We start from the raw sequence: 245040 nt of genomic DNA, 5'->3' as shown, positions 1-245040 counted from the left end.
AGCACGGCAAATTTACCACCTCAACCTCTTAAAACCTTGGAGGGAGGTGGTCCCCGTGGCTTTGGCTTTTATTCGACATTGGATTTAACGAAGGGTTATTGGCAGATCCTCTTAACACCAATGTTCCATGAGAAAATGGCCTTCTCCACACCGTTTGGCTTCCACCAATGCGTGACCCTTCCATTCGGTTTGTTTCAGCGACTTATGGACCGAGTCCTCAGACTGCACGCTGCGTATGCTGCTGCCTGTCTGGATGACATCATTATATATAGTAATGATTGGCAGTGGCACATGCAGCATCTGAGGGCAGTTCTGAGGTCGCTGCGGGACTTATGGCAAACCCCAAGAAGTGTGCAATTGGACGGGTGGAGGTACGGTATCTGGGATTCCACTTGGGTCACGGACAGGTGCATCCCCAAATTGATAAGACCGCAGCGGTTGCGGCCTGCCTGAGACCCAAGACCAAAAAGGAGGTGAGATAGTTCCTGGGGCTGACTGGCTTTTATAGGAGGTTTGTGCCTAATAATTCATCATCAGCCCGCTGACCGATCTCACTAAAAAGGGAGCCCCAGACCCGGTCCAGTGGTCAGAGCCATGCCAACAGGCTTTTATGCAGGTGAAAGCTGCGCTTTGTGGCGGGCCGTTGTTACATGCTCCTAATTTTTCTCTCCCTTTTGTTGTACAGATCGACGTGTTGGACATGGGGTTGGGAGCCTTGTTGGTTGCCCCAGGTGGTCGAGGGGGAGGAGTGTCCGGTGCTGTACATCAGCCAGAAGCTTTCAGCGAGAGAGGCGAGGTACAGCACCGTTGAGAAGGTGTGCCTGGCCATCAAGTGGGCGGTCCTCACCCTTTGGTACTACCTCCTGGGATGTGCTTTCACCCTCTGTTCGGACCACACCACACTACAGTGGCTCCATCACATTAAGGATACCAACGTGCGGATCACCCGTTGGTATCTGGCTCTTCAGCCTTTTAAGTTCGAGGTGGTCCACCGGCCGGGGGTGCAGATGGCTGTTGCAGACTTTCTCTCCAGAAAGGGGGGGGGGGGGTGGGGGGGGCCGGTACTGGGCAGGCTAGATGGCTCCCTGGCCTGAATCAGGCCGTGGAGGTATGTGGTGGTGGAGGCGTGGTTGACCGCCGGATTGTGAAGGAGAGCGAGATCAGGAGATGAGAATGGTAAGGATCGTCACCTGGCAATGATTGTCTCTAACAGCTGTTTGTCATTGCAGTGAGAGTGGAGATGGTTTTTAAGAGCAATCCAAATGCCATTGAGATGAAAAAGCTACCCACGCACACACACACAGAGAGTGTGTGCTGACAGTCAGCTGAAAACCGAGTTTTGTTGAGTTGAAAAATAAATTACCTTTTTTAGTTGAATTTTGCCATCTCCTGCTTCCTCCTTGCACCCCATCACTAACTTTGTTACAGTGAGTTACCCATACCATGACACACCCTCATACCATGACAGACATTGGCTTTTGGACCTGATGCTGATGACAGCTTGGATGGTCCTTTTCCTCTTTGGCCTGGAGAACACGACGGCTGTGTTTTACAAAAACTATTTGAAATGTGGGCTCTTCAGACCAAAAAACACGGTTCCACTGTTCTACTTTTCATCTCAGATAAGACAGAGCCCAGAGAAGTCGGCAGGGCTTCTGTACAGTGTTAATGTATGGCTTCTGCTTTGCTTAGTAAAATCTTAACTTGCATCTGTGGATACAGTGAATTTTGTTGACCGACAAAGGTTTACCCGTGTCATAATATTCATGTTAACATATATAGCTAGTAATTATATATTGAAATAATGATCAGATTTACAATGGCCCCAAAAGGTATTCAGACACTTAAGCCACATGTGTTTGTATTTTCTTGCATTAAATAACACATATTTAAATCAAGTTGCATCTTGTTTGCAGATGCCAATCTAATGCACTGAAATAAGTCATAATATTTGTTTGTCTTTACTTTGAAATGTACATCTGCACTGTAAATTTTGTTTTGTTATTTTATATATAATAATGAACAATTATCATATTTTTTCAGTAAAAGGTTGTAAAAAAAAATACGTTTTTAGAAATAAAAAGTATTATTTTCCCTATAGTTAACTGTGAAAATGTATGTTATGTTTAAAAAGACAACACATGTACTTTAACAGTAAACTAATGTTAAAATTATTTGTGAAACAATAACTGGGCATTCCCAGAAGTCCCTGTGTGAGCTATCACATTTGATTATATCTTCTGGAAGTATTTATGTTGCTTCTTATTTTTGATATCAGTTATGTACATTGGGGTATTTTATGTTAGATTTTATGCTGTTTAGTTAATGTTTATTTTATTAAATAAATTATTTTATTGTCACTTACGATATCCTGATGGTGTTTTGTGTGAGTGACACAAGAAGTGTGTGTTGGCCATTACTCTTGAAAGGATCACTCTTGTCTCTTAAAAAAAATTAAGTGATCATGTGGCCTTTTGTTTGACCACCTTTGTTATTATGGTGGTTAACAGTACATTTAGTGCAAAGCACAGTAGGTTGGTATATTAACATTATTTATCACATGGCTCTGTGGAATACTCGATTCTGATTGGTCAATGGCACCATCTAGCAGTAACAACTGCACATCCACATATCAGACCACTTATCTGGGTATCTGAGCCATTGTTCCTGCTTCACAGATTACTGTGCGATTTCTACAAGTAAGCTAATAAAATCATTTTAACTCAAATAAATATTTCATGTGAATTTATTTATTTATTTGGCAAGTAGTTTTGTAAAAACAACTGGAAGGGGGCCTCCGCGGAACAGCGTGTCCATTGGCCCAGAGGTTCCTTAAAGTGCCCCTGATAATGAGCAGTCAGACAGTCATTAATTGGACCATAGTCCAGCTTAATAGACTGTAGCTCTATGGCACTATAATGCTGTTAAAGCACAACATGCATATCACGTGAGAGCGCATCCATGTACCAGTTGCTCCAGCGTGAATCTCTCTACTCGCACATGGACAACTCTCGCTAAAACCTGGACGTGCGCTCCCAAATAAACTACGCTGCTCTATGACATTGGCAGATCTATTATAATGCCACACAGCTCTGCCTCTGTTCATTCATATTCTGCTTCTGCAGATGTGTTATATCAAGGGAGAAATGATATTGAGTAATAAACTCATAATTACTGTCCAAGACTTTGAAAACCATACACTGGCGGCCAAAAGTCTGGAATAATGTGCAGATTTAGCTCTTATGGAAAGAAATTGGTACTACAAAATGTATAGTCAGGACATTAATAATGTGAAAAATTACTATTACAATTTGAAAAAAATGTTCAGAACTTCTTAAACTACTTCAAAGATTTCTCATCAAAAAATCCTCCACGTGCAGCAATGACAGCTTTGCAGATTCTTGGCATTCTAGCTGTCAGTTTGTCCAGATACTCAGGTGACATTTCACCCCACACTTCCTGTAGCACTTGCCATAGATGTGGCTGTCTTGTTGGGCTCTTCTCACACTTCTCATCTTACAGATGATGTGAACCAATGGCAGTAAGATGCTGTTTAGCAGCCGGTACGAAGTTTGGTACTGAAAGTTTGTACTGACAAGCTGTTACAAACCTCCACCACCACCAAAAAAACCCAAAAAAACCCCTCAAAAACACATTCGTTTTGGACAGATTAAAAAAAAAAAATAATAATAATAATAATAATAATAATTTACATTACACCATTTCGTTGGAAGTGTGTCTGGGCCTCAAGTCAATGTTTTTTCCTTTTGCTCTGGTGTGCTGAGGGACCACCGTGCCTTATTAAAACTGTGAATGTATACTGTTACAATACTGTTACAAATGTTGCCTATGATGCTTACATAAAATACAACCTATTGCAACAATATTTGCATGGAGAATAAAGTCTAAAAAGAGAGTGAGCGATTTCAGGTTCAGGTCAGTTTCGGGCTTAAAATCTGACTGCACCGCTCAGGCCGGTGTTGTGCCAAAATCGGACTCCCCGTCAGATTCTTACTACCCTCTACTTGATTGGTTCTTGTCCCTAAAGTCCATCCATAACCCTAACCATAGTAGAGAGAGATTGGTCCCTGTCCCTAAAGCCCAGCCTATACCTACCCCTAAACACAGTTATACTAGTGTCAGGTCACACATTCTCAGGTACGGGTTTTATTGCCCGTGCAGGCCTCTAACTTGAGGTTTAATGGTCTTCAACAACTTAATGTAAATCCTCTTACTATTGTTTTGTATGTGTGTGTGTGTGTGTGGGCAGGTTTAAGTGGTTTATGAGGACTTTTTGTTTAGGTTACAAACTGGTAATTACAAGGGTATTATGCTATAAATGTGGTTTATAAGGACATTTCTAGTGTCCCCATAATTCAAAATAATTCAAAATTTTTTGTGAGGGTTAGGTTTAGGGGTAGGGTTAGGGTTAGGGGATAGAATCTATAGTTCGTACAGTATAAAAATCATTATGTCTATGGAGAGTCCTCATAATGATAGCTGCACCAACATTCAATGTGCTTTCTTCAGTGGGTAAGCTGAGAGCTGCAGTCAGTCAGTGCAGATAAAACGTTCAAATTCTTCACAAGTAACCGGAGACACAGTGGTACTCTATAATGTGCACCCTCATTTACACAGATGCATACACATCTTCTCTGTCCTTTATTTTTAAGGTCACTAGCATTTGGTCTGAGCTCCAAAGACATACATTACATTTTCTAAAAGGGAATCTTTTGACACAGTTGTGGTCCAAACATAACATACATGGACATGAATGCTTTTTGTAAATGTATTTGCCATGATAATATTTGAGGTAGGTGGTTGTCCTTGCGGCTGTCCCTAACAAGCTGTTTCACTGTTTAAACAGCAAGACAACCTTGATCAACCAGCTTTAGCGAATTAATTTTGCATGGCTATGCTGGTAAACCAGTCAGCTGAGCACCAACCACTATAAATCAACCAGGACCTGTATGGAAATTCATGCATGCTGATCTAAGCAGGTCTTTACAACAGGACTACCATTTGATTACAAATCAAACAATACCATGGTATGGGGCCACACAGGACATAATTATATGATTTCTGAATATATATTTATAAATCAGAATATAAAACAAAAATATTGTAGATCTTAATTGATAAATCTTAATTGTCAATCCAAATATATAGTTATAAATCTGAATATATAGTTGTAAATCTGAATATATAGTTATAAATTGTAATTATATAGTTGTTAATCTGAGTATAGTTATAAATCCTGAATATATACAGTAGTTGTGAATTTAAAAACAGTTATAATTCTTGAATTATAGATCTAAATAGATTGTAAATCCTTATATATAGTTAGAAATCCTGAATATATAGTTATAAATCTGAGTGCATATTTATAAATCTAAATATATATGTCTATAAATCCTTAATATATGTTTATAAATCTGAATATAGTTGTAAATCCGAATATATATTGTTTTCAAGATGGTGCAGCGGATGGCAGCCTGGTGCAGAGCTCTCCAATTCTTTTGTTGATTTTGTTTGTTTGTCCTGTGTTTAGTAATTTTTTTCCAATCAGTTTTACCAGGGACGAACTGCTGAACATTCGGCAGCACATACCAGACAATCTTTTCCTGGTTTTTGACTATTCAGAAGTTTTTCTGGACATTTTAGTGATGAGTATTCATTTAGTGAATTTTCACTCTCTTCCTAACAAAACGGACGAACTACATCTCCTCACCCGTGCAAACAAGGACTTTTCAAACATGGCTGGCTTGTGCTTCACAGAAACCTGGCTGAGTGAAGCCATTTCGGACAGCGCATTACATCTGCTGGGCTTTCAGCTGATGAGAGCGGATCGCATTGCGGAATTAACGGGGAAAACGAGAGGCGGTGGAATATGCTTTTACATAAAAGAAAGTTGGTGTAGATGTAACAACGTTAAAGAAGATGTGCTGTCCTAATTTGGAAGCGCTCTTTATCAACTGTAAGCCTTTCTACTCGCCACAAGAGTTTTCCTCGTTTATTCTGGTGAGTGTTTATATTCCTCCACAAGCGTGTGTGAGCACAGCGTTGCAACAGCTGGCTGACCAGATCACAGACATGCAACAACAATACCCGGACTCACTTATTATTATTCTCGGTGATTTTAACAGAGCTAACCTTACCCGTGAACTGCCGAAATACAGACAGCACATTACATGCCCCACCAGAGACAGAAATATACTGGATCACTGCTACACAACATTAAAGAATGCATATTGCTCTATCCCTAGAGCAGCTTTGGGACTCTCTGATCATTTTCTGGTTCATTTTCTTCCGACCTACAGGCAGACACTTAAATATGCAAAACCTGTAGTAAAGACTGTAAAAAGATGAACCAATGAAGCAGAGTTGGAACTACAAGTCTGCTTTGACTGCATTGATTGGAGTGTTTTTGAAGCTGCAGACACCAATCTGGATGAGCTCACAGATACTGTGACATCATATATCAGTTTCTGTGAGGATATGTGCATTCCTACTAGGACTTATTTAACATTCAACAATGACAAACCATGGTTTACAGCAAAACTCAGGCAGCATCGTCAGGCCAAAGAGGATGCTTTCATAAGTGGGGATAAAATCATGTACAATCAGGCCAGAAACACACTGACAAAAGAGATTAGAGTGGCTATAAGAAACTACTCTGAAAAGCTGAAAAACAAGTTTTCAGCTAATAACCCTGCATCAGTGTGGAGAGGCCTGAAAGACATTACTAACTACAAGACATTATACCCCAACACTGTAGGGAATCAACAACTGGATGATGACCTGAATGTGTTTTACTGTAGATATGAAAAGCCCAGTCTAACACGCAACACCCGCTCTGACCTTGACTTCACACAAACCTCAACACCTTCTGCAACCACCCTCCTCCCCCCTCCTGCTACTCAACCTGCACTTAAGATCTGTGAAGAGGATGTGTGCCAGGTCTTCTGGAAACCAAAGACAAGGAAAGCACAGGGCCCAGACCGTGTTTCACCCACTTGTCTAAAATCCTGTGCTGACCAGCTGGCCCCCATCTTCACACAGATCTTCAACAGATCACTGGAGCAGTGTGAAGTTCTCTGCTGCTTCAAACACTCCACCATCAGCCCTGTCCCAAAGAAACCCAAAATCACAGGACTTAATGACTACAGACCCGTCGCTTTGATGTCTGTGGTCATGAAGTCATTTGAGAGACTGGTGTTGGCCCACCTGAAGGACATCACTGGACCCCTTCTGAATCCTCTTCAATTTGCTTATCGAGCAAACAGGTCTGTGGATGATGCAGTCAACATGGGACTGCATCATATCCTGCAACATCTGGACAGACCAGGGCATATGCAAGGATCCTTTTTGTGGACTTCAGTTCGGCTTTCAACACCATGTGTGCTCTCCCCACTACTCTTCTCCCTGTACACAAATTACTGCACCTCCAATGACCTGTGAAGTGAAGTTTGCAGATGACACTACTGTCATCAGACTCATCTAGGATGACGATGAGTCTGCATATAAAAGGGAGGTTGAACAGCTGGCTGTCTGGTGCAGTCAAAATAACCTGGAGCTTAACACGCTCAAAACAGTGGAGATCATAGTGGACTTTAGGAGGAACACCCCAACATTGACCCCGTTCACCATTCTGATCAGCACTGTGGCAGCAGTGGAGTCATTCAGGTTCCTGGGCTCTACCATCTCACAGGCCCTGAAGTGGGAGACCACATTGACTCCATTGTGAAAAAGGCCCAGGAGAGGTTGTACTTCCTTCACCAATTGAAGAAGTTCAACCTGCCACAGGCGCTGCTGATACAGTTCTACTCAACAGTCATTGAGTCTGTCCTCTGCACTTTAATAACTGTCTGGTTTGGTTCAGCTATGAAATCGGACATCAGAAGACTACAAGGGACAGTTTGGACTGCTGAGTGGATTATTGGTTGCCCCCTGCCCTCCCTCATGAACTGTACACTTCCAGAGTGAGGGAAAGGACTGGAAAAAATCACTCTGGACTCCATTCACCCAGCCCACAACATTTTTGAACTGTTGCCTTCTGGCCGGCGCTACAGAGCTCTGAGCACCAGAACCGCCAGGCACAAGAACAGTTTTTTCCCTCAGGCTATCCATCTCATGAACAGTTAAAACTGCCCCATTGAGCAATAATTATGTGTAATACACAGCTTAATCTATTTATATTTATCCAACATATCCTACCTCTTCTGCCATTACAGTCCCTTGCGCTATCTGTATATAATAGATTTGTATTATATATATATATATATATATATATATATATATATATATATACATATACTGTATATGTCTTATTGTGTATTTCTATATATACTTATATTTTCTTTTCACTTTTTTTTTTTTATTCTGTTTTTTTTATTATCTCTGTCTTGTTGTTGTTTTGTCTGTGCACTGGAAGCTTCTGTCACCAAGACAAATACCTTGTATGTGTAAGCGTATTTGGCAGTAAAGATTCTGATTCTGATAAATCCAAACATATACTTGTTCAAAATAAAATAAATAGTTACAAGTGTTAATATATAGTTTTAAATTGGAATATATAGTTATAAATCCTGAATATATAGTTATAAATACTGAATAATAGTTATAAATCTGTAAATCTGAATATGTAGTTACAAATCTTAATATAAAGTAGTAAATTTGAATATACTGTTATAAATTCTGAATATGTTAGTAAATCTGAATATATAGCATTCAATCCTCAATATATAGTTATAAAATGTAGTTTTAAGTATATATATAGTTGAAAATCTGAATATATAGTTGTAAATCTAAACACATATATCCTGAATATATAAATCTATCTCTGAATATGTAAATATAAATTGATGCCCAGCAGTCAGGGTTGGGGAGACATGTTACAGAATACATGTAACGTGATTATGTATTTAAAATACAAAATATAAGTAACTGTATTCCACTACAGTTACAATTTAAATCATTGGTAATTAGAACACAGTTACATTCAAAAAGTATTTTGATTACTAAATAGATTACTTTGCATTTTATTGTCATTTGTTTCATTTAATATTTAGTCCTTTCAGATGGAAAACATTTATACATATAAATGATGCGATCCAAAGTGCATTTGAACAACAGTGAAACACTTTCTTATGATGTGTTACATTCATACGAGCAGACAGAGAAGTAAGTTTGAAGTTTGGAGCACAAGAAATAGAAATAAACCTTGTGTAAATTGTCAGCTTTACGCTAAGCTAAAATGCTATTTCTAGCCATTTTACATGCACATGTTACCAGGCACGATCATATTTTTTTATCAAGAAAATTCACGTTGGATCATAATTTCTTTTTTTCTAGTAAGACCTTTGATATTAGGGCAGAAATTGTATTCTTCATAATAATTTTTGTATTGTTTTACTGTAAAAATATCTAAAAATCCTTAAAACAAGATCAATTGATTAATCTTGTTTTAGAAACAACACTGCATAAGATATTTCGGTTTTTCAGAGAATGTATTTTAACATGTGTATTTTGTCTTACTGTACTGGCAGAGTTTTTATAGTCAAAACAAGTGAAAAATCTACCAGTGCTGAAGAAGTAATCCAAAGTATTTAGAATACGTTACTGACCTTGAGTAATCTAACGGAATACATTACAAATGACATTTTACAGCATGTATTCTGTAATTTGTAGTGGAATACATTTCAAAAGTAACCCTCCCAACCCTGCCGGCAGTCATGTTGAAAGACACACACTCATTTTCCATATTTCACTATGATGATTATAGTAGGCCAGTTATCTGTTCCATGGCACCGCTACAATCCTTATTTTTAAGGGGTTTGTTATTGCCATTGCAGGGTTCTTTTGTGTGAATATATTTATTGAATGGGCATGTTTGGAATTTAAATGCATGCACACACACACACACACACACACCTTTTCCATTACCTTACAAAGGTGATGGACTGCATTGATTTATATTTTCGTTTTTTCCAGATAGCTGTGTCTGATATCTATTTTCACAGTACCCGCCTTCAACCAATTCAACACAACCTGCCCCCACCTACTGCCCTCGCTCCTAAACCTACCAAAACCCCAGTTTCATCCCAATAAATGCAGAGCCCACCCACACGCACTAAAATCTATTGCTTTTTTCCTGCCAAACCAAAAATCTTCACCGTGGAAGAAGCACCCCCACCTCTGCATGGTCTAAAATCCTCCCCAACCCCTGTTGAGCTGCTGATGGGGTGAGCCAAACCCCATTCCTCACCTTCACAGAGCCCATTCAACACCTGTGCTTCATTTATATTACTTGGGCCGGACTGTCACTTTGGCAACCACTGAATTAAGAGAGATCAGTACCCCACCCGCCCCTGCACACCACTCGCCACATGCATTGCAGCCCCACATGGGTCATCTTCAAATATTAAACTCATTCCACCTTGAGAGAAGTCAAATACAGAGATTTTTTAACCACAGCACAAGGCTCCTGCATGACAGCAGGGGCGTGCAGCCCACCCTTCTCCTAATCTGCTATTTACACTTGATTACCGGTCTTTTAAAAGCATGTTCAGACAGTTTGAACTCAGCTCTTTTTCACCGCACACATCAGGCCCAGCCTGACAGTAGGTCACTCTGTGGACATTAAAGTGTATTAGAATATTTTTCTGTACTGTTTGTTCCAGAAATAATGCATCAGACAGCTTGGCTATGAGAACATCTAGCATTAAGAGGTTTACAAATACATAATGTTAGTGGTTAAAAACAAAGTATTTAACCGTGCACACAAGGATATGGGCTTACATGCAACATATTATAAAACGTGTTCCCATGACCTACAACTGACCCGTGTGGGGTGTAATTACTTTTCTTGTCAAAAGGTACACTTTTAATAATCAGATTACATTTATTGTCATTAGTAATATGGTTACATTTCCAATTAAGTAATCAGTAAAGTAATCTGATTAGAATTTAGAGAAGCAATTAGTAATTTGTTGTGGATTACTTTTTGAATTACTTACCCAACACTGCCACTGACCAACATGAGTATGTACTGACATAATTAACAGGATACTACTGAACTAAATCTATAGTATAAATCTTACTCTGATTAGTGTGTTTAACGTGCAAACGTATGTTGAAAATAAAACATTATGATTAAATGTTTGTTTTTCATCAGATTATCAGCCAATTTGCATGCACCCATTCATTATTTTAACATTTTAATGTTTTTTTTTGTTTTTTTTCTTGGCACAAAGTACAAAAATATGGACAGTGAATAATGTGGTGTGGTGCGATGAAATGATATGACTGTTATTAGCCATAATGACCTTTGACCTTGTGACCTTGCACAAAACATGTTTTTGAAAGAGAATTGTGATGGGTTATTTATAATTTTTTAATTATAAAGTGATTTATGACAAGGCACACTGAAACTGTATAGTGGTGACACCAGAGAATTTGGTTGCCGGTGCTATGGGGGTGCCAAATCATTGACGGGGGAGCTGAGCTACCATCACTAAACAGGGTTGTGGACTTGAGTCGCATGACTTGGACTTGACTTGGACACGAGTCACAAATTTGATGACTTGCGGCTCAACTCGACATAATCAAAGTCAAAGAAGACTTGCGACTCGACTTAGGCTTGGACAACAATGATTTGTGACTTGACTAGGACTCAAGCCCTCTGACTTGAAAAGACCTTATACCTTCTTAAACCAAAGATCAGAGTTGTACATTTAAAAATCTGCAGCAAATCAACGATTCATTTCCTCAATAAACTATTCCTTTGATTTTCAAATTTGCATTTCCACGCTCCACATTCAACCAATCAGACAACCAACTAATCAACTTAACGAGAGCAGGACCAAGTTTGCAGATCGCGGATTCAAGGACAACACAGCCAAAATGACATGAAAGGTTATATCATTTGGATATAAAGAATACAATATCGAAGGCAACAAAATAAGTGCAACATGTAGAACTTGTGGTTCAAAAACAACAGATGCTTTAACAACAACGTCCAATTTTGTGAAACATCTGAAAACCCACAGACAGAGGTATGTTGAGATTGTTAACTGTTACATGTCAGATATGGTTCAGTAGCATTTAATTTATCATGTTAGCTGGGTTAGCTAGCTTGCTAGCTAGCTACTAGGGATGGGACAATATATAGAATTTTGATAGATTGCAAACCAAAAAAAAAAGATGGATCATCAAGGCTTGATATAGTTCGTCATTTTTTTCCCCCCGAAATTTGCAACAAACATCAAACATCATGATCTTTCTAAACAGATTTTACCCCTACTCCGCTTATTTCTTCACTGTTTACAGGGTTCACACAAGGTCCTTGAAATGCTTAAAGTGCTTGAATTTAGCTTTTAGAAATGTAACTACTTGAATACCTGGAAAATTGCCTTGTTTTGTTGAAAAGTGCTAGCGATTAAAACAGAACATTTTCTTCCGTGTAATGTGTCCATCAAAGATGAGATCCCACACCCCACTTTCAGTGTCTTTTTTTTTATTTTATCCCCTTTTCTCCCAATTTGGAATGCCCAATACTTAGTAGGTCCTCGTGGTGGAGCGGTTACTCACCTCAATCTGAGTGGCAGAGGACAAGTCTCAGTTGCCTCCGCTTCTGAGACCGTCAATCCACGCATCTTATCACGTGGCTCGTTGTGCATGACACCGCGGAGACTCACAGCATGTGGAGGCTCATGCTATTCTCCGTGATCAACGCACAACTTACCACACGCCCCATTGAGAGCGAGAACCACTAATCACGACCACAAGGAGGTGCAATTTCTACAAGTAAGTGAATAAGTTCAACTCCAATCCATATTTCATGTCTATTTATCTGGCCTTTTCTTAAAAAAAAAAAAGGCACTTACAATGGAAGTGAATTTTTTAACGTTATAATACTCACTTTTTCAAAAGTATAGCCACAAAACATTAACAATATATGTGTAAACATGATTTTAGTGTGATAAAATCACTTACTAACCTTTTCTGTGTAAATTTATAGTCAATTTTACAACTTTGTTGCCATGATGATGTAATGTCAAAAAACACTAAAATGACTGTAAAAACAAATCATACTTGAGTTTCCAAACTGTGAATTTGGAATTCATATACAGTAGGCTATGTATAATCTGAATAACTAAGTGAATTCTGGTATTATCTTATAGTTTCATGGGCAGTGCTGAGGAGAGGCTTGCAGGTGCTTTAGCCTCCCAAAGAAAGTCCATAGCACCCCCGTAGCATCCACCCCCAACACATTTTTGTTAGCCTATTCATAAAGATGAGAAAAATCAGGACACAATTTGTCCCTGTATTTAGTATTAACTTACTAACCTTTTCTGTGTAAAGTTATAGCCAATGTTACAACTTCGTTGCCATGACGATATAATGTCAACAAACCCTAAAACCATAAAATGACTGTAAAAAAAAATCCTACATGAGTTTTAACAAAATAATTAATCTAAGTGTTTTTATAAAAATTATAAGCTTCACATTTCTGCCTTTAAACCCTCCAAAAATTGGACCCATTCACCTCCATTGTAAGTGCAATACTGTAACCTCGATTTTTGCATTTTTTTTTTATTTCTTAAAGAAAAGGAAGTTAATTTTTGTTTTAATCAACATTATTCCACAAATGCTTTCGATTAAGCTTACATTGTATTGAACCCGCAATATTCCTTTAAGACACACTTGTAACTTTCAAGCACATCTCTAGGCAGACAAATTAGTAATTCATATTCAGACACTAATTTGTGCAAAAAGCACTAATGACTTTTTTAAGACTTGAAGTTTAAAGTTGAAGACTTGTGACTTGACTTGGACTTGCCTATCTTGACTTAGGACTTGACTCGAGACTTGAATTCAAAGACTTGAGACTTACTTGTGACTTGTTAAACAATGACTTGGTCCCACCTCTGTCACTAAATATGCACAAATTATCCTAGGCACGGATACACAATTTTAATATCTGTTCACATGTGGTGACCATAAATCATTACGCCACTACCAGTCTGTCACTCAGTAATAGTCAGCACATTGCCAAAGAAAGAGGTCCTGTATAAAGTAAAGAGTGTACCATTACTGTGTACGGGGGTCTGGGGGCATGCTCCCCCAGGAGAAATGTTTTTGCATTAATGGAACTAAAGCATTCTTTGAGAGCAGCATTTTTTACATATTCTTGTCCAAATCCATGTTAATGCAATGATACTTTTTTGTACTTTTAGTGCTTTCATGCACTGTTAATATTTTAATACACTTTTGTTTGGATAATGTTTACCTTCCTGAACATAATAAAGATTGCTAAAAATTGTTCTCATCTTTATGAATAGGCTAACAAAAATGTGTTGGGGGTGGATGCTACAGGGGTGCTATAGATTTTCTTTGGGAGGCTAAAGCACCTGCAAGCCTCTCCTCAGCGCTGCCCATGAAACTGTACGATAATACCAGAATTCACGTAGTTATTAAAATTATACGTAGCCTACTGTATATGAATTCCAAATTTACAGTTACCATGGTTACTACAGTCATGGTTACTACAATATGTATATAGTAAAACTAAGGTTACTCTATTGATACTACAGTATTATTGTAATAAAAACATGGTTACTACAATATTACTGTAGTAAACTGGTTAATTTTAATGAGGGTTAAACAAATAGGAGGACAACATGAAATTGAACATAAATGTATACTTATTATACACCAAACAAACTAGAAAACACTCTATTTTATATAACTGATTCAAAATATATTGCTAAACAGTAGCAATTAAAATATTTTGCTTCAAAAAAGAAGGCAAAGTCATCATGAAACCCCAAAACCACCCAAAAATTTGAGATGTTAACATTTACAGTATGTACAGGTTGCCACTGCACATCATTGGAAACAATGCTAGCACTCATAATGTTAAATAATAAGAGGAGAGTGGTCATATTTTGTTTTATTTTTATTTTTTTTGTCAATTGCGTAAACTCTGACTTATGATTGGTAGGACAGTACCAGTGCTACATAGAAACAGATTCCATGTTATCTGGATTACGTAATCAGATTACAAAAATCTTGTAATAATAAAGTACTTGTAATTCGATTAAATTACATATTAAAATAATATGATTACAGTTACATTTTATGGCTTACAAGATTACATACATTAATCAGGCAGGAGCAGTAAATTGTTCATAATTTATTCCACACACAGACCTGATACTGTAAGAGCGACCAGCCATAATTACACTGAAAATGGTTTGGTAATTCACACATGAATACTGAACCGATTGCAATAGTGCAGTGAAGATAGTTAGATGAATGCTAATTGCTTACATGATACGCTTTTGTTTTTGAGACAGTGGTTCACAAAAATAAATGACCTTTTTTTTTTACTCTCATGGATGGTATTTGTAATGCCAAAATTATCAGAAAAATAACATTTTAAGTTCCTTTTTTAATTTCCTTCAGAATTAGACAAATAGCGAGTAAAACACACACACACACACACACACACACACACAAACACACACACACACACACACACACACAAATAATGTCAATTCTCATATTTTAATCCATTAAATAAGTTTAATGCATTTACAGTAAGCAGCATAAGGTCAGAATGGTACAAGTTTATCCTACTCAAATGCATGTGACATCAAATAAACAAGAATAAGGTCAGATTAGGTTATTGACTATAATTTCAGTCATGTAATTTGTAATTAGTGCATGATTACGATTCAGAAGCAATCTACCCAGCAATGGACAGTACACATGTACCTCACCCAGGGGCAGATTATGACTAGCAAGGGTCCTGGGGCCAATTTTCTTTTAGGGCCCCCCGGTCCAATCATCTTTTAAAGTTGAGATCTATGCAATCTATTTTCATTGATTTAAGTCTCTTTTAATAACTGTTCTGTTATTTATAGTCAGATTAATTCAAACACACAGCATGGATGTGGTAAAGAAACCACTCAACCAAAACTTGTTCGCTGAACGGCCACTGTTCTTAAAGAGACAGTACCATTTTAACGTTTGTTATACATCATGTAAACTCAATGTAAATACTACAAATTATGCATACAATTTCATATATTTAAAGGGGCCATTATAAATTATGAAATATTTGACTTCAAACACTTTAATTATTGATGAATTTAACAAATACAGTAGGCTCCTATAATAGGAGAAATTCAAACCCAAAAAGGGTTTGGTGAAATTCAGCCAAAAGTTCTGGCTCGTGCTGCTACATCTTTTCTAACTCGTGAATGATGGGGTGCATTCCATCCCTACACCCTCTTTCCTTCAAAGACTTTACCCTCCATTGTGAGAGCTTTGAAAGGCTGAAAAATAGTGGTCATTTGGTCATTTCTTTGGGGAAATTCTGTATGGAACGACCCTACAGCTTGTCTACCATTATCATTCTTCCATCGAAAAGCCCTGCAAAGGCATAATTTAAGCCTTTTCAAAGTGTCCAAAAGTCCCCTAGACCAGGGGTTTTCAAAGTGTGGGGCGTGCCTCCCCAGGGGGGCGCTAGAGCATGTCAGGGGAGGTGTGGAGAGCGGTAAATGTTTGTATTAAATAATTCATATGTTTTTATATATATATGTATTTACTTTAACTAAAACATTATTTAAACAGTTCTGAAAATAATAAGCAAAAAAAAAATAAAAATTATTTACCAAGAATCTTTGTGAAGATTCTCTGATATTTGTCAAGCCCAGCAATAAAGCAGACATGATGTATTAGTCTGTAATTGCAATGGAGCGGTTTCTGAGAACACCAAATTCGAATACTTCAGTTTCAGGGGTCAAACCCAAAAGATAACGATACGATGAGCAGTATTTAAGTTTAGGATTTACATGGACAGGATCAGTTGATGCACCATGACTTTTATGTGTTGTTTGTCAGGAGATTTTAGCTAATGACAGCATGCAACCTGCTAAACTCCACAGAAACCTTGACACCAAGCATGCTGAGGTAGCGGGAAAACTTCCTTAGTTTTTCCAAAGAAAACTTCAAGCCTTTCAAGGTCAGAAAAAAAGTTGTCTAAGAATTTGTCAAATTAAATGTAAAGGCCACTGAAGCTTCATATCACGATGCGCTGCATATTGCCAAGGCAGACAAAGCACATAACATCGGATAGACATTGATTCTGCCAGCAGCCAAAGATATGTGTTCCTTGATGGTAGGAGAGGCAGTGGCTTCTAAGCTTGATTCTGTTCCACTCTCTGTACATTGTGTCACAAGGGAGGCTCACTGTCTTTGACTTTGAAAACCCATTACTAGACTACATTACACTGACAGAATGTTTAAATAAGCTACAAGTCTGTTTTGGAATGTTTGTAATTTCAAACTTTAGATGCTCTCTTCTTTCTTTCATTCATTCTTTCTTTCTTGCTAGCTTTTTTTCTTATTGTAAAACCTGTAAAAAGTTCTAACTTCAATCATTTAAAACTATTTTAAACTTTCAGACAAGGTTTTGTCAGACCAACATTATGGTTTGTCTCGACAAACTCTATGTTTCTATGTAATCAGTACTTTTGAACCACACAAAGTAAAATATCAATATTTTCTTTTTCTCAATCACCCAAGTTTTTATTTTTTTATTTTTTTTATGTAGGGCAAACATGCAGTTATAGCAAAGAATAATATTGTAAAAGTTTTTGTTCGACAGCCCTTTCATACAAAGAATAAAGCTTAACCATATAAAGCCTAACATATGAAATAATAGTCAGAAAATTATATTTTTAAAACCTTTTTTCTATAAAATAATGAAATTTTTAGCACATGTTGCTTGAATTCAATAAATACTAATGAAATATCAGTAACATGAAATATCAGTAACAATATAAATGTTATTGTTAATTTTACTTGATCAAAATCAGCAAAGATTTCACATAAAAAAGATGAGTGCATCAAAACATGGAGGTAGCTATTTTGGAAATTATGTTACAAGGTCTTCTACTTCCAGAAGAGCATGGAAACTTTCACCAGGAGCCATCTCATACATATTGTAATGATGTAGAGGCTTTAAAAAGTCATATATCAAATATGATACACATGGCTTTAAAAGGTTAGAGTTGCTCAAAAATTTTAATTAGAAACAGGAAGGCAAAAGTGTCCTATAAGAGGGCTCTGGGGCCCACATATTTAAGCATATATAAATATTTGTTTTCAAGTTTGATGGGACGCTAGACCTTGCAGCCCAGGGCCCCCCCGGCCCCTGATAGTCAAGGGCCCCTGGGCACTGGCCCCATTGGCCCGGTCCGTAATTCACCCATGACCTCACCAGATTCTGAGCATTTTTCGACATTTTTTATGAGAAGAAACACTTCCATCCAATCACAGCACTGCCTCACACATGAGTCGCATCGGAGAATTCAAACTCATGGACATAACAGCTGTTCCAGGCAGGTGCAAGATTTCAAAGGCATTCAGGTAACAGTAATGCGAGGGGTTTTACATGAAACACCGTGATGAGATCAAAATAACTCGTCAGAATACACCACAAGAGTGAGTACATTTGTTGGCCAGCCGTTGTAGTGCTCCAAACATGACACAGCTGTGAATAAGGAGAGGCTGTTCTGTTGACGGTGCAAATATTCCATTGTATCTTCACGTTCAACACGACGGCACATTCAAAAACAGAACACAATGATGAAAACCAAAAACTCAAAGTCATGTCAGCTCTTTTTTGTATCCTTTATGTGGCACTAGAAAAAAGATAGTCATGTAAACAGATCCGTATTGTTTTGGACGGAGCAACATCCTCTACGCACTTTCTGATGAAACACGTTACGCTATCAGCGTAAACCTCGAAGTCGTCATCAGAGGCGGACCGGAACATCTCCCAGTCCGCGTGATCAAAACAGTCTTGTAGCATAGAGTCTGATTGGTCCGACCAACACTGGATCGTTTTGAGGGTGGGTGCTTCCTGTTTCAGTTTCTGCCTGTAAGCGGGCAGAAGCAGAATGGAAGAGTGGTCCGATTTGCCAAATGGTGGGCGGGGGAGGGATTTGTAGCCATCCCGGAAGGGAGAGTAGCAATGGTCCAAAACCCGGTCCCCTTGTGTGTTAAAACTGATGTGTTGCCGGTATTTTGGTGCAAATGATTTAAAATTGGCTTTGTTAAAGTCCCCGGTCACAATGAATACGGCCTCAGGGTGCGCGGTTTCCTGCTTGCTTATAATCCCGTACAGTTCCTTGAGTGCTCAGTCTGTGTCAGCTTGTGGGGGGATGTACACAGCTGTGATAATGACCGCTGTGAATTCCCTCGGTAGCCAGAATGGTCGACACAGTAGCATAAGAAATTCCAGATCAGGAGAGCAGAAAGACTTGATAGAAAGTACGTTCCTCTGATCACACCAGGATTTGTTGATCATAAAACATACACCACCACCTCTGTTTTTACCTAAGAGGTCTTTCGCTCTGTCCGCTCGGTGCACGGAGAACCCCACGGGTTCGAAGGCTGAGTCTGGAATCTCCGCAGACATCCAAGTTTCCGTAAGGCAGATAATGCAGCAGTCCCTCGTCTCTCGTTGGAAAGAGATCCGCGCTCTCAGCCCGCAGAGCTTGTTGTCCAGAGACTGAACATTTGCCAGTAGAATACTGGGTAGCGGGGGTCGATTTGCACAACGTCTTACTCTGATGTAAACGCCGGCTCTGTTTCCCCTTTTCCTCCTGCTTTATCGCGGCCGGGTAGCCCAGACAAAGGGCTCCGCTTACGTGTTTGTAAACAGCGGGTCGGCATTGAGGAATTTGAAGTCTGGTTTATGGTGTGTAATTGCAGAACCAATGTCCAAAAGTGTTTGTCTGTCGTAAACAATAAGGCAGACAACATCCAAGACAAAAAACATAAGAATTGTAAACAAAACAAACAAAAAAACTATAATGTTGTTTCGGAGCTCAAAGGGTTTTGAGTATTAAATACAGATTTTTAATTACTCGTGAATATAACATGGGAATCCACGAATTGAATGTAATTTGATATGAATCCAGCTGATTATTTCTCATAATAGTGACAATATCTTGTGAGATGTCAAGTTTATTTCATGTTATTTTGTATTTTCATGAGAAAACCGGTTAACTGAATATAAAGTGAATGGCATTACTACACATGGAGTTCATAGTGTCTGCCATCTTGAGTGGTTAACGTGTCCACCATATTGTCAATGTCTTTTGATTCCAAATGTGATAATCTGTTTATTTATGGAACAAGAAGTGAAATATTAAGAGTTATTGCAAGCAAGAGAACAACATGGAAAATATTGATTCAGATTGAACTAATTTGCACTTGAACTGAGATGCTATAGTGTTTAAATATGCCTTTATTGAGAGACTGCAATACAAATGTTCAGATATGTTGTTATCATGTTTGTTTTACTGTTAAAGATTAATATGTTTGTTTAAATTGCTTAAGAGAACATTAATACATACTGTAAAATCCTCATTACTGCAGGAGATTTAGTTTTGGGCATCGAATGCCAGAGAATCGAGATGCTCCACTAACAATTCTTTTCCATGTTGTATTCTTTCCTAGCAGAATTCCAAATCAATAAATGTGCTACATTGGAAAAGGCATCTGTTCTTTCCTATACATGTAACATATTTTGGCGAGCCAGCCAAGAGAAGTAGAGTACAGTGGCAAAGACTACCTCTTCATTTTGAGATGAGCTTAGACATGGAGAACAGCCAGCACATTCATGACCAAGTGAGTGCAGCAATGTGGCAGTTAGAGGAGGACCATCTGCGAGAGGTTTGCTGATACCTAAAATGTGATGCTTAGATGCTGATTGGCCCTCAAGTAAGACCAGATGGTTGTTTATCAAGATGGCTGACAGCATGTTGAATAAAATAGAGGAGGAGGAAGCCAAAGCTTCAAAGATTTGCTCTCATTTATGAATGAGGTAAGACAAGGCATCACTGAAGTGGAAGTGACAGCAGAGGAATCCACTCAGATGAGAGGGCTGAAAGAGAAGTACCTGAGCTTTCTACAAGGTAAAGAGCTGCTGTAAGAATGAAAGAGTGGAAACAGACAGCCCCAAACCTTTTAAAAGTAACACAAAGTATGACAAGAAAACTGAACCAGCCCAAAAGCTGGCTGAAGTGACACTGAGCAGGGAGTTCAAGATTTGGGGGCAAATTGGAGAAAGTAGGCAAAAAGACAAGCTGTCCTATCCTAGCCTAATCCACCAGATGAAAGCGGGACTAGACAAGGGCCTCTCAGAGACTGAAATAATTGAGACTGTTATTAGAGCTGTAACCCCAAGGCTAAATAATTCGATGTTGCAAAAAATGACATTCCAAACACTCAAAAGATCACGAAGGAGCTCAGGGCTGAGATGAAACAGATAATCACAGCTACAATGGAGGCCAGTAATAAGACAACACAATCTAGATATAGGGAAGACAGTCAAGTCAAGTCAACCTTTATTTATAGAACACATTTAAAATGTGCTTTACAGATCAAACAATCAAAATGACAGAGTGATATAAAAACAGACTGATTTAAGGTTAAATATAAAACATAATAAAATAAAAACATTTAAAATACAACATCATGTATTTCTCCATTTCAAACTATTCAATGATCTATTCAAAAGCTACAGAACATATATGTTTAAATATGTACAAAAATATGTTTTTAAAGAAGATTTAAAAATGGCTAATGATGAAGCTGACCTCACATGGAAAGGGAGACTGTTCCAGAGATTAGGACCTATCACAGAAAAGGCACGGTCACCCTTAGATCTATAGCGATAATGAGGAACCCTTAATAAAAGTTGGTCAGAAGACCTGAGCGCTCTGGTGGGGGAGTAAGGGTGTAGAAGGTCACTGATATCGTGAGACCAGATAGTGCCTTGTAGACAAAAATCTGAATTTTAAAACTGACCCTGAATTTCACTGGAAGCCAGTGTAGACATGCTAAAACCGGGGAAATGTGATGCCTCTTTCTTGACCCTGTGAAAAGCCTAGCTGCTGCGTTTTGAACTAGCTGTAGGCGGGATAACGTAGTTTGGGTCAGACCAATTTACAATGAGTTTCAGTAGTCTAACCTTGATGTAATAAGTGAGTGGATTACAATTTCCAAATCTTTGAGGGAAAGAAAATATTTTATTTTAGCGACAGATCTCAGGTGGAAAAAGCTACCCTTGACAACAGCACTGATCTACTTATTGAAATGTTACAAGGAGTCTAAAATCACTCCAAGACTCCTCACATGATCTTGTACATTCGACGACAGAGGACCTAACTGGGCAACCAGGCCAGGTAAGGAGGTTCATGGTGGAACCTAAAATCAGGACTTCAGTTTTGCTTTCATTTAATTGTAAGAAATTGTTTGCCAGCCAATGTTTAATATCTTTGAAGAAATTTAAGGCGTTCTCAGATGAACTCAGATGATTCTTGTTTACACTCACTGGGAAATAAAATTGGGTCAGATAGGCTGCAGGAAATGAAAAGAGGTGCGAGTAGGTGAGAACTGTCAACACTGCTTTAAATGTGGACAAACAGGCCTCTTCTCACGTGTGTGCAGAGTACAGAGCCCACACTCGGGAAATGGACAAGGGCTGCTGAGACGGGTCCATCAGTAGTCCTCCCTGAGTGTCGCACTCCTTGTCACCTAGACTCTCTGGGGATGTCACCCTAGAAAATCAGTCATCTCAACTTGTCAACCCAAGTACCACTGCACTTAATCCTACCTCAGTACAAGCCACAACTAATCTCTGTACAGTTATTTACCTCCCACCTCAGCATGAATCACAGCTCTTCAGTTTGTTTGGAAAACGATGCATAGTCAGCTGTCGCCTGAATGATCAGCCAGTGGAGGCACTGTGAGACACTGGGGTTCAGGCCAGCATTGTAAATGACACCTGGTGACAAGAGCAGCTCCCAGACACTATAGTTCAGCCACTTGAAGAATTACTAGGAGAGGCATCACTGACTGGCCTGGCTGCAAACAACACAGAAATTACATTTATAGGCTGGGTGGAAATAAACTTTCAGTTGGATGGAGGACCTATCCCAGCACCACTGTTGAAAGAGCCAATGTTGGTTTCCAGTGACCCAACAGTAGCTGAAGATCAAATAATTGGTTACAATGTCATTGAAGAGGTGGTAAAAAGGACAGGAAACACCAGGGCAAAATAAAATAAAAATGCTTTGCACCATGATTACTACATTCTCTATCACACAAAGAGGGGCACATACAATGATGAAACTCATACAAAACCCAGAACAAGATCACAACTGTAATGGTCCGAACTCACGTCTGTTCTCAGAAACAGGGGTCAGGAACTGCTCTTTTCTCCTGGTGAGTTCAACCCAGTTCAAGAAGGCCTAGAACTCAATGAGGCACTGGTGAAGATTCCTGAGAAGCACATAAAATATATACCTATATCAAAATATATACCTATATCAATTGCCAACACAGCAAATTAAAACATCATTCTTCACCAAAATCAAATCCTGGGCTACTTGCAGTCTGTGAAAACAGTCTATCCTGCTGCAGTCCAATCCACTGAGCCTGAGCACATCTCTGATGAAGAAATCCAAAACTGTGAGTCAGCACCTGAAAAAGCATTTCCTGTTGAGACAAAAGAAAAAGCACAGCCAAAAGAATGGGATCCTCCAGTGAACCTTGATCATTTCACTGAAGCCCAGCAAAAAGCTGTAAGGAAAGTGCTGAGAGATGAGTGTCAAACTTTTGCTTACGATGACAATGACATTGGTTGCATTCAATCCCCTTAAAATGCACATAACACTTCATGACACTAGGCCTGTGCAGAAAACCTACATGTCTGTTCCAAAGCCCTTGCATGCTGAAGTAAAGGATACTTGCAGGACTTGTTGAGTAGAGGGTGGGTAACCCCTTCCAGATCTGCATACTCATCTCCAGTAGTCTGTGTAAGGAAAAAAGTTGGTAGCTTACAGTTATGCTGTGACTACCATGAGTTAAATTAAAAGTCAGTGCCCGATCGCCATCATATTCCCAGAATACAAGACATGCTGGATGCACTGAGTGGAAGCACATGGTTTTCTGTTCTGGATCAGGGCAAAGCATACCACCAGGGCTTCCTGGATGAAGAAAGCCAGCCACTGACAACATTCATAACTCCATGGGGAATGTACTAATGGGTGCGGATTCCATTCGGGCTCAGCTCAGCACTGGCAGAATTTCAAATAAGCACGGTAAGCTGTCTGTTGGGTCTCAGGGACAAAATCTGTCAGCCATACCTAGACAATAACTTGATCCATTGCAACAGTTTTGAAGACCACTTGGCTCATGTCAGATTAGTGCTGCAGAGATACAAAGAGCATGGTGTAAAGATCACTCCAAGAAAATGTGAGCTCTTTAAATGCAAAGTGAGGTTTTTCGGGAAGATGGTGTCTGGTGAAGGTTATACCATGGACCCTGCAGAGATTGCGCCTGTGCAGTCGCTGAAGGAAAAGATGCCATCCACAGTCGGTGACCTAAGAAAGATGCTAGGGTTCCTTTCATATTACCGCTCTTACATTCCCTTCTTCTCCCGCATTGCACAGCCATTATACTAGCTACTGACAAAAAACAAAGCGACTCAACCAAGCCAGAGCCAGTGTCACAGAAATGCAAGCCATCTATCATCACATACTTTAATTGAGTGGACCCAGTCCCATCAAGAGACACTAAACTGCTTGATAGATTGTCTCTCAAAGCCACCAATCCTTGGTTTTCCAGACTTCACTCAGCCATTTATATTGCACTGTGATGCATCCAAGGAAGGGCTGGGTGCAGTACTGTACCAGTGCCAAAATGGAAAGATGGTAGTGATAGCCTATGGATCCCGAAACATTTAGTCCCCTGAGAAGAATTACCACATGCTTTCTGGAAATCTTGAATTTCTGGCACTGAAATGGGCTGTTTGTGAGCATTTTCATCACTACTTGTACTACGCCCTATCTTTCGTTGTCTATACTGATAACAATCCTCTAACCTATGTTCTCACCACTGCCAAACTGAACGCCACTGGTCACAGATGGGTAGCGCAGCTTGCTGACTTCAACATTTCTATAAAGTACCGCCTGGGCAAGAGCAATGCCCATGCAGATGGCCTGTCCCGAATGCCTCTTGACATCGACAAGTACATGGAAAAGTGTATGAAACAAGTGCAGCCAGATGTTTCAGGGCCTCAGTGGTAGGGGTAGTGGTGGAGAGTGGAAGCCCCTCAGAAGGAACAGGGTTTGTGCACATTGATGTCTTAAGTCTTGTCCAGGACAGTGACCCGAGTAACTTGGGTCCGCCGCAGACTCCATACCAAATTCGAGAGGCTCAGAAGAGTGACAGCATCATTAGAAGTGTCCTCTGTTGGAGAGGATTTGCCCCTTGAGATACAGATTTTGTGAGAGGATTGCCCTTTCAGCTTCAGGACCATTCTGGTCATGACTCTAGTCATGATATTGACATTGATAGTGACAATGGTGTATCTGACAGTGGGTCCGAGAATGACCCACCACAACCTCTGAGATTCTATTCACAGAGACAGAGGCAGAGACTGTTGGTGTTTACTTATGATACCTTAGGCAAACCTTCTTTAGTTCAAAGGGATTGTTCAGTAGAGACTCAACTAGTGCAGCAACCTACCTCTGGTACTAATTTCTGGAGGCCATGGAGATTGAGAGCTGTTAAAGACTCAGGTTGATTGATGGTTGTTATCCATTCAATCTGAAATGTCAGGAGACATTTCATTTTGTGGGGGAGAGTGTGGCACTAGAAAAAAAGATATTCATGTAAACTGAACCCGTTTACATTCATTGTATGTGCCTTACTGCACTTGATTTTTTTCTATAGAAAATGAGGGATGAAATAATTTTCTGTGGTAATCAACATTATGCCAGAAATGCTGTCAATAGAACTTGTATTAACGCTGTATCTTTCTTCATAAGAATAAATATCTATGAATTATTGTAAAGTGTCAAAGCAGTGCTGGTTTTGATGGTAATGTCTCAGTGCTGTTCTCACTTCATTCTCAAAAGTTTGAGCAAAATGTCCAAATCTTTTTGCAGATTTGCAAATTGTTCTATTGTCTTCACTCTTCACTCTTTTGTCACATGAATAATATACAGCAAACTTTTTTGTTTTCATCTCCACTCATAATGTGATGTTCAGCCATCTCACATCCTCCCACTTCCCACTCACACATTTTTATATATTTTCATGCTCATTTGATGAGCCATTTTTTTAGTCTGAGGTGTGAACGATTTGTGCCAAACTAGGGGGGTTTCATGACACTGCGCGAGGTGAATCAGTGAATAATTTACGTGAGCTAGTTCATTAACATGAACTGTCCAAAAGAACCCAACTCACTTAAGTGAATTGAAGTTCCCAACACTAAATATAAGGGATTAGTTTAACTGGTTCATTTACATGAACTGTCTGAAAGAACTGGTTCACTTAAATTTAGTTTTTTCCAGTGTTTAGGACAAATAAGTCGAATGTGCTTGACCACTCCCTTGGCTCCATTGCTGCAGTAGTGTTTTGTGATGCTGCAGCGCTACTTGTTGGAAAATGTAGCTTGTACTGGAAGCTTTACTATTGTGAAAATAGCAGGTCTACTGTCACGTTTCTGAAAAATGTAGTTAAGTTTGTAGCATAGCTACTTTTAGTAAAGGACTCCCCAACACTGGAAATAATGTAGCACTTTAGGGTTAGCATTTGCCTACTTTGGAGAGCTTTCCATGTGGGGAAATTCTGAATTAACTTCATTCACACAGAAAGGCCACTTTTGTCATGGGTCACATGCAAACACAAATAAATATTCCATCAGATTGAAATGTATTATTGTTCTGCAGCAGTATCATGTTATTTGATCCATGTGGAGTTTGATTCAAGCACTGTGAAATCACCTGAACAGTAGCCAGGATGAAGTGGCCTTAATATTCAGTGGACTAACTCTTCACTAATGGAGATGGATTACTAATTTATACAACAATTTCCCCAAATAATTATACTGTTTGGCCATTTTGTGTAAAGGCAGTGGTGTGAACCAGAGCTCTGACTATGACCCATCCCAATCATAGACAGAAAATGAGGCAAATTATTTGTCTAAGATTATTACTTTACTCTTTTACATCATACAGCAAGTAACAGGCTTGGGGGATCAACATAGGGTAATGCATCCCCCAATATTAAGATTAGTGGTCAACAAGTTTGGGTTTTTCTACTCTTAAAAAAGGTTCTTTTATTAGCAAAAAAGGTTCTTTGTATATGCAAATAAAGCAAATTGTTTCTACACAACCCCTTAAAATATAAGGGATTAATGGGAACATTCGAATTGTCAGATATTCTGATACAAAATTCAGAGGTAAATGTACCAGAGTGATTTTCATTGATCACACTGATTCACAGTATTGAAGTGATTTCCCTGTTAATTCTATAATTCTATGAATTCTATGACTACATTTTTTTTTTTTTTTTTTTGATGACTCTTCATGAAGACGCTATATTAGATATTGTACGCAGTACTTTAATCTTGCAAATTACAAATAAAGTAACCCAAAAACCCTTAGTTTAAGCATCACATCAATGCGGGACAGATAAATAAAGCCTGACAAAATCAAAGACATGCACTGATCAAGGCCTGTCAAGCTTCGTGTCTTTTTACGACCGGACCTCTGACAGTCTTTCCACGGTTACCAGTCAGAACAATGGGAGATAATTTAATGGATTTCATGGAACATCAAGACCCAGCAGCTGACAGAAGGATCACGAATGCGGGAGCGCATCTGACCTGAACCGTTGCAGTCTATATAAAGCACAGAGCTCTCTGAGAGAAGTGATGATGACATCAGAAACAGCCCAGACACAATGCAGTACCTGCTGTCATCGGACATGTTTTGACTGGTAATGACTTCAAGGAAATGATATAAAGAGTGACAGCATTTCTGTTGCTACATTCAGGACAAGCTATGCAAATCTCCTCTAATGTTGTCTGCATGTACGTTGAGTAATTACAAACATGGCTGTGAATGATAAGAGGGGGCTGCCTCAGGACCAATAAATGTCTGTGTTAATCTCTGAACACATCAGCATAATTGAGATAGAGCTGTAGGGCTCACTGGACTTCAGATAAACTGTCACTCTAGATATTAAACATACAGTCCTGCTTTATCAAGGTCATGCTTTCTGACTACAAACACAAAGCACTTTCAACAATATGCAGCACTTTCCATGCATAGCGTCCAAAAGAGGGCTAGGAGGCCAAACTAAAGATGATTTTGTATTATAATGTTTTATTTTCATAAGGTTTGCAGTTTTTTCAACCCTGTTAAGAAAATGTAGGACATTTAAACCAGGTTTAAAACCCTGATTTGTGTGATTTCATTATTTTCTAGCAATGAACATAAAATAAACATTAAGTAAATAAATAAATAAACTATAAAAAATAAATTCACTAAACTAGGACAAGTGAAATGGTTGCAGATTTAGCTGAAATTAAGCCATTACCCAGTAGCAGCTAGCTGGTTCGGTACAAACTGTTGGTTTGTAGTTACTGATGGACTCATATTTCCCATAAATTAAAGTAAAATATATGTTTAATCACTGGTTGTACTACAGCTTTTGGTAACAGGGTTGAATGGTTAATCCACCATTTAGAAAGGGTGAAAAGGGTATATATGTATATATACATGCATACACATACTGTATATATATATATATATATATATATATATATATATATATATATATATTGGCACCCTTGGTAAATATGAGCAAAGAAGGCTGTGAAAAAATTATTTATTGTTTATCCATTTGATCTTTCATTCAAAATATTCACAAAAATCTTTCCTCTAATGGATATCAAACAATTGCAAATACAACACAAGTTTTTATCAAAAAACAAATATGTTTGCCAAATATACTGTATGTGTGGCACAATTATCGGCACCCTTTTATCCAATACTTTGTGCAACCTCCCTTTGCCAAGATAACAGCTCTGAGTCTTCTCTTATACATGCATAATGAGGTTGGAGAACACATGGCAAGTGATCTGAGACCAGTCCTCCATACAGAATCTCTCCAGATCCTTCAAATTCCCAGCTGCTTCACGCTGGTGGACTCTTCTCTTCAGTTCACCCCACAGGTTTTCTATGGGGTTCAGGTCAGGGGACTGGGATGGCCATTGCAGAGCCTTGATTGGTCATGAACCATTTTTGTGTTGATTTTGATGTGTTTTGGATCATTGTCCTGCTGGAAGATCCAACCAGGGCCCATTTTAAGCTTTCTGGCTGAGGCAGTCAGGTTTTGATTTTTTATCTGTTGATATTTGAGAGTCCAAGATGTCATGTATCCAAACAAGATGTCCAGGACCTTTGGCATAAAAACAGTCCCACAACATTAAAGATCTACCACCATATTTAACCGTGGACATTAGATACTTTTCAATATGGCTACCTCTCTGTGTGCGCCAAACTCATCTCTGGTATTTGCTGCCAAAAAGCTCTATTTTTGTTTCATCTGACCATAGAACCCGGTGTCAGTTGAAGTTCCAGTAGTGTCTGGCAAACTGAAGATGCTTGAGTTTGTTGTTGGATGAGAGCAGAGGCTTTTTTGTTTCTTGAAACCCTCCCAAACAACTCGTGGTGATGTCTGATTGTAGTTTTGAGACTTTCTGACCCCAAGACCCAACTAATTTTTGCAATTCTCCAGCTGTGATACTTGAAGATTCTTTATATATATATATATATATATATATATATACACACACACACACACACACACTATAAATAAATGGGTAATACTAAATGCGTCAAATTTGCCCACTTTACATTAAGGAACATTTTCATAGGTTACTAATGTTTAATAAGCGTTATTAAGCATTTATAACGTGTGGTAGAATGGCTCACCCTTTTTATTCATTCTGTTATAACTGCATATCAATTATTTCTAATGCATTTTAAAATGAATGAGTCATTGATGGGCCCTTAACAAATGTAAAATGTTGCACAGTTTTGTGTATGAATTGACAGAACACTACACCATACTAAAAGTACATTTTATTAAATTAATGTATTCATGCTCAAAACAAATACAAAAACATAGAATGAAATAACATCAACTTGTTGAGAGTGCAAAAGGGTTTTATAAAGGCAAATCTACGATCATGAATTCTGAAATGTACATGGATTGTAAATCTCTACAGTAGAAATAATAATTCTTCCGATTCACATGAAGACGTCTGGTGTGTAAAGGCAGAGCAGAGTCAGATTAAAAAAAACCAAAACAAAATATAAACACATAACAGATAAGAGTTTTAAAAATCACTGGTGATGCTTTACCTGTAGAGCCATAAATTAAACATTCAAAGCATATACTTGCATGAATAACAAACCTCTCAAACACGAGTACACAACCTCAGCTTGATTGACAGATTAAGTGAATGAGCATTATAAACGAAAAAAAGAGTTTATTTATAACATATGAAGAGTCATTACCATATGTCTGCACAATGTGTCACCATATTTACAGCTATTCAGATAAAGTGCCTCCAAAAATCACTTTATTATATCCACATTCACATTTGTTTCACAAATACAAAACAAAAACTCCAGCTCGTTGTGCGAAAGGAACAACAAGAAGTACGATCTGCCGGACTCCAGCACTTTTGGCCGCATGCAGCAGAAGTCAGAACAATCCCATAACAATGCTGAAGTACACCACGCTCACACTGAGCTCCAAATTTCAGCTTCAGTGACCCCCGACAAAAATGGGGAGAAAGACATGCAAGATACAGGAACATAGTCCAGACAGGGAAGAGACAGGTACATGTCAGAATTTACTATAATAAAAGAGTCTTTCATATTCAAGTCCAGACCGAATCAAAGTAGAAGAACGCAGCTCAGAGTCTCTTGGTTAATTCCCGACTAAAAGAGGATGTCTTCATTCTTGATGAGCAACTCCACCACCTGCCTCTGATAGCGGATGTCATTCAGAGACGTCATGGCGTCCAGATCAGGCGCTCGCATCAAGGTTGGCCCGAATACGATCCCCAGATTCTCAGCGTTCATCAGGTTATCTTTCTCATTCTGAGTTACCCTGCACACAAACACATATAAATATTACCTAACATTAAATGCTATATACAATCCCTACTAAAAACACCCATAAGCTCATTTTCAATGCACAGATTGATTCTTTTATTAAAAAACAAAAACATTAAAAATGCAATTCATATAGACAGTGACTTGAATACCCCTCTTCTGTGATTAACATGTTTTAAATAGCTGAATTAAAATTTATTTTGAACTTTTTTTGTGGAGCTTAAATAAAAACATGTCAAGGTGGTGTAACCATCTTGAGATCATAATTGCGAAAATAAGTAATAAAGGGAAATTCTTGGGTGGAGGGGAAAACACTTTGGTGTGATATTGTATTAATATTTTTTTAAATAGTAAGTAGTGAAGCATTTTTTTTTTTTTTTAAATTTAATTGGCCAATTATTAGTATTTGAAAAACTTCTGCCTGCCAAAACAACATAACTGGGATATAACCAAAATTGCAGTCATGTGACACGGAAAGCATATGTCTCTTAAAATTATCACAAAGATTTGAAATTTAGATGACACGAACGGTTAGTCGAGGTTGTCAAGTTATCCAAATTGTAAGGAAAATATGTTAACTCCTTTTTACTTAGAAATTACACCATTTAAGTCCAAATCAAAACATTTGTTAGCATATTTTTTTTTTTTTTTAAAACAACATTAATACCAAAGATTACCTTTCTAAGAACTTGGCATGTGTGTTGTAAAACATGATTTTAAATATTTTTCCTTTTTTCAGTGTTAATTTTCATAGTTTTTTATTTCAGGCATAATTTTTGTATTATGACAAAAATGTACTTTTAAATTTAGTCAATATTTCACCATATTCATTATTTTTTTTTAATAAATCTTACAGACTAAAATGACATCTAATTTGATTTGACAAAAATAACATTTTAGTTGACGATTATGTAACACACCAACCTTTAACCAAATATTCAAATATTTTGAAAAATGTATAAACTACTTATAATTATTCAAACATTTATAACACATATTAAAGATTAATCTGTTTAATATGTAAGATTAAACAACATTAGAAAACCTGAACTCCTGAAATAAGTCGGGTGATTCTTTGCCTCCACGCTGTGCATTCTAATTGTTTAACGCACACCTAGCCATGGATTAACCCGCTTATAACATGGTCACTTGCCAGCATTGATTAGTTACAGCTGTTACTGATTTTTGCATCACAAATTTAAACTGGAAGACTAACAATAACGGTTTATCTACGGGTTGTTTGATCTAGAGTTCTGCTCGATTTAAATCAGACACGGAGATAAAGTAGTGCGATATTATTACATTTATTTGAATTAATGAAATAAAAAGTCAAAAATTTTGGAGACCAAACACTCTGTAAAAACTGTGAATAGAAGGGTTGGTACTCAGAACATAATATTTGATTTTTGTCATTTTCACAATAATAATAATTTTAAAAAAATGGCATGTGGACATGACATCTCTCTGTTATAGATGTGACAATGTAAAATAGGCACTTACATTATGAAGGAAAAGCATCCAAAATGCTCTAAACCTGCAGACTTTGATCTCTGAAACATCCATATGGTATCCGATAAGGCAGCACGATTGATTGAATTAAGAATGAAATCACAATGTGGCCTTACACAATTACTACACCGCAAAAAGCAGCATTTTATAAAACAGTCCCATTGAGCGCTTCAGTCAGCGATGTGTGATCAAGCGGCGCCCTCTTGCACACATATTGAACAGGGCAGCAATATTAGATTATGTTTATCATATTACAATTCAATTTGCAAAATTTGTCAAAATAATCCCTTCTGAAATGGTGGCAATAAATTCAGAAAGATTAAAATATGTCACAGATCATTGTAATAGTCAGCAGAATCTATCAGAATCACCATGGTGGAGCGGTGGAGGTTTGTGATTATCCAATAAATATCAATATGATTTGATATGGAGCGTCCATGATTGTCACATGCGTAACACATTATTATGGGAATTTAAAGAGAAGAACATTAATTTTAATTAATTTAGTAAATTTATTTTCCTTATCCGACGTGGTGGGATCCTTATGATATTTTGTTTCTGGATTATGCGCCAGGGTCACGTACTCACCTCATCCTTATCTGGCCGGATAATGAAAGAGGCGTTTGATAGGTCCCGGTTTCCAGAAGCATAAAACTCTCGCAATGTCTCATTACGGAGGACAGCAGAGTAAGAAAATTAAAACTTTGATTAAAACTGACTGAAACTACCTGTGCGTTAAACGGTTTTAATGCACGCATTCTAACCAATCAGAATCGAGAATTCAAATAGACAATGGTATAATGTCACATATATAGGATGTAATTCAGTGAGGTTACTAACCTGTTAGTAGAAGCAGCTCAAGCGGGGAATCCCCAATGTACTGTGACTGGATTATTTCAATCAATAGTTTTAAGACTTTTCTTTCTTTAGAATGAATAAATAAATTAATAAATGCATTTGTAATATCTTGCAGTATTTGTTTCCCCGTCATATTCTCGTCAATAGCAGGTTTTAATTAAAAAAGTTTGATTATCTTCATGATGCGTCTTTTTTCTCTTGTCGTTGTTACCGCTGACAAATTAAAAAATCCTTTGTCAACTGACATTTTCGTCAGTAATTTCGGCAGGAAAATCTCCGACAACCTCATTTGTAAATGACCCAAGAACTGCTCTGAAGTGTGAATATGTAGTAACTGTGAGCACGTGTTTCTCACCTTTTTAAATGTGCCATTAGATATCGTAGCGTTTCACAGTGAGCTGGAGGAAGCAGCTTCAGAGCTTCATGCAGCGCTTCCAAACGCTCATCTGGATCTGTCAGCTCTGAGATACAGGAAACAAACTTATCAAAAACTGATAACTACATCAACACTGAGATCAGCAGTATGAATGTCAAACCCTGAGAAAGTGTTTGTGAGGAAACAAGCCTTGTGAGGAGAAAGGGCAGAAATAACATCACACAGATACACAGCTACAGGCTGTGAGACGTTCTTTCAAAGTATGTTTAAAGCAAGTCAGTCCACTTAGTGGCCATCATGGTAATGCGCTCTGAAAGGGCAGATCCAGCTAAAGATATGCGATATGTTTTCTAGAGCAAAAAGACCAGAACAAATTGAGCGGGAACAGGTTTTTTTTTTTCCTTCAGTGAATGCAATAACACATTTTGTGTCACACCACTTAACTTCTTTAACAGTTATTATCACAAGTTCTTGCATTTTTGGTGGGCTTTATGGCATTTAGACCTCATTTATCTGAAATGACACCATTCATTCTTTTTAAAATAAGCAAATTTTTTCCTAAATTAATTTCAGTAAAAAAAAATTAAAAAAATGTGTCTGTGGTTCTGTGTTGTAGTCTCACCCATTCATTTTTTATTCATTTCTATGGTCGGTCAAATTTTACCACGAACATGAAATGTGTTCAATTTTTTTGGAAAACTTCCAAAACTTAAAGGAAAATTCCAGGTTCAATACAAGCTTAATCGACAGCATTTGGGTTAGTGTTATGACTTGTCCCTACTTTTCTTTAAAAAAAGCAAAAATCTGGGTTCCAGTGAGACACTTACAATGGAAGTCAATGGGACCAAACCATAAACGTTAAAATAATAGTTTCAAAATTACGTAAACAATATGCATGTTAACATTATTTTAGTTTGATAAAATCACTTACTAACCTTTACTGTGTAAAGTTATAAATTTGCCATGACAATGTAATGCCATAAACCCAAAAATGCCTGTACAAACAAGCTCAAATAATACACAAATTAGTTTTAACAGAATAATTAATATAAGTACTTGTATAAAATAAGCTTCACATTTCTGCCTTTAAACCCTCCATAAATTGTACCCATTCACTTCCATTCTTAGTGCCTTACTGTAACTTCAATTTTTTATTTTTTAAAGAAAAGGAGGGAAAATTTTAAATGGTCGTCATCATTATGCCACAAATGCTTCCATTAAGCTTAATTGTACTGAACCTGGAATATTCCTTTGATGGAATATATTCAATTTGTGTGTGTGTGTGTGTGTGTGTGTGTGTGTGTGTTTAGACAAAGTCACAAAGTTCTATACCTCTCAGATGAAAAATTCGATAAAAATCAAAATCAAAAGTCAGTCAAATATTACGAAGAGAACACAAAGATTAAATACAGATGGACATTACAGTAGAAACTACATCTGTGATACAGAAGACTTTCAGCTCATTCACCCAGTATTCACAATCAGACACATTCATAAATAGAGAACTCTACAATGAGTCATGAGGCAGAAGTGTGTGTGTGTGACTCACTGGCAGCCTCGATGAAGCGTGGATAAGCGTCATACGTGATGACAGGGATGGGCAGGTCCCTGAAGTAGAGTTTAAGAGCACCTGTGATGATGTTGATGTCTTCATACACGTTCAGTGAGATATCTGCTTTCTCTCCATCTGAACACATTCAAACACATCAAAGACACACTTTACCAAGAGCTGTAGGGGGAGTGAATCCTCTGGTTCACTGTAAGTTATGGGAACTGTTCTGATGAGTACAGACAGTTAATGGCAATCGTTAGGGTTAGGTTAGCTGACGCTGGAGGATTCTACAGTAAGAACGACTTAATTCAACTGTATAACAGCAGCCTATATAGACCATTTTAAGGACTATTCGTCATGTAAGGAAGTCTTTGTCCCATGAACATTTCCTACTATTTGTCAAACTCATTCAAAACAACAGCGGGAGGCACTTCATTCATAATGACTTAAACACGATAAACATTACTAACGCTAACACGATTGTAATAGAATGTCATTATTAAAATTTGGACCATGTTGTACGGTGGCTGGATGACCTCTGGATGACTGAAACTAAATAAAATTCAAGTGTTTAGATCACCGAAAGACCATCCACAAATGGACCCATTGACTGCTGCATTGAAGCGAGGTGGCTAGATACGTGCAGTAATAACAACTGTAACATACATCTTATCTCTGGAGGTGAACGACATTTATGCCAACTAATAGGAAGTTTGATAGTTAGAGTTTAGCTGGTTAGTTAAGTCTAAGTGTTTCTATATGGGATGTAAAAGTGACTATAGGTCATCACTATTATAGTCATTTACATTTTGTCATTTAGCAGATGCTTTTAAGTGACTTACAAATGAGGAAAAAAATTTCACTCAAAATTGAAGAATTGAATTGGCTTTGTGATGGCCACTCCAATACCTTGACTTTGTTGTCCTTAAGCCATTTTGCCACAACTTTGGAGGTATGTTTGGGGTCATTGTCCATTTGAAGACCCATTTGCAACCGAGCTTTAACTTCCTGGCTGATGTCTTGAGATGTTGCTTCAATATATCCACATAACTTTCCTTCCTCATGATGCCATCTATTTTGTGAAGTGCACCAGTCCCTCCTGCAGCAAAGCACCCCCACAACATGATGCTGCCAGCCCCATGCTTCACGGTTGGGATGGTGTTCTTCGGTTTGCAAGCCTCACCCTTGTTCCTCCAAACATAACAATGGTCATTATGGCCGAACAGTTCAATTTTTGTTTCATCAGAGCAGAGAAAATTTCCCCTTGTGCACTTGCAAACTGTAATCTAGCTTTTAATGGTGGTTTTGGAGCAATGGCTTCTTCCTTACTGAGCAACATTTCAGGTTATGTCAATATAGGACTTGTTTTACTGTGGATATAGATACTTGTCTTCCTGTTTCCTCCAGCATCTTCACAAGGTCCTTTGCTGTTGTTCTGGGATTGATTTGCATTTTTCACACCAAACTACGTTCATCTCTATGAGACAGAATGCACCTCCTTCCTGAGTGGCTGTGTGGTCCCATGGTGTTTATACTTGCATACTATTGTTTGTACAGATGAACGTGGTACCTTCAGGTGTTTGGAAATTGCTCCCAAGAATGAACCAGACTTGTGGAGGTCGACAATTTTTTTTTCTGAGGTCTTTGCTGATTTCTTTTGATTTTCCCATGATGCCAAGCAAAGAGGCACTGAGTTTGAAGGTAGGCCTTAAAATACATCCAAAGGTACACCTCCAATTGAATCCAATTAGCCTATCAGAAGCTAATTGGCTAATTGCCTAAAGGCTTGACATCATTTTCTGGAATATTCCAAGCTGCATAAAGGCACAGTTAACTTAGTGTATGTAAACTTCTGACCCACTGGAACTGTGAAACAATCTGTCTGTAAACAATTGTTGGAAAAATTATTTATGTCATGCACAAAGTAAATGTCCTAAACGACTTGTCAAAACTATAGTTTGCTAATATGAAATCTGTAGAGTGGTTAAAAAACGAGTTTTAATGTCTTCAACCTAAGTGTATGTAAACTTCTGACTTCAACTGTACAAGAATAGCGACATTCACTGCTGTTGAGAAGTATACATAATTTCAAATTGTCAAGATTTAAGTTTATGTTATTCCTGATGAGAGCAGCTTCAAACACAGGTAATTCAACTCACAATCTCTCTCATTTTCTCTCGCACACACACACACACACACACACACTACCTTGTTACTCCAATGATGAAAATCCTCTGTTGCTAAAGTGATGTTTTCGAGCTAGCAACGAAGGCTTGAGCTGTATCAAAGCTAGATACACTTGATAAAAAGTTTCTATATTATCTAACATATCTGTGGGAAGCACCTTGCACTCCCCTACCCCTCTCTTTCGCTCTCACACAAATGTGAACACATATATGCATTATGTACACACTTACTCGCCAGTGAAAAACAGAGCCATCGTGACCAACAGAGTAACTTAAATCCTTTGCTGTCACAGGTCATGAAGAGCTAACAAAACAACATGTATGTTAGATCCAGTACCAACTAAGCTCTTAAAAGAGGTGTTTCCAGTAATCTCAGAACCTCTTCTAAATATTATTAACTCCTCGCTATCCTTAGGGCATATCCCAAGAAACTTTAAGCTGGCAGTTATCAAACCGCTTATTAAGAAGCCTCAGCTTGATCCTGGAGATTTGGCTATTTATAGACTGATCTCAAATCTCCCATTTATGTCGAAAATACTAGAAAAGGTAGTGTCCTCCCAACTGTTCATTTTTACAGAGAAATGGTGCATATGAAGAATTTCAGTCAGGATTTAGACCCCATCACAGTACAGAGACTGCACTTATCAGAGTAACAAATGACTTGCTCTTATCATCTGATGGCAGCTGCATTTCTCTTCTAGTGCTTTTAGATCTTAGTGCTGCCTTCGACACCATAAATCACAACATTCTCTTGGACAGGCTTGAGAATTATGTTGGCATTTGTGGACAGACATTAGCTTGGTTTAGGTCCAATTTATTAGACTGCTACCACCCTGTAAAAGCATGGTTTTCTGTAAAGCTGCTTTGAAACAATGTGTGTTGTGAAAAGCATTATACATATAAAAACGACTTGACTTATGTCAGCATACATCTACATCTTAGTGGAGTTGAAAACAGTTGTTAAGGTTTACAATGGAAAAGCTTTATACAAAAATGGCCACACTCGCTGCTGCTGAGAAGTGTGCTTAAACTTACATCTTGGCGATTTTGAAGCGATCTTCTGACGAGAGCTGCAACGATTAAAGGTAATCCCACACCCGATCTCTCTCAGTTTCTGAGTTTCTCTCTTTCGAAAACTCAAACACATACTCGCACACAAACGCACTACATTATTACTCCAGTAAGCGTGCCAGTAAAGCAGTGCAAGCCTCACAGTCCTTCATTGCTAGATCTAATGTCATGTTTCCGAAGTAGCAAATGAAAGCTCGGACTGTATTAAAGCAAGATGTTGAATCCGTGGCTGAGTAGTTCCACTCACAAGAGCGTTTTAGGGACGAAAACCTGAAAATGCCTTGTGATGAAACCCTTAACGATGTCTTAAGGTGTGGTAACTGTTAAGCAGAATAATTGACTCCCGCCCACTGAATTATTGAAAAATAATTCACACCCGAGATGTAACTCTGCTACGCGTCATGACCGCATTACCACTTCGGGTGTGCATTATTTTTCAATAATTCAACGGTCCATCTTCAATTATTCCTTACTGTATATATACACACACACACACAAAACCCTCATTTGGGGTATACTGTATATAGGCTATAAAAAGCTGAATTTGGTGAATACGCATGGGATAATGTACAGTAATATGGTTGTTATCGCACAATAAACCCTGTGATCAGGACCCCAACGCGAAGCGGATGACTCTTGTATCACACTGAAGGACAGGTCCTATTTATCAGACCGCTACCACTTTGTGTAAACGAGGAATTGTCAGATCAAACTAAAGTTAAGTTTTCTCCTTATATGTATGCTGCCCATAGGAGACATTATCAGGAATCGTGGAATAAATTTTCACTGTTATGCCGACGATACCCAACTTAATATTTCTTCGAAACCTGATGAAATTTCACAATTCTCCAAATTAGCGGAGTGTATCAATGAAATCAAAGATTGGATGGCCTGAAATTTCATTCTACTCAATTCCGACAAAACAGAGCTACAAATTATTGGACCAAAAACCTCTAAAAATAAGCCGCTAAAATATAATTTGACTCTCGATGGATGTACTGTAACGTCGTCTTCTACAGCAAAGAATTTAGGTGTTATATTTAATGCCAATCTGTGCTTTGAAAATCAATTTATCAATGTTTGTAGAACAGCATTCTTCCACCTCAGAAATATCGCCAAGTTACGACACAGGCTCTCTGTTGCTGATGTCGAAAAACTAATTCATGCGTTCATGACTTCAAGACTAGATTATTGTAATGCACTGCTGGGAGGATGTCCTGCAAGTTCAATAAATAAACTTCAATTGGTTCAAAATGCAGCAGCCAGAGTGCTGACTAGAACCAAGAAATATGAACACATTAGTCCCATTTTATCATCGCTGCATTGGCTACCTTTTCAATTTCGTATTAATTTGAAAATTCTGTTAACTACGTACAAAGCCTTGAATGGTCAAGCTCCAAAGTACTTAAGTGACCTTCTATTACACTATATTCCATCGCATTCATTACGATCGCAAAATTCTGGCCGTTTAATATTACCTAGAATATCAAAACCACGAAAGGAGGTAGATCATTTTCTTATTTGGCTCCTAAACTATGGAATAGTCTCCCTAACAATGTTCGGGACTCAGACACACTCACTTAGTTTAAGTCTAGACTAAAGACTCATCTATGTAGCCAGACATACACCTAACTTATCCATCAACTCATAGTTATGCTGCATTAATTAGGTCTGCTGGAACCGGAAACACTTTTCATATTTTATAACTCTGCAATAAATATAATGGCATCTATGCTAATATTACTCTATTTGTTTCCCTGTCTCAACCTCAGGATTCATATCCCGGTTTACAGAGCCTGCCAGATCCAGCTTCGTTCCTGTTTGGTGTCCGACTCCCATTGCTACATACGCTGAGTGATAAAGACTAACTGCAGCCTGTTCCAGTCAGATACACTACAGTCTACGAAGCTAGACTTCACAGAGGATAATCTGATGCCAACTCCAACCGTAAGACATGGGATACTGCATGTGCCACTGCCTGAACCTTGGATTTAGGATGGACCTCGCCGAAATGACCTGCCAGTTGAACTACGATGCACCTCATTGATCTCTGCCTGCATCACCTTAGTCTAATGATTAACTACACTCTTATAATGGAATGCATAGTCAATCAATTAATTGCCAACAAAAGCCTACATCAGCGAACAAAGGACAATACATCTATATGAACTTCTGCAGTTAATCCAGGATGCACTTCAAAGACATTAGTCATTAATCTTACAGTTTTTACAAAATATTGTTGTTTAAACACTGACCCTTAACACTTACTTATTTTACTCATTTTAAACCATGACTTGCACTGCACATAAATAACCAATATTGGCATTATATTCATGCTGTTTAGCCAGAGGGGAACTGGCCCCCACAGTGAGTCTGGTTTTTCCCAAGGTTATTTTTCTCCATTAACCAACATCTTATGGAGTTTTGAGTTCCTTGCCACAGTCACCTTCCGCTGTGCGTCGTGACTGCATTACCACCTCGGGTGTGCATTATTTTTCAATAATTCAACGGTCCGTCGTCAATTATTCCTTACTGTATATACACACACAAAAAACCCTCATCTGGTATATACTGTATATAGGCTATAAAAAGCTGAATTTGGTGAATACGTATGGGATAATGTACAGTAATGCGGTTGTTATCGCACAATAAATCCTGACAGGGTGATCAGGACCCCAACGTGAAGTGGAGGACTCTTGTATCACCCTGAAGGGGTTTATTTTGCGATAACAACCGGATGACTGTATATTATCACACTTTTTACTCAGCTACTAACCAAATAAATAGATACATGGACATAAAATATTGATTTGCGTTGAAATTATCTAATTTAAAAAGAAATAAATTGCTAAACAGCTGAAATCAACCTCCAGTTTGCGTCTGAGTTCTGTTGGGGTTTATTCTGTGAAAATGATTTATTCAACCTATTACAAAAAGACTTGCCAAATAAATAAATAAATGCACGTGAAACATTGATTTGAATTGAAATTATTTTATTAGCTCATCTGTAGAGATCAAACTGTGATCCGAGAAGCAGGAGAGACGGGTCGCAGAACCCGGTTGAGTGGTCTGATACGTCTTAATCCCCGGATGTGCAGTTGTTACAGAGCAAAATCTGACCACTGGATAGCGTCGTTGAGCCATGTAATAAATGCGTACAGAGCGTTGTAACGGAGCCAGGGTTGGGCTGACACAGAATACATGTAACAGTGTTTCGAATTATGAATACAAAAATTAAGTGTTCAGCCCTCGTTAAGTTTTCAAGCACCTGTACTCAGAATACAGTTACATTATACAATTCTGTTAGAACACTTTTAGAATTCTTCTTTCAAAATGAGCACAAATTTAGGCAGAAAGAAAAATAAATCTTGTCAATCAAGTGAGAAACTTCATTGTTTTACTGAACAGTTTCTTTCTGAACAGCGCATATGCGAGGCGCACACGTGTCACTCTCTCGTCCCCAGAGAAGCTGCAGCGCGCGAGCAGTGTAGCAAGCGTTTCATTCAAAAATTTAGCTCATTTTAAAAACACAATTGTGGTTTTGGGATTCTTTAAAAATAGACAGCGGTCACCAAAATGTTTGATGGTAGACACTAGATAATGAAAATACAGTCTTTTTCGTGTAAGATGATTCTGGGACTGAGTGTCTGGCAACCGCACCAGAACACTGTCTTAAAAAGAGCCAAGAGACTAGCAATTTCAAAATAAAGAGTCCCCGGTGAATTTCGGGCTTGTTTATAGATAAAAGTCCCAAGTTAAGCACCTAATCTTCATTTTTTTCTGTTTATTATTACTTTGGTTGAACAATAAACTGTATTTGGGAGTTAATTTTTATTTACTCTTGTAGCATCTATATCTCTGCCCATCACATTAAGGAAAGACAAAGATTTTTTTTTTCATTCTATAAAATCGATTTTAAAAACTATTGGGCAATTAATCGGTTATGTGTATTTTTCACCACCTGCAAAATCCAATATCGGTCAAGTATTTCTCTATCACAATGTTGCGGTGATGTCTGTATTTCAGTGTTTGCATGCTGTAAAATTAAACTTAAAATTCCTTTTCATTTCCTACAGGGTTGTTTTATCCTATTGGTAATCATAATAGTCCAAATATTAGCTTTGCTTTCATGTTTCAAAAATTGGTACCACATTACCATAGAAATGTCAATATGATTCATTATAATTTTTTGTTTTTGTTAACTAGGCTGGCTGGTAATAAATTGTTCATATTTCCTGAACATTCCTTCTATCTTCAGTTGGTAAACAAACAGAAAATCCCGCTCCAAACCTCCTCCACTGCTTTTCTTTTTCTCTAGCTTGTTCCTTCTCTTTCCCATTGTCTCTGATCCTGTCTTCATGTCATTTGACTGTCGTTATGAAACAGTAATGCATCTGAATATGAACAGATGGATGTAAATCGTCACACAAATGTGCCACATTTAAGCAGCTCAGAGTACTTCACAATACATAAACCCACAGCGCTAAGCGTTAAACAATGAGTGACCTACTGTAAAAAAAAAGCAGCGGAGAGACCGTGTGTAAGAGATGAGATTTGTGTGTAGGAATGTGGGGGTTATGCCGGATCAATACGGTACACTGTCAGACGAATACGGTTGTACAGTAATGGATAATAATGGCCGTGTAAGGTCACTCACCTCTGTCAAAAGCCAACTTCACATCTTCAATTAAATCACTGAACCCAGAGATCCGATAGAGACCCTCTGACTTCAGACCTGAGAGACAAGAAAGTTCATTTAAGACCATTTTATGCTAGTATTAATAAATACAAAATGGCATTTGACAACCATTTCCATAAAAAAAGAAAGTAATTCCATTCATCCATGTCATTTTTGGTACTTTTTTGTTAGTGCTGTTTAACGTTTCCTGCCAATTCAGTGTCATTTTCGGCCAACATTAAATCAAAATGGTTCTTGGTCTTATTGTGCACATTCATATAAAACTTGCTCTGTATCTCAAACATCTTTCCTTTTCCACTGATGTCACCAAGGCTGCGAAAGCTAAATGGTTAATGTTAACAAATGAAACACCCACTTTTCAGGATATCATCAACTCCCAGTGAGAATTATACTGTTAATTAACATTCAATTGGAAATATGGGAAATTACGGAAGTAAAATGGGTTGCTAATGTCATGTCATGTGGACTTTAGGAAATGACTGCCAATGGACTTCAATAACTCTGCGTTACATCTATTAAAAAAAAAACAAAAAAAAAAAAAAACATGGGAAGTTCTCTCACCTCGTGATTCGATCTCTCGTATGCACATGTCCACCACCATGGGTCGTTTTGTGTTATGAGCTTTGACGAGAGTAGTGAGGTCACAGCTGTAAACCTTCTTCACGTGTTTCAGGTCTGGTTTACAGTCATTTGGCACCATCTTGGAGCATTGCTTATGAACGTTCAAGCCACAATCTGAGGACAAACAGACAGAAAGATCAAATAAAGTTCAGCTGAACACACGGGAACTTATGGTCCGTGTCTATTCCAATCTTCATTTATTTCATTATTAATGTCATTTAACAATAAACTAGATTTGCATTCCCCACAGGTATAACCGATCCAGTTTTTGGTTCTGTGCAAATGACACTCAAAATGAATCTTGTTTTTTTGTTGGCTGTACACATAAAGGGCAGTTCACAATGAATGCCTTTTTGCATCCTTCTGCGCTGTTTTTCAATTGTTTTCCTATGTACACATGCACTAGACCCCTAACATGACAAGTTTTTGCTGTGTAAGTGCTGCTATAGATGGTTAATGAGATGCAAGAAAGAAAAGACTAATCCCAATTCAGTATGAAAATAAATGCAAGAAAGAGGACCAATTGCAGTTCAGTATGCAAATATTAGAATGATGTAGTTACTGTTAAAAAACAACAACTAGATGATAGAAAACAGACATCACACTTAAGACTGAAATGATCTACAAAGTTTAAATGGAGTCTGGACGTTAAATGATTCAAGCTGAATTAATTGCAGAAACTGCAGCTCTGAAATTTCTGCAATAAACCAGTAAATAACACAACAGTAAGTGCACAGTATGTTCAGTGATATGCTGAAATCAGTGAAAAAGTGTCTTGTGTACAGAGCAGCAGTTTTGAGGAGGATGTTATCGATCCTGAGGTTGATGTCGTCTGGTTAAATTAGACCCAGTTCTTTCATTCTGCTTTATCAGTGACCTCTGCTGACCTCTGAACAGTCATTTCAACACTTCCTGATTGGCTGATTTCAAGTGTCACCTTGACAATGACAGAACATGTCAGGAATACAAATGGCTCCTAATAAAAAATGCATGAACAATTTCAGGCACCTAATAGCTTCATACCCTCAAAAATAAATCTCTGAAAATCTGGAGGAGTATTATGCATATAGAATGCAGAAAAAAATAAAATAATGAAATAAACAATAGCCAATTGTTTATCGCTAATAGAACACAATAATCCAAATATGTTTTTAACAATAGTTATTTAAATGGAAATAATTGTGTTTTAGGAGACACATTTCTGAATAAACACATCTAATTGGTCTCTTGTAAACATAAGTCAATGCATAAAAAATGAGCAGAATGAATTTGGGAAAAAAGTTAGTAGCACCATTAGAAGCATAGTGTAAACATATTACATGAAGTGCAGCAATTTGCATAAAAATGCGTATGAATGATTTGCACAGAAATTCATGAAACAAGCAGAAGAAATTTCTGTGTAAACAGTAAAACCATTCATAATGAAAACTTATGTAAAATGCAACAATTTACGTAAAATGTTTTTATGATCGATTTACACAGAAATTCATGAACCACAAGCACAATTAATTTATGTAAATAGTTTGTAAAAGTATTCATAACGTAAATGTATCATGTGAAATGCAGCAATTTACGTAAAAATGCTTATTAATGGCAGAAGAAATTTCCGTGTAAACAGTAAAACCATTCATAACGTAAACTTATGGGGCCCTATTTTAAGAGCGCTAGCGTTAAGTGCAGTGCTAGGCTTGAAGTCATAAGCGCAAAGTCAGTGGGCATGGCCATGAAGTTTTGGTATTTTCGTGCAAGCATACACTAAGTCTAGGCACAAGTGGGTTTGGCAAAATCGCATGTGCAACACGCTAATGGGCTAGGTCAAGTGCAATTTAATTCAGAGGTTCTTCTCCGGTTATTGCACTATCTGTGTCATATTATATAGGCCATTCCCTCAAGCACCAGCGATATAAACAAAGACAGCATATTCATAAGAAGTTGGTAGTGTAAATGGACAGTATGCAATGAATTAGAAGAATAGAAATATGGACACCTTCCTTTTATATGCTTAGAAAATGTTATTCTCATCAGGTTTTGGATGTACGCTCCGTTAAATTATAGAGAACGTATGTATTATTAATCATTTTCATCTACTGACACATAAAATCATGGCTAGTATTAACAGTGACTGTATCGGCACACACTTCACGATTTTGAAAAATGAAATCAATTTATTGAAACATGAAAAAATGTATCCAAAAATATTTCTAAATTCAAATTACACTTAGAATTGCACTTAGAATTAGCGTACTCATGAAAATCAGATTAAATGTAGCGCACGGTCATTGCGAAAATAGAACCTATGATGTAAAATGCGACAATTTACATTAAAATACTTATGAACAACTTACACAAAAATTCATTAAACAAGCAGAACATATTTGTGTAAATACTGTAGTAAAAGCATTCATAATGTAAATTTATAACGTAAAATGCGACAATTTACATAAAAATGCTTACGAATGATTTACAGAGAAATTCATGAAACACATGCACAACGAATTTCTGTGTAAACGGTACGTAAAACCGTTCATGTGTAAACTTATTACATGAAATGCAACAATTTACCTAAGAATGTTTTTATGAATTATTTACACAGAAATTCATCCTGATAATGTTTCATGATCGAGGCCTGCTGTGTGTAATTTCTGCACCCTAGTGTCACCAAGTAAAATTGCAAAAATGCCTATTTTCAAACAGGGTTCCTAAACACTTTTCCAATGGGCACACAAACAGAAAGTTGCACCCCAAACTCATGACATTGGCTGAAACAATGTTGCTGTCAGGCCGGTCAGAGCAATCATTTGACAGTATTTACACTTCTTAGGAAAACCTATGAATGGCGTACTGGCGTCTGCACATTTAATTGGAATAGGTGTTTTAACATCGGAAAGATGACACACATTAGCTTTAACTTGAAAGCAGCTAATTGAGTTATTTTAAACAGCAAACACTAACCCATCCCCCCTCATCCAACCAGTCCAGACAGACTGCAAATGTGCCAACATTATGCAAATGTAGGCAAATTAGCTCATTAATATATAATGTGGCCTCCTAAATGGGCCAGCTGCTACAAAGCAGGTACCAGAGAGACGAATGGTGAATGACAGAAAACAGAGACTGAAAAGTGAAAGAGAGGGAACATTAGGAAGGAAAAATACAGAACAGAGAGCCCAGGACAGATGTGTTTAATGTGAGTGGAGCACCCAGTGAGCGACTCAATGTGACCTGGAGGAGAGAGAGACTGAACAGCATGAGCTGTCTGTATTCCTCTTCAGATCTGTGCTGGCACATAATGGTGTAGTGCGCATTGTTTGTCCGTCCTGCAGGCTACAGCAGACCTCATTTCCTGCAGTAAGTAGAACAGACACTCTACACTCCAGCTGCCTTTAAGATTTCAACCCGTAAGATTAATTCTGAACGCTTTTATCAGCTTCTGATTGTCTATGAAAGGGCCAATGACAAATAAGAATGTACAAGATGATGAAAAGGAAACATCTAGCTTAAAATACATGTGCCAAGTTCTTAAAAATTAAATCTGTGTATTCATGTTGGTTTCATATGTTTTGTTTTTTGGGTCATTCCTACAATTCGGTGACATTATGGCTTTTAACTTTTGAAAAATAAAACATACTTTTTCAAGAATTTTTCTGTTTTATCAATAAAGGGACATGTTCAAGATTTAATGAATCATACTGATCAAGCTAAATGACAAATTCAGATGTCCACCAAGGGCAGGGTCAGGGTGGAAAATAATGGGGTGGACAATTAAGCCCAAAGTATACTTCGATTTTGACGCGAACGCTCAGCATCTGCGTACAGTCTAACGCGCGCCTGTCAAAGTATACTCCATTTGATGGTGCGTGCATACACAGGCGGTTGGCACATGCACGCTATGACTGTTGTTGTTTTTACCTTCATCTTCTGTTATTTACTGGTGATTACATCTTCTTCTAGCGTTTCTTCGTGACAGCAATGACTCAAATGTGAGTGTTGCCACCTTGTGGATTGACTAATTTGCGCAAATAATTCCAGGCGCATGCGCATTCTGTGCGTTCAAAGAGGCGTGGTTAGAAAAATACGGCTGCACACGTTCAGTGCTCGAGCTCTCTGCTGATGACGAGACTTGCGTCACATGTCCTGTACGTGGACGCTCAGCGCTCTCATCTGACCGAAGTATACTTTAGGCTTTACGGGGTGGACATTCTGTTGATAAATTAGCCACTACATGGTCTGTGAATGATCATATTTGTAAACATATATTGATGATTTTACTTCTGTTACCATAATTATGTTGAAATTTTAAAATTAGATTAATTTCCCATAGGGGGTGGACATGTTATGCTTGACCACAAAATAAAGAAAAACATGATGTCATTTCATAACATATATCTTCAATTAAAGGTCATAGTATGACATAACAGGGTGGACAATAAGTTAAGGGACACTCAAAAACCCTCCACTATCAGTGTTAAAATTACACATGTACCACAAATGAATACATGTTAGTGAGAGAATGTCATACTAAAATCTTATTTGTAAGGGGAAAAATGTTTGACGTGCATCTATGGGGAAATGAGGAAATGACAGTGCAATAGCTGAAAATGATTTCAATTATTTAAAATGTTACTTTTAGGCCCACAGCAGTGTAACATGATAAATTGTCTTAATTCTCTTTACCAAGCCTATTAAAATTGTAATCGAGTGAAATTAAAAGAAATACGACAACTTGTACTGGGGACTTAAATGTCAATTGTAGCAATGACCTTTTTAAAAATGTATACCATTTTAAACAAATCATTTTTAGTGGTGCAACCATCAAGAAAAAAGTAATGCTATTTTTCTTATAAATATCTCGTACATTTTCTCATTTAATTCCAAACCCATGAGACTTACTTTCTTATGTGGAACACAAAAAGAGATGGGTTTTCTTTTCTCCCCAATTTGGAATGTCCAGTTCCCAATGCGCTCTAAGTCCTCGTGGTGACATAGTGACTTTCAGTTGCCTCCACGTCTGAGACCGTCAATCCGTGCATCTTATCACATGGCTTGTTGAGCGCGTTACCGCAGAGATCTAGCGTGTGTGGAGGCATCACGCTATTCTCCGTGGCATCCGCGCACAACTCACCATGCGCCTCACCGAGAGCGATTTGGTTGCTTAGGAGACCAGGCTGGAGTCACTCAGCACACCCTGGATTCGAACTCGCGACTCCAGGGGTGGTAGTCAGCGTCAATACTCGCTGAACTACCCAGGCCCCCTAAAAAGAGATGTTTTAATAATTATCGTGGTCAGTCTTTTCAATACAATGGCAGTGCAGATAGTGCCTCATATTAAAGATTAAAAAAAGGATCATAAAATATAATAAAAGTAGTTCACATGACTTATGCATCATATTATAAGTTTTCCTAACCCTAAAAAAACAAATACAAATAATGTAATTTTACAGTGAAAGTCTTGATTCTTCCTCATGAGAACGTGTGTTGCTTTGGTGCCAAATGTTTTTTTGGAGCTATACCGACAACCTGAATTAAACTTGCAATGTCATAAAATTATTCAATTTTTACAAAATATTTTATTAGACTTACTGACCACAGTTCTGGGGGACTAACACTTTTTTTTTTTAATATTAATACTTTAAAACAACACTGCCAATATATATATATATATATATATATATATATATATAATTATGATCATTATGATTTCAGGATGGTTACACCTCATTGACATATTTGACAACAAAAAATATAAAAATTACTTATTTCGAAAATCAAAATATGTTAATTATAGAATAGGTGTTGTTTCAGTGCTTTTGAAAATCATTAATATCATTAAGTTTTTTGGAGATATACCATTTGACAACCTGAACTAACCTTGCATTATCAGGTCAAATTATCTGATATTTTTAAAACAACCTTGGCACACAATCAAGGGGAGATCAGAAACTTTTTTAAAACATAAATATTTTTAAAGCAAAACTGCAAAAAAAAAAAAAATAAAAAAAAAATACTTTTTCCTCATTACGATCTCAGGAGGGTTAAACCACATTGACCATTTTGACAACAACAACTAAAAAAAAAAATATCAAAATGAATTATAATTTAGAAATTGAAAACATGTTCATCAAAGAGGAGGTGACGCCATTGTCAGTATGAATTGCATTTAAAAGTATTTTTGAATAAATTAATAGATCTGGATACAAATATGAGTGCCTAAAAACACAATCGGTAGCAGAATTATTTTCTTTTTTAGTGCAACACAATAAGTGCGGATAATTATTCCCCCCTTTGGCTCCTAAAATTAGAATGAAGTCTATTCTAAATATTTCAGTGCAAATACTGAATTTAGTCTGGTTGACTTATGTGAAGATTCTGCAGTGTGTGATTAAAAAATGGCCCCTTGAGCAGCTCTGTTGTCATGAGACTTCAGCCATGCAGAACTGTAATTATTTTTGAAGAAAAAGAGTGAGGGATCTGATAAGTGGAGGAGACGGACACTAAAAGAGGGCACGTCTCTAATGCATTCTTTCTGTCAGCTGAGGTCTGCTGATCCCTTGTGCAAGTGCTGCGAAGGTGACCCCTGACCCTCAGTTGAAGAGATGACTATCAGGACACACTCGCATCAGTGTAGTCTAAGGTGTAAAGAGCTTGTTAGGAATCCATTGTTTCCGTAAAAAAAATGTAATGGTGGCGAGATATCGCGTCGAAGGTTCGCGTTCGGTGTGAAAAGGCCTCAAGGCTGCAACATAACAAAATGTGAAAAGAATGAAGGGGTTTGAATACTTTCTGAATGCACTGCACACTCTCACACTTATCACATGGCTACCTACCAATAAATAATCAAATGAATAGGAAATATCGATTTGCATTGAATGATATTTTGTGACAAGGAAGAGAATGTGAAGTCTCCAGAAACAGCTGAATTCATCCTCCGAGTTCTGTTAGTGTTTATATTACAAAAATCACAGTCTGACTACTTGCCAAATAAACAAATTGACATAAAAAATTGTATTTGAGTTGAAATTATTTTATTAGCTCACTTATGGAGATCACAGAGTGATAAGAGAAGAACATTCGAGAAGACTCGCAATACCCTAATGACCAGAATTTAGAATATGCAGAATAATTAATAGGCGATTTAGAATAACTAAAACACCTTTATAATGCATTACATGTACAGGCTTTATTTAAAGTGCTACCCAAAACTGTAATGAAGGCAAATATCACAGTCTATTCAGAGTTCTTCTTATTCCATTGTGAGAGTATTTTGATTCAGTGCTGCATCTCTATCTTGAAATTCCCTCTCACACACACTCTGTGACCCAGTGCGCCTATGAGCCCTGAATTTTAATTTGTGTGTGTGTGTGTGTGTGTGTGAAGTGGAGCTGCTTGTGAGCTCTCAGCCCCTCTTCTCATTATAAAGATATGCCAGCTTTGTTTTCAGTCTCTACCATGATGGACTCGGCTGAGGGGGAGGAGGCAGGATTTATCCTCTTATGTGGCAATGTGGCACAACATGCCCGGGCACTGGGGCTGGCACACAGGCAGCCAGCCAAAATAACAGCTCAGTCTCTCTCTCTCTCACACACACAATGTTGAATGCAAATATCTACGTCAAATGAGATTTCACTGCCCTAGTTTCTGGTGGCATCACAGAACGAGAGAGAGATGCAGAGAGAGAGAGAGAGGGAATAATGGGGGAGAGGTGAGAAAATGAGGTGGAAACAAGTAGCGTAAAAGAGGTCTTAGAATAAAGGGTTTTTGAACACAAGCTGCTTTCAGAATAGATTCATCCATTATGCATGAGGCCTGTTCATGAAAACATACGTGTCGCTCACATTATCCAATAAATAAATCATTAAATCACACACAACCAACCATGTTATCATTCCTTGCAGAAGAACGAAGCCAGATTAACCACTAGCCAACTGTTTGTATGCGCTGAAAATGATGGTTATATATATAAAAAAGGGGTGATAAAGAAAACAATTACAGTATGAAAACAATGATTAATTTAAACTAGCAATAAAGTAAAAAATCTTATAATTACGCCATCATTAGTTCAATTTAAATGCTCCAGCAGTGTGAGAAATTAATTTTTGAAAGTACAAATATTCCATGTAGTCTCTCAATTAATATGAGCTCATAAAAGCTGCATGCACACTGTAATAAGTATAAAAGTGATAGCAAAATTAAACTAGTTTTAAATGGACTATAACATGTCACACCACAGGACGTCAACTTCCCAACTGTATTTCATCTCCACTACCAATGTTTCTCTGTACAAGTGATCCAAAGTATATTCGAAATGTCTTTTTCTGTCTGTTATGGTCAGGATGTGTTCTCATTTCACTGCTCAGAACAATCGGTTTCCTCTGGATGTAGGCCAGTCTATGTTCACTCTACAGGCTAATGAGCATTCGCATATACATCAGGCAGAGTGAACACTGTGACCTATATGAGCTCTGAATCTCAAGCACTCCAACACACTCATCGTGTGTGTGAATAAACACAAGTATCACTGCTTAGCATCACAACCTTACTGAGGAATCCTCCCTTCAGTCCCTTATACAAGCCCCAATCTGCCCTTATGCACTCACAAGGAACTATTGAACACTTTAGAGGGTGCTTAGAGAGTGCAGGTTAACACATACATTATATTACAAACACAGGGGCGTAGCAATCATCATAACTGTAGTGGACGCCCACTTCTTGGGAGATCCTGTAATCATTGCTTTTTAAAGACCGTTGTCCTTAATGTGTCCTGACCACTTTTCAAACCATTCCTACATCCCTATAAAATCATATGAATGTATATGTAGCAACTGATGGCTGATAAGCGACATCAAGCACGCACCTTCAGGAGTAGTCCTGGAGGACATACTTGCATAGTTTTGGTTGACAATAGTAAGCATGGTTTAAAATATTAGCATTGTTGTGGAACAGTTGGCTGATTCTGGTACAGTTCTTTTAAACAAGAAACCTTCCTCTTAAATCTGTAAGTTCTGCGCCATTAGTGGACCTGCAAATATAATGACTGTTTTCAAACAGGTTTCTCAAGCACTGCCGTTGATCAGCAAAACAGGTAGCCACGCCCCACTGTCTGGTTTCAGAGGTAAAAATCCCATTCATTTTCCACAAGGGAATTCATTTGTAATTAATACATATACATCTTTAAAGACAGACCTACTGTGAGCTCTGAGGTTGTTAATCGATGGTATATGTATTTGTTGACACCATCAGTCCACATTATTTCAACTTCTTTGAAAAAATAAATTGTTATTAAAAGCATAATTTGTGGTGAAAAATGAAACTACTCATGATCCTGAAGAGAAAGATCCACCAATCAGAGAACTGCGGCTAACAAAGTGCACCAAAAGAGCTCTGCAGTGACCACATAAACTGTAAAACTACTTCTTTATTTATAAATATGTCTGAATATTTAGCAATTATCTTAAAATATATTGTATCTGTACTTACAATAAACAAATTTACATCAATACTTGTATATTTTTCAATCATTATGTCATTCACAATGCTTCATGGGATTGTAGTTCATTCCCTCATGACAGACAGTAAGTGCACACCTTTGTCTTTTTGTCCGATTTTCAAATACTTTTTTTTTTGCTTCAAATCAAAGTTTGTAATGTTGTGATTCACCTCGGAGCTGGTTGGTTTGGTTCATGGTTTAGAACTGTTTTATGAAGGATTTTATGGAGTCTATGAAAACAAAAATTAATGGAAAAAAATACTTCTGGAACCAAGACGGCTGAAAAAGTGGTGGCTAAAGCGTGTTATTGCTTGAGCCAGTGTTGGGCTGTCCAAACAGAGCAATGTTGATAATGCCACAGAGCCATAGTGCTTATATTCTTCTAGTAATATGAAAATGTACATGGTGTTAACCACCACTGAAAATAAATTGAAATGATGCTTCAGAAAGCTACTTGGATTGTATGAGTGATGTGTGACTGTTTGAAGGTGATCCCAGATCAAATATATCATCTCATATCATATCTCATATTATATTACATTACATTATATTATGGTTTTACATAAGTAACAATGCTTGTTGAAACTGTGGAATTATGTTGGAAACTATGATTATCATGGTCAATTATTTGCATTTGGGTTTGTCTGTTCATTTACCTGCACATTTGACTCCTTGAGCGATGAGTCCCCACATGAAGTTGGCACAGTACTCACACCAGTGTGGCCCTCTGAAGGTGTGCACCTGTGATACAACACCCAAACACAATCATATACAACACAATAATAACTTCTGCTCCAATTAGTCTTTTAAACCTGCTAATAAAGATTAATGTGTGATCAGAGACGCAAGAGCCGTGTCAAATCTGACTGCTGTTTAATCCAATCACAATTAATCAGCAGAGAGAGAGAGAGAGAGAGAGAGAGGGCATTAATCAAGCTCTGCTCTCTCCTCTCCACCAGGTAACAGCTCGTCCAATCAGAAATGTGGAAACACCTCCTACGGGTCGGACCGCTGGTGCTCTGAGCTCCTATTGCAGCCCCTCTAGGTCTGGCAGAGGAAACTGGAAGGGTTTGCTGAAATGCCATCTTACTGTAGATGATGAAATCAGTGTACATGAAACTGACACCGGCAGACTATACTGAGAAGTGCCCTATTTACATATCAAAAGAACCGAGGAATGGAAACGATTAAACATTTACACATTTTAGCTGTTAATGAAACAGAAGACTTTGCAAAATTGAAGACTTTGAAATTGCACTGATAGAGGTCTTTTTTCTAGGGCTGTTAATCAATTAAAAGTTTTAATCAAATTAATTACTTGATGTGCCAACTAATTAATTGAATGAATCGCAATATACTGCATTATTTGCATATATAAATGTAATATAATGAAAAAAATAAGTTTTCTAATGTAATTGAATGAAATTGAAAGTCTAATATCAGATAATTAAAATACATTGCATTATTGTGGTAAATGAGTAAAGCATTGATTCGACAATACAAAAAGTGGCTTTAAATGTCACTATACTGTATTATATGTTTAATCTCCATATCATTAAACAGAAACCTGTCACTGGCCTACAGTCTACAGCAATCCATTTTGCATTTTGCAATCTATAATGAGCCTAATTTACATCGAAAGGAGGCGCGTTTGCGTGGAAAGGAATGACACTGGATTCATTTAAATACTCAAGACGCAGCGCAACTTCAGCGATGATTACTGCGCATGCTCAGATTTCATGTGGGTTGATAGTGAATAATTGGCAGGTTTTTGTACTGAAATACCACAAACAGAAGTGCCACCACTGTTTAGTGAATTCACCCCGAAGTTGGTACTTCAAGCTAGAATTGCTTCGATGGTAAAAAAAAAAAAAAAAAAGATTAAAGAGCAACAATTTTATTTAATTAAATGTACTAAATGTTAATTTGACAGCCCTTCTTTTTCTGATATTTTTTTAAATGTTAAATCCTATTTTTGCACGGCTTTTTAGGAGGATTGATTCTGATTGGTCAATCGCTGAATTCTGCGGCCACATATTTCAGTATAATGATCACTAAACGTTCTTATTGGCCGTTGTTCCAGGCATGATTTCATGTCCCTTGAATCACTATGGGATGCCTTTCGTCTCACATAATCAAATAATTTCAACTCAAATCAATATTTCAGTTCCACTTATTTAAGTAGCCATGTGATAAGCAGGACAATATACAGACAGCCCATCATTATTACAAAATAAACCCCTTCAAGGTGATAAAAGCCCCCTCTGCTTCACGTTGGAGGTTTATGTTTTGATAATAACTGGCTGACTGTAAATGACCCCTAACTTATAGGGTTTTATTGGGTAAAAAGACTAATGGTACTTTGATCTAAATTTCTATCAATAATAACTTAAGATCTTTCACTAAATGTCCGTATGAGACGAGTCAAAGCAGACATTAAAGTATCTGAGCATTGGGAAAGCTTCTGCTAAATGACTAATAACCACGAGATGCAGAGAAAAAGAAAGCATGAGAGAAAGAAAGGAGTAGAAAGAGCTCTTTGTGGAGTCAGCAGTCTGTGAGGTTGTGTGGTACCTCAGACTCAGTCAGGACTCTCCAGACCAACTGAAAATAAAGGAGGGGGGGAGTGAGGGAGCAGCAGTACCTGCTGATGATAGAAACCAAAGGAGGAATCACTGCCATGTTTACCAATCTTCTATCAGTTTCTAATCTCTCCATCTGTCACCCCAAACAACCTCTCTCTCTCTCTCTCTCTCTCTCTCTCTCTCTCTCTCTCTCTCTCTCTGTCTTTATTGGCATGACTGCATACAATGTTGCCAAAGAATTCTATAATAATAAGAAGAATAATAAGCATACATACAGGTAAGTGTACAAAGTGTAAAGAGAAGTAACTACAGAGAACAATGACTAACAGTAAATTAAACTGACACTTTCAGTATTTAGTGAGGGGTCACCCTCTCTCCCTCAGATCATGACGAGAAGACATATACTCTGCTGCTAAATCTACGTATACATTCAGTCTTCTCTCCAAGAACATGAGAGTTTCTCTATATTACTCATTCTGCTGAATTCAGGCAGTGTCTGTTCTATGAGTGTAAAGTGTGTTTCTAATGTTCTCATATTAACTGCACTCAGTGTAGTTCATCTATGACTCCTTGAGTGCAGTGTGAACACAGTCTGTTCTCTCTGGGTCTCCAGCTCTGTCGACCCGTCTCTACAGCCAGACTGAATTGAATTGATGAATTTAGCTGGTGTTTGTTCACTAAATACTTTAAAGGGTCACTCTCTGGGTGTGCTGCTCTGTGTATAAACAGAGTTCTCTCTCTCTCTCTCTCTTTCTTTCTCTCTATGCCTGTTTCTATCTCTTTATCTCTATTTATCCTGGGTCTGATACAAACCCAGAAAAACCTACACTTTTCTAAACATCTGGCTAAACTGGCTGTAAATAACCCACCTAAAACCGATTCAAAACTCATACTATGGTAACTTTAACAAACCGTCTCCAGAGCCTGCACCCGCTACCACGGCAACAACACATCCCTGGGGACGTATTTAAATCACATTTGGGTACAATTTGCATAACATCCTCATATGTGCCAGAAGTGAGTCATAACAAGCAAATATTTACTTAAAATTGTTATGAATCACGGTAAAATTACATTTTCTGTAAAAATGCAATACAATTCTGATACACCCCAAACAGTAAGTGGGATTATTCTCATGAAATGTGTCATAAAAATGTCCTAGTTTACTCTAAAATCAAAAGAAAAAAATACGAATATATTGAAAATAAAGCATATTTTTCGGACCATTAAGATTTTTTACGCAATTTTCATGCAGTAACACATTTTACCCCCCGACTGTCATTACCACTATGTGAAAAAAGATGGTCATTATGATACTCTCATTACTGCAGTGCAGAGAAAAAAAAAAAAAAAAAAAAAAATATATATATATATATATATATATATATATAAATGTATGCTTCAGTAATGAGAATCATCATGGAAAACAATGGGGATAGTAAAAGAAAAATGTCTGGGTGTGTTACGGTAATGAAAAATGTTTTTTTTTTTTTTTTTTTGTATTGATTTGGGGTTAAATATGGACATTTTCTTGATGGGTTTCAAGAAAAGCTCTCAAGTGAACAATAAGATAGAGACCATAAACAATATTAGTTGCTATATTTGAACCATATTAAGATGAATTGTTAATGAATGCAAGTATGAGTACTTTTTACATCAAATTATGTATTTTCATACATCAAATGGGTATTTTTGTCTCATTTGCCAGTAAAAATATCAAAACATCTGTAAAACAATACACATTACAAAACTGTGAGACTTTTTAGAGACTTGTCTTGAATTTAGTTTATTTCTCTTAACCCTTTTGTAAATAGATGCTTCTTATTTGAACCAAAATCTAGCAAAATTCTTTAACTTAATTTTGGGGTAAAGAAAAATAAACTTGATTCAAGATATATTCTCTGAAAACAAGTCAGAATTATCTTACAGAGTTATGTACAGTGTATACTTTAATAAATGTCTTGATGTAAACATAATAAGTTTCAGTCACATAACCAACAGCTTTTGAGGACTCTTACCTTGAAGTTGTGGACTTTCTCATACTTGGGTGCGCGTTCACTCTCCTTCAGCGTGGCTCGGCGGACCAGCGACGTGAGCTGTGAATAAGCAAACAGTTTGAGAGGCTGCCAGAGTGCGGCAGGAGGTTTCTGAGGACTCATTTTCATCCCTAGAGCCGCGGCCACCATCCCCTGCTCCCTGCCCTCTGCCTTGGCCTTGTGCACCAGGGACTTCTCCTCCTCATGGAGCACGTAGGACTCACGGGACGGCATCTCGCACGCTTAAAGACCGATTCCACGGCAAAGAGACCGACTATGACACAGACTCCAAGATAAACTTCCTGCCAATGCCTTAACAGACCATTCTACATTGTTTAACGGAAATCGGCGAATAAGGATGCCAAACCAACATGAACGTCTCCAAATAGACCAAAAAAAGTCCAGATAGCCCAAACAGAGTTTCCTCCACAAACGTATGTGTATGGGTGTGAAAGCGTCCTCTGATGTGAGTCAGAGACAGTCTGTGCATGTGTATGAAGCCCCTGTGTCGTACTCCCTAAGCCTCTATATGCAGATGAGGTGAGTTGTTGAGTTAATCCCGTCCTGCCTGTGAGCAGCAGATATCCTCTCTGGAACGCTGCTTCAAAGAGAGAGAGAGAGAGAGAGAGAGAGAGAGAGAGAGAGAGATGGGCGGGGGAGGACCCAGTGACAGTCACACTGAATTACACATCTCAAACCAGCCAATCCCAGCAGAGCTGGCTGGGGTTTATCAGAGAACTCACCCCGCCTCTACAGCGGACATCCCCCTCCCCAATCCACTGCATGAGTGGGCAGAGAGAGAGAGAGAGAGAGAGAGAGAGAGAGAGAGAGAGAGAGAGAGAGAGAGAGACAGGCGTAGGGGTAGATGATAAGGAGTGGGACGGTGATGAGAGGTGAATGAGCTCATACTCACTAATAAAAGCACAAAGCCACAATCTTATCAATGTACTAAAACCACAATCCAATATCTATACTTCTTATTCTCTATGGAACACTTCATTCTGATTGGTCCATCGCAGCATCAAATATATATATCATATAAATATAATATCAAATATTTAAGTATAATTACCATTAAACCGTAGAAATTCATATCACAATATTCTATTTTATGGAAAGTGATTCAAAAGTACTCAAAAATAACAAAAGGTGTTTATAAGTAAATGAAAGTATAATGAAAGCGCTCTCATCCAAGACTGTGAGAAAAAGTTTCCGCAAAAGAAACTAATGATGGATTAAAAAAATAATCATAATTACAAAATAATCATGATTATTAGAGCTGGATATTGATACAGATTTCCCAATTCAATTCTGATTCACAAGCTCTTAATTCGATTCGTTATCAATTCATATGTGGTATATTTCAGTTAAAATGTCCATTTTGCTTACATATGAAAGAAATTCCCTGTTAATTATAACAGGGGACCTTTTAACTTGGTACATAATGAAAATATTCAGTCATGCTTCTCGTGCATGTTTCTTTTTTTTTTTTTTTTTTAAATTATCAGTGTCCATAAATATGACAAAATATTTAAAATTATATTAAAGGGGACCTATTATGCAAAATTCACTTTTACATAGTGTTTGAACATAAATGTGAGTCGACAGTGTGTGTACAGAACCACCCTACAATGTTAAAAGTCCACCCACTCCTCTTTCTTATATTTCTATTAATCAAAAACAGTGTTTCCAAATGACTGGTTTTCGTATCCGCTCTAAAGTGACGTCACTTTAGAGCAGGCCACGCCCACGACTGGTGACGGACTCCACCCTATTATCATAGATCTTCCCCCGAGTGTTCTACACACAGTCCGCCATTTTTTTCCGTACTGGAGCAGCTACAGTGAGAAGAATAATGTCTCAACTTCGTAAGCGTCATAGTGTTCTGTTGTTGGCTGTAAAAGTGAACATAAGAGTCTTCATGTACTCCCAGCAGAGACACTGAAGATGACAAGTTTTGACAAGTTTTGTTTTTGAAGAAAATGTGCCCCAAAACATCCCAAAATTCGTGTATGTTTGTGCAAATCATTTTACACCGGACTGATTTGTGAATGAGGGTCAATATAAAGCATTTCCAAAAATTTGATTCTCAAGCATAGATCAGTACCAACTGTTCGTGTTCCAGTTTTAGTATCGCACTTTATATTTTGTTAATGTTTGCAAATCGCCTTTCCGAATGTGCTTGTTAGCTGATTCCACGGCTAATGCAGCTAAAGTTACCATTGTCTCGGACTGTATTCACGGAGAACAGAGCTATGTCGTTATTTTTACGCTTACTGTCTGTATAATTCATAACTGCACATTTATTATGCACAATACAATAAGGTGATTGTCTTTTTGAAAACTATGTACATTTTCTATGAACATAAGAGAGTTTTCGATTTGTTGTTGCTGTAGTATCCGAAGCATGAGCTGTAAAGGCACAGCCCTCTTCCAGAAAGGGGGTGGGGAGCAGCAGCTCATTTGCATTTAAAGAGACACACATGAAAACAGCGTGTTTTTGATTCCACCCAAAAAGAGGTATTTACAACATGGTATAATAAATGATCCGTGGGGTATTTTGAGCTGAAACTTCACACACACATTCTGGGGACAACTGAGACTTATATTACATCTTGTAAAAAAGGGCATAATAGGTCTCCTTTAAAATTTACCATGCATAAATAATTATTACCGGTAATTAAAATAGTATTTAGCATTATATTTTTTTAAAAATTTGCAAATAGCTTTTTTTCACAGTATTTTGAAGTGTCCACGATCACATAACCATGCATTTTAATTATCGCGGTATACCATATTACAGAATATCGGCACGTCTATCTAACATGCAGCAGCATTTTACATAAACGTTAGGGTGCACGATGAAAAAAATCCAACTGAACTATTATTGCCCTTGATATTGTAATTGCGATTAATTTCGATTAATAGAATTTACATTAAAATACTTATTTTAGGTGGATCTACATCATGCTGTATTCTTCATGATGGCTTTCCTGAATTACTTGCTGTTTTAAACATCAGAAGGCCTCAGAAGTGCCAAAACGATCAACTTCACACTGGCCCTCTTAGATGAATAACCAAAACAAAAAACCTCTCCTTTGAACTTTGAATTTATTAACCAGAGAAAGCAAGTAACAGACTTGTCTGTGATTGGCTACAATGCCCAACCGCAGCAAAAACACACGTTAAATAGAACATTTTTTAAATATGTGAAGACCTACATGGATTGCTATAATTGACACTTTTCACCCTTAGTTAATTGTAGCAGCAGTAATTCTAATCTTGACTGTTTAATCGATGAATAAAAAATTTAAAAAAACGATACGGTTGTCACATATTGACTGGTCTAATGATTTAACCGTTATATCGGCCATCCCTATCTAACGTATCACTCTGAGCTCTCTTTTCACATAAAAAAATTATTTGAACTCAAAGCAGTATTTCATTTTATGTATTTATTTAGTAAGCCGCCGTGTAATAAATGCGATACTGTACTGTCAGCCGGTCGTTCAGGGTCAAACAAGAGTCCTCCGCTTCTGGATTTATTTTGCGTTAATGACCGGCTGCCTCTACATTACTGTATCCTTTAACCAAAAAAAGAATTGAATTTCTTTACTGGACACTAAGCATTGCCAGGCCTTCCCTGTCCTGCTCACTGTGTGCAATTAAGTCAACTTCCTGCTTCATACACAAGCACATCACAGTCCTTCCCCTCTCTCACCCCTCTGATCCTCCAGATCTGCCTTCATAAATCACAATGACAGCACCAGCCAAAAGGTTGTGGTTCATTCCCAAAAAGATCAGATAGAGATGACTTGTAATCAGTGTCTCTGTTTCAGTGTTTTGTACCCTATACTATATATGATCTGATTTATTAATCTCAGATTTAAGACACCTCTAGATCCAGGTGTGATGCTTCATTCAGCATCTATAACACCATGCCGCAGCGTTATTGTGCTGTTCTTTTATTTCAGATACTCCCTGAGAAAACTGAATTTCCCCATTGATTGCACAAAATCCCAATATGTCACTGGTGATGGGAAAGTCCATTATCGCAATTGAAACGGCAGCAAAAGAGTGAATTTGCAGGATCAGTTTCAATTCAATTTTTCAATGATATGAATACATAAATAGATTACAGGGATCTAAAGTATCGATACAATGTTGTAAGAGACAGTATTGTGATATACTGATATATGACTGTATCGATGCAGCCTTACTGTTGTGTGTGTGGTAAGACCCCAGTATTGGGATGAACTAACACGAGGTTACAGTGAGGCACTTACAATAGAGTGTAAGGGTTTAAAGACTGTAATATGAAGCTTTGATTTTATAAAAGCACTTACATTAATTCTTCTGGTAAAACGTGTGTATTATTTGAGCTGTACAGTTGTTTGAATCAATATTTTTATGGTCATTTTAAGGTTTTAGGGTTTACAGCATTACGTCATAATGGCACCAAAGTTGTAAATTGGCTATAACTTTACACAGAAAAGGTTAGTAAATGATTTTATCACACTAAAATCATGTTAACACACATACTGTTTATGTCTTGTGGCTATACTTTTGAAATAGTGAGTATTTTAGCATTTACTGATTGACCCCATTCAATTCCATTGTAAGTGCCTCACTGGAACCCAGATTTTGGCCTTTTTTTTTTTTTTTTTTCAAGAAAAAGAGTGACGAGTCGACATACATTTTTGTGGCAATCAACATCATGCCACAAATGCTGTTGATTGAGTTTAACTTGTCTTGAACCCGGAACATTCCTTAAACATTATGCTTCAATAACACTTCAAATCATCTATAAAACCTGACAACAATTGTAGCATAAATGTTGCTTGAATCAAGCAAAAAAAAAAAAAAAAAAAAAAAAAATTTGTTTTTTTTTTCCCCAAGCTGGCCAAGCCAATGTATCTGCACATTCATGAGTAAATAAATAAATAAACAGACAATATCTATATCAACTGAAAGGCTAGACTTTCATTCCTACAACTGCCATATTTAGCATTGCTATTTCTCTCATTCGTTTTTGTTACAAGTGGTCCATTGCCTCCTCTATATACTGTCTCTGAATTAATTAAAATCAAATACACTCAATCTTTCTCTCGTCTCAGTCTGATTACTCATCCTCTTCCTCCTCTGAAAGCAGTATGCTGGATCCAGACATGCCAACACAGTATGCGTTTTCCTTTGATCAATACCAGAGGACTGGATTCTCTGCAACCCCAGAGAGTGAAAAGCAGAAATGGAGAGATGGTTAAGAGACCTCACGCCCATTGGCTTTCAGATCAATAAGCCAAACCAAGGCAGAGAAGATGAAACCGCTCAAGCAAAGATGAAACACTCAGCGTTGAAACCTCCAATGGTGCCGATCCCGCAGGACACCTGACGGAGCCCTCACACCCTGATGGATACCTGCGCCAGGTGGGTTCACACAGCAACCCAGATCCTTTCATATGGACACGGCTCCCCTGCATGGCAGCAGGGAGTTTGAATACTGCTGTGTCTGGCCATCTGTCTGGCAGGAAGTGGGCTGTTTGACCGATCTCTAATTGACAAGATTGATCTTCTGGTTCCTCAAATGTGTCTGGCGCAAAACGCTAGTCATAAAACAGGCAGAGGCAAAGAATGGCTAAATGTAGCCCATTTCCTTTCTTCTCCCAAAACGAGACCAGTGAAAGTCCATCTGCGCGATCACTTATTCACCTCGACACCAAACACCTGATGGGTTTAGATGAGTTTGATGTTCTCTGAGGAAGTTTATTTCAGAGAGGGGGTGAAAAAACTCATGCACAGACACAAAAACGAACACAATTTGGCCATATCTTTGTTCATCTGCTGACTTGTGATGTGGCAGTCTTCCTAATATTGAAATACTTTCAGCTATCTCAGCTAAATATGTAGAGCCAACTAAAGTAAGCCATTCAAAGGTCGATTCTTGGGTTAACTGGCTCTTGGGCAGTTTCAAAAATGTTGGTCAGTTGGTCACATTATTCTCATGTTGAAGTGTTATGGTTATACTTTTGAAAAGTAAAAAAAAAAAAAAAAAAAAAAGAGATATTCATATTTTAAACATTTAGTCACAGTGCTGTACATTTGACCAAGATAAATCCATTACAAGTGCATTACTGTTCACATTATTCCATTATTTTGGAAGAGTCCCATTTATTTTCTCTTTGATGATAGATACGTGACAGATGCTGCCCATAAAGCTTAACTTGTACTGAACCTGGAATATTCCAACAAAAGGGTCAAATCAAACTGTTAAAGTGTTATAGTGGAAAAGGAGTTTCTCACCCAAAACTGATTGTATCGCTTAGGGTTGGGCGATATGACGATATATATCGTGGCAACGATATAAAGTGTCAATCGATAGAGATTTTGTTGTATCGTGTACATCGTGATATGTAAATATTAATGTGGGCAGCATGGGTTTATCTATCAGTGAGGAGGGCTTCACGTGAGACTAAGAGAATTTAAGAAACATGAGCCCTATTTGGACGGCAATTGTTTCTCAGGGTGGCGTCTGTAAAAATACATTTTCATGGCTCCTCTGTGATAAAACTCATGTGTTCAGATGACAATTAAATCACGGGGGATGAGCGAGACGTTTTATCGATCACATGATTGCAGTTGCGCTTGTTATATGGAAAATTCATCTATCCACAAACTGTGTCCACTGTATTTGCGTTTAAATATGTTTGGAATTACGCTAACGTGAAAATAAAAATTTTAAAGCATGAGGGACAGCACTGTGGACATTTACAGTGTACATTTTCACATACGGAGCAAGCCAAAGTTCTTGCAAAGAGCAATTAAACCAATCAAGAAACTGTAGGGACAAGACTGTTTATCAACGTAGCCAAATAAATCTGTCAATGGGGGTACGGATGTTTCGTCACCTGCATCACCTCCTAAGCACACGCAAGGAGGTATAGAAGGCCACATATCATGGACAGTAAAGATAGTTCAAATGAAATTTGAGGAGCTATGGTAAAAATGGTTTTCTTATGTTTTATCTATCAAAATGACATCATTTGGAATGATCTGTCAGTGTTTAAAAAGTGGAGGTGGAAATGAAACCTTTTAAATAAGACAGACATTAACCCAGCAACCTTTCTACGACTACTCGGCCCGTATAAATGAGTAGTCGTGCAAGCCCTGTGTATAAATGTATTTAGTAAATGTTTCTACATTAAAATGTGATATATTACAATTTTATTACATTTCTGCTGTAACGGGAGCCAGCTGGTTGGTAGCTGTGCAGTGTGTAAACCTCATTCCCCTGGCCTCAAGAGGTGCACTAGCGACTGACGCTAGAGGCTGTAGCCTTTAGCCTCCTTGTTAGTGTGCCCGCCCCCCACACCGGAGACACCGGTTCAAATCCCATTCAGAGCGGGTCGAGTAGGACCGGTTGCACTGCCATAATAATGGACCATTTCAAAAGTTTATGTGATCTGGCTCTCGTTTTTCTTTCCCGTCTATTTAAGAGTTCCCACTCACTGTGGTGGAGCAGCGATGTCATTTTATTATTGTGAATTATTTCAAAAAGTTCTGTTGCACAATCCTGCAACTTTCACAGCTGTTCATTACCGCCAGAGGTGTTACCACACATAGCGCAAACGTACGGCACTTAGCAGTGGTCAAAAAGGATTTCCAAAATAGCTTTTGGATTATAAACTCAGAGATGTGGATTCGGACGGTAATTAAATTACCACACGACCTTGGTGTTTGTCAAACTCGCAGGAGGTAGGAGAAAAACAGACGTTTTGGATTCGGACGACAATAAAATCACTGACTACCCCCTGTAAATGCTGGAAATACCTCACGTCCCCATGTAAAATAACCGTCGTCCAAATAGGGCTATGGACTTAAGGTTTAAAAAAAAATTTGCCGGCCGCCCAAACAAATTCAATGACATTCATCTAGTGTTCTGCGTTTCATAAGTGTTTAAAATGCTTCTCATCTGACATGCGCATCTGTTTCTCATGTGAGCATTGCGTGCGCTATGTCTGGAGCAGGAATAACACTGAAGAAACATCTCCACAGAACGGGAGGACTCCTAAACAAGTCAAGGAAATGAAGAGGAGCTTGTTATTAAAACAGGTGTGACATATGTGGTGAAGGACGGTTCGCAAAACCAAACACGGAGCAGAAAAATATAATATGCAAACTGTGTCGCACGACGATAATCACTCGCAATAATAGCAGTTTGTTTTACCTCAAAATGAAGCTTGCAAAAGAATATTATGAAAGCCAAAAGATACTCTCTACATTAATTCGGCTACATTTTTTTGGGTAAGAAGTGTTTATATTTATTTGATATTTCTTTTCTGCAAGAAGTGTTTATTTTCATTGCATTATTAATATAATTTTTTATTTATGTATTATTCTCTAGAACATCTCGAGTCTCTTAAGGAATGTTTATAATAATATTGGTCAGCAACATATCAGACTGAAATGTGGCATCATGTGAAATTAGCATTGTAATAAGAATTATTAATAAATTGTAATTTATATATGTAATAAACTATCGATATGTAATAGACTATCGTCAAGGTCCAAATAAAGAGAAAATTATATAAGATATAAACACATGCTGTTGATTGAGCTTAACTTGTATTGAACCCGGAATATTCCTTTAAGTCACATTAAACATTGTAAACATAACCATTTAACTAAACCTGAACTGTACTTTTGTATTACAAGTGCCACAGTTTTTCCTCACCATCGTTTGGCTGAGTGTCATTTCCAGAACAAGTCCTGACATTTGCAATGCAACAACATTTTAAAAAGACCAATTACTGTTTTAGACTGAAATCAAACTTTTATTGTGCATGTGAACGTACTGTGTGACTGAGTGGGCCAAGTTGCTGAACAGTGAATAGGCATTGTTGACATGTAAATATGGACAGTCGTGTGCTAATGTTTCGGGTTTCTGACACCAGAAACTGGGGATTTCAGACAAGACATTAAATGGTCTTTTTCCACTGTTGAAGTAGTTTTGACATGTTGCAGTGTGTTGTCATAGTACATCAAGCTCTTTTATCTCAAAATATCACAGCTTAATTTGACTACTTAAAATTTGACCCATTTACCATCACCCACCCCTCGTAAACAAACTTAAATCACGCAGAAACATGATTCAGAGCTGTGCTGATGTGGGTGTTATGTTATATAACGTTACATAAGGACTGAGTGATGCATAATCTCAGCACAGGCGATCAAACGATGCAGCAAACACTCTGAACACCATATATGATTAATGAATACATAAAGCAGAACTGATGAGGCAGGTTACACTTGGAATGTTTAACTGATTTCTTACCATCACCACCGGCAGCATCATCATCATCCTCAATGTTCTCACACACACATAAGGAACTTAATAAGTGACTGAATTGTAACGCTCTATGCAGACAGCAACTCACAATTACCACTCCTAACTCGAAGAGCACAGGAGACTCAACTAACAATTTAATCAAATTTGATGTTAGCATGTTGCTAAGCTAATGACGGAGCACTGTAATAAGCACACGCAAACATTGGGTAAAATAGTTCATTATTTCTTAGATTGAAATTTTTTACTATACTATTATAATTTTCATGATGAACTTTGTGTTGGAAGCGCACCCATTATACCTTAACTCTATATAGGGAGGCAGCTCACTAGCTTTGGTTTTTAAGAATGAAGTAAGCCTTGCTGACAGAATGAATTATCCAGTTCAATAAATTTATCATATCATACAAAGATAGATTATGAGTATCAAATTAAGTGCTTTCATAAGGAAAAGCTTTTAGACACTCATCAAGGGCACAAAAAGTCTGGCATAAAGTCTAGGGTTAGGAACCGAGAACCGGTTCTTATTCAGAACTGGTTTTGTAAAAAACAAATAGAACCTTTTTTTTTTTTTTTTTGCTTAAGTGGATTGAACACCATACTAAAATACTGTCAGTTTTTCATGCTGCACAATTCAGTGACAGCGTTGCCCTGCTACTGAATCGAAACACAATAAAAGTGCAATCCGTTTCCTGAATGAGTGACTCTTATGAACCGGTTCTTTTCCATCTGAAGCACAAAACATACAGCACAACCAGTGTAGTCCGGCTGATGAACGAACGACTCTTACGAGCCGGTTCTTTTGTAACTACAGCGCAAAACATACAGCAAGATCAGTGCAGTCCGAATCCCGAACGAATAACTCCAATGAGTCAGTTCTTTTGAATCTACAGTGTGAAACATGCAACGCGACTAGTGTAGTCTGATTACTGAATGAATGACTCTTATGAGCCGGTTCTTTTGAATCTTCAGTGTGAAACATACAACGCGATGAGTGTAGACTGATTCTTGAACAAATTACTTTTATGAGCCGGTTCCTTTGAATCTTCAGCGTGAAACATACAACGCAACGTGTAGTCTGATTCCCGACCATATGACTCTCACGAGCCAGTTCCTTAGAATCTTCAGTGCGAAACATATAACGCAATGAGTGTAGTCTAATTCTCTAACGAATGACTTTTATGAGCTGGTTCTTTTTAATCTGCAGTGTGAAACACAGTGCAACCAGTATAATGAGGTTCACCATAGAAAGAATCATGAGCCATTTCTTTTAACAAATCTGACTACTGACATGTACAGTTCGAAATGAACCAAGTACTGTTACTGTGTTATGTCGTGACACTTGAAACAAGCAGAACAGTTACTGACAGGTTATTCATATGACAATGTGTACTGAAACATTTTATGTATGTTAAAAATTTTATTTTATAGTTACAGTAAAACCAACTACTGGATTGCATTTATGCACTTAAAAAGTCTGTGTAAACATGCCTTTTGCAAGAATTGTATTAAATTTATTTCTGATTTGTTCTATCTGTTCTGTCAGAAATCTAAAATGATCTCATCCCTTTCAAACAGACTACTGAGGGCAAAATTATGAGTCATGAAAAGAGTTATGAGTCCTGCTCCTGTATCTCTGTCTCTCTCTCTCTACTAACTTTCTTCTCTTCCTCCGGCTGTAACACACTGTACCGCCAATTGATTGTGTTACGCAACTCAGCTACATTCCTGTCTCCCCCACGTGACAGGAGAGAAAGGACAGAAACACACACATATACACTTGGAGACAGTGCTAAAAGGGCTGGTAAAGTGTTTGAACCCATACAGCTTAAGAATGCTTGCTTCCCATATCTAAGTAAAGAAAATGTACAGTCATTAGCAGGGTAAGCTGAAGAAGAGGGGTCTTGTATGGCCCTGAAGGGGTTCATTTTGTGATTAATGACCAGTGAACTGCATTTTATCAAATACATAAATAAATTTACATCAAGAATTGATTTGCCTTGAAATATTTTTTCTTTTGTGAGAAAAACAAAAGTGTGCAGAGGGGTGATTCTCACAAAACATATCAAGAAAATGTCCTGGTTATATTTAATTCCAAAAGAAAGAGATATATTTTGCATTAAAAAAAATTAAGCCTGCATTTAGGAAGGTTTTTTTTGGATTGTGGCATTATTTTCAGGACACTTCACCATATTTTAGTAAATTCTCATTGCCGCAACACACCCGGACATTGCACTTTTACTATTTCTATGGTTTGCAATGATGATTCTCATTATCGTAACAGTCATTTTTACTGGATTACTGCGGTGGTACAAATAATTTTTTTTATTATTATTATTAAAATCAACGAAAATGAAAGGCTGTATCAAGGGAGTGCTCCTATGATATATAAATATAAATAATACATCATTATTTCACATTCCGGTAATGAGAGCATCAAAGTGCTCACCCTTCCAAAGAAAACAAATACTAGAGACCTCAATATTCTCATGAAAACTTCTAAAATGTCTTATGTTGGACAATAAAAACTAGCTTCATACCATGTGACCTACATTTGGTTTTAGACCATTTAACAATTTTTGAACAGAGCCACATTGAGAGCTCGATATCTTTGAGATTTAACCATATAGGGCCTTAAAAGAAAATTTTGTCCTGAACATGAATATAAAAGGATAAGACACCTTTAATAGCTCTGGAGTTATAAGCACTTTGACTATGGAATAACAACACAAAATTGTGTTTTTTCCACTTTTTGGACTCACATCATTGGCATGTAACGCAACAAGGGGTGCTGAAGTCAACTGATTTTAGTAATAGACCTCCTTATCTTGAAATATAAAATCAAATAGTGATGCTGCCAGAAGGTGGAAATTGTCAGCAAAAAAAAATAAAAATAAAAAAAATATATATATACACTATATTGCCAAACGTATTCGCTCACCCATCCAAATAATTGAATTCAGGTGTTCCAATCACTTCCATGGCCACAGGTGTATAAAATGAAGCACATAGGCATGCAGACTGCTTCTACAAACATTTGTGAAAGAATGGGCCGCTCTCAGGAGCTCACTGAATTCCAGCGTGGTACTGTGATAGGATGCCACCTGTGCAACAAGTCCAGTCGTGAAATTTTCTCGCTACTAAATATTCCACAGTCAACTGTCAGTGGTATTATAACAAAGTGGAAGCGATTGGGAATGACAGCAACTCAGCCACGAAGTGGTAGGCCACGTAAAATGACAGAGCGGGGTCAGCGGATGCTGAGGCGCATAGTGCGCAGAGGTCGCCAACTTTCTGCAGAGTCAATCGCTACAGACCTCCAAAGTTCATGTGGCCTTCAGATTAGCTCAAGAACAGTGCATAGGGAGCTTCATGGAATGGGTTTCCATGGCTGAGCAGCTGCATCCAAGCCATACATCACCAAGTGCAATGCAAAGCGTCGGATGCAGTGGTGTAAAGCACGCCGCCACTGGACTCTAGAGCAGTGGAGACGCGTTCTCTGGAGTGACGAATCACGCTTCTCCATCTGGCAATCTGATTTGGCGGTTGCCAGGAGAACGGTACTTGTCTGACTGCATTGTGCCAACTGTGAAGTTTGGTGGAGGGGGGATTATGGTGTGGGGTTTAAATCAACCAAGCCAGTAGTAAGGACTGTAAAGAGATGGACCAATGAAGCAGAGCGGGAACTACAAGCCTGCTTCAATTGTACGGATTGGAGTGTTTCTGAGGCTGCAGCCACAGACCTGGATGAGCTCACAGATACTGTTACATCATATATCAGTTTATGTGAGGATATGTGCATTCCTACTAGGACTTATTTAAAGTTCAACAACGACAAACTGTGGTTTACAGCAGAGCTCAGGCAGCTTCGTCAGGCCACAGAGGATGCTTACAGGGGTGGGGATAAAGTCTTGTACAATCAGGCCAGGAACACACTGAACAAGGAAATCAGAGTGGCTAAAAGAAGATACTCTGAGAAGCTGAAAAACAAGTTTTCTTAAACTTGTTAGCTGAAAAACAAGTTTTCAGCTAACAACCCTGCATCAGTGTGTAGTGACATGAAATAACTCACAAATTACAGGACTCCTACCCCCAACCCTGTGGTGGACCAACAACTGGCTGACGACCTGAATGTGTTCTACTGCAGATTTGAAAGGCCAAATCTCACACCCCACACCCACTCTGACCTTCACTTCACACAAACACCAACACCTCCTGCTACTCAACCTGCACTTAAGATCTGTAAAGATGATGTGAGCCGTGTCTTTCGGAAACAAAAGACGAAGAAAGCTTCAGGCCCAGATGGCGTCTCACCAGCGTTTCTTCGATCCTGTGCTAACCAGCTAGCCCCCATCTTCACACAGACCTTCAATAGATCACTGGAGCAGTGTGAAGTCCCATGCTGCTTCAAAAGCACAATCATTATTCCTGTCCCAAAGAAACCAAAAATCACAGGATTTAATGACTACAGACCTGTCGCCCTGACGTCTGTGGTCATGAAATCATTTGAGAGACTGGTGTTGGCCCACCTGAAGAACATCACTGGACCCTTTCTAGATCCCCTTTAATTTGCTTATTGTGCAAACAGGTCTGTGGATGATGTGGTCAACATGGGATTGCATCATATCCTGCAACATCTGGACAGACCAGGGACATATGCAAGGATCCTTTTTGTGGACTTCAGTTCACCATCATCCCAGTTATACTCCAGAATAAATTACACCAACTCTCTGTTCCCAAGTCTATCTGTCAGTGGATTACCAGCTTTCTGACGGACAGGCAGCAGCTTGTGAGACAGGGGAAACTCACTTCCAGCACCTGTACAATCAGCACTGGTGCCCCCCAGGGATGTGTGCTCTCCCCACTACTCTTCTCCCTCTATACCAATGACTGCATCACCAAGGACCCCTCTGTCATGCTCCTGAAGTTTGCAGACGACACCACTGTCATCGGCCTCATCCGAGATGATGATAAGTCTGCAAACAGAAGGGAGGTTGAACAGCTGGTGCAGTCAAAACAACCTTGAGCTGAACACGCTCAAAACAGTGGAGATGATTGTAGACTTTAGGAGGAACACCCCAACACTGACCCCCCTCACCATTCTAAACAGCACTGTGGCAGCAGTAGAGTCATTCAGGTTCCTGGGCACTACCATCTCACAGGACCTGAAGTGGGAGACACACATTGACTCCATTGTGAAAAAGGCCCAGCAGAGGTTGTACTTCCTTTTCCAGCTGAGGAAGTTCAACTTGCCACAGGCGCTGCTGATAAAGTTCTACTCAGCAGTCATTGAGTCTGTCCTCTGCACTTCAATAACTGTCTGGTTTGGTTCAGCTACAAAATCAGACATCAGAAGACTACAAAGGACAATTTGGACTGCTGAGGATTATTGGTTGCCCGCCCGCCCCCCCCCCCCCCAAGAACTATACACTTCCAGAGTGAGGAAAAAGGCTGGAAAAATCACTCTGAACCCCACTCACCCTGCCCACTACCTTTTCGAACTGTTGCCTTCTGGCTGACGCTTCAGAGCTCCGAGCACCAGAACAAAAGGAGGTAGATCCTTTTCATATTTGGCTCCTAAACTATGGAATAGTCTCCCTAACACTGTTCGAGATGCAGACACACTCACTAAGTTTAAGTCTAGACTAAAGACTCATCTATTTAGCCAGGCATACACCTAATTTATCCTTCAACTCACAATTGGGCTGCTTTAGGTAGGTCTGCTGGAACCAGAAACATTTCTCAATCTATAACTCTGCAATAAATTGAATGGCATCTATGCTAATATTATTCTATTTATTTCCAAGGTTACCAGAGCCGGCCAGATCCAGCTCCATTCCTGCTTCGTGTTGGACTCCACTGCTACGTGTCGCTGAATGATGAAGACAAACTACAGCCGGTGCTAGCCAGACATCACTTTGGTCTTTTATGATGGACTTCAGAGGATGAACTGATGCCAACTCTAACTGTAAGACATGAGATACTTCATATGTCATTGCCTGAACCTTGGATTTAGGATAAACCTCACCGAAATTACCGGCCGGTTGAACTGCGATGCACCTCACTCATCTCTGCCTGCATCACCTTGGTCTAATGATGGACTACACTCTTGAAACGGGTTGTGGACCACTGGTTTTGGACCATTGCTACTCTTCCTTCCGGGATGGCTACAAATCCCTCCCCCGCCCACCAATTGGCAAATCGGACCACTCTTCCATTCTGCTTCTGCCCGCTTACAGGCAGAAACTGAAACAGGAAGCACCCACCCTCAGAACGATCCAGTGCTGGTCGGACCAATCAGACTCTATGCTACAAGACTGTTTTGATCACACGGACTGGGAGATGTTCCGGTCCACCTCTGATGACGACATCGAGGTTTACGCTGATAGCGTAATGTGTTTCATCAAAAAGAGCATGGAGGACGTCGTTCCGACCAGAACAACACGGATCTATCCGAACCAGAAGCCATGGATAAACAGCGATGTTCGCGTGGCACTTAATGTGCGGACCTCCGCTTTCAATTCCGGGAACGCGAAGGAGCATAAACAAGCCAGTTATGCCCTCCGAAAACTATCAGAACAGCAAAATGTCAGTACAGGAAGAAGATTGAAGGACAGTTTAACACCACCAACTCTAGAAGCATGTGGCAGGGAATTAACATCATCACGGACTTTAAAGGGAATAAAAACTCCACCATGAACACCGCTGCCTCTCTCCCGGATGAGCTAAATAACTTTTTATGCTCGTTTTGAGGGAAATAACACCGCCCTCGCGGAGAGAGCTCTCGCAGCCGAAGCTACAGAGGTTAGTTCACTCTCCGTCTCTGCAGCGGATGTAACCCGATCCTTCCGACGGGTGAATATCTGCAAAGCCGCGGGCCCAGACGGCATTCTGGGCCGCGTCATCAGAGCGTGCGCAAACCAGCTGGCTGGTGTTTTTACAGACATTTTCAACCTTTCCCTCTCTTTGTCTGTAGTCCCCACATGCTTTAAAACATCCACCATTGTGCCTGTTCCAAAGCAATCAAAAATAACTTGCTTAAATGACTGGCGTCCTGTTGCTCTGACCCCCATCATCAGCAAATGCTTTGAGAGACTAATCAGAGATTACATCTGCTCTGTGCTGCCTCCCTCTCTTGACCCATTGCAGTTTGCTTACCGCAACAACCGCTCCACTGATGATGCCATTCCATCTACACTACACACTGCTCTCTCCCACCTGGAAAAAAAGAACACTTATGTGAGAATGCTGTTTGTAGACTACAGCTCAGCATTCAACACCATAGTGCCCTCCAAGCTAGATGAGAAACTCCGGGCTCTGGGCTTAAACAGCTCGCTGTGCAGCTGGATCCTGGACTTCCTGTCAAGCAGACGCCAGGTGGTTAGAATAGGCAGCAACATCTCCTCATCACTGACCCTCAACACTGGAGCCCCACAGGGCTGTGTTCTCAGCCCACTCCTGTATTCCCTGTACACACATGACTGTGTGGCAACACATAGCTCCAATGCCATCATTAAGTTTGCTGATGACACGACGGTGGTAGGTCTGATCACTGACAATGATGAAACAGCCTACAGAGAGGAGGTGCACACTCTGACACACTGGTGTCAGCAACACAACCTCTCCCTCAACGTCAGTAAGACAAAGGAGCTTGTGGTGGACTTCAGAAGAAAAGACAGAGAACACAGTCCCATCACCATCAATGGAGCACCAGTGGAGAGAGTCAGCAGCTTCAAGTTCCTGGGTGTCCACATCACTGAGGAACTCACATGGTCCATCCACACTGAAGTCGTTGTGAAGAAGGCTCATCAGCGCCTCTTCTTCCTAAGACGGCTGAGGAAGTTTGGAATGAACTGCCACATCCTCACACGGTTCTACACCTGCACTGTAGAGAGCATCCTGACTGGCTGCATCTCCGCTTGGTACGGCAATAGCACAGCCCACAACCGCAAAGCACTGCAAAGGGTGGTGCGAACTGCCAGACACATCATCGGAGGTGAGCTTCCCTCCCTCCAGGAAATATATACAAGGCGGTGTGTGAAAAAAGCTTGGAGGATCATCAGAGACTCCAGCCACCCGAGCCATGGGCTGTTCTCACTGCTACCATCAGGCAGGCGATATTGCAGCATCAGGACCCACACCAGCCGACTCCATGATAGCTTCTTGATCTCCCACGATCAAAATACATCAGCACTGCACTTTATTACTCTTATATCTCACACCGGACTGTCATAAATTATATTATTATTATATATATTCTCTCTTAACAACTTACTATCAACCGACAGCCTGAATGTCAATACAGTACAATACAGCTTACTGTACATTCTATATATACTACTATATATACTTTTTTTTATTTTTTTTTTTATTGAATAATGTGTATCTATATTGTGCGTATTGTATACTGTACAGTGTATGTTATTATTTGTATATTGTTGTGTGTAATTATGTGTATATTAGACTTTAAATTGTGTTGTGTTAATTTGATGTTATTGTAATTGGTATATGTCTCATCACTGTCACGACTGCTATAATGATCGGAACTGCACCCAAGAATTTCACACACCATTGCACTTGTGTATATGGCTGTGTGACAATAAATGAGATTTGATTTGATTTGAAATGGAATACATAGACTATCAATTAATTGCCAACAAAACTCTTCATCAGCCAACTAACAAGGACAATTGCATCTATGTGAACTTCTGCAGTTAATCCAGGATGGACTTCAAAGACATTAGTCATTAATCTTACAGTTCATACAAAATCTTTGCTTAAACACTGACCTTTAACACTTAGTTTCATAATTTTAAACCATGACTTGCTCTGCACATAAATAAGTAATATTGACATTATATTCCTGCTGTTTAGCCAGAGTGGAACTGGCCCCCACAGTGAGCCTGGTTTCTCCCAAGGTTATTTTTCTCCATTAACCAACATCTTATGGAGTTTTGTGTTCCTTTCCACAGTCGCCTTCGGCTTGTTCACTGGGGTTATAAATACAATTATTATTTATTTATTTTTATACACAATTTACAATCATATTTAATAAAATTACACAATGATGACTCTAAGACATTATAGATGTTACAGTTCCATGTTTTTTTAATGCCTGATCTTCTGTAAAGCTGCTTTGAAATGATGTGTGTTGTGAAAAGCACTATACAAATAAAAATGACTTGACTTGACCAAGCGTTTTTCCTGCGTTTTTTTTTCCTTCACTAAAATAATATCAGAAAGCAGATCCACAACAGTCTGTTTTCATTGAACGTAATTTCTTTACTCACTGAAAGATGCATATGGACATACGCATTCTACGGCAAGCCTCGAGGGGATTAATTCACAATCACATACTTTCACAATGTAAAGTTACTCCATGAATCCCACACCTGGCTCATTTGGTGAATTTGTTCCGAAACCTGCTGCGTTTTCTCCCTTGGTTTGGTTCATATAGGCATATATGAACACGGCAATCGCACTCGGATCCGCACCAAAACAGTCGGTCCGAGACCACCTCGACCGACTGCGAACAAACTCTAGTGCCGTTCGCTTGAGGTGAGACAAACGATATCTCTAGAAAAACCATAAACATACCTGACGAATCTGCGGAGAAGAAATCTGTGGGTCAGCTTGTTGCTGTAATTCATCACTGAAACGTGGATATAGCCTTTTGGCGAATAAATTAGGTATAGTTGCACGTTTAAATTGCGAGTTATTTAATAATTCATGAGGTAATTTTAGCACGACCGCTTCTCTCTTGTGGATAGCAGCAGAACAGACAGGTAGGATGATGTCAGCAACTTTATGACAGAAATTAACGTGGCTTCACTCTTTCAGTGTGTATGTGTGTGCAAGTGTGTGTGTTTGTGTGTGGGCGTGCGAGAAAGAGAGTGTGAGCTTCTTGACCATGAAGGTACTTTTTAATTCAGAAATAATGCAAAAGCAACAAATAATGGTTAAAAATAACCACAACAGAAACTACAACTCATTCCCTTCTGTGTGTCGGACAAGGTTTATCTGCAGTGCAACCTCTGGAGTGCCCATTCTGTGCCATGCGGTGACGTTTTGCATAACCGTGACATAAAAAATATATCGTTTTAACTGGTATATCGATGTGTGAGCTAAATCTTCAAGTAAAGCAAGCTAAAGGTCTGAAAACGGCCTAAATCACTCTGTTGCAATTGTTTATGCTTCCTTGGTACTCCTGTTGTTATTTCGGCGAGCTCCACGTGACAGGGAATCGGACAGCGAGAGAGTGAATTGCAGTGAGTTGGTATGTTTGTCACCACTCCACCATTCTTAATCAGCAAGTGTGTCATACCTCCAACTGAAGAGAGCAAGATCTCAGCAAAACAGTCTGCATGTGTGACACCCTCGGCCAAAATCAAGTTGTTTTGAGTCTGCTAGTGTTGCACCAGAATTAGGAGCACATGTTGAGTGTGACGTGCAATTCCTGTGCAGATGAGCATTGCCTTTCCAGATTGCTGAACATCCTCCATGATTTCTGGAAATTGCCATGCTCTTAAAAACATCTTTACTGTCTGAATCATTTGACCTGTTTGCTTGCTCAAATGATTCATCCAACTAAACACAGACACAGCTCCAACATCACAACCCTCTTCATGGATACAGAGTGTTTATCTGCTTTAGTGATGATATCTAAACAATTGAGTTTTATATACAGTTGTCTCATTTGGAATTCATGAATCAAACATACAACGGAAAATTGTATAATGGTGACTGCAGGCCTAATAATTACTGCAGAGGCTTGTTCTGTGAGAAATGAGAGTTGGGAGAAAGAAAATGAATTAAACAGAATAAAAAAATAAAAAAATAAATAAAAAATACTAGAGATATTTGAGATATAGGCTAGTGTTTTTCAATCAGCCAGTGGAAAAAGTTTGATGTGAAAAGTGTGACATTTTAAGAAAGATACTCTACTTTTAGAGCTTGGGCTGGGACAGCAGAGATTCTACTGTACTGTACTCTACTGTTTATACTGTTACGGTATATGGTGTCGTGAATCTGACACCAAGCAGAAAACTGTCAGTATATTTACATGCTTTGATTTCAGTCAGACTAAAACAAGAATTTTTAAGTCTTTTTAAAATGTCATGTAAACGCTGTAGTCGGACTAACAGACCTAGACAATGCGATTGCAGCTTGTGTTCTTCCAGCATGTATGCATGTTAATCGGACTACAACTGACCTTGACATTGTGCTGATGCTCTGAAAGACAGAGATTATAATTGGAGCCATTTAGTTTTCATGTATCGTGCAGCGCCACACACGTCTGGTGAAAAAAGTGTAACTGTAAGTTGTTTACAGATGCCAAGCAATGTCACGATTCAGTGCAGTAATGCAAAATTACTTTGCGAGATCTAATGGTGTGTGTGTGTGTGTGTGTGTGTGTGTGTGTGTGTGTGTTGGCTATTTCACAATGGCTTCGAACATGGATCATGCTTGTAGATCATCATATTTATGAAGTACTATTGTAACTTAAATAATCTTTTGCTACATAGGGGCCTAATGTGAAACAGGCATTTTTGTCAGACTTATCATGTATTTGTTATGACTAATCTTTTCTTTCAGTTTGCCTTCTTCAAGTTCTATATAAGAAGAAATAAATCAAATGAGTTGAAGTACCTTTCATTTGTAAAGCCTTTAAACCATTACATTATTGAAAATGATCAATTTTGAGGTTTAATTTCCAGTAAAACAACGTACACTGGTGGACAAAAGTTTGGAATAATGTACAGATTTCGCTGTTTCAGAAGGAAATTGGTACTTTAATTCACCAAAGTGGCATTCAGCTGGTCACAAAGTATAGTCAGGACATTACTGATGTAAAAAACAGCACCATCACTATTTGAAAAAAATCATTTTTGATCAAATCTAGACAGACCCCATTTCCAGCAGCCATCACTCCAACACCTTATCCTTGAGTAATCATGATAAATTGATCATTTGGTACTAGAAAATCACTTGCCATTATATCAAACACAGTTGAGAGCTATTTGGTTCGTTAAATGAAGCTTAACGTTGTCTTTGTGTTTGTTTCTGAGTTGCCACAGTACGCAATAGACTGGCATGTCTTAAGGTCAATATTAGATCAAAAATGGCAAAAAAGAAACAGCTTTCTCTAGAAACTCATCAGTCAATCATTGTTTTGAGGAATGAAGTCTATATAATGCTTGAAATTGCCAAAAAAACTGAAGATTTCATACAAAAGTGTACACTACAGTCTTCAAAGACAAAGAACAACTGGCTCTAACAAGGACAGAAAGAGATGTGGAAGACCAGATGTTCAACTAAACAAGAGGATAAGTACATCAGAGTCTCTAGTCTGAGAAATGGACGCCTCACATGTCCTCAGCTGACAGCTTCATTGAATTCTACCCGCTCAACATCAGTTTCATGTACAACAGTAAAGAGAAGACTCAGGGGTGCAGACCTTATGGGAAGAATTGCAAAGAAAAAGTCATTTTTGAAACAGAAAAACAAAAAGAAAAGGTCAGAGTGGGCAAAGAAACACAGACATTGGACAACAGATAATTGGAAAAGAGTGTTCTGGATCTTAACCCCATTGAGCTTTTGTGGGATCAGCTAGACTGTAAGGTGCGTGAGAAGTGCCCAAAAAGGCACTTCTATGGCAAGTGCTACAGGAAGCGTGGGGTGAAATGTCACCTGAGTATCTGGACAAACTGACAGCTAGAATGTCAAGGATCTGCAAAGCTGTCATTGCTGCATGTGGAGGATTTTTTGATGAGAACTCCTTTAAGAAGTTCTGAAATTTTTTTCAAATTGTAACAATAATTTTTCATATTATTAATGTCCTGACTATTCATTGTGATCAGTTGAATGCCACTTTGGTGAATAAAAGTACCAATTTCTCTCCATAAGAGCAAAATCTGTACATTATTCCAAACTTTTGGCTGCCAGTGTATATATTGTGATACTGTTACAGTGACCTTTTTTTGTGATTCAAGATTTTGGTTAAGAATTTTACCACCCACCTTTACTTAGAACCAACAAAATGAGTGCGTTTACATGCACAGTCTTACACCGATTATACTTAAGACAACAATGCATGAAGATGCGTAAACAGTTTTCCTTTATCGGTTTAAGGTCGTAAACAGCTTAAGAATAAAGTGATCGACACAAGTAGATTTTTGCCCACTACCCTAATTTTGCATTGCATGTAAACACTTTTACCGGCTTTTCTAATGTGCACAAGTGTTGTGTTTACACTTTGAAGACAAATCAGAGAATAACCCGATGATTTCAAGTCTCATGTAAACGAGGTTTTCTTGCGCTGTCTGATTTTTTGAAAACGCTGATTTTTGGTAGTTTTCAGTGTATTGCTGTGCATGTAAACGCACTCACGCATGTTTCAAAGCTGATCAGTGCATACTATGACACACACTGGAACTACATCTGTCCACTGCGTTCTACAAATGCCAGACTTCCTTTGCTTGATCTAATGAACCCTGGGGCTTCCACTACACCGGAGAGATCAAGAATAATCATGGAGAAATATATTTACTCACAGCTATTTGCACACTTAAATGACACTCTGAGCAAGGACACAGAGGTGTGTGAAAGCTGTTTTCAACCGTGTGATAATCTTTTAACAGGCCTAATGAGTGTGAATAGACTGTCACTGCAGAATGCTGCCAAGTTACACAATCATGAGGTGCCATCAAACAACCAATCAGCTTTCAGCTGCTCACTGGAGGTTCCTCACCAGACCGAGCCTTGTCTCTGTGTGAAAAGAGTTGGTTTTGTAAGAGACAACGGAAACGTATTGTCTGTTAAACAGAAGCGGTCCCCCTCTTCGATGTTGCCATCTTATCACTGCCAAACAAAAACAAAGCAGCTGATTGGTTAAATCAAAGTATTCTCAGCCAATCAGAACAAATTGCAATGGCTTTGCCTACCCTTTCACAATAACTCAAAATGACTCAAAATGATGTAAACTCTGCAATGGGGAATATTTTGATGTGCCAGAAGATATGAAATCTCTCTGACAGTCATTGTATCAGGGAAAGAATTACAGAGGTCACATCATGAAAATGTACTACGAACAGTGTTCATTTTTACAGTTCTTTATTTTCTTTTGACAAAAAGGTCCTTTATATTTAGTCAATATTTCATCATGTCATGTTTATTCATTTTAGTCGGTTTTAATTAGACTGAAACAGCATTTAATTTTAGTCAGTGAAAATCACAATTTACTTTAGAAAAATGTGCAAAAATGACCTGTCAAACTGTAACAGACAAACTTTGATAAAATATTATATAAAATATAAGTTTTTAAGAACACAGTGTATTCACAACGGGAGTTATGTGTTCTGCTGCACATAACTTAAGTTCACCTGTTCATTGGTTGTATTTTCTGTGCAGATGTAAGTTGTAATATCACATATATGTTGTGGATATAGTGATAAAACTCATGTATATATAGGATGCGTCTGAGTGAGGTAACTAACCTGTTTTAAGGCAGTTCATTTAGCTAGTGATCAGTGCGTTCAACTCATGTAGTTCAAGCGGGGAAGATACTGGATTATATGAATCAAATCTTTCTAGATGTTTCTTCTTGTGTTTGTACACTGTTCATTTTTGCTGTAATATTTTTTTCTCATCATGTTTTCGTCAACAGTACGTCGTCATAATGCATCTTTTTTTTGTCTTTGTTAACGTTGACCTTAACAAAAAATACTTCGTCAACGAGCATTTTTGTCAGTGATTTCTTTGACGAGATTAACAACAAAAACATTCAATGTGCACTAAAAAAAACTTTAATCATTACCCTTACTTAACTGAATTTGAAAAAGTTTTTACAAGCAATTTAATGTCTTTCATTCATATTAAGTCAGTTTCATTGAGCCTAAATAATTTAGTTGGAAATCAATGTACTATAGCAGTTTTAACTCAACTTCATTAGGTTTGTCACACTCAATCTACTAAGGTTTTACTCAATTAATTGTCTTATGTTGGACCTACTTAATTTATTTTATTAATTATTAGTATATGCCAGGTGGGCGAATGTAAAGGCCCGTTCACACCAAAAATGCCAATCAAAATCCAGTGAAAATCTACGCCTCCAGGTGCCAGGGAAAATCTTTGCCTCGTTACACTTGTCAAGGATCAAGAACCATCTACTGAACAGACAACAAAGCAAAGCAAAGCTGCTTTACACCAGGCCGCTCCATGCTGGACAGAATCTTTACCCTAAATCTGCTGACCCAGACCAGGAGAGAATTTCAGTTGCTGTTATGGATTGCATAGGTTGACCTGAAAGTGGCCTTCGACTCAGTGGATCGAGCCGCTCTGTGGAAACTGATGTTATCCATCAGCCTTCCTTCAAAGATCGTGAATTTGGTGAGGGAAATGTACACGGGCACATTGAGTGTGGTACGGAATGACAGACTGCTGTCCGACTGGTTTCCCATAAACTGTGGAGTTAGGCAAGGCTGCCGGATTGCCCCCAACTTCTTCCTCCTCCCAATAGATCACATCATGGAAAGAACCATCCATCATGGTTATGCAGGAGTAACACTTGGCAATGAAACATTTACTGATCTGGACTCTGCTGACTATGTTGCCCTCCTTGTGAAGATGCTGGAAGTCCTTGTCCTGTCCTTGGAGATTCTGGACAAGGAGGCATGCCAGCTGGGTCTGCAGGTCAACTGGAATAAAACCAGACAACTGTTTCATCAAATACCTGCCCGTCATCTGTGCCTATTTCAAGAAACCAGCAGGAGTCGTTTAGTCCTTCACCTACTTGTGCTCGCTGACAGACAATACAGGAAGCAGTGAACCCGAGGTCTCCAGGCAAATTGGCATCACTCGCCAATGTTTTAATTCACTGACAAGAAATATCTGGCACTCAGGTATACGACTTCAAACCAAAATTCAACTCTATGGCGCCTACACTCTACCAGTCCTGCTTCACGTAGCAGAAACATGGTCCTTAACTTACAACACTTAACCGGAAACTCAATGCATTCCACCAGTGGTGCTTGAGAAGGAGGTTTAAGATATCCTATCTCAAACATACAACAAACGCAGAGATCTTCAGATACACAGGAGAAGGGCTGATTTTAGTCAAGATCTATAGCAGGCAACTACAATATTTTGGACATGTCGCTTGATCAGCATCCAAAGAAGACCACGCACGAGCACTATGCACCATCATAAATGGTCTCCCAAAGACCTAGAAACGACCTGTGGACAGACCGAGAACAACGTGGACAAGAGTTATCGAATCCGATATTGCTCCACTCAATTTCAGTCTCTTCACTGCCTGGAAGCGAGCTCAGGACAGAGCGTACAGTGAAAAAGGCAATGCTCCTTTAGTGGGCATGCCGATGATGATGATCACAAAAGGAGGTAGATCCCTTTCTGATTTGGCTCCTAAATTATGGAATAGTCTTCCTAACACAGTTCAGGATTCAAACACACTCTCTCAGTTTAAGTCTAGACTAAAGACTCATCTATTCAGCCAGGTATACACCTTGTTAATCCCTCAACTCATAGTTATGCTTCATTAGTTGGTTCTGCCAGAACTGGAAACACTTATCATATTCTATAATTTTGCTTTAAAGTGAATGGCATCTATGCTAATATTATTCTATTAGTTTCACTGTCTCAACCTCGGGATACATATCCCGAGGTTACCAGAGTCTGCCAGATCCAGCTCCAGTCCAGCCCGATATCCCACTCCCACTGCTATGTATGTCGCTGAGTGATGACTACTAACTGCAGCCTGTGCCAAGGTTATTTTTCTCCAACATCTTATAGAGTTTGGTGTTCCTTGCCACAGTCACCTTTTTAATAACATTATTCATTATAATTGCACAATGAGGACTTCAATAGCATAATTTGTTGTTACAGGATCATTTTCTGTAAAGCTGCTTTGAAACAATGTGCGTTGTGAAAAGCGCTATACAAATAAATATGACTTAACTTGATAGTCCCAACTCAAATGGATTAAGTAAACTTCCATTGTACAAATTTAAATGGATAGGACTAAATGTTCTAATATTGTCTTGCTTTAGTTCATTTTAAGCAGCAAATATCCTCTTTTTAGTGTATGAAACAACTTTTAGAACTCAAAATGTCTTCTCCAGTCCTGAATGACTATTTGTTGAAACGGAGTTTAAAAAACACTTGATTCAAGCAGGGTTTTTTTCCCCACATGCAAATAGGTCAGCCAAAGGGCCATTTCCATATTGAAAAAAGGTAGAGTAGCAAAAACTGCCTTTTAAATCGAAGGGTCAGAGACGACCTGGACTTCAGGAAAAAAATATGCTGGAGAAAATGTTCCCTTTAAACACTGTGTTCATATTCATCCCACACTTCAACTGATAACTGACCAGACTTGCAAAGACAATGATGAATAGAAAGACAGTGAGTCCAATATAATAACACCATCTTACGTAAGTGTTCATGAAACATGCTCTTTATGTCCCAAATCAACTCAACATTACAGACTCTCTCTTTACTGCCGCAGGTGACCGTGAGAAACTAGGCCGTGGTATAAAACACTCACTGTTACAAATATCAGCTGATCTGGAAATGCTTCAACTTGTGATGATGTTATAAAATACAAAATTCAACCTTCAAGCACAAAATGAAATGAGACTTCTGCTGTCACAGCGCATTTTAAAGAGTATGCCGTGCAATTCATACAATAGCTCAGTTACACGGAAATAGTCACAAGTTGTAGGTTCATCCACCTAATAAGACAAAGGGGCTGGATGTTAAAATCTACTTTGAAGTGCACCTCCAGCTAAACATCAGGGGAAAATCTGTTTGAGCGGAGAAGTGCAGCCAACCTCATCCTTTCCATTAATCGTCTCTGTTTCATTAAGGCTGTTTTCACTATTGGTTTGATTGCTTCATCTGAACCTGTATTCAGTCCCACCTGCTACAGTCTCTTTTCACATCATCTTATCTGGCCCGATACTCAATGCATGTACGTGCAAATAAATGCTTCTAGCTACACAAATTACTGCACCGTTGTGTTTCAGAACGTATTAATGCAGTTCATAATGCAAGTATTGAGACAAGATCACCAGAGGTCAAGGGACAAAAGCAAGCGCTGGGCACTGATGGACTGGCAGCAGGTTTTGTTTTCCCAATAACTGTGCTCATATTGCAGAAGACAGCATGTTGCCGATGTGCTGTTGACCTGAGCTGAGAATTACTGGATATAATTTTCATCATATCTTTCATCGTGACAGAATACTGGTATTAGTTCTGCTGATGAAGTGTCTCCCCTCTCTCGTCTGGAAATGGTTAAAACAGAACAGACAATCCCACAGAGTGTGCACTGTGCAGGACAATTTACAGTCTGGACTAGGGGGTGTAACGGTATGACAAATTCACAGTATGATACGCATTACAAGAAATACCACATTGTTATAGTATACTCGGTTTTCAGATGCTTTGCTAATATTAATAGCAGTTTCATATTTAGTTATAGGAAAATTTAGACAGAAAAAGGCCTGCCTCCCTAATGCAGTTGTAAGTCTTACTGTCAAACATCACTCTTATGTTTGATTTATTTATTGATGTTTTATCCAGTACTGTCTATTTTCTGCTACAGTCTCACTGCCCATTTCTTGTATGCCTAAAGCACTTTGTAAACCCTATTTAGTATGTTACAAAACATATAATTATTAATACTTTTAAGACATTGTAGGCCTATAAATGCAAATAAATGCATGAACAAACAGTCGGCCCATCGTAACGTGGCATACAGTAAACCAAATAATGTCATTAAAATAATGTAAAACTGTATTGTATCTGGTGCCTTAATACCATTTAATGCACAGGTAGTTCCAGTCAGTATTAATCACGGTTCGATATTAACGCACCTCTCTGCTGTCCTCTGTAATGAAACATTTCAATATTTGGTGCACATTGGTACTGAATTCATCTCCTGACTAACGGCACCTCTGAAAATATAAATATTAAATGTGTAGGAATTGTGGTGTCCATTATCCAGAGTACTTACAGAGTACAGTTTTTGTTTATGTTGCTGAATCACTGTACTGAAAGAAAAATAAAATGCAAATGGATGTAACATGAATTAAACAAAACTGCTGCTATAACAAAGAAATACTGTGCATTTATTTCCTGTATTTGCATCTTTCAGTAAATACATAATGTGTATGCTGGACCCACATTATATTAAGTCTTTAACTACTATATGCACTCAAAAAATAAATCATTTGATACGATGTACTTATATTGTGTTGATCTGTGTTGTTGCATTCTACTTACATTTAAAGCACCTGCATGTAGCTACATCTGTTATAACACTTTTGATCCCACCACTAGCCCTAAACCAACCCTAACCCTATACCTGAACACCAACCTTGGTAGCAGCAAATGTGAATCACTCGATAATTTCGCAGAATAACTCATAATGTACACAATAAGTATGTTCTATCAAATGCTTAGTCTTTTTATGTAAGTACATAGACAAAAGACCCTGTTTTTGATACATTCCAATAATTATCACAAAATGTAAATTGTTGCCTGTAATTTTATGGTGTGGTGCATTTCACTTTAACATTCAATTTGGCTTATCTTTGAAAAATTAAACACCCACAATTGGATTGAATCAGTGCAACCCTAAAAGCAAAACACCTATTTATAAAACCTGACCAAAACGGTGATCAGACAACTGTGATAAAATTGCACCGTTATCCCCAACATAGCTATATGACTCTCAGACTTGATTATAAAGACAGAAAACAAAGAAAGAGAAAAGGAAAGAAATATTTTTATGTAATAAATGGTTTGGTGCTTGTTGCGTGAATCTTTGCAAATCTTTCTAAACATAAGTGAAAATATCACATTTCAGATTAATATACAGTACAAACATTAATCATAATATCTATGCCCTTGAAATGCCATTTCCCCCCATTGTTTATGTCCAGATTCAGCATCAGTGATGACTCTGACAAAGAGGCCCGCGAGGAGCCGCTGCGAGTAATGAGTGCACATTTAAATCACTGCTGATTGTCTGATTATATGCTTGAATTGAGATATATTCACTCTGTGCTTCTGTAAGCTGCTGTTTTAACACCAATCACAGCTGTACAGCACGACCAATCACCCACACACCTGCTTAAAGCTGCAGAGTGGAGTTTAGATGCATAGTAAAGACTGCTTTCAAACAGGTTTTTTGTCATGACCAAGTTACGGCTTCGACAAAAGACAGAATGTACTAGATTGTATAAGTTTATATGTGGGTCAAAAATGACCGTTAATTGATTTTTTTTTTTTTTTTACATTTATTAGAATATGTTTTAAATTATAAGAGTACATAAGGTTGTCATTTTTATAACAAATGTTTTTTTTGTTGTTGTGAAAAACATCTTATCCTAGTCCATTGTCTATGTATGTGTTTGTGTGGGTAGAGTTGAGACATTTTATATTTTACCACCAAACATGGAAATTGCCCATGTATTATACAGGCTTTTTTACACTGTCACCCAAAACTCCTACTCCATTTTCAATGTGTCTGAAACGCTTCAGAATTCAATAAAAGATAAATCAACTATTAAAAAGCTGTACTAATTTACAAATAAAATGCTCATTACAGTTCATTTTCCCTAAAAAACATTAGTAGTTTTATAAAGAATACGCATCTAGATTTCCCCTGGGTCTTTTTGGACCCACATATGCATTTAAGTTAAATATGCGTTCTAGGGTTTAACCTTAGGCCACATAAATCTTTAACATCTTTGATACATTTTTAAATAACTAAGTAGTTTATACATTTTTCTAGTGTTGTGACAATACCAAAATTTCAATAGTTGGTACTGATACCAGTGAAATTTCACGGTTCTCAATACTAATTTCGATACCACAGCAAAAATATGCTAATATGGTAGTGCTATTGAACACACTGCTTTAGCCTATTTAAAGTTACATTTCAATGTAAATAATAAATTAAAAGAAATGCAAATGTTACTCAATTAAGTATGCATTGCTTAAGTGTGTTTAAGCAGGGCCCTACTGAAATCTGCCCCCACCCTCCAAATCCTTTTTTGCTTTTTAAAAGTTTAATTTAATTTTATCATAAAAATTTCAAATTAATTCCTTAAAAAATGAAAGACTTTAGTTTAAACTGAAGTAAAAAATGGAACAATTACTTTTCAACATACCATTGCATTTTTTAAATTCATTTTTATTCGTTACAAATGCACTCTTGCTTGTGATATATCGCTTAGTTTTTATAATTATAATTATTATCATTATTCATTAATCGTTATTATTATTAATAATATTACTATAGTGAATATAACATTTTACAATACAGTTGTAATACATTTTTACTTCAATTTCAGGTGCCAAGCTTTTATTTTGAATCGTGCTTTTATTTTGATGTGTGGTTTTGACGGAAGCTTCACTTCTGACAGATGAACAGTTTGCTAGATGACCCAGTGTGATCATTAAAGCACAAATACTATGATTTAATTATATAAATATATAGTCTACATGTAAAGTGTTTACAGTGGATTAGTGCTCTGCTCTGTCATCTCATACAACATAAATGATTCTCAATGTCTGTGGATTTTCCAGTGTATGAGCAGTCTGCTTCACACATTCATTTAAAGCACGCAGCTCATACAGACTAAGATTGCAGCCTTTCGCAGTTTAGTAATCACACTAGGACATATCACGATTTTAATTTGATTAATTGTCCATTTCAGTGTAAAAGGAGTACTAGAGCACACGCTCAAATATGTGTGTGAGCATTTGAAATCAGTCGTGTGTCAGTCAGACAGCATGTGGGCACCGAATTAAGTCATGCTCGGTGCTACCGGTACTGCAGAAACACTGGTATTGTTAAATCTTTTTTATTTTAGTATTGACTTGGTACCGAAGTACCGGTACTTTTGACAACACTAAGTATTTTTCAAAACATTTGAATACTTGGTTAAAATTTGGTCTGTTACAGTTTGATGTTTTTGTCATTATCGTCAATTAAAATTATATGGCATTTTAGCCAGAGTAAAATGGACTAAAATTAGTGAATATGAAGATGATAAAATATTGACAAATTTAAAGGACATTTGTGTCAAAAAAAAAAAAAAAGACAATGAAACTGGATATTAACATTGTTTAGAAGCTCCTAAATATTGGTAACTTGCAGAGCAGCTAACTACTGTTTCAAAAACGTTGCTTGACTGTAGTTTAAATAGTTTAGAGTCACTTGTAGCTTGGCAAACTACAGTTTCAAAGTAGCTTCACCAACACTACAGTTGTACTGTGACTGAAAATACTGCTGTTGTCATTCAGCATAAGGGAAACACTGAAAAGCACAACTTGTACATACAGTACATCGACAAAGATATAAAACAGGCCCAAAGAGCAATGCACAAGCAGAAACCACACCAAAACAGACCAAGGAACAGGCTCACATCTGAGTTAACCAATCGATTTAAAAAACACCAGGCTGACCCTTGTTTTGAGGCTCTCATCCTTCCTTCATGCCAAAAACAACACACAAATTGAGAATTTAATAAGAAGTGTGGTGCGCAAGGCCAAGATGGCGATCATATTTAAAAGTAGAAATCATGTTCATAAATGTCATAACTGAACTCTTCACCGCAGCTGCACATGTGGCTGAGGTTATCTGACCGTGAAACTCATTAAATCTCATCACAGGCTACAAGCTGATCATGAGCTAGGTAATGTGAAGCGGGAGACCGATGTTTGGGCATTGGCAGATTATTGTGCCAACTTGGCCAATTCATGCAAGATTTTAAAGAATTAAAGTAAATATGGTGTAAAATACGTGTTTTCTATCATTAAATATCAGCATTGGCCACCCTTGTGTCTAGTTAAAAAACCCTTACTGGTCGATCACTTGTAATGGTCAGCCAGTATCTCACCCTCTCCTCCAGACCCGTCTCTTCTGCGGGTGCGTCCTTGCCATCGGGTGTGTCTCTGCAGACGGGCGGGGCTTTCTTCAGTGCTGGCTCTCGGTTCAGGGTGGTGTAGCCCACATGCTCGTAGATGGGGTTGATGGTCATCTTCGATATGTACTCTGCTGCTTTGGTCTCGATGTACAGCGTGATGAGACCGTCCGTCACCAGGTCGTGGATCGACTCGAAGCGCTTCTCCCCCACAAAGTGCTTTCCATCGTAAAAGAGTCGGAAGTTTCGGGTTTGATTCCCAAAACTGAGAGAGAGAGAATGAGTGTCTGTGAGAACTGTAACACACAGCTGTGAAGAGATCTGATGAGAAAATGAGAACATGGACACACACACACACACACACACACACACACACAGAGATGGGAACATGTCTGGTTGTGGGCCTATCATCTTCCTGTACTTGGCTTTTAGTAGTTGTGGAATGGAGCGTGAACAGCTCATATATAATAATCAATATAAGGAACAGATACTCTCCCTCTAACACGCACACACACACACACACACACACACACACACACACACACACACACACACACACACACACACACACACACAATTCATGACCTGGTTTACTCTACACCACAACACACATTTATATATATATATATATATACTGTATAAAAATATATACATTTAATGACCTCTGTTATGACTGGCTAACCTAGGTGAACAGGCCTAGTTCTCCAAGAACTGTTATTCATCATGGTCGGTATTGACCCGTTTCATGTGACGTCACTGTATGACCACACCGCCATGTTCGTGACCAATATTCCATATACCTTCACTGTGCTGCGCTGTGAGATGCGACATAAACCTTCTACAGGAGTTAAAAGCAGCTCTTACATTCATACAGACGGGATCATCACAGTCGTTTTTTATTACTGTGACTTAATCAGACCAGAAAACAACACAAAAACATTTGTAACTTTTGAATGAGAGATGTTTACGGTCATGTACTGGGTGGGCGTGTACTCGCCGGTCACACATCAGACTCGCTGCCGTACGGAGATGATTCGTGGGCAAAGCATCTTTAAATTTCTGCGAAAGTTCAATTTGGCAATATTTGTGCTGTCTTCAGACCTGTATGAACCTTTCCTGGTACTTGGCATGGATCAAAAGCAATTTATGTTTTCTTGATATCGTTTTTCCATTCACCGCCATTGTTTCCTCCTGCTGATGGTCACAAATATGGCAGCTGCGGGGAAAAGTGACTTCACTGAAACATGTCAATAGAGCGCAACAGTCTGATTCTGGAAGTAAAAAGCCAATCAAATTTTTCCATAGGGGGAATAAATTATTAACACTTACTTATAAACCTTTCAAGACAGACCTACTGTGAGCTTCGAGGTTGTTCATCAATGATATATTGTTCTGTGTAAGTCATCAGTCTACGTTATTTCAACTTAATTTTTAAAAAATGTACATTTATTAACGGAATGAACTACACTTCCCGTGATGCTAAAGAGAAATGCTCCACCAATCAGAGAATCATGGCAAAGAAAGTGCGCCAAAAGAGCTGTGCACCGACCGTTCACTCCAATGACACACTGTGAATGATGCAATCGAGTCACTCTCCTTCACTCTCAAACTTATATATTTTGCAATATTTGAATATTTTGCGATATACTTCAGATCCAATTTTCTATACTTCTAATCAACAACTTTAAATCAATCGTTTGATATTTTTTTAATCATTTTTAATTTATTTGTGTGATTTGCAATTCTTGGGACTGAAGTTCATTCCCTCATTAAAGATGGTAAGTACACAGTCTTGTACCTTTGTCTTTTTGTCCAATTTTTAAATACTTTTTTGCTTCGACTTGAAGTTTGTAATGTTGTGATTCACCTCAGAGCTGGTTGCTTTGGTTCATGGCTTATAACTCTTTTATGAAGGATTTTATGAAATCTCTATGGAAAAAATTATGGGGAAAAATACTACTGGAACCAAGACGGCTGAAAATTGGGTGGGCACTGTTGTGCGCTATGGCTCTGACATCATAACCACAAAGATTTCTGAACAAGCTGTTTTTCAGCTTAGTTTCAAAAATGGTTTTGGTGGACTGCATCCAACTCTTATTTCAAAAGCAGAACAAATACTGCTTTCCATGTTATGGTCACATCAAAGTCCTTCAGTTGATAGAGCATGTTCTGGCTACATGACTGGAAAGAAAAGAATAAATAATAAAGAATCTTAATGAATCAAAAAATATTTAACATTTGTATCAGCTGGCCTGGGAATGCCTTGGAATCCCCCAGGAAGAGCTGGAGGATGTCGAGAGAAAAAGAACATATGGACTGTCCTGCTTAGTCTGCTGCCACCGCAACCCAGACCCAGATGAGCGGAAGAAAATGGATAGATGGATGGATGGAAACAGTAATAGAACACAGCAGGTCTTTCCTTCAACATAAACAGATATAGTCTACTCTATCTGTTGTATCATGAGCAGCTAAGGTGATGAACCACCGGAAATCGCAGGTCAGTTGAGCTGCTGATGTTTTATAATGCCTGTGTTTCCTGTTCAAGTCTGATTATGATCCCAGCGAGAGACACACACAACCAGATGTACACCCCCAAAATCAGACGCTTACACCAAGGATGTAACCAAATATTCCAGACTGGGGGGTGGTTTGCTTTTGAAAAACCCATGTGCCAATATGTTTTATTATTTTGGCCCTGCTTTACACACAGAGATATGCACAATAGAGGTCATATCAAACACAGCACTCACACACACACACTGCCAATGTTTGTGTGACTTCTTGCTTCCCACATGGAGACAGACACACCACACACAGATACACACACATACAAAAGCATCTCAAACAGATATACACTCACAAACACACACGTACAGAGGCTAATTTCATTAAAGCCTGATGACAAAAGAGCTTTTTGATGTTAAAGCTTTTGGGTACAGGACAGAACAGATGCTTTCTCAGAGGAACTGCATGCCTGAGGAACACACACACACACACAGAGAGAGAGAGAGAGAGAGAGAGAGAATTGGACTATATAGGTACAGTGTGTAGCAGTGTGTGGCAGTCTGTTCAAGTGAGCAGATTAAAGGGATTATATCTAGACTTTTGTCTCTCGTGTGCACACACACACACACACACACACACACACACACACACACACACACACACACACACACACACTCTAACTCAAACTCTACAACTAGCATTCTAAGAATAATTTAATATCTACATTTGTTAAACATATGTATACATATTTCCATGCCAAACACTGATATTCACAAAGCTCAATTGACAGCATCTGAAGCATAATTACCACAAAAATTATTCTGAGTGGTCCCTCGTTTATTTAAAAACAAGCTAAAATCTGCATTACAGTAGCTGGGTTTCCATCCAACTATTTTATGCGCATTTTGAAATTGCACATAAGAAATTCTGAATAGAAACGCTTGACATAAGAATAAACTCTCATCATTTGTTCAGATGTATTGCGCTAGGAGGTGGTGGATTTTCTAGAGATTTGCATGAGGTAAAATGCGCATTAAGGTGATGGAAACAGTTTATTCACAAAACAATGACATGTTTTGACCATTCGTGCATGTGTTATGAGTGTGCGATATCTTGATGTTACTGACCCAACAAAAGGACAGAGCTTGGCATACAATTCTTCTAATGCAGCTTTTGACATTCAGAAGTGTTTAACCTAAAGCTGGTTGTTAAAGGGTGTCCGCCAGACCAGTTTTGAGTGTGGGACCTCACAGGTATGCGGAGGCTGGCCACGTGTGGGCATCGCAGCCATTTCAGCCCTAATTATATGAGATATTACACTTTTTCTGCAGCGTCTCCTGGCAGCATTTAATAAAACGAGGTAAAATTGCTCCAATCCTGCAAATAACTCTCAGAAGCAAGCAAGTCATCCACCTGCTCCACCATAACAAGTTGACTACCTCAAGATAATGTCCATGACATAGTCGTTAGAAATGCACTTAAAAAATGTGAAACATTTAGAAGGAAACCCAGCTAGTGAGGCACTTACAATGGAAATGAATGGGGGCCAATCTGTAACGTTAAAATACTCACTTTTTCAAAAGTATAACCACAAGACGTAAATAATATGCGTTAACATGATTCTAGTGTGATAACATCAGAGATTTACCTGCATTACGTGTTTATCAGATTACAGGGTCTACTGCTGTTTCGTCATCATGGCAACAACATTTTAGCAAGTGATTTTATCAAACTAAAATCATTTTAACATGTATAATGTTTACATCTTGTGGCTAAACTTTTGAAATAGTGTGTATTTTAACATTTACAGACTGACCCCATTCACATCCATTGTAAATAAACAAGGGAAGAGTTTTTGTGGTAATCAACATTATGCCACAAATGCTGTCGACTGAGCTTAACTTGTATTGAACCCGGAATTTTTTTATTTTTTTTGCTTAGTTTAGGGTTAGTGTCCCCCACAAGGGGAGGGAGGAGTCGCTGCCGGCCGCCGGGAGTCGGAGGAACCACTGCCGTCCACCAGGAAGGGGAGGAGCCGTTCCGTCCGCCAGGAGTCAGAGGACTCACTGCCGTCTGCCAGGGGAGGAGCGGCTGTCATCCGCCAGAGGGTGGAGGAGTGGCTGAGGACCAGGCGATGGCGTATACAGGGACTGGCGAGCAAGTTTTTCTCTCTCTCTCTCTCTCTCTCCTCTCTCCCCCTCGCTCGTTCCATCTCCCCTCTCCTTCCCCTTGTCTCTCCCAGGGCTTCAGAGAGGCGGGGAAGAACTTCCGGCAGAAGGACGGCCAGAAGGCCAACACCTCCCCTCCAGGAAGGCTTCCCTGGCCTGAGTCGTGTGGTGGAGGAGTGTGACAAGGAGGAGGGCGTGGTCAGGCCGTGAGGATGCACGCCCGGCCCTGAATTGTTCTAATCAGCCGGGAGGGGGATACAGATGAGCCGGAGGTGCCAGTTCGAGAGAGAGAGAGAGAGAGACACAAACATGCGGCCGCTCTGTGTGTGTGTGTGTGTGTGTGTGTGTGTGTTTAACCCTTTGGGGTCGATGGACACACCGGCGCGTCCTGCTGGATTTTTTCCGCATAACAGCGGAAACAACTTAAAATACTCTGTCATTTTTGGGCATACAGATAAATGTAAGACATCATTAGAGACTATAAAGGGTCTACTTTGGTCCTGGATAGTGATGAAGAGTTCACATTTTCCTCAAAAGAAAAGCGGGAATCCGATGATGAATGTTACATTTTGAAGAGCGACTTGATCCAGCTGAGGATACAATTTCGGAAGAGTAAGTCTTTACTTACATTAATTGACATGCTATTTTATATAAACATGTACATATTTTACTAGCTGGACTATTTCCAGACTTGCCAGCCAGTATTCAAAGTATTGAAATTTGAAATATGTCCTAATAGGCAAGTTTTAGTTACATTTAAATGTTGTTTCGGCTAAAGCAGGTATTTAGTTGTATGCTGTATGATATAAATATGATATGCAATATGATATAAAAGTAATATAAATGTTTAGATTATATTTTAACTAGTATTATCATCAACGAAACTTGTGCTCGTGAATATCTGTTTGGGTGTAAATGTGTAAAATGTGCTGTAAATATGCCCGGTCGATGAAGTGCGCGAATCAGTAAATGTTTGCGGTGTGCTATCTCCGGTAATGGACCACTGACAGACATATACAGCACGCGTCTATACCCATTCATTTTCCGTCATTTATGCATATAGGCTACTGGTATTATACTTTGGAATATATATGTAATAATAGTTTTCAACTTTTTTTTAGGAATGTGGCTGCATCACTCTCGCCTTCACCTGCCATTCGCACTAGGAAGGCACGCAGCACCCCAATCGAAAATCAGAAAGAGTAGTTACACATTTACCCACTATTTTACAGATGTTAGTTTAATTTTGTTTATATAATTAGTGATAATATAGTTCTTTGTGTAATACACATGCTTACAGTTGTTTGTTTGTTTGTTTTACAGCTATAAGAATAATAGTGATCAGACACCTGTTGCAAAGAGGGCCAAGACAAACATTCAGGCAAGCAACAGGCAGTCCACTCTATCATGGAAAACAGTTCGGGATGCAATGAATTCACTCACAAAAAAAATCTGCCAGGGAATCCATCAGGTGAATTCGGGATGGACCTCTTGTATTTGTGAAGTGGATGGACACACGAGAAGTATCTGTCTGTTCTACCATCCATTCTGCTTATACAGCAGAGTACAGCACGGTAAAAGGCAGGTAACACCTTGGAAATGCCAGGCATGTGATGTTCACTTGTGTGTTCAGTTGAACAGAAACTGTTTTCAAAAATGGCACAAAGACATGTAACTGTATTCTCAAATCTGTGTGCTGTGAACTGTTCACTTCAAAGTTTACAATGCTTATGTGCAATACTATGTGAGCGAGTAGGCTACGCATAGGTGGATGAGTGGGCTCGTACAAACCATCCACCTTCGGTAATACTCTCGTCTCTCCCTATGTACACTGGACACTTTAATTATTTTTCTTTCATCTTGCACTGTCCCTGTATGCACTTTTGCCCTGAATGTCTCTTGTCTTTTGTACCACTGCTCATTGTGTTGTTTCATGTGTAAATCCATTCATCAAAGAATCCTGAAAAACAATTGTACACAACTGTTTTCAACATTGATAATAATAAATGTTTCTTGAGCAGTAAATCAGTATATTAGAATGATTTCTGAAGGATCATGTGACACTGAAGACTGCAGTAATGATGCTGAAAATTCAGCTTTGATCACAGGAATAAATTGCATTTTACAAGATATTCAAATAGAAAAGTTATTTTAAATAGTAAAAATATTTCAGAATATCACTGTTTTTGGATCAAGTAAATGCAGCCTTGGTGAGCAGAAGAGACTTCTTTTAAAATATTTTAAAATATTTAAAAACTAAAACTCTTAAATGGTAGTGTAGGTCTAAAGTTTTTAAGTCTTTATGTAAAGAAAATGTATAGTCAGATTACTTCTTTTAACTTAAACTTGATTTTGTGAATAAGCTACAAACAATACATTCAATCATTAAGTCTCCTCACATTCATTCTCTCTCAGGGGAGGGGTCTTTGTCTCCTCAGGTGTGAATCACATCAATATTCATGATCATTTACACCTCCTTGCATATGGCCTTTCTAACACTAAAAGTGTCTTACAAAAGTTAAATGACTTTTGATTGAGTGAATGAGTGATCAGGATGGTTTTCACATCATTTTGTAGCAAAAACGCTAGGCTACAAGATCAAGTTCTCAAAAGTCTTGTGAATAAATGTTTAGTATGTGTTATATGGCCTTATTTCAGTGACTTAAAATTTTTGTTTTTTCAAAAACCATGCATAAACGTTATTTTCTCAAAAATACAAACATGTGCATACATGTTGCTCACATATTATTGTAGCCCAGTTTGTGCTGAATACAGTGTTATCAGACTTTAGCCATTAATATGTTTTTAAGCAACTGAAAAAAGCACAAATGTCAAGGCATGTCAAAACGTCTCCAGGGCCCAAAACACCCTCAGACCCCAAAGGGTTAAGTTGACTACTAGACATAAGTACTAGACTTAAAAAAGAGTGAAGATCTGTGTCAGAGATGCAGGGTCACAGTTTAACTTAATGTAAGACTTAAGTCATGAAGGATAAAGGGCAAAGCACAGAGAGAGAGAGAAAGAAAGCTCTGTAATTTGGCTGTGAATGGAGAGTGAAGTTGAATTAAAAAAGGTCAAAGGTGAGTGTTTATGTACCGTAAGGCTAAGGTGTATGTGCCCGGTTGTCTCTGGCTCTCTCTGATGAGATAACTCCCTTCAGCCACACTGAGCAGTTGATCTGCTTCCTCTCTGGAGATCATCCCATGATACCTTCACAGGGAACCAGAAAAATACAGCATTTGAAATAATATTAATACCACCACAACTGGGCTGAATCCTAGTTTGCATACTTCTAGTATGAAAAGTCTGTACTGCGCTGTGCTGCGCTGGTGTACTTTAATGTATGAAATAAGCCAGTATACACCAGCATTGGGATGTACTGTAATGTCTTGATAACTGTCGCAAACCAATCCCTTTGCACAGAGCAACAGTTTGTGGGCAATATTAGCACAAAAAGCATAAATTCAAACAAATCGGGATTCAGTCTATGCTTCACCCACAGCATCAGCATTGGATTTTTGAATCTGGTTATGAACTCACTCTCGTCCGTAGTATTTGGGCCGATTCTCCACCTGCAGAGACAAGAGAAAAACATTTATTATCAATCTCAAGGTGTCCTTAATTTGTAACATACATTTTGAGAACATCAGCATATTAATGTGAAGTCCATTTAGGGACAGTGTGTTCTATAGGGCCACTGATTAAAACAGGCCAATAATTACAATAAAACTCACAATGTGCATGTTTAACTAGAGAACCATATCAACAGCCATCCAGTAATTACAAAGGAGCCTTAAGAACACATTACACAGTAACTTGGTTCATTTCGTGTTGGCAATGACAAAATGAATTACTTCAGTAAGTTCAGTAAGATAAGGCTCAGTAAGTTTTTCATTCACTAAGAAGCAGCAGCTAATAAGAGTCATTCGTTCGGGAATCAGATTATACTGGTCGCGCTGTATTTTTTCGCACTGCTGATTCAAATGAACCGGCTCATAAGAGTCATTTGTTGGGGAACCTCATTATATAAGTCATGCAGTATGTCTCCGACTAAAGAACCAACTCATGAGTCATTTGTTTGGGATTCGGACTACACTGGTTGTGCTGTATGTTTCGCACTGCTGACTGAAATTAACCAACTCATAACAGTCATTTGTTCGGGAATCAGATTACACTGGTCACGCTGTTTGTTTTGTGCTATAGGTTCGAATGAACTGGCTCATTAAAGTCAGTCTTTGGGGAACCCAATTATACTAGTAGTCACGCAGTATGTTTCCCACTGTAGATTCAAAAGAACAGACCAGACAGACTATTCCAACAGATCAGAGTCATTTGTTCAGGATTCGGAGTACACTGGTCACGCTGTATGTTTTACACTGCTGACTGAAATGAACCGGCTAATAAGAGTAATTTGTTCAGGAATCAGACTACACAGTTTTTGCTGTATGTTTTGCGCTGCTGATTCAAATGAACTGGCTCATTAGAGTTATTCATTCGGGCATTGAACCACGTTGGTCACGCTGTAAGTTTTGCGTTGCTGATTCAGTGCCACTGAATTGCGCTGCATTAAACACTGTTACGAGGATTTTAGTACGGTGTTGGGCTGAAGAATGGACATTGGAGAACCGTTAATTAATTAGTTTCTGGTATTTTTCTTACAAAATGGAATTACCTATTCTGAATTAGAACTGGTTCTTGGTTCCCAACCCTAGTCTACTGACACTGTGAAGTAACATTATTCTAAATTTTGTTAATTAATCTGCATTAATCAAGTCATTAAAGACCCCATGGAATGGTTTTATGGAAGCAGTTTTCTTTCCAATGTTACAGGGATAGTTCACCCAAAAATGAAAATTCTCTCATTAATTACACTCCTGCCATCCCAGATGTGTATGACTTTCTTCAGCAGATGTGAAAGTGAAAGTGGAAAAAGTGACTAAAATTTTTATCTGTTTCTCACCCACATCTATCGTCATGGATTAAACCACTGAAGTTTTATAGATTATTTTTATTCTGCCTTTATGTGCTTTTTGGACCTTCAAAGTTCTGGTCACCATTCACTTGCATTGTATGGACCAACAGAGCTGAAATATTCTTCTAAAAATCTTCATTTGTGTTCAGCAGAAGCAAGAAAGTCATACATCTGGGATGGCATGAGGGGGAGTAAATGATGAAACATGAAGTTGGGATGGGACACATCTGAAGGGATTGTTCCTTTTTTATTTTTAAACAGCCATTAGCCTTTAGTTTACATCACAGCCACGAAGTATGATTTGCTACTGCTATTGCTAGTCAGAGCAGGCGGCATTCTCATTCTTGAGAATCTTACTGGAAAAACGTGCATCTGCAAACGGTAAACACAACGTTTAGGAACACGCCATTATGTAGATAACCTCAATGCTAACAGACGTGGACTAAAAAATTATTTAAGCACTAACCATTTATGTTGTATTTGTGTTTTAATCAATATATTTGTTTTTTTATTTTTATTTTCATTCCTATGATACAATTCAGGATACACTGCTTGATAAGGGTAAGTAAAAGCAAGCTTACAACAGGTTTTCATTGGAGGTGTTTGAATACATGCAGCATAAAGCTCAGTTTTACACAACCAAAGGACTCTATAATGCGATATTGACATTAATAACAATCTGTAAAGACCATCAAACAAATTAATAAAAGGAAAAAAAAGAAAAACAAGCTTATATTTTTTGCAAAGGTTCGTTGGTGACATTTAACCCGTGTTCCAACAACAGAAGCAAAAAAACAACAGAGCGCTGCAATCTAGTATCATAACAAACCCCGCAACACCTCCCTACTGATTAACCTTGAGCTTACAGAGAGAGAGAGAGAGAGAGAGAGAGAGAGAGAGAGAGAGAGAAAGAGAGAGAGAGATTTAGTATTGAGAGAGAAAGAGTATTGTTTAATGTTCATAATGTCTTGTTAAATGCTTATTTTATTTTATAATGTATAATGTTTATTTTATTTTATTCATTACCTGGCACCTTATTTTAATTCTATTTGTTTTATTTGTTACTGTTTATTATTATTATTTGTCTTGTCATTATCTGTTTTGTGTATTAATGCTTTGGCAATAATGTATGTAAACACAATCATGCTAATAAAGTACTTTAAAATTGAAACTGAGAGAGAGAGAGAGAGAGAGAGAGAGAGAGAGAGAGAGAGATGAACAGAGACCTGATGCAGATTAAAAAGGCATTCACTCATTTATGGAGCATCTAGCAGCTCTGCATTCACAATACATCCTCCCTTCCCCCATCTCTCTCTCTCTCTATCCCACATAAATCTATTACAGGAAACACAAATGCAGGGCAGAAGCACAATGGTGTGTGTATGTGGACACAATTATTGTACAAGATTACTGTAATGCATTACTGGGAGCATGTCCAGCAAGATCAATAAATAAACTTCAATTAGTTCAAAATGCAGCAACCAGAGTGCTGAAGAGAACCAAGAAATATGATCATATTAGTCCCATTATATCATCGTTACATTGGCTACCTGTTCAATTTCATATTAATTTTAAAATTCCGTTAACTACATACAAAGCTTTGAACGGTCTAGCTCCACAGTAATTAAGTGACCTTCTATTACGTTATATTCCATCACGTTCATTACATTCGCAAAAATCTGGCCTGTTAATAGTTCCTAGAATATCAAAATCCACAAAAGGAGGTAGATCCTTTTCATATTTGGATCCTAAACTATGAAATAGTCTCCCTAACACTGTTCGAGATGCAGACACACTCACTGATTTTAAGTCTAGACTAAAGACTCATCTATTTAGCCAGGCATACACCTAATTTATCCTTCAACTCATAATAAGGCTGCTTTAGTTAGGTCTGCCAGAACCAGAAACATTGATCGTGATCTACAGTATAACTCTGTCTCAACCTCGGGACTCCTATCTTGAGGTCACCAGAACTGGCTGGATCCAGCTCCATTCCTGCTTGGTGTTGGACTCCACTGCTATGTGTCGCTGTGTGCTGATGACTAATAGCAGCCGGTGCCAGCCAAACATCACTTCAGTCTATTACGATGGACTTCAGAGGATGAATTCATGGGATACTTCATATGCCATTGCCTGAACCTTGGACTTAAGATAGACTTCACTGAAATTACCGGCCAGTTGAACTGCGATGCACCTAACTGATCTCTGCCTGCATCACCTCGGTCTAATGATAGACTACACTCTTGAAATGGAATACATAGACTATCAATTAATTGCCAACAAAACCCTTCATCAGCCAACTAACAAGGACAATTGCATCTATGTGAACTTCTGCAGTTAATCCAGGATGGACTTCAAAGACATTAGTCATTAATCTTACAGTTCATACAAAATCTTTGTTTAAACACTGGCCCTTAATACTTAGTTTCATAATTTTAAACCATGACTTGCTCTGCACATAAATAAGTAATATTGGCATTATATTCATGCTGTTAGCCTGAGGAGAACTGGCCCCCACATTGAGTCTGGTTTCTCCCAAGGTTATTTTTCTCCATTAAACAACATCTTATGGAGTTTTGTGTTCCTTGCCACAGTCGCCTTCAGCTTGCTCACTGGAGTTATAAATACAATTATTATTTAATTACTTATTTTTAAACACAATTCACAATCGTATTTAATCAAACTACACAATGACGACTCTAAGACATTATAGATATTACAGTTTCATTTTCTGTTAATGCCTGATCTTCTGTAAAGCTGCTTTGAAACGATGTGTGTTGTGAAAAGCACTATACAAATAAAAATGACTTGACAATAGGGGATTCTGGTTAAAGTATATTTGTACAATTCAACAATGACATAAGAGACGAACAAAAGGTCCCACACCAGAGTCAGATTATTATTAAAGGAATATATTTTGGGATCAATATAAATTAAGCTCAATTGAAAGCACCACAAAAAAAATTATAATAATTTTGACACATGATGGAAGTGAATGGAGTCAATTTTTGGAGGGTTTAAACAGAAATGTGAAGCTTATAATTTTATACAAGCACTTACATGAATTCTTCTGTTAAAACTCATGTATTCTTTGATCTTGTTTTTACAGTCGTTTCAGGGTTTAAGTGTTTACGATGTTACGTCGTCATGGCAATAACTTTACACAGAAAAGGTTAGTAAGTGATTTCATCACACTAAAATCATGTTTACATGCATATTGTTTATGTCTTGTGTTTATTCTTTTGAAACAGTGAATATTTTAACATTTACAGATTGACCCCATTGACTTCCATTGTAAGTGTCTCACTGAAACCCAGATTTGTGCTTTTTCTTTTTTTAAGAAAAGCAGGAATGAGTTGAAATACATTTTTGTGGTAATCAACATTATACCACAAATGATGTCGATTGAGCTTAACTTGTGTTGAACCCGGAATATTCCAGGAGGAATGAACCAGCAAATTGAGTTTTACAACTGAATGAGACAATCAATCAATCCAGACAATGAGAAGTGTCAGTCAGTGAAAGAGTAGTGTTTCTGGGTAAATGGGATGTGGGATGGAAGGAGTAGCATATCACTTCCTGATGAGAATACAAGCAGCAAAGCATTTTTTAAAGTGAGGCTGAGGTTTACGTGTGTGTGTGTTGGAGGTGAAATGACCAACAGGGTAATAAAACTAGCTAATGAGGGGAATCAGATACACTATAGAGCCAATCAATCACTGAAAGCCAAAGCTGAACAATTACAGGATGTGTGTGTGTGTGTGTGTGTGTGTGTGGACTGCTGAGTGTGCACTATTTGCCTTATGAAGGATGAAAGCATCTGATTTCTGTCTGGGTTTCTCCATCAGCTGTCCTGAAATTCTAATATCAGCAATGACCCAGTCACAATGAATACGCACTTGCCTTTTTACAATGAGTCTACGGGATTAATGTGTGTTTGAGTAGTTTTAAGCAGAATTTTATCAAAATGATCCAAAATATGGAAAACACGATGTTGCCGGGTCATTTGTAATTGTGACATGAGGTACCTAAAGATGATACATGCAGTTTTTTTTTTGTTTTTGTTTTTAAATCCTTAAATAAATCTCAAGAAGAGCAGGATTTAACTGTGTCAGCCCTCATTCCCGAATGAACATCAGCAAGGACACCTACATTTGCTCCAAGGTAAATTAAAGCAAATATCTTAACATTAATTAATGTATGTATTGATTCTGGTCTTAGTAAATGTGATAGTAAACAGGAGTTCACAGCATCATGGTGAATGTGTTATAAACAGCTCTGTTCACTTACACTAATGTTATTAGGGGTTCAAGCGCTTAGAGCTGAAACCCTATTGTAATTGTTAAGATTTTTATTATTATTATTACTATTATTATTATTATTCCGCCATAAAACTGATCAGGCAGAGCAAACCATAAGGCCTAGAGACTTGAAACTTGGTCAGATGGTAGTAGTATTGCTCACTACTCAGAAACATGGACTCGGCCAAATTGGTCAATGGGGGGGCGCTACAGCGATCAAAAACGCAAAACTGCTCATAACTTCTAGACTGTTTGTTGTAGACTCAAGTGCTTTATACCATTTGGTTTGAATCCTTGGCTCAAACCAAACAAAACGGATATCTCCAATTTCATTTCCGCCATCTTGGATTTTTCATAAAACCTACTTTTGCGAACTAGTCCTAGGTTTTTCATCCGATCAGGACCAAACCAGTGACAAACGATTCTATGGAGTCTCAATATCAAAAGTTATCAAAAAAATTTTGAACTTTCGACTCGAGCTAGCTACGGTATGCGAAAACATCGGAAGTAGGAGTGGCCAATTTTACGTAAATGGCTATAACTCTTGAAGGAAGTGAGATATCTTCACCAAACTTGGCATGCTTATGTAAGAGGTCAATCTTTGGTCGCCCAGAAAAGTTGGTGCAGTTTTGCCACATGGTGGCGCTATAATACCAAAAAAACATGAAATTGGCATTAACTATGAAACTGTTAATCCTATTGTCTTCAAAATTTGCATACATTGTCTTTGTCTCAGCTGCCATCATTGTCTATATGGACATTCACGTATGTTGAAAAACATGGCCGCCATCGGCCAATCAAATTTCAGCAGCTATTACACAAGGTTAACAATGACCGATCGGAACGAAACTTGGTGGACCTATTTGACTCTTGGTCTGAGAGGGTTGTGCAAAGTTTTAAAAAAATCAGCCACTAGGTGGTGCTATCATGATTTTTGTAGATGTTAATGGTTGTATATAATGCAGTGTTGTGAAAAAACACAAGTAATATATATCACCTGATAGCTCTTCTCATTCTAAACAACTTTGCCTCAAGAAGCATTGGTGTCTGTCAAACCGTTCGGTACTTATTTCAGATAATGTTCAAAACCTACTTTTGCGAACTAGTCCTAGGTTTTTCACCCAATCGGAACCAAACCAGTGCAGAAATATACTCTGGAGTCTGATTATCAATAATTATAAAAAAAAAGTTGAAATTTCAACTCACGGTCACCAAGGGGTTCCAAAACTTTAGAAAATGGCTAGAACACCCAAACGAAATTAGATATTTTCAACAAACTCGGTACACGTGTATGAGCTCAATCTGAGGTCACGGTAAAAAAACGCGGAGTTTGGCCACTTGGTGGCGCTGGAAAAAACATGGAAACAGCTCTAACTACGCAACCGTTAGTCTGATTGAGTTGAAAATCGGCATGCGGTGTCTTTGTCCAAGGTGCCATGACTGTCTATGAGGACATTGCCGTATCTCAAAAAAGCTGGCCGCCATCGGCCAATGAAATTTGAGCACCTATTAGACAAGGTTAACGGAGGACGATCGGCACAAAACTCGGTGGGCCTGTTCGACTCCTGTTCTTAGAGGTCTGTGAGAAATTTGAAACAAATCGGACACCCTTTACCCTTTGGTAGCTATAACAGTGTCATTTAGAAAATGGGCGTGGTCAAGTGTACAAATAAGCCCATAATTCCTAAACAAAAACTCAGAACTTCACAAAATTAGCTGAGCACATGCGACATGTGATTCTAAACAAGCATGCAGACTTTTATGGAGATTGGACCATAGGTGGCGCTATGAGCTTTAAAAAGCTTAAAAAAAACATGTATTTCCTTAGTAAATTGCCTGTATTGGTTGTAAATGGTCTATTCCATCTATGATCTAGGTGGTTACATGCTAGCTAAATAAAACATAATACCTTTTTATGCACGTGCTTAAAAGCCTTAAACCACTTGAACCTCGTTAATTGCTGCTCGCAGCTATATTTAGATGTGTAATCGCTATTAAATGACACTTTTCTCTTTTCAAGTGACTGTGATGATCATTTGCCTCGATTCTGTTTCACATTCTGCATAGTTTTCAATCAAACTACTGTGCAATTTAACCATTTCTTTAACAAAAAAATGTCCAGCCCACATAACAATATTATCCATTCCGTTTATGAGAATATTTTGGCAAAAAACTGCATCCTTCATGGCAATCTCTCATTTATATCAATGGGGAGTTCTGCAAAGCTTGTCAGAGTGAGTGACCGTAACCAAGGGGTGGAGCTTAGTAAAGGGTCAATTGTTTTATTATGTTTCCCAAAAATATACCTTGCTTCACCCCATTTTTTCCTCTCAACACACTTGCCTTTTTCATTTTAAAGACAACATACAACCTAAATTGACCCTATTTAATTTATTAATAAACATCTTTGGTCTTATTGTGCACATAATTTTATGTTTTATTTTTATTCTTTCAACAAAATAACTCTGAAAACCACAGAAACTTTGCTTTTCTGCTGATGTAACCAAGGCCATGAGGGTGGGGAAAAAAAAATATTATCCAATGAAACTATAGCCTATAAAAATCTGTGTTACAGTGAGGCACTTACAATGGAAGTGAATGGGGTCAATCTGTAAATGTTAAAATACTCACTGTTTCAAAAGTATAGCCACAAGATATAAACAATATGTGTATAAACATGATTTTAGTGTGAAAAAATCACTTACTAACCTCATCTGTGTAAAGATATAGCCATTTTCATCACTTTATTGTCATGATGATGTAACACTGTAAACCCTGTACTTTACAACTTTACAGCTCAAATAATACATGACTTTAAACAGAAAATTAATGTAAGTGCTTTTATAAAATTTAAGCTTCACATTTCTGCCTTTAAACGCTCCTGAAGAAGCAGGACGTCTAAAGAAGCACAAACTTTGAGATCATTGTTTCGCAGTGCAATTCAGAACCACTTTAATGTGGTGCGACAGAGATTGAAACTGAATGCACAATTCACTCGTCTCTTTTCATGCTGGGTCTCTCTCATGCATTTGGCACAGTTTCAATGTCATGTACCGAGATATACTGAATCACGACATACTGTATGTATTGTATCACAAGTTGGTTGGTGATACCCAGCCCTACTTCAGTCTCACAGAGCTTCATATAACAGGAGAGTGTAAACTGAGAGCAGAAAAACAGAACTGACTCAAAGCAGGTTTAAGGTGGTAAAGAGCAGTACAATACAGTCATATGTGAATCTATTTAGCAAGACACACCAATATAAAAATTTGGCAAACAAAAGATAAGTATTCTTGTGTTACTCAAAATATATTTTAGTATTGTGGTACTACAAAACAGGGCTCCAGACTGAAAAAATGAGCCAAATGGCTGTTTTTAGTCGGCAAATCACAGAATTGCTCGTTTTAGATTTAATTTATACATACATACACACACTGGTGGCCAAAATTTTGGAATGATGTACAGATTTAGCTGTTTCAGAAGGAAATTGGTACTTTAATTCACCAAAGTGGCATTCAGCTGGTCACAAAGTATAGTCAGGACATTATTGATGTAAAAAACAGCACCATCACTATTTGAAAAAAGTCATTTTTGATCAAATCTAGACAGACCCCATTTCCAGCAGCCATCACTCCAACACCTTATCCTTGAGTAATCATGATAAATTGATCATTTGGTACTAGAAAATCACTTGCCATTATATCAAACACAGTTGAAAGCTATTTGGTTCGTTAAATGAAGCTTAACGTTGTCTTTGTGTTTGTTTTTGAGTTGCCACAGTATGCAATAGACTGGCATGTCTTAAGGTCAATATTAGGTAAAAAATGGCAAAAAAGAAACAGCTTTCTCTAGAAACTCATCAGTCAATCATTGTTTTGAGGAATGAAGTCTATATAATGCTTGAAATTCCCAAAAAACTGAAGATTTCATACAAAGGTGTACACTACAGTCTTCAAAGACAAAGGACAACTGGCTCTAACAAGGACAGAAAGCGATGTGGAAGGCCAGATGTTCAACTAAACAAGAGGATAAGTACATCAGAGTCTCTAGTTTGAGAAATAGACGCCTCACATGTCCTCAGCTGACAGCTTCATTGAATTCTACCCGCTCAACACCAGTTTCATGTACAACAGTAAAGAGAAGACTCAGAGGTTCAGACCTTATGGGAAGAATTGCAAAGAAAAAGTCACTTTTGAAACAGAAAAACAAAAAGAAAAGGTTAGAGTGGGCAAAGAAACACAGACATTGGACAACAGATAATTGGAAAAGAGTGTTCTGGATCTTAAACCCATTGAGCTTTTGTGGGATCAGCTAGACTGTAAGGTGCGTGAGAAGTGCCCGACAAGACAGGAAGTGTGGGGTGAAATGTCACCTGAGTATCTGGACAAACTGACAGCTAGAATGTCAAGGATCTGCAATCTGTCATTGCTGCATGTGGATGATTTTTTGATGAGAAGTCTTTGAAGTTAAGTTTTTTTCACATTTTAATCGTAATTTTTCACGTTATTAATGTCCTGACTATTCATTGTGATCAGTTGAATGCCACTTTTGTGAATAAAAGTATGAATTTATTTCTATAAGAGCAAAATTTGTACATTATTCCAAACTTTTGGCCGCCAGTGTAAATATTTAAATTGTTTTTAAATATTGCCTTAGTCTTTTACTGTTACCAGATGGCCCAGACACAGAAACTACAAGAGTGCAAACTGAATGAAATCCCAGATGCAGTTTATTGTGCTACTCCAATCCCAATCAATAATTACCAGAACAAAAAAAAGTGGTTCACAGTATGGAACTTTTAATTATAAAGAAGCCCGAAATACACGTGACTCTTATTTTGAAATGTCTGCGCTCCCAGTTGTGAGCTCACTGACGCTCACTGATATGCTGAGAACGTGAATCTGATTCAAACTGCTAACCTGAGCTCCTGAGTTCAAACCCTCAGTTGTTTTTGGGTGATTCATGAAAAAAACCTGGTTCAAAAGAGTCATTTGGTCACGACTCTCTCGCGCTGGATTTGTTGTTTCGTGCGGTGCAGCGAGCTCATCAGAAACAGAATGGGTGAAAAGTGGCGCGAGACACACTGGCACTCTAAAGATGTATTTAATAACTCACAAGATGATATCTGACGAAACCACACATGAACGCACACAACCCGACTGTCGCCAATGGTGACAAGATTTTTAAACTATTTATTCTAGTTGATAAAAATATTGATTTAAATGTAATCAGATTTCAAACCCTTACAAAAAAGTATTGTGGTTGTTTCAGATGGTAATACCATGCTACATTGATATATAATATGGTTCTGAATCATTAAAGGAATAGTTCACACAAAAATGAAAATTCTCTCATTATTCACTTACCCTGATGCCATCGCAGATGTGTATGACAGTCTTTCTTCAGCAGAACACAAATGAAGATCTTTAGAAGAAGATAGAGCTCTGTCAGATCCTTATAATGCAAGTACACGGGGGTTCGGCCACTTCAAACAGCATCAGAGCCCTGGATGGACGCGTCGATTTAAAGTTAAAAACGTTTTAATTATCGATTTATTTTTTACAGAAACATACCGATTTGCTTCAGAAGACATTCACTGATTGACTGGAGTCGTGTGGATTACTTTTATGCTGCCTAAATGTGACTTTTGGACGGATAAAATTCTGGCACCTGTGTAGTTGCATTATAAGGATCTGACAGAGCTCTGTCTTCTTCTACAGATCTTCATTTGTGTTCTGCTGAAGAAAGACAGTCATAAACATCTGGGATGGCATCAGGGTAAGTGAATAATGAGAGAATTTTCATTTTTGGGTGAACTATTCCTTAAAAATATTCATGTAGCATGTTACATTTCTCAATAAAAGGCTGTTTCTTAAGCTTCGGGCATTTTCATGTCCCAGGGGTTGATTTTTATCCTTTTTATTACATGAAGATCACATTTAAACTGACACTGAAACTTTTAACCAGGCCTTCATAAATTATTTTTTCTACTTTTCAAATGCTTAGATTTTACAGTTTTAGCTTTGTCCCAGACCCAGTCTTTCAATATTAAACTATGAAAATCCATTATAAAAATACAAAATATTACTTGTTTAAAACTATGATAATATAAACAAATAATGAATTAAACAAACATTTATTATGCAAAAATTATTTCTATACATATTTCAGAAATTACATCTGTTATTTCCATCATACCAAACTGTTTTCCCCCCACTAAAGTTTTTTAAGTTAGTGTACTTGTTATCAAAGTGAACAAAAGTGTTGCTGAAGTGCATGCATGAGATAAAATATGCGACAAGTGCTGTTTGAAGAAACCAAAGAAAAATCAAGGGAAATATCACTTGTGAGCAGAATATTTTTATTGGGAATAATTTTCAATCGACCTGTAATTTTGACAAATTACGTAAAAATGTGGAAATATTATTTAATTTTGTGTATTTAGGATACATAAAATGTTCACTATGAAATTAGCATTAGCAAAACAAATAAGTCATTTCAAGTCTGCTATTTTTTTTTCTTTATATATAAAAAAATAATATATATATATATATATATATATATATATATATATATATATATATATATATATATATATATATTTCCATCACCGTTCCAGCACAGAATTCTATTAAACACAACAGAATTTGAGATGTGCTGGAAATCACACTGTGGTGGGAATTATCATGACTTTCAGAGAAGAAATGACATAAATCTCCTGTGATGCATGTACATACACTGACAGACATAGTGAGTTTGAATTTTTGTTTTATTAAGACTTTACTTTCTAGAAATCCACTTTGCTAAACATGCTGGATGTTGAAGAAACATCTAAAATATATTTATTTTCAGAACTGGAACAGGAGAAAATCCACTTAATTTAAAAAGAAGCCCCTGTATTGTTGGTGTAATAATAATAATAATAAAACATTAATATTAGCTATTAGCAATATGGTCATTGTTAAATCCTGCATCTCTATTTAAGATGTACAAACCCTTAATAAGGATTAAGATGACGCTCACAGCAACGCATAACAATTTAATTACAAAAGCCCTGAACAGTTTGGACACAGGACGGACCAAAGACAAAACAACAGCATCTGCTATTGCCTCATTTCCTCAACACTTACATATACAGGGCAGACTGAGGTTCTTATTCACTTACGAATGGAAAAGTTTGCGCATATACGTGTTAATGAAACTCTGACATCACGAGTTGTCCTGCTAATTTAGAGTGTCAGCAGCCGATATTGAAAGAAGATATTAGTCTTTCACACCGGCATACAGTATGATTCCAGATCATGTGTTTTTATGTTATCACATATATGTATTTCATTGAGTTACACTACCAGTTATTTACAATATTTCTTTTTATTATTCAGAACATGTCAAATTTGGGAGCCGTGTGTAGGTGATTATTCAGGGTTAAATCTCTCCTCCCTGCACAGGAGTGCTGTGCTTTACAGGAGCAGATAATTGGCCAGCAGCTTCAAGCAACAGCACGGTCCAGAATGAATGCTTAAGAAGCCCTTGAGGAGCAGGGTGCATCTGTTTAATGTTAATCCACCACTAATTGAGCAGACGTCCAGTCAGCTGAGGCAGGGCGGAGGGGTGCGTTTGTGTGTAAAATACCTGCTGAATTGTACTAACAGCAGGAGACACCATGCCTCCATCAGCAGATCAACATCCTATTAAAATTCCCTCCACAGACACACGTGTCTGCGTCTTCAGTCACTAGGGCACAGGAGTTTATATCAGGGAGATGTTCTTTATCATTCAGTGAGAACATAACATGCTTAAAGCATGCTGAGACCATCACAAAGACTGTACATACTGTTTGGCATCTATACAGAATGGCTTCTGATTTGGTTGATACCAATAGCTTATTTTAATTCAAAATTATTTTAAGACCAATAATCATATATAAATCAATATCTTAACTCTCTTGTCTGAAAAAACCAAACAAACAAATATGTAATCCACTGACAGTCCCAATTTATATATATATATACACCGATCAGTCACAACATTAAAACCACCTGCCTAATATTGTGTAGTTCCCCCTCGTGCCACCAAAACAGCACCAACCTGCATCTCAGAATAGCATTCAAACATGATATTCTTCTCACCACAATTGTACAGAGCGGTTATCTGAGTTACTGTAGACTTTGTCAGTTTGAACCAGTCTGGCCATTCTCTGTTGACCTCTCTAATCAACAAGGTGTTTCTGTCCGCAGAACTGCCACTCACTGGATGTTTTTTGTTTTTGGCACCATTCGGAGTAAATTCTAGAGACTGTTGTGCGTAAAAATCCCAGGAGATCAGCAGTTACAGAAATACTCAAACCAGCCCATCTGGCAACAACAATCATCCATGCGATAATCTAATCAGCCAATCGTGTGGCAGCAGTGCATTAAATCATGCAGATACATGTCGGGAGCTTTAGTTAATTTTCACATCAACCATCAGAATGGGGAAAAAAATGTGATCTTAGTGATTTGGAGCATGGCATGATTGTTGGTGCCAGATGGGTAGAATTCAATGAAGCTGTCAGCTGAGGACATGTGAGGCATCTATTTCTCAAACTAGAGACTCTGATGTACTTATCCTCTTGTTTAGTTGTACATCTGGCCTTCCACATCTCTTTCTGTCCTTGTTAGAGCCAGTTGTTCTTTGTCTTTGAAGACTGTAGTGTACACCTTTGTATGAAATCTTCAGTTTTTTGGCAATTTCAAGTATTGTATATCATTCATTCCTCAAAACAATGATTGACTGGGGGCCTGGGTAGCTCAGCGAGTAAAGAAGCTGACTACCACACCTGGAGTCGTGAGTTCGAATCTAGGGTGTGCTGAGTGACTCCAGGTAGAGTAACATGGGGTAACCTCCTCATGGTCTCTATAATGTGGTTCGCTCTCAGTGGGGTGCGTGGTGAGTTGTGCGTGGATGCCGCGGAGAACAGCGTGAAGCCTAGGTAATGCGCTCAACAAGCCACGTGATAAGATGTGCGGATTGACGGTCTCAGGCGGAGGCAACTGAGATTCGTCCTCTGCCACCCGGATTGAGGCGAGTCACTATGCCACCACGAGGACTTAGAGCACATTGGGAATTGGGCATTCCAAATTGGGGAGAAAAAAAAAGACAAAAAAACAATGATTGACTGACGAGTTTCTAGAAAAAGCTGTTTCTTTTTTTTTTGTTGCCATTTTTGACCTAATATTGACCTTAAGACATGCCAGTCTATTGCATACTGTGGCAACTCAAAAACAAACACAAAGACAACGTTAAGCTTCATTTAACAAACCAAATAGCTTTCAACTGTGTTTGATATAATGGCAAGTGATTTTCTAGTACCAAATGATCAATTTAGCATGATTACTCAAGGATAAGGTGTTGGAGTGATGGCTGCTGGAAATGGGGTCTGTCTAGATTTTATCAAAAATAGTGATGGTGCTGTTTTTTACATCAGTAATGTCCTGACTATACTTTGTGATCAGTTGAATGCCACTTTGGTGAATTAAAGTACCAATTTCCTTCCGAAAAAGCAAAATCTGTACATTATTCCAAACTTTTGGCCGCCAGTGTATATATAATTGTCTTTCATTGATTGAAGAGGTAGGTGAAATAAAAACAAAAGTTTCTAAGCAGTTGTACATCAAAATGTATTTTTTTTTTTTTTTTGCATTCAGAATAAGTCCAGATAGATTTCAGCCTAATAGTTATACTTCATTAAATAGCCAATTTTACATGTATTTTGTGTATTTTCAAGATACAAAATACTGTATTTTATTTTGATACATTTTTTCCACACAGTATTTGGTATTTTATTTTGATTTAAACAACAGATTTTCAAGTATTTGTGCCAATCACTGCGTATAGTCAATTTACACTGCTGACCCCTTATGAATGTGCAGTCTTTGTTTATATCACTGGTGTTTGAGAGAATGGACTATATAATAGGATGCAGATGGTTCAATAACTGGAGAAGAACCTCAGAATTAAATTGCACTTGATCCAGCCCATTTGCTCTTTGCCCATGCAATTTCATAAACCCACATGAAATATGGGAAATATTCATAAACAAAAATTAAACCCACTTGCGCCTAGACTTAGTGCATGCTTGGACGAAAATACCAAAACTTCATGGCCCACTGACTTTGCCCTTATGACTTAAAAGCATAGCGCTGCCCTTAATGCTAGCACTCTTAAAATGGGGCCCACTGCCTGACTGTCATGACTCACATTACAACACGTATACTCAGTTGCAATATATTTGTTTTCTCTGTCTCTAACCGTACAGTGAGTCATTACCGTCATCACTACTGTATAATTACTACCAAAATGACTCTTGAAAATGGCCACCTTAATCTTCATACACATGTAGTACACAATTTTAAAACAAACTAGCATGTTCATCTGAATTACAGCAGGTCTGAAAGTGTAAATTCACGAATGCTTAGAATTAGGGCTGCAACTAATGATTATTTTTGATAATCGACTAATCGGAACGATTATTTGAGTGATTATTGCAACGATTAATCATTAGCTCTTAGCCGATTATTAATACCAGAGACAGAAAAAAAAATCTCTTTAAAATCTGAAATTCCTGAAAAAAAAAAAAAATGTTGGCATGACTAGTGCAGACATTTCCCCCTTTGCTGTAATAACAGCTTCCACTCTTTTGGAAAGGCTTTCCACGATACTGTATGTAGTAACATGGCTGCAGGGATTTGCTCTCATTCAGACACAAGGCTATCAGTGAGGTCAGGAACTGATGTTGGTCGATGAGGCCTGACTTACAGTTGCTGTTCCAGTTCACCCCAAAAGTGATCAGTGGGGTTCAGGTCTGAGCTTTGTGCAGGTCAGTCAATTTCTTCCATGCCAGACACAGTAAATCATTTCTTTATGGACCTCATTTTGTTCACAGGGGCATTGTCATGCTGGAACAGAAAAGGGCTATCCCCAAACAGTTGCCACAAATTTGGAAGCACACAAAGCCCAAGCCATTACATAAAGAAACATTAAGATTTTTCTTTACTGGATTTAATGGAGTAACCAAATTCGTTAATTAGAAGGGGGTGTCCACAAACTTTTGGCCATATAGTGTATATATATTTTTTTTAATAAACAGTGAAACAATTGTTTTAAAATATGATTCATATTTGAAAACATTTTTTGTCCACCAAATCAAAATCTTTGGGTTTAACCAACATGTAGGTAGCCATTTTGTTGTTTATGTTGACCATAAAAACTATAAAACACAGTAAAATATTGTTTTGTTAGTATTTAGTTTGCTGAGATAAACACTGGTACTGAGACTGTTTATACTTCTGCGAGTGTAGTAAAGACAATATATACTTCTATTCAAGATCTATTCTCTAAAAGCAAGTCTAAATATCTTATATGATATCTCAGGTGAATGCATCTTTTTTAAAGGATTTTTAGATATTTATATTTTTTTTCCTTCCCTTTTTCTCCCCAATTTGGAATGCCCAATTCCCAATGTGCTCTAAGTCCTCATGGTCGTGTAGTGACTCGCCTCAATCCGGGTGGCGGAGGACGAATCTCAGTTGCCTCCGTGTCTGAAACCGTCAATCCGCACATCTTATCACGTGGCTTACTGAGCGCGTTACCGTGGAGACATAACGCATGTGGAGGCTTCATGCTATTCTCCGCGGCATCCACGCACAGCTCACCACGTGCCCCACCGTGAGCGAGAACCACATTATAGCGACCACGAGGAGGTTACCCCATGTGACTCTACCCTCCCTAGCAACCGGGCCAATTTGGTTGCTTAGGAGACCTGGCTGGAGTCACTCAGCACGCCCTGGATTCGAACTCGCAAATCCAGGGGTGGTAGTACCTGAACCCAGGCATGATCACTGATCACAGATTTAAGACGAGGAACGGTCGATCCATCCCGAATTTAGACAATACCAAAAGTGTCTTTACATGTCAAAATATTGTTTTGTTTTTTCCATATCATTGAACATAACCCGATCATTAGCCTAATTCCATCGGCATTATTTTAAATTGTTGGTCTATGTACTCATGTGTCAGACAGACACTTTTGGAGCGTCTCACTTTGGTTGCATCATGTCTCACTAGTTTTCAGCATCTAGAGTCATAAGAGCTGTGTTTTAAGGACATTGTGTCAAGTTAAACATAGTTTGAAATTTTGAAAAACACATATCAAAAGCCCTGCATTATGTTGTGACTGGTCCAGCTGTCTATGAGCGCAAGAGCGTGTCATTTGTGTAAGGTTGTGCAGACAGCTCTCATTGGTTGGATGAAACGTGTTGCCTGTACAGCTGGAGTTGTGCTGATTGCCCCCTACTGACACAGATTCACTAAAATATCAAGGTGGTACATCAAGCTTAAAGTGCTTCGATAGTAGGTACATTCCTTTTTACAGAATAATGATAGGGAAACTTGTGAATAAGCCCTTTCTCTACTTCCAATTTCACATGATTAATATCAAATAACTGCAAAAATTTAAGTTTATTATGACCAAAAACCTTCATAATTAATACAGTATTCATGTGTAAAGAAGTATAAACCTGCAGACTGAGAAAGGACAGGGCAATGAGTTTAAATGTTTTGCCCCAGAGGGGGTGATTTTTGCCCCATCTCTAAACAGAGATGGACCAGAGGCTGTGTCTTGTGTCTTCTCCATATACACATGATTATCATGATACAGATGAATAATTCAAAAGCATTATCTTGCTCCTTAATTACAGCCTCTATCTCCCTGACTAATCGAGCAGTGCTAGGGTGGCTGGGGGGGATCTGTACTGCTTGCAGTTGCTGCGTGCTACTGTATTTATATTGCATCTCACCTCTAGAGATTACTTGAAAAGAAGCCTAGATCATCTTGCAATTAAGAGGCACATTTGTAATTCAGTGAAGATGGGTGACCTAAATACTATTATGGCTGATCTTAAAATATTTACTATGCAGAAAAATATCCACAAACTATTTGAACTAAATGACTGTCATAGAACAGCACAGGAATTGAGTCGGCAAAACTCAACCAGTGGACAACCTCAAGGGAAGGTTTATTAGGAAAGATCTTTCCTCTTTACTTGCTCTTCCTGGCTTTAGACTCTTTTTATAAACTAAAGTATACTGCTTAAGAGCAGTCAATCCTGATCTGCAATTGGATGGCAAATGTTACTAGCTAATAACTGTTTCCTATGAGACACAGCTTTCATCCTCCAGGGGGCACTTGATGGCTCAGAAAACCAAATCTTCCACTGACCCATATTCAAATGTTTTGTCGTCTTACTGGAGACATTTGTACATTGCAGAGTGTAATATATACGTATATAATTATATAATTGAATCATATATTAAATTATTGTTATTTGATTCACTTAATATGATTCATTAATCAGCATATCATGTAATTAATTTGATTAAAAAAAAAAAAAAAATCAATTGACAGCCATAATACACCGATCAGCCACAACATTAAAACCACCTGCCTAATATCGTGTAGGTCCCCCTCGTACCGCCAAAACAGCTCTGACCGATCAAGGCATGGACTCCACAAGACCTCTGAAGGTGTCCTGTGTTATCTGGCACCAAGACTTTAGTAGTAGATCCTTTAAGTCCTGTAAGTTGTGAGGTGAGGCCTCCATGGATCGGACTTGTTCGTCCAGCACATCCCATAGATGCTCAATCGGATAGAGATCTGGGGAATTCGAAGGCCAACTCAACACCATCAGCTCTTTGTCATGTTCCTCAAACCATTCCTGAACAATTTTTGCAGTGTGGCAGGGTGCATTATCCTGCTGAATGAGGCCACTGCCATCAGGGAATACCGTTGCCATGAAGGGGTGTACGTGGTCTGCAACTATCTTTAAGTAGGTGGTATGTGTCAAAGTAACATCCACATGAATGCCAGGACCCAAGGTTTCCCAGCAGAACATTGCCCAGAGCATCACACTGCCTCCATCAGCCTACCTTCTTCCCATGTTGCATCCTGCTGCCATCTCTTCCCCAGGTAAACGACGCACACACACCCGGCAGTCCACATGATCTAAAAGAAAACGGGATTCATCAGACCAGGCCACCTTCTTCCATTGCTCCATGGTCCAGTTCTGTTGCTCACGTGCCCATTGTAGGCACTTTCGGTGGTGGACAGCATGGGCACTCTGACCGGTCTGCGGCTACATAGCAAGCTGCAATGCACTGTGTGTTCTGGCACCTTTCTATCATGGCCAGCATTAAGTTTTTCAGCAATTTTTGCTACAGTAGCTCTTCTGTGGGATCGGACCAGATGTGCTATCCTTCTCTCCCCACGCATATCTACGAGCCTTGGGTGCCCATGACCCTGTCACTGGTTCACCGGTTGTCCTTTCTTGGACCACTTTTGGTAGGTACTAACCACTGCATACCTGGAACAGCCAACAAGACCTGCCGTTTTGGAGATGCTCTGACCCAGTCGTCTAGCCATCACAATTTGTTGCTCAAATCCTTACGCTGGCCCATTTTTCCTGCTTCCAACACATGAAATTCAAGAACTGACTGTTCACTTGCTGCCTAATATATCCCACCCCTTAACAGGTGCCATTGTAACGAGATTATAAATGTTATTCACTTCACCTGTCATTGGTTTTAATGTTGAGGCTGATCGGTATATATATATATATATATACACACACACACACACACACACACTGGCAGCCACAAGTTTGGGATAATGTACAGATTTTGCTGTTTCGGAAGGAAATTGGTACTTTAATTCACCAAAGTGGCATTCAGCTGGTCACAAAGTATAGTCAGGACATTACTGATGTAAAAAACAGCACCATCACTATTTGAAAAAAGTCATTTTTGATAAAATCTAGACAGGCCTCATTTCCAGCAGCCATCACTCCAACACCTTATCCTTGAGTAATCATGATAAATTGATCATTTGGTACTAGAAAACCACTTACCATTATATCAAACACAGTTGAAAGCTATTTGGTTTGTTAAATGAAGCTTAACATTGTCTTTGTGTTTGTTTTTGAGTTGCCACAGTATGCAATAGACTGGCATGTCTTAAGGTCAATATTAGGTCAAAAATGGCAAAAAAGAAACAGCTTTCTCTAGAAACTCGTCAGTCAATCATTGTTTTGAGGAATGAAGGCTATACAATGCTTGAAATTGCCCAAAAACTGAAGATTTCATACAAAGGTGTACACTACAGTCTTTTTTTCAAATTGTAATAGTAATTTTTCACGTTATTAATGTCCTGACTATACATTGTGATCAGTTGAATGCCACTTTGTGAATAAAAGTACCAATTTCTTTCAATAAGAGCAAAATTATATATATATATATATAGAGAGAGAGAGAGAGAGAGAGAGAGAGAGAAATTCTGATTATTAAAATGTTATATTATTGTGGCAGATGTGTAAAGCATTGATAAGACAACACAAAAAAAGTGGCTTTAGAAGGCAATATATTGTTTATTTCCATATTACTGAACATAAGCCTATCATTGGCCTACACTCCACAGTAATCCATTTTGCATTTGAATTCATCAATCTGTTCGAAATAGATTTATTATAAGGGCTTTTCTAAGGACGATGTACACATGGGTCAGATGGATGCTTTTGGAGCGTCTCACTTCGGTTGTGTTGAGTCATAAACACAGTGTTTTATGTTGCTATATCAAGTTAAACGTAGTTTGAAACGTAAAAAACACAACTTGAGATCCCTGCATCTTGAATTGCGCTCCGTCCAGCTATGTTTGAATGCAAAAACACTTTCTCCTCTTGTGCTGCCGCTAGTATCTGCTGCATGTTGTCTATACACGTTTTTCACAGGAGAGGGCTTCTGGTGTAAGTAAATAATATATCACAAATAACAAATATTATTATATGAAAACTGTTAAAATATATTGTCTACTCACTTTCCTGCAAAAATAAAGCACGCAGCTTTGAAATATGTATTCTATATACAGCCAAGAGGTCAGCGTGTGACGTTTCGATCTTCTATTGGTCACGCGTCTTCTCGTCATATGGATTTGCAGTTCAGAGTTTGCCAAACTTGAACGTTCAATACACAGCATAGTTCGAAATTTCTTCGCATGAGGTTACGTTTTCCGGTCTCTTGCATTCTGATGCATTTGTGACCGCCCTTTAATTCTGACTTCGCAGCAACACAGTAGAAAAAGAAACCGTAACTGGCCAGCCCGGATCGGTATAGAATGGCAAGATTCAGCAACAGTTAAAGTTCAGCCCAATGGTGAAAAAGCACCTTCATTAACCATGCACATGCAGGGGGAGGGGCTCAAGCCCTTTGATGAGGTGGCAAAGAGTTTGGCTGGTCCAACAGAGAACATACTTCATTGCAGTAAAAAGTGTGTCAACCAGCCCTTATCTACTAGAGGTCAACCGATATATCGGTTTTACCAATTAATCGGTGCCGATAGTTGCTTTATGGAACTATTGGTTAAATTCGGCGCTGTTAGTTTTTTATTTTATTTATTATTTGTTCATGTTCCTCTGTGGCCAAAACCCTTCATCTGGTGAATATTTAGACTAATAAAAGCTTAATTTGGTAAATATTTACATTTAGAGCATTGTAACTGAGCCAAAACTCCATCACCAACACTGTTTATGGACTAATTCACTATTATTAATGTGAAATATTATAAAAAAGACATATGACAACTGACAAGCGATCGCTGATGATCTACTGTTGCTATATTATTGCTCACAGTTTTTAGACAGGGCTCGACATTAATGCTTGTCTGGGACAAGTGGATTTCTTTAAGGAATTTTACTTGCCTGACCAAACAAGTAGCCTGATTAAAATGTCAATAATGAAAAAATAACCAGCCTGAAATTAATATCTATATACACTGTATAACTGGGTACAGAGCGCAACAGTCGGGTTCTAAAAGAAAAAATCCAATTAATATTTTCCATAGACTAATTGATTTTTACTGATAACTTACAAACCTTTAAAGTCAGACCTACTGTGAGATCCCCCCCCCCCCAATCTACATAAAATGATATCCACAACCCCCATTGACAGACATATTTTGACTGCCCCCATACTAGGTTTGGAGCCCCTCCCCCTCTAAATGTCTGCACACGTCTCTGTGACTAACCTCAAAAAAATGATTCATTATGATTAGTAATCACAGAAAACTGTGATTGGTCCATCTTGACCAATTCAAACAGAATAATTACTATTTAGACCCATCGCACCTGACCAATCAGTGACAACATCCAGGCTGCTAACCCCTACTCATTTTCGGAGACACTTGCCATTCAATCCACTTACTCACCTCAGATGTGCAGGTGACTCTGCGTGGATGTGGCGCCTCCTGCTGGAGCTGGTACACTATTACAACAAAAAAGGACAAGCATTTCAGGAGAATTATACACTACCAGCAAAAAGTCAGAACACACTTGGCTGAATTTATGTTTAAAATAAATGAATGAATGAATAATAGTGTCTACTATACTAATTTAAATTATTTAAGCATATGCCTTTAGGTCTAGTATATATATTTTTTTACAAAACTAAAATTTTTATCATTTGTCTTTTTTAATGGATGAAGCTGGAGTGGATTGTGAATGAAAATCAGCCAACAAGTGTCCAGGGTGACTACTTCGAAAAGGCTGAAATAATAATTAAGAAAAAAGTGTAATGTACTTCCATTTGTTTTGATGACTATATTCTTATTTTAAAATGTGAAAAGTATAATGAAAAATAATTAATGAGTAGTGTGTCCACACTTTTGACTGTGTGTGTATATATATATATATATATATATATATATATATATATATATATATAAAACAATATTTAAAATATATATTATGTAAGCCAAAATATTTCCAGCACATGATATTTAAGTGGATATTTCTTTATAATGTGCCCATACTGTTTGCAAAATGCTGTTAAATGAAATAACGTTTGTACAGTTGAAGTCAGAAGTTTACATACACCTTAGCCAAATAAATTAAACTCAGTTTTTCACAATTCCTGACATTTAATCATAGAAAACATTCCCTGTCTTAGGTCAGTTAGAATCACTACTTTATTTTAAGAATGTGAAATGTCAGAATAATAGAAGAGAGAATGATTTATTTCAGCGTTTATTTCTTTCATCACATTCCCAGTGGGACAGAAGTTTACATACACATTCCCTTCAAATTGTTTAACTTGGGTCAACCATTTTGGGTAGCCTTCCACAAGCTTCTCACAATAAGTTTCTGGAATTTTGGCCCATTCCTCCAGACAGAACTGATGTAACTGAGTCAGGTTTGTAGGCCTCCTTGCTCACACACACTTTTTCAGTTCTGTTCACAAATTTTCTATCAGATTGAGGTCAGGACTTTATGATGACCACTCCAATACCTTGACTTTGTTGTACTTAAGCCATTTTGCCACAAATTTGGAGGTATGCTTTGCCCATTTGGAAGACCCATTTGTGACCAAGCTTTAACTTCCTGGCTGATGTATTGATGTTGCTTCAATATATCCACATAATTTTCCTTCCACATGATGCCATCTATTTTGTGAAGTGCACCAGTCCCTCCTGCAGCACAGCACCCCCACAACATGATGCTGCCACCCCCATGCTTCACGGTTGGGATGGTGCTCTTCGGCTAACAAGCCTCACCCTTTTTCCTCCAAACATAACGATGGTCATTATGGCCAAAAAGTTCAATTTTTGAATATTAAATATTAAATATTTGTCCTCATGTGCTCTAGCAAACTGTAGTCTGGCATTTTTATGGTGGTTTTGGAGAAGTGGCTTATTCCTTGCTGAGCAGCCTTTCAGGTTATGTCAATATAGGACTCATTTTACTGTGGATATAGATACTTGTCTACCTGTCTCCTCCAACATCTTCACAAGGTCCTTTGCTGCTGTTCTGGGATTGAATATTATACTTGCACACTATTGTTTGTACAGATGAACATGGTACCTTCAGGCATTTGGAAATTGCTCCCAAGGATGAACTAGACTTGTGGAGGTCCACAATTGTTTTTCTGAGGTCTTGGCTGACTTCTTTTGATTTTCCCATGATGTCAAACAAAGAGGCACTGAGTTTGAAGGTAGGCCTTAAAATACATCCACAGGTACACCTGAAATTCAGTACACCTCCTATCAGAAGCTAATTGTCTAAAGGCTTGACATCATTTTCTGGAATTTTCCAAGCTGCTTAAAGGCACAGTTAACTTAGTGCATGTAAACTTCTGACCCACTGGAATTGTGATAGTCAGTTAAAAGTGAAACAATCTGTCTGTAAATAATTGTTGGAAAAATTACTCGCGTTATTCACAAAATAGATGTCCTAAATGACTTTCCAAAACTATAGTTTGCTAATATTAAATCTGTTGAATGGTTAAAAAATTAGTTTTAATGACTTCAACCCAAGTGTATGTAAACTTATGACTTCAACTGAATTTGCTCCAGAAAAGATCATATATTCTTCTTTTAGTATTATATTCTGCTGACATATATTTCTGCTAACTACAAAGTAGTGTCTACCACAAAATACTACTTACACAGTGCTATTATACATTATTAATAAGTATAAAAACATTATATTATATGATTTAAAAATATTATATTACATATGTATTAAAAAGTCCACTTACAATAGGATTTCCACACAGGGGGTCTGTACTCATCATTATCTGTGAGAAATAAGACATATTATTCAATTAAAAATATCCATTCGCATGACATTAAGATGACATTCATTGGAAAGTCAAGCTAGTAGAATATACTGTATATATACACTTTTATTAAAGGCACTTAAACAATCTCAGCATTACGCTTCTCTCGTGTATTGAAGGAATAAATGTTACACCTTGTGTGCAAAGAACAAAACAGCACTATACACCAGCAGTGTCTGAATATTTACATTTGAGCAGATGATCAAATCCATGATTTCTATCTGTGTCCCGTGATCTGGCATTTTAACACCTCACAGGAACTCAGTGTTCGCGTTGTGTGGACAGTGCCATACTGCACTGGTGGTGTGACAGCGCCCTCTGCTGGATACTACAGTCAATGCACTCAAATTTGCAGTATTATTTGCATGATTTATACAGAGCTTGCACACGTGTTTATGGTAACTTAGGGTAATTTTCTTTTCTTTTTTTTTTCACTGCGATTCTCTTCCATTTATCTTATGATGAAAGCAGCAGAGGAAGTGTAAAAACAGAGCACAGTCAACAGCAGAATACAAATTACAGGAGGGGTTGCACATCCACATAAACATCTAGGCTTCATTTATCACATGCATTTACACTCGCAACACTGCCGATGAGAGGGACAACCAGAAATCAAAACGTCAAAAGTCCAGTTGCGCAAATGTGTTTTCTTTTGGTTTTGTATGTTGGTTTCTAACAGCTAGTTCAAAACACTCTTAAGTTAGAATATTTTTTGTAAATTCTTCCATCCAAAGTAAATTTTCACTTTAATTTTGTTTTTGTTATAGCTCTTGGGTAAACAAGCGAACATCATGGCATACATTCAGGCAAGGCTCAACTAACTTTTTAGGACAAAGGTATTCTTCATGAAAGTGTTGTCACTTGTGATTTAAATGTAATACATTTATCAAATGTATTCATTACAATATTTGTCGGCCAAAACAATTTGTGCACATTGTTGTTTCTGTTTTTGGTGTTTCATGAATTGTTCTGTGCCTCCTAACTCATTCATTTCCACTGAAAAGCCTATAATCAGCTGATTAATGCAGGCGTCGAGACTTTGTTTGGTGTTTATGATGGTGACAGGAAAAAACGTCCCCCCAATGTTCACGTTAAACCTATGTCACTGGTTTACAGCAGGTTCCATTATGACAACTTACCCCATATAGTGTGACAACATGCACCGCTGTTCAGGCAAGTTGTCACAAAAGGGCAACGTGTGTTCAATGAACTGTATCTTTTCTTCCTGGGCAAAAACAGTGCAAATATTCAATAGCTTTTATTGTAGCCAAGACTTTAAGATATGCGGATATGCAGACATTTACTTTACAAAACCCGGTGAATTTCAGGCTTGTTTATAACTAAAAGTCCTGCGTTATGCACTAAATCTTCATTTGTTCTGGTTATTATTGGGATTTTGGTTGTACAACAAACAGGGATTTTAATCCTTTTAAACTCTTGCAGCCTCAATGTCTGTGCCCGTCACAGCGAGGAAAGAATAAGAATTTCTTTAACAGTCAATAAATCAGTTTTAAAAACTTTTGTCCGATTAATCGGTTAGCGACCTTTCCCACCACCTTAGTTATCGTATCGGCAAAATTCTCTATCGGTCAACCTCTATGGTCTACCCTATATATAGGCCTAAGTCATAATCACAGACAATTAAAGGAATAGTTCACCCAAAAATGAAAATTTGCTGATAATTTACTCACCCTCAGGCCATCCAAGATGTATCTGAGTTTCTTTCTTCATCAAAACAGAATTTAAGATTTTTAGGATTTCATTTCAGGCCTCCTCCTCTAAACAATGCAAGTGAATGTTCTCCATTTTTTGACGGTCCAAAATGCATATTTAGGGTGCATCAAAATAATCCACACGACTCCAGTCGACAAATAAAGTTCTTCTGAACCCAAACGATTGATTCTTTTTAGAAAACAATACTTATATACTTTTTAACTACAAATGTTCGCTTCCGTACATCTCTGTGACGCACGCTCATGAGAGGGATGACGTAAGCTCGTTGGTAAGGTCATGCGTCACGTGGAGGAGGAGGCAGGAAACGCATCATTGTTTACAAGAGAAGGAGTGCTGTACAAAAGTTTAATTGTCTTTGCTGTAGATTTGTATTTGTTTTAGTGTATTGTTCAAAATGGTCGTTTGGCGTGTGTATCCTGGATGCTTCAACCTTCAGAAACCCCAAAGAAAATGCACGCCGGGAAAAATATTAACTTTTCATCGATTGTCTATACATGATCATGAGCGATGCAAGCTCTGGCTTATCGCGCTGAACCTGGATATCAGTACACACCTACATTCTCTCAAATATTGGAGGGTGTGCAGTGAACATTTTACCCCTGAGAATTTCAGACCATCGAAAGAAACAAAGGGTCGATATCTGAATTCATCGGCTGTGCCTGTGCTATTTTTCCAGCGAACTCAGGTATGTGTGAAAACTTTGTCATGTCACGCCTCCCTTGGGCTCGGCACCTCCCTCAGCGCTCCACACCTTATCACCCGATTTCTAATTCACCGCACCTGCACTCAATTCACTCGCTCATCACTGCCTGCATAAATAACTCACCTTCACGCCACTTCACTGTCAAGTCTCACACAAAGGACTCGCAGTGTTTATTACCTGTCTGTATTTGCTCTTGATCTTCGTCGATATCGGTTTAGTGCTTACCCTGTTGTTTTGCCTGTTACCTCTTCTTCAGTTTGTGAAGCTTCTCTTCTGTGTGATATCACCTGTACCATTGATCTCACTGTGTAAATCCTGTGAATCTCAATAAACGCTTTCACACTTGGTTTCACTAACTACAACTTATGTGGCTTGAATTCCTGACATTCATATAGCCTATACATTTCTGCTAAAGAAAAAGCACAAGTAGATAACGCAATGGCATTGCTCCGAAATAAAGGATGATTATTTACTGCAGTAATGTTTTATTTTTTTTATTATTATTTGGAAATTATGTTTTTTTTATTTTATATTGTTTTGAAATTGTTTTGGTCTGTGGTCTGTGCAAGTTTCTCTTGTAAACAGACACGTTTCCTGCCTCCTCCTCCACGTGACGCATGACCTTACCAACGAGCTTACGTCATCCCTCTCATGAGCGCGCGTCACAGAGATGTACAGAAGTGAACATTTGTAGTTAAAAAGTATATAAGTATTGTTTTGTTTCTTAAAATAATCAATCGTTTGGGTTCAGAAGAACTTTATTTGTCGACTAGAGTCGAGTGGATTATTTTGATGCTCCCTAAATATGCATTTTGGACCTTCAAAAAATGGAGTACATTCACTTGCATTGTTTAAAGGAGGAGGCCTGAAATGAAATCCTAAAAGTCTTCAATTCTGTTCTGATGAAGAAAGAAACTCATCTTGGATGGCCTGAGGGTGAGTAAATTATTTTTGGGTGAACTATTCCTTTAAATTAGTTCTAGATTCTATATAATTCCAGATTGATGTAGGTCAGTATATAAACTAGGGATATGCGAAACTAGTCGACTAAACGGTTCTGATGCTGCTAGTCGACACTGGAAGTAATAGTTGGCAGTATTACACAGGCATACACTGTATGCCCACCTACCTTTCAAAAGATTTTGCGTATGCCCACCTAAAATGAGTGATGATACGTATGGCCACCAGAACAGCGAGGAGGCTTTTGACCCAAAACTTTTAATTATACTGAGTTGAAGCCGCAGCACCGTTGAGTGAATTGTGATTATTTTATTTATTTTATGCCCCTTTTCTCTCAATTTGGAATGCCCAATTCCCACTACTTAGTAGGTCCTCGTGGTGGCGCGGTTACTCACCTCAATCCGGGTGGCGGAGGACAAGTCTCAGTTGCCTTCGCTTCTGAGACAGTCAGTCCGCGCATCTTATCACGTGGCTCGTTGTGCATGACACCGTGGAGACTCACAACATGTGGAGGCTCATGCTACTCTCCGCGATCCACGCACAACTTACCACACGCCCCACTGAGAGAGAGAACCACTAATCGTAACCACGAGGAGGTTACCCCATGTGACTCTACCCTCCCTAACAACCAGGCCAATTTGGCTGCTTAGGAAACCTGGCTGAAGTCACTCAGCACACCCTGGATTCAAACTCGTGACTCCAGGGGTGGTAGTCAGCGTCAATACTCGCTGAGCTACCCAGGACCCCGTGAATTGCGATTATTATTATTTTTTAAATAAGTATACAGAGAGATTCTCTCTTAACCTGCACAGAGAAGCGGGACCATATCTGAAGGCATGGGCAAGATAGACATTTCGACTCAGCTGAGCTACCAATCAGAACGTTCGGTTGGATATTTTCTAACCAATCATATTTTCTGTTTCAGTAAGGGGCGGGACATTTCTTGCGTCCATGGTGAAATGCTGATGAGCCTGCAGCACTGGAGTCACCACAATTTGTGCTGTATATTAACTTCACTGCTAAAAGTGAAAATATTAATGCATTTAAATAAATAAATTCACAGTATGCCCACCTCTTCAGTCACTACTACACCACTGCTAGTCCGTTCATATTTTTCCCCATTAAACTGTTCAATATTTTTACACATTTACGTTTGGCTTCATATTTTTCAGAGGCTGCACTTACATTAGTATCATATTAATGTTACACATTTTAAATATCATTAATAATACAAATATTATTTTAAAAAGAGGATATATGGAGCAGATACAAAGTATCAGTTCACCTCAGTCTGTGCGTGCTTCTTCATCTCTCACTCACGGTGCGTGCAGGAAAATGTCCTCTCGCTACACAAACTCAGCAAAGTAGCTATATAAATCACTTTGGTGGTGGTGTGGGAGTGGATTTCCGAAACGTTGGGTTACAAGTCGCTATGGATGTTTTCACATTTGAGTCTTCTTTAAATCTGTGCATGCTTGTATGTTATTTTCCCGCCGAGTGGGCTTTTTCAAGCGCAGGATAGCCGCCTTTTTTCTCTCGTAGATTTGGCTTAAGCCTACCTGTTGATTATTTTCAACAATGTCCTGACTGTTTTAATATGGTAAGTAACTTTTACTTGGTGATTTCCATTTAGAACAGGCTTTTAATGGTTGTTCCATTGATCCTGCACTATTCATTCAATTGTTTTCAATAAATATGCCTGTATTCGCTAACGTTGATTTAGTGAATGCGTGTCATGTTTTATATTTAATGTACAATGATCATAATGCAATGCAAGCATGTCGCAGATAAATGCCCCTTTTCAGCGGAATTTAGCGTCGAATTTGGAATAGATTAAGTATTTTAATGGGTCACAAACACATTTTTTTGACTGTTTTCTGAAGGTTGGTTTCTTTCCAGACTAGTCGACTCCAAATTTTTTGTTTAAACGTCAGTGAAATTAATTGTTCTGCACATCCCTAGGATAAACCCTATTTTATTTGTTTTTGGGGATAATGTCAATACTAAGACCTAAACAGCACAATCAAAATCACTTTTTATTTTTAACCAAATTCACCCTAAATATATTTTCACATAGTAGGTCTGAATGAATGTCGAAAGCAATCGTTGCACCGTTAATACTAATACACCTCTTAATAGCTCTTGAGAGTGTTCATTCCAGAATGAACGGTACTGTAGCAGGAAAACCCTGCTGTAAGCAGCACTTCATGAACAATAGCCTGAAGGAGAGGGAGAGGCCCTTCACATCACTACACAAACTCACTCTCACTCTCTGAGGAAGGACCCACTGACAGCTTCCTCTTCCTTTCACAGAAACATCCACAATAGAGATAAACTCTGTATTATGCTCCTCACACAAAAGGTACTTCTAAGATTTAAGCGTTTCAATACATTCAATGCATCATTTAAATAAAAAGAATGTGCAGTATGAGTCTGCAAAGAGTCAAAAACCTGAGATGGAGAAGAGTTTGACACGTTCAATTGGGTAGTTTGGGTAGTTGATGTCATGAATGTCGATGACTTTTGTTTTTTATCAACATCCAAGATTTTAGGTTAAAATGGATATGTATAAGGGAAAGTGTATTTACAGGGTTCCCACTCTTTCCGTCCAATGAATTTCCATGACTTTTCCAGTCATTTTTGATTTCTGGAAACAAATTTTTAAAATCATTTTGATTCAGACTGATTCACTAATGAATCAATCAGATCGTTTTTTAAACTATTTTGACCGAATAACTGCAAAGAACAGACTCAAATGAAGGATTCGCTTACAAATCAGACAATGCTTTGTGTGATAAAAAATATTATCACAATATTTTTTTCATACTGCTCAATATCAACTTCCATGATTTTTCCATTATTATTAAAGGAATATTCCAGATTCAACACAAGTTAAGGTCAATCAACAGCATTTATGGCATAATGTTGATTACCACAAAAATTCATTTTGACCTGTCCATCCTTTTCTTTAAAGAAAAAGCACAAATGGAGGTTACAGTGAGGCACTTACAATGGAAATGAATGAGGGACAATCCGTAAATGCTAAAATATTCACTGTTTCAGAAGTATAGCCAATAAACAATACACATGTTAACATATTACTAATATATTACTTTTCTGTGTAAATATATATCCAGTTTTACAACTTTGCTGCCATGACAACGTAATACCGTAAACCCTAAATTGTCCATCAAAAACGTAGATTTTAGCAACTTCAAACAGCTCAAATAATACATGAGTTTTAACAGGAGAATGAATGTAAGTGCTTTTATAAAATTATAAGCTTCACATTTCTGTTTAAACCCTCCAAAAATTGGCCACATTCACTTCCATTGTAAGTGACTTACACACTCTAATCTCCATTTTTGCTTTTTTTAAAGAAAAGGAGGAACAAGTCAAAATTAATTTTCGTGGTAATCAATATTATGCTACAAATGCTGTCCATTGAGCTTAACTTGTATTGAACCCGGAATATTTCTTTAAGACTACTCATTTCTAGGCCTAAACTTCCTTGATATTTTTAGGTTTTCTGTGGCCATGGGAATATGTATTAGGCCAAGGTGATGTTAAATTTGATAATTTTTAATCACCTTGTGCCATCATTAGTTTCTTGATTTTTTTATTTTAAATAATTTAAATGATAATAAAAAAAAACAACAGAAGGCAAAAAAAAAAAAAAAAAAAATCACCTAAAACATGCACTTTCCCTAATTCATTAACCGAAAATTGTGATGTTAATAAATAATAATAAAAAAACAGGCATATTATGCATCAACAACATACACTGGCAGCCACAATTTTGGAATGATGTACAGATTTAGCTGTTTCAGAAGGAAATTGGTACTTTAATTCACCAAAGTGGCATTCAGCTGGTCACAAAGTATAGTCAGGACATTACTGATGTAAAAAACAGCACCATCACTATTTGAAAAAAATCATTTTTGATCAAATCTAGACAGACCCCATTTCCAGCAGCCATCACTCCAACACCTTATCCTTGAGTAATCATGATAAATTGATCATTTGGTACTAGAAAATCACTTGCCATTATATCAAACACAGTTGAAAGCTATTTGGTTCATTAAATGAAGCTTAACGTTGTCTTTGTGTTTGTTTTTGAGTTGCCACAGTATGCAATAGACTGGCATGTCTTAAGGTCAATATTAGATCAAAAATGGCAAAAAAGAAACAGCTTTCTCTAGAAACTCATCAGTCAATCATTGTTTTGAGGAATGAAGTCTCTAACAAGGACAGAAAGAGATGTGGAAGGCCAGATGTACAACTAAACAAGAGGATAAGTACATCAGAGTCTCTAGTTTGAGAAATAGACGCCTCACATGTCCTCAGCTGACAGCTTCATTGAATTCTACCCGCTCAACACCAGTTTCATGTACAACAGTAAAGAGAAGACTCAGGGGTGCAGGTCTTATGGGAAGAATTGCAAAGAAAAAGCCACTTTTGAAACAGAAAAACAAAAAGAAAAGGTTAGAGTGGGCAAAGAAACACAGTCATTGGACAACAGATAATTGGAAAAGAGTGTTATGGATCTTAACCCCATTGAGCTTTTGTGGGATCAGCTGGACTGTAAGGTGTGTGAGAAGTGCCCGACAAGACAGCCACATCTATGGCAAGTGCTACAGGAAGTGTGGGGTGAAATGTCACCTGAGTATCTGGACAAACTGACAGCTAGAATGTCAAGGATCTGCAAAGCTGTCATTGCTACATGTGGAGGATTTTTTTATGAGAACTCTTTGAAGTAGTTTAAGAAGTTCTGAAAAAAAAAAATTCAAAATGTAATAGTCATTTTTCACATTATTAATGTCCAGACTATACATTGTGATCAGTTGAATGCCACTTTGGTAAGAGCAAAATCTGTACATTATTCCAAACTTTTGGCCGCCAGTGTAAATTTATCTCAACATAGGATTTTGACAGGACATGTACATGGTCTCTGATGTTGGATACAGCCTCAAACACTTAAAGGAGCTGGATGGTCCTGTATCATAAATGTAAAATGAAAGGAGAGTGACATGAAGTTTTTTAAAGCAGAAATAATCCAGGTAGTCTCCCAAATAATATGAGGTTATAATAGCACACATAACAATTACAAAAGAATTAACAAAACATTGTTTAAAATAGTTTTAGATGGAGTATAGCATGTTTCATGTCAACTGCCCATTTAATGCTCATTTATTTGATCGGCTCCAATAATCATTTATCTGTTGTCATGGTCCTTCAGTTTACAGTCGGTGAGAACACTCACTAACTATAGTGTGATCACTTCAACAAAACACATACTGGAAATAAAGGGTTAAAATTAGAAGAATACCCTGACATCACCCTTTCAGTGCGTTTAATAGCAGAATAATGTGAGACTGCGAATGAAGTCTAAGTTTTTGTGAACACATGAGCTTTGTTCTGCATGCGTTTACACACTCACATTGCGATCTGACGCTGTTGTTCATTTAAAAACGATCGACTCACCAAACACATGGATGGCCATTGCTTGCAGTGATCCCGATGGACAAAGGTTTTAACTACTGACACAATCTACCTTTTATCCTGATATCCATGTGGAATGTGCCTGATAAATATCCTTATATATTCTCAAAACAGCGGCTTTTGATGTCCAATGTCCAAGCTGTTGTCGAGCTTAACTTTGATCTCTACCGAGTCCAAAGACAACAACTGAACACCAACGACTGAATATTCACTTGTGATCACATATGAGTCCCGTATGAGCGCGCCGACAGATCCTGACGTACAAATGTAGTGAACGCTCTTGAGCTCCGACTTACTCCTTACATCCAAACACCGAAATCGCCATCTTGTGAGACCACATGACCTGATCCACACACTCACACGCGCGCTCATCCTCAGGGGCTGCAGACTCCACATGGCGCGTTACCATGGAGACACCCTTATTCTGTGAGGAGGCGATGCTCTGCGGGGTAACAGGTCAGGTCGAACAGGTTTTTTCTTCTTCATTTATATATATATATTACTTGGAAACTTTTTACCAGGCTGCCATTTATCATTTATTTAATTTTTGGTACTTTTCAAAGTTTTAGCCTTGTCCCAGAGCCAGAATTTTAATATTAAACAATGAAAGTCCATTTTAAAAATACAAATGATTACATGTTTAAAACTATAAACAGAAGGTCAAATAAACATAAACTATTTCTATATTTATTGTGTGAAAAAGATTTCAATCTTTTTTTTTTTATTCTTAAACAACAACTGTCTCACAGTTGTGGCATCATTTCAATGACAACACACAAAATGTCAAAAGTTAATGTACTAGAATAAATAAAAAAAGTAAATAGCCTATCACTTGTGACTTGTGAGCAGAATATTTTTATTGGGCGTTATTTCCAATCAAGCTGTAATTTTGCCTAACTATGCAAAAAGTGTAAAATATGATTTAATTGTGTGTATTTATGATACATAAAATGTTAGTTATGAAATTAACCAAAAGAAAACAAAGGAGTTGGTCATTTTATTTCAAAAACATTAAAGATGTCATTTCTGAGAGTCTCGTGGCGCCATGCAGGGGTCGGATGTGTGAACGGCGAGCTCTGCGCACTTTGCTAGTTTTTAATTATTTTTCATAGAATTAAAGAATTTGGGGGGGTAATGTGTCTGAAAAGAGCAACATCCATGCCACCATCGAAAAATCAAGCAGAGATAGCAGTGCGCGTCTCTTCTCTCACCAGAATGCCTGCGTGATCCACGAAATGGGCAAAAGAAAAAACTAGTTAAAATACCTCCTGATAGAATCCTGAGAGAATAATGGCACCAATGAAGCACTCCGTGCGCTGGTTTGCCATCACTTAGTTGGGGAACATTGTCTTATTCCAGCCCCCTCGTTCTGCGGCTGGGCACACCGGTCCATGCATGATCCCCTGCACCATGAGCAGCGCTTCAAACGGGGAGGGGAGAGAGAGGCAGAGGCCATTCTTACACTGCCTTATTCATATGCATTTTCCCAGAATGACACAGAAAAAGGCAATAGGTACGAAGGGGACCATTTTCTTTCCTTACCGTCCAACAACAAATTTCCACACACAGCGTTTTTTTAATGGCGACCGTTCACAACGCGCATGGTTTCTCGCACACGTTGTTCATCAGAAAATGGCCGACAAGTGAGGCCTCAGAGCATGTCTGACGAGACTCACGCTTTCGCTCAGGGGTGTGTGACAAACAAGAGGAGGATTCCGGTGTCCGTTTGCACTCCTATATTCTCAGACACAACCCCGATATCCCAAATGGCTCCAGCACACCAAATCTGGAGGCCACAGAACTGGAACAAGTGGGGATAATGCCTCGTGGTGAGAAATTGGGAGCCTCGATGAAGCGCCGTTGTCCTCGTCGGTCCCTTGTAATGTTTGGAAAAAAAACACATTGAAACTGCTCTGAAATTTACTCTACTCGGATGGTGTCCCATAGCGATCATATGTAGCTCGAGTTCCACCATACTGACCTTTATGTACATATTTGACTAATGTTCTCAACTCCTTAATAAATGCTTCATATGTGTCCACTTTACTTTAAGGTACATTTCATAGCTTACTAATATTGTATTATTGTTATTAAGCATTTATAACATGTGAGGTAAAAAGTAAAGTTACCCTTTATGCATGTTGGAGCTGCTGACACGGTTCTACTCAGCCGTCATTGAGTCTGTCCTGTGTACATCTATAACTGTCTGCTTTGGTTCAGCCACCAAATCAGACATAAGGAAACTACAACGGACAGTCAGGACTGCTGAGAGGATTATTGGTGCTCCCCTGCCCACCCTCCAAGAACTGTTCATCTCCAGAGTGAGGAAACATGCAGGTAGAATCACTCTGGACCCCACACACCCTGCCCACTCCCTCGTTGAACTGTTCAAACAACTTTGTAATAATATAAATACATATCTCATGTACATATGTAAATCCACATATTTAATTCAATAACTGTACATACCCCTACCATGTACATATGCCATTCTGTTATATGTCCTATAATTTGTATGTCTGTTTATACTCTTACCTTGTTTTATATTCTGTGTCTCACTGTAATGTTCTGTGTGCACTTGTTTCACATATCACCAAAAAAATTCCTTGTGTACATGAGAACACTTGGCAATAAAGCTCATTCTGATTCTGATGTTGTTATAACAGCACAATAATCATTTATAATATATTTTAAATGACTTATTGGTCATTAATGAACTCCTTTTATAATCCCTTAACAAAGGAATCATTAAAGACACATTTATTGGCTTGACAGAAGTTGAAATGGAGCAGTGTCTCCCTGGTTACATTCAACTGGGTCAAAACACATCCTTGAACAGAGAATAATATGTTAAAAAAGTCTTAATCGAAATGCATTTTCTACCCTTTCTTTACCGTGTAGTACCTTGTAGTATTGGTTTAAGTGTAACCAACTTCCCAATACGTTCCCCAGATGGTTTGTGTCATCCTGACCTGACAGAAACGTAAGTGAGGACGCACACTAACAGGAAATTAACACAATAGCCACCCAGCGGTAATGCTCAGAGGACAGCCCTTGACACCACATTTATTGTTCAGCCCTCATTTCCTGCTGTTGAATAAAAATAAATATACTAGAGTTTGCTGAATATGACAAGACTGAAAAGAGGTAAAAGCCGTGTCATGTGTATTGGCTGGAGTAATAGTTAATTTAGAACAATGATTACCCTGAACTGTGTTCTTGTAAGTACACCTCTTCTTTCCAGCTAATTTAAAACTGGACTTATGTCGGAAATTGCTTGCTCAGATGATGGGCATCTTGAACTCCTTTAAGCTCCTTTAATTTACTTGTTATTAAATTATGATCTAATCAACAAGTGCAATGAACAGATCATATCCTACAGTAAATGTCCAGAAGCACTGAATGGTCAGTACACTCACACTATCAGGAGAGCAGTGATCCATAGCCCTGGGAAATCCCTCTCAGTCCAGTCACAATGATGGCTCATGGTTGACCAAACAAGATGTTGAGTGACCAATAATACACCCAAAAACTGCTCTTAGGTAATTGATGAAACAATTCCAGGAAAAACCAGCAGAGGGTGCAGCACAACTCCTGAGTAATGACATCCGATACCCAAACGAATCGTTCTTTTCAGCTGGTTCTTTTTAATGTTTTGGTCGAACCGATTCTCAAGGCATTCGTAAAACACTTGACTAAGCGGAACTTTGAGAGTAGAACTGTGAGATGTGGAACCATAAAGAACAAAACATTAAAGCCTGGTCGAAAATATTTAGTTAAACAGTAAAGCTAAAGCCGGCGTCACACTAGCCGATTTGATCAATGATTTTCAGGTGTGAGCTTCATTTACATACGGAGTTGAGATGAAGTGCGCATTAACGTAAAAAGCACATAAAAACTGTAATGCTGCGTTTCCACTGGCGCTGAAGAAATCCGCTCAAAGCCACTCACAACGCTAGGAAACAGCTTGCTCCACACCGCTATCAATCCCACAATCCACCTCGGCGAATGTGGCACTGGGCTTTCATTGGAATAAATTGAAAATGCTCGCTCAGCTTCGCTGACAACGCACCAGTGGAAACATACAGTTAGAAAAAAAAATCGCTTGATTGGCGAGGCAGAATCTTGTGTTCTCTTCAAGTGACCAATGAGCTTCTTCTTTTATGAAACAGCAAGCTTTGTGGAGATAAATACACAATCACACACTTTTACAAGGTGAAGTTACTCCATGAATCCCACACCTGGCTGGTTTGGTGCATTTGTTTCGGAACCTGGTGTGTTTTTCTTCCTTTGTTCAGTTCGTATAGGCATATATGAACAAGGCTCACAACACTCAGATCTGCTCCAAAACAATCAGTCCGAGATCACCTGGACGGAGAAGAAATCTGTCAGTCAACTCGTCACTGTCAACTCTGCGGCTATATTAGATATAGGTCGATCTTCACGGTCACTTTTTTTTTGGATAGTGGCAGAACAGACACAGGTAGGACAGCTTCACTCTTTCTGTGTGTATGTTTATGTGCAAGTGTGTTTTTGTGTGCGGGTGTGAAAGGGAGAGAGAGAGAGCTCCGTGACAGTTTTGGACCATTTTAAAACATAACCTTGTGAAAGCGAACTGAACTATGAAGAAAATGCAACATTGTAACTATTTTAGCCCCTTTTTCAAAACAAACCAAGCAAGGTACAGGTCTGAAAACGCCCTAAATCACTCTGTTACAATTTTTTATGCTCATGCAGTACTCGTGTTGTTATTTTGGTGAGCTCCAAGTGACAGGGAATCAGATAGCAAGAGAGTGCCATTTAAATCAGATGTGATCTAGGAGATTTTTACAGCTTTATACCATTCATGCCATTTAAAGGTGGAGTAAGCAATTCCTGAGAAAGACTGTTGATATTTGAACTCAACAGTAAAAAAAAACACACTCCTCCCTTCAGTGCTCCTTCAGCAGCTCCGCCCCCCATATTCATGCACACACAACAGTGTTGTGTGCATTGGTCCGATCCACTTTGTTTATTTTCCCATTTCCAGAGCCAGGGATGTGTACAAACACCGGATTTTTGTTCAGTGCACACACAGAACGGACAGCTAGAGGACAGTGAAGAGATATTTGTGGAATTTGATAAAAAGTGTATTGGATTAAAATGACTTTACCTTTGAGAGATGGAAAGCCTATCCCTCACAGCCTTGTTGTCATTCCCATTAAAAATCAAAGATGGCGCTAGCATGAATAAGGTGTGTCTACTGCATTTACGTTGCTGTCACACATTACTGATCTACCAGGAAAAGTATTTAGCTGTGCTGAATAATTATGCAGAAAATATTAAACAAGCATATACTGGGATTATTAGAAGAAATACAACAGAACTGGTGACTGATATGCTACATTACCCTCTTGAATGAAAAATATGGACAATCCGTACACGTTATGTTATTTTATTTATACTACTGGAAAATATGTCCCAAAATGCAGGACTGCACTTTTTTTTCAAACCAAAAGAAAACACGATAATTTCTTTCTTTTTAAAGCTGCATTATGAGCACATGAATGACCAAGCGAAGTCGTATTAACAAGTGGGAAACTCTGAATTTTAGATGATACCCGAGTTTCCGAGTTGGGACATTGCAAGGGGCGTGCTGACATGAAATATTATGGGAAGCAATGATTTTGCTAAATTATTTCAACTTCTGCGCTTTAAAAATTATAATGACACACATTTACCTCTTTTCAGTTTAAAAATATAAAAATATTAATTTATTATATATGACACTTAATGACTCATGATGACCGTTTGCAATTTGTTTTAAGCAAATTTAATAATTTGTGAGATACAATGCATTAATAAATCATATATGTATGTGTATAAGTGATGCAGGTTTGTTATTCACTTATGTTTATTCACTGGTTCAGCAGAAAAAGAGCTTTTACCATTGTTCATTATGTAGGATATTTTATCGATTCACAAAACAGGATTGAAGAAACAGAACATACACACAAAGAATCAAATTCACACTACAAACACTGAATGACTGAGTGAGTGACACACTACAAACATCCAGTGGTCTAACACAAAATGAAAGTATACACACTTACAAATAAAAAATAAAAAAATCCAGACAACAGGAAAGACTTATGAATAGATAAAAAAATAAAATAATATATTTAAAACTACAAATCTCTCTCCACTGCCCCTCCCCGAGAACCCTCCATAAAGGCCAAATAGTTGTCCCATTTTTCAGTAAACACCTCCATGCTACCTAGCCTTCTATACAACATTCCCTCAAATGCCACCCTGCCCATCTCTATGTGCCACTCTCAAAACGAGGGCGCTCCAGCCGACCTCCATCCCCAAAGAATAATTTGTCTGCCAATCATAACACTGGCTAGGACCCAATTTTTTATGTATTTAGCCCCTATATTAATGACCGCCCCATCACCTAAAATACAGAGTCTGGGGCAAAATGAAATTTGAGTTCCCAATATGTCACATAAAATTCTGAACCCTCAACCAAAATTCTTGGATCTTAACACACCACCAAAAAAAATTCATTGTGTCCCCATCTTCTGATTGACATCGCCAGCAGGTGGGTGTGTCTTTAAGACCAAGCTTATACAATCTATTGGGGGTCCCATAGAATCTATGTAAAATCTTGAATTGCATAAGGCGTACCCTTGCATCTCTAGATGTAGACTTGATGTTTTTTAGAATCCTAGCCCACACTCCCTCCTCCAATACCAAGTTTAAATCAATCTCCCATAATCTCCTGAGAGAAGTTGAAGCTCTGTCCCCCAGACTCTGAATTAGCAGGGAGTAATACACTGATGCTTCATGACCTATTCCAAAGGCAGTAATCACCACACCCAGTGTATCTGCCAATTTAGGGGGGTGTATGCTACTCCCAAAAATAGTACAGAGCAGGTGGCACAGTTGTAAATATCTAAAGAATTGAGACCTGGGAATCCCAAAATTTTGAACCATATTTTCAAATGATCTCAACCCTCCACTCTCATATAGGTCACCGAGTGTAGTAACCCCCTTCACGATCCACTCTGTCCAGCAGAAAGCGGACTTATTAATACATCGTTTTGGGTTCAGCCATATGCTCGAGGCAACATTTCAATAAATGTCTTGAAATAAGAGAGGGGAACATCTATAGGGAGAGATTGTAGCAGGTAGTTGAATTTTGGAAAACAATTAATTTTAATAACATTAACCATCCCAGTCATAGATAAATGTAATGAAGCCCACCTGCCCACATTGCTCGAAAACCTTTTTATTAAAGGGTCAAAATTAACTCTAACTAAATCACACAAATTTGCTGGGAATAAAATACCCAAATACTTAATGCTCTGTTTGGGCCACTGCAAGTCACCCGGATGAAAAGCCATTACCAGCAGTACGCTGTCAGTGCTAAAGCTTCGGATTTAGACCAATTAACTCTGTATCCTGAGAACTTAGAAAATGAATTAATAATTCTGTGGAGGCAAGGCATAGATCTACTAGGGTCGGTGATGAATAATAAAATATCATCTGCTTAAAGCAAAAGCTTATGCGCCATACCTCACACCACCACCCCTGCAAAATCATCCTCCTTTCTTATTGTGGCTACTAATGGTTCCAGGGCCAGACAGAACAATAATGGGGAAAAAGGGCAACCCTGCTGGGTGCCCCTATCCAGAGTAAAATAATCTGAAATTAATCCATTTATTTGTCTATAAAGTAACTTAATCGATCCAATAAAAGTATTCCCGAACCCGTACATTTCCAAAATCTTAAAAAGATAATCCAATTCTACCATATCAAATGCCTTTTCGGCGTCAAGTGAGATGGCAGCGACCAGAGTCTGATCATTCGCCACTGACCAAATGATATTGATGAAATGCCTAATGTTATCAGAAGAGCTGCGGCCCCAAATAAACCCACCTGATCTATATGTATAAGAGGTATCATAACTTTACTTAATTTGTTAGCCAAAATTTTTGACAATATTTTAATGTCTAGCTGGATCAGGGAAATTGGACGGTAACTCTTACACTTGTTTGGATCTTTGTCCTTTTTAAGAATCAGACTGATCTGGGCTTGTGTCATGGTTGGTGGAAGCTTTCCATTCTTTAATAATTCCGTATAAACTTCTAGCAAGAGTGGAGCCAGTTCTGTAGCATAAGATCTAAAAAATTCAGCAGCAAAGCCATCTGGCCCCGGAGACTTGCCTGTAGGCAAGGCCTTAATTACCTCACCAAGCTCCTCCAAGTTTATCTCAGAATCAAGAGAATTTCTTTGCTCAGCCGACAGTTTGGAAAGTTCTAATGGTTCCACAACATTTCTAATACCTTCATCAGTAGATGAGGATGTGGAACTATAAAGATCATGACAATTTTTTTTTAAAAGCCTTATTAAAATCAGTGGCCAAGGTAAATATTTCATCACTAGCAGATTTCACTGAGGAAATGGTAGAAAAAGACATTCTCTGTTTTATTTATCTAGCCAGAGGTTTTCCTGCTTTGTCCCCCGTCTCGCCCTGAATAGCCAAAACTCCACTGTAACAGGGTTCAATGGAAAGGAGGCGGTGGGAACCAGATGAAGCATCAGAGTAATGTTTTTAAACTTAAACACAAAGACACACAAATGTAAATGCATACAGGGCAGCTGCCTGTAGCTCTCTCTCTCCCGAACTGCCACATCCCGTTGCACCTGTACCTCTCCTCAGCTGATTAGCCCAACTGGGGGCCGGGCGTGTGTAGTCACAGCCTGGCCCGGCCCTTCCCTCCTCCTTGTCACATCCACCTTCTGCGACAAAATAGTATTATATCTGTATTTCAATTGGGTCAGTTCTCTGAGGCCATTACACGACATTCGGCGCTTCAGCTCTGCCTCGGCACTTTTAATATTCCCTTCCAATTCCAAGAGTTCTTTTTGGTGAATGAGGCATACTGTATGATCCAACCCCTAAGAACCGCCTAAAGTGCCTCCCAAGCCACGCCCACAGAGGATACTGAGGACCAGTTGGTCTCCATATAGACATTGATTTCAGCCTTTAGCATTTGTTGGAATATGATTTCCTTTTCTTCATATGTGGCAACACCTCTAAACTCACCAGGGCGTGATCTGAGACTAAAATGTTTCTGATTGAGCAATCAACAACAGATGAAATGAGGGACTTAGACATTAAAAAAAAAATTAAACTATTCTAGAGTAAATCTTATGGACTGAAGAAAAAAAATTATAGCCCCTACCATATGGGTTCAAAAGCCTCCAAATATCTGTAAGACCAAGATTTTTACACATCCTGTGAAGCATCAATGTTGCTCTAGGGGGCTTGCTCACTTTTGCTTCACTATGATCAAGGGCTGAGTCCACCAAAAGATTAAATTCTCTTCCCAGTATTATATCATGAGGGGTGCCAGCGGCTTGCAATATCCCTTCAAGATCTATAAAAAAGCCCTGATCATCGAAGTTAGGTGCATAAATATTAGCCAAAATAAGATTTCAGGTAAAATTATAATGACTCTTCCTAATTTATCTTTACTCTGTTTGAGACATTTGAATTGTAAATGTTTACTTATCAGTGTAATGACTCCCCTGCTCTTACTCGAGCCAGCACTATAAAAAAATGCCCACCCCATATCTTTCCAAAATTTTCAGCTTCCTGCCGAGAAAGATGCGTTTCTTGAAGAAACACTATATCATATTTCTTACAAATAAGAAAAGAAATAACCTTCCTTCTTTTTATGGGGTGCCCCAACCCATTCACATTCCACGTGGAGAGAGACAATCCACTCATATTAACATTTGACATTTTGACATATAAGAAAAAATAGATTATGTGTCAAAAACAGGATTATAAAGACTACATTCCAACATTAGTGTAACAATCAAACCCCGAACATCCCTTAGGAAAAAAAAAAACAGAAAAAAGAAAAATGTGCACATAAACCCTGCGCATGACAGCTATTTTATGCTCATGCTGGCATCCATCCCTCCAAACTCAAACAGTCCATGTATGCCTACGAAAACCCCCGTGACAACTTTGCCATCAGATTGCTCAAGTCTGGTGTTTCTATACACATTTTGTGAGACAGAATTACACAGCAAAAGATAATCTATAAAACAAACTCCAGCCAATAAGCAGAATAAACATAAAGAGCATGTAGAGTCATCCATAAAACTGTCCTGAAGGTGTGTTATTCTACAAAATAAACTCCAGCCGCTAGGTGGAACCAGCATAAAAAGAACGCGCAGATTCTTCAAACAGTCAAATGAATATTCGGTAAGCTGGTCCACACGGCTGCAATGTGAGTACAAGTAAATGACTTACTCACTCCAATGACTTTGCAAGAAATACTACACAAAAAAAAAATAAATAATAAAAAATAAAACTTGCAGGTTCCTCAAACTGTCAAACGGATGTTCAGTGAGCTGGCCCAATCAACTGCAACATGACTGTAAGCAAATGACTTACTCACTCCAATGACTTTGCCAAAAAGTACTCCACAAAATAACCTCAAGCCGATAGGCGGAACCAGCACAAAAAGAGTGCGCATAATCTTCAAACAGTCAAGCGAATGTTCAGTGAGCCAGTCCATTCGGCCACAATGTGAGCACCACAACACGACCCATTCACTCCACTGACTTTATGAAGGACATCGCTTGCTGTGGGCATGTGAATGTTTTACGGCCATCCTTAGCATCTGTTCTCAATTTGGCCAGGAATATCAGTACAAAAGCGATCTTCCATTGATGTAAGTTTCTTGCATTCATTTCTGATCATATTTCTCTCTTGTCGACTTCGCAAAGCCTGGGAAAAAGAAAGCCTTCCTTTACTCCTCGCCTCACATAACACAAGATCTTTATCAGATGATCTCAGAAATTTGGCCAGAATTGATCGGGGCCTGTCTCCCTCAGCGGATCGCCAAGCCGCAACCCTGTGAGCTCGCTCGATTTCCAGATTATTGCCTGCTATGTCAAGCAGACTCGGAAAGAGCCCGTCCAGGAATTCCACTATATTCTGTCCCTCCACTTCCTCCGGGACTCTCACGATACAGACATTATTCCGCCGGCTAAGGTTTTCCATGTCCTCCAAATCCACCTTGGTTGCTAGCATATTAGCAGATAATTCCCTCACCGATGACTCCAGATAATTGATCCGTTTCTTGACATCCCCCACTCTTGTAACCACCTCAGAGAATTTCGTCTCCATGGCAGTGATCGATTGACATATCACAGTAAGATCCTCCAAGTCAGTGATGACCTTCGTCAATATTGCCGACATGCTCAACATCTCTCGCCGCAATTCCCTGATTAAATCCACTCCCCGGTCCGGTGCCCGCTCAAGGGTTTCAGCCTGAGCACGTAAGTGTCTTTTAATGTCTCCAGAGCCTGAGGATTTTGGAACAGAATGTATCAAATCTCACCTGTTTATGTCATTAAAAGGTATTAAAACTAGCAAAGTGTGCAGAGCTCGCCGTTCACACATCCGATACTTGCATGGTGTCACGTGACCCACTTTCATTATGTAGGCTATTTGTTTAAGTTTGGCTTCTTCCGTATTTTGTTTCCCACCTGAATGCATGACATGTCATAGTAACGAATGCCCGACTCAGAGTTACAAGCTTCCCAGGTCCACTTGAAGGCAGCAACAGGCTTATGCCTTTATGTCATTACATCATGTCTGTAAACACAGAAATGAAGTACTGGCTGTCATGTGTTCTGGCTGGGGAAACTACACTGTTCAGTTCAGTCAGTCACTGTCACACAGTTCAGGACAGCATTGCTGCAGTCTGGATGGATGTTTGGCGAAGTTCTTTACTTGCTAATACTTGGATATGTTGTCTGGTACGGTTGTTGAAGCTTATATTGCCTGTCATGCTCGTATGAATAATTCTGCATATTATTGTCATGTTTAATAAAGTATTTTTTACCCCATTATTAAATCCTCATTTTATGTTACTTTACAGTGTTATTGTGTGCAGTGCATAGACGTACTATTGTAGTTTTACGGTTTTACTTGCATTATCAACTGAGGCTGTACAATATAATATAAAATAATAAAGTCTTCTATTGAACTCGTATCACCCATATCACAAGTTTCACCTCTTAAATTGATAAGTGAATTACAGAAATTAATAGTAGATAAAACACTTGAATAATCATACTGAAATATAATGATAACTGTTGATGGTTTGTTCTATTTCACCTCGGTCAACACGCCACAGTACGGGTCAGCCATGCTAAGATTAAGCTGTCAGGAGACTTATAGCAAATTAATCACGCCCCTGCTTGCAATAAACCTTTACAAATACAGGTGCGAGCCAGCTAATACTTTCAATTTTTACCTCCTGAGGAACGAGCTGTTTGGAACTGTGAGTCGTTGTTATTGGGGATTAAAACATATCCAATGAAAGCAACTACAGGACTGAACAAAGCGTGAAATTTGGAAGTGAACAGAACCCTTGTGCATGTGGAAGTTCATTCATTCTTCACGTGCTGAGGGCAGCCTCTTTGCCTGCGAAGACGCGTCGGCTTTGGCTGTTGGAATTTTCATTGCAGTTTGCAAGTGAGTATTCAACCAACATTATTTAATTTAACAGTTGCCTCATTGTAGGCTTGTTGCTTTTCTGAGCCAGATATGTACACTGCCTGGCCAAAAAAAAGTCACCGTTTGGATTTAAGGCTGTGTTATGATCTGGGATTGCTTCAACTGGTCAGGTCTACGCTCAGCAACATTATGCAGCAATAAAATGAAGTCAGCTGACTACCTAAATGTACTGAATGGCCAGGTTATCCCATCAATGGATTGTTTCTTCCCTAACGGCACGGACATATTCCAGGACGACAATGCCAAGATTCATCAGGTTGAAATTGTGAAAGAGTGGTTCAGGATGCATGAGAAATCATTTTCACACATGAATTGGCCACCACAGAGTCCTGACCTTAACCCCATTGAAAGTCTTTGGGATGTGCTGGAGAAGACTTTACGGAGTGGTTCGACTCTCCTGCCATCAATACAAGATCTTGGCCAAAAATGAATGCAACTCTGGACGGAAATAAATGTTGTGACGTTGCATAAGGTTGTCAAAACAATGCCACGATGAATGCACACTTTAATCAAAGCTAAATGCGGTCCAACGAAATATTAGAGTATGCTATTTTTTTTTGGCCAGGCAGTGTGCAGTATATACTGTATATATGTTAATTATATATATACAGCTCTGGAAAAAATTAAGAGACCACTGCAAAATGATCAGTTTCTCTGGATTTACTATTTATAAATATGTGTTTGAGTAAAATGAACATTTTTGTTTTATTCTATAAACAGCTTGCATCTTGGCATGCTCTCTACCAGTCTTTCACATTGCTGTTGGGTGACTATGCCACTTCTGGTGCAAAAATTCAAGCAGCTCAGCTTTTCTTTGTCCTTCACAAAGATGAATCTGCCCAATTCCAGCCTTGCTGAAGCACCCCCAGATCATCACCGATCCTCCACCTGGTCATCTAATGGTTAGACGGAGACCTGGAGAGGCCTTCAAGCCACAGTGTCTTGCTCCCACTGTAAAATTTGGTGGAGGATCGGTGATGATCTGGGGGTGCTTCAGCAAGGCTGGAATCAGGCAGATTCGTCTTTGTGAGGGACGCATGAATCAAGCCATGTACAAGGTTATCCTGGAAAAAAATTTGCTTCCTTCTGCTCTGACAATGTTCTCCAACTCTGAGGATTGGTTTTTCCAGCAGGACAATGCTCCATGCCACACAGACAGGTCAATCAAGGTGTGGATGGAGGACCACCGGATCAAGACCCTGTCATGGCCAGCCCAATCTCCAGACCTGAACCCCATTGAAAACATCTGGAATGTGATCAAGAGGAAGATGGATGGCCACAAGCCATCAGCTGCTTGAATTTTTGCGCCAGGAGTGGCATAAAGTCAGCCAACAGCAATGTGAAAGACTGGTAGAGAGCATGCCAAGACACATGAAAGCTGTGACTGAAAATCAACCAAATACTGATTTCAGAACTCAGGAGTCACAGGAGGACAACAAGTGAAAACATAGTGGAAGGAAGCAGAATGCAAGAGACCTTGCATGGTTTTTTGTAGGTTCTGCATTGGCCTACCGGCCTCCCAAATACTGTAGAGCCAGCAGCGAAACATCAATGCCACCACCCAGATAAGCAGTCAGTGGCAGCCTCTGGAGTATTTGGAAGTGAAGAGAACCCTCTGCGTTCGGACCCAAATGATCTCTCGGATTCGGAGCTGGGTGACAGTGCCTCTCAGGCATGTGATCCTATTCCACTGGATCCTTCAGACAAAGCGGTGATTGCTAGAGCAGCAGAGTGTGCACAGCTGCCTCCCCAAGCCGTAACACTGACAACCTCCACATTTGACAAACTTGGCTGGGGCTGCAGCCTATGGCTTGCTATGGCTCCCCCGGTAGGGCCCACATTTGTTATGCTGGCAGGGGCAACAGCCAGGGCTGGTCAGGATGCTACACATCCAAACATGCATTGCAGAGCAGTTGACAGTCAGCTGCGGAAAGCTTATCATGCCTCTGCTTTGTCAGCAAGGCTTGCATGCACCAACTCTCTCCTGCTAGTGTAATATGTACATGTCTGTCAAAAATAATGTCAAAATATAAGTCAAAATTAATTATATAAAACTGAAAATTAAAAAGCAAAAAAGAAATTCCTGTTGAATTTCTTGACATTACAATTCATGAAATTTCTTCTTGTCATTCCTGTTTAAAGTCCAGTTAAACATCCTATGTAGTCCAATTCAATATGAATTTAATGCAAAAATCATGAACTGAAAAGCCAGTTCTTAAATTCTGCTTTGGACCATGATTTCATATCTGCCTAAACTGCAGTATCATCCCTGTAACATCCTTAAGCAGGGAGCGGCAATGCACTACGGGTTTCACGAGAAATAGTGAAATGGTTTCTGCACACTTCTGTAGACGCAAACTCCCCTAGTCAGCATAGAGTGTTGCCATATACTGTAGATTTTGAGTTATATATAAGTAACAAAGGATGTTTGCCGTGTCCTGCTGTATGTGTTTATGTGTGTGTGCAGCATGCTCTTCCATTGGAGCGAGGCGTGGGTGTGATCTCGTCTTCTCCATAAACACATCATTGTGATTGTTCTGTCTCCATCAGAATTCCAGTCCCTTACTGCAGAAGTCTCAGTGCTTTTAGGAAAGGGAGCAGTAACACTCCTGCCCTCAGAGTTGACAGGTCAGGAGTTTTATACCACCTATTTCCTGATTCCAAAAAAGGATGGGGGTCTTGGCCCGATCCTAAATCTCAAGAGGTTCAATCATCATCTAAAGCGACTGCCTTATCGTATGCTCTGCCTAAAAATCCTCTTCACATTCATATGGCAAGGGGACTGGTTCACAACAGTGGATTTCCGCATTCTTCCACATACCAATCCACAAGAGTCACAGGGAGTACCTCAGCTTTTATTTTCAAGGCAAGCATACGAATACAAGATGCTCCCTTTTGGTCTGTTTCCAGCTCCCCGCACCCTCACAAAGTATATGGATACAGCACTCATTCCACTTCCTCGCCAGGGTATTCACATAGCTAATTACCTCGATGATTTTGTTCCCCCACAGAACAGCAGGCCAGGAGCAACACAATCGTGTTGTCCCACCCAAAGAAACTGGGGCTGACACTGAAAAGGGAGAAGAGTTGCCTCACTCCCACCAGGGTGGTGACATATCTCAGCTTGATTTTGAATTCAATTACAGTCAGAACCTCTCTGACTCCACTGTGGCAATCAGTGTTGAGAGATCCTTGCAGAGTAGCAGGTGACAGTGAAGTGTGGCCAGATGCTGCTTGGCCTTATGGTGGCAGCCAGTCAGGTTGTGCCATTGGGGCTGCTTTTTATGTGCCCGCCGCAGCTGTGGTTTGCGAGGCACAGAGTGGGTCCATACTAGGATGGCCAGCGGCTGATTCTGTGGGACCTGGAATGTCTCCCAATGGTACAGTGGTGGCTCGACCCCAGGTCTGAAGGAGGGGATCATGTTGGGCCCAGTGTGCTCGAGGTTAACCATAACAACGGATGAAACAAGTGATTATTTGTATAGGAAGTACCACAGTGGTCTCATACATCAATTACCAAGGTGGGGTGTGCTCACCAATTTTATACAGGAAGGCTTGAGAGCTTCTCCTAAGGGCACACGCTCAGGGATTGTCACTGAGGGCCATACATTCTTAATGGTGGGGCCCAGAGGAACCTTAATGGTGGACGTTCTGGCGAACGAGTGACCTCAAGTTCTACTGTATGCATTTCCTCCTGTTAGTTGCACCGGACTGGCCCCAGCAGCCATGGATGAAAGATCTGGTCAATTTGCTGGTGGGGTCACCGTGGTGTTTTCCAGTCATGCAAAACAAGCTTTCACAGGTCCAGGGCAAACTCTGGCACCCAAATCCAGGACAGTACAGTCTGCATGTCTGGCCAATAGACGGGAGCCATTCAGAGGTCTTGGACAAGGAGTTCTAACAAGCTTACAGACAGCTAGAGCTCTGTCTATGAGGACTGTCTACGAGCTACTGCTAACTGTTGGGGAAGGCTTTCTCTGCTGTGTCAGTCCAGGGGGACGGACCCAGTCTCTTGTGATGTTGAGTCAATCTTGTCTTTTCACTAGTCCCTGTTGGAGAGTGGTCTGGTAAAGTCAACCTTGAGGCGGTGTGTAACAGCCATATCTGATCGCCATGCATGTTTTGATGACTCTTCAGCTGGTTCCCAGCATTGCATCAGACACTTTCTAAAAGGGGCCCATAGATTGTGCCCATCACGAGCTTGAATGATCCCCTCATGGGATTTGTACATTGTCTTGGATGCTCTGACAGTGCCCCCCTTTGAACCCTTGGACAATTTATAGATAGATTTTCTCTCATTTAAGAAGAGCTTTTCTTCGTGCTATTCCCTCAGCAAGAAGGGTGAGTGAGTTACATGTCCTGAATGTGCACCCGACATGCTTAAGATTAGGAGAAGAGGGATCAGCTATTTCTCTCCTTCCAAACCCGGCATTCCAGCCAAAGGTACTACCCCACTCGTATGTGTCCAGGTCCTTGGTCCTGGATTTTTTTCATCCACCTCCTCATGCAGACTCTGTGGAAGCAGCTAGATTGCATCTAATCTGCCCAGTCAGAGCACTGAGGAGGTACATTGCTTGCACGCAACCTATAAGAAAAACGAATCAACTTTCTGTCTGCTATGGGGAATTATTGCGAGGCCAGGCTGTGCCCAAACAGCATCTGGCCAACTGGGTGGTCGGGTTGATAGATTTAGCCTACCGTAATGCAGGTGTGCCTCCAACCACGGGGTTGATTGCACACAGGGGCGTGATTAATTTGCTATCCGTCTCCTGACAAATTAACCTCAGCGAGGCTGACCCATACTGTGGCGTGTTGACTTTATTCATAGAACCTAGGTTACCTGTGTAACCCTCCATTATCATTATAAAAGCACTTTTAGCGTAGGTCAGAAAAGCACTATAAGTGTAAAATTCATTCATTCAAAACATGTAAATAAGAGTTTTGTTTATCTTATCATAGCAATAAATATTTCAGATGTTTAATAGAACATAACATCAACATGAAAATAGAACGTTATGACTCTGAATATCTCCCAGTCATGATCACACAGGCGATGTCCAGGTAAGCTCAAATCATGAGATTCATCCGTGCAGAAGAGCAGAGCCGAAACACAACTCATGTAAAGTGTTCTTCTGCAAATTGCATGCTATTTTAAGTTTCAACCACAGATGTCACAAGAGAGCACAAAGTTCCGTATTGCAGCTTTAAATAAATAAATGCTTGACCAATAAATTGCTTAAGAAAAACATGCATCAATAAATCCATATGCAACAGCCAGTGTTAATTGAGGTTGTGAAGTGCATCTTTTTATTGTCTGGTGGGTTCTCACTGACATGACTTTAGACACTTGGAGAACTTACGAAACAACAATTTAAAGTGTCTACTTACAGCGCAGATGCACTGGTTTTCACCTGCATGTCAATTCATATTGGACTACCTTTACCAGGGGTTCTTTTTTGGGGCACTTTATAGAAGATAAACTGGTGTGGGAATACGCAGTTCGGAAAAAATACAGATTTGACTGCTTCGGACGGGATTAAAATCAATGAGAAGATCTGGCAATTGTTTCTCACCAAACCTCATCGTATGTTTTCATAAAAATTGTAAGTCTCATGGAATAATTTATTAGACTTCTGAATTATACTTTTGTGTGCTTTTAAAGCTTGAAGAAGTGGTCACCATAAACTGCCATTGTATGACTTTGTATCACTGAACACACTTTTTTTTTTTCAGTTTCTCCCTTTGTTATAAGAAAAAGAAATGTCATATGGGGTTATAACAACAGGGGTGAGTAAACTATGACTGCATTTTAATTATCCCTTGAACACACTGGCGTGCAGAGTTATTAATGAGCTGGTGCAAACTCCTACACCTGTAAGACCGTTATGATCAGTTTCGTCATAAAATACAATAACAGAGTGTAATCAGCGCATATTATGGCCGCCTATCCACCATTTTCCTGAATACGAGAGTGTTCCATGATTTGCCCATTTTCAATTTCTGGTCTCCAGTGTTCACTCGCATCAGCGTATATTCATAGTGATGTTTGAAGTATTACATTTGTAAAAATTGTCAAAAAACATGTGCAAAAACACTTCCCAGAGTCGAGATGACCATTTTTTTGACAGTGCCTCATTTTAGTGTGTAGATGTTATGAAGCAATGGTCCGAAGTTAGTTATGTTGAAATCATTAACTACTTTGAGTTATGACAGCCAACAACTGCACATGTTGAGCATGAAATTCATTTTTATTCCAAACAACACTTAAATGGTTGTTGTTCTCCATCTCGATTGCTCGTTTCGGTAGTTTTTACATTGCTTCTCGAGACCTGAAATGGAAAACAGGCAATTAGAATCATCATGGAGCCGCCCAGTGGTTGCTCAGGAAAACTGTGGATAGCATGTTAGCACAATAATGCTATAACCACCATAAAGACTGCATTTTCCCACACTATTTCTACTCGTTATTGGTAAATTAGTTTTTTGATGGCCAGTTAACATTTAGTCTCCAGACAGCACATGTACATCACCCAAACGTCTATATGATGTGTTAACATCTGGAAAATTTAATTTTTTAGATTGTTTGCTCATCTGCAATACATCTATAAGACGTTTCCTACTGGATGGCAATAAGACATTCAGCAGTTATCTTTGAGATGTTTATGATTTAGAATGTTTGTAAATCTGATCTTTTTAAGATCTTTAGCAGATGTTCATTAGATTGTGATGCTTTCCAGGTGAAAAGATCCAGTGCTATCTGAAGTCCCCCGACTCATTGCTTGGGACTGGCTTATTAGAGAATAACTATGCTTAGGTGATTTATGGCTAGATGATAATCTATTGAAGCCAACAGTCATTGATGTGACAATAATAAAATGTAAAGTTGAATTTTCCTGGGTGTCTCCACAAGATGGCAGAGTCTGCAAAGCAAAGATCAGACTGACACTTGGAGACAATGAAAACAAAATTTCAATTTCATTCAATAAAAAAATTCACAATGATTTTGGCGCCTTAAAGAGCTATTAAAAGTTTTATTACAACATTTTAATTTATTTTACTTTTATACATAATTTTCACAAGTTACAAGCTGACCGCCAACACAACAATAATCACATCCATTTTCTCCGAACTGGATCCAGGGTAAATAAGAACACAATCCCATTTGAAAAGCTGCCATTTCCTGGCTGAGAAACCTAAGAGATGTTCAGATGCAATAACCCAACAGACACATGGTTGAAATGTTGGTCAAATTCTCTCAGAGAATTCAGTCATGCAGGTAATAAGCACATAGCAGTCATACAAAGTACCTTCAAAATCAAGTTTTAAATAGCAGATCATTAAAGCGGGAAAAATTCAGCAAAGTCTTTACTAGAACTACACAGTAGTAAGCGAATAGATTTTAAAGAGAGAAGCAGATGCAAAGTGATAATAATGAAAGACTGGTAACCTATTCTTACTTAGTAACTGTCACTAAGCATAACCCAAGCCAAGCTCATAGTTTAACCTTAAAACATCCAAAAGTCTCAGTGTGGTTTATTTTTTTGTTTCTTTTGAAGAGCTGCTCCAGTTCCAGTTCAATCTTAAGAATTTTAATCTAAGACAGAACTGCTTCCACAGATCGGGCAGAGAAAGCCTCAATGGTTTATTCAGGTGATTATTTTTACTTATTTTAAAATGGTTGTCATTATGATCCTAAGACAAACACATAATACCAGTAGAGATCACATACATTTCGTCAGTAATGGCATTTACAGTGCTTCCTTAATACACTGTAATTAGAAAGACAACCAAAGTGCATTAACTAATACATTTTTTCCCCCCCTTTGTTTCTAAAAGTCAAACACCACAAATACAAAGTCAGCCACTTTGTAGCAAGCAGAAAATAACTCATTTTAAAAAAGCATAAAGCTTTTATTAAAATAAAATAAAAATAAATAAATAAATAATTAAAACTGAAACAAAATTAATAACTGAATAATGGCAAACAAAGAGCATTTGGAAAGTCTGCATGGTGAATAATGCACTTTTACAATCAATGGTGAAAGAACAATCGCTCCGCTCAAGATTTTTCTGATGTAAAGACTTTTCTAAAAACTTCTTGTAACTGGCCAAGAATCATAAGAAACATTCACACAACAGCATATCACTCTTTCAAGAAGATGATTCAGTAACAACTCCTAAAAGCTGCTAGAACTGCTCTTGTGAACAAGCACTTGAAAAATAACGACTATTTATTAAAAACACCCTTTCACTCTCCTCGTGTGCAAAATATAAAAGGCAAAAAAATTAAAGTGACCATGTCTTTGACCTTAAGCCTCTGATAGTGCTTTAATAAGTCCCCTTCCAGGGGACTTATGAATCCAGGTACATTTTTGCTGTAGGGATTCATGTGAATCAACTGTTCTTGATCCTTCCTACACAGCGCTCAGCGTTTCATATAAACGTAACAAATACACCACATATTAAAAAACACAATCAATCAGTTTAATTTCTGCATGACCCCCCAAGTGCCTTCCTCGACTACTGTACTCACTCTTAGTGGAAATGCATTGGATTGAAAACAGCTCAAATGAAATCTGAGAGGGAAACAGACAGGAATGTTCTCCAAGGAACATTTCCTATCCCCCTTATTTCAACATGGCTACCAGGAATCAAAGTGACCATTCAGAGGTCTGATCAGCTTCCTGAAGACTGTGCGTGAGCGGCAGAAGCCCTGCCCTCTTGTGACGACAACTCCTCTTCTGTGCTGTGGTCTGCGGTGGGTCCCTGAGGGGGGCCGGATGTGAGAGCTGCTGCGATTGCTGTGGTTGAGCTGACGCCGTTGGATGTGCTGATAGAGCTGTGCTGGATGGCCTCGTTCTGTGGGCTGCTGGGAATGGACATCTCTCCACAGCTGTCCTCCTTATCTAACTCTGAATATAAAGACACAGACACCATCACTAAACTTTCGCACAGTGGCAAGCTTAATGCAGTTTTTAAAAACCATTTTGTATTTTAAGTAGTGCTGTCTAATACTCAGACAATAATGGGTAGGGCTGTACCCTTAGCACTGTTGCTTGTGAATAAAACAATCATTAGCACTCGGACTGTCGATTATTATTCAGTGTGTTTTATTATATAATAACGTGTTTAAAAAGATTTATGCAATTAATAATGTCCCCGAAACCTTATAAGGAATTTTCCTACCATCAGATCAATTCAAGTTTGAAGTGCCACCTTCATGTTTTTACAAGTCTCACACAGCAGGGGACAGTCAGCACAACTGCAGCTGTATAAAGGCAAACTACACTTACTGACAGCAGACAGCGCAAGAGGAGGTCATGTTCTTGTGTTCAAATACAGCTGGAAGGAGCGCAACTCTGAATGCAGGGGTCTCTTCAAACTAATGTGATTTTGATGACATGACATGATGCAACCAAAGTGTGACCTTCCAAAAGCATCCATCTGAAGCATGGTACACAGATGCATCCTTAGAAAAGCACTCATAATATAAGTCTACCTCGGACAGATTGAATTCAGTTGCAAAATGAATTGCTGTGGACTGTAGGCCAATGATATGTATCAGTGGTATGGAAATAAACAATACATTGCCTTCTTAAGCCAATTTTGTATTGCTTAATCAAGAATGTACTTGTCTGCCACAATAATATAGTTTCTTTTTAATTATCTGAATTATTTTATACTCATTTAAATATAATAATTTATAATTATTTTTATTGAGGACCTTTCTTGGAAAATATTTATATATGCATTTAATTGCGATCAGCATACCATGAAAATCATTTGATTAAAATTTTTATCGATTGACAGCCCTAATTAGCATAAATTAAAATGTATTAGCACACAGATGAGTATGATCAAAACAATTTATTTTAAATAATTATATTATTTTTTATTTTATTTATGACTACAATTTTGATACAATCTCGACAATAAATTTTTTAATTAATTATTTGATTTAATGGTATATTTGGTCGCTATAATGTGTTTCACTCTGGGTGGGGCACGTGGTGAGTCGTGCGTGGATGCTGCAGAGAATAGCGTGAAGCCTCCACACGCACTATGTCTCTGCGGTAATGCACTAAACAAGCCATGTGGTAAAATGCGCGGATTGACGGTCTCAGACGCGGAGGCAACTGAGATTCATCCTCCGCCTCCCGGACTGAGGCGAGTCACTACACCACCACGAGGACATAGAGCACATTGGGAATCGGGCATTTCAAATTGGGGAGCAAAAAAAAACAAACAAAAAAAAATTGCTGAATTGAGTGTTTTTAGTCAAAAGCGTCACAGTTTAAGCTTGTCCTCTGAAAACCGAGCAACCAGATGTTCACAGAGGGCAAACAGAATACCTCATTTTATTGTTCATATCGGTTTCTCTCTTTTGCAGGCTGTAATGCGCGACTATTGAGCGCAGCCGCACGATGAGTACGCAGAGCAGAAAGAGCATTGCAGTGACCGTGACACTGTCTCAATGGCAACTCACTAAAGTTTGACAGAAAATCCGTCTATGCACATGTATGACACACTGTTTGTACGGAGGTGTGCAGTCTCGTGGAACACGCGCATGTAAAAGGTTCTCACTCTTTCTTTGTTTCTGTCTTCTGATTTATTTATTTATTTATTTGCAAGAACAGTAGCCTATCGTCTGTGAGTGCTGCAAATGACATCAGACATCTCAGCTCAGGAGGTGTTTTGAGTTCAGTTCACTTTATTTCCACAGAGCAGTTCATTGTGACCAACTCTGCAGCCTATACATCTGTGATTAAAACATAAAATAATACAAAAATACATTCACCTCAAACCATTTTTTTGGTTTATATTTCAGTGATTATCATCATCATTATAATTATTTTTACATTTATAATTGTTTTTATGTCTTCATATGTGTAAGTAATTTTCCACCTGCATGTTTAGACGGATACTTGCCTGACGGTAAATGGAAAAGTGGTTACTTGTGTATATAATTTTTTTGATCACTACATTATTTTAATTGCTTTTTCGTTTCATTTGGAGTGCAATTTGAATAGAGAAATGTATTTGATATAAGTTTTTCATTTTTTAAATAAATTAATTTTCAATGCAAAATCACTAAAGCAAGAATATTCACCGATCCCTCAGCCCTGGGGTTGCCGATGTAATTGGATATTGTATATACCCTGAAGGAGGGAACAAAACGAATATATTCACACACATGATGTATTACGAAATACTCGACCGGTAGAGAATGCACAGATGAAGTAGGTTCTTTGCCAGAGAAGTTGCCCTTCACAACTGTTGTAAAGCCATCTTTCAAAATGTTGAACAACACATTTGAATTGCACTTCATTTTTCCCAGTTTCATTAAAATTTTTAGTTAAAATAAATAAAAAATAAAGTTCAAAGTTTGAAATCAAGGTGTCTTGCTTTATTGTGTAGGCTTAACCCTAACCCTGCTTAATGAAAATTACCCCATAGTACCACCTAGCGTCCAACCAGTGGTAATCCCGGTGTTCGTCGTTTTTTCTGTGGAGTTTTTTTTCCACAAGACTCTTCTCATGGACTAAGGTTTGTCCGACTATTAGGCCCTGCTCTCCACAAAAACATCATTTGCTGCTTTGACAATAAAAAGTGAAAGAGAAAAGAGGAGTTACATTATACCCACTTTTTCTATTCTGCTGGGTAAGAGACATACTGTATTTTAATATTGCTTTTTTGTGGAATCTTTACACAGAATTTGACACTGAGCCACCTTAACTCGCCAAAGACTTGCCCCTATACTGTTGCTGAAAATTTTAGATGAATGAGGAATTGTTTTTGTAACGGACTGTGATTTCCTGAATCAGAATCGAGTGGAGTCGAATTGTTAGGTGTTTACCCTACTGCCCACATCATGTCAGCAACAAAATGTGTCAAAGTTGAAATTGCATCAGAATACGCAAACTTCACTAATATATAGTACGCCAAAAGCAGTATGTCAAATGAGCAGATGTCCAAATCCTCAGTATTCATAAATAGTAGACAAGATATACTCAGATGATGTACCACATCCGGCGAGATTCTGAAATGCACATCCACTGGACGCTGTATTGTTCGGACATGGAAGCTGAGGAGACGTCGTATTCATAAATGCTGAATTTATTTAAAAAAATAAACAACGTCTGAAAAGGTGCCTCTTTTCAACTGTAAGTGCTATACATATATACCAAAAAAGATCCTTCTTGTGGTTATATTATCCTTATTTAACAAAACCAGAGTAAATTATTTGTGCAGTTGTTGTTACTACGTCACATATTCAGGTCACGGGACAATGCCCATGTTACCGGGTGAAGGATGTCTGGGAATGTGTTCATACTACTCACCTGCATAGCTAACAAACGTACTTTTTTAATGTCTGAGAACGTTGCTCTGACAGTATGCAAATTTGAACACAGTATCAGATTGTCACGTTACAACACTTGACCGTAGTGCAACACCGGGGTGCTTGCAGCAGCTTGACAGAGTTGGGGAAAGCTGATGCGAGTCATACTCAGGGACCTAAAGAGAACATGTGGTTCTGACCCTGTAATCATCTCAACTTATATTGCGCTGGTTATATTGATGCTGTGATTACGATTAAAGAATTTCCCTGTCTAATGCTTTGTCTTTTATTAATCCCTGTGCTTGCTTTGTAACCTTTAATTAAAGTTACAATGTCATTTTAAACCAACATCATCAGGGTGTATTAAGAAGCTGTAGTGTACGGCCAGACTTTCGCACCCCTCCTTACCATGCCCTTCCATTCCTGCCAACTACTGCAGCGACAGATAATTACTGCACCTGATTTTAATGATACACACACAGGAGATGCGTGGTCCAAATGCCACCAGCTGTTCTGCAGTTGCATTGAATTAATTGGCTCCTGATGAGGAAGGGAATGAAAAAAGCTCAGCTCTCGCTCTGACTCGAACAGAAATGCAGACTACCATGATAATTAATATAGCTAATGAAGCAAGCACGGCTGAAATGGCACTTGGTAATTAATGCGGGGATATTTTATTGTGCGCACAGTTCTGATAAGACGTGTAACATCTGAATCGACTGGGCTCTGATCGGGTGATTCACTACACACGTATGCCACAGGGTTGTAAATACTCTAGCCGGGTCTGCGCACATAAGGTCGAACTCGGCATAAATCAGAGCCGGGTTTTCTCTTCTCTCCGACTCTGTATTCAGACGTCTGTAATTACTCCTAATGGAATTAAGTAGGAAAGAGGGTGATATAATACCATACACAGCATTGCATGCTCTCAAGACAGTTCTCTGCTCACCTCCTCTCGGATCATCTCTTTTGCGAGCAGATGGGGCTTGTGCAATGCCAAACGGAGGCATGGCCCGCCCTGTTTGTAGGGCAACCTGGGTAATTTTTCCCCACCTGCTACACAGGGCAGCGCTGCCTGAGAGATTAAGGCAAGAAATAGCAACATAATTTACACAAGTGCACAGACGAGAATGCCTGACCATCGCATTGGAAGTGGAACAAACATCAGTACTCAAGGGGGCGATAGAGTTAACTTCAGAAATGTGTGCCTTTAACTGTATGTGTTATTGTTCAGGTACTGAAGCTAGTTACAAGCATGATGTTACAAGCATGTTCTTGTGTTACTGTGGCGGTAACAAATCTCAGTACTGGGGTGATAGAGTTACAGTACCTTTAAAAGTAGTTCAGATAAGTTGCTTTAAATATACAACCCCAATTCCAAAAAAGTTGGGACCATATGAAAAATGCTAATAAAAATAGAAATGTGTGATTTGTAAATTATATTCACCCTTTGCTATATTGAAAGCTCTACAACTACACATTATATGATGTTTTACCATGTGAATTTCATTATTTAAAAAAAATGTAATTTCAAATCAGATGATTGCAACACACTCCAAAAAAGTTGGGACAGTTGAGTGTTTACCACTGTGAAACATCACCATTTCTTCTAATAACACGTATTAAGCATTTGGGCACTGAAGACACAAGTTTGTTAAGTTTAGAAAGTGAATTTTCCCCCATTCATCCATTATGCAGGTCTTCAGCTGCACAATTGTACAGGGTCTTTGTTACCATCTAATGTGCTTCATAATGCACCACATATTCTCAGTTGGAGACAGGTCAGGACTGCGGGCAGGCCAGTCTAGCAATCTAGACTGCTTACACAGTCATGCACTTAAAATCTAGGCAGTATGTGCTTTGAAGTTGTCCTGCTGGAAAATGCAGGAATGTTCTTGGAAAAGACAGTGTTGGATGGCAGTATATGTTGCTCCAAAATTTTTACATATCTGTCTGCATTCATGGTGTTCTCACAGATGTGCAAGTTACCCATTCCATGGGCACTGACACGCCCCTGGCCCATACAGACACTGGCTTCTGGACCTGACGCTAATAACAGCTTGGATGGTCCTTTTACATTTTGGTCCGGAGAACACAATGGCTGTGTTTTTCAAAAAACTTTCTGAAATGTGGACCCTTCAGACCAAAAAAACACAGTTCCACTGTTCTACTTTCCATCTAAGATGAGACCGAGCCCAGAGAAGTCTGCAGCGCTTCTGAACAGTGTTGATGTAGGGCTTCTGCTTTGCATAGTCATGCCAAGCAAAATCTTAACTTGCATCTGTGGATGCAGCGGCGAGTGGTGTTGACTAACAAAGTAATCCCAAGCCCATGTTCATGAGATCCATTTCAGATGAATGATGTTTTTTAAGACAGTGATGTCTGAGGGATCAGAGATCACGTGCATTCAGAAGTGGTTTTCGTCTTGCCCTTTATGCACAGAGATTTGACCAGCCTCCTTCAATCTTTTAACTATATTGTGCACTGTAGAAGGTGAAATGCCCAAAATCCATCCAATTAGTCTTTGGGGAACATTGTTCTCAAAGTGCTGGATTATTTGCCGAGGCATCTGTTGACAAATTGACAAGTCTTGAACGATCCTTGCTGTTGAAGGACTAGGCTGTTTTTGGAGGCTCCTTATACAGTATACAGTACTACGACACAATTGCCTCACCTGTTTAACATCTCCCGTTTCACACTGCCCTTTTATATTTCAAACTGTCAAATTGTTATTAGTCTTAAATTGCCCATCTCAACTTTTTTGGAGTGTGTTGCAATCATCTGATTTAAACATACTTTACATTTTCAAAAAAAATAAAAAATAAAATAAAATAAATTCACAAGGTAAAACATATGTGTAGTTGTGGTGCTTTCAATATATCAAAGGTGAATATAATTTACAAATCACTCCTTTTTGTTTTTATTAGCATTTTTCATACTGTCCCAACTTTTTCGGAATTGGGGTATTATTTACCTTTCTTGCTCAGCAACATTCTTTTCAAACTGTTGCTGTGCCATGACAGTAGTTGACTTAGAAGTGGACATTTCACACTAATGTCAAATTTCACATTCTATCAATTTATATGATGTCATGATGATACAAGCTGAAATTTTAAATTTCATAAAAATTGTTAACAAAATATTCACAAGGTTGGAACCTAATGAAAATAGAATTAATAATTATATTATAAAAATAATAATTTAAATGCTACTATATAAAAAAAAAAAAAAAAGTTTACCAAACACTTGCATAGATGTGGAACAAGCCTATTTGTTAAATTATTGAATACTTAGTGTTTTCTGAAGCTAAAATATTTTTAACAATGTATGATTGTACCTTTTAAATATTTATCTATTTACACATTTATTACACTTACTACATTACAACATTTTGAAACTTGTTTGTTTATATGCACTTGTAAGATTTACAATGAGTTTACACTGATATGTAAAACAAGTGCTAAATTGGTACTGTCTCTTTAAGAGAACGAGTGCTCCAAAAGCAAGTGTTTACGGTTCAATAAGCGCAGTGCACATTAACAAGAGAGATGTTGCATGGTTGTTTTTCCCTCATCCGTGCAATGCACGATTAGAAATAATGTTTGTTTTTTGATCACCAGCAACAGAAAGGATTTTAAAAGAGACATGAAATGAAAAAGACTTGGTCTCGTCTTTGGATACAAAATACACGGAATGAAGCAAAAGGAAACTTTTGCATGTATAATGTGTATGACTTGCTTATACAAATATTTATTATGCAAGTTCTCAAATTCAAATCTACAAGCTCGAGTTTTGCAACACTTTTGCCTTCTAACAGATGTCCAACAGGTGCGGTACTGATATGTAGTCATACTTTTAAAATGGAGAATGTTAAGAAAACAGTCCAGGGAAAAGTTTAACAAAAGTCAGAGTTGACGTCATTAAATGCAATATCAATGCCATTTCACGGCTGAACTAAAGCGAAGGTAACAGCGTGATCATGACAGATCCGGACCCACTGCAGCCAAATAAGTTCAATTTCCTTCAGGGCACGCACTCACGAGATACAACACGCTGTAAAAGACGAAGCTGAATCCAGCATCTTAATCGCCGGCTTCTTATTTAGTAAAATGATCAAGGCGCTCAAGTTCTTCTTCGTCACTACATAACTCAATTTCTGGCAAGTAAAATCTGAATATTTCCTTGTCAGTGGCTAATGTATCATAGCGCGAAATTTAGTATGAATTTATAGCATGAATGCTATAGTGCCCCAAGCAGCAACGTTCAGAATGCAACGCATACTTGCATTGTGAATTAAGGTCCAACATATTTGGAATGCACCAACGCATGAAACCAAGCTTGCGTAGCTAGAAGTGTGTGTTCACGTTCTTGTATAAAGTATGTTGTTGCAACAAAAGTTAGTGTTCTAAACTAGGGCTGCTGGGTATTGATACAGATTTCCAGATTTGATTCACAAGCTCTCTGCATGGACATTATAGAACACAGAAATGGACATAACAGAAATATAGAAATTCTATAGAAGTTCTCTTCAGTGACATCATACAGCAGCATGCAAAGGACCTATGGATGTTGTAGGTCATTACCATTCTTTAAAAATGGTAAATAATCAGCTTTTAAACTGCTGGTATGTTGTAGACAAAATTGGCCATCATGTGGTATAACCTCAAAAATATACTGAAAATTATGTTATGTGAAAAAATCTATCATTTGTTTATAAAGTTCATAATGGCCTTGAGTGGGAATAATGCCTGTTTCGCAGAGATGGCCAATTCTTTTGCCTGTAAATTTGACTGAATTAGAAAAACTACCTACCATATGGACTACCTTTATGATGCATTTAGATTCTTTGTGAAGCTTTAAAGTAAATCACTATCAACTGCTATTGTATGAAAAACAGTGATTCTGATAGTCCTTAAGATATGTCCATTAACTATTCTTTAGTATTCTGTTTATATAAAAGTCATATGGCTTTGGAATGACATGAGGATGAGTAAATAATTACAGAACTTTATTTTTGAGTGAACTACTTTAAAGGTGCTATATGTAATATTTTTACTGTAATAAATCACAAAATGACCATAATATGTCATTAGAGAATTAGGAAACATGCGAAGTTGAAATACTGGCTTCTCCGACAACAATGCTACAGCCAGTATATTCTACTTTGAAGTTTCCATTCCGGGATGGAATTTCTGTTTATGTTTTGGCCTGTGTGTTCCTGCCCACTGCCCCCTCACCAATAGTATTTCGACACTGCCGGGTTGCCAGATTTGAACAAGTTTGCAGACAAACAACGCTGCGTGCTGCAGCCATGGAAGCCAGCAAACGAACTGAATCAGAGATAACAGATTCCACTCGAACTAAAAAACCTAAAAGTCCCAAATCCACCATGACCAGAGGCGTAGTAAAAAAGGATAAATATTGGAGATGCCTTTGGAAGATGGAGACAGTTTCAAGCCCAGAAATCCTTTAAAACAGATGCTGAGTTGGCTAATTCTGGCAACCCACATGAGCTTCGAGTCTGGGGCAGGGCAGACAACTCTCCAATATTTTGAATTTGGACTGCAGTACCCATTTCAAACACTTGTTGTCAATCTTACATATAGCACCTTTTAACACTTAAAAAGCACTACAGTTTATGTCTTTTTTTTTTTTAAAGAAATATTTCAGATTAATTACAATTGAATTACACAAATGAAATACATGATGTCCATTAAACTGTTATAAAATGTTTGATAAAATATATTTTTTGGTTTATGGGGATGTCAATAAGTACTATTAATTCAAGAAGTACAATAAATTCAGTTTGTTTCATGGATTTGATTGGTCTGGTCTGTTTTTTAACCTCGTATTTAACCTCATGAAAACCTGCCATCATTTGGTGCGACCAATTATGGCAGTATGGCAAAATTCAAAATTAGATATTTAATTTCTGAGTATAAACATTAATCACTGATACAATATGCTAAAGTAATCACTTTTTTTCCATAATTTTTGAAGTTTTAAAGATATGGATCTGTAAATTTCAGAAACACCTGAGAAACTGCTTTTAAAACATAAATATAAAAAACAACTTAAAGATATAAAAAAACAAAGTTCAAACTCATTTTCAAAACACTTCACTTTACTACTATTAACATGTTAAAATATTACATATGTAAAAATAATATATTATTTGAATTAATATTATGGTCGCACCACACAACTTTTGTAAGGGGCAAAAACAGATTAACTTGGTAAAAATACATTAAAATAGTTTTATGTCAGCTTTAATAAAAAAATTGTTGTGTACTAAACTGTTGAAATATTTGAATAGCCATATATTTTAAAACAACCCTTTAAAAAGTCCTAATCTGTCACTGACCAATATATATAACATACATACAGCTCTGGAAAAAATTAAGAGACCACTGCAAAATTATCAGTTTCTCTGGATTTACTATTTATAGGTATGTGTTTGAGTAAAATGAACATTTTTGTTTTATTCTATAAAGTACTGATAACATTTCTCCCAAATTCCCCCCAAAATTATTGTCATTTAGAGCAGTGGTTCTCAACCAGGGGGGTTGGGATCCACTTGGGGGCCACAGCACACTTCCAGGGGGGCCTCAAGATCTCTTAAAATTATTTAAAATGAGGTAGATTATTATAATTTTATACAATTATTATAAATTTACTGAAAATGCAAAAAAAAAAAAAAAAGTTCTAGACCTTTCTTGAATCACAAAATGTACAGTATCATGATAAATTTTTTTAATCTATTTACGCTAGTAGTTTCTTACATTAAAAAAAAAGATTTGTCATCATTACAGTAGAAGTATTTGAGGAAATATATAGATATCTTATAACATGAATATCTAATATCCTACATTGGGAACCTTTGAATATTTTCTCCGATGGTTGGGGGGTCAAAAAGGTTGAGAACTACTGATTTTGAACTGGTCAAAATAACAAAAAAGATCCTGTTTTCAGACCTCGAATAATGCAAAGAAAACAAGTTCATATTCATTTTTAAACAACACAATACTAATGTTTTAACTTAGGAAGAGTTCAGAAATCAATATTTGGTGGAATAACTCTGATTTTCAATCACAGCTTTCATGCGTCTTGGCATGCTCTCTATCAGTCTTTCACATTGCTGTTGGGTGACTTTATGCCATTCCTGGTGCAAAAATTCAAGCAGCTCGGCTTTGTTTGATGGCTTGTGGCCATCCATCTTCCTCTTGATCACATTCCAGAGGTTTTTAATGGGGTTCAGGTCTGGAGATTGGGCTGGCCATGACAGGGTCTTGTGTGGCACGGAGCATTGTCCTGCTGGAAAAACCAATCCTCAGAGTTGGGGGACATTGTCAGAGCAGAAGAGCATGTTTTATTCCTGGATAACCTTTTACGTGTCTTGATTCATGCGTCCTTCACAAAGATGAATCTGCCCTATTCCAGCCTTGCTGAAGCACGCCCAAATCATCACCGATCCTCCACCTGGTCGTCTAATGGTTAGACAGAAACCTTGAGAATCCTACAAGCCACAGTCTCTCTCACCCACTGTGAAATTTGTTGGAGGGTTGGGGAGTAACGGAATACATGTAACGGGATTACGTATTTAAAATACAAAATATAAGTAACTGTATTCCACTACAGTTACAATTTAAATCATTGGTAATTAGAATACAGTTACATTCAAAAAGTATTTTGATTACTAAATAGATTACTTTGCATTTTATTGTCATTTGTTTCATTTAATATTTAGTCCTTTCAGATGGAAAACATTTCTACATATAAATGATGCGATCCAAAGTGCATTTGAACAACAGTGAAACACTTTCTTATGATGTGTTACATTCATACGAGCAGACAGAGAAGTAAGTTTGAAGTAAGTTTGGAGCAGAAGAAATAGAAATAAACCTTGTGTAAACTGTCAGCTTTACGCTAAGCTAAAATGCTATTTCTAACCATTTTACATGCACATTACCAGACACGATCATATTTCTTTATCAAGAAAATTCACGTTGGATCATAATTTCTTTTTTTCTAGTAAGTCCTTTGATATTAGGGCAAAAATCATATTCTTGATAATTTTTTTATTGTTTTCCTGTAAAAATATCTAATAATCCTTAAAACAAGATCAATTTGTTTTATCTTGTTTTAGAAACAACACTGCATAAGATATTTAGGTTTTTCAGAGAATATATTTTTAACATGTGTATTTTGTCTTACTGTACTGGCAGAGTTTTTATAGTCAAAACAAGTGAAAAAATCTCCCAGTGCTGAAGAAGTAATCCAAAGTATTTAGAATACGTTACTGACCTTGAGTAATCTAACAGAATACGTTACAAATTACATTTTACAGCATGTAATCTGTAGTGGAATACATTTCAAAAGTAACCCTCCCAACCCTGTATGTATATATATATATATATATATATACACACACACACACACACATACACACACAGTATATACACACAAGTTTATTGTTTAAATGCTTTTAAATTCTTTACATTGATTTGTAGAACACGTGCTAAAAACTGGTACGGACTCTTCAAGAATAGCGGCAGTTCAGTGAGCGTCTCACAGAAGTGTTTAGGTCGAGCGCATATTAACAAGTCGAATGGCTTCTGTACCGCATCTGTGCTATGTGCGATTAGAATTAAAGGTGCTGCAAGCGATTTTTCATGGAAAATTATGGCAAAAATGTTCCTAGATATTAATTAAATAAGTGTCCTGAGATATCTCACCGTTCTCTGTGACAGTTGTAAACTTTGTAAACAGCTAACAAAAATGTGTCCGTGGACATTGACGGTTTTCACCTGTCAATCATTTTGCTCGTTCTCATAGTGTCATGTATTTGAAGCGGATCATTGAGGCTTTGATTCATAATGTTTGTCAGTTGAGTGTGCTATTGTGCCACTGTTGAATTTGACAGCTACAGGAAGAAACAATGCTGCTCTTTCGCTCAGTTTTGGTCTCAATTTTCTTTGGAGGGGGGAGTTTTGGAATGAGGGGACGTGGCTAATTCAACGGCTCAGTCACGTGAAAGCTTCAGAATGCTAAAATCGCTTACAACATCTTTAAATGTTTATTTTTGTCTTGTTTTTGATGAACAACTGACTGTAAAGAACAGAAAGGATTTTAAAAGAGACATTATTCAATGACATATGGATTGTGTGGATCTCGTCTTGGGAAACACATTACAGGGAATGAATCAAATGAAACTTTTACTTTCAACATGCAGGCAAAGGATCTTGCTACCGAACTTCTTCGCCACTATACAACTCAATCACTGGCAAATGAAATCTGAAAATGTATAAGCCAATGGCGAATCTAAGACATTTTTAGTTGCACAGCACAGAATTTGGTTGCATAGACAAGTGATTGTAGAAGGCTGCCTTCTTAAATCAATATTGGGATTCAAGAATCGATATTGAGATGTATCTAAAAAAAGAAATCAATATTTTCCCAGTCCTACTGTCGACTTTTGGTCACATGACAGAGCATCACTTGTAGGACCCAGACAGCAGCACAATCAGGACTGGAGGAAACAAGACTGGGGCATTATGGTGACTGAACGTGAGCACTATAAACCTGTCCTGACCCATCACTCAGACTGCACTTCTTCACCATATTAAGACCATTCTCTGACAGGTGATGACCATCTGCTGTGCTCACCGACCTGCGATAAATGTGGCACAAACCGGCATTGTTTACAAATCTGGCAAAGATGGAATGCTGCTCTTTTTGAGTCTCATTTGCACAGGTGACTAATATATGACCCCTCATGGTGCTCTGTGACATTGGCGGCATAAACAGGATTGAGGAATGGTCTCGATCATTTCCATACTCTTCCTCGCAAAGACCTACCAGATGCCTGCAAATGATCCCTCTACCTGACAACCCAATCTCACCCGGCAACCATCTTGCCCATAATATGCATGAGACCTGTCAGTCAAGCTGCTTAACAATGCTGTCGTATAATGAACTGCACGGCTGCAGCGCCGCATCGGAGTTGCGAAACTGCAGTTCTGTCAGGCTCACTGCTATAATACACTTATTTCAGAGGCAATCATTGTCAATACAAGTCAGCGCTGGGTTACGGAGTGAGCCAAATGCAAACACACCCACAAGGGCTGGGTTATGGAATCAAAGTGTAGAAAGTTATCTACAAAAAGTGCTTACGCACCAGCAGAGCAGCGTATGCAGCCATTAGTGTCTGCTGAAGTCCGTGCAAGTGCTGCAGTAGACCCATACACATGCAATCACTCCCACAACCGCTTCTCTGTCCCCGTGACAATAGCTAATTGATATGAAGTGGCTGCATATGGCAGATGAACCGCAGATCTGCACATTTCACAAGGTGCCATTAAAGCATAAGGCCAAAGATGCATGTGTAACAGAAGCAGCCCTCAGTTTCTGAATGCCTCTTTATCACTCATCTTAAAGAGGACGGTGCAACATACAGCAGAGATCATTTTGGTAGCGAACATCACAGTTATGCAAATATATGAGTCCTTGGTTGTTCTACGGTAATAATGGGACGAGATGAATCAGTGTTATTTCACACTCAGGACTGGTTCATTTTCCACTCTTTACATTTCATCAAATATCCCACAGAACACTCATTAGGAATAACGCTCATCTGTTACAGTCAAAAAAAAAAAAAAAAAAAAAACTTACAACCCATTAAGCTGGCCTGGCAGTCCAGAGTATTATCTCACTCAAATATAGACAGTCAGTTCGACTAGGTATAAATATGTCTCAAACTCCGAACTAAATTTAACAATATATGAATATAAAAAAAGTCTCATTGCCAACTGCAACTGTGGTTTTGTGTATTAAATCTCAGGCTAGAGACTACTTTAAAGACAACATTAAATGACTTCCACAATGTATTTTAACCTCTGTAATTTCCAAGTAAGAAAAAATATTCACAAGGAAATAAACGATGAGATTAAACCATTAAAGGAATGTTCCAGGTTCAATACAAGTGAAGCTCAATCGACAGCATTTGTGGCATAATACTGATTACCACAAAAATGAATTGTGACTCGTCCCTCCTTTTCTTTAAAAAAAGAAAAAATCTGGGTTCCAGTGAGACACTTACAATGGAAGTGAATGGGGCCAATTTTTGAACATTTAAATACTCAACAAGATGTAAACAATATGCGTATAAACATGATTTAGTGTAATACAATTGCTTACTAACCTTTTCTGTGTAAAGTTATGGCCAATTTTACAACTTTGTTGCAATGACGATGTAATGTCAACAAACTTTAAAACGACTGTAAAATGTACAATTTAAACAACTTTCCAGCTCAAATACTACATCAGTTACAACAGAAGAATTAATGTAAGTGCTTTTATAAAATTATAATCTTCACATTTCTGTGTTTAAACCCTATAAAATAAATTTCACATTCCCTTCCATTGTAAGTGCCTCACTGTAACACAGATTTTTGCTTTTTTTAAGATTGCTATTGCTCATACTTAGGATTTTCTGTGGTTTATGTCCGATGCTACAGACATAAATGATACCTTATGCCATTTAAGCTTTTCTAAGCTATAAGACTTTAGATTTTCACCTGGCAGATGATTAAAGGGTGATGAAAATATCCCACACACTTACACTGAAGGAGTGACTTAAGCTGTATCTAGGGATTGCATGGGTGATTCTCACAAAACCTGTCAAGAAACTGTCCTGGTCCTATTTTACTCCAAAATCAAAAGAAAAAAAGAAGATATTATATTCTGCATATAGAAAATGAAGCCTATATTTACAATACATAGTGCCATTTTCATGACATTTCTGCACATTTTAACCCCTCAATTCTCATTACTGCAATGTGAAAAAAAAAACACACAATATATTATGTGAAGTATTTATACATCAAAGTAGTACTCTCTTGGTATTGCCTTTCATTTTTGCTGATTTTCCCTGGACAGCATCTTTTGTTTTCTTCTTTTTTTTATGTAACTCAAAAAAAAAAATACTGTTGCAGTATTAAAAATGATCACTGAGGGGGCCTGGGTAGCTCAGCGAGTAAAGACACTGACTACCACCCCTGGAGTTGCGAGTTCGAATCCAGGGCGTTCTGAGAAACTCCAGCTAGGTCTCCTATGCAACCAAATTGGCCCGGTTGCTAGGGAGGGTAGAGTCACCTGGGGTAACCTCCTCCTGGTCACTATAATGTGGTTCGGTCTCGGTGGGGTGTGTGGTGAGTTGTGCATGGACGCCGTGGAGAATAGCGTGAAGCCTCCACACGCGCTATGTCTCCGCGGTAGCGCGCTCAACAAGACGTGATAAGATGCGCGGATTGACGCAGAGGCAACTGAGATTCATCCTCTGCCACTACGCCACCACAAGGACCTTGGGAATTGGCATTCCAAATTGGGGAGAAAAAAAAAATGATCATTGAAATCCAGGGGAAAAGTAAATAGTACCGTATACTAAAAACAATGTCACAACGCAAAAACAAATGAATGGTCTTAAATGTAGGCTTCCTTATCTTTGGGGGGGGTGTTAATATTCTAAAAGTGCACACAAAGGAGTCTGATGACAGTGTTGAGGGCAATGGTCTGTTTTCAGTTAGGTCAGTTGTGTCTGTTGGCATTTTGGCCTGTAGAAGTGAATCTACTCTGCTGGTGCAGTACTCACGATGGTATCCTGATTTCTTCTGCAGCAGCGTCACAGGACAGTCCTTATGAGCCAGTAATAGTTGTTTCAGCTGGGCCACCTCACTACGCAGAAGAGTCACCTCATTCTGCACACAGAGACAAAGACGAGAAAGAAACATGTTAACCGGCAAGACGGCCAGATTAGTGAGGAATCAAAAAGATTGTCATCTCCCTCATTTGTGCTTTTTTGGGACACAATTATAGCTGCTTAATGGCAGAGTCCCAGGAGAGAGAAACAGAGAGAGTGCTCCCCTCCGTCAGTGAAACACTGTTGCCCATTCTGGTGAGATTTACTCTCGGCTGCCGTTAGGGCTCCCATGGGGCCGTGCTGTTCTGCATGCTTTAAAGACACATCAGGATTTACAGAGAGCCGAACGGGTGCGAGAGAAGGGCACAGCACTACGGCACAAATTTAAACACTTCCTCCATCTCTTAAAAACACGGCAGACATTTAATCTCGTAGTCTAAAAGCGTGCCAGTTTATTTCATTCCATCTGTTTGATCGTGGCAGCGTTGGCACGGTGGGCAGCAGAGAAGCAGATTCGAACGCAGCTGCTCCAACACTGAAAGTCCGTGTCGACAAAATGTTCTCTATACTCTGCCATCTTCCATTACGACCACAAAAGTGGCCTCTCTCCCTCTTAATCGCTCTTTTCTGGTTCTCAGTTGTTCCACATCAAATCAAAATGCACTGGGTCCTTGAGTTTCCAGTATTTGTTCAGTTAATATGCATGTCTAAAACTCAGCTAATCAGTGGAGTAGTTAACTAAAAGTAGTGATGCTACTAACTTAACATTTATCAGTAGTGTGATAGTAGTTCAGCTATTTTCACAATAGTGTAGCTTTTCCAGTAACGAGCTACATTTTCCAATAAGTACTGTAGCTTTGTGGAGTCATGAAATGCTACATTTGACATTTACATTGTATTGCACTGGAATGCAGCAATGGCTGAGGGAGTAGTCAAACACACCCCTAAACCGTTCATGTAGCTCTGGGAAAACCAAATAATTTAAGTGAATCGGTTCATTCGGACCTTATTTTATAAGGGTTAGTTCACCCCAAAGTGTATTTGAGCTTGAAATCACGATAGTCAAGGAGACTGCTGTCAAGATTTAGGGTGTGTTCACACTTGTAGTTCGGTTCTCTTGGTCCGGACCAAAAAAGAAAATGATACATTTAGTCCTGGTTTGCTTAGCGTTCACACTGGCATTTTTAACACCGAACCTAACGATACAAAACAAAAAGGCATCAGGATAAGGTCACAACCTGATTGGACAGCTTTTATGACGTATATTTTGCAACGGAACTTGCCGAACATCCAAAACAATGCTGGCTGCTGGGCGAAATGCGCCCGTTAGATTTATATATGTATATACAGTGGTATTTTTACCAGCTGAGAACAAATGAAGAGCTAATAAAATGTGTAAAGGAGTCAAAACAGCACCAGGAATTCCTTCGTTGCACACACAAACGAAGATATGCTGCAAGGACAGCTGACAGCGGTTCTGACGCCTGTACCGAACTGTAATGGACAACATAGCTCCTATGATGAGAAGAACCAGGTATGTTTGAGGTCATTATTAGGCAAATTACTTCCTGTTTTTGGTTGCGTTCATATATCAATCGAACCGCACCAGAGTTCGCTTGGAAGCGGACCGAGACCCACTGTTCAGGCGGTCTCAGACTGCTTGTTTGGTGCAAACCAAGGTTCGGGTGGCAGCGTTCACATTTGTTCAAATGAACTGCACTAACAGAGCAATCGCACTAGAGTTTGTTTTAATCGAACCAAACCTGCCAAGTGTGAACACACCCTTATAGTGAAAAGGAATACAATTTTGGTCTGTTCTCACCCAAAACCAATTGGATCACTTCAGAAGACATTGATTAAACCACTGGAGTCTTATGGATTACTTTTATGCTGACTTTATGTGATATTTGGAGCTTCAAAGTTCTGTTCACTATTCACTTGCATTGTATGGATCAACAGAGCTGAGATATTTTTCTAAAAATCTTAATTTATGTTCAGCAGAAGAAAGAAAGTCATACACATCTGGTATGACATGAGGGTGAGTAAATGATGAGAGAATTTACATTTTTGGGTGAACTATCCCTTTAAGCGTTGGGAACAACAATTCATTTTAGTGAGTTGGTCCTGTCGGACGATTCATGTAAATGAATAGTTTACATAAATGATTTGCTGATTCACTTAAGTCCCCCGCCTTTTTTTCTGAAGCTAAATATTTAGTGTATTGCTGCTATTTATCACCATACTGCGGTTCAGGGTGTTTTTTTTTTGTTTGTTTTTTTGTATATTAAGTATAAAGTTATATTCAATTTAATGTTATCACCCTATTTGGGCAACTCTTATGAAAATTAACTATGGTTAATTTGGTTAACTACTATATATAGTAATAATGTAGTATCCATATAGTAACCATGATTCATTTTGTGGTTACTATGATTTTACTTCAAATAACATGGTTAAACTATGGTTACTACAGTAAAACCATGGTTAATTTTCATAAGGGAATGTCACCCCAATTAAATATATCACTATTAGGTGATTTTGAATTAAATAATATCATCCGATTTACAGTTTATTTATACAATATTTTCTTCTTTAAATAGCTTTAATGTTGTTACCTATTTTTTGTTAGCAGCTTGTAGTGTAGCTAAATACTTTTTTTAAAGAGTAGCTTGACTGTAGTTTAACAACTATAAGAAGTTCCAGTTTCAAAGTAGCATCCCCAACACTGCTGCCAACTACATGAAAATTAGTCAAAAGGCTCTAAGTAAACACTATTAAATACCCTAAAATTATTTTAAATCTATATCAATATTTTATGTCCATTTATTTATTTATTTGGCAAGTAGCCGTGTAAGAAGCAGGATGGTGAATAGTTGGTCATTATTGCAAAATAAACCCTGATTTGGTGATCAGGACCCCAACTGACTATACATTAGCCCTTAAATAAAACTGTTGACATTAAAAGAACATTTATTTGCCCCAACATTTACTCAGAAATTTGACATCAGAAAATGTGCAAACTGGACTTCTTTTAATCATCTAAAAAGGCAGACATATTTTAATTGGCCAGGCCGATATGTCATTATCATTAGTTCAGATATTTCGTAACCCAAAAAAGGGAAACCATGGACACATAAAAGTGCTGCTTTGTTTCAAGTTATTCCTTCATCAGTTTCCTATGTAAATGGCATGAATTGAGTTAGAAACACATAAAAACTTCCTATGAGGCGAACAGCTTAACTTCACCATTGCTCTAGATTTGGTCCTCCCACCCTGCCTTTTAACAACAACAACAACAAGGACCAAATGACAAGTATAAAATCTCCAGTTTTCAAAGAGATGGCAGAGCAGGCCCGTTCAGACCATTAAAGTGTTTAATGTTATCACAGACCGGCTGCATCCATAAAAGCAGCACTGGGGGGATGTTTGGCTCGAGTGTTTCCGTGTGCTGGTCGGCAAACCCTGACACCTCGTTAAAAAGCCAGTTAAGGAAGATGTTAACGTAATTGAGCATCATTAGAGCTCTACACTCTAATCAGCTGGGCCAACGGGGCAGAGAGGGACAATTACACGAGCCCATCAGCGCTGATAAATGCACTCGTATTAAACGCCTTCTCTCCAATGAAACATACCGTCACGCTTGTTTTCAGAGTCTCAAACATTCTGTTATTCACCCAACAGCCTTCTTCAGCGCTCCATCTGTTTTGTGTTAGTTTATTCGTTCATATAACCCACAAATTATTCCCCCTTCCCCCACCCCTTCACGAAACCAATGCGCTTTGTTTAAACGGACAAATAAAAAAGACAACACACAAATAAACAGTGGCACATCTCATTAAATTGTCTGGAATGCGGCGGCGCCGAGCCACACTCTCAGTTATCAGTGGAGACAACGGTTACTTGAACTGTTTCGAACTTGTCAGTGGCGGATCCTAATTGCCTGCTACAAAACGGGGGTTGGGAAAGAGACGGCTTTCCCTAAGAGAGTTCCAGGGCAGCTCACAAACGCTCCGACAGAAGAGACGACACGCTTGTGTGCCGATGACATCTGGAGGAAACGTCTTTATTGACAGGGCCATATCGATGCAGGAGACTCGAACAATCACGCCATGGCTGTCATGCAAACACACTTCTTAATTTTCATTAATGACTTCATCACCATCTTTGTCTCGCTCTCAAACACGCATGTTAAATACATTCAAACCTACCCGCACAGGTAACTTTATGTGCTTGTACCTGTAGCTGTCCGTTCATGGTGCTCAAGTCTTCAGCTTTTTTCTCCAGCCCTTGCACCCAGACTTTCCTCTTTTGCCTGCAGCGGGACGCAGCCGCTCTGTTTCTTTCCAGAAACTTCCGTCTTTTCTCATCTGGGTCCTCACTGGTCGTTCTCCGCCGCCGCCCACCTGTGCTGGTCGTGTGCTGGGCTGGAGGGGCTGGAGACACCTAGATAGGCCAACAAAATGTAAAAATAGACACTTTAGAAGAAAAACCACCCTCATCCAAAGAAGTCTAAAAGATTCAAAATTTTATCTAAGAGAAAATATGAAAAATAAACAAGCAGATAAATAAAAAATAAAAAAAACATAGTATGAGAAACAGCATAATAAATCCATATATGATTACAATTTAGATGATTTTAGTATGATAAAAATATATAAAAATAAAAAAACATCAGCCTATATATTTTTGCATATAAATTTACACAGTTAAGGTGTAGTAAGCAATGCTTTCACATTAAAATCATGTAAACACGAATAATGTTTACGTCCAGTGGCAATGCTTTTGAAACAGTGTGTTTTTTTTATGTTTATGGACAGGCCCCATTCACTTCTATAATAAGTGCCACACTGTAGCTCAAGATTTTTTGATATATAAAAAAACAAAACAATGAAGAATGAGTCTAAATATTTTTTGGCTGTAATCAACATTATTCCACAAATGCTGACGACTGATCTTAACTTGTACTAAACACGAAATATTCTTTAAAGTAAAAAAAAAAAAAAAAAAAAAAAAAAAAAACCTCACTCACTGATCTTTTATTTAGTACACTGTCTGTCTGTATTTTTCTTTGAATTTAATTTGTTGATGTCACTTACGACAGTAAGATCAGGCTATCACATTACCATTTAAACAATGCTTTATGCAGGAATTTCTAATAAAGTAACTGTGTACTGTCCAGTAACTCCACAGCCAAATTTTACTTGCATCTGTCATAGATACACTGTTCATTATTTGCAAAAGACAGTTAATGCTTGGCACTGTTAAACAATCATACCCACAGGAGACAGTACATACAGGAGTTTCTGTAGTGGATGTAGCTGGTTGCTGTAGTGATTTTGGGTGTGGCTCCTCAGCTGGAGGTGGGGCTGGGGGTGGGGTTTGGTTGGCAGAGCTGCTCTGGATGTCACCTGCATTGCCATTGGTTACCTGAGGGAGCTGTTGACCGAGGGTTGCCTTCAGCTTCTACAGATGAGGAAAAAAGGTGAGAAGGTGAGAGGCCAATATCAAAACTTTTAACGCATGCGTTAGCAACCGGTAATGTCCACTTAGCTGCCTCTAAAACACTGTCCATGAACATACATTCGGTGAACCCAATCAGTAAATACTCCTTAAAGAAAAAGAAAAATCTAGTAGACACTATGATTATTTTGGTAACACTTCATTTTAGGGATCAGAGATTAGACAGTAATTCATGATTAATAATTACACTTGTAAGTAACCAGTTATAAACTTGTTTGGCATTATAAAGTATTTACTAAGCCTTTATTGGCTAAGTTCTTATTCTTGCTTGTTAACAGTGCTTTCTCATTTAGCCCAGCTCCCAGAGAACAAATATACATCTGGATAAGGCCTGAGTCCCAGTGAGTGTGTCTCAACCTTGAGAGAAAAGATAGCCTATGTTGTGTTCTGTCTAATGATGTCATTGCAGGGATTGTTTGTAGTTTTGAGAATCATGTGACTAAGTCAGAGGAACTGGACGCCAGTTTATCTAAAGAGAAGACTCACCTCTGACCCATTTCTGCTTCCCAACTTGACTTTGTGTTTTAAAAATATAATCTTTGAATGACTGCATTCACATAGTTAAACAAAACAACATGTTTGTGAGATTTCTAGAATTGTCTGAACTGTTCAACTATCAGATCTCTGTACTCATAAGAGATTGTCAATTAATTTGCATATTCCTATAGTTACTGTAGTTTTGGTAATATAAGTTAGTTTGAGGTTAGATCCTCAACTCTTTTTCTCTTTCTGTCGTTTATAAATGGAAATATGGAGAACTTTGTCTTCAGTAAACTCTCTCTCTATTGATTGAAACTTCAACTTTGACTCCTGCTCATCATTGTTCATACTGGTTTCTTTACTGGGTATAACTGTATTTCCTTACAAGTGTTACCATTATTTTAGTTACATGAGCACTAGTCTCATGCACCAGACAATCCATAAATGGCCCATGGGCATGTCTGAGACTATTGCACACAAAAATGGCAAGAGGAGGCTGAAATATTTTCCAATTTCATTGGCTGGTTTCCAGGAGTCAGGGTGCACAAATTTTAATCAGTATGCAAGAAAACAAAGTCTTGTTTAAAAGGAACCAGATGGTTACAATGAACTATTCTGAGGAAGTCTCTAAAGTTGCCAAAGTTTCTGAAGTTCAAGGCATCGAATCTTCAAAATATTATGAAGGCTTTTCTTTAAAAAAAAAAAAATAAATAAAAATCATATTACCAAGTTATCCTTGAGCTCAACTGCATAATCCACTTTGTTCTAAAATTTGTGTTACATTTCAGATTAACCCACCCCTAAAAGTCACATAAAAAATGAACTAAACTGGCTTGTCATTTCGTTGTCATCAGTCAGACAGTTTCTTTCTATCTAAGAGGGCGGTTCTTGGACAGAATAAGCTGCAACGTGGACCAGACTAGATGCGGTTAGACTACATGAGCACAGTTTTTTCGCATGAAATCACAGCTTCTTCATTTTTTAATACTTCTAGCATCACTGCAATGAAATGAGAAAAACATGATGCTATTTCTCTCTCTCTCAGGGATCAGGAGGCTAAACTACATTAGAGAGAGGCTAGAACTGAATATTAGAATAATTAACTTCCACAGAAAACCAGAGGCAAGGATTAAAACAACATATTCATCACAGCTTTTAACAGATGCTTCCCTCAGAGCTCTCGCACAGGAGTACGAGCTGTCGTAGCTAATTCCCTATTCCCTGAAGACACCCGTGATTTTCTCTTGTCAGGGAAATCTGCCTTTCCCTGGCGTACTGTAGCATGTGCAGCACAGAGACCTCAGCGCTAAGAGCTGTTTTCTTCACTATAAGCAACCCCCAATAAGGACAACACGGCTGGGCTACAAAACTAAACAAAATTATATCTTAAATTGTATGAATTTTTATTTTTATAAAAGTCGATACATGTGTCTATATCTATGTATTTTCTCTGAACTGGCTTAAAAGTGTGATCAGAGGAACTATCGTTTCGACCAAAAAGCCTTTTTAATACAAGACTTGAAATTAGATATAAAAATGCATGTTTTCCACTGTTTTTTACGAAACGAAAACATGAAAGTTATATTCAATCACATTTATTTAAATTTACCAATAAGCTTTAACTGTTTCGCATTATCTTTGCAATACATTTTGTGTTCCCTTGAAATTATTTATATCCCTCACAAAACCATTATACATCCCTTATGATTTTACTACAAATAATAGTTCATAGTTACTGTAGTACAACCATGTTGAATTCTGTGATTACTATTGTTTTACTACAAATACCCTAGCTGGACAATATGGTTACAACTTTAACCCTGGTTCCCTGAAAGGAGGGAATGAGACGTTGCGTCAGTTGCTGACGCTATGGGAAGCTCCGCCCAGGGGTGACAATCTCTAAAGATCTTTAAAATAATGCAATTTAAATGGCAGATGCCGTTAAACGCTCTGCCCCCGATGCGTGCATCACAGCAAGCAGGGGCGCATTAACGCACAGGCTAACACGGGCTGAAGCCCAGGGGCCCACCACACTCAGGGGGCCCCCTCTTGCAGTGTCTGCCACTCCATTCTCCCCCATCGATGTTCGTGGGTGAAGCGCATATAAATGCTTTCAGGGGGAGACAGTTGTAAACATGGAGATGGCACATGTCCGCGAAAGCAATCCGTGTAGCCCATGTTCAATAACCCCCCCCCAACGACTTGCAGGGGGGGCCCTGCAAAATGGCGAGCGCATCGGCCCAGAGGTACCTTCAAACCCTAACCCTAACTCCCTGACACCAAGCTGGGGCACGGTGCCATTCCATCAGTATTTTCATCTGAAGGGAAGAGAGCGCATCTCTTGAACCCTTAACAGCGAGAAATCAGAAGTGCAGACGGTGTACACAGCGTCTCATTCCCTGCTTTCAGGGAGCCCTGGTTACAGTTGTAACCATACAATTCCCTTTCAAGTCAGTCAGTTACTGATGCTATGGGAATCGTACACCATCACATCATGCTACAGATCCGCACGTACTAGTAATGCTTACTAGCCAGTAGGATAGTTAAAGGGTACCAACAGATTCTCCCCTTCATACTGACAAATAGGTAGGAAGAGAGAAATAAAATCCAACCATTTCAGGTACAGAAAGAGGCAGTGATACTAGCTAATCCGGGTAGTGAAGCACCGCGAAACTATAGCCATGCACACCAAGTTGGAACTGTCTATGACTGACAGCCTGACATAATGTCACTAGCAAACAGGGTAGTAGGACATTAAACATTACTCTTTACGCTGAAAATATCTAAGAACGACACAGTTCAGAGACAGAATAGTCAAAATACAATGCACTAGCTAGCAAGGTAGTAACATTGTGAAATCAACCCTCCTTCTGGAAAGGGAGGGAAGAGACATCCAAGTTATAAAAAATGGCAAAGGTGTTAGGGAAGCCTAGCCTGCAGCCAGGCAGATGTCCTCCAATAACAGACCCTTAGCCCATGCCCAGGAGGCCATGCTCCTGGTAGAGTAAGTCTTAACACCTTAGCCAAACCCAGCCAAACCTTTTGACGGCCTCAAAAGCAGACAAAGAGCTGATCTGTCAGCCTAAATTGACTTGTATGGTCAATGTGCATGCGTAGTTTCCTCACAGGGCAGAGCATGTGCTGTTTCTGCACCTCGTCTGACATGAACAGAGGAGGAGAGAAAGCTTGTGAGGTAACAACCTGAGCCCCGAAAGGAGTGGCCAAAACCTTGGGCAAATCAAGAGTCATTGACTGATAAGGTCTGAAGTTCCCCAATAACAATGAACTGAAGCCAAAACAAGTAGCAGCACAGTTTTTAGAGAGTAAGCATAGGCTTACTCAATCAAGTGGTTCGAACAGGGAGCCCGTAAGTGCATTCAGTACAAACGCTAAATCCCGGACCAGTATGGTAGCTGGGTGAAAAGGACTCTCGCACCTCACAAAAACTTTACAACCAGGGGGTGTTTGCCAACCGACAAACCCAAGTGGATGTGACCAGACACTATAGCAGTGACATACACCTTGAGCATGGATGGTTTATGAGTGAGTTCTGCATCCAAACGCTCCTGTAAAAAGTGAAGTATTGACAGTACAGGCCAACACACAGGGTCTTCACGACGGGAGGAACACCAGTCAATAAAAACTCATAAAAAGTGATCTGGCCTGTAATATGGTGTCGAGCACTGGCTTCGACAGTCAATCTGAGTCAGACGAGCCCCGTTCAGGGGCCAACCATGAACCTTCCACAGATCTGGTCGTGGATATCAGAACATGCTCTCATGCCTGCTCAGCAGAATCCTCCACGGGGGCCTCCAACAGCTCCACCAGCTCCACCAGCTCTGGAAACCAAGGGCGGTTGAGTCACTCCAGCGTAAACAGCAGCATGGTTTCCCTGTCTTCCCAAACTTAGCACAACACTTGGTGAAACAAATGAACGGGAAGGATGCATACTTGCGTTTCGCTGGCCATTTGTGAGCTAGGGCATCCAAGCCCGGTGGAGCCTGACTATTCTTGCAAATTGTTCCCAGATGGCTGACAGATAAGAACAAGTGAGAACTTATCATATGCATGTTCCACGAGACACGCTCACGCTGCGCGTGAGCACCAAAGTGCCAATAAACCTCTGAACACATGGCGAATCAGACAAGCGCATCGATGGCTTTTCTTTCGTCTGTTCTTCAAACTATAATAAAGGGTGCTTCTTCAAACGCGCGTCATTGTGTCTAACGGAATTTCTTGTCATTTGTCACTCCAAAACGTCTTACAGGTCGCCGCCACAGTGGCGAGTAGATGAACAAAATTACCCGCCAAACTATTGCGAGGAAAAACAAAACTTATTGCGAGGGAACGAAAAACTATTTCAGAAACAGAAATTTGTCCTCAAAGGGGCTCTGTACAATGCAACACATAGTAATAAACAGCAACACTTAAAATTGCCATGTAAAAGGCCACGCAAATGACTTCCGTGAAAATGTTTGAGCGATGACGCAAACTAATAGCTAATTCAAACAGCTCAAAATAACTGATTTGTGGAAATGAATCAAATTTGATGAAATCGGCTTATCTTGGTAAAACCTAAGAAATACTCAAACCAGCTCATCTGGCACCGACAAACATGCCACAGTCCAAATCACTGAGATCACATTTTTTTTCCCATTCTGATGGTTGATGTGAACATTAACTGAATCTCCTGACCTGTATCTGCATGATTTTATGCACTGCCCTGCTGCCACATGATTGCCTAATTAGATAACCGCATGGATGTTTGTTGGTGCCAGATGGGCTGGTTTGAGTATTTCTGTATCTGCTGATCTCCTGGGATTTTCACACACAACAGTCTCTAGAATTTACTCAGAATGATGCCAAAAACAACCAGTGAGTGGCAGTTCTGCGGACAGAAACACCTTGTTGATTAGAGAGGTCAACAGAGAATGGCCAGACTGGTTTGAACTGACAAAGTCTACGGTAACTCAGATAATCGCTCTGTACAATTGTGGTGAGAAGAATATCATCTCAGAAAGCTATTCTGAGATGCAGGTTGGCGCTGTTTTGTCGGCACGAGGGGGACCTACACAATATTAGGCAGGTGGTTTTAATGTTGAGGCTGATCAGTGTATATCTATGCACATTCATACACACACACAGAAACGCAACAGTCTTCAGAGGCCCAGATGCAGATAAGCTATATTTCTTAGTTAGGGCTGAAATGATTAGTCGACGTTATCGACAATGTCAAGAATAAAAAAATTGTCTACAAAAATTTGTGGTCGAATAGTCGTTTGATCTTAATGTAACATAAGATCATATGAAACTCTAATGATTGCACACAAGAGCAGCACTGCAGTTCGCACCTGACTGAGGAGAGGAAGAAAACAGTCCAGACGCACTCTAAACTTTCCAAACAGCTTCAGGTGATATAGATTGCAAAGTATGAGGGAATTATAATGCAAAAATACAAAATAAGTAAATACAGAAGCACTCTTGTTGAGGAATAAGCAGAGCCGGAGCTGATGCTCAGCTTAAGAAAAACTTGCGTGTCGAACGTCTTTAAAGGAAACACCCCCGCGTTACATCTTTAATGCAGTTTTATTTAATGCGTTATAGCTTTATTAAAGTTAAAATAATAAGGAAACTGGCATTTCTCTGTGCGGTCAGCGCCTCTTCTATGAGTTGCGCGAAGTGTCCCGATCTAAGGGGGAGAGATTGAAACTGCACCCGGCTGAGGTACACTCTGTCACGGGGACGCTCATCCCTCGAGTGCACGCGCTTAATGCAGCTAGATTATAATGCGATGGCAACTTATTGAATCATAATATATGTCACTGTGCATTTCTTATCGTGAAGAAAATTGGCAAAACGCAACTTTATTAATAAGAGAGAGTTTGTTTTTTTGTGAGATAAAGATGGATTGAAGTGAACAGAAAGGTCAGAGAGGGTAGTCTTCACCCCATTATACACTGCAACAAAATACATTTTTGATTTGTTTTTGTTTTGGCTTGTTTTCCAATATAAATATCTAAAGCTCCTTTAAAACAACGTACATTTACTTTAGCAGCTATACTGCAGAAGAAAAAATTGTTATCTGAGAATGTTGAATATAATATTAAAAATACAAATATTTTAAAATATCTAAAAATCCTTTAAAAAAGATGCATTCAACTGAGAAGCAGCATATAAGATGTTTAGACTTGCTTTTAGAGAATAGATCTTGAATATAAGTATATTTTGTCTTTACTGCACTCGCAGAAGTATAACCAAGTGAAAAAATACACATATACAAAATACACTTATATTTAAGATACATTCTCTTAAAGCAAGTCTAAATATCTTATATGTTTTTCTTCTCAAGTAAATGTATCTTGTTTTAAGGATTTTTACACAATTTTAAATGTGAAAAAAAGACAAAAACACTCGATAACAATAGGATTTTTTTATAGTGAAATTTGTACTGAATTAAACATAATAAAAAGTATTTTTTTCCCTTTAATTCAGTGAATGTCATTTAGAGGTATTTTTAAAAGATGATTTTGTCCTCTTTATTGTTAGCAAGCACATTTAATACAACCTTTTAAGTTGGGGCACAAGCTGAATAATCGGTTAAGAGCTAATGATTAATCGTTGCAATAATCGCCCGAATAATCGTTCTAATAATCGTTAGATTAGTCAATTATCAAAATAATCGTTAGTTGCAGCCCTATTCTTAATAGATAATTTTTTTACCATTTTACTCTGAAAGCTTTTTGGAGGAAGCCATGAAGTGGCCCGAAAGCAGTCAACCGCGCAAGTAAACAAATGCCCCCACTGCAGGTGAGGTGTGTATCCATGGCCACAGGGATGGAGGACGCATTAATTTTCATGGCGAAACAAGAAAAGCACATTATTTTAACAGCTATCCTCACCAGACCAATCTATCCAGCAAATTAGTTTATAGAGCAATACCCTTCCCAAACTCCACCCTTCTACATGGCTAGAAAGAAATTATTCACGTGGAACAAATCATACAGGGGCCGAGAGAAAGACTGAAGCAGAGGGAGACAGAGGCAATATGTGAACGATGTGTGCAGGGCTAGTCAGATTCATATTTCATATCTGCCATCGGAGCCTCATCAGAGCAGTAGCCCTCCATCTCCAGGGTTTTATTCAACCATCTGCTCCTTTATTACTTATCTTTATTTTGCAACTAATTAACAGCATAATCTTCTAAATTCAGCAAGATAATTATCATTATTGTGGTCTTTGCAGCATCATCAGTCCTTGTAAAGTGCCGTGTCTGTGTGGCTGGAGAGAGAGAGAGAGAGAGAGAGAGAGAGAGAGAGAGAGAGAGAGATGGTGGGTGTGTTTGCTTGATGAGGGCTCATTAGATGTTTTCTGATGACTTGAGGTTTTGTGCATGTGTTTCTGTAGATGAAGGTTACATGGAGGATGGGGGCATATGTTAAATGGCTTTAAAATATGGGAGTTGTGTGTGTGTTCATGTGCTGTGTGTTGTGCATGTTTGGCCATGGGGTATGAGTGTCTCTCTTAGTGTTTAGATGAAGTGTTGGGTATAATCAAATTGCAAAGTATTTCATTACTGAACTAATTACTTTTAAAGAAAAGCTTGAAATGTAACATTATTTTGAATTTGTTGAGTGGAAAAACAAATTTATCTGTGAAAAAGTGTTTTGGAAAGTAAAAGTTATTAGTAATACGATTACTTTTTTGATGAATTAATCAGTAAGGTCAGCAATCTGATTACTTTTTTATTACTAATTTGTAGAGGATTAGTGGATTTGTAGAAAATTAGTAATGTGTAGTGGATTACTTTGAGTAATTTACCAACACTGTTTAGATGCATTAAGGAATAAGTGTGCAGGCATTTATTTAGTCATATGCATCTAAGAACAAGAATCCTTCTCACTAAAATGTACACAATTTTAGGCTTGAAACACAAACAGAAATGTAAAAAAAAAAAGGTCAAATTATTTAGCTTTTTTTTTAACACATGGAAAGTGAAAAAGGATATACTTAATCTAAGTCAGCATAAACATCATCGATACGACTCCAGCTGTTAATGTTTTCTGAAGCAATACAATTGTTTTTTTTTGCAAATAATTATACATTTTTACGTATTTTTTTAATTATAATCCAACACTTCCGGTAAGCTTCATAAGAGGGTGGAGATCACACGGTCTCTCGTTTGATGTATTCGTGTTGGCATGTTACGGACATAATCACACATCTCCTCTCAGTTGAGACATCCAGGATAATCACACAAATGCACCACTGTGAGTAAAGAAACAGATAAAAACGGATCTAAACCAAAACCAACTAAGCGTTCCTCCTCACTTTTAAACAGTGCTGCTCTTCCGGCTGTGTTGAATTTACCTCAGTTCTCGCGTGTTTCACGTGCCAATGCGATTACGTTACATGCTCATGTTGCAGCTGACTCGAAGAGATGATTTATAGTTTAAAAAGTACTTAAATCTTTTTTGTACCAAAAGCGATCGTGTCGCTTTAGAAGACATTAATTTAACAGCTGGAGTCGTATGGATGAAGTTTATGCTGACTGTTTGTGATTTTTGGAGCTTCAAAAGAGAAATCTTCATTCACTTGCATTTTTAGGATCTACTGAGGTGAGATATTTTTCTATTTTTCTTCAAATGTGTTCTGATGAAGAAAGAAAGTCATACACACCTGAGATATCATGAGGTTGAGTAAATGATGAGAGAATTTTCATTTCTGGGTGAACTATCCCTTTAAGAGAACATGTACTCATACAAATCAGGAGGTCAAACTAGAAAGTCACGTGACACCATGCGAGGTTCAGTCGTGTGAACGGCGAGCTCTGCGCACTTTGCTAGTTTTAACACTATTAATGGCATAAACCAGTGAGATTCGTTACACTCTGTTCCATAACTGTTCTAGGAGGACAGTGTCAAAGAAGTCAAAATCCTCGGGCTCTGGAGACATTAAAAGACTCTTACGTACTCAGGCTGATACCCCTGAAAAGGCCGCGGACCAGGGAGCCAATTTGGTCGGAGAGTTTCGGGAAATTCGGCGAGAAATGTTGAACATGTCAGCAAATCCTGACGAAGGTCATTGCTGACTTGGAGGATCTTGCTGTAATACGTCGATCGATCACTGCCATGGAGACAAAGTTCTCTGAGGTGGTTACAAGAGTGGGGGATGTCGAGAAACAGATCGATTATCTGGAGTCATCAGAGAGGGAATTAGCTGCTAATCTGCTAGTGACCAAGGTGGATTTGGAGTGTGTCTGGGAGAAGTTGGAGAACCATAGCCGGTGGAATAACGTCCGAATCGTCAGAATTCCTGAAGCCGAAGAGGGTCAGGATATGGTGAAATTCCTGGAAGGCCTCTTTCTGAGTCTGCTCGACATAACAGGCCATAAGCTGGAAATCAAACGAGCTCACAGTGTTCTGGCTCGGCGATCCGCTGAGGGAGACAGGCCCCTATCAATTCTGGCCAAATTTCTGAGATCACCCGATAAAGATCTGGTGTTACGCGAGGCAAGGAGTAAAGGAAGAGTTTATTTTATAGATTATCTTTTGTTGTGTAACTCTGTCTCACAAAAATTTTTATTGAAACACCATACTTGAGCAATCTGGTGGCAAAGTTGTCACGGGGGCTCTTGTAGGCGTACATGGACTGTTTAAGTTTGGAGGGATGGACGTGCGGGGTGAATGCACACATTTTTTTTTTCTGTTTGTTTGGTTCTGGGGGAAGTTCAGGGTTTGACTATTGCACTAATGTTGGAATGTGGTCTTTATAATTTTGTTTTTGACACACAGTCTATTTTTTCTAATATGTCAAAATGTCAAGTGTTAATATGAGCAGATTGTCTCTCTCCACATGGAATGTGAATGGGTGGGACACCCCATAAAAAGAAGGAAGGTTATTTCTTTTCTTAAACGTAAGAAATATGATATAGTGTTACTTAAAGAAACGCATCTTTCCCTGCAGGAAGCTGAAAAATTTGGGAAGATATGGGGTGGACATCTTTAGTGCTGGCTCGAGTAAAAGCAGGGGAGTCATCACATTCATAAGTAAGCATCTACAATTCAAATGTCTCAAACAGATTAAAGATAAATTAGGAAGAGTCATTATTGGTTAAGCAGAAATTCAGGGGCAAAGTCTTATTTTTGGCTAATATTTACACACCTAACATTGATGATCAGGGCTTTTTTATAGATCTTGAAGGGATGTTGCAAGCCGCTGGCACCCCTCATGATATAATATTGGGAGGAGACTTTAATCTTTTGATGGACTCAGTCCATGATCATAGTGAAGCAAAAGAGTGCAAGCCCCCTAGAGCAACATTGACGTGTAACAGGATTGTAAAAATCTTGGTATTACAGATATTTGGAGACTTTTGAACCCATCTGGTAGGGACTATAAATTTTTTTCATCAGTCCATAAGAGCTTTACACAGATGATATTTTATTATTCGTCTCCGAGCCTACTAGATCTATGCCTTGCCTCCACGGAATTATTCATTCCTTTTCTAAGTTCTCGGGATACAGATTTAATTGGTCTAAATCCGAAGCTTTTGAACCCATCTGGTAGGGACTATACATTTTTTTCATCAGTCCATAAGATTTATTCTAGAATAGATTTATTTTTATTTTTTTACATCCAAGTCCCTCATTTCATCTGTTTGTGATTGCTCAATTGGAAACATTTTAGTTTCAGATCATGCCCTGGTGAGTTCAGAGGTGTTGCCACATATGGAGAAAAGGAAATCATATAGTTGGTGCTTTAATGTATCCCTTTTGCAAAATTCTGAATTCCAACAAATGTTAAAGGCTGAAATCAGTGTTTATATGGAGACCAACTGGTCCTCAGTATCCTCTGTGGGCGTGGCTTGGGAGCCACTTAAGGTGGTTCTTAGGGGCCGGATCATACATTATGCCTCATTCACCAAAAAATCCATAGCATGAGAACTTGTGGAGTTGGAAGAGAATATTAAAAGTGCAGAGGCAGGGCTGAAGCACTGAATGTCGTATGATGGCCTCAAAGAATTGACCTGATTGAAATACAGATATAATACTATTTTGTCGCGGAAGGTGGAGTTTAGGCTAGACAGTCATACTTTGAGTCGGGGGACAAGGCAGGAAAACTTCTGGCTAGTATATAAAACAGAGAGAGTCTTTTTCTACCATTCCCTCAGTGAAATCTGCTGGTGGTGAAATATTTACGTCGACCATTGATATTAATAATGCTTTTAAAGAATTCTATCTTGATCTCTATAGTTCCATGTCTTAGTCTACTGATGAGGATATTAGAAACTTTGTGGAACCATTAGAACTTCCTAAACTGATGGCTGAGCAAAAACATTCTCTTGATTCTGAGATAACCTTGGAGGAGCTTGGCGAGGTAATTAAGGCCTTGCCTACAGGCAAGTCTCCAGGGCCAGATGGCTTTGCAGCTGAGTTTTTTAGATCTTATGCTACAGAACTGGCTCCACTTTTGCTAAAACTTTATATGGAATCATTAAAGAATGGAAAACTTCCACCAACCATGATGCAAGCCAGGATCAGTCTGATTCTTAAAAAGGACAAAGATTCAAGCGAGTGTAAGAGTTACCGTCCAATTTCCCTGATCCAGCTAGACGTTAAAATATTGTCCAAAATTTTGGCTAACTGATTATGACATCTCTTATACATATAGATCAGGTGGGGTTTATTCGGGGCCATAGCTCTTCTGATAACATTAGGCGTTTCATCAATGTCATGTGGTCAGTGGCGAATGATCAGACTCCAGTCGCTGCCATCTCACTTGACGCCGAAAAGGCGTTTGATATGGTAGAATGGGATTATCTTTTTAAGATTTTGGAAATTTACGGGTTCGGGAATACTTTTAATGGTTGGATTAAGTTACTTTATAGACACCCGGTAGCGGTGGTACAAACGAATGGATTATTTTAAGATTATTTTACTCTGGATAGGGGCACCCCGCAGGGTTGCCCTCTTTCCCCATTATTGTTCTGTCTTGCCCTGGAACAATTAGCAGCTGCGATAAGAAAGGAGGATGATTTTCCAGGGGTGGTGGCGGGAGGTGTGGCACATAAGCTTTTACTTTGCACAGATTATATTTTATTATTCATCTCCGACCCTACTAGATCTATGCCTTGCCTCCACAGAATTATTAATTCCTTTTCTAAGCTCTCGGGATACAGATTTAATTGGTTTAAATCCGAAGCTTTGGCTCTGACAGCATACTGCCCAGTAACGGCTTTTCAGCCGGGCGCCTTCCAGTAGCCCAAACAGGGCATTAAGTATTTGGGTATTTTATTTCCAGCAAATTTGAATGATTTAGTTAGAGTTAATTTTGACCCTTTAATAAAACAGTTTTCGAGCGATGTGGGCAGGTGGGCTTCATTACATTTATCTATGATTGGGAAGGTTTATGTTATTAAAATGAATTGTACTCCAAAATTCATCTACCTGCTACAGTCTCTCCCTTTAGATGTCCCCCTCTCTTATTTCAAGCAACTTGATAGCTTTTCATTTTTGGAATAGTAAACATCCCAGATTACATTTCAGTAAATTGCATAGGCCAATTGACAAAGGTGGGCTAGGCCTACCCATGATTTTGTTTTATTATTATGCATTCAGTCTCAGACATTTGGCTCATTGGTCGCTTTCACCTGAGAGAGCCCCTCCCTGGTTCTGTATTGAACAGGAATTTTTGCCCCTATTTCGCCATTGCAAAAACTTTCTATCAAACTATTCGGAGAAGTTAAGTTACACCCCGTTATCTCACATTTGCACTCGGTATGGACAAAAGTGTCCAGAGTGTTTCATTCAGACATTTATTTAAATGTTGCCTCAAGCAATGTATTATGGCTGAACCCAAAATTATGTATTAATAAGTCCCCTTTCTGCTGGTCAGAGTGGATTGTGAGGGAGGTTAATATGCTCGGTGACCTATAAGAGAGTGGAGTTTTGAGATCCTTTGAAAATTTGGTTAAACATTTTGGGATTCCTAGATCTCAGTTCTTTAGGTATTTACAGCTGTGCCACCTGCTCTGTACTATTTTTGGGAGTAGCATACACCCCCCTAAAGCGGCTGGGAGTGGTGCTTACTGCTTTTGGAAAAGGTCATGAGGCATCAGTGTATTACTCCCTGCTAACTGACGGAGCTTTAACTTCTATCAAGAGATTATGGGAGAAAGATGTAAACTTGGTATTGGAGAAGGGAGTTGGGGTTAAATGTTGATTCTGTGTATATATGGTTTGCTTTTCTTTGTTATCTGTATGAATCAATATAAAAATGTCAATCAGAACGAGGTCAAACTAAATATTCTATGAACCGTTGCCTTTCATATTTATTTAAAATGAAGTTTTCCATTTTTGGAACCCTGGTAGCAAAATTTGGGACATGTGTGAATTCAGTTTAAAACCCTGATTTATACGAGTTCATTATTTTCTAGCAAATAAGAAAGAAATATGACAGACTGGTTAACAGGGTTGCAGATTAAACAAAGCTGATACTTACAGTTACTTATAGTTATTAATCTGGGATAGGAGATACCAAACAACAAAAATTTACACACTTCAACTTTAAAGAGCACCATTTATGGTTTTTCAAATATTATCTTTCATGTAGTGTGTTATATAGCTGTTTGTGAATGAATGAAAATCAAAGTGCACGACAAATGGAGTTATTGACTCCCAAAAGAAAGAACCGATTCTGATCACCTGAAACGAGTCGTTGTAATTCCAGATTTACTTCCTGTACTAACCTACGTAATTTAGTAACAAAAAACCCACCTCTGGTCTTCATTGGCTGCTCGCGAACAGCTTTGACCCGACCTCAAACACTACACTAAGCGGTAGACCAATCACAACAGACTGGGACATCTGACCAATCAGAGCAGAGTAGGCTCTCTGAAAGGAGGAGTTTAGAACGAATCCTTTAGAACGGATCATTGAACAAGTCGTTTTTGACACTGGGAAAAAATGGTAAGGCTGCAATTTAAATTGAGCAAATGAAAAGTGTTTTTTGACCTTGGATGCATGTAAATCTATTGTATGAGACCTTTAAAACAAAATTAGGCACGTTTAAAGACCATAATAGGTGCTCTTTAATGTAAGCTATGACTTAATAGGGGCTACCTAGGTTTGTTTAGGGCCAAATGTTGATATGTACTGTAGTTATTGACAAACTTAAATTTCTCATCAATTAAAGATAGCTTTTTTTTTTTTTTTATCAACTTTCATTCTATAACTTTGGTATTGGGTCGAATGATTGAGCTTGATGAATGCTTACAAAACAATTTGTAAAATCTGAGAAAAGTTTTTGAACATTTAATATGTCTGTAAGCATAGAAATGGCTGGTCTAACACAGATTCAAAAGTTCATGCCAACAAACTGTCTATCGCCTACCCAACATTATATTAACAAAACAATCCCTGCTAGTCTGGTTGTGTAAACAGAGCACGCAAGCAAACACACACACACACACACACACACTCCATACTATTGCCCTCTAGTGCTCCTAAACGAGAACTACAGTTTGTAGGTTTGCGAAGCTCAATGTTGTGCCAATGTTGCAGATTGTATGTCCTCCAGTCCCTCAAGGCAAAAGGAAAAAATGTTTCACATGTGCATGCATATGCAAATGAGGGAGTTGGAAATTACCATTTTAGCTTCTGATTGGATAGACTGAGGAGAGGAGGGGCCAGGGATCCCAGGGACACAAGGCACTACAGTGACCGGTCGAACCAGCTGAAAGCACATACACACACACACACACACAGACAGAAAGATAATGTGGGTGATCAGTCGTTGTCTCTCTCACACTAAACTAGGAAAGACAAATACGAGGAATAAGAAGGAAACAACAAAAAGGAAACACAAGAAAAAAAACCTAAATCACCCTCATCCTCACACTGGAAGAGCTCAGCATGCGTTCAAATCTCTGGTTGGACGAGGATTTCCAAAAGAACCCATTTTAAAGTACTGTGGCAGTACTATGGTACAGTGATAGCATCAGATGGAAATACCAGGGTACTTCGATAAATATCATAAAACTGAATGATTTCCATAATCATGTCAATGTTCTTTCATTAAAAAAAAGTTCGGAAAACTAAAAAACATTTTCGTTAAAGCTAAAGTATGTAACTTTTTCCTGTTAAAAAACTTTATAAATATAAGTAAGCCATTCGTAGGTTAATTTTCTCGAAAACTGTAAACACTGTGTCTCTACAGAGCAATGAAAATCCTGTTTGTTTTTGACTCATTCGAGTCATTGACTCGACCAATGGCACGAGTTGGGGGCGGGACTATCTCTTTTTTCTTTTACCAACAGCAGATGTATTTGGAAAGCTGTTTTGAAAACAAAGTTTATTTTTGTAATTCCATTTGGTGGTGCAAGAATTACATGCTTCAGCTTTAACTAAAACAGTCAAACAGTCATAGTCAAAACTAATTAAAATGAAAATAAATTGAGAGGACAAATTGATAATAATTGAGATAAAAAGTAAAGTAAAAAAATCTGATTGATATAGGCTACCATGGTATTTACATGATACTCAAAGGTAATTCAAAGAACACCATGGCATTAGCATAGTTTAGACCAGTGTTTCTCAATCCATTCCCTGAGGACCACTAACAATAATGTTCACTGCTTCCTACTCACTGAGCACGGGATATCTGTTGAAGTTCAATTTCACTTGACAAACCCTCATATAAAAATAAAGGTTATTTGCTATTTTTGATTATACAACAGTTAGTTAGGTCCTCGAATCTGATTGGACGAGAGATGTTCCAGGGACGCTTCACTGTTTGTATCACTCCGCTTGTGTTCGTGGCGTTCTAAACTAAGTGTAAGAGAGCAGTGCAGATAAGAGCAGCTAGATGAGTGTCTTTGCGTTTTTCCCTGTGACGTTAAAGATAAAGTAAGCCAGCGGATGGCGACAAAAGACCATTTTTATGTGAGCCAATTAAGTTTGATGTGCATAGAGTCAGCACACATCAGTCAGTGAGCGGTTTCTTTTGAAGTCATCAACATTGTCTCTCACTTCATTATCGCTCGGATTACTACTACACTACAGCTGGGAAAAACAGTTAAACTAACAGCTTTAGCATTAAGGCATAACACAGCAGAGAGACACAACAGACAGAGTAATCAAAAACATACTTAAAGTGCTTATTTTACCAGAGTTTCTGCATTGGGAGATGTAAACATTTAACATGGAGGAGGAAAACACGGTTTTATTTTACACAGAGAAAATAAGATGTACTTGACCATCTTCAGCAAGCTGACTAACATTAACTTTGGCGAGCAGGGCAGGGCCGAGTGGTGGCTGGGCAGAGCGAGGCCAGGAAGATAAGTGGCGAATGAGGTCCACCTGTGTGCCACACCGGTCTCACATTCCAGTGAGGGGCAGGGAGTATTTAAGGAGAGGAGACAGTGGCAGACGAGAGAGTGAGAGACTCACAAAGCTGTCTGTGTGTGTCTGTGTGTCAGTGTGGTGTTGCTGAAAAGCAGCCTTATTGTGTGTGACTGAAAAGTGCAACACTAAATGTCAACATGTTTTGTCAAGCTGCCCCAGCTGCCTCCTTTCCTTAATTGTTACAATTACACAACAGCTGAGGAATAGCGTTTAACAACTATATCTTTACTGTTCATCACTGCATGGGAGTCGCGACAGACGCAGGTAATCACACATGCTCAATCTCACTCTCTCAAACACACATACTTGTTTCTCCAATAACTTGTTATAAATAGCCCAAGCCATCGTTAATAGTTCTGAAGTGAGGTTTCTGAATTACTAACAGAGGCATGCGCGGATCTTTCGAACTAGCAACGGCAGATCCTGATCCGTGGCGTAAGAAAGTTTTGTGACAGTCCTTAGTGTTTCCAAATTTTTTTATATACCTGTTCGTTGAACTGTTGAATAAAAGCGATATCACACTCGAATAACAGCCGTGCTGATATAGAGGCCATACAGCACATTTGCTCGTTTGATATTGCTTTAATATGCATGTCTTATTAACTGTTATATGAGTGGCTGTCATGATAATGGATGTACAGTAAGTCACATCTTGTGTGCTTAACACTCGTGCACAACTTTCTGAGGTGAATTAAGCTGAATAACAACGCCAGAGGCTCAAACTCCATTTGTTTATTTTAGCATTTGTTTTTTTGAGAAACACTGGTTTAGACCAAAACCATGGTGCTTTTTTATTAGTATAGGCATAAAGGAAAATATTGTGGACCTCTCTTTTTTGTCCACTAACTACACAGGGTTTTAAGTGCCTCAGACAGTGTGTGCATGAGTAATTATCTGTCTCTGAATGCATGAACATACTAAAGAGTGGAGTGTGTGTGAGATGGGGGGTTCTCACAGGAATGGCAGTGGGTATGTGTACGCTGGAGCTGGCGATCGTGGCTGGGATAGCAACTGGCATGGTCTGACCGTTAGGCAGCTGCAGAAGAACCGGAAACGTGCCTGACACTGGGCTGAAATCAGAAAGAGAAAGAGACAGGGGAAAACACAGAAACAATATTCAGACCAAATGTATTATATATATATATATATATAAAAACAGTACTGTGCAAAAGTCTTAGGCACATAAGATGATTCAGAAAAGCATTTGTCTTAAGATGGTTATTTATATCTTCAGCTTTAGTGTGTCAATAGGCTCCCAAACATTACTTTTGCAAATAGAAAAGATTAGAATAGAAGAACAGGGAGCCCTGCAACAGATGGCATGACCCCACAAAGCCCCCCACTGAACACTGAGTCAGTCTGAGATTACATAGAGAGACAATTGAGACAGCCTAAATAGATAGAAGAACTGTGGTGAATTCTCCGAGAAAAACTGTGTCCAGGTGTACCTAGGAGTATTGGTGCTGTTTTAAAGGCAAAGGTGGTCATACCGAATATTGATTTAGCTTTTTTTATATTTACTGGACTTGACTTACTGAAAACTATTTATGTCATTATTTTTGAAGACATCCTCACTATGCAACATTTTTCACAAGTGCCTAAAACTTCTGCACAGTACTGTGTGTGTATATATATATATATTTATTATTCAGATAAGCACAACAACAAGATACATAGCTCCATGCTTTAAAGACAACATGAAATTGTCAACTCATTTTACTTCCGTAACATGAAATATTTCAGACCGGAAAAAAAAAAAAAAAAAAATGTCTGGCGGGACTATAACCATCAAAAATGAATTGGATTGTGAAATGATTCTGTACCAGAATGGGGGTAGACCCGAAAGTGAGTTTTTAGTGAATTGTGAGGACTACCGGTACTCCTCTCCTGAAACACCACTGGCATCCACTTATAAGGGCGGTTTTTGGACCAGAACATGGATGCTGAGATTAAATTCTCACTCATTCTGACGTATCCAAAAGGTAACACACATTCAAATCTTTTGTTTTTGATATCCATTTGTTATTTGCTATCACTGCGTTAAACTTTTACATTAATGTTACTGCGTTCAATAACAGCATTCCGAGAACTAAATGCAAAAGATTTGTATTTGTAGTTCTGTATTTCTTCATAATCTGACAATTTTACAGCTAATTACGCCTCTAAAAAAATCGAAATAATAAATCTGCTGTTTAAAATACTTTAGTCATTGTTCTAGCTCCTCACACCCCTTGCATATTCATTATTAAATATTTTGGCTAATTTGATTATACTTTTATCTACCAATAAGTGTGTATTCTATGCTCAGTTTAACACATTTTAATTCCGTTCTGCAGAATTAAGCAGATTTCCCCTAAAAATTAGTGCAGAAATGTGAAAAAAGTCCTGCAAATAGACAAATTTTAAATAAGTCTTTTTTTAAGTCTTTTTTTAAAGTCATTTTAGAAGTGGAGCAAGTCACTACATTTTTGGTAAAAGACTATGAAGACAAGCATTTGTTTTGTATTAAGGAAGTAGATAGGGTCCATTTTGATTTCATGTTGACTTTAAGTTACCATAAAAAAAGCAAGAATGTTTTCTTCAATTGTTCAGTGGACAAAACAAAACAAAACGCTCAAACAAAACCTATGAATTGTCTGGTAAAAGAGCATTTAACAATTGAGCAATGTGAAAGTAAAGGCACATGGATCACAAGCAATTGAAATGAAATCATAAATTCTCAAAGTAAATAAGTGACGAAAACGAAACCGAATGAGGCGTGTAGGAGGAAGTGATGGAAAACTGAAATAGAAGCAGAATAAGTAACGTTTAGAAGTTACTTACACTATCGGTCTATTAGAGGACGGGACCTGGGTTATAACAGAGCTAGATGTTGTTGGAGATGTGAGAGGAGCTTGCTGAATAACAACACCAGCATCAGAGCTGGCAAGAAGTACATTGGGGACTTGGAGGGAGGCAGGACGGACTATAGTGGATGGAGGCAGAGAGGGCGGCTGCAAAGAAACCTCCTGAAAACACCACACGAGAGCCAAGTTGCATCAACCGCTCACACAACACCTACACCTCTGACTGTACATTACTGACCTATAGATTGTGAGACCACAATCTCTGTGACAATTTAAGACATTTCTATGTATATACTTTGTTCCAAAATCAAGCACCCCACTTAGTCAACATTTTTAGGCATCCTAGGGATGCTCACAACCATGAAGAGCTTTTCAAATCAATTACTTATCACAATCACATCAAAGTTAGTATGTCTTAGAACATCACTTGTTTTGGAACAAAGCAATAGTTGGCTATAGGAATTGTCTGATTATATTGATTGTGTGCTATTGTTTGCTGTGTTTAAAGAAATATTTAATTACAGCACAGCAAATATATAAGTACTGCCCTCTGCAGGGGGTTTATGAGGACATCATCTCAGTACATTAAGAGTTTACAAAAGTATTTTAGAAGCAAAGAGTAAAACACATGGTGCTCAAAACGCAGAGTTTGTTCATATTAGCTGTGACTTAGCTTTTTAATCTTAATGGCAGTATGCTCGTGTCTTATCAGGAAGAAAGTTCCAGCTGTATCACACATTCTGAACAACGTTTGTTGATTTGCTGATTTCATTGTCAAGAAATCTCTTTTTATGTGTGAATCTAAAAGGATTTTCAAACCAACTGGCTCCAGGACTAAATATTTCAAGCAGCAAACTCCTTTCACAGGGAAGGTGGCAGACACACAAATCTGGCCTGCTAACACACAAGTTACAGGTTCATCCCAGGTATGAAGGAATTAGGCTACTGGTATCAGAAATCTGCATGATATCAGCCCTCCAGGGCAGACTTTCCCTGTAATGACTATTCTGCAAGTTGCTTTGCATGAAAACTGTCTAGGAAATGACAAGCACTAACTCAATAATAACACACAGAGAGGCCCCTAAAATAAGTCCTACCAATTACTGCCAGTGCTTATGAAGTCCTCTGTGGAGCAGAACTTTGTCTCACCTTGTCATCAGTGGTTGTAGACTCAGGGTGGGGACGAGGACTGTCTCTGTGAGACTCGATGGATGTGTGCTCCTCTATTTTGTTTCGAACAACAGGAGTCGCAAGAGGAGACAAGTCCAGGGGCAACTGCAATAAACCCCAAAATTACTATTTGATTACACATCCAATTCACAAATTCAGAATTTCACAACACAGTTATCTTCTAAAAAAGCAATGTATTTCCAAATAAAAAAAAAAACATTTCACGGGAAAGGATGTATGGAGGGAGTCGGGATGTGATTTTATCAAATGGGATTTAACTGGGTGGTGCAACGTTAGGTAATATTTTTTTAGGGGTCCAAGCACCAAAGGTGCTTAAAAATGAAAGATATTATTTTCCAGCTAATGCTGTTGATTTTACAGGAGTCCTTCAAACTAGGTACATTATGAAAATATACATTTTACTAATTATATATTTCTTGTTTTTCATCATTTTGGACACATTTTAGCTTTTTTATAAACTAACAAATCCATGTTTTCAATCAATAAATATGACATTATATTGTATATATAATTTTTTGTTACATGTTTATTGTTTAATTGCACAATTTGTATTATTTGCAGGTATTTACATTGAACAAGTGCTAACAATCGGTACTGTCTCTTTAAGAAAAACAGTAATTATGTAAAAAGCGTCTGTAAATGAAGGGGACTCAAATGGCTTCTCATTGTTATGCGTGATAAGAATTAAATGTTTCTTTTTACTGTTGTTTTTGATCAACAACTGACTGTGAAGACAGAAAGGAACAGAAAATCTCATCTTTGGACACACATTACATGGATCAACTTTTACTTTCAACAAGCAGTGAAAGCTGAATCACATACAGTTGAATATATTGAGATGCGTACCTTTTTAATGTCATCCTCAGTGGCCTTTTTAAAGTCATGCTCAAACGGGCTGCTGAGCTCGTTAAACAGCCCGACCTCCTCACAGTTCTTCAGGAAGCGAGTCGGTGTCGGTGTCTGGTCTGCATATACAGCCCATAAAACCATAAACTCATGAATAAGTGCATGTTTGTTCAGTCTATTACTGTGCACGGGTGACTTTTCAAACTTACCAGCGATAATGGCAGAGTCATTGCGTGCTGGCCCAAACCTCAGGGTCATCTCATGCTTGTGTTTATGCACAGCCAGGTGGTCTTCATTTGTGAATCGCTGTTGCAGACAAACAATCATTATGTTCAGATATGAACCACGAATAATCTGAATAATGTGGATTCAGTGAAAAGCGAAGCACAGCAAGCATAGTCTTGAAAAACTACATATGATCATAAAAACTGCAGTGCTTATTTGAAGGTACAGTTGAAGTCAAAAGTTTACATACACTTAGGCTGAAGTCATTAAAACTCATTTTTTAACCACTCCACAGATTTCATATTAGCAAACTATAGTTTTGGCAAGTCGTTTACTTTGTGCATGACATGAGTGATTTTTCCAACAATTGTTTAAAGACAGACTGTTTCACTTTTAATTGACTATATCAAAATTCCAGTGGGTTAGAAGTTTACATACACCGAACACAGAAGTTAACTGTGCCTTTAAGCAGCTTGGAAAATTCTAGAAAATGATATCAAGCCTAATTTAGCTTCCGATAGGCTAATTGGAGTTAATTGGAGGTGTACATGTGGATGTATTTTAAGGCCTATCTTCAAACTCAGTGCCTCTTTGCTGGACATCATGGGAAAATCAAAAGAATTCAGCCAAGACGAAAATTGTGGACCTCCACAAGTCTGGTTCATCCTTGGGAACAATTTCCAAATGCCTGAAGGTACCACGTTCATCTATACACTCAATAGTATGTAAGTATAAACACCATGGGACAATGCAGCCATCATACCACTCAGGAAGGAGATACATTCTGTCTCTTAGAGATGAACGTAGTTTGGTGCGAAAAGTGCAAATCAATCCCAGAACAACAGCAATGGACCTTGTGAAGATGCTGGAGGAAACAGGTAGACAAGTATCTATATCTACAGTAAAATAGGTCCTATATCAACATAACCTGAAAGGTTGCTCACCAAGGAAGAAGCCAATGCTCCAAAACGGCCATAAAAAAGCCAGAATACAGTTTGCGAGTGCACATGGAGACAAAGATCTTACTTTTTGGAAAAATGTCCTCTGGTCAGATGAAACAAAAATTGAACTCTTTGGCCATAATGTCCATCGATATGTTTGAAGGCAAGCCGAAGAACACCATCCCAACCGTGAAGCATGGGGGAGGCAGCAGCATGTTGTGTGGGTGCTTTGCTGCAGGAGGGACTGGTGCACTTCACAAAACAGATGGCATCATGAGGAAGGAAAATAATGTGGATATATTGAAGCAACATCTCAAGACATCAGCCAGGAAGTAAAGCTCGGTCACAAATGTTCTTCCAAATGGACAAGACCCCAAGCATAAGTTGTGGCAAAATGGCTTAAGGACAACAAAGTCAAGGTATTGGAGTGACCATCACAAAGCCCTGACCTCAATACGATAGAAAATTTGTGGGCAGAACTGAAAAAGTGTGTGTGAGCAAGGAGGCCTACAAACCTGACTCAGTTACATCAGTTCTGTCTGGAGGAATGGGCCAAAATTCCAGTAACCTATTGTGAGAAGTTTATGGAAGGCTACCAAAAACGTTGACCCAAGTTAAACAATTTAAAGGCAATGCTGCCAAATACTAACAAATTGTATGTAAACTTCTGACCCACTGGGAATGTGATGAGAGAAATAAAAGCTGAAATAAATCAACCTCTCTACTATTATTCTGACATTTCACATTCTTAAAATAAAGTAGTGATCCTAACTGACCTAAGACAGGAAATGCTTTCTACGATTAAATGTCAGGAATTGTAAAAAACTGAGTTTAAATGTATTTGGCTAAGGTGTATGTAAACTTCTGACAACAACTGTATATGAGTGCTTCAAGTGTTTAGCAGTGATCACATGCCTGTCCGCAGCCAGGAGCAGTGCAGAGAAACGGTTTATCATCACTCATATTCACAGCTTCAGTCTGCCACCTAAAATATTTGGAAAAAAGAAGTCAAACCAAACATGCAACTTTTAGATCATTTAACAACAATGTACTGACTCAATGCAACCAAAACACAAACACGAGATTTATATAAAGACATTATGCAGTAATCAACATCTAAAACCATGTGCAACAATGAATATTAGTCTTCTAATCCTGATGGACTTGCTTTGTGTCAGACCATGCTGTCACAGCAAGTGGATGTTTGACAGGACATGGATGTGAATTTTAAGGATGCTCTTAAGATCAAATGTAGGATGAAATACAGCACACATCACTCTATATGTAACACAAACCCCTCTCAGAGGTGTCCACATGTTCATTAAACTACTCCGTTACTCATATACATTAGTGAAGTGTGGTCTAATGATCAGGCTGATACTCACTCGGATTACAACTCTGACCATAGTCACTTTCTGCTTTAAATCCCACTTAAGACTATACATTTGTATTTTCACAGAGCTAAACCCAAAGCGCCAGGGTCTCTCACCACAAACCCGAATTCCTTTAGTTTATAAGGCTATTTCCAGTGACAACTGGACTATATCAATACTAAACAGCTTGTTTACATCGCTCTCAGCAGGCTAATCAATGCTTGCGCCGTTAGCCTCATCTCCCATTCATTTAAATGAAATCTAAGCTAGCTGTTAGCATGCTATATACCCGTCGCCATATTAATAACAAAGCAACACCGACAAGCTATTAACATATCATAAATCTGTGTTTAATATGCCGAGTCTTCCTTTCGCCAAACGGATACTTCTTTTTTTTTTTTTTAACTCGCGTTTGTTTTTAAAAACGGTGTATTGATGCGCTCACTCACCCGCTGGCTGAACCCAAGAGCCCACAATTAATGGCAACTCTCGCGAGAGCTGAAAACTCTGCTAAACTCTTAAGAGCCAAAGCCCATTAATGCCAACTCTCGCGAGACATTGAAACTCCGCTTGACCAGCTTTGTACCCAGAGCCAAGCCCTTTAAAACATAGTCTCGCGAGTTTGTGATTTTTCTATACAAAGTGTTTGTGTATGTTTTTAAAATTGTGGCGCTATTAGTCATAGATTTCGATAACCTTTGACATTTCGCTTGAGCAAAAACACCGTGTTTACTGTAGTTCTCTTCTGTTTTTGGTTCATTCAGAGTTAAACAAAATCGACAGCATCTTCCACAAAAAATAATTTCGACACGTCCCTCCAAAAATCTGGGTTACCGCGAAGTACGTACAACGGGAGTGAATTTGGACACATTACACGGAACAACAATGGGAGTGAATGGGGCCAGTTTTTGGAGGGTTAAAAGTCAAATTATGAGCTGTATCCGTTCTACTGTTGCACAGTGCTGCTTCTTGGCAAACACATTTAAGAAATTCTGAATTACAAACTAATAAACATGGCTTTAAATGTTTTCAAATTAAGTTTACTCACTAAAATGTGAACTATGTTTTTGATGGGTGAAAAAGCTATGAAAAATGCGTTTCTAAATTCTCCAGAGCAAAACCTGTGCCTCTTGCCAGAAAAGCAAATCATAATGACAACCAGGATGCAATTTGGTGTTTAATTCAAAGTCATCCTTTCATTATCAACCATTTTATTGCCATCATACATGCATGTGCTTGCAAAGTGAAAAAAAAAAAAAAAAATGTTACCCAGAGGTAACACAGGGCAGGCCAAGCATAGAGGCGTCTTTGGTGGCTTTTACAGAAGTTCAATAACTTCGCATGTTGGTACGCCACTACACACGACTGCTGAATGTAGCTGCGTGTGAAGAAAAGTCAAATACACCACAAAGACTGTGTAACTGTGATCTAAATTTAATGCAATTTACAAAAGCAATTAAGGTTTTTGAACTGGCTTTCAACTGCTATATATTTACAGTCATACTATTGACCATACTATCTGAGTGGACCCTTACAGTCTGCACACACACACACACACAAAGCATTACATTTCTCCAATTCTGATGTACAGAAAGTGCAATCAAGTTCTATAGTTCCATGGTGAATTTCAGGTCGATGTTCCAGCAGCACCATTGGAGCTGTTGCCTTTCTCATTCAATGGGCATGAACGTGATTCAAGGTTTAAATAGTTAAACAATTCTTAATTGTTACATGATTTCTTCTTTTTAAAGAGTAGACTTAAAATTTGTAAAAAAAAAAAAAAAATTATATATATATATATATATAAAATCAACCAGCAGACATTTTGGTAGCAACAGCAAAAATATGTAGTCACAACTGTACCAAATGTGTTTACACAATTAGAAGTTTTTTTACATGGCGAACAGGATCAAGAAAGCAACCATCAAACAGAAGAGCCCCATAGCTTCAGACAGAGCGAAACCCAGGATGGCATAAGAGAAGAGCTGCTGCTTTAGAGATGGGTTCCTGCAAGATAAACAACAAAGCAAGACAAACCTCAGAGCGTTACTAAAAACACATTTACATGCAGAGACACTTGCAAACATCTTGACAAGTTAAATCTGTATGATTGTTTGAAGATTTCTTTGTAATGTTCCACCATAGAATTTATAGATTGACTAGCCAGGGGTGAAAAATATCCAACACTTACGCGTAAGAAATTTCAGAGCATGTTACCTGGCATAACCGATGATAAGGCTCCCGAACACGGTTCCGATTCCAGCACCGGATCCAGCCACTCCCACGGTGGCAGCTCCAGCACCGATGAACTTAGCAGCGGTGTCAATGTCGCGGCTTACGGCGCTGGTCTGGAAGCTTCTGAGGGCCACCTGAGTGAAGGGCGACTGGGACAGGACAGCAGCACCGACCTAAATGTGGAAAAGAGTACTGTCTTGACCTCTATACGACCCTGGTATGTTTCCCACCTGCCACCTACTTCAAACTGACCAGCCTTTACATTATATAAAAATTATATTATAAAAGAAGCATTACACTTGCAAAATGTTTTGTGCTTTCAATGCAGAAAAGATTTCAAAGAGTTTAAATCAGCATAGGCCTGAACAGCTCTACACCAATGAATTAAACTGACAATGACTATCCTGTTACTCTTAAAGGAATAGTTCACCCAAAAATGAAAATTTGCTGATAATTTACTCACCCTCAGGCCATCCAAGATGTATCTGAGTTTCTTTCTTCATCAGAACAGAATTTAAGATTTTTAGGATTTCATTTCAGGCCTCCTCCTCTAAACAATGCAAGTGAATGTACTCCATTTTATGATGGACCAAAATGCATATTTAGGGTGCATCAAAATAATCCACATGACTCCAGTCGACAAATAAAGTTCTTCTGAACCCAAACGATTGATTATTTTTAGAAAACAATATTTATGATGAAAAAACAGTGAGATTCAACACAACAAAGTCGTCCGTCCAATGTGTGTTAACAGTACAGTGCATCCGGAAAGTATTCACAGCGCTTCACTTTTTCCACATTATGTTACAGCCTTATTCCAAAATGGATTAAATTCATTATTTACCTCAAAATTCTACAAACAATACCCCATAATGACAACGTGAAAGAAGTTTGTTTGAAATCTTTGCAAACGTATTAAAAAAAACACACAAAAACAAACACATGTACATAAGTATTCACAGCCTTTGCTCAATACTTTGTTGTTGAAGCACCTTTGGCACCAATTACAGCCTCAAGTCTTTTTGAGTGTGATGCTACAAGCTTGGCACACCTATTTTTGGGCAGTTTCTCCCATTCTTCTTTGCAGGACCTCTCAAGCTCCATCAGGTTGGATGGGGAGCGTCGGTGCACAGCCATTTTCAGATCTCTCCAGAGATGTTCAATCGGGTTCAAGTCTGGGCTCTGGCTGGGCCACTCAAGGACATTCACAGAGTTGTCCCGGAGCCACTCCTTTGTTATCTTGGCTGTGTGCTTAGGGTCGTTGTCCTGTTGGAAGATGAACCTTCACCCCAGTCTGAGGTCCAGAGCGCTCTGGTGCAGGTTTTCATCAAGGATGTCTCTGTACATTGCTGCATTCATCTTTCCCCTCGATCCTGACTAGTCTCCCAGTTCCTGCCGCTGAAAAACATCCCCACAGCATGATGCTGCCACCACCATGCTTCGCTGTAGGGATGGTATTAGCCAGGTGATGAGCGGTGCCTGGTTTCCTCCAGACATGAAGCTTGCCATTCAGGCCATAGAGTTCAATATTTGTTTCTCATGGTCTTAGAGTCCTTCAGGTGCCTTTTGGCAAACTCCAGGTGGGCTGTCGTGTGCCTTTTACTGAGGAGAGGCTTCCGTCTGGCCACTCCACCATACAGGCCTGATTGGTGGAGTGCTGCAGAGATGGTTGTTCTTCTGGAAGGTTCTCCTCTCTCCACAGAGAAATGCTGGAGCTCTGTCAGAGTGACCATCAGGTTCTTGGTCACCTCCCTGACTAAGGCCCTTCTCCCCCGATCGCTCAGTTTGGCCAGGCGGCCAGCTCTAGGAAGAGTCCTGGTGGTTCCAAACTTCTTCCATTTAGGGATGATGGAGGCCACTGTGCTCATTGGGACCTACAATGCTGCAGAAATTTTTCTGTACCCTTCCCCAGATCTGTGCCTTGATACAATCCTGTCTCGGAGGTCTACAGAAAATTCCTTGGACTTCATGGCTTGGTTTGTGCTCTGACATGCACTGTTAACTGTGGGACCTTATATAGACAGGTGTGGGCCTTTTCAAATCATGTCCAATCAACTGAATTTACCACAGGTGGACTCCAGTCAAGTTGTAGAAACATCAAGGATGATCAATGGAAACAGGATGCACCTGAGCTCAATTTTGAGTGTCATGGCAAAGGCTGTGAATACTTATGTACATGTGATTTTTTTTGTTTTTTATTTTTAATAAATTTGCAAAGGTTTCAAACAAACTTCTTTCACATTGTCATTATGGGGTATTGTTTGTAGAATTTTGAGGAAAATAATGAATTTAATACATTTTGGAATAAGGCTGTAACATAACAAAATGTGGAAAAAGTGACGCACTGTGAATACTTTCTGGATGCACTGTATATAAAAAAACAAAAACAGTACAGACGCACACAAAAGCATTCTTGAACAGCCCCAATACTTGAAAAACTGACCCAAACCAGAGACTATTTAGCAGAATTGAGACAATTCTATTTAAATTAATAGGAGAAATTGGAACACCTAAACAAGAAGCTCTAGCGCCTGACGGATGTAGAAAGGAAGTCCCGCCTTACAGGTAAAATACTAGAGCCAATCACCTTTTAGATACAGACATCGCCTGTAAATCAACTCGAGAACGGAAAACAAGCCAGGAAAATTGCGTGTTTTAATGTAATCTGATGTAAAAAAAGCATAGTTTATGATTCCAAAATTATCAAATTTTATTGCTGATTTGAAATATGCTCTTAGATCGTAATCTTGACCAACCATTTTGGAGATTTGGTCTTTCTCCATTCAAGCAGATAGGAGCTGCATTGTCATGACTGGAAATAGCCTCCCGAGAGCGTTCCAAAGATGGCCGACAGTGGACTAACTTGCTAGAAAGACTTTGCCCAAACCCAGCCGGAAAACCTGGCAGTTTGTCGGAATTCGCCGAGTTCAGGTCGGACCTCTATTGCACGTGTAGAATTACCGAATAGTGATTTCGGTATGAGTAGCGGCGCCTCGACCAGTTAACAATATAATTCCTGATATCCAAAATGAGCACTTTTTAACTAATGAAAAATATTTTGTTGATGTCCATAATTTATATCTGAACATAATTGTCAAAATGGCTTGCAATACAAAAAAAAAAGTGTGTAAAACATTTAAGAGCTCACAGAAATGAACTGAAATCCAAAAGGCAGTTTTCAGCCGGTCTGACACTCACCTCTGGTTTGACCTCAGGTCTAGACAGGACAGCAGCAGAAACTGGTCTGTACAGGGCGCGAGAGCTTGCACGCACCTAAAAATACAAAATAGCACTGGATTAAGTTATAGTAGTGTAAACTGAACTTCTGCCATAACTACCCTAACCCTATCTGTCATAATAGTGTTCAATGTCTTCTGACTAACAGACATTAGGGAAAGTCAAAAAAGTATGTACACTATGCTGTTGATAAGTGTTTTCCGCTAGGTTTAAGAACAGGCCTTTTTATTCCATTAAAACTCTTCACCATAATGATATTAAGTGAACAAAACCACCAAGTCAATATCCACAAAGTGGGCAACAAAACTTGATGCAACCAAGTGGATAACGCTCTGGATTCAAGGGCGTAGATTTGTCTTGAACATTAGGGGGTTGCAGCATGAAGCATTTACATGTTTCCATTGATCATGGTATAAATATTGGGGGGGGGGGGGGGCTGTACTTGCTTGTTTTGATTATTACAAAGGTTACAGGTTCAAATCCCACAAGACAATGACCATAAAATTGTGCCCTTGATAAACACAAGCCTCACCTCAGTTTACTCCGGAGGCACTGACCCTTTAGCTCAAAACAAGTGTACTGTGAGTCGCTTTTAATGAAAGTGCACAGTAAAAATGACAACTTAAATATGAGGCAGCACCTGCCTAATAGAGAATGATTCATTAAGCATGAACTGCATGACCAGCTACATCCCTTGCAATAGCACTCAGTCAATGCACAAGACAAACGCAAACCAGATTAATGACTGATTAACAAGCAAAACCTTCGACCTAAACTTACAACTTTGAAACTGAAGCAAAAGGTCAAAGGTAATCTATATATTCTGCACGTGACATTTCATGTGAACCCTTTAAACTCCGTTGAGAAATGAATGAAAAACTGATGTCAAGTTCAGCCTGCAGGCCCGTGCAGAATAGCTTTCACGAACACAGACAGTTCAGCAGACAGACAGTTTATGAAGTTAAGCTCACTCACCAGGGCGGGTGTGGAGACGAACTTTGCGCAGGTGAACATTTTGAGCTTTAGGTTCTTTTGATCGGCCCGGGACTTTCTGCAAAGACAAATTATAAGGTCAGAGAGGATTTATATGGAGAGCTTCAAAAATACGGCTCTCTTGAAGAGGAAAATAACTCTAACAACACCACTCCCATTCAAACCGCCGCGGTGTGTTGTTAAAAACAGCGGATGAATGTAGATTGGTATGTTCAGCGTGAAATCTGTCAGTACTGGTTCACTCACCGAAAGCAGAGGTCGAACCGCCGGAGATACTACGCATGCGCACTACTGATGTGCATGTGACGTCAACAAGGTCGCTTCATTCGAGCTTTATTGAAATGTGCTTTGGTACAAGAGCAGAAAACCAAAAATTATTATTATTATTATTATTTTATTATTCTGCTTTGGCGTGATAATAAATACATCAATATGAATAATAATATGTTTCACTCTGTAATCTTGCTTAAAGGAGACTTGGCCAAAGGCTAATGGCATCAAAATGACCTTATATTATGAACTTTTCATATTAAGAACTTTCTAGTTTCTCTTTTTTTTTTTTTTTTTTTTTTTTTTTTTTTAAATAGTGTATTTAATCTTTTTTATTCTAAAACCAATACCAGTTTGCTAAAATTGAATGTTCTCCTACCTTTTTTATTTAAAGACATTTTTGATAAATGAAGTTAATAGACTCATCAAAAAGACTAAAATAAAAATAAAAAATGTAAAGAGTGACTTTTATTTCTTTGTTTATTTTTTTAAATTAATTTAATATTTATTTATTAATGTATTCACATTACATTACACACACACACATGCACACACACACATTAAGAAAATTACACTTTATCCAAAACCAGTTTGATATTATTTGAGATTTTAGAAATGAAGGTAATATACACAATCAAAAGCAATAACATTAAAAAACTTTACTACTATATTTTTTTTATATATTGTTTTAGACCTTTCCGTATTGAGATTTTTTTCTTTTTAATTTGTATTTATTCATTTACTTATGCCTTAATTCCAACAATAACAGAAATCACAATGAAGGTTTTGACATGAAAAAAGACATTAAAACCAGTATGATAATATGAAATGTTCTCATGCATTTTTGTATTTGAGGAGATTTTCAGACATGAAAAAATGAATTAAAATATATATAAAAAATATTAAAAACACAACAAAAAAGGTGAATTATCTTCAAAGAAACTGTTTAGGCATAAGGTTTTGTGTATGTTTTAAAGAATTTTAAAATCTATAGGCTATAATAATATACATGTTTAACTTCATTTATCCACCTTATTTTGCAGCACGGAAGTAAGCAGCGGCTGCATTTCCAGCGAATGTGAGAAAGTTCCGCTGGCATTGACCGCAGTGTAAATAACTAGTAATAATACCAGAATTTAGTGATCTGGGCTTGTAAACTATCACACAACCACAGGATGTACAGCAGAATTATGTGCCAATATCGGTTAACTTTCTAAAGTCAGCATTTATAGTAAAAGAGTAAAAAAATAATTCACTTGTTGCTGTGTGTTGTTGTATTGAAGAAACGGTAATAAAATCTGCTTCTTTCTTTACCGAGATCGTGATGATGCAGTCTTTCTTGTCTCCATGTAAACCTCCGTTTATATGTACCTGCATAACCTCCGATGATGCCTTTATTTGTTTATTTCCAAAAGCGATGTTTTATAAGTCATGCTGAATGCGAGATCTGCGTGTCTGTTTACTATACACCACTAAGAAAGAGCGAATGCTCTCTGATAAGAACGGAGAGTAAAATGCATTTATTATTTTGCCAAGATGAAACAAGATGCAGTTTTGGTGCAAAGAAAGTTGAAGCAGCATTTTCCTGGCAGCTTTCTCTTCTCTGCTGGTTGTGTAAAGTTTGTGGTGGACTGTCCTGTCAGCACCTGATCTCTCATTCATTCTGCCTGTGCAACAATTTGTGATTAAACAATGACAAAATGCAATAAACGGTAAAACCACTGAGTTTATGAAAATCGTAATTAATGATAATAATATGTCGACATTTATTGCCAGCATGTAATATAAAGCAGCATAATGTAGTATTTTTGTATAGCTAAAATAGCTGGAAGTGGCTTATACCAGAAGTGGTCCACATTCAAGGCTGATAATGGCGGCGCCCTAGTTCTGCTGAAAAATAAGGTGGAGCACCTTCTGTATAATGCTTTACAAAAATTTTTTTTACAATAAAAGCTATCCTCCTTTTTCCTCAACACGGAAGTGTTCCACGATTCGAGTGTTTTCACTTGCATCAGCGTATATTCTTAGCGGGTAATGTAATGTTTAAGGTATCACATTTGTAAAATTGTCAAAAAATATGTGCCAATACTTCCCGGAGTCGAGATGACCATTTTTATTAACAGTCCCACACCTGAGTGTGTAGATGACATGAAGTGATGGTCCGAGGTTAGTTACGTTGATATCATTAATTACTTTGAGTTGTTATGACAACAATGGCACGGTTAAAAAGTTGAGCCTGAAATTCATTTTTACACCAAGTAACACTTCAACGGTTGTTGTTCTTCTCTGGATCGCTCATTTTGGCAGTTTTTACTTGGCATCTCGAGACCAGAAATACAAAACAGGCAATTAGAATCATCATGGCAGCGCCCAGTGGTTGCTCAGGAAAACTGTGGATAACAGACTAACAAAATGGTGAAAGCAAAAATCAAATTTTTTTTTTTTTTTTTTTGTCACACACAAGTGTGTGTGTTTAGTCTACAGTGACTGACAGCCTAAGAAAGCATGATTGTGAATTCCACATAAAATGTTTGTGTGTTTCCAGTGAGCTACCTCTTTAAGTAACACTGACCTAATTTAATTTGCCTTTAGTAAGATTATACAAATGTAAATCAAAATCAATTAATCATTCAGAATATACATCGCTGTGTAATTGATAAAGATAATAATTCTATAATCTGACCCAAACCTACTTGTATGTACAGCACATAGACTACCATGCAACTTTCCCTTAAGCATTAAAAATTCCCCTGCATGCCTCTGCTCTCATGCCTTCTTTTGTCTCTGTTCTCAGTCTCAGAGTCAGAGGTATGATGTAAGTAATGCTCTCCTGGAGGGCTCGTTGCTGAGCGTCTGGTTAAAGTTGTACATTTTCAGATACAGTATTTTTCTAGTTGAGGGTGATGAATGGCTTGTGGGTTCTGTGGGGTGTGTGGAGGTTCAGGTAATGAGTGCAGTGAGTGTTGATGAGCTGAAATACTGCTGTAATCCACTGCTGGAGTCTCAGGTGTCAGCACAGGTGAGAGGCACTCAATCTCACCACACTCACACAGAATCACACCTACCGAGGTGCCTCAATGCAAAATAACACATATTTGCAGGTAATATACTGTATGCAGTATAATACACACGCACACATGCACACACGCACGCACACACACACACATTTTGGTACTCCTATTATTACAATGAGTCTTTATACTGTACAAACTATACTGTATATTCTATACTGTACATCGTTTAGTATGTTTTTTAGCCATTTGAATGACAGGGACACTAGGAGTGTCCTCATAAACCACATTTATAGCATAATACCCTCGTTTTTTATTACTAGTGTGTAACCTAAGAAAAATGTCCTTGTAAACCACAAAAACCAACTCTCTCACACACACACACACACAATTTCAGTATTTTAATGTTTGTTTAGCTTCTCCGTTGTTAAACTGTGATGTTGACATGATGTTAGATTTCAAGTTTACCTAAGTGAGAAGAATATTTAATATTGTTTTATTCCAGCTAACTTAAAATGCTCATTTTCACAGTTTTTTAATCAAAGCTTACCTTTACAAACCATTCAACATCTCTCTAAAATAAGCTACACTGATCAAAATAATGATCAATTTTACTATAAATTGAATGTTTTTTTTTTTTTTTGTTTTTGGTAGTGCATGGTTGCATGGATATTATTTATCTGCAACTGACATATATAAAGGTGTCGAACCTATGTAATATGTTTTTAGTTATTACACCTCAATTATATTAGGCTAAGTGAGTAAAGCAAGCCAGATCTAATCACATTCAGTCTACATATTTAATGCACACGAATGATACTTCTCATTCATTTTTTAAGTTATAACCATTGTGTTTTTAAATAGAAACAACTGATAAATATGACTATTTATCTGTATTATATTGGGACGCAAGAGCCCATGGCCACTCCTCCAAACACAGCTCACATCTTAATATTTCAAACTGACTTTAAAGAATTGATATTATTAAAAACACAGATAATACATTTAAAAAAAAATATTATTAAAAAGTACCTTTAAAAACATATAATTTCAAATTAATTAAAAGAGCTAAAGTTGATAACATACTAAGGACCAAATTATTATTTTTTTTCAGTGTATTAGTGGCAGACCATTAATGTATTTTATTAGAGTAAAGTACTATTATCTCAGTGTTTTCTGTAGAATCATGAGGATTGTTGTTCTGAAGACGCTCCCTGGGTCCCCTTTCCACCAGAGGGGGTCAGTGAGCCTCCAGTGCCCCACTGTTCCCCTAGTGAACACACCAGTCAATTAAGGCTAAGGAATAGCATCCTACCATATGTATGCACAGTATGCAAATTGTTTGTACTTACCTGGATGACTAACTACATTGGCCAAAATGTACTGTGTAAAATACCGTATTGCACAATGCAGTGTGCTTGACTTGACTGTCCATTTCAAGTGTGGAGCAGAGAAACATCAAACATTCAGCTCTTTCTTGACTCATTTATTCACATAATCAGAGTTAGGTGTAATGCATTACTAAGTAATTAATTACTGTAATTAAATTACTTTTTCATTGAAAAAAGTAAAGAGATTACTCTTAATTTTTCAGTAATTTAATTACAGTTACTTCTGATGTAATTGTGTTAAATACTTTATAGGCTATAGAGAATTCTATATAAAACAATAGTGAATTTAACATCAAAATTTAACGTCTAATGTTAAAATGTTTTTTAATTTAACGGTTAGGTTTAGGCATAACGGTGGGGTCGGGCGCATTCCAAAATGTGTAATGTAAATTTAAATTATTGTTATTAAATCTACCCAACCCCATCCCTAAACCTAACCAGTTATCAACAATGTTAAACATGGAACCTCATTCATGATTTTTATCGTTGATAATTGGTTAGGTTCAGGAGTGGGGTTGGGTTGGGTCAGGAGATCTAAAATAATCGACATGATCGTGTAATATAACCACACTAATATATTTATTGGTATAATAAAACATATTGCGGTTAAATGCGTAATATCTGAAGATGGGCAGTGATGCCTCCCTCTGCGTGCGTCAGATACAGACGCCAAAATGTGCTTTTGGCGTCTGTAGATTGACGCGATGGGCTCTTGCACATTCGGCAGTATTTGACGCCTCAGGAGTGAGAACGGGTTGGCCGACATTAATAACCTATGTACGTAAAGCTCAGTATGATTTAATGGTCATCAGAATTATTATATGATATATGCTGTGGATGAGCATGAAGAGCTGAAAAGTGTTTTTGCAGAGGACTTTAGGTAACTAGGACTTGTTAAAATCATTCTTTTGACATCAATGTGACAAGAAAAGTGACAGCACAAGTGAGTCAAGACATTACAGTCATGAATATAAAACAAAAAGTGACATAATCCCTCCTTTTATCACTATAATAGTTGATTTTTTGCTGCATTGTGATATAAATCATGAATTTGGACATTTTGCGTTTTTGATTAAAATAAGTATGGGTCAGTGTATTTATTAAGCATTTATAGCATGCAAGTTACAGTGTACACTATTTGGCAAGTATTGCATGAAAGTTTTTTTTTTATGCATGTTGCTATAACTGAATATAAATTATTTATAATGCATTTGTAAATGACTTATTTGAACCCGTTTAGAAACCCTTAACAAAAGTGTTAATTACTAATTTCATGCTTTTTTGTGTTTTCATTTTATTTTCATAATGTTTCATGTTTTTATTTTGTAACTATTTTGTTTATTATTGAAGACAGGAATGTGCCCACATAAATACAATAACGCAGGAAAAAATGCTTTATAAGGACGTCAAACAGATTAATCACCAGGGAACAATATATGGATGTTTAGTTGTCAAATTTGCTGTCCGTCACTCTCTTTCACTGTCAGTGAGATAATGTTTATTCTCTGTTTACCCTCTTTATCACCTTATTCTTCTTCTGTGTCTCTATTTTCAGTTCTTTATGATACTCTTAGCACTCCTACACCTCATTCTCATGCTCGTTGTCTCCTCGCTCCTCCTCCCTTCCCCCTTCAGTGAGTGGAACATCTTGAGTGGGTATATTTGCATGCGGCCCTCATCAGACGGCACACACTCACACACACATGAGCTGCTGATAAAAGGCATTGACCCCCTTAACCTTTATGAATTTGTGCCAGCAGCACATCCTGTCAGAAGAGTCAGTGAGCACCTATGGAGCAGTCTGCGTGTGTGTTGTGGAGTTGTTAGAGAGGAAAAAGGCTCGTGTGGGTTCTGGTCAACACCTCTGACAAGCTGTGAGAGGCATTCAGCACACTGACAGAAACACTCGCCCCTCACACACACATGCACACACACACACACACAAACACGGACGTGCTACATCAGTACATGCAGACAGACACGGCACATGCAGATAGGCCTACATGCTCCTTCATGCATTGCCTGCACGACTACAGACATTCAGAAAAATAGCAAGAGGTTAGAGAATATATATATTTTTTTAATTTCAAAGATTTATTCATTGGAAGGGTTTTGCTAATGCTAATGCTTAGCTGCTCTATACCTTTCCATGTATGAGAAATGTTTAACTTAATAATGTACTCTCTCTCTCTCTCTCTCTCTCTCTCTCTCTCTCTCTCTCTCTCTCTCTCTATATATATATATATATATACACACAATAAGTGACCACTTTATTAGGTACACCTGTACATCTACTTATTCAGGCAAATCAGCCAATCGTGTGGCAGCAGTGCAATGCATAAAATCATGCAGATAGACCTTATTCACGCTAGTGCAATGTGGCTGAGAGGGATAGATTCACAGGCTCTTAAACGGGCTGTACTGCAGTTTAAAGTGTTTTTGGATCACTCCGCGGACAAAATGTTGATAAAATATCTGTCCAAGATCATTCAGTATACAAAGAACTCCAGACAAAGATGGCACTAGTGTGAATAAGGTCTATACGGGTCGGAGCTTCGGTTAATGTTCACATCAACCATCAGAATGTGGAAAAAATTTGATCTCAGTGATTTGGAGCGTGGCATGATTGTTGGTGCCAGACGGGCTGGTTTGAGTATTTTTGTAACTGCTGATCTCCTGGGATTTTCATGTGCAACAGTCTGTAGAGTGTATAGACAATGGTGCGGAAAAAAAACAACCAGTGAGCTGCAGTTCTGTGGGCGAAAACTCCTTGTTGATGAGAGAGTTCAACGGAGAATGGCCAGACTGGTTTGAGCTGACAGAAAGGCTACGGTAACTCAGATAACCGCTCTGGACAATTGTAGTGGGTAGAATATAATCTCAGAATGATGTACTACAACAGCAGAAGACCAAGTTGGGTTTCCCTTCTGTCAGCCAAGAACAGAAATTTGAGGCTGCAGTGGGCACAGGTTCAGCAAACCTGGACAGTTGAAAACTGGAAAAACTTAGCCTGGTCTGATGAATTTCGATTCTGCTGAGGCACACAGATGGTAGAGTCAAAATGTGGCACCAACAGCATGAATCCATGGGTCCATCTTGCCTTGTGTCAATAGTCCAGGCTGGTGGTGGTGGTGTAATGGTGTGGGGAATGTTTATTATGTTTTAAGAATTTGTAAATTTTTATGTAATTGTATACACATATTTGAAGTATAAATAATATAGTATACATATATTTTTTAATATTATCATTGTCATTGTTATATAATTAATTCATTTTTTATACAATATAATATATGATAATACATAATATATTTAACTTAGCGGATCAGAGAAACTATAAGGAAATTTTAAGCCTGTCATATTTCAATTTTTAGCACACAGAATCAGTTTATCTATTCACTTAAGATTACATTTTTAAAATATATTTTATTGTCATTATATCATTTTTTTTCATACAATATAATGTATAATAATACACAATATATTTAAGTGTGTATGGGCAAAAATACACATGCCAGTTCTGCAGAATTTAGCTCTGACAAAACCTCCTTTTGGGGACATCTGGGGATGTCCTCACTTGTAAAAATGTCTTACAATTTTTTAAAAGGTTTTTTCTTTTCTAAAATTGTTTGTGTGTGTGTGTGTGGGTGGGTGTGTGGGTGGCTCAGCTGGCTCTTGTCTCAGGTTTTTGTGGTCTTAGTGGACATGATTCCTTCCTGTCTGAAGGTATTTAGATATCAAAAGGTCATTAGTATTCTCAAGATTGATTTTCTTAGCTGATCTATTACAGCACTGATCTGGGCTGCTTTACATATACAGGAGAATAATCTCACTCTCTTTTTCTTTCAAACAAATGCATTTAACAAACATCTATCTGTCTGTCTGTCTGTCCGTCCATCCGTCCGTCTATCATCTCATTTGAAGGTGTATGTTTTGATTGATGCAAACAGCACTCGTAAGCACCACATAACTATAAATCCACCGACACTCTCTTTATTCATTTTATTGGGAAATATATATATATATATATATATATATATATATATATATATATATATATATATATATATATATATATATTAACCTAGAAATGTAAATTAACTGTCATCAAGTCAAAAAAAAAATATTTACAGTAACATCACTGAATTAGCCTGAGTACTTCAGGCTACACCAACAAAACTAATGGGTTAAAAAAAAAGTGGAACTAGTCCCATAAGTTAACAATTGCAGGTTACCATTTTGTCCAGCGTGTGATGCATTATAAATCAGTGTAATCTACCTGAATTTCACCTCAGTGACACCAAACCTCTATAAGACAACCTACAGTCTCTTAAATGAACAGTCTCCACAACTCTGAGTAACAGCAAGAGAGACGAGTCTGTTTTCTTGTATATATATGAAAGATTCCCCTAGGAGCAATGAAATGTATTTTTGACTGGAAACTGGAAATACTCAGGTATAATAATAAGAATATTACAAAGTGAATCATCAAGTCGATCGATTTGCAGAATTCATTAAGTGAGAGTTTGCCCAGGTGAGAAGAGAAAATGACCTAGAATATGTTGTAACATGAACAGTGTTTGTGTGTGTGTGGTCTCTATTAAGTGTTATTGGAATCAAATGGGCTTCAAGGTGAAGAGAAAAACAGCCCATGGCTTGACTGGCTGTCCACACTTTCTTTTTTTCTATCTCTCCCTCTCTTTTTTCCAGCCTATCTACTATGCATTAAAGAAATAGTTCACCCCAAAAAATTTACTAACACTCTTACTGTTTTGAAAATCGTATGACTTTCTTTCTTCCGTGGAAAACAAAAAGTATATGTTTTGCAAAATATTCACCCTTCCATAGAATAAAAGCATACAGTGACCAGGGGTTGTCAAGCTCCAAAAATAACCAAAAGTCCATGTGACTTGTGTGCTTCATGCAAGCTTTGTGTCGGAAACAGACTGAAATGTAATCAATTTTTGCGAAATAATTTGTACATGGCTCGTTGTACATATCGCGGCAGTTTCCTGGTGAAATGAACACTAGAGGCGCTACAACAACAATGACTTTTATTCACTTTCACTCAAATCACGAGTAAAACGGCAGTTTTATCAGTTCAGAAACACTTTCCGCTCTGTTCCTCACACAATGTTATCTTATGACTTCTAAAAACTTTTACTATAGTGCATGACATGTAAGGAGATACATTTTAACGTTTGTATTATAATAAATTGCACGGTAGCTCAACTGATAGAGCATTGCACTTATGATGTAAATGATCGGGTACGAGTCCTAAAGAGCATGCGAGTCGATACCTGAGTCGAAAGTGTCACAGAAGCACCACAAAATGACATGATAATCAGAGTGCTCGATATTGAGTGTCTGGAAACCAGTGCAAGACGAACAGTGAATGCTCAATGCAGAATTAATATTGTTGTTTCCTTAAATAATGGACTTAAATGTGAGCGAGTTAATGACGAAAATGTAAGTTATCTTGTCATCTATCATTCAGTGATCTTTTCACTGTGTTTAATAGTGGATATTTGTACCGCTCATTATCACGGTGATTCCCGCTAGTGCGTAAGCGCCGAAGTTCACCAGCAGTGTTGTTTATGATCAATATCTGAGTAATTTCATAGTGTGAGTAATATCTATGAATAGTGATTTATACTGTTGGTTTATATGTATATATATATAGAGTTATGTGCAGTTTCTTATTTGCCTTTACTGCCTGTAATGACACGGTAAAATGGCGCCCCCTTTTCTAACACCATGTGCACGCTCTAGGCGTCATCTTGTGGACAAACTAATTACTGCAACAGCTTTAATCCTGTAAAATAATCAGACTCTATTGCCTAAGTGAATGTTTATTTTTATAGCTGTATATCTAATATATCTTATTATTTCTGCTACTTTCAGATCACTCACTGTTACCACTCAGTGATACCATTCTGAATCCATAATTCCTCCTTACTAATTCAATAACTTTTGGAGAATTATATTGGAAAGGATATGCCCTGTGGTTTGACTGTGAAGTGAATAATTGAGGAACTTAAGTAAACTTCAACTCTGGTTCAGCTGTGTCTTATCCACACCAGTGCGGATACAAATCTACCTGTTCCAGTGCCTATACAGTCTTTACCAGCACAATGCTTGATTCAGCAATTGTGTTTTTCATCTCACACTTGCTTTTTATGACACTATCGGTTAGGTTTAGGTTTAAGGTTTAGGGTAGGGAGGTCGGTTTTTATTAATTTAAAACTCAACAGAGCATTAATCTTAAAACATTTATCTGTTTAAAGATTTGACTAGCTTTTAGCGCCACAGTGGACATTTCACCTCAGCACTGCCACGATACGTGTAAAGAACCACATCATATTATTTTGCAATATCGCCACAGTCACGTAATTTTCTTGACTAACTTTCATTGTAAAGAAAAGAGCGGCGTAAACATTATGCTAAAAACCTCCTTTTATGTTCCACGGAAGAAAAAATACAGGTTTTGAAAATAAGGGGTAAGCAGGACAAAATAAGGAGAGGATTTTAATTGTAGTGAACTATTCCTTTAAATGTGGTCCCTTTTGCACGGCAAGTGTGCATGTTTTTGTATACATCTGCACACTCCTCTGTTAGTGTGTCTATGTGTGCATCTGGGTGGGAGTGCAGCTGACGGGGGTAGCTGAGCGATTATTGGTTTACAGATGTGCACTTCCCTTCTGGTCTCTAAGGTGAGCTGGATTTATGACAGCGGAGTTTGATGGGAGAATTCCTCCCTGTTTAATCTCAACCACTGCAGGCTGATTAAAAAAAAACCAGATAATGGAAGACACATGACCTCTACAGTACTCAACGAAGGAGGTATGGTCACATTGAAGGGATAGTTCACCCAAAAATGAATATTTTGTCATCATTTACTCACCTTCCTGTTGTTCCAGGATGAGTAAATGAAGATAAGATTTTTATTTGTGCAAGAACTATTCCTTTAAAACAACACACCTCTCACCAGCCTGATCCCATGAAAATTACATGACTGTGGCAACATTTTTGTAAAATGACATTACGTGGTTCATAACAGTACACGGATCACGACAGTTTCGAGGTGAAATGTTCACTGTGTGATGCTAAAAGCAAATTAAATGTTCTCCCAAACAGATAAGGTTTTTAGGGTTAATGCTCTATGGAGTTTTAAAACAAAACCTAAACCTACTGCCCTCCCTAAACCTTAATCCTAAACCTAACTGATAGTGTCATAAAAGGCAAACGTAAAATGAAAAATACAATTGCTGAAGCAACCACGTCCATTTTATGGTGTTTCTATGACACTTTCAGCTCACATATCGCCTCTTCAGTACTCGTTCACCGGTCAAAGAAATCAGTAATAGTAACGTGATTCTACGAGACCAGGTTACCTCTCATACACACGAATGCATGGAGATGGGTCTCCTGACGACATCTGGAGAGAGGAGATGGTTAGACAGCTGCGTGTTTATGTTTAATGCTTGGTGGAGTTGCACATGTATGTCATGGTGAATTTTCCTAGACGTGCGGCAGTGAATCAGAACACGCCTGACATGCAAACACATATGTGTTTTTAATCCACATACATGACGTAATTGTAATTTCACAACACTTCAACGCTGGTATCTTCAAAGAATGCAAATCGCATGGCTCGCTTGCACTGAACCCTGCGAGAGCAGGTGTCATTAATATGTCAGTCACAGTAATAACCTGTCGAACTCCTCTGATTTTTAATGGCCTGACCTAATGTCAGAAAGAGAGAGAGAGAGAGAGACGGATAGAAATACAGACACAGAGCGAGGTGTGTGTGTGTGTGTGTGTGTGTGTGTGTGAGCCCTGTGCTGTGGAATGTCAGCGGCAGATGCCAAACTCAGCAAGTTCCGGAATGCTCAATTAGTCGCTTTTATAGGCCCCATTAATAAGCATTAATTTGCTCTCCCTAGATATGAGCACAGGCAGTCTGCTCAGGGCCGTTTGGCAGAAACACTGAGCTCTCACACAGACATATTTAAAATCCTTAGATACCTCCAGTAGTTCAAAGGCCATCACAAAACTCCATCAGGTATGGGAAAATGAAGGAAATTATGTTGTTATGAAAAGGCATTTGGCTGGCTGTTGATACTGAAGTTCTGCAGAGGGGTGATGATGTTCTCATGGATATGGCTCGAAGCTTTGCTAATGCAAACATTGATTTGATCCCAGCCTGTGATTTCCAGGTGGCGGTTTTGTTGACATGAAGGGAGAGTTGACTTAATATTTTAGAATGAAAATCACCTTGAAAAGTCTAAGGATGGACAAGTAAGACAATACATTTACCAAAATAGGTCAAAGCTCAATGGAAGACCGTTTCTAGCTATAAGCAGGCCCCTAGGTCCCCCGAGCCACCAGGGGGCCCCGCAAAGCATGGTCTTTTTTTTTCTCTAACATACTAAAAGCTGCAAATAAGACTCAGGCAGCTGTTATGGCTCAATTAGATAGGTAAAGTGGGCCCCCTTGTGGCCCGAGAGGGCAGGGAGATTGCGGGGGGCCTCCAAGTAGGATTTTGCTTTGGGCCCCCTAATGCTCAGAAACGGCCCTGATGGAAGATATGGAAAATGACAATAAAACTCAACCTACAGTGGGCACACAATGTAATAACTGGCCCTAAATACAGGTATAATACGTTTGGTCCTATGTGTAATAAAGTCCCTAAATACAAACACTGTTTGTCCTTAATATAATCAAGGGGTCTAAATGTAATGAGTTTTGGTTGTAAAACATCCTTAATGAAATAATCCTTGGTTCTACATGTAGTAAAGTCTCTAAATACATGTCCTAAATACAAGAATATTCTAAATATTCTGCAAGTGAAGCTCATTCAACACCATTTGTGGCAAAACAAAATGTTTTGACTGGTTTCTCCTTTTCTTTCAAAAAAACAAAAAAAACTAAATCGGATTTTACAGTGAGGCACTTGCAATGAAAGTGAATGGAGCCAATTTTAAAAGGGTTTAAAGGCAAAACTGTGAGCGTATAATTTTCTAAAAAACTACTTATATTTAATTCTTCCCTTAAAACTTAAAATTGTATTATTTGAGCTGCAAAGTTGTTTAAATTGTCATTTTAGGCATTACAGCATAACAGCATCATATCAAGAAAAGTGCAAATATTGGATATCATTTTACACAGATTAGTGAGCTTAGCGAGCGATTTTAACACACTAAAATAATGATGTCTATACCTTTGAAACAGCGAGTATTTTAACGTTTATGGATTGGCCCCATTCACTTCCATTATAAGTGTCTCACTGTAACCCAGATTTGTGCTTTTATTTAAAGAAAATGTGGTAATCAAAATGATGTGTTAATCAATATTATGCAACAAATGCTGTCCATTGAGATTAATTTGTATTGAGCCCAGAATATTCCTTTAAGGGGTACATTTGGTTTTAAATGTAATAACCTTCGGTCCTAAATGTAATAAGAGACTGGAATGCACTATATTCCAAATAGTGAATCATTTTTAATTAAATTGTTATAAATATGTAATAAACAATAATTCATGCTTAATAATAATAATAATAACAATAATAATAAAAAAAAACATTATTTATGATGCAGCAACAAAAGGCTATTATGGAATCTTTTATGACACCGCAACACTGGCTCAACCGATGGCTTCAGGTTGGGGGGCGGGACTAATTGTTTGTCCAACCAATGGAGACAGGGGGAGTGTTTAGGAACTGTTTTTGCAATTTTGTATGGAGACACTAGTGGCAAAGAAATTACTCACTTCACCTTTAATCTTCACTTTTTTTCTTTCTTTTTTTTTATCGTTGTTTGTCAAAAAACCCAAAAAACAAAGCAGTGTTTGGAGTCTGTTATAGCTGGGTGAAAGAGGAAATTAATGGACTGCTTATTCTTTAGAGTGAACTGAAGGTAATTTTAATAATACGCTGCCAGAAATCTGTCAAGATTCATCATAAAGGCATTTAATGAGCATGTCACACTAAGCGATCAAAGACACTAAGCTCATTTTGTCCTAAACGACAAAATACACCTTATGATCCCCCAAATGTGTTTCAGACAGCTAAATCGTACATTATGCACCAGGCTTTTTTTCTTTGAATCTTTGTGTAAACTGGGGGCCGTGGCTGCAGTCATTATGAAAACATGTCTGATTTGGCCCCATTGGCCCCCTACATCACGTCTGATTCCATCTAGTTTTATGTCTCTGTCACTATTCGAGGTATGGTTAAACCCGACTCCCTTAACATTAATGCAAACAGAATGGAGAATACGGGTGGTCCAAAAAGCATCAGTTCAGCGTCACCTTCTTTTAATCTGTCAGACTGTCAGAACCTGCAGCGGCACCGGCCTCTGGTGACCTCTGAGTGTGAACATGCTGGACCACACTTTGTTGTTGATGGCTGGAAGGCTCACCTGCGATCGGCCACCAGCAAAGAAATCAGTCACTCTGTGATCCACTACTTGGTCTAAGCACGCACACTCACACACACTAGGTGTGGTCATACTAATTCCAAACAAATGTGGCCTGTCTGGAGTTTGTCAGTGTCACCTCGCAGGCCTTTCATGAGCTCAGGTGAGTGCCCTATAAAACCTTTTATTTGAAGCTTCAGGACAGATTTATGTAAGTGGCAATTAGAAGGTCAGAAACCACTGGGATACCTACATTTATACATCTATATATTTAAACCTTTGTATATAAACTTTGGGAAAGGGAAATATCTTATTGTTAAAAGTAACAAAGATGAAAAGGGTCCACCTCGAGCATTGCACCGGCAAACTACGGGACGTCCCGGCCAATACCGGACTATTGGCATAGGCAACCCTAGCAAACCTAGCCAGGATGCTCAATCAAACAGTAATGTTTTGAAAGCCACAGTGCACTTTCGGGGTAATAAACCTACAAATAGCTTACTAGTTGTCTCTGTATATTAATCTGGGATAAGAGAAAATATGCTATCCTTAAAAAAAAATTATGCACTTCTCCTTTAAAATTAAAAACAGCTAGGTGGAAGTTTTCAAATTAAAAGCCAGCAGAGATTCTTTAAGCAATAATAATGAATAAATGAATGCAATCTTGGTGTCAGAAAGAGGTGATTTTACAATAAAACGTGTATTAGGAATAATGTCTGTATTTGGTGGAACTGGAATGTTATTAATCAGGTGGTAAATAAGAACTGTATACTCCAGCAAAACCTGTGCGCTGCATCGAAAAATAAATAAATAAATAAATTAAATAAACACCAATCAAAGTCCATTTCTATCATCATAATTCCTGATTGTCAGCAACACCTTTCTGCACGTAGCATTTAGCCTGGTAACAAATCTCAGATTTTATTGACTGTCTCAATTTGTTGCCTTTCATATTTCATATTTATGGCTCTCCCCGACACAATCCTACTTTTTAAATAGGTAACGGTGCCATTTCTGATATGTAGCATAATTTATTAGACGTAGAGGTATGAGAGTGCTAGTCTGAGACGCAGTCTAATTGATTGCAGGCGAGTATGGGGCTGTGCAACTCTTCTCGGAAAATCATCTCCTCGCCTCCTGCCTCACTGTATCTATCTGCATTAAAGCACACAAACCTGGGCCGCGCTCCCCCTCATATAAGGTGAACCATTAATCCAGGTTTAATTTTCTGAAACAAAAAAATCAAGGATGTAATTAGCTTCCTATAAAAGTGGCGGTCAGATTGGCTCAGTATTTTTAGAGCGGAAAACTGCACTATAGACATGCTTTATGTTGGCCGAGAGGGCTGTAAGTTATGGCGTGTCAGGATTCTATGCATTCTAATTGAATGGAGACTGCTTAATGGCTGTGGAAATTCAGCTGCCTGATGCCATGTTCCCCCGAGAGCAGTTTCAGCGCTAACACTACACGCCACCATTAAACCTCAAAATGAGCCGATTTCACAGAAAAACAATAATAAAAACCAGATTGTGCTATCCAGGCAACAGCAAATTCAACCTGAGTTAACAGGTTGAACTACAAGAAAGGTGAATGTCCAGAGAAACATGGCGGCTAAATGGTTATGGAAAATAAAGGTAGTGCTTAGCTTAGCAGCCCCTGTAATGCAGTAATACAACACAATGGGACCCTTTGCTGTCTGCAGCAATGCTATATATGGTAAAATTCATAAGCAAAATTATAATACGTCGTACCATGATAAACATTTTAAACAATGAAATAGCGCATTCAATACCCTTCATGTAAACCAATGAAAACATTAACAACAAGTACGATAACAACTACAGTTCCATACTATTATCATGTTTTTTTTTTGTACATAGTAATTCCATTGTATTTCATGGCTACCATGTAAATACCATGGCAGAAATTAAAATGGTAATTATTTAGTACCTTGATAATGTATATCAAACTATGGTATTACCATCTGATCAGTGGTGGTCCTGACCAAAGGTGTTGCCAGAAAATTACTTTTGGATAGGCCTCAATAAAAATGGATGGGCCAAGTTTTCACCCACATTTCTTTTTTCTTTTTTTTTTCTTTTTCTTTTTTTTGCAGCACATTCAAACAGTTATTTCGCACTTTCAGAAATTAGAATTTATGCATTATTAAACTGTTTTCTAATTATATATTTGAAGTCAAAGAATAATCTCTAATATTCTGGGTGGGCCTGGATCTAATTTGGGTGGGCTACGCCACTGCTCCTGATAATGAAAAAAAAAAATAAAAATAGTCTAAGTACATTGAAGCTATTAAAGGGAGAAAATGATTTAATATTATATCCATCAAATAATAGGCCTATTATTTTAATTCTACTATACATTTTACAGAATTTATCTGGCATAAAACAATGATGATCCCAATTAGGGTGATAAGAAACAAATAATTGAACATTAATTGAAAAAAAAACAAAAAAGTACACTAAATGCAACTAATAAAGCACTTTTATATTAACTTTTTTATAATGATTGTAGTGAATTGTGCTGTCCAATCCCCTGATTATGCTGGATTTATATTTTATTCTTTAATTGTTTCTACGGTTTCATGACTTTAACCCTTCCACTGCTTCAGTGACTGAAGAAATGGTTTACCATAATGTTATTTTCAAGTAAAACGCAATCCTAGACATGGCACCGTGGCATCCTTAAAAAGGATATAATTTTAGTCAAGCATAAATACATTCTGATTCCCACCAAACTGAATTCATTCCTTAAATTGTACTATTCACCCTGATTAAACATCTGCATTTGTCTGAGCACTTTTGCATTCCTATGTGTGCATGTGCACCAGAGTGAGCCAGCCAGTGTGTGTGTTTGTGCATGTGTGTGTATGTATATGTGTGTGTACAGGCACCATGCTGAGACTGAAGCAGATGGCAGTATACAGCTCTCATGTGACTACAAAACTGTTTTCCACTGATACCACTACGGGAGGAATTGAGGGATATCTGTTCTCTTTCACTGTTAATCTCTTCTGTATAGCCAGCGTTTTTCACAGTCTGCTGTATTTGGTTTTATTTTTAGATGGACAGCCAAAGAGTAAAAGTGAGATAGAGAGCATTTATGACACAGTTTTGTCCCCCATCCTCTGACAGCTGCTGTGATAAGCAAAGCTAACATCCTCTAATTCCTGTAGATAGAATGACATTTTTTTAATTTGGACCCAGAAACTGCCTCCATGATGAACAGCTGAGCGCCTCATTTCCTTAACCCATTTCTTCTTAACCTCTCCTGACAGTTTAGATATTGCCTACCTGGTAATTTGCTTGACAATAATTGTTAGGGAGAGATTTCCTCTGTACCATTAACTGGCATCCTCACCTCCCTCTGTAGGTGACAAAACACAATTACAGAAACCCGAACGGCCACACAGGCAATATCGAGAGTGTCCCGCCACCTTTGACCAAAAATTAGCATCTCAGAGGCAGTATTCTCTACAAATAAAAGTTTAATTAAAACATTTGAAGGTGTTTTACTAATTAACAAGTTATTCAAGTGTGCGGCTGGAATGTTTTTGTTCCTGGATCAAGGTTTTGTCCCCCCTCGATTTGCCTAATGGTTGTAGGTCTGTTTATTGATAAGACTGTTGGATGAATGCAGATGCGAGCGCTCGCTGATGGAGAGATCATATTGCGCGCAGCGTCGGGCTAGAGCGGGACCAGCTGTTGCTGCTCGCCCCCGCTGGGACCGCCCGTTTCACAGCCACCCTGGGCGCGCACACCGCGGCGCGCACTATGGTTAATGCTCACACTAACATTTCCACAACCTCCCTGAACAACATTATGGGTTTTACAGCCCATTGTGGAGCGTGTGGACTCTTAGTCTTGCACTTAAAACGTTAATCATCAGTCTAATTGCCGCAACTCTACTAATTTGGGTTGTAATTCTTCAGCGATTATATGTTATGCACAATATCAGGTTTGTTCATTAATTAAAAGGATTATTAACCTTTGCATAGTGCCCGTCAGGGATTTGGCCCTCTAATGTTTCTGGCGAAGTGTTGAAAACACAGCCAAAATGAGAAGAAAACAAGTAATTTAGTCATAATCAGTGGCGCGTTGATGGTGAGCTGCTACATAGCCTCTCGGTAGGCTGATGATGCTGTAGAATGGTACAAATAACTGACACCGACTGTCCTGAGCTAAATTAGAATTCATAGTGGGCTGACATCTCGTTACTATGGCCTCTGCAGGCAATCAGCAGATTGGGGGAGGGTAAAATGATCCCTGTACAAGGCTACCAAACACAGGGGATGCCGCAGAGAGAGAAGGAGAGAGATAGATAGAGACAGGGAAGCAGTAAGAGGTGGTATGTCAATGACAAAGCAGTAATTAGAACACGGCCCAATCAAACATTTGAAACGAGGACATGTGACCTTTGACCCCTGACTGCATCAGGTCAAAAGCTGCCAGAGGTAGAGGCCGGATGAGTAATCACACAGAATGTTTGGGAGCGTTAAGGAGGTGATAGTGTGAGTGTTTGTTGGTTAGACACTGGTAAATATATTGATTATAGGCTACCCTCTGTCATAATATTTTTGTGTTTGGAAAAGTGGAGGTTGTAGCTACTGACCTTTTTCCACTCTTGCTGCTGTGATTTAACTCATAAGAGGAACGTAATGTCATAATGCCAAAGATGATCTTCTACAGCAGTGGTTCTCAATGGAAGGGTCAAGTTCTGACGGGGTTACCGACAACAGGGAAAACCAATATAATGCATCTAACCATATCATTGTGCATAGTTAAGATAGCAAACTAAATAGATATAAATTTAAAAGAAAGGAGAAAATGCTTCACACATCTTGTTGTTGACATCAAAGGCATGCGTCCAATGAAACGCTAGAGTGTTTTGGCGTGCCTGTATTCATCTGTAACTGCACAGAAGTTTCCTAAATAATCCAACATGGACTGGTTGCATGAGTCATGACATGCCCTCATCCTTAAAAAACATAAGCTAAAAGAAATACAGTCCAGACTACATTAAATACGAATTCACGTCCAGCAAAATTAAACATGGGTTTTGCCAACCACAATGGGTTTTGTCAAAAAGCAACATTCAACAGACATTTAGAAACCCAATTCAGCCTTTGTCATGTTTATAATTTTGCATATTATTGGGCCTATGTGGTTTAGCAGTTTTCTGAATATATTAACATGTTTGATTTACTGGAGAATTTTGATGTCCAGTGTAAAATTGTGGTCTTGAAGTGAAACCAGTTGATAACCATGGCTCTATGTTGAATTACACTGAGAGGTTAAGCAATCTTTACACAACAAAATTGGCACAGAGGCTGTATCTGAAGTGGCATATATACACCAATAAAAAGTGTATTTACACAGACTGTTTCATGCTGCTCAGAGGTGGCATGAATGCATTTACACAGCAATTACAATTGCATAATTAATGTTATGAGATTAATATTTTACATATAAAATTATCAATATAGAAATATGAAATGATTGAAAATATAAAATAATACTTTAAAAAAATAAAACTAAATTATGAAATACAGTATATGCTCTATCATGACAACAGCTAAGTTTAAGGCTGCTCAGAAGGTGCATTTAATTTACACAGAACCAAAGCAGCATCAGAAGTGCCGTTGAGATGGGCCAGAGCAGGCATAATTGACCCTTCACTAAGCTCCACCCCCCCTTGGTTACGGTCCCTCGCTTTGATAAGCTCTGCAGAACCAGAGATTTATACTGAGATAACAACCTCCGCGGTTCTATCATAGGAGAGAGTGTAACAGCTATTAACTGTCAACTAGCGTGTTACGACAGTGAGTCAGCATTTGCGGATACCATACAAATGAATGGGGAGAGCCATAAAGTGAAACTTACCTGTCGCAAAATTGTCCGTGACTTCTCTTATAAAACAGCAATTTTATTATAGTAAAGTCCACACATAGTTAAATCCAAAAGGATTGTTTAGTGTAAAACATGTTCAAGATTAGCTGAAATGCGGTCAAATCATTACATGATAAGCTGTTTCCTCACTGTGGTGAGGGCGTGGTTGAATGTCCATCCAGGGAGAGGGGAAGCGGTAAGGATTCATCCCAGGGTGACAATTAGGTCTAACAGCTGTTTCTTGTTGCAGTAATTCGGGAAGAGCGATAAGAGGAGCCCATGCCAAAGCCCAGGGAGAGAGAGAGAGAGAGAGAGAGAGAGAGAGAGAGAGAGAGATGCACAGGAGTGCGATGCATTAGAGTGTTTACAAGCATATAGAGTGTTTATTTTGGAGTTAATAAAAGAGTGTGATATTACCTGAATACCGCTTCCTCATTCCTACAACAACCAGTCCTGTTACAGTGGTGCTGAAACCCATGGTGTCTGTGAAGCTGACGAGTTTATGAGTGTTCATATCTGTGAAGCTAATGAGTTTGTGAAACTATGTACCTGTGAAGCTAATGAGTTTTGTGAAGCTGTAAGCATTGAAGTTGCCAATTAAAAGTCTTACCTGTGCCAGGAGAAGCCTGTTTCCCTATGTCCTCCTTTCATTCTACTGTGGATCCTTCCACACTCAGTTTGGCTCTTATCTGTTCATCAAATATAGAAAAAAACAGAGAAGTGCTCATTCTTTGTGTTTGACATTCAAAAGCGATCCCTTGACGGTGGGTTTTATTTTGGTAAAAAATGGTTTATTGTCTACGACAGACAAACAATTTTGGACATTGGTTCAGCAAGTTACTTGGATATTTCGCATGTAGATGCCCATTGTAAGGCAATGGTGTCTTCATTAGAGCTGTTGATTTGTGTAAACTCTGAGGAGCATCTTCAATGGAGGAATGTATTGTCATGTAAATGGCTGTTTTTGTTAAAAATCACATCAAAAGAGCCTATCCCAAGTCCCTAGTTATGACTCGGGTCTCTCCTTCAGATTTCACCAGGCGATAATTGTTAGTCCAATCGCTTAGAAAAGTAATCACACACCTCTCCTCAACAAGTTGTATGATTTGAGGTATCATTCATGTTTGTTGCACAGCTGGTGGATGATTTACTTGCCGAAGTATGAGCAATAGTGATAGTGATGCTTGCCTTCACTATCTGATAAGTATAAGGTTAATAATTCAGTAAAATTTTTGAATTTGGTTAAGGCTCCAAATAACCACAAGAGGCTGTAACCTAACCCAATTTATCTCTCTTTCTCTATTTCCCCTGTTCCCACCCTCACTACCCCTCCAAATGTATTTATTTCACACATACAGATGGTCCAATCAGCTGTAACTTAGCAACATCAATTAATTGTGTGTGTATTGGTAGTGTGTGATGTGCTCTGGATTGTTGGGCAGATGTTTTGATGGGCTGCACTGCAGGGCTGCAGCAGTCTGTTTTCATTTCCATGTTTTGAAGATACCTCAAAATCATTTTGACGTACTACCAGCTTCAATTATAGGCTTTTAATTTCTCACCGAACGTAAGGCTAGAGCCTTATCTCAGATCATTTACTCCTTTTCCACTGAAATGGTGCCTGGTGTTAAGCCAGAGGAACTCCAAACCACTTTTAAAACGGGCCAGTGTTTCCCCAGAGCTGGAATATGAATATTGGCATGTTTCCACTATCAGCCTGAACGGTTCTTCAAGCGGAAGTGTGCCGATTCATGCCAATCGGTGCCCATTGACACGGTTATGGTTTCTTTTTACATTATGGTGCTACATAATCAGGATTAAAATGGACTGACTGAGCAAGTGACCAATTGTGATTTATTTTGGCTGAGTAAGGTTAGCTAACCATGCTTAGAAATCTGGGCCGGAAATGGTTTGTAATCATACCGAACCAAACCGTGTTCAAGTGGAAATGCTACTAGAACTGTTACTCCCTGTGCTTCTGTGTTTTCGTGTCAAAAAAACATTTAAAGTCATTCCATTCTGTGACTTTATTATAACAAGTTCCTTTTGGTCAGAAGATATAGCAAGTAAAATTCATAACCAATGCATATGTGGTATTTGTAAATAAAATTAATTTATTTTAAACAATGCAATATAATGCAACTAAACACAAATTGTATTTGCACATGGGACATGTCCAGTTTCTAGTAAGGCTGTTTGATTCAATAATTTTTTTAATCGACTACAATTCCTGGTTTTGATTTCCAGACTCATTTTCTTGATTCTTAATAAAAGCTAAAGTGAAATCTCATAATAAGCAGTGCAATATACAGTAAAGCATTCTTTACACTACAATATTTATGATTGCTAGTAAGGATGTCACAAGATCTTGACTTTTTATGTTAATAGGTCTACTCGTAAAATAATTGTGTCATATGCACATCCCATCACACAACGCATCACATTTTTATTAGTAAGTAGTTTAGTAGTCTACCTTTTGTACACTTAATAAAATGTCCAATTAATACACTTCAGTTTGATGATTTTATATAAAAATATAGTGTAACAATATAAGGATGGGCAAGGAGGAGGTGGGAACCGGCTGAACAGTCAACATAAAGGTTTAATGATAAAAATGAATTTAAAACAACATAAAACATAAATGAACAGACACAAATGCAGCGTGGCAACGTGCATCTCTCTCTCTCGAACTGGCTCCAGCTCCCCTTTATTTCACTCTCCTGCTGATCAGCTGATTCAGCGCCGGCCCGGCCACATCCTCCTCCTCGTCACATATAGGTTCTTGTACAACTCTGGTTTATTTCATATAATGTAAAAAAATAATCATTTTCCTATTGTGTATCTACATGTAATTTTATTTCATAGAATGATTTAAATGTAAAAGTTGTGTACAATGTAATGCAAAAGTACTGTTAAAGGTTTTAAAGGGTACTGTAATAATGAGTGCAGCCCATTTGATATTTAAACTAAGCTACAGATTTATTGATGTAAAATAGGGAGCTAACTTTGGCATATTTGGCATTTTACTTGACTATTCATTTTTTCCAAAGGAAAGTCTGATGTGCTGAAGGGCTTGTGTGATTGATTAGTCTGCATATTATGATCGTATAGCTGCAGTCCTTTTAAAATCTCTATTTTGAATTAGTCAAATTTCTCTAGAATGTGTAGCAGTTAAGTAATCAAGAAAATGAACAGTCTGAACATGTTTCACCGCTGAGTTGATTTCCCTTACCAGAGTCGACACCAAGCTTTGGAATCAACTCTCGATCACCAACACCTCAGAATCAAAAATCATTCCTCTTAGTAATCAACTCCCAGCCCTAGTTTCCAGTGTAGACAGCTTTGTTGGTTATAATGGGAGCATTCTAGTTTTGTGCATCATAAGTTTGTTTTGTTTAAATCTGGCCAGACTAAGTCATTGTTGGTTTGAAAATGTTTACTTACTGAGGACATCATCCTGCCCCTCCGGATTCTGACATTAGCAGTTCCTGGTTTGAGACCAGCAGGTTTCAGGGGCCAGTGTGGAGATGATTATTCCAGCCCAGAATCGCCTTTTCTATGGTGGAAACAAGACGAATAGTTCAGCATGGTTCAGCAACCAGCACTGACGAGGAAAAGACTAGAAAACATAACAGGCCCGGCTCCAGCTCTAAGATGTAAGGTGGGCTATAGAGGGCCAAACAGTTTTAGGGGTGGGTGGGGGTGTTGTAGCCAGGGTAGGCCAAGCTCATGATTGGGTGGACCAGGCCCACCCCAACCCCCCTGTGGAGCCGGGCCTGAAACATAATGTGTGCCATTACTGAGTAAAACAAACTGTACTGAATGGCAATTTTGTCAAAAAATGTTATTGATTTATATTAACACTATATAAGGGGAAGGAGAAGTCTACACTGTTTTATCAATATGATGCAGTTTTAGTTATAGATTCTAAATGTGTTTAGGTTACTGCTTTTTTCCATAACAAAATAGCCTACTGAACAGATTGTTTTATAGCAACCATAGTTACACTGACACACCTAATGAGGAGCCATCCATGGTCTAAACTGTGGTCATTTTTGCAAATGTAAAAAAGTCAAATTAAGGGCTTTAAAGCCTGGACATCCATGAATTATGGATCAAGCTATCAGTTTTAAATCAACATTTAAAACATATAAGCCAACATTTCCATAACAAGCGATCAAACATAGTTCAAGTTATTTTAATAAACTATTCAAACTTAAATTTGTTTTTAGTGCCTCTTGCTGAATGTGCAATCACGTTTAAGTAGCATGGGTAGAACTCAAGATGGCACTGAGTATGGCTGCTGCGTTGTGAGCTCCGACAAAACATGGTAGTGTTTTGTTTGTTTTGTTTACAATTCTTATGTTTTTTATCTTGGATGTTGTCTGCCTTATTGTCTACGACAGACAAACACTTTTGGACATTGGTTCAGCAATTACACTCCGTAAACCAGACTTCAAATTCCTCAATGCCGACCCGCTGTTTACAAACACGTAAGCGGAGCCCTTTGTCTGTGAAACGCAGGAGGAAAAGGGGAAACAGAGGTGGCATTCTCATCAGAGTAAGATGGTGCGCAAATCGACCCCCGCTACCCAGTATTCTACTGGCAAATGTTCAGTCTCTGGATAACAAGCTCTGCGAGCTGAAAGCGCGGATCTCTTTCCAACGAGAGATGAGGGACTGCTGCATTATCTGCCTTACGGAAACTTGGATGTCTGCGGAGATTCCAGACTCAGCCATCGAACCCGCGGGGTTCTCCGTGCACCGAGCGGACAGAGCGAAAGACCTCTCAGGTAAAAGCAGAGGTGGTGGTGTATGTTTTATGATCAACAAATCCTGGTGTGATCAGAGGAACGTACATTCTATCAAGTCTTTCTGCTCTCCTGATCTGGAATTACTCATGCTTCTGTGTCGACCATTCTGGCTACCGAGGGAATTCACAGTGGTCATTATCACTGCTGTGTACATCCCCCCACAAGCCGACACAGACCGGGCACTCAAGGATCTGTATGGGATTATAAGCAAACAGGAAACCGCGTACCCTGAGGCCGCGTTCATTGTGACCGGGGACTTTAATAAAGCAAGTTTCAAATCAGTTGCACCAAAATACCACCAACACATTAGTTTCACCACACGAGGGGAGCGGGTTTTGGACCATTGCTACTCTCCCTTCCGGGATGGCTACAAATCCCTCCCCCGCCCACCATTTGGCATATAGGACCACTCTTCCATTCTGCTTCTGCCCGCTTACAGGCAGAAACTGAAACAGGAAGCACCCACCCTCAGAATGATTCAGTGCTGGTCAGACCAATCAGACTCTATGATACAAGACTGTTTTGATCACACGGACTGGGAGATGTTCCGGTCCGCCTCTGATGATGACATCAAGCTTTACGCTGATAGCGTAATGTGTTTCATCAGAAAGTGCGTAGAGGACATCGTTCCGACCAGAACAATACGGATCTATCCGAACCAGAAGCCATTGATTAATAGCGATGTTCGCGACCTCCGCTTTTAATTCCGGGAATGCGGAGGAGCATAAACAAGCCAGTTATGCCCTCCAAAAAACTGTCAGAACAGCAAAATGCCAGTACATGAACAAGATTGAAGGACAGTTTAACAACACCAACTCTAGAAGCATGTGGCAGGGAATTAACATCATCACGGACTTTAAAAGGAATAAAAACTCCGCCATGAACACCACTGCCTCTCTCCCGGATGAGCTAAATAATTTTTATGCTTGTTTTGAGGGAAATAACACCACCCTCGCGGAGAGAGCTCTCGCGGCCGAAGCTACAGAGGTTAGTTCACTCTCCATCTCTGTAGCGGATGTAACCCGATCCTTCCGACAGGTGAATATCCGCAAAGCTGCGGGTCCAGACGGCATTCCGGGCCACGTCATCAAAGCGTGCGCGAACCAGCTGGCTGGTGTTTTTACGGATGTTTTCAACCTTTCCCTCTATTTGTCTGTAGTCCCCACATGCTTTAAAATGTCCACCATTGTGCCTGTTCCAAAGCAATCAAAGATCACTTGCTTAAATGACTGGCGTCTTGTTACTCTGACCCCCATCATCAGCAAATGCTTTGAGAGACTAATCAGAGATTACATCTGCTCTGTGCTGCCTCTCTCTCTAGACCCATTGGAGTTTGCTTACCGCAACGACTGCTCCACTGATGATGCCATTGCATCTACAATACACACTGCTCTCTCCCACCTGGAAAAAAGTACACTTATTTGAGAATGTTGTTTGTAGACTACAGCTCAGCATTCAACTCCATAGTGCCCTCCAAGCTTGATGAGAAACTCCGGGCTCTGGGCTTAAACAGCTCACTGTGCAGCTGGATCCTGGACTTCCTGTCAAGCAGACACCAGGTGGTTAGAATAGGCAGCAACATCTTCTCATCACTGACCCTCAACACTGGAGCCCCACAGGGCTGTGTTCTCAGCCCACTCTTTTATTCCTTGTACACACATGACTGTGTGGCAACACATAGCTCCAATGCCATCATTAAGTTTGCTGATGACACGACGGTGGTAGGTCTGATCACTGACAATGATGAAACAGCCTACAGAGAGGAGGTACACACTCTGACACACTGGTGTCAGGAGCACAACCTCTCCCTCAACGTCAGTAAGACAAAGGAGCTTGTGGTGGATTTCAGGAGAAGAGATAGAGAACACAGTCCCATCACCATCAATGGAGCACCAGTGGAGAGAGTCAGCAGCTTCAAGTTCCTGGGTGTCCACATCACTGAAGAACTCACCTGGTCCATCCACACTGAAGTCGTTGTGAACGTGGCTCATTAGCGCCTCTTCTTCCTGAGATGGCTGAGGAAGTTTGGAATGAACTGCCACATCCTCACATGGTTCTACACCTGCACTGTAGAGAGCATCCTGACTGGCTGCATCTCCACCTGGTATGGCAATAGCACAGCCCACAACCACAAAGCACTGCAAAGGGTGGTGTGAACTGCCAGACACATCATCGGAGGTGAGCTTCCCTCCCTCCAGGACATATATACCAGGTGGTGTGTGAAAAAAGCTCGGAGGATCATCAGAGACTCCAGCCACCCGAGCCATGGGCTGTTCTCACTGCTACCATCAGGCAGGCGGTATCGCAGCATCAGGACCTACACCAGCCATGATAGCTTCTTCCCCCAAGCAATCAGACTTTTGAACTCTTGATCTCCCACGATCAAAATACATCAGCACTGCACATTATTACTCTTATATCTCACACCAGACTGTCATAAATTATATTATTATTATATTATATTCTCTCTTAACAATTGACTATCAACCGACAGCCTGAATGTCAATACAGTACAATACAACCTACTATACACTCTATATATACTATATATACTTTTTTATTGAATAATGTGGATCTATATTGTGTGTATTGTATACTGTACAGTGTATGTTATTATTTGTATATTGTGTTGTGTGTAATTATGTGTATATTAGACTTTAAATTGTGTTGTGTTAATCTGATGTTATGGTAAAATGTCTCATCACTGTCACGACTGCTATGTTGATCGGAACTGCACCCAAGAATTTCACACACCATTGCACTTGTGTATATGGCTGTGTGACAATAACAGTGATTTGATTTTCATTTGATTTGATGTTTAAGTTTATTAATGATATTAATGTTTACAGTATAAAAAAAAATAAAATAAAAAAAATTGTAATTGGTTGCGATAAGTGGACCAGAAAATAAAGTTGTCAGGATGCCCAAAAATGCTAACAGCACCCCTGTTCAAGTTGATTACAGGATGAGGCGTTCGCTTGCTGTATAGCCCATCACTACTTCCACAAGAACCTTTGCAGGAAACTGAGGACACCTGATGCAATTCCACGATACAGAAGCAAAAGAATGAAGCAAGGTGAGAAAAAAGTGAAATCAGAAAGAATTACAAAGAAAGACTAGGGCAAAAATAGTTAGCATCTGGCAGAGTATGATTGAGCTTTAAGGGCTCTGAAAATTCACTCTAATTATTCAACGGTATCCCTCTGTCATCCTGGCCTCTGCATTCCTGCTCTGGCAAATCTGAGTCACTCCCACTATTATACATAATTTGGCTGGTTTATTGGCACAGATCGCGCAGAAAGTGGGCTGTGGAAAATCCTCGGAGACTCGCAGGGCCACATCTGAGTGGCTCCATCAGCGTGCCAGTCCCTGAGGTGAGAGAAGTCAGCAAATATTTCATCTGCTGGACTATCAAAGAGCTTCACCTCCGGAACCCGATATCCTCTTCCACTGCATGTGTATATGTGTGTGTGTGTATGCTGACAGTATTATTTATAGCTGGAGAGGGAAGATGACGGATGTTAATGCCAGTGAGATTATGCGGTTTCTGCCATAACGATATGTTGGACTTGAGCAGAGAGGTTAACTAAAGTAGTCATTTAAGTTATAAGTGGGCCACTGGCATATGCGAAAACAGCCTTGAGCCGTTTCTTATGGAGACGCGATGCTGGGGCCACAGAAAAGCGAGACAAACTGTTTGTGTAACATATTAAAATAGATTCTAATGGCAGTCCCTAAAGACACATACGTCTTATCTGAGATCTGGGGCTGTGAAAAGGTGCCAGGGAGCGAGTTTATTGCTAACCTTGGGTTTGTGAATAGAGTCATTAAACAAAGGAAAAGTGTAACCTTGACCAGAGACTGAGTCTGCTATATATCTATTGCAGAGACACACTTTACCTAAAAACAGGATATGTTACCATTGCCGACAGTGAGAAAGATCTTTCTAAAGAAGATAAGTCCTTGCGCTGCCTCATGATATCATGATTATTCTGTTCCGCGGTAAAGGTCAGGTGGTATCATGGCAACCGCTGAAGAGGTTCACACCGTGCCAATACCGATTGTGGCCGTGATAAGAATCAATTTTTGACATCTAACCCCTCCGAGAGTGTTCATCGTCCCAAGACATCAAAGTTACTGCAGTGTCACAGACCACTGGTGGAATAAGTGTCCTGTGGAAAGTTTTTGAGGAACTAGCTAGAGCTAGAGCTAATCAAACACACAATCGTTTACTAAGCTACACTTGCTTAGCTGACTTAGCACATACTCTAAACTTCCAATTTATTATACGGAAGCTTAGGGTGGCCAACATTTTGCCATTTGAATACAGGACACTTAAGCAATTTGAGTGCTTAAATACAGAGGTGGGTGGTTTGGTCTCTCTCGAACACCCCCTTGAGCATTTAGCTGCTTAAATACAGGGATTTAAGGCCTTCAATACAGGACATTTCGGGGAGTGCCCCCTTTGATCAACAATAACAATATGTGTCTTATGGGATGTCTTCATTTCAGTCATTTTGGACAGTTGGCCCTAACAAAGCTAATAAATTGTTTTAATACAAAGCTAAACAAGATTTGCTTTTTTTTTAAAATAATTTCTCCAACGAGGACAACCACAAATGTCCCCAAAGGAAGGTTCATTGCTAAAAAGACCATCTTAAGCAACATGCAGTTTCAGTTTATGCTGGTTAGTGCTAGCCTGGTGCTGGTCTAACTGGTGAACCAGCATAGTCATGCTTTTCACCAGTGAAACCTAGCTGGAGAAGCTGGTTGACCAGAATGCTTTTTCTGATGGAGCTGGTTCAGCTAGTTTAAAATCCTGTTTGGATCACTAGTACACCAGCATCCCATGCTGAGGCATCAGCACACAAACACAACATAAACTGGTGACCAAACTGGTGTTTTTTCTCCATAAACTAATATCTTTTTTAGAGTTTTTTGTTCCTTGCCACAGTCGCCTTTGGCTTGGTCACTGGGGGCCTAAAGACAATTATTTTTAAGGCATAATTTTCAATCACGTTATTCACTGAAAACACACAATGAGGACTTTAAGACATCACTGCATAATTTTCTGTTACTGCATAATTTTTTGAGAAGCTGCTCTGAAATTATGTGTGTTGTGAAAAGTGCTGTACAAATAAACATTACTTATTTTTTAGATTTAAAGAACTATCCAGCTCAAATAATACATGAGTTTTAACAGAAGAATTAATGTAAGTGCTTTTGCAAAATTATAAGCTTCAAATTTATGCCTTTAAACCCTCCAAAAATTGTCCCCCATTCACTTCCATTTTAAGTGAATCACTGTGACCTCCATTTTTGCTTTTTAACATTATGCCGCAAATGCTGTTCATTGAACTTAACTTGTATTTGACCCGGAATTGTATTGAAAATAGTAAACAAATCAAACCGAATCACTAACCACAGTTTCAGATTTAATAATGCTACACATTATTTTATCAAAGAATCATATTTGGTATTTAGGTTGTTGATGCATTACATGCCCATGACTTTTTTTTTAATGAAGACATATTTTAGATGAACTAGTAATGAACAATACTTCTACAGTATTTACTATAAATATATTATTAATTATTATTAAAATATATTTATTGTAAATGTTGATTTCTATAAACATTTTTACATTACAATAGTATATACTGTATATTTTTTAATTAGCATTAACCAAGATTAATAAATGTTGTAAAATTATGCATTGTTAGTTCTTGATATCTAATGAATTAACTAATGTTAACAAATGCAACCTTATTGTAAACCTTATTGTATACAGTTTTATATTTTAGGTACTGTATATGTTCACCAGGTATTTTTTTATTGTATTTTTCACAAATGGTCCTGTGGTTTGACAAATGATTTGAAATAAAATATGAAATAATGAATAAAATGAAATCAAAATAATTAAAAATGCTAATATTTCATTTAGTCTTGAAATTAATATGAGGGCATAAAAACATGTATAAAAATGATGAAAGAATGAGCAAAATGCTGTTTTAAATAGTTTTAGATGGATTATAGCATGTCACACCACAGGACATGTGAACTTCCCAAAAGTATTTCATGTCAACCATCCATTTACACTCCTAATTATAACATATCCAGCATAATAATTTAACATAAGCACACACACACACACACATACACACACACACACACACACGCACGCACGCACGCGCACGCACACACACACACACACACACATGGAGAGCCCAAATGCCCCACTTGTGCTGTATTGTAAATCTGGTACATAATCTCATCTGGACAAAACCAAACACTGATCATCAGAGAGAGAGAGAGAGAGAGAGAGAGAGAGAGAGAGAGAGAGAGAGAGAGAGAGAGAGAGAGAGAGAGAGAGAGAAAGACGGACAGACAGACAGACAGACAGACATATTAACAAATATGTGTAAGGGGAAAAGGAAAGAGAAAGATAGCAGTGAGGACAATAATGCATATAGAGTGACAGTTTTAAAGCTCACAAGAGGATGTGGATAAGAACATAAAGGAAATGGCGAGAGATAAAAGTGAATGAATGGGACAGTAGAGACAGCAGGAGAGGATCTTTGTGAATGGGGGCATTTGTTTCCTTGTGACGTGAGTCAGATAGAAAAATTTGTGAAAATACCAAAATCTATTAGTTTCCATTCCGTGTATGAGCTAATCCACGACATAGCAGGAAATGCCTGTTGAATACAATATCCCAGATTACTGTGTTTATGCTTCTCTTCCTGCAATAAAACTCCAACAAGAACACACATTTGTGTGTGCATGTACACATTTTCACAGTTTTTGAGAAGAAACAGGATCTAGAAGCATTAGTAACACTGCCCAAAACTGAGACTATTTCCTGCCTCAGTCCAAAACGTCTGTGAATTTACAAAAACATTCTCACACACTTCCAGTCAAGAACCTCCCAGCCATTATGACTTGAGTGGAGATTCTGTGTGAACTGCGTGTGGTTTGAAGTACTACACTTATACAGTAGGTGAAATATGGCGACATTAGCGTCACCAAACGGTGTTGGAGCCACCTTGTGTATTTTGTGTTATTGCACATATTTGTAAATATTATTTTTATCATCTTGGTTTATTTACAGTACACTACATTTGATGTTCTGATGTTTTGGTTATATATTTACAGAGATCATCTTATTTGGTAGGGGTGTGACTATTCGCTCTGATAACGATTTGATTTGGTTACGATTCTCTACCTAATAATTACGATGCATCGTGATGCATCCTGAAATCTGAAACCAGTAATTACAGATGAAATGTCATGTGCAGGCAAATACGAATGAAAACTGTTTATGAGTAGCATGTAAAGGCGATAAGTATGGGATGTGGTAACCGTGAGTTCTCTATTCATTTTGGGATAGGGAAAGAGGTGACGCCTCCCCTTTTCTCCCCAATTTGGCATGCCCACCCAGAGCGAGAACCACATTATAGCGACCACGAGGAGGTTACCCCATGTGACTCTACCCTCCCTAGCAACCGGGCCAATTGGTTGCTTAGGAAGCCTGACTGAAGTCACTCAGCACGCCCTGGATTGGAACTTGCGACTCCAGGTGTGGTAGTCAGCATCTTTACTTACTGAGCTACCCAGGCCCCCCCGCCTCCGCTTTTGAAGCCCGTTCACGATAATGCAGTCGCATTTTCATGCAGGACTGTTGTGGCACACACTGCAAAACAGAAAAATGTTTTATCTTTTTGCAGATGCCGCGTGTCATTGACCAATCACAGGTGACTGTAATCAACCGGTTAGTTCCCTTCAGAACAGTCTGAAATCGCTCCCTATTCTGTAGGATTCACTATAAAGAGAATGAATTAACGAGTGAGTGTTTTCATCCACAACCAATGTCTGGCCACCAGTCACATTTATTTAAGCCAAGTTCTATTTGTGGTTAAACTGTTTTATGGAGAAATTACACATTTTATGGAGATACAAAAGCATTATTAACATATGGTAATCAGGGAAGAAAGCAACAACAATGAACTTATGTTGGTCAAATGGATGCAAACAGTTTTTAATAATGACACAGAAACCCAAACACGCCATCTATCTATCTATCTATCTATCTATCTATCTATCTATCTATCTATCTATCTATCTATCTATCTATCTATCTATCTATCTATCCATCCAACCATCCATCCATCCATCCATCCATCCATTTTATTTTATGTAGGGTGAACTCAGCTGCATAAACTTTCTTATTTCAAAGTGCATTTTCTTTCCCTATAATCTTGCATGCTCCAAAGAAAGCCAACAAGTTTTTTAAGCAAGCTCAAAACTTGTAAATTGTTTATTTTCGTTATTATGGAATAAACCTGCAGCATAGTTCAGCACTGGAGTTTTTCCTTGTAATAACAACTATATAAGTACATTTTCTAAAGAAAATGTAAGTGGTGCTTGCCATGGCAAAACTCACTCTCGGATGCTATTGGTTCACACTAAAGTCAGTCTTTAAAAGCAACACAAATGGAATTTCATGTCTATAAATGTACGAAGACACTTTAAAAATAGATTTTAAACACCATAACCGTTTTCGCGACAAATCTCATGTCTTAATTGTCCCTATATTTTGTCAAAAGCTGGGCTTAACATTTACCAAGACAGAGAAAATGTTTAAGAAATGCTTCATAATATCTTACACTGTGCACCAAAGCACAACATTTCCATTCGTATTTCATGTCATTTTAACTGTACGTTTTCAGTCATTTTTACACATTCATAAATTGGGTATCATGTTTTGTGCATATCTATAAACTTGTCTTAGTGCATTTTACCGTTTTTTCTTGTTGAACACGATCGGCTCACATGCCGAACTGAACGAACGTCATGCCTCCTCTCGTTCAGTCAGTCAGCAGATCCTCCCGTGTATGAACGAGATGACTGTGATTCTTCATTTAGTTTGCGAATTATACTAGTACATTCAGTTTGTTCATGAACGAGACGTCTCATTTTGTTCAGACTCAAACAACTGACTCGACTGGTTCAGTGAAGTGCGTATTCGTTCAGCGGGTGAAACCAATTAAATGTTCCTTCACAGCCTGCACTTGAATGCTGTTGGCTCATGCTATTGTCAGTCTTTGCAGGTATGAAAAGCCACTGAAGCAGTCTCACGCTTCAAACTACCTCATTGAGTTTAAAAGGGAGAGACGTCAGTGAATGAGAAATATGAGTGAGTGTATGGAGGTGAACGAGAACGTTTCGTTCACTTAAAAGATTTGTTCGTTCATGAATAAAACATCACTAGAGTAGAGCAGAGAGTTATTGACAGCTGTCTGTGGAAGCTGTAACATTTAAAAGGTGTTTGTGAAATGCAGCTCTAGCCCTACACTTAAAAGAAACAGCTGTTGAACAAAATATAATAAATATAACTCTTTTCATATAATTTTTTACACAACAGTATCATAACTTGAACATTTGTAAATCATAAACAAAAACAACACCAAAGACAACTTGTAAAAGCTAATATTCAGTAGTTAAAATAAGAAGTTTACACCAAATTCTCTGAAAATGGTCAGTGTTTATAGTAATACTCAGCATTTACATACTGTACATGCCCCTCCTGTTTGGCGCCCCCTGTCTGCATTGTCAGCTGCTGTTCATCCTGGTGACTCTAACCAAAGTCTTTCTAGCAAGTCAGCCCACTGTCGGCTATTTTTGGAATGCTCTTGGGAGGCTAGTTCCAGTCATGCCAGGGCAGCTCCTATCTACTTGAATGGGGAAAGACCGAAATCTCAAAAAAAGTTTGGTCAAGATTACGGTCAAAGAACATATGTCAAATTGTAAATGTGATAATACCGGAATCATAAATTGTGATTCTTTACCTCATATTATGCTAATACACACAATTTTGCCGGCTTGTATAGCTAATGCGCATGTGCATCAGCGAGTTGATTGACAGGTGATGTCTGTATCTAAAAGGTGATTTACTTTTTTACCTGTAAGGTGGGAGTTCCTTTCTACTCCCTTTGACCGTTGAGTGCTCAGAGCTTCTTGGTTGGGCGTTCCAATTTCTCCCATTCATTTTAATAGAAGTGGCCCATCTCTGCTAAATAGTCTCTGCTCTAACTAACTTGAACTAACTAACCTAACTGATGTGAGGAGCTGAAAGAATGATTACACATTATATCTCATCCTCCATAAATACATATATTCATGTTTACTAAAGTCACTGTATAGAGAAACTCATCCTCTCCTCTTTTCTTTTTATGGGCCCTCTTTCTCCCACCTTTTCAGCATTCAGAAATAATTGCATAGTTATCCTCAAATTAATGCCTAACTGTTTTACAACACACAGTGAGAAAAGGCCAAGCCAATTACTATTCTATGTTCACCGTACAGAAGAGGATATTATGCTAATGACCCTCCAAACACGAGCATAAAAAAGCTTTTATTTCCTCTGTCAGACTCTGACTCTCTCTCTCTCTCTCTCTCTCTCTCTCTCTCCCTCTCTCTCTCATTGAGATAAATACATTAATTCACCAATTTTTCTTTCTCTCCAATAAGTGTAGGCTATCCAGACAAGCACAAAATGGTTATGTGTGTTATACACATCAGTTGGTCACAGGGATGTCACACTTTCACACTTTTACACACACATGTGGACACACATCTCCTCTCTGTCCCATTGAAAGCACAAAGTGTCTATTAAACTGAGACCACATGAACCATAAAAGCTTTCAGCTAACTCCTGAAATAAATACATTCAATTAATAATATCACACAGAGGCACTGGAATAAGCCATTTAAATAGAAATCTAGCATGTAACCCATCACATTTCAACAATAAATAACAATAACAACTTCTTGTAGAGAAGTTTTTAATGGCTAAAATTATAGCAGAATGTAATTAAAGAAAAACTGTACATGCCATCAGTTGGTAATGACATTACTATACCTACATTTTTGGCAAAATGATTTGTGTGTGGGTCGCTGTATATATCGCGGCAAATTCCTGTTGAAAGTGAAAAAAACAACAACAACAAAAAACCAAAAACAATGACTTTTATTTACTTTCACACAAATCACGTGTAATACGGCAGATTATCAGTTCCTCAGTGCCCTTCTTACTCACACAACGCCTCATACAATGACATATAAATGCTTTAACTATTTACTTATTTTAACATTTGCATTACATAACCAACTACATTTACAAGCTTGTTTAAACATTATCAAATTGGACGGTCACTCAACTGGTAGAGCTTTGCCACCGTGTGAGTCTGAAGAGCATGCACTCGTAACGTGAGATAAATAGATGCACCACAGAATGAACTGGTTGCTTTAACAAATTTCAAAAGTGTTAACAAAACGTCCTGGTTACTTTCGTAACCTCCATTCCCTGATGGAGGAAACGAGATGTTGTGTCGATGTAGTGACACTAGGGGTCATTCTTGGGAGCCCCAAACACCTCTGATTTTGAAAAAAGGCCAGTGGGAATTGGCAAGTGGAATTTGCTTGCCACTCCCCCGGACATACGGGTATAAAAGGAGCTGGCTCGCAACCACTCATTCAGGTTTTGTGCTGAGGATCCGAGACAAGGTCCCGGCCATTTCAGCGGGTAGTTCAGTATTGTGGCAAGAGGGACACAATGTCTCGTTCCCTCCATCAGGGAATGGAGGTTACGAAAGTAACCAGGAAGTTCCCTATCTGTCACTCACTCGACGTTGTGTCGATGTAGTGACACTAGGGGTCCCTATACAAAATGCCACAATAAGCTGAACTGTGTTACGTGGACTGGCGGTGCGAGACGGGCAGACCATTGTGTGCCTCGTAGCCAGCGCACCAGGCCGTCACGTAACCTCCCCCAACACTCTTATGAGCATCGAGCGGTCCTTTGGGAACAAGTTGACTTGCCCAACAAATAGGGACAGGCTAGCCCAGCCGTGGCCTCTTTTCCTCTTTTTTCTCCCCAAAAAGAGTGGGATTTTGTTTACTGGCTGGGGGCCATAAGTGTCTACATCGGGGGGGTGTCACTCCCAAGGGGAAGACACCGCGGAGACCACACCCCGCCTGGAGGATGTGAAATACGTCACATGGTCTTACCAAGTCTTGTCGGAAGTATGTCATGTGGAGAAGTCCCATGGTAGGTCCTACCCAAAGGGGGAGGAGCTCTACAAACATGGTGACCAGGGGTAGAGGAACCTCTGTCCAAGGAAGACGCAGTTTACCGACAGGAAACGATTTAGCGGAAGATATATCACATGGGGTCACCTATGGGGAACCAGTGCATGTGGAGCACCTACCCCAGTACAGGGCTTAGTTAGCACATGTACTGGGCCGGCAGCGAGTTTCTCTGCAAATTTGTCTGCCACAGGGCTAAGGAGGAAAGTCATCCAGAGATCACAACTTGTGAACACGACTGGGAGTAAAAAGCGCACGTCTTCA

The 245040-nt window shown here is 38.5% G+C and overlaps 3 protein-coding genes across 9 annotated transcripts; all 3 read right to left on the bottom strand.

The window, feature by feature from the left end:
- Positions 1-30020: 30020 nt before the first annotated feature.
- Positions 30021-136328, bottom strand: LOC127448350 (N-chimaerin). 4 transcript variants are annotated; one of them, XM_051710809.1, is made up of 13 exons: positions 136314-136328; positions 123915-123953; positions 121588-121643; positions 98565-98596; positions 98121-98234; positions 90328-90616; positions 58039-58116; positions 54092-54176; positions 43892-44065; positions 43289-43366; positions 35372-35509; positions 33802-33907; positions 30021-31074 (listed from the first exon to the last, which is right to left on the bottom strand). In XM_051710809.1, exons 5-13 carry the CDS (start codon positions 98222-98224, stop codon positions 30903-30905), a joined length of 1224 nt encoding a protein of 407 aa, XP_051566769.1. In that variant the 5' UTR covers positions 98225-98234; positions 98565-98596; positions 121588-121643; positions 123915-123953; positions 136314-136328; the 3' UTR covers positions 30021-30902. The 4 variants fall into 4 exon arrangements, with proteins under 4 accessions (XP_051566769.1, XP_051566766.1, XP_051566768.1 ...); XM_051710806.1 differs by lacking the exon at positions 136314-136328 and adding an exon at positions 132877-133226; XM_051710808.1 differs by lacking the exon at positions 136314-136328 and adding an exon at positions 132947-133226.
- A 16177-nt stretch (positions 136329-152505) lies between these two features.
- LOC127448348 (cyclic AMP-dependent transcription factor ATF-2-like) lies at positions 152506-200838 on the bottom strand. 4 transcript variants are annotated; one of them, XM_051710801.1, is made up of 12 exons: positions 200801-200838; positions 199894-199963; positions 198022-198118; positions 197813-197931; positions 196925-197050; positions 195753-195937; positions 193885-193999; positions 191173-191259; positions 175822-175989; positions 174763-174969; positions 170479-170584; positions 152506-154401 (listed from the first exon to the last, which is right to left on the bottom strand). In XM_051710801.1, the coding sequence occupies exons 2-12, from the start codon at positions 199939-199941 to the stop codon at positions 154166-154168; spliced, it is 1494 nt and encodes a 497-aa protein (XP_051566761.1). In that variant the 5' UTR covers positions 199942-199963; positions 200801-200838; the 3' UTR covers positions 152506-154165. The 4 variants fall into 4 exon arrangements, with proteins under 4 accessions (XP_051566761.1, XP_051566762.1, XP_051566763.1 ...); XM_051710803.1 differs by lacking the exon at positions 152506-154401 and adding an exon at positions 164027-165371; XM_051710804.1 differs by lacking the exon at positions 152506-154401 and adding an exon at positions 164027-165316.
- A 924-nt stretch (positions 200839-201762) lies between these two features.
- Positions 201763-207123, bottom strand: LOC127448366 (ATP synthase F(0) complex subunit C3, mitochondrial-like). The gene is made up of 5 exons (XM_051710835.1): positions 207063-207123; positions 206799-206874; positions 205785-205859; positions 202569-202759; positions 201763-202358 (listed from the first exon to the last, which is right to left on the bottom strand). Exons 2-5 carry the CDS (start codon positions 206835-206837, stop codon positions 202244-202246), a joined length of 420 nt encoding a protein of 139 aa, XP_051566795.1. The 5' UTR covers positions 206838-206874; positions 207063-207123; the 3' UTR covers positions 201763-202243.
- Positions 207124-245040: the final 37917 nt, after the last annotated feature.

Source organism: Myxocyprinus asiaticus, chromosome 11, assembly GCF_019703515.2.
Source record: "Myxocyprinus asiaticus isolate MX2 ecotype Aquarium Trade chromosome 11, UBuf_Myxa_2, whole genome shotgun sequence".
In the NCBI taxonomy this organism is placed as follows: Eukaryota; Metazoa; Chordata; class Actinopteri; order Cypriniformes; family Catostomidae; genus Myxocyprinus; species Myxocyprinus asiaticus.
The sequence above is the reverse complement of the archived record's forward strand: the minus strand, read 5'-3'. Positions and strand labels throughout refer to the sequence as shown.

Excerpts from the sequence above, each read along its gene's own strand:
- LOC127448350 (XM_051710805.1), bottom strand. The coding sequence starts at position 132,857 with ATGAACAACAGCGTCAGATCGCAAT. Across the intron at positions 43,367-43,891 it reads ACGAGAGATCGAATCACGAG|GTCTGAAGTCAGAGGGTCTC; the intron begins GTGAGAGAACTT and ends CTTGTCTCTCAG. Across the intron at positions 31,075-33,801 it reads CTAATGGCACATTTAAAAAG|GGTAACTCAGAATGAGAAAG; the intron begins GTGAGAAACACG and ends GTTTGTGTGCAG.
- LOC127448348 (XM_051710801.1), bottom strand. The coding sequence starts at position 199,941 with ATGAGTGATGATAAACCGTTTCTCTGCACTGCTCCTGGCTGCGGACAG. Across the intron at positions 197,932-198,021 it reads TGACTCTGCCATTATCGCTG|ACCAGACACCGACACCGACT; the intron begins GTAAGTTTGAAA and ends CTGTATATGCAG. Across the intron at positions 197,051-197,812 it reads CTGAGGATGACATTAAAAAG|TTGCCCCTGGACTTGTCTCC; the intron begins GTACGCATCTCA and ends GGTTTATTGCAG.
- LOC127448366 (XM_051710835.1), bottom strand. The coding sequence starts at position 206,837 with ATGTTCACCTGCGCAAAGTTCGTCTCCACACCCGCCCTG. Across the intron at positions 202,760-205,784 it reads GACCTGAGGTCAAACCAGAG|GTCGGTGCTGCTGTCCTGTC; the intron begins GTGAGTGTCAGA and ends TTCCACATTTAG. Across the intron at positions 202,359-202,568 it reads CTTATCATCGGTTATGCCAG|GAACCCATCTCTAAAGCAGC; the intron begins GTAACATGCTCT and ends TTTATCTTGCAG.